Source organism: Zalophus californianus, chromosome 11 (assembly GCF_009762305.2).
Source record: "Zalophus californianus isolate mZalCal1 chromosome 11, mZalCal1.pri.v2, whole genome shotgun sequence".
NCBI lineage: Eukaryota > Metazoa > Chordata > Mammalia > Carnivora > Otariidae > Zalophus > Zalophus californianus.
The window spans coordinates 84777362-85034858 of record NC_045605.1 but is presented as its reverse complement, the minus strand read 5'-3'; the positions used below and the strand labels follow the sequence as shown (position 1 = coordinate 85034858).

At 43.6% G+C, this 257497-nt stretch overlaps 2 protein-coding genes across 5 annotated transcripts; one reads left to right on the top strand and one right to left on the bottom strand.

Annotated features, from left to right (window-relative positions):
- Positions 1–43347: 43347 nt before the first annotated feature.
- Positions 43348–220581, top strand: LOC113914562. 4 transcript variants are annotated; one of them, XR_003517482.1, is made up of 3 exons: positions 43348–43480; positions 76659–76736; positions 77099–77314. XR_003517482.1 is itself a non-coding variant. In XM_027579898.1 (3 exons), the coding sequence occupies exons 2-3, from the start codon at positions 124955–124957 to the stop codon at positions 220550–220552; spliced, it is 603 nt and encodes a 200-aa protein (XP_027435699.1). In that variant the 5' UTR covers positions 43348–43480; positions 124927–124954; the 3' UTR covers positions 220553–220575. The 4 variants fall into 4 exon arrangements, 2 of the variants coding, with proteins under 2 accessions (XP_027435699.1, XP_027435698.1); XR_004819403.1 differs by having other exon boundaries at positions 76653–76736; XM_027579898.1 differs by lacking the exons at positions 76659–76736; positions 77099–77314 and adding exons at positions 124927–125172; positions 220168–220575.
- A 4922-nt stretch (positions 220582–225503) lies between these two features.
- RCN1 (reticulocalbin 1) lies at positions 225504–238233 on the bottom strand. The gene is made up of 6 exons (XM_027579896.2): positions 237800–238233; positions 233388–233581; positions 232144–232322; positions 230461–230521; positions 227551–227750; positions 225504–226642 (listed from the first exon to the last, which is right to left on the bottom strand). Exons 1-6 carry the CDS (start codon positions 238051–238053, stop codon positions 226535–226537), a joined length of 996 nt encoding a protein of 331 aa, XP_027435697.1. The 5' UTR covers positions 238054–238233; the 3' UTR covers positions 225504–226534.
- Positions 238234–257497: the final 19264 nt, after the last annotated feature.

Sequence of the window (257497 nt, the reverse complement as noted above, 5' to 3'; positions counted from 1 at the left end):
GTGGTTGCTATAAATAAGCTCAGCAGGTTGAAAAGTGCTTAGACTTTCCAGGGCAGCAGAGTCTAAAAGCAAAGGTCTACATTATGTATAAACTATGAACTCTCTTTCTGGTTCTGGTGTACGGTGGTCTCTCAGCTGTAAATAAGGAGATTGATTTGGTGCCCCCCCCCTCCCCAGCTCTAGTAGCTTGGAGTGCACATGGGTCCAGGTTTCCTTTCTTCATTTACAATGTATCCAGAGCAGACTGCAGCTCAGCCACTGAGACCCTCTTCAGCAGCTCAGTTTGGGCCGCCTAAAAGTCAGGTCCTGGGGCCCCTCTTCGTTTGCATCTGGCTCTTGCATCACTGTTAATTATAGTTAGTATGGTGACTCATTTGTATCAGCCAGTTTTATCTTTTCCTGCCAGAAGACAGCATTTCTCTGGAGAAGCTCAGGACAAGCATGGCCAACGTCAGCAAGTCAGAGCGAGCCAGGTTTCACAACAAAAGCAAAGCCACATTGTCTCAACTACAAGAGGAAGACCAGAGATTCTCACACAACCTTGGCGGTTTAGTAGGCGACAGTTAAGGTCATGGGCTTTGGTAAACCGACCAACCTGGATTCAAATCCTAAATCACTAGTTTCTTCTTCCGTAAGGTAGGAGCAAAAGATTCCCTGGCTAGGTAGGATTATTGTGAAGATTAAATTTGAGAAAGAAAGAGAGAGAGAGAGAGGGAAGGGAAGGGAAAGAAGAGAAAAGAAAAAAGATCTAGGACATAGCAAAGGCTTAATAAGCATTACCTAGGAAACTAATTACCCAAGAACTTACCTGCTAATTTCCTTTAGCTCTGCCCCCCGGACATCCCCTAGCAGTGTCCAGCCATCTTCATCAGTCAGCTCTGCAAAATGACAAATCCATTTTCATATACCCCAACCAGAGGTGAGGTTTGCAGCAATAGGGCTCTTGCCAGCATCCGTACAGAGATGACATCGGCTTGCTCTGTGTCTTTTGTGAAGCTCTGGGTGGCAGTGAGTGTGTGCTTCTGAGACCCACGGAACTGAGCATCAGTCGATTGTCAGGGTGACAGTTGGTCAGTGGGAGTTCTCTGTCACTCCAGCAAGGGGCTCTGTTTGGTGCACGTATCAAAATGTGCATTTTTCCCTCTTGCTTTACTATGGCGTCTAGTTCAGTATATGGTTCAATGTCTTTGAAAGCCCCCTTCTCCCTTGCTGGATCTTCTCAGACTGTTCCAGTCATCCGTAGCCTCCTCGTGTGACCTTGTGTAGCATTCTAAGTACATAACATTAAATAGTAACTTCGGTGGGTATAGTGCTTTCCCATCTAGGACAACCTGTAAGTTTGACAGGGCAAGTATCATTGCTGCTTTACCAAGGAGAAAGCTGAGGCAGGACTTGGTCTTGGTGTTCCGTATCCACAGCAGCATGCTTGATGGTGTAGACTTGCACTCTGCTCCATTGTTTCAGATCAGAATGGTATCTTCCCAACCAGACTGTGAGCTGCTAGAGAGGAGCAGGTCTCTCCCTTTCCTGAGTTACTTATAGAAAGGCTTTCTCAACCTTCAGTGACCATATGCATCACCCGAGGAATTGCTAAGGGGCATGCTCAGATTTGGAAGTTCTGGGGCAGGGTCTGAGAGTCTGCATTTCTCACAAGCTGGGCCGTGAACCGCCCTTTCCATAGCAAGGACCTGGAGAGAGGGCTCAATTAAATACTTGCTGAAAGGTGACCGATGAGATCTTGCTCTAGACAGGCCACACTGAGCCTGTCTAGCCAAGAGAGAGCAGCCAGGGAAGATGGCCCTGTGCTGTGGTGGCCCATGGAGCTGTGGGTGGGGACATTCATGCGGCACATGTTAGCCCCAGTGAATCCATCCATGAGGAGGTTTGTTTTCCAACCCAGTCTCCCCATTCTCTCTTGGTGACTCGCCCCAAGCAGAGAGGCCTCCCTGGGTGAGACTAAGTGTGCTGTGTATCCAGCCCTTGTACCTTCCTCGGTCTACATCGCCACAGCAGGCCTCGACCTCCCTGACACCCACAACCTGGAATTTTGCGGTTTTGGAGAGAACTTGCTCCCCGTGAGCCAGCAGCCCATGTCCTGCTCCTACCAGGAACCACTTGCTTAGTGCCTTGGGTACCAACGGGCAAAGGCAGTGGCTTCTAGAGCCCTGTCCTCCTTGCCCGGTGTTTGCTCTTCTGGTCTTGGATGAACAGGTGTGTCAGAGAGAGAGGGGTGTGTGTGTGTGTGTGTGTGTGTGTGTGTGTGTGTGTGTGTGAACAGTGGTTCTTGACTGGGGGCATTTTTCTTCAGAGCCTCACAGCTGGCTCTGAATTTCTCACAGGTAAATACCTAAGACAGTAAGGGAAGTCAAGCTTCCACAGGAAGGAAGACAAATCCCTAAAAATATATGAAGGTGTTGGCCCTTTTCATTTAGGTCTTTGCTTCTAATGACCGTGTTAGGTATCAAGTGATTGAAATCTGTGCAAAGCGTAATAAGTAAATTTAAATGATCATGATGATGAAGATCACACCTGGTCTGGTTTCTTGCACTGAGAAAGTAGCTGCTTTAGGGGAGGGCGCCAGGCTTTTCTCTGTTTTTCATGCAAAACCCTGATTCCGTTAGTTCTTGAACTGGCCTAGAGAAGGAATGAGAGAGCCAGACAGCAGAGGAAGGGGCTGGTGGGTTTCCAGCCCAGCCAGCAGACAGCCATGTGTACTCAAGTCCTGAATGAGGTTGGTTTTCAGAGACAGATGAGAACAAACTCCTCAAGACCCAGGACTCTGGAGAGTCAGTGCCTTTAGGCCCAGACTGAAAACCAGCCGGGTATGAGTGGAAGCTTTAGACAGAGAGATTGCAGATGTAAGCTGCAAAGGCAGACCAAATCAGCACATGTGAGCTGAAGAGATAACAAGATATTTTTATGGAGCAGGGGAGGATTGAAGGCCGGTCCGGGGGAGATGGGGCTGAGATAAATGGACAGGGTGGGTTGGTTGAAACAAGCAGCTTTTCCCCTCACAGCGTCCCGGGAGCATTGGGGATGTTGACACTGGGTAAGAAGGATTGCCTGACACGGCAAGGATTCTGAGGGCCACTGAGGAGGCAGCTGGACTCTGGGAGAAAGAGGAAGGAGGGAAGGAAAGAGGGAGACAGACAACTCTGGGAAGAAAGATGAGTCGGATGAGGGATGAAGTGTGGATGTCAGGGAGGTCTGACAGGAAGAGGGGGCTTCTGTCTGACAGGGCCTGACCCCCACGTGAACTGACGCCAGCACTGTGCACACACACCCAGGCTCTCCCATGCTGGAGATGCTCAAATGCGAACACGCAAGTGATCATAACGGGGGCCATTTATTGGACCTTTGCGTGTGGACCGGTGCCAGGCATTCTATTGAGAATCTTCCCATTTTACAGATGAAGAAACAGTTTCCAAGAAGTATGCCCCACAGGGTCATCCGGCTTGGATATGGCAGAGTTGAGATTCTCACCCGACTCTGACTCTTCACCCCTTCCTTGTACCCTGTTTATTCTCCCCTGTCCTCTCCCCACATAGCCAGTTGTAGAGCTCTTTTGCAAAATATGTTTTCATTCAGTATTTTATATTAAATACCGGAACTTAAGAAATGACATAGCATAATGCTAGCCGGACAGTGATAAAAGGGGAAAATTGAGAAACACATTTAAAAGTTCAAGGTCAATGAGTACTTTTAAAAAGCAGCATCCTGCTTTCCCAAGGAGCTGAATGTCAGAGGGAAGGGGCTGAGGAGGAAGCTGTTTGTTTCTAGTGATGGTGGGGGAGGGTGAATCCTGTGTCTGTGTCCCGTAGATAGGACTGTCCCTGCGTCTCAGCAGGCAGCCTCCGTTTTTCTAAGATGTCATGGGGTCCTTAACTATCCAAATGAAGAGGGGCAGGGAGACTGTCACAGATGCCTCTCATCCCCAATTTTTCTGAGGTCTAAAAATATAATGACCACAGCTCCCCCTTCCAGCCCTAGCCCTGGCAGACCTCTCCCCTGGCAGGGGAGGAAGGGCATGGCGATGCTTGGTCAGGGCTTGTGTGGAGATCTTACGGGGGAAGATAATCAAGCAGAGCCCTTTGAGTTCACTGGGTGGATAACACAGAGAGAATTCTGTGGAAGGTTCCTTATGCTGCCATCTAGAGACACTTTTAGACAGGGACCCCCCGAGGCCCCAGGAGAAGCAGCTGAAGAGATGTGAATTTCGAGAGGCTCCCCCATTCCCTAACTGTTCTAGTAACTTCCAACACTAGTGGCAAGACACAATGGTTCTGTTTGCTGATCCGGCCATGCCCCTCTGATGAGAGCAGCCCAGAAAGGCCCAGAGCAAAGGAGGAGTGAGGATTGTTGAAGCCGGCCATGGGGTGAACATGTCCTCCAGGACGCAGGAATATTCCAGCAACGTGACAGAGCCACTGAGAGCACAGGCTCTGCCATCACACTTGGGAGACATCCAACACCTTCCAAACCTCAGAGCTCCCGCTCGTAACAAAACTGTGTGCCTCCAGGGCTTGTCCAGAAGACGGAAAGGGGCCCTGCAGGTGCTTAGCCCACGTGCCCTCAGTCAAAGGCAGCCAGGTCTCTGGCTGTGAATCAGACAGGCTCTTGGCCACCCCCGCCAGCAAGTTATGGTTCCCCTCCCCACCCACTGCACAGAAGAGAGGTGGGTTGCCCTAGGTGAAGCCGGCTAAAAGCCCTCTTGTCCCACAATTGTCTCCATTTTCCTTGCGTGATCCGCCCAGCCCAGGAGGTTGAAGGGACTGGCGATGCAAGGTCACTTCCCCACCTGTCGGTCACCTCAGAGAGGACGGTGTGGTCAGGTGGGACTGGCTGGGACCCACCCTCATCAGGTGTCCTGTGGCATCCTTTGTGTAAGGGCCTTTCTGAACACATCAAAGTGCCTCCTGCTGGGTCACGTGACCTTCCCAAATGAGAGGAAAAAAGTATTCAGAAGCCTTGACACAGGGACTATTTTTTTCCACCAGGGTGTATGGGCAAGTGGGGACAGTATCAAGGAATTGGCAACTCTGTGGGTCTCAGTTTGCAGGCTAGTTGGGGCCTTGGAGACACCTTGCCTTCTAAGTTGCTGGCTGCATTGCTTGGTTAGGTGCCCCAGATGAGCAGAACAGTGGCTCAAATAACCAAAAGCAGCAGTGATTAAAAACTTCTGGTACTGGGTTCTGAAAGGAATTTATAGCGTGTGTGTGTTTAATCTGTAATGGTAGATTCATCTTCCAAATTATGGTCATTTCCATGATGCTACTAAACCTGGATGAAATTGGGGGCGCCTGGGTGGCTCAGTCGGTTAAATGTCTGACTCTTGGTTTCAGCTCAGTTCGTGATCTCGCAGTCCTTGGATCGAGCCGCACATCAGGCTCTGTGCTCAGTGGGGAGACTGCTTGAGATTCTTTCTCTCCCTCTCCTTCTGCCCCTCCCCTGCTTATGTGTGCGCGCACTCTCTCTCTCAAATAAGCAAAATCCTTAAAAAAAAAAAACCTGGATGAAACTGAAAAATTTACTCATTTATCTGACCATCTTCTGCCAAATCGCCAGCAACTTCATTTCATTTTGCCCACTTTCCTCCACACTTGTCCTTTTAGGATTATAGGCTCTATGAATAGATGAAACACGGTTTCGTTCCCCGGATCTGCCACTTACCAGCCCCGTGACTCTGGACAGGTTGACTTAACCCTCACTCTGCTCATCTGTAAGGTGGGACTATAGCATTGACCTCATAGGACAGTTGTGTGGGTTAAATGGGGCCAAGTGCCCGGTGTGGTGCTTGGCACATAGTAGGAATTTAATATACAGCAGCGCTTGCTCTTGTTTTGTCTTTGATACTGTGGGTGCCCACTGGGTATCTGTCTGGCTTGGCATGCCCGGGGAAACCTCTCAGCTTTTCCTGGCACTGTCCCCCAGCTGGAATTTAAGAAGGGGGCCAGGATAACGGCAAGTTGGGCCGGTGTCCTCAGGGCACTCAGTCCCGGTGAGTCTGAGCCCTTTTCCTGCTGCAGGCATTCCTTGCCGGCTCCGGGAGACGGAATGCAAACACCAGGCGAGTTCGGTACCATGCCCCAGACTTCCAGGATGCACTCTTGGAAGCAGATATGTGCGGGCTCCCCCCCGTCAGAAGAGCTCATTAGGACAGTCTGTGATATGGTGCTGAAACCGGAGGCTCGTTCAGGCGGGCCAGGGATGGGGATGTCTCGTCCCTGCTGAACCTCTGTAGCTGATAAAGGCGGCCTCTGCTAGCAGATTCCATTTTTCACTGGGCCATCTGCATCCAGTCAAGGGTAGCTTGTCTTTCCAAAAAACCTCATCAGCGTCAACCCTGCACAGCCTCCCCCCTGGGTTAGCCCCCACTCCTGGTGCCCCGGGGGCGTGGGGACGTTGTGGTGTCAACAATCTAGCATCGTCAGAATGTACACGGAAGCAGTGATGTGGATGGGCTCCTTACATGTCGGACGCCCTGTTGCTTTTTATCAGCCCGAGTTATTGCCGAGTTAGCTCTGTGTTAGCTGGTCTATAAATCTTCTCTCTCCCTTGCTTTTCCCCTTTTCATTCCTTCCTTCCACCTCCCATTGGCAGGTTCGAAGTTCCCAGTTTGAGATAGTCAGTCTGAGATAGCCCTGCCCTCTGATGCTGGGGTTCTCGTGGCGGTCCCAAGGGGACACCCTGCATGACACCCTCCCTGCCTGCAGTGGATCCCTATAGAAGCCTTATAGGTTTGGGGGCAGGGAACTTAAGAGGAGGATCAACTTCCAGCCTTAAAGTCCCCCACCTTTTCTTTTGATAACCACAATGTTTAAGGCCAACTGTAACAGTCTGGGTCTTCCGGGAGCATCCCTTCAGAGGTGGGATTGGCCAGAGGAGCTCTGTCCCCCGTAGTGATCAGTTCCTGCCCACAGCCAGAGAATGGATGCACTCTACCAGCCACTGACGCCCGATTAACTACCGTTAGGACTGCTTTCATGGCGCTTCTGGAGAAACAAACATTCTGTGTAGGCTGAAGATTCACGTCACTCACTGTCGAATTTGAAACCAGGGGCGCAGTTAATAACTTTATTCACTTAGCAAGCACATATTGTGAGCCTTCTATGTGTCTGACCCCTAGATCAGAGATGAAGCAAGCATGGCCTTCTCCCCAAAAGCCTCACAGTCTAGTGGGAGAAGCAGGAACTTAAACAGATGGTACAAGCATGAGCTTTGCTTAAAGAGCCTTGGGAAGGTTTAACAGTCAGAAGGGTTTTCAGCCTGGTCTTGAAGGATGCATAGGAGTTCCTGAGAAAGAAGAGCAGGGAAGAACATTCCAGGCAGAATTAAAAAGACAGGGAATATCTTAGTACACCTAAAGCCATAGTGGGGAAGGAGGGCCCTAGGCCGTTATCCAAAAAGATTACTTTCTTAAGATGGCACACCCTCAGATCTGGTTACCCAGGGGTGTATAAAGCTGGCTTCCACTGGCTTGTGAGCCGGTTATTAAATATTTAGAATTTTGTTGGGGCACCTGGGTGGCTCCGTTGGGTAAGCGTCCGACTCTTGATCTCAGCTCAGGTCTTGATCTCAGGATCATGAGTTTGAGCCCCAAGCTGGGCTCCATGCTGGGTGCGGAGCTCACTAAAAAAAGAAAAAATAAAGATTAACATTTTGCAAGACAGTTGTTAAAACATGAGTCGCTTGGGTTGGGAGTATTTATACCATAGAAACCGGCAAGTGCTACAAAGCAGGACTGTTTTGTTCGTTTGTTTTCTGGAGAGCCAGCTTACCAGCATAAAGTGTGTTTGTACTCAGTCAGTTATTACCTTTTTCCAGGAGGGCTCTGCTTTGGTTCTTCATAAGCATCTGGCCTTCAAAGATGGGGTCAAAAGACAAATAGAACAATACTCCTCTTCCTTCTGTTTTGAAGATGGCATGGTGTATGCAGGCCTTGTGCCTGCCTCACACCGCATTCCTCTGCTTCCTCCCACAAGCCTAGTCTAAAGCCTCACTGGGGCCCAACCTCAGTCAGCCCCGCCAGGATAGTCACAGGCCTGTTTCCTCCCTCCTGGGCACAGCAGCCCTTGTCCAGAAAGAGCTCCTGCAGGGGTGCTGGGCCTCGGATGCAGGAGATCTCAGCTCAGCCAATGTCGAGGAAGGACTGACTTCTTAAAGAAACATTTTTTTTCTTCCTTTGCACCAAATGGACCAGTTATTTCATTGTCAGTTGACACAGCTTTGGCCTTGATAAATCTATGTATGGTTGCTCAGGCCCTGAAATCTCTGGCTACCAACCATCGTCCCACGGTAGGGTGATAGAGGAATGAAACAAAACACGTTCCGAGCACGGCTTTGCTGCTGGCTGGTGGTGTATACAAGTGTATACGAGTTACTTCACCTCTCTGAACCTCATTTTCTTCATCTGCATAATGGGAACAACAAGCTCACTTCATATGGTTGCTGTAAGGATTTAACTAGACCATGTGCGTAAAGGACCCGGCTGTGCTATTTAGTCTCTTTCCCTCCACTTCAGCTCTTACCACCCGCCTGACTACTTCCTCCCACTGCCTTATCCTCCATTAGCTAATGGAGTCTTGGTGCTGACTTTTTTTTTTTTTTTTTAATCAGCGATGGATCTACCTTCACATTTCTTCTGCTGGACCCTATTTGGAGCATATTCATTAGGTTGGGAAAAAAGTCAGTGACCCATCTGGGGAGAGGACTTGTGGCTATGACTTTATTACTTCCATGCTCGAATTCCTCTGAACCTGTAAAATGTGGATAATAATTGTGTTCACCTCATAAGTTTATTTATTTATTTTTAAAGATTTTATTTATTAAAGAGAGAGAGAGGGAGAAACAGACTCCCCACTGAGCAGAGAGACCGATGCGGAGCTCAATCCCAGGACCCCGGGATCATGACCTGAGCCAAAGGCAGATGCTTAACCGACTGAGCCACCCAGGTGCCCCTACCTCATAGGTTTATAGCGAGAATCAAATGAGATAATGCATTTAAGGCATTTAGCGATTTGCCAGGTGCACTGTGAGCAATCAGTGATGGGAGCTGCTGGGGTTTCACTTGCTACAACTAAAGAGAGTTGAAAGGAGTCTGAGGATCAAAGGACCATAGAATTGGAAGGAAGCTTAGAATCCAGTCCTCTTATTTACAGCAACTCAAAGGGCCACAGAATGAGTGGCAAAGCCAGGACTCAAATCTAGGGATCCTAACTCACAGGTCAGAGTTTACCACGTCTCATCAGCAGGAAATGGTTAATCCTCCCACTGGACATTTTTTTCCCTACTAAAGTTGGAAGACCAAAACAACCCTCAAGGAAGATCATTAATATTGGGGTTTGTTATTTTGAGGCTAATTAGGACTCACATCGTTGTGATCCCCAAGGGAGAAACTGTGAGAGCAGCCTGGGGCCTCATTTCCAGGAATATGGAAGCTGTTACATGTTGCCTCTGAGCGCCCCAGTGGGGACCAGCGCCCCTGAGAGCTGATGGGACATACATCATCCTGAAATCTGACTGCTCTGAGCCAAATATGAATACAAGCAAGACCCCAAACTGGGATTTTAGTTCTCTCTCTAAGAAAATGAGGTATTTTAGCAGATAAGACAAAGCTGGGGAAATTGGCAAAAATCAAATATAAGCCTCATAATAAATGCATTTGGAACAGAATATTGACCATATGTAATATGCGTGAAAGTGATTTTTAAATAGAATTTTTTTCTTTTTTCTTTTCCTTCATGTTTATGTTGGCCATTAGTTTGTGATGACCATTGACATTCTTCACTGTTGAAAACCTTCCTCTAGGAGCCAGCCTCTTTTTTTTTTTTTTTTTTTTCAGTTTTGGCCCTTGTTTTAATCTGAATACCCAGGACCTAAAAGCATGGGAAAGGAGGGCTGAGGGGGAGGGAAGCCCCTCTCTCTGTCCCATGTGATGTCTTTACACCGACCCCTAGTTAGTTCAGCAAAGTGGTGAAAATCAAAGGCTTTGGAACCAATAGGCCTGGGTTTGGGTCTAGCTTTCCTGCATTCCTCCTATGATCCAAGGAAGTCATTTCGTCCCTGCTCATCACATTCTCTTATCTGTCAAAAGGAAATAATAGTGGTACTTGCCTGTATCTGTCTGGGTCCAAGCAGGAGGCAGAAACCACACAGTGATTTAAGCAGAGGTGGTTTAATCTAAAGAAGTATTAAGCTTGGAGAAGTCAATAACTAGAAAGATGTGAAGAGAATTCTAAAGGGTATACCAGAGCTGAGGGAAGGTACCCAAGGGAAGGACAGTCTTGGGGTGGGGAGGCCTTCCCTGAAGCTGGGGTTCAGACATGGTTGGAGGTTGTAGCTCACCAGATGGCAGAGACGTTTGCTGGGTTGTTTGGCCTAGAGCTGGTATACAGGGGCTAGGCAGGAGGAAGCAGCCCAGGGACAGGTGAGCCCAGGTGGGTGGGCAAAGGGAAGTAGGGTGTTGGGAGTCTGCTTCCTGGCAGGTGACACTTGGCCTAGGATTTGTGGTGTTGATGTTGGGAGGGCCATGAGAAACGATCCTCCAGGGTGCAGACAAGCCAAAGCTGGAGGGCAGGTGCATGGGGGAGCTAGGGAGCCTGAGTGGAGTCCTGAAGAGCTTGCAGCAGGAAAGACACAGCAAAGTAGTCAGTGGGCTCTGGGCAGGGCTGTGAGGCTGCTGAGGGACTGGGTACACTGGGTGGAGCAGGGCACCCCTGGATGACTCCCCACACAGGGAGGGGGGTAATGCATGGAGCAGCAGGAACAAGCAGAAGCTGAAGAGCACACCACAACCAGGAAGAAAAATTTCCTGCTATCATGCTCCTTCATTGTCCTCTGCTGATGGAGCTTCACATAGTGGTCGATGTGAAGAAGAAATGCTCAGAGTCCGGTCAGTCATTGCAAAGCATGTACTGAAGGGTGAGTTTGGAGCTAAGCAGCAATACATTGATTCACTGGCACACATGTTCAAAGAGTTTTTCGAGGGACTAAATGAAAGAAGCTGTGGAGGGTCCTTATCACAATGCCTGGTATCTTTTAGTAAATGGAATCTGTTCTCTTGATTCCTGCTGGAGGGCATCAGTCCACATTTCCCAAAATGTGTACCAAGGTCTTTAATTTATGTGGTAATAAACTCCATTGTTTAATGAGAAACCAGCTCAGAAGAACCGCCTGAATATCCTATATAAAAGCTCCAGCCGAAAGCAATCCCAGAGGCCAGAGGCTTTGAATGGTGAGAATTAGCAGGTAACACCTTTAGAGCTGCTTTCTGGGTACCTGCAGCCTAGGCACCCTGGAATAGGACTGCACCTGCCACCCATCCACCAAGATTTACAGTGATGCTGGGCTGTTCCCCAGCAGTGCCACCTGTTTGTGTCCATTTTATCCTCTCCCATCCTCTGGCATGGTTTCCTGATGGTTCTTTCCCACATTTCCCCACATGCAAGCAACTTGATTGGGTCCCCAAACCTTGTGAATGGCTACATTAAAAGAGACTTCAGAGGGCACCTCTCCTGACTTCATTCTCCAGATGAGGCACAGAAAGGTAAAGTAGATTTTCCTAGGTCATTCAGCTCCAGGCAGGACAGTAACTGGAATCTAGGTCTTCTAAGTGTATCACACTGTCTGCAAAGGGCATGCATCGAATGAGGCTTATGTTTTATAACTTGAAATTGTGTTTTCAAAGATGTGTCAATATAGGGGTGTTATTGGCTTGGATAGTGTCCCCCCAAAAGTCATGTCCTCCTTGGAACCTCAGAATGTGATTTTATCTGGAAATAGCTTCATGGTGGATGTAAAATTTAAGATGAGGTTATACTGGAGTAGGGTGGGTCCTTAGTCCAATAGAATTTGTGTCCTTATAAGAAGAGGAGAAGGAAAAAAAAGAGAAGAAAAGATGGAGAGACTGAGAGAGAGAGACACAAGGGAGAATGTCACATGAAGACAACAGAGATTGGAGTGATGACAAACCAAAGGACATCAAGCATTGCTGGCATCCACGAGAAGCTAGGAGAGAGGCATGAACAGATTCTCCTTCTGAGCCTTCAAGAAAGACCCAGTCCTTCCAGCACCTTCATTGCAGACTTCTGGCCTCCTGAACTGTGAGATAAATTTCTGTTGTTTTAAGCCACTCAGTTGTGGGAAACTTAATACCGTGTTCAAAGATGAATGTCCAGCAGTTCTATGTGTCAGGAGATATTGAGCCTGAAGTATACCCGTGGTTGCTCCTCACATTTCACAGAAAATTTTATCTCAAGTCGTCAATCTTGCCATCAGAATTCACCAGACATCTGTCCTCTATCCATCCCTTTGCTCTGTGATGAGGGAGACGCTGAAGCAGAGAGAGACGTAATTTGCCAGGTCGTAAGGCTGGTGAGCAGCCAGCTGATACTTGGAGGTTTTCTGTTTGCATCCAAGTCACTGCTCTTCCTACGGCACCATAAATAATCCTTTTTATTACACAAATTCTTCCAAAATACTAGGGGTGGACCTGTTAACTGAGGCTATTATATGAATTGAATTTGGTTTTGATCCTTAAATCTGAGAAGGACACAGCTCCACCTTGACCCTGCTCCCCCTACCACGAAATAATTTCAACTAATTTTACATGGGAAAAGATGCAAAAGCTGTATATCAAGTTGTGGCAGTTAGAATAAACACATATTAAAAGAATTGTCCATTATGGTAATAAGAAACTTATTCTAGAAATGGAAGATGTAATTTGTAGAAACTATTAACAGTTTTCTATTTAACAGGAAAAATAATTATCTTCATAAATCCAACTGCCTTAATAGTCTATCATTTTCCTTGGTCATACTTAAAAATTTGGCAGGAAGAATTTCTTCACACACACACACACACTCACTCACATACTTACACTTGCAAATTAATCTCAAACAATTGAGATGCCATTTCACATTTGCTAGAATGGCAACAATGAAAAAGACTAACAACACCAAATACTGACAGAGATGTGGAACATCTGGAATTCTCATACACTGCTAGTAGAGTTTAAAATGGTAAAGTCATTTTGGAAAATTTTTTGGCAGTTCCTTATAAAGTCAAATATACACCTATCCTATGACCCAACAATTCCACCCCTTAGTATCTAAGGGAAACGAAAACATAGGGACGCCTGAGTGACTCAGTCGTTAAGCGTCTGGCTTCGGCTCAGGTCATGATCCCAGGGTCCTGGGATCGGGCCCCACATCGGGCTCTCTGCTCAGCGAGAAGCCCGCTTCTCCCTTCTCCCATTCCCCCTGCTTGTGTTCCTTCTCTCACTGTCTCTCTGTCAAATAAATAATAAAAATTTTAAAAAATCTTTAAAAAAAAAGAAATGAAAACATGTCATCAATAAGAATTATGCCAGAATGTTTATATCACCTATAATCACAATAGTTAAAAATTAGAAATAACTCAAATGTCCATCGGCAGGAAAACGAATAAATAAATTGTGGCAAATTCATATAACGGAGTACTAGTCAGCAATCAAAAGGAATGAATGACTAAACAATGCAATGATCTGGATGAATCTCAAAAGCAGTTTGAATGAAAGAAACCAGACACAAAAGAGAACATACTGAATGATTCCTTTTATATGAAGTTCAAGAAAAGGCAAAATAACTCGATGGTGATAGAAACCAGAACAGTGGTTGTCTATGGAGAGAGGAGATTATCTGGAAGAGGGCATAAGGGAATTTTCAAGAGTGATGGAAATGTTCTGTATCTTGACCGGGGTTTTGATTACTTAGTTGTATACATTTATCAAAAATCATCAAATTTTTCTCTTAAAAATCTATACATCTCATTGATTTTACCCCAGTTAAAAAAGTACTCGAGTCTGCCTTATCATCCTTGAAGACGAGGAAGAGAAAAGAATGTTTGCAGTAGTCGGTAAATAAAACAAGAATAGAAAAATGTTAAAAATTGTTGAGATTGGGTGTTGAGTACAGGGAGATTTAGTATCCTTTTCTGTCTACCTTTGTGCATGTTGAAAATTTCCATAATAAAAAGTTCTAAAAAAATTAAATGCAAAACCCAAACCATCCTTAGCGTAGAAGGACCCAAGCAATTCTTCTTGAAAATGAAAGCGGACAAAGATATCTCTTGCTACGATCTCTGTTTAACAGGGATTGGATACCCTGGCAAGATCTATTCACGCAGCACCTTAAAATAAAATTGCAAAGCCGACCTGCCAACTCTAACAGACCAAGTTCTCTTAAATATTACACTGGAAGTCTCAAACATATACTGATGTCTTAACACAAAAATGTTAACATTTTTTTGTTGTTGTTGTTTTATTCTCTTGCCATCTCTATGCTTCTGTATAAAAAATCCTCCAGGTTTCAGAATTAAGGAAGCCTTTCCCTCCGAAGAAACAATTTCATTATCCCAGGCGTTTTGGGCGTTACCTTTGGTAGGGCTGATGGAGTCTGGATGCTGACTACAAAACTGTCCACTGGACAGAAGGGAGTCGCTGAGCTCTATCTGTGGTCCTGTATCTCAGTCTCCCCTGGATCCAAGTCACAATTCCCAACAGTTCTCTCTACTCACAGAAGTCTGCACACCTCCCAGCCTGCTACTTCACTTGACTGGATTTTGCATTTCTTTGATTCTTGAGATATTTAAATGTCTCTGCTCTAGTTTTAAAGACCTTTAAACTCAGTAGAGTCCTTCATTCTTTGAATATTTTTCCAGTCTTGGAGTCCAACAACACATAAAATCCACGAAAACAACAACCAACTGGATTCTGGATATTTCTCATTGCATTGCCTGACCTCGTGCTCACAACTTCCAAAGTTATCCTAGTGACAATGAAGACAGGCCAGGAATTTGAAATGCTGTAACTATTTAGAGGTTAATGTTCCTTGAATTCCATTTTTCCCTTACGAAGTTGCTACGTTCATAATGATTATACTTAAAGGAAATAAATGGCCTCTGGTGCCTCATAAATCATAGTTTTTCCTTGTACCAAACGGTACTTTTGCCCAGAAAAATTAATTCCTCTCCCTGAGGGGCAAGTACTAATTAATTTCTCTCTCTGAAGGGCAAGTATGAATATTAAACCACCAGGAGAAATTGTCTCCTTCTTACAAGTGTCTGTGTGCCCAGATGTGCAGACAGAGCTCTCTTTGATGACAATACTAGGTTGAAATCAGAGCTAAGAGAAGAATCAACTCATTCCTGCAGTTGCTGATGCTGCTGAGAAAGGCCTGCCCCGTCCCTCCCCCCGACCCAGCTTCCCATTAAAAGCCAACCAGCCTGGAGTTCATCTTAGTGCTCAGCCCGAGTTTCCCTCCCGACTCCTCCAGGGAACATTGTGCGCTCAGGGTAGTTTTGTTTTCTCTGTATTTGGTTAATGCTAATTGATGCCCCAACTTCAGCGGGCAAACTGTCTACCTTTTCTCTCTTAATCAATGGGACTCAGAATGAGAGCATGGACGTGCATGCAGCTGCAGAATCACCATTTTCCCTGCTCTCCCCTCATTTATTTGCCTTCCTTTTGTCCCCATCCTCTGCCCCCAATGGCTCTCAGGGCATGGTTTACTGAAGCACAGCCCAGAACTGAATATAAAGTTAATAATACTAATCCCTCACATTTACCAAGCATGTACTATGTGCCAGCCACTGGGCTAAATGCATTCCGTGGACTTTTCATTTAATCTTCACATGAACCCAATAACATAGCTGTAGCCAACTGCTTCCCAGGCATCTCCACTTGGATCTCCCACAGGTACCCACAAGTCAGCATGTTCAAAATGGAACCCCTAGTCTTCTTCCCCAAGCCTCCTCCTTCTCCCCCTCGTGGTTCCAGTCAGAAACCTGGGAGTCATCCTGGTCTCCTGCTTCTTCCTTATGCCTTCACCCAACATCCAATCAATCACCAAGCCCGGACAGTCCTAAATCTAAATCTCTCTAGACTCTCTCCACTTGTCTCCAGGCCCCCACCCCCATCGTCTGTCTCTGGATTATTGTAACCACCTCCTAACTGTTCTCTCCACCACCAGTCCTGCCCATTCCCATCTATACTGGCATAGCAGCCATGAGGGACTTCTCCAAAATGCCAGTCATCTCGCCTCAACTGCCCTTTGCCCTTAGGATAAAGCCTAGACATCCCAGCGGGTTATCAGGCCTTTGAACACCTGACCCCTACCTTGCAGCCTTGCTCAACAACTCACAGCTTCAAAGATCGACTTCATTTTCTATCATCTTTGAGCCTTTGCTCTAAACTTTGTCTGGATCCCTCCTTCTGTAGCCTCCTCTTCCCATTTCTCCCAAATCTCTCTTATTCATCCTCCAGGTCCCAACCTAAACAGAGAAGCATTTCCTGAACTCCCAATCTGGCATCCCTGGAACCTCTCCTACAGCCCCACATTTCTCCTATAATCGCACCTAGCACAGCAACTCCAGACTCTAAACCCCTATTGCAGGCAGAATAACGGCTTTCCAGAGATGTCCCAATTCCTAGGACCTGTGAATATGTTACCTTACAAAGCAAAAGGGACTTTGCTGATGTGATTAAATCAAGGATTTTAAAATGAGGAGATTATCTTGGATTATTAGGGTGGACCCTAAATGTAATAAGGGCCCTTACAAGGAAAAGAGAAAAGAGAGTCAGAATCAGAGAAGGAGATATAATAAAGAAGCAGAGCTCAGAGTTATAAGGGCCATGATCCAGGGAATGTGGCAGCCTCTAGAAGCTGGAAAAAGCATGACAAACACAGATTTTCCCCTAGAGCTTCCACAGGAATGCAGTTCTGACGATATACCTTGATTTTAGCCTAGTGAGAACCACTTCGGACTGCTGATCTTCAGAATTATAATATGATACATTTTTGTTATTTTAAGCCACTAAGCTTGTGGGAATTTGTTATAGCAGCAATAGAAAACTAATACATACTCTATGTAGATTTTGTTCATCTCTATATCCCTGGTACCCAGAGCAATGACTGGCCCATAGTGTGTGCTCAGTAGTATGTCGGCTGGGGATACTGCTTTGGAAATATTATCCTCCTTATTTTTCTCCCAGCATTCTGCTCTCCCTCTCCCTACTCTAGTAGCTAGTCCCTGGGTTTCCTTCCTCAGAGTAGGTAGGATAGGAGGAGATGGCCTGCTGGTACCTTCTTTGAGTTTTTATGTATTTTTGTATTGTATTTGCCACGGAGTGAAAGAAATCATGGAGGGAGTGACACTGGAAAGAAATCAGCACAACTTAGAAAGAAAGAAGGATTTCTTCTGAAGACCAGTAAAACATCCCTTTAGGCAGGAGGAGGGGCTTGGGCAAGGAGATGGCAAGACTCCAGAGGGAGGTGGCTAAGTGATGTGCCTTGGGTAGACAGGGTGGTAGGGCACCATAAATGGCCCGGATGAATGTCTAATGCCCTCCAGGCCCAAAGGGGACAGGCAGACAGGGGAAGTGTCTAAGTGAGTATCTGTGTGCAAGGATTGCTGGAACAGCCAAAAGACAATATTCCAGGCTTTGGCAGTGAGTCTCCTGAAACTTGCACTAGCTGTTTTAACATTAGCCAAGATTAGACCCCAGTGACAGGGGACTTTGACATAGGAATTAAGTTCCATTCTAGGAAAATAAAGTTATCTTAGTTCTCATGCTCTTGGGTGTGGATTGCAATTCAGACCCCCATATGTATCCATACCCCCAAAAGTCAACTCTGTTACTTTAGTAACTGTCCTGCCACAACTCAAATCTCTTTCTTAGCTGTGGAAGAAAATATATTTTAATAACCCAGACCACAGCAAGTGTTTTAAGTCCATCTTGATTTTTGAAATGAAAATTTGGATCTTTGAGGCTTCTATTTTTGTGTGTTCATTCATCCAATGCATTCAAATAGTAAGATCATATAGTATAGTGCTTCAGGGCAAGCACTTTGCTGGGTTTAAGCTCCTTGCTCGGTCATTTGCTAGTTATAAGCCTTGGGCAACTCACTTAACCTCTTTACAAGAAGCCTGTGAGTTAAGTTAACCCATAGGCTCTCGTCAAGATTATTTGAATGAATATGTATAGAATACTTCTGTTCGGGTGTGATGCCTAATTTACTTTGTGTTGAACTTTTTTTTTTAACCTGATATATGCATACAGATTGAACTAATGTTCCTTGCTGTAATTGGAGACAACAGAGATGATATCTTCTTATAAAAGCACCCCTCTGGCAGCTCAGGTGTTCATGTAAGTGCTAGTCGTTATTAGCCAGTGCAAGCTCTGTTCTAGGTCCTGGAATGTCAGTGGATAAAACAAAATTCTGGGCGCCTGGGTGGCTCAGTTGGTTAAGCGACTGCCTTCGGCTCAGGTCATGATCCTGGAGTGCTGGGATCAAGTCCCACATCGGGCTCCCTGCTCAGCGAGGAGCCTGCTTCTCCCTCTAACCCTCCCCCATCTCATGTACTCTCTCTCTCTCATTCTCGCTCTCTCAAATAAATAAATAAATCTTTAAACAACAACAAAAGTTCTGCTCCCATGGAGCTACCATTCTTTTGGGGGAAACAGACAAAAACAATAACAACAAAACCAAATGAATATTTATTAGGCCAGGTGAAGAACAATAAACCGGGATAAAGGTGACAGGAGCTCCATTTTAAGTAGGGTCATTATATGGTTAGAGATCCAAAGGATGTCAGAGGAGGGAAGAGCAAGCATTCCAGGTATAACAGTCAAGTGCAGGAGCCCAAGGTGGAGCATCACCATGTAGACCGGTAGGAGGCTGGTGTGTTGGGGCCAACAGGCAAGTAATAAGTGAGTTCAGAGAGGTTGTAAGATCTACCTTATAGGGAATGGTAAAGACTTTTGTTTTTATTCTGGGGTGGGAACCCGTTGGAGGGTTTTGAGCAGAAAAGTAACTTGATCTGACTTAAAGATGAAAAGGATCATGACCCAGCAATTCCAATCCTAGGTATGTACCTCAAGTATTGAAAACAGGTTTTCAAACAAAAACGCATATGAGAATGTTCATAGCAGCACTGTTCATAATAGTCAAAAGGTGGAAACACCCAAATGTCCATCAACTGACAACTGGATGAATTAAATGTGGTATATCCACACAATGGAATATTATTCAGCCATAAAAAGGAATGAAGTACTGATATATGCTATAACATGAGTGAGACACAAAAACATGGTAAGTGAGAGAAGCCAGATGAAAATGGTCCCATACTGTATGAGTCCATTGTAGAAGTGTCTATGGGCAGATCCACAGAGACAGAAAGCAGATTCACGGTTGCCAGGGGTGAGGGAAGGTAGAGAGTGGGCAGTGATGATTAAGGGGTACCGGCTTCCTTTGGGATTATGAAAATGTTTTGCATCTAGATAGAAGTGGTGGTTACACAACCTTTGGAATGGACTAAAAGCCACTGGATTGTATACTTTAAAATATTTGATTTTATGCTATATGAATTTTACCTCTGTAAAGAAACAAATAGAAGGATCCTTCAGGCTGCTGTATGGGAATAGGCTGAAGTGGGTGAGGACAAAGACCAGTGGTGGTTTTTGCAATAATCCAACTGAGGCTTGATGGCAGCTTGGACAGGCTGGTAGAGGTGGAGGTGGTGAGAAGTGGAGAGATGCTGGATATATAATTTAAAAGGAAAGTGCCTCCATGTCCTCTCTGAGGCTCAGTGCTGATGGGACCTCACATGGTCTATACCTCCTACGGCCCTTGTGATTACTCTCGGCTCTGAGTAGGACCGGATTTAGGAAGCCTGGGTATTCTCCATCTTAAGGCAAATACCGAGCCTGAGGATGACCACAGGGAATGGGATGCTGTGGGCCACAGAGACATTTTGCCTGGGACGGTGTGTTGTGAGTCACATGACTCCCAGTGAAGGATTACACTCCACTTAAGAATGGATAGCATGTTAAATCTCTCTAGAAACTGTTTTCTTCCTTCCCATCATAAACATTGCTTGAGAGAGAGCCAAATGCACTTACAGGTCTTAATTGTTCAGAACAGTGACTAAGCCCCACTTGGTCAAGATTTTCTTGACTTAGCAGCTGTCCAGAAAGTGACAAATTTATGATTTGAGAGCAATTTCATTTTTTCCCCCCTGAATCACACAATAATTTGTGGGAATTAGCCACCTGATAAGATAAGGGGTGGGGGGTGGAGAGAGGGGGAGGGGAGAAGAGAGGGCATTCAATGCCTCTCAGTGTTCTAGGGAGGGCTGTGGAATTTTTGGAGCAGCCCTGGGACGCACTGCAGGGACCATTAAAGGATTAACAGGCCCTGGTCCGGCGGCTGCACAGCGGTGAGGTTAGTAAATCATGGGAGGCCGGGTCATTATCCTGGGAATTAGTTCAAGTTGTATCCGCAGAGACACCAGCTATCAACTGGAGTCTCGGAGGAGAACACCAAAACCCGAAGCTGAACTCCGGGACTTGATGGGCTGAGACTTCCAGGTCACAGCCAACGGGGCTCGCTTTCCCTTTCTGGCACAAACCTCCCAAATCTTCAATCCCGCCTTCACTATCAGCACATTATCTGTTGCAAGTTTGTTTCTCTCCACCAAATTGTATTCACTTTGTGCTGAGTTGCTTTAGGGGGAGAAAAAGGAATTGCTGAAACATGAGAAAAAGCACTAATTGCATAAAAAGAAAGTTTTCTTCCACATTTCTTCCAGCGTTTGTCAACAATGGAGGCTTAGGTTTTTGCCTTTTCTCTTTCTTTGTATGTAGTTTTTCTTTTTTATTCAGCGGAGGTGGGAGGGGAGACTTATTTCACGTAAACATGGAACTGTGTTTAAAAAAAAAAAACAAAACCCACCCTAATCCATCTGGTCTATGGAATATGGAGGTTCTTGACAAAGGCAATAAGTGGAAATAAAAAATGTATTTGAATTGCTTGCGTTTCACTCCCCAGATGCCCAGCAAAACGGCAGCAAATCTTTCCCCCTGACCCTCTTCAGGACATTTATTAATTATGCTGCCGAGTGAGACTCTGTTTGAGGAATCTGTTCTCTGAGTCCTCGTGGAGTTCGACCGCCATCTGAAAGAGCAATTTTGCAGAAAGAGGGGATTTTGTGTTGCTGGTTTAAGGGCTCTTAGGCCCCTAATGCGCCATCGCTGAAGGGGTGTTAACAGACGAGGTGGAAGTATTCGGCTTGATTCAATCAACTAATCTGCTACCAAGCAAAGGTTCTGGTGTCAGGACCTGGGGTGGGGTGCCTGATAAATGCATCGAGGAACAAGCCCGCTGGGGGAAGGAGGCAAGCGTGGTGGCTGAGAATCCGGACCTCCCCAGTGGCAGCCTGGGTGATGAAGTCTTGGCGTGACCACTTTCTGTCTGGGACAAGACACTGGATGCCCCCAAGCCCTGGTTTCTTCATTCATAACAATAATGGTACCTTCTAGGTAGGGCTGTTGTGGGAATCAGGAGATAGTATTTATGAAGTGTCTGACATAGAGTGAGGGCTAAGAACATGGTAGCTAGTTATTATTATTTTTGTTTTGGGGGGTAACGGATTGCTTCCTTTGCTGGGTCCAAGAAAAACACAGCTCACGCCCCAGGATGCTCACTGGTTCAATGCTGAAATGTGCTTTGTGGTTACTTGCTTAATCTCAGCTAGTGGAGGGGAGAGAACATTGGACTTGCGGTCAGAACACCTGGCTTCCAACACCTTCTCTTCTGCTATTGAGATGAGCAGACCTGGGAAGAATTCCTTATCTGCTACAAGCCTCACTTTTCTAACCTGTAGGGGGGTCACTCCTCTGGGCCTCACTGATATATCGTTAAGGATCAAACTAGATAACTGATTCATGTGGCTGTGTTGCATGGCCAGAAAGCACGCTGTGAATATAGGAGCATGGCAGTGGCAGCGGCTAATAATGAAGTCATGTGGGCTATTGATGTCATGGGCTGTCCTGGTACCCTCTGATGGCCTCGGTCTCAAGATAGGAGGGGTCAGAATGATCCCAACCCCGTACATGCTTTTACTCCCTGGAGGTGGGACAGAAGTGTCACCTTCACCCATAGATGCCAAGTAGGTCTTTGCAGGACCAGTCTCTGTCTTGTAGTAGCTCTGATTATATCAGTAAAACTGTGTTAATAATAGCTAACATAATCACTGCATTCTCCTACCTCCCCTAGAAGAGCCATTTTGAGGTGTGGCAATTAACCAGTCCAGCACAAGCTCAAGAGGGCTGGCCAAGGGCACAGCAGATGGAATGACTCCAGCAAATGTAACTGGCCTCCATTCCCCAAGGCCACAGGGAAAATGCAGCAGGAGCTGGCCCAAGCCTGTTCTCAACGCGTGTGGTTTCGTGCGGGGAGGAAAACAGCAGAGACAGGCCAGGACTTAATTCAGAGGAGGGCTTGGTCTCTTTCTTCCCTGCATGGCTGAGCCACCTTTAATATACCATGTGATGGGCTAAGCTCTATGGTTTTGCAAAAATCTACCCTTAGAGTGGTAAATGATTCCTGAACGCAAAGTGCCTTACTTAGTATTCTTAATATGTTCTGCTTGCCCCCTTAGCAGGGAGTACAGATGGGAAGGGAGTCATGATTTAAAACATGATAGACAGGATTTCTATACCTCTCTACTGGGGTCCACGTGTGCATGATTAAATAGCCCGCAAATGTAAGCTTTCCCTGTGATCCGTGCCCAGGTATGGAACTGTGGGAGTTGAGTTTATCACTCCCCTTGCTTATTTCAGCTCTGCTCCTTTCTGATGAGGACTCAGCAGAAGACTGGCAACCGATTTCTAAGAACAGAGATCTTTAATCCTAATGCCTTATGTGGTAGACCTCTCCAAGGTAACCTAAAATGATCTGAGGAGAACGTTCCAGACTAATTTGCTCTTTCCTCATTGGAGACAAATTCTTTCAGAAATACATTTCTAGGGCACCTGGATGGCTCAGACCGTTAAGCGTCTGCCTTCAGCTCAGGTCATGATCCCAGGGTCCTGGGATCAAGCCCTGCATCGGGCTCCCTGTTCAGCTGGGAATCTGCTTCTCCCTCTCCTGCTCCCCCTGCTTGTGCTTTCTCTCTCTCTCTCTCTCTCTCTCTCTCTGTCAATCTTTAAAAAAAAGAAATACATTTCTAAATTATTCCACTGCTACCCAGTTGAATCTTTAAGTCCAAAAACCCTACATCTAAAGCGCCCTGAGACAGACCTTCCGCATAACCTTGTATTTAGCCCCTTATATTCTGATCCACACTAGAGCCTTCTGGAAGTATTGGTTTCAGTCAAGATCAATTTCCCAGAAAGGATAATTGCACTGTCTGATTCATGGTCATGATTTCTATTTTTTAAGGCTTAATTTTTAAGAAGATTATTACAAAAGTAATACATTTGCTATATAAAATATTTCAAAATGAGGTATGTAAAATAAAAGGTAAAAAGGAAACTTTTCACTTGATCCCACTCCCTGCAGGTATCAAATGTTAATTTATATATAACATTTAAAAGAAAAATGAAATCATGCTATATATACTGTCTGCAATTTATTTTTTTTCACTTAAAAATATCTTGGCCACCATTCCCTGAATATAAATTTTAGAGCAGGAAACTAGGGTCCATGGATCCCCTGGGAGATCCCTGGATGGACTTCAAGAGTTCATGGACCCTGAAATTTTATGTGAATGCAGATGTGTGCATTTTCGGGTTCACAGTGTTCCATAGGGCTCAGAGAGTTCTATCACCCCCAAAGTGTTTAAGCAAAATCACCCCAATCCTACCGTCAAGGCTTTTCTGTACTGGCTGCTCCAAAAATCACAGTTATGACCCTTAGACGTCGTTGTTGAATTGCCATTGTGATATATTAGTCTAATGGTGACTTTATGAAATTGCCTTTAAATGCTAAGTACCTTCAAGCATAGAAACTCACTCTAACTCAGTAACCTGCTCAGTAGACCACATTGTACCTCTCCTTGCTCTGTAAATTTTGCAGCAGCCTCAAGCCAAAAACAATAAAATCTGACCTGGACAAATCTGTGCAGTAACAACCACGCTATTAATGGGGTCCCTGTCCTGTAAGGCTGAGCGATGTTCTAGCCAAACAAAATGGAGGGAAAGAGGACAACAGTCCTTCGTCAGGTAACCCTTTTAGAAGAGGAACAATAAAGGAACTGGAAGCCTAGATTGCAAGTCAATTTCTAATTCTTTGCTTTCTCCAACCGCAACACAGGTTAAATGATTGTTCGAAATGCTCCTAGCCACCTCCAGTCCTGCTTCATCACACGCGGGAATTACCTTAATTCGTATGTTTCCTTGTTTATTATCTGTCTCCATTGGCACCGCCCAGAATGTAAGCTCCATCATCAGTCTTGGTGTATCTTCAGTTGCCTAAGAAAGTGTCTGGCAAAGAGCATTTAATCAAATCCCTCAAATGAAGGCATAAATGGATAAATCAGTGCGTGAACCCTGCCCTGCTGTCATCTGTGAGAACCGGACACCTGGACATGCTGGTTGGCGTGTGCCCACACTTCCTAACTTTCCAAAGCCATGGGAGCCACACGCTCAAGCTCCTAAAGGAGGAACCAAGCTAGAAAGATGCCTACTGGAATTCCTAACTCAGGCCCGCAGCCTCTCAGCACTCAGTGGGCCGTTAATTCTCGTTGTGGAGGGGATAACAAAGACAAACATCTTTTCCATTCCCTGATTCCAGAATGGGAGAATGCTGCTTTTCTTTTTCTTTTTAACCTCATCTTCAGTTTTAGGATGACAAGATGCACCAGCATGTACCATGCAATGATTTCACCGTCCAGCAGCGGTGGAAGGGGTTGAGTGCAGACATGAAGCAGCTGCTAGGCTCTTCATTGGCACCCTGACCCTGTTCCGACCCAAGATGCTCAGTAGCCTGTCCTCTCGGCCTGCCCTGCAGCCCGCAGCTAAGTGAGGCAGCCAAGGCTCTGGAGGGAGATGAGGCCACCCCCTGCCCTCCGCCGCCCCCTCTCTAGCACAGCCTTGTCGTTTCTTGGACTCATAAATCCTGAGCCAGTATTTGATCCCACAAAGCAAGATTGCGGTTATCTGGGTGGATGGGCCTGTCATGGGGCCTGTAGACAAACCACAGTCAGGCTGGGCCGTGCTGCATCATTAGTCACCAGGACAGAAGTTCTGCACCGGGTCAACCCCAGGGCCAGTCCAGCTCTGGCCTCAGACAAGGCCCAGGAGGACAGCTCATTATTGTTCTCAGGAACTCACAGTCAAGCCTTCCTGTTCTTTTGGCGGGGGGGGAGGGAGGGTGTAGGTGAATAAATAAATCTCTTACATCTGTGTGCAGTGCCTCTCAAACTCCAGTGTACATAGGAATTCTCCTACAGAGGGTGTTAAAAAGCAGGTTACCCCAAGATTCTGATTCAGTGGGTCGAGTTCTAAGATGACCCTTAACATCCACCCATGACCACCTTGTGACTGTGTGTGCTGCATCCCTGCCATTTGGTTTCATGCTCTCCAGGCATTGCTCCCCTCTGTCCCACCCACCCAACAGCCCCCTGTGCAGGAGGCTGGAGGCCAGGGTGAAGGTCTCTGGGATTCTGGCACAACTCAGTACTCGCCTTGTTGCTTCAGGGGACAGAAGGCAACGTGCACTGAGCAGCACTGGGACCAAGGAGCAAGAGATCAGAGCCTGGAATCCCCCGGCATCGGGAGACAAGTCAGCCTCTCAAGTGACAACATTATGGATAATAATCCCAGTGGTTACCATTAATCAAGCACTTCCACACACCGGGTACTGTGCTGAGCGGTTTCTGTGCCTCCTCTCATTCATAAGGCAAAGACCCTATGTGATGGGTTCCATCACTATGTCCATTTTACAGATGAGGTACTGAGAGGTTAAGTGACTTTCCAACCTCGGCAGCAGGCCTATAGAGACTGTTCAGTGTGGACTGAGGCCCGTGATGGCTTTAAAAATATGGCCCCATGGGTTGCTTCTCTTCCTCGCCAGAGGTGGAGTGTCATTCCTCTCACCTTCTGTGTGGCCTTCTGACAAACAGAATATGGCAGATGTGATGGCATGTCACTTCTGGGGTTATGTGTAAAAAGACTGTGGTTTCCATCTCAAGTGAAGCAATACCACACACAAGCAGCCCTCTGGAGAGCCTCACACGGTAAGGGACTGGAGCCTCCTGCCAACAGTAACCACCCAGGGTGCACCTGGAAGCCGAGATGCCAGTCCCTTCAGAGACTGCAGCCCGAATGACAGCCTGCTTGTCACCTCCTGAGAGAGCCCACGCCAGAATCCTCCGGCTAGGCTGCCCCTCGGGCACCATGTGAGACAGTAAATTATTGTGGTTTCATACTGCTAAATTTTGGGGCAATTTGTTATGCAGCAATAGATAACTAATGTGGTTATCATCTGGAAGCTTTTTAGAAATGCAGACCTCAAGCCTCCCCCCAGCTGCACTGAATCAGAAGGTGGATGCTCACAAACTCCCCCAGGTGATTCATATGCGCGTTAAATTTGAGAAACGCTAAGCCGCTCCACTCTTAGTCAAGAACACACATATAAATACATATGTATATCTCCCAAGGAAAGCCTTTTAAGTTAGCTCATCTTGTGTCCTTCCTTTCCGTGGCCGTCTTTTTCCCTTCACCAAGGAAACCAGAGCCTCCGCCCATCACCCCACCCTGGCGGCCATGTAGCTTGCTTGGGGGAACATCCTTCCTCTTTGCCCCAGACCCACAGGTGACAAGTACTCGAGGGAACCCATGGAAGCCAGGTAACATGCAAATTGGGAGAAGTACCCAAGGGATATGATGCCATAACATAAAAGGGTGAGTTTGATTCATTTCCTTGCTATGGGGCCAGCCTGCCTCCAGGGGTTTCTCCCTTTGGGGAGTTCTTAGTGACTTCAAAGGCCAAGTCAACATAGTGGAAAAGGGAGTAGGGGGAGGGTGGAAGGGGTGTTTTGGTTTCAAGTTATGAACGTAGGGTCACCAAGAGAACCCACATTTCGACGATGGTTGCTTTTTTGTGTCATGATTTACACAGTGTGCCCGCTTTAGGTTTTGGGGCACAGATACTGCCTGGGGGACTGAAGCTGGCTGGCAGGACTTCAGACTCGGGAGGCAGCCTCGCTAGCTAGCAGTGGGAATCGAGGGAGGAGCCTCTGTTGTTGCACAGTTCCCAGATGGTGGCACACGTGGCAAGGGACCGTTACTCTTTCAAACAATTCTTCTTGGCCTTGTTTTTTGAGCCACATGCCAGGATTCTTAAGGAGTGTTTTGGCCAGGTCAGAAACACCACGGAATAGTTTGAGCAGGTAGGTGATACGTGGCTTCAGTTAATCTTTTTTAGCCATGTTTCTGGCCTGTCTCCATCATGTACTTTTTTTTACTACAGCCAAATGGAACAATTTCTATTCTGCAAAACTACCCTGGGTTTCACATCTAGACCTTTGGGTATGCTACTCCCTCTGCTTGCAGTCTCTTCCTCCTTTTCCTTTGGGTAACTTCTACTCATCCTTCAGTGCCTGACGGAAGTGTCACCTCCTCTGGGAAGCCACCCTAGATTCCTCTAGGTCTGGTTTCCCTCCTATGTGTTTTGAGAGCACCCTGCTGAGTCCTTGCTCCTACTGTTTATCACTCTGTAATGGCTGATTTCTTCCTCTCCCCTACGAAACTGGAAACTCGGTGAGTGGCCATGTCTCATTCCTTGTTCCATTTAATCCCAGTGTCTGGCACAGAGTAAGTGCTCAATATTTACCGTTGTACGAACGCACGAATGAATATTAGCTGTGCCGAGAATGGTGCCTGGCCCCTGGTACGTGTTTAATAAAGGTGTTTGGGATGAGTTGGTGTCTGGTGATTGTTTCTCCGGAGAGGTTAGAGAGGTGGTAGAGCTCTTGAAGGCAGACCCCCTCCCTGCCACCCTTGGAAGCCCCCGGAAGCCCATGCAAACCCGGGAGACGCTCTGCCTCGTCCTGCCCTTTCTAGGAGGGGTATAGTTTTGGCTGGCCTCCACCGCAGCCTAGCCAGTGCCCTGCTTTCATCAATGCCTCTGCTTCTCTCACTTCTCTTGACTTGATAAATAGAATTGAACTTTCTGGTCTGAAAGGTGCTGCCTTATTGATTCAAAAGCTGGTAACAGTGACCCCAGCACAGAAACATTTCCTGGGGATCAAATAACCAGCTCCTCTCGGCCCTCATCAATCTGCAGCCTGGCTACACGTCCACTTACTCTAGGACTTACTACCTGAACCCTAACCCGAAGTCCCCCAGGCCAGGGGATGGCCCAGATAATTTACTATCATCCTGATTTCCCAGAGCTGTAATTTAGAAGGGCTTGCTGTTGGAGGCAAGACAAAGCCTTACTTTGGTTCGTTCGGGGTTCTGAGTGGTGCTACTTTCCTGGGATTAAATAATAATCCCGAGTCAAAAATACTTTGTACACAGATTTTCTTGTCTGGCTTACATAAAAAGCTAGAGATAATCATGAATATCTCCAGTTCATAAATAAGGGAATAAGCTAATAGAATTTGAATAAGATGGTCCTCTGGCCAGAGATACAATACTATTCTTAGTGATAATAATAAATAAAATAGTAATAATAGATATTTCTTTAGTGTTTAGTATGTGTCATTTAATACTTCATATAGATCATCTGATTAAATGGTCATACTGATGTTATAGATTATGTATTACTATTAAAATTTTGGGGGGGTGAAATAGGGGATTAAGAGTACACTGATCATGATGAGCACTGAGTAACGTATAGAATTGTTAAATCACTATATTGTACACATGAAACCAATATAACACTATATGCTAACAACACTGGGACTAAAAAAAAAAAAACTTAATAAAAAAATAAATAAATAACACCTTCACAACAAAAGAAAAAAATTTTTTTGAATATAGTTGACACAGAGATTATGTGTTATGATGATTTTCATCTGATACTTGCAGATATTGAATCTTAGACAAGTTGAATAACCTGCCCAGGATTCTGAAGCCCATCAGTGGTAGTGCCTATGGTCTACCTCTGGTCAATGCAACTCCTGAACGGGTTCTCCTAGTCATTCTTCTGTGAACCCCATTAGGACAGGGACCACTGAGCCCTCCACTGCGTCCTCACTACCAGCACGGAGCTAGCACATGGTAGGGGGTAAGTGCCTGCTGTGTCTGCTTCCAAACTGGATGTTCTTTTAAACATTCTGTTCTGCCTCAAAGAAGGTAACCGAGAAGGCAGATCTGTGCCATGTGTCAGGAGGCCAGTCAAACCCATTTTCCATCCATCACCAAGGCGTTTCGTCCTCTGAGCCTCAGTGAGCTCAACGTCAAAATGGTCATAAGGAGAGTCACCATGTATCGAGTACAAGGCACACCCTCAGCACACAGCCAGGCAATCTGTGGGCGAGCACGGATCGGATCCTCTGCCCCACCCTGCAAGGGAGGCAGTATTATTTCTGAGAGAGGTCACTTGTGATTCAGAAAGTTGAAGTAATGTGGCTAAAGTCGTACAGGAACTAAGTGGTCGACCTGGGATGGAACCCACATCAATGCCAAAAATAGACTCCGTGATGTTAGCTCTCTTTTTAAAAAAAGCTCTATTGAGATATAAGAAACCACACAATAGGTCCATTTATTGTTTAAAATGCACTGGCTTTTAGTATAGTCACAGTTGTGTAACTATCAGCACACTCAGTTTTGGAATATTTTCGTTACCCCCACTTTGGCGCTCTACCACCCCAACCCCATCGTACTCCCTCAGCTCTAGGCAACCACCTGTCTACTCCCCGTCTCTATAGATGTGCATATTCTGGACATTTCATAGAAAGGAAATCATACCACATACGGTCCTTTGTGACTGGCTTCTTTTACTTAGTCTAATGTTGTCAAGGTTCAGCTATATCATAGCACAGTTCAGTCCTTCGCTCCTTTTTTACTGCTCAGTAATATTCCATTGTATGGTTATACCACATGGTACTTATCCATTCCTCAGTCTAAGGACATGGGGGCTGTTTCCGATGTTATCTCTCTTACCCGCCCTAGTTGCCTCCCAGGGATGTCCTGAGGACCAAAAAAAATTAGACAAGAAAGCATTTTCTAACTCTCAAGTAGGAGGCAGCTGTTTTTATTGAGCTGATAGAAACAGATGAGGGCCAGTTGGCTTATGTTTGTTTATTTGTTTCCAACAAAGCCTGGAGGATTCTGCCTCCGTAGTTGGAAACTGAGTTACTGGTATAGGAGCTCTTTGTGTTCTTATCATTGCTGGTGCCTCTTCAGCGTGCTGTTCTGTGATAATAATTTCTATCCTGACTTTTATTTTTTGCTGTAAAACAAATGATAGCAAGTGGCTCTTTAAGGGAATAGTTTTTATTTGGAGTGATTCAAAAGTTTGGCATCTAACTTTAATGGAAAACAGATCTATCTTCTGCCATTAAACTAGGGAATTGTTGACTGGAAATAATCTTACTAAACCAATTAAAAAAACTCTTCACGGATCTTTCTCATCAGCAGTTCAGCAATTCATATATCTTTCAGATATCAGAAGGGGCTAATCTTGTGTGTGTTACTAAGGAATCCACTGAGTCTATTTTGTAAACACACTTACATGAATCCAAGAAGAAAACCAGGACAGTTAGGAAACTTGCATCCTCTTCTCTTCCTGATCCTGGGGTGAAATGAAACAGAAGTGGGAGATTATGTTCTCTTCCCCATCTTAATTTAACAAACCAGGAATTGTTTCAACCAAGTCCTGTAAAGGTTGCTTATGCTGCACAGATATTCCTCGTGTATAACACACTTTGGGGTTAGGTTTTCCAGCAGCCAACCTGAAGGCAGTATAAAAATCTCCATGTAAAATCTTTCCTGTTTTCTGCGAAAGGGTGCTTCCATTATTTTCAAAAGGGGCTCTACACAATTCAACAGATTTATTGAGTGCTGACTGCGTCTGGAAAAAGACATGGAGACAGGCATACCAAGAGGTACCAGCTGGAGCATGAGAAAAGTGATCATCAAGACTGGAAGGAAGGACCAGAGTGGGGCAGGCGTTGCGGGGAAGGGGTCTGTATTGGGACAGCAAGTAGAAGGGCCAAGATGGGCAGGAAACACTATGAGCTAGTATTTTTGTTTACACATTTATTGTTTGCTAGACACTGTGCTAAACACTTTACCCAGATTTTCTTACCCAATCACTGCAATTTAATAGTGGTATGCACCACAAATGGGTACCACAGTGGGTATCATTATTAATCCCCCTTTTAAGATGGAGACTTACTTACCCAAGTTACACCCTTAGTAAGTGAAGGAATTCAGGCCAAGTTTCTAACCACTGCCCAAACCACCTCTCAAGCAAACAGAAACCAGTCTATTCTGCTTCATATCAGAAAGTAGATAATGATTTTTTAAAAGGAAAATGAAATAAATTTTCTCCCTACAAATTATGCAATTTAGTTCTGAAATCCGAGTGTAGAAGAGGCAAAGATCAGAGTTTTACATTTTTACGATTTGAGCATTTTTGGGGCTGAACATGTTATTTCAGTGGCCCCTGGCGAGGCTGGGAACAGGATGACTATCATCTGTGATACTTCCACACCCCACCCCTTCCCCAACATTCAGGCCCCTTCTGTATCACCTTTCAAGCCACCATCTGGCTGCCTGTTACATCCACGCTGTCCTGTGTCCTAGATCTGATATTTGTTTCCTTAGATAATACTGGAAGTAGGCTCTAGAGCTGGAAAAGACTGGGAGACATGATCTGGTCTCTCTCCCACTTTGTGGATGAGGAAAACTGAAGTCCAGAGAAGTGAATCACCTCAACTCACAGAGTTGGATAATAGGTCTCTGATGAATTGATTAATTCTTGTGTGCAACTGTGTTGGTTTTTGGAGAAACATGAAAGGGGCCCACAGAACTCCCCAGAGTCTGGGATGAAGACCACTGTTAGTTCCTAAGATAATTTAGATGATGTTCAACAGCTTTTAACTTCTCTGTCAATCCTTCTGGTTTAGGTCAAGGAGACAATTTCCATTTGGCTCTCTAACACCTAACACCTAACGCTTGGTAATCTCTCTTTTTAACAAAAAGAGAACAAAGCTGAGGCTCAGAGCCTTTGACAGACAACCAGCTAGCTAGCATCTAATAACATTGTTTTGTTTTCATTGTATTTATTATTATGCCTCTATTTTTGGCAAATGACACTGACTTTACATTTATACTACTGATGCAAACTTTTCCCTAAAACCTATCTGTTTTTTAAAAGTAGATCTAAATTGTTAAGCAAATAATATTGCAGATGGTTCACAAATACGACAAAAATCTTCACGATGGTAAGCAAATGCCTTAAAAGCAAGAGATGTGGCTGTAAACCATTTGAATGGCAAAGCGCAATGACCTGGGGCCCCTATGCAGGTCCCTGAGGTAAACATATCTCAGATCACACTGCCTATCCCCTTGCCTGTTTTGAGAAGGGTCATCTTTGCTTGAAGATTGGGGATAAATTGATGAATCACTTAGCATCGTCCACCCCCTGCCCCTTGATACTGCCATTCCCACAGTCTGGCTTCCCCATGGTGTGCTCATCTCTTTCCCTGCTCCCTCCCCACTTCTCCCTCCAATCCGACGATGGCCTCCAAATTCCCCTCTCTTTTCCCTACAGATTCTGACACTAAAGATGGCAGACAACTCACAGGGAATTACTTCACATTGAAGAATGGTGATTCACTGTGGCCTCCTTGATCAGGCTTAGGTGAATGAAAAAAAATGCTGCGTACCATAGTGGAACAAACAATGCTGGTGTGGGGGCCCCTGGGCCTGCCTCCTGGGAACTGGATGAGCCTTGTGTGGCAAGTTGCTCTGTCTCTAGGCCTCAGTTTCCTTTCTTAGCAGCAGCCGTCCCACCAGCCCTGAAATTCTGAGTTCCAATGATCTGCCCTCCATTTACCTTACCTCTCTGCTTACAGGAAGGTGGGCTGAAGAAAGGAGGAAGAAGGACAAAGGATGGGGTGAGGACAACAGGAGTTTCCTGACCTGTGAAATGAGAGAGCTGTGTGTAGCCATTTAGAGACCCAAACGCACAGGGTTGTTGTGAGGATTAATTAAGATATTGGCTGAAAATGTCTTACCATGATACTCAGCACACAGTAGGTGCCCAAGGTGGTAGCCAGTCTTATTGTCATAGGATTGCTGAAGTGGTGAGCCAGCTTCTGGAGACAGTGGAGGCCCCTGAGGGGCAGCAGGCTTCACCCAGGGTCATTGTATAGAGGAGTCACACCTCAGCCCATGCTGGCCTCTCCCAGGGCTGGACTGGGAAATGGGCCTATTCCCTTCCACTGAGTCTGACCAGGGACAGAGGACACAGTCAGAAAAAATAACACCAGGGAGAGAATTAGGGGAATAGAGGCCCCTGTGCAGAGAAAAAAAAAAAAAAAAAGAAAATGACAAGGAACCAGTCAAAGGTCAGGAAATCAATTTTTTTCTCCTTACAGATCTATAAGTTTAGAGGCTTGTAAAGGTCAACATTGTCCTTTTAAAGTACCTCCAGGATTTACATCCTGAGTAACACTTGGTTTCCTCCATGGTAAACATGAAGATCCAATTAGTTTTCCCTATAATTCAAAGAGATCCGAGAAACAGGGACCTTTCCGGTTGGGAGTCAGTTTGGCTATAAAGTTTCTTCCTACACTATTCTGAGGATGAACTTTAATCCATATCTTATCTCCTGTTTGAAAATGAACATCCCTTCTCTTCTTATCATAATGTTTCTGCTTTCTTTTTCACTTTTTTCCCCCTTTCCTGAGAAGCCTTGGCCATATTCCTTTTTGGCAATTAGAGTAAATTCTTCATACTTGGTTTATTTGCTGCACTCAGTTACCTTAAGAATTTTTCTCCCTGACTTGACTCCAGAAGGCATTTTAAGGTCCTGTCAAAGCAGAATGTTGCTGGAACCCAAGCTTTCTGGGCCCTGATTCTAAGTCTTTTACAGCGATATGAAATGGGGATCATTGAATATTTCTCTTTTTTATGGCATCCTTGACCAGGGATGAAGTCACCAATGCAGTTGTTCCAGGAACCCTGTTTACAGAGGCTGCTTCTCAGTCTCCTGGTTTCTCTCTTTCCCTCTGGGTCTACGAATCCATCCTGGTCTTTCCCAGGGGACTGAGGGGTGAGGTGGCAATTGCCAAATATAAACATGCCCCAACTGGTCTTTCTTCTCATGCTGGGTGTGGTGCTGGTGTGCTGTCAGGAAGAGGGCTAGTTCTGGATTCCTGGGGTTAGAGGATACGGAGGGGGAGAACCCCCTTTCACAGAGGGTGAGAATCAGTAGCATTTAAGTGCTCCAGGTCCTTCTGAAAGGCAGGACGGAGCTTTGAATAAGAGATCTGTGTGTGAGCTAAGGAGTTGTGGGGCCTGTTCAGAAATCTTGAGGAATCTTATTTTGCTCTCTTTTGACTGAAAGAAGAGGAGTGAGCTCTTCAACAACAAGACGATATCTTGTACAAAGATCATTGGGAATATTTGGCAGGAGATATTGGTCTCCCCAGTGCAATCCCTAGTTGACAGGGGATTCCGGATCATCATGAAAACCAACATCTACTGAGCGTTTTACTATGAACAGGCCCCGTCAGAGGCACTTGACATGCATTAACTCATTTAATCTCAGAGCCTCCTTATGAGACAATTATCATCTCCATTTTACGTATACAGAAGCCAAGGCACAGACAGGCTAATTAACTTGCTCAAAGCCCAACAGGGTAAGTGGCATGTGACATTACGTGTGACAGTTTGGCGAGTCATTTTTCTCCAGCTTTGGTGACTGAAAAAAAAGGACGAATGACCATACACCTACCTAATGTGGATGGAGGGATGTTTTCACTGTCACTTATTAAAAGGCCGCCATTTGGTGTTTCCTCTTTGTTGCCCATCAGTCCAGATAGGAGGTGTATCAAATCAGAATGCATTCTGAACTTGCAAAGAACAGAAAATGCAACTCAAACTGACTTTAATAAAGGAGATTTATGAGCTCATGTAATGGCAAAACCAGGGTGATCCAGCACCTCAAGGACATTATCATGGACTCAGTTTCTTTCCGTCTTTCTGTTCTGCCTTCTGTTTGCTTTCCAGGCTTCAAATGTGAGTAGTTGAGAAGGTGAGAGAGCACTTCTTTCCTAGCATTCCAAATACAAATCCAAAGTTCACCCTGGTTGGATAACTTAGGTTGCAGCTAATCCTTGAATCAATCACCCTCAAGGCCAGGGGAGTGGAATTTGTTGACTGACTTAAGTCAACCGGTGATCACCTCTGGAAGTAGGGGCAGAATCTGCATCCACTGGCTACATGAAATACATAGGAAGACGGGATACCCAAATAAAAATCTGGTAGAGTCAGGAAGGGGAGAATGGTTAGTGGGTAAATAATTTATATCCCTGAATTATTTAAAGATAATGGGTGCCTGGATGGCTCAGTTGGTTAAGCATCTGACTCTTGATTTCGACTCAGGTCATGATCTCATGGTTGCGAGATTGAGCCCCGCATTGAACCCCATTTGGTTTTGTGCTGGGCATGGAGCCTGCTTGAGATTCTCTCTCTTCCTCTCCCTCTGCCTGCCCCTCACCCCTCACTCTCTCTCTCTCTCTCAAAAAAAAAAAAAAAAAAGATAATCATGTCCTTGGTTAAAAGTGATAGAATACCCAATGGCTGAAATATAGGAGATTATTAGTCACATTTAGTATGAAATGTGAAGGCCAGCCATTCCAGTTGGTGTAGTGGCTCAGTGATGGCCCCAGGCACCTGGGCTTTTTCTGCTTTATTATACTCAGTGTTTCAACAATGGTTACACATGGCTGCTAGAGCTCCAGGTATTACATTCTCAATGTGACCCAAACAAGAAGGAAGCAGGAAGGATGAACACAAAAGGGTCCTCTCCCCATGCGTCTTGTCTTTTACTGAGATAGGAAAATCATTCCCCAAATCCCCTAACCATCTTTCTCTTCCATCTGACTGGCCTTAACTGGATCATATGGCCATAGAGCTGCAGAGGAGGCTGGAAAATAAATACCCGGAATTTTCAATCTCTGTAGTGGGAAGCTGGTGAGGAAGAAGTGGATTGAGAATGGCCTCGAGTAGTCATCTGATAATGTTTTGTTCGGATACTTTTGTGCTAACTAAGGAAAACTCATGTCCTAAGATCCTGCTAGTGTCCGTTATAGAGAATATTATCAGGATCTGGCTTAAGGTCTTTTTAGTTAGACTCAGACTTATAGGTAGTTAGCTTTCATCCATATTACCTTCAAATACAAAACTCAATGTAGCCTTAGGTATTCAAGTGTTGACATCACTGAGAGGTTTATCAGAAGCAAATTTAGGCAGCAGCCTACTTCACATTGTCAGCAGTAAATGAACACCTCACACCTAATTAAAAATCAGATGTCTAAAGTAGCCTTATAAAGACTGGAAATTCCAAAATAGACTGTTAATTATTCTGAAACCGGTTTTTTCTCTAGATGGCAAAAATATTTCTCTGTTAATTAATTGCCTAATCTTCAGGGCTACAAGCTCAGTCTCAAAGTACATTACAAATATCCTATCACTCAATAAATTGCAGCTAGTATCAGCAAAATATTTTTGGCTTATTTGAGGACTAGAGCAACGAGGCCAAGAAAGTGACTCGATAGATTAGGGAAACGGTAGAGTGAAAGATGCTGAGAACAATCTGATTACACACACATACATCCATTATGTTTTCAGTTTCAAACTATTCCAACTTTGGACATTTTTTTTTTCCTTCTGACTTCCTTTGAAAAATCACATGAACAAATTTTTCACTGCAGTTGGAAGCAGACTCTGAGAAGAAAGAGGCCAATATTCAGGGAAGCTGTGACAAATGAATCTGCTAGGAGGAAAGAAAAACTTAAAACATTCAGAGAGCTAAAGATCCAGGAGTAATTGCAGTTTGGCTGGGCAGGGCCGATGTAGACTTACATTTAGCACTGACTCGCAACCAACATTTCATGGTGTTTTAGCATTTATGAGGCATTTTTACTTATACTGATAATTGGCCCAAGCTCTAATAAATCTCCACTAGAGCGTATTTGGTATGTACAATTACACAGGGATGTAATAGGTTTTATTTTTGGCACCCCAGCACTTTATTCCCCATCTTCCCTTTTCTGGCAGCTGATTCAGGCCTGGCCCACCATAGTATCCATTCACTTGAACTGCTGGAGGACCAATCAGGGTCTTCCAACCTGGGATTTTGATACAGAACGAGTAAAGTTATCCACTCATCCCATCAGCACCCTATGTTGCGAAGCTGAAAGGGTAAGATTAGAGCTGCAGAGGGGGAGTAATGGAGATGGAGAGAGCTTAGTGCCACTCCTGGACCCAGGATCCAGATCTCTTGGGATGTCCTGGTTAGGCGGACTAAAACATTCTACTTCTGGCTTAGCTAGTTTGGCTTGAGTATCTATCACTCGCATCAAGAGTCCTGATCGATACCACCATTTACACAAGCTACAGTCCATCTTGGCAGGTTCAGCTTGAATTGAGCCTCTTTGATGAAGACTTCCCCAGGGACTGCCCCCTGCCCATTACTCTTTCCAGGAGCCACACCACTCACTGACTCTACCAAACAATTTGCATGGTGTTTCATGCAGTCAGAATATTCTCTGATTTTTCAAATGGCTTTTCAGTTGTAATGTAAAGTCTTATGGGAATGGATAATGTAGTCCCCAATAAATAAACAGAAGTTCTGAAAGTTTTTTTGGAAGTTGTTTGGTTAGAAGCTACACGTCTCTGGAGAAGTAATATAAGCAATGGTTGAATTCCCAGGCTAGCTCACAAAAGCTTATTTTATGAAAATGTGTGTACAATGGCAGAGAATAATAGAGGAGTCATGCAGAAAACTGCTGCTTGGAAAAAAGTGAGTTCGATTTGAGAAAACAAGGAGATAGAAACAGACTTTTGTGAATCATCTGGGGGAGTTTCAGAATTGTGTTTGTCTTTTTTTTGGTTTGTTTGTTTTAATTTTTACCAAACTTACACATCCATGTGGTTTGAAGAGTCAAATAGTTCAACAAGGCTTATCACAAAAAATAGCAATTTCCAAATCACTCCGCCTCCTCAATTTTCTGCTTCTTCAGAGACAACTGCTTTTAAATCTTTTAGTTGTTTATTTTGGTACTTAATGCATGTGTCTAAGCCACTTCTTGGTTTTTCTCTAGTAGGCATTATCTACTGATTCTTAAGAATTTAGCTTTCGTGATCATTTGCCTGCCCTGGTACACACCACCCATCTTCTTGGGGGCAATTCTGTCATAGCTTTGGTTTGATCAATGTTTCGTGGTCACATTCTCATGATGAAATGCATGCAACTCACTGCTGAGCCACGCAGTATAAAAGAATACCAAGATTATTTTTTAATTTCTATGCCAATTTGAACTTTTCCCAGAAATAACGATCATCTTATTTGTTTGTTTCCTTAGGTTTTCATGTCATTATTAATGTAGCCTCCAGTTATCTCCCAGTTGGCTATGTATGTTCTCAGTAAAAGACATGTTTTTCATCGATTCCTCTTTTTGGAGACATCACTCCTGGAACCTTCTGACCTGCTCCATTCTGGAATGTTGCTCTCTGCGCCTACAGGACAGCTGTTATCCTTGGCCCTCCCTCCATCATTATCCTGGCGATCCTTTTGCCTTGCTTTTGAGTTAGATTTCTTGCTTCTTGTATCCCAACTTTCCTCTTTCTTGTTCCACTCCCTCATTTGGGTGGCGTACCTCCTCCTCTAGTGGCTTTTTTTTTTCTTTTGGTAAACATCACCTAACATTTACCATTCTAACCATTTTTAAGTGTACAATTCAATGGCATTAAGCATAGTCACATTATTGTGCAACCATGACTACCATCCACCTCCAAGACTCTTTCCATCTTCCCAAGGTGAAATTCTGTACCCATTAAACAACTCCTTGTTCTCACCTCTCCACACACCCTGGTACCTAATATAGCTGGAATCATATATTTGTCCTTAAGAAAGGATATGTGAAAGGTAGATTTTTTGAGGATATTCATGTCTAAAAATATCTTTTTCACTTATTGATAATTTGGCTGGATATATAATTCTGCGTTGGATGTACTTCTCACGTTTAATTTTGAAAGCACTGTTTCAGTATGATATACCAATTAGATCTCAGACTCTGGAGCCAGACTGCCTAGTTTCAATCCCAGCTCTTATCATTTATTACCTAGAGCATTTGGGCAAGTTTGTACTTTGCTCCTCTGTACCTCAGATTTCTCACCTGTAAAATGGAGGTAAGAAGAGCACCTATTTCATAGGGTTGTGGTGAGGATGAATTGTAAAGCACTTACTATAGTCCAATAGAGTTAAAGTCTAGTCTAAAATATTAGCTACCATTGCCTTCCAACTTCTAGTGCTGTTGTTGAGAAGTCTGAAGCTGTTTTTGATTCTTGATCCTTTCTAGATCACTTTTTTTTTTCTTTAGATGTGGTTAAAATCTATTTGTACTAATATTCTGAAATTTCATAGCGATGTTCCTTTGTGTAGGTTTATTTTAAACCGTTTTTCTGAGCACTCAAGAGGTCCTTTCAATCAGGAAACTCATGGCCTTCAATGTGGGGGTGGAAATCCTATTGATTAATCAACTAATTAATTATTTAATGATAGCCTCCCATCTATTTTTTTTTTTTCGGTCCTTTCTCCCTGGAATACCTATCATTTAGTTGATCTGGTCTTTCCTTTATTTTCATATATTTTCACCTATGTCTTTTATGCCTTATAGTTTCATGTATATAATGTTGAAGAGCTCCGTCTCTTCCTAGTTCTTTTTTTTAACACACTTTTTGTTTCATGGATTTGTATCTTCTTTTATCTCTCTGAGAATCATAATTTTAAAAAATGATTTTTGGGGGCTCTGTTGGTTAAGCGACTGCCTTCAGGCTCCCGGAGTCCCGGGATCAAGTCCTGCATTGGGCTCCCTGCTCAGCAGGGAGTCTGCTTCTCCCTCTGACCCTCCCCCCTCTCATGTGCTCTCTTCTCTCTCTCTCAAATAAATAAAATCTTTTTAACAAAATAGTTTTTCTTCTTCTTTTTCATAGTCTTCGTTTTTTTCTGTTTGCTCTTACCACATCTTTGACATTCGCATGGGGCTCCCTGCTCAGCGGGAGGCCTGCTTCTCCCTCTCCCGATCCCCCTGCTTATGTTCCCTCTCTCGGTCAAATAAATAAAATCTTTAAAAAAAAAAAAAGACATTAAAATCTTCCTTCTAACATCTGGTGATTCTTGGTATCTGCCAAGTGGGCACAAAAACGCTGATTAGAAGCTCCATGTGTGTGGACGGGGTTTGTCCACTATGGGCTTCACCAGAGGGCAGTTTTATTGGATCTGATCAGGAGCCCTTCATGACATAGAGAAGAAATCTTGCAATCTCCTCTCTGGAGGATGTATGTCAGGCTTCCAGCCTGCTGGGAAAGAGGACTTGGGCAGTATTTAAATTTTCATTGAATCCTCTTTTTTTTTTTTTTTTAAGATTTTACTTATTTATTTGACAGAGAGAGAGAGAGCAGGAGAGCACAGGCGGGGGAGCGGCAGAGGGAGAGGGAGAAGCAGGCTCCCTGCTGAGCAAGGAGCCTGATGCAGGGCTCAATCCCAGAATCCGGAGATCATTACCTGAGCGGAAAGGCAGATGCTTAACCGACTGAGCCACCCAGGTGCCCTTGTTTTTAATGCACTCATCCTCTCCAGAGAATAAACCTGCAGTGTTTTGAAGCCGTGGGGGGCAGTCACCCAGCTATAATGACTTGGAGAGGCTATCTAATTGGTTCTTCAATACATTTCAAACTAAAGCTCTGTTTTCTGCTCTGTTCCCCAGTTCTGCAGTTCAAATAGGGATTCTTTTCTGTGTTCACTATCACCTGCTTTGGAGTTTGCTTTTGTGGGTCTTCTGTCAGTTACCACTAAGCATTTTTTTTTTTTTTAAACAAGAAGGGAGCAATTGTTCATGTTGCTCTTTTCATTTTACTCACCAAGAACATCTCTCCAGGTCAATAAATATTCTCTGAACTATGTTAATAGTTGTCTTGTATTCTTTCATATGAATGTACCATATTTATTTTACCAACTTTCTACTGCTGGACAAATTTGGGTTATTTCCAAATTCTTGATATTGCAAGCAAGAATGTGTTAAACATTTTTGTTGCAAAAATTCTGTTTACCCCCTTAATTATTTCCTCAACTTCAATTCACTGCTCCTTCTGACAGTACCACTTTAGATAGCTCATTAATTCCATGAGATGCTTTGTGAAATAAATTTTCTGCAAGCAAGTATATTTGGGATTGCTGACGTTTTGTGTGGGTCAGTAGTTTAAAAAGCTCCACAGATGATTTTGTTGTACAGTGTAGTCTGGAAACCACCATGATCATAGACTCGGCTTCCATTTTACCCAGGAAAGCTGCCCTGATGGAGGCCTGAGTGAAGCAGAAGAAAAACCAGCAGGTATCTTAGTCCATTTGGGCTTGCTATGACAGAATACCATAGACTCGGTGGCTAATAAACAACAGAAATTCCTCCCAGTTCTGGAAGCTAGGATATCAAGACACTGGCAGATTTGATGTCTGGAGAGCCCATTTCCTGGTTCAGACAGTCACCCACTATCTGTGTCTTACATGGAAGGAGGATAACTTTCCCAAGCCAAGATCTTATAAAGTCACTAATCCCAGTAGGTTCTGCCTTCGTGACCTAATCATCTTCCAAAGGCCCCACCTCCAAATACCATTACACTGGGGATGAGGTCTCGATGTGAATTTTGGGGGATGCAAACATTCAGTAAATAGCAGCAGGGCAGGAGTAGGTGTGGCTCAGAATGACAAACAGCCCAACGTTTGTAGAAGGCACTCAGCATAATCCACTTACTTTTTTTTTTTTAATCATCAGGATGTGCTCAGAGTCCTATACAGTGGGAAGTAATGCTTTGGCATAATTTTCTTTTAAAAATTCATGAAATAAGGCAGTTTGTTTGGAAGCCAAATTTTGTAGCCTACACTAAAAAAAAAAAAAAAAAAAATAACCTTTAACACTATTGAGAGTTTTGAGGGAGTGCTCCAGATGCAAAAACAAGCACCATATCAGCACTGTCAAATAAAGGGCCAAATCCAGTAATTCTCAAACCATAGTGAGCAGAAACCTCACAAGGCAAGCTTGTTAAAATGCAGATTTCTGGGCCTCATCATCCTTTTTTTTTTTTCCCAAAGATTTTATTTATTTATTTGACAGAGACACAGCGAGAAAGGGAACACAAGCAGGGGGAGTGGGAGAGGGAGAAGCAGGCTTCCCAGGGAGCAGGGAGCCCAATGCGGGGCTCAATCCCAGGACCCTAAGATCATGACCTGAGCCGAAGGCAGATGCTTAAGGACTGAACCACCCAGGCGCCCCTTCTGGGCCTCATCACTCTTAATCCAACTTATCATCTATAGTGTAGGCCCTAGATCCTGAATCTCTCTACCAAGGATCCCAGGATATCTGATGTAGGTGGTCTCTGGACCACGATTTGAGAAACTGGCTCTAGACAATGCCAGAAATTACTAGGGTTGCTTGAATCTGGAAACATCTCTAGAATTCCCTTTGTTGGCTGTCACAGGATCTTGGGGTTGGGGCTGAGAACACTTTTTCCCATTGAACAGGGCACCAAGCCCAGAAGACATGCTGGGGTGGCCCAATTTGAAGTGGTTTTCATGGAGCTGAGTGTGCAGGCAAACATTTGGGATGGGAGGCCTTCTCATCCTCTTGTCTGGCCAGCTGTTTCCTGGGGTTACTGAAAATTCATGCAAGGCTGCCGGGATGGAAGCTCTACAGAGCCTCGTAAAGGGCTCTTAAAAACAGTAATTAGAGAAAAGGAAAAAGTAAGTTGGCTTGCCGTTTGATCCAAGAAATAGGAAGTGTCCACTCAAAATGTGGAACCAGGGGCGCCTGGGTGGCTCAGTTGGCTAAGTGGCTGCCTTCTGCTCAGGTCATGATTCCAGGGTCCGGGGATCGAGCCCCTCATCTGGCTCCCTGCTCGGTGGAGTCCACTTTTCCCTCTCCCTGCCAGGCTGCCTACTTGTGCTGTCAAATAAACAAACTTAAAAAAAGGTGGAATCATATTTTTGGGGTTCCCTCTTCTCTGCCCCTTAGCTGTTTGTAACCCAATAATGCCCCTCTTTCTTCTAGTCCCGTGGTCTCTGCTCTGAACAACTACAGAGTCTGATGAAAGAGCCCACACTCAAACCTCTGACCCCCACAAGTAGCCAACGCCTTCACCCCAGAGGCTGGGCTTGGAGTTGGGGTTCAGGCGGAGCGGGGCGAAGCTCTCCCAGCTCCCTCACCAGTTTCCCTGCGCGCTCGAGAGGGGGCGCGGTCTTCGCTTGCCCAGGCCTGACCGCGGGTCAAAGGTCGCGGGTTGAGAGGCCCACAGTCACCCTGCACCGCGCTGCCCCGAGCCCCGCGACCCCAGCTCGCAGCGCGCCGCCCCGCCGCTTGTCACGCGCCCCTGTCCCCGCTGGGCCCCTGGAGACGTGAGCGCCACCGGCCGCCGACGGTAAGTGCCGCGCGACCCCGGCGGGTCGGGGGCTCTGCCGCCTCCTCCGCGCGCCCCGCTTTCCAGCGCCGATCCGCGGCGGCCCTGCGGCTGCCCTTCCGCTCCTTCGCTACCGCGGCGCGGCGCGGCGAGCTGCGGCTCTGGGGCTTCACCCGCGCGCGGACCACACTCCTGGGGGGCGGAGGCGCAGTGTCCCTCGTCCCCGGCTCTCTACGCCCCGGCTTTAATTTCTGCCCTTGCACACTTCGCCCTGGCGCAGCCGGGCCGCGGGGCTGTCTTGATAAGTACACCCCGTTTGCCCGGCCCCGGACGAGTTGCCAGCTTTCTCTTTGCTCAGCTCACGACTCCCTTCTAGAAAACACACCGGAAGGGGGAGCTTTGGGCCAGGCGAAGCCTTTTTCTGTGCAAAACGCCCGCTTCCCGCACACCTGGTTTTAATAAGCGCCTGGGGCGAAATGTGGAGGGGATCCCGAAGGATCCCCAAGAAATTTCGTCCACAGAGAGAAAGAAGGGTGCACATGGATTGTACGTGAGCCGACGCACTCACTGTACCAGGGTTTGTGAAGACCTCGTGCACTTTCCAACTTATTTGTAGCCTGTAGCCGGGAGAGGTTGGAGGTGGCGGTGATGGTGGAACTGGGATAGAAACAGCAGTTAAAAACACATTTATTAAGATTGAAGACAAGAAAATTGCACGGTTATGCACAATGTATTCTTTTCTTCCCAGTTTTAATAACAACAGAGGAATATTGAAAAACAACCGCCACCCCTTCCTATTCTCCCATCGCCTTAGTCCATGTGCCCACGAATTTTTTTTTTTTACATAGTTGCAGTTAGAGGTACATGGCATTCTTATTTCCAATTCTGGAACAAGGGAGGTAAATTACATCCGGACAGAACGGATGTCTTCATTAGTTCTAGGAGAAAGATCTTTTCAGTGCATGAGGAGCTGGAAGTTAAAGATTGTATCGTGCTTTCAACCTATATTACAAAAGTTTAAAGGATAAAGGACATGAAAGGCTTTTTAAAAAGATCCTTGTGAGACATATAAATGTAAATATATATTCACAGACATTCTTTTTGCATCTTCACTTAAAGCCAAGGACAAATTTCTTTCCAACATAGCACTTTGATCTTTATGCTTTTAAGGAAATAACTCTACCATGTAGTACAATTTTGAGAGCACTGGTTTTTCATCAAACGTTTTTTTAAACCCCTAATCAGCATTTAATCAGAGGCTTCGGGGTCTTGCACTTCTGTTCTTTCTGTCTGGAATGCTTTTCCCTTGCCTTTGCTTTGCTAGCTCCTCCTTATTTAGAGCTTAGCTCATATTCATTCCCCTGTCCACCCCCATGGGACAATGATATTTTATTTTCTTCAAAGCACTAATCACGATCTGGAATTATTAATTTGATTATTGCTGCCTCCCCCCACCTCAATAATGTAGGGGACTTTGCGGTTTTACTTGCTGTTATATCCCAGAACTGTACCTCCCAATCCCAGTATCTGCAGGACTGGTATTTAGTAAATAAATTTACTAAAAAACCAATCTTTGACATAGTCTTGGGAGCAGTTGGTGAATGTGACCCTGGAGGAAACATCTTTCTTTCTTTCTTTCTTTCTTTTTTTTAAAGCTTTTATTTATTTATTTGACAGAGAGAGACACAGCGAGAGAGGGAACAGAAGCAGGGGGAGTGGGAGAGGGAGAAGCAGGCTTCCCGCGGAGCAGGGAGCCCGATGCAGGGGCTCGATCCCAGGACCTTGGGATCACGACCCGAAGGCAGACACTTAACGACTCAGCCACCCAGGCGCCCCGGAGATATCTTTCTTTAGTCTCCTGTCCCCCACCCCTTGCTTCTTTCCCTTAGTGGCTTGGGAGCCGCTGCTTTCTGATCTGCTGGCCCTTCTTTAGGGCCCCACCCACAGTGACCCAGTCCAGCCCCAGGAAGTAGGCCCTGGAGGCAGCTGAGGCCTCAGGCAGTTTTTCTGGGGCCAGATTTTGTACTAGAAAGTGGCCGGGATTCTCCCCCAGAGGCCTGGGACTGCTGGCCACACAAACCCCCTGACCCTTTAGCACTTCTTAGTGCTCGGCTGCATGCATGAGGCTGCAAGGTTCGTGGTGGGAGCTGCTTGTGAAAAAACGCTCTGTTATTGTTGGACTCCAGGCACAGGGAATAATTAGGGGAGTGACATGCGCAAAGTTGAGGTCTTTTCCTTGTGGGCTGGGCCATGAGGCTGCAACTGGCCTGCTTGCTGGCAAAGGCTGCAGATTCCTGCGCAGCCCTACGTGGTTCACTTCTCAGAGGAAGCCTTGATGAGGAAGAGGCTGGGAGTGGGGGCAGAAAGTTTGGAATTTCCCCGTGGTTCCTTGGGGATTGATTGTTGTAGAGAACCACCCTGGCCAACACCAAGGTGAAGTGGCTGGGCCTGCTTGCCTTTTCCTCAAGGCCACACACAGCCCCTCCAGGCCCTTATAGACTGCCTGGGCCTGTAAGAGAGCTGGAGTCAGCACCTGTGGGAGGAACCAATGTTCTGGGAACTGTCAGGTGCCAGTAAGGAAGAAGCTTTTCCTTAAGCTCTGCAGTGCCCAGCAGGGTGCCTGGCACATGGTGGCTGTTAAGTCTGTGTTCAGTCACGTAGGGAGTGTGAGAGTGCCCTTCACACTGTGTCCAGCCTGGGTGTGTCGGAGAACAGAGACTCTGGAGGCCTACTGCCTGGGTTCAAATCCTGGCAGCTCCGTGTACAAACTGTGAGCCTGCTATTATATAGTTCCCTGTGCCCCACGCTCTGCATCTGTAGGATGCAGACAATAATGCTCTCCACTTCGTGGGGTTGTGGGGAGGGGGAGATGTGGATGTTTTGGAAAGCACTTTGAACTTACCCTACTATGTAGTAGTAGGGTAAGTGCTAAACAAAAATTAAAAATAAAGTACGGCAGGGGCGCCTGGGTGGCTCAGTCGTTCAGCGTCTGCCTTTGGCTCAGGTCATGGTCCCAGGGTCCTGGGATCGAGTCCCGCATTGGGCTCCCTGCTCCGCGGGAAGCCTGCTTCTCCCTCTCCCACTCCCCCTGCTTGTGTTCCCTCTCTCGCTGTCTCTCTCTGTCAAATAAATAAATAAAATCTTTAAAAAAAAAAAGTACGGCAAAAGTAACAGTCCTCACGGGGGGAGGACAGGGAACGGGGTCAGGGAGGGGCACACTAGGGATTTCAACAGTAATTGCCAATTGGGATCATGGGTTTCATTATGCTGCTATTCTTTATGCAGTTTAAACATTTACACATATAAATGTTTTAATAACGGTTCAGTATATAATAAAACATGAAAACTGTGCACACCTCAGTGTATCCTGTACAGCCTTTTAACACACTGAAGACTATTGAGGCATTAATTTGTGCAGCCTATCTTGTTCTTGTACAAGAAGGACTTCTTATGAGGGGAGAACTATTATCATTTCCAGTTTTCACATGCAGAAACAGGCTGAATAACTTGCTTAAGGTCTGCATTGTTAAACAGAGGAGAGCCAGGATTTAAATCTGACTCTGGGTTCTTAATTGCTGTGTATGGCTTTCTTAATGTGTCACAGATATAGCAGGTCGTATCTGAGCTTTAAAAAAATGGAATTCGTTACCCTGCCAATGTGCACTCACATAAAATTGCACACTGTGGCTTAGTTGTGTGAATCAGGATTTTCTGAATCATGTGAAACCAATCAAAACACAGAAATAAGCTGGATATAGAAATGGCTGAGTGCAAATCACCATTCCTAACCCTCTGCTTCAAATTTTATATTCACTGAAACAGCCTCCTATTCTCATAGTTCACTTAATAATAAGAAATGCTGTAAATTTTAATTTAAAATAAATGTATATAAAATGAGATGCCACTTACATGTGCTTTACTCTGTATATAGAACACATATAAAATCTTCCTATAAAACACATACTGGGATTCCATCTAAGATTTCATTAGAAAAAACATCTGTGATGCAAGAAAGAAAAAAGAATACTATCACTGGCGTGAGGATATAATTTAGGTTTAGGAATTTGATGGTGTGTGTTAAATGTTATTCAACAGACATTTATTAAATGCTTTTATGTATAAAAGCATCATGTTAGGCATTTGGGGAAACTAAGAGATGATAGCACAGTCTTATATTCAAATTTGTTTGTAGTCCTCCAGTGTGGGATACTTTATTATATAGTTGACTTTTCAACTATACAGGTTTGAACTGTGTGGGTTCACTTAAATGTGGATATTTTTTGATAAATACAGTACTGTAAATGTATTTTCTGTTCCTTAAGATTTCTTTTAAAGGTTTATTTATTTGAGCAAGAGAGTGCACGCATGCTCTCAAGTGATGGCGGGGAGGGGCAGAGGGAGAGAGAACCCCAAGCAGATTCTGCGTTGAGTGCAGAGCCTGGCCCTGGGTTTGATCCCACTACACTGAGATTATGACCTGAGCTGAAACCAAGAGGTGGATGCTCAACGGACTGCGCCACCCAGGCATGCCCCTCCTTGTGATTTTCTTAATAACATTTTCTCTAGCTTGTTGTAATGTAAGAATACAGTATGTAATACATATACCGTACCAAACACGTGTTCATAGACTATTACAGCTTACTTGGATTTTCCACAGTTCAAGGGTCAGTAACCCTAACCCCTGTGTTGGTTAAGGGTCAAAACTGTACTATTGACTATTTTGAAACTTAGGACACTAAACCAAGCTGAACTATGAGATTCCTACTATCGAAGTGTTTGGGAGAATTCAAAGAAAAGATCAATGATTTCACAAAGTCCCAGCATTTGAGCCAGACTTCAAAGATGGCTAAAGACAAGGAGAGGGGTGTCTGGGTAGCTCAGTCAGTTGAGCGTAGGACTCTTGGTTTCAGTTCAGGTTATGATCTCAGGGTTGTGGGATTGAGCCCCGAGTCAGGCTCTGTGCTCACACGGCTGTTTGTTTGAGATTCTCTCTCTCCCTCTGCTCCTCTCCCTGCTCTCGAGTGCCCCCTCCACCCCCCACTTAAATAAGTAAATAAATCGTTTTTTAAAAAAAGACAAGGAGAAGAGGAGTGGTTTCAAAACTGATTGAGGATGAGGCTGGTGGGGAGGGAGTGCTGGATGTGATGGGAAACCTTGAGGTCCATTCAGGGAATGGAAAATAGTTGACTTTGACTATAGGGTTAGGTTCCCTGTGGTGGGAGATGTGGCTAGGAGGGCAGGTTGGAGTGAGAACCACAAACAATCTCACATGCCAGACTCAGGGGTCTGCTCTTCTTTATCCAGTAGGTAATGGGGAGCCACTGAAGGGTTCTAGGCATAGTTGTGACATGCTCAGCGCTGTGATCTGGAACATTCTTCTGATGCTGACTGTTACGAGGGAAAAAAATAGAAATACGAATACCAGGGAGGAGGCTACTGGGGTCGTCATCAGGACATAAACTAGTAGGATGGCAGGGGACAAGGAAAAACAGGTTGATGGAAGAGGTATGGCTGGAGCTGAATTCATAGTCTGATGACTGATGGAATGTGTTGACAAAAGGAGAAATAAAAAAGACTAAAGATTTGAGATTGGATGCCACTTACAAAATAGAGAAGTCAAGAGGGGAGGAGCTAGGCATATTTTAAAAATGATCAATGGGTGAGGATCTGCAGAACTCAAATTTCTGTCTTATAGGACTCCTCTGAGCCTTTAGAGAGAATGTATCCTCCAGCATTTCCCAGGTTTTCCACAGAAATCCCCTCTCCTCCCCAGACTTCAGGTAAGGAGCAAGCCTAGTGCCTTGGACCTTTAGCAACATCAGTCCTACGTGATAACAGGAAAACATCTTGCAGGAAGCCTTGCTCCCAGGACACTGCGTTCTGGAACCCGGGTCAGTTTGCGTTTGCCTATCTCTTCAAGCAGTTCTTCTCGGTCCTATTTCGTCATGCCTTGGATTTACAGCATAGGGAAAGTGCATTATCAACTTGAGAGGACGAGGAGTGAGGCTTTCACACTTGTGCCTGAAGGGTTGGGAAATTGTGGGGAAATTTGAATTTTCTTAGGAAGAAGGCCTGGAGGAGGTGGGAGCTCTTTTCCATTATCTCTGCTCTGCTACCTCTCTCCTTTAGACATTGTTTCCTTTAGAACAGGTCCTTGGGTTTTGAAACATCATGTGTGCATTTAATACCAGATCATCCAAATGGACTTATCTCTAGGTCTGCTACAAGCTGTTGAAGTGACATTGAAGGATGCAATTCCACTTAAATCAAGGGCTTCCCTTACCAGAAAGCCATTACTGTGATTTTTTAAATAATTTTTATTGTTATGTTAATCACCATACATTACATCATTAGTTTTTGATGTGATCCATGAGTCATTGTTTGTGCATAACACCCAGTGCTCCACGCAGAATGTGCCCTTATTACTGTGATTTTTTAAAAATCAAATCATATACCCCACATAAAATTTACCATTTTAACTTTTAAGTGTACAATTCAGTGACCTTAAGTACATTGACATTGTTGTACAACCATTCACCATCATCTATCTCCAGAACTTTTTCATCTTCCCAAACTGAAACCCCATGCCCACTAAACAATAACTCTGCATTCCTCACTCCCCACCAGCCCCTGGTGATCACCGTTCTGTTTTCTCTCTATGAATTTGACTACTCTAGGAACCTCATATAAGTGGAATCACACAGTATTTGTCCTTTTGTGGCTAGCTTGCTTCACTTAGTCCAATGTCTTCAAGGTTCATCCATGTTGTGGTATGGGTCAGAATTTCCTTTCTTTTTAAGGCCGGGATAGTATGCTGTTGTATGGATAGATAGACCACAGTTGCCTATTCATTTATGTGCATATGGACTTTTGTGTTGTTTCCACCTCTCTCTGGTCTTGATGAACTTCTTTAAGCACTCCCTGCTTGGAACTTCCTTCCCCACAGGTTGGAGATGCCTTTTGAGTCTGTTTTGATTATGTTTTAATTGATAATAGAAAATCACAAGCCATCTCACTAAATCAAGATGTGAAATTGAGCTCATTAAACTTTAGAGAAAAAAATACTTTTAAATCCAGACTGCAAATGGATTTAGATAGCAGCAGTTCTGTATTTGACTGGGGGAGCTTGGTCCCAGAAGCTCACCAGGGAAAGATGAGGGTCAACTCAGTTAGCAGTTCAGTGTTGGGGCCTGCTGTGCTCTCCTACATTTTTGTAAAGCCTCAAACTTTGGAGTGGAGGGGTGGAAAAGTAAGTAGGGTGGTTGGAGATCCTAGACACTGCGGAAGAGAATGTGGGTGTTTCCCAGGAACATGCTGCTTTGGAGGCTCCTGTTGGTTCTTAGTTTTGAGCACCAGAATCAGTGGCAGAGGACTTTGGTGGAACGGGGGTATAGGGAAACCACCAGAACCCAGCGCTCAGCCCAGCTTCCCACACCATCCTTTTCTCCTTCCCCGAAGACTTTGGTTTAGAGAAAACAAAATAGTTTTGACTGAGTTACTAGGTTGGAATAACTTCAAGTCTAGGTTAATGAGTTTCTCTTCCTTTGCCAGCCTTACAGGGAATCAGTTTTATCATTTGAATTTACTGGTTCCTAAATTGTGCACCATGGCGCCCAGGGGTGCTGCAGTAAACACACAGGGGTACCGTGAGATATATTACATTTTTAAGGGAAACAACTGTACTTGACAGTTGTGGGATGCCCAAGAACTACTAGCTCGAGGTGCTCATAGTTTCAACATTAGGTCACGCTGCATTCCTTCCGATGGTGTCATATCTTTGTGAAGCTGGGTTTTGGGTGGTTGGAAGCTGTGATAAAAACTGAGTACCTAATGAAAATCAGTGTGGAGTAGGAGATGAGAGTGGCAGTGTCCAATCTGGTTCCAAAGTTTAAGAAGTTGTATGGTGCCCGAGAGGTGTACACAGTCCATTAATAAGTAATTGTGACCATTTAAGAATGAAATAAAAATAAATTTTTTCACTTTATGTGTATTATTCTTTCAAATGGCCACAAAATTGTTAGGACATAAATACTTCGTAAGTTGTTTGGACTTTGACACTTAATAAATGGAACTGTTAAGTATTTCTTTCATCCAAGGGATGCCATAAAAAAATTACTGAGATACTAAAGGGTACCATGTACCAAGAGAATTTGGGATTCTTTGCTTTAATTTATCAGAAAATTCCCGAAATATTTACTTTTAAATATATCATGGGGCTGGAGGTGAGGTAACAAGAGAAATAAAATAAACAGTTTGCTTGGAGATTTCTTAAAGTAAATGGCTTTATTTTTCTGATTATAAAATTTAATATGTATTGTTTATTTTAAAAAAAATCCAGAAAGGTGCAAAATAGAAAATAAAACCTCCATGTTCCCACCCCCTATTTCTCCCCCCCGCTTCCCAGATATAACAGCTGTTAATATTTTGGTGGATATTCTTCCAGACTTTTATTTCTCTCACGTATATTTAAGATTAGATGTTATACAAAAATTGGATCATAGACATTCTATTTTGCTTATTCCTTTTTCAAATTCATTGTATCACAGCTTTCTTTCCATGTCAACATGAATAGATTTTTAATCATACATAATGCATATATATTTACTTTAAACAGATTTACAAATAGACCTTCAAGGGAAAAAAGCCTCTCAATTCTAAAACCTAATTTATTGCTAAGAGGATTCAACTGTTAACAGTAGCTCAATCATGCCCCCTTGTGGCTCGACATGATATTTAACATTTTTCTTCAAAGGTTGCGTGTAAGGCCTTGTATACTGACATGGAAAATACAAAAGTGAATGAAATCGGATCTATTTTAGAAACTCACAATCCATAATAGGAGATGAAATGTATAGTTAAATAACTATGGGAGGAAAGAAAAAGTAATTAGGTACATCATAAGAGAGCTACACTTAAACATCCCATAGGAGCAAGGGGTTAATCTGTCTGTGAAGATTAAGGCCTTCATGGCACACTCACAGGGGCAGTGGTAACTACAATAATAACAGAAAATGTTTAATGAGTGCTTTTAAGCCAGATATTGTTCTTTGCACTTTTTATAGCAAAGATGGAATTTCTCTCTTCTAGGCTTTACCCAAGGGAAGGATTTGGACTCAGAGGGGTGATGAGGGAATGGAATGAAGGCAGGGGATAGTACCCTAGGTGGGGGGAGCTGCAGGAGCAAATGTGGGAGAGTCTGTACAGAGAGGACTGGGCCTTGCAGATTGCTCGGAGTGAAGTGGGAAAGGACATCAGAAAGAGGCAAGTGCTTCGAATCCCAGGCTAAGGAATGTGACCTTAATTCTGCTGACAGGGATGGTAACCAATGATTCAAGTTTTTTGATCAGGGGAGCAATTTTATGGGAGCTGGACTTTTGGAAGATTAACTTTTCAGCAGTGTGAAAGATGAGAGGCTACGGCAATGGTCCAGGCAAGATAAAATGCCGCTCAGAAGAGGTGCAGTAGAAAATGGAAAGGAGACATGAATCTGAGCTTGGTTAGGAAGGTGGCAATGGCAGCATCTATTTCTTGAATTTCAGAGTTTAATTACTGATGTAAAGCCACAGTAACATTTGGTGAACTTTGAATGGAGGTCTTCATACCCAGTGGTTCATAGATTGATTGGCCAGTGTCCACATGCTGATTTCCTCCTTCTCCTCCAAGAAACTAGTTATTTTAGGGACACCAGCTAGAACACATTATCCGGCCTCTCATTTGGTAATTTTGACAGAGCTCAGGTCCTCTGTAGGGTGCACTATTCCTAGCCATCTGCTAAATTTGCGATCGTGGCATGGTATTTGGAGAATGGTGTTACAATATGTTTCTCTTTTCCAATGAATATGAAAGCAGAGGGAATTCGCTGAACCTGTGCAAACTGGGCTTGCATCAGGCCGTAGGAGCTGATTCTAAGGATGGGAGATAACTGGAGATAACGAATTGCACCATCAAGGGGCCTGCAGTGCACTATTTTGTGGCCATTTAAAAAGGTGAGACAGTCAAGCGAGATGATGGGAGTTTAGTTTGCCTTCCAAAATAATCCTTTTTATTTTATTTATAAATGGTTATCAAAGAAATCCTGCCTTAATAAGCACCCAGTGCAGTGATTCTCAAAGCAAGGACACCAGGTCAGTGGTGAGCCATCAGGATCTTCTTGATAGGCTCAAGCGTATCCCATAAATGTATAGGGTGTTATTTTATAATAAAAAGTAAGGTACATCAGCTCACATGTATCTCTAATAAAGCTAATAACAAATGATTCAGATATCTTCCTCCCAGTTCTTGCTCATCACGGGCTTTCCCATGCTTATGTGGGAGTGTCCCTTACACAGTTCGGGGCTCACTGATGTGGCAAGAAGTGATCATACTGATTGCTCTTCATGCATTTTCCCAGTAACTCGTGAACTTCTCTGCACTTCATGGGCCCTCTGGAATATTGTTCCTTGAGAAACTAGCTTGAGTTAGATCACATTTGAAAGATAAGTAAGTTGAATGAGGGAAAGTTATGTCAGGTGTTCCTAGGGTATCCAGGATCTAGAACTCAAAAAGCTTCACCTGGCTTTCCTCTCTGACTATTAGAGGACATGCTTTTGCTGGTGGGTAAAGAGGTGTGACTGAATAGAATATATAACATAATATAATGCAGTTCTTGAATTTGTGGATCACTAATTAACATGCTTGAGCTATTTTAGACTTTGCTGGAGTCATAATTCAAAACTGGTTTGTCATCGGTGTCCAGCAGTATCATATTTCAAACCCTATCAGATTATAGTTGTGTACTTTATCACTTTTTAACCATTTAAATTACATTCCTGTTAATAGGATCTATGTTTTAACATCAACGGGTGGATTGGAGGATTGCATGGTTCATGTCTAGTTGAGTTTTTATGGCTAATTGGGCACATATGTACTGAACTAACCCCTCTCTTCAGAAGTGAAGGATTTTACTAAAAATGAGCACATTTTTATCACAGGCAGTTTAGTTTCATCTGCTTAAGTAGTTTTTTAAACATGAAGCATTTTTCAGTATAAGTGTGCCTTAATGTGTTAACTGTATTTTTTAAATGCAGATTTCTTTCACTAGCTTAATGGGAATTCACAGAAATCATAGCCTTTTAATTAAAGCCAATCTGTTTCAGTGCCAGACATTCTGAAAGATTCCAGTGAACCAAAAAAGAACACATTTCTGCACTGGAAGTGTGCATATGGGACCCTTCAGAAGCCTGACAGAAATGCCTGATGGAAGCATTTGAAACAGGAAAAAGATTAATAAAAAGAATGTCAGAGTAGTTTTCAGAATAGCTTAAATAATGTGTGTACTGAAATAATCTTTTACACCAAAGGATAATTTGATTGAAAAACTGTGACTCTTGCATAGTCGTAATGCTATAAGGTCTAAATCTCACTTCAGAATGTTTAAAGTAAGAGAGCCCACGATGGCTATATTTTTCAAACCTAAAATTGATATAAGTGACTGTATTTTCAGAACTAATTCAAGTGGTCTGATAAGCATAATTTGGAAGACAAAGGAACAGAATATTTAAAATTGAAAGGATCCTGGAAAATCTGGAATGTACAGTCAATGTAATAGCGGTTGTAAGGAAATCACAGGATACATTTGGGTACGGTTTGGTCAAACAGAAAGAGCCAAAGACCAGAAGTCAGATGCACTTAACTAGTGGTGGGACTAGACAAGTCCCTTAACTTTGCTGTATTTCTATTTTCTCTGTTGTAAACAGTGATTATATCTACCGTAACCATTATTGTGAGGATCCTAATGAACTATTGGGTATAAAAGCTTTTGGAAAAGTAAAGCTAAAGTGTTATACAAGTGGAATTATTTCTGTGGTTCTAGGTAACCATGGCCAGGCAGGGAACCTGTTTTATTTGCCATGGCCTCAAGCAAGTGCCTAGCACCTGCCTGGTGTAAGGAAAGGCTCCCTAGACAGAGCTGAAGGAAGGGAGGGAGGGAGGGAGGGAGAGAGGAAGGAAGGAGGGAAGGAAGGGAGGGAGGGAGGGTTCTCTTTGCTCTTGTTTTATTCTCTCCTGCAGAGACTTGGGCCAAAAAAATAAAACCGTGTGTGTGGTTTGGGATTCTTCAGAGTTTTACACAGGTGTACGGTGCTGGTACCCATCCAAAGGTATAAATACAAATAGAGGCTGGTAGATATCCTGGTGGTCCATGTGTACAGGATGTTTGGTGGCATTTCTTTCTGTGGTACTAGAAGTGTAGTTGCAGGTGCAACATTTTAAAGAAAGCCAATGACAACGTGCCCCCTTCTCCTTCCCTTCTCCATCCCTTACCTTTCCCCCTACTATGAGGCAGCCTACTACGTCCTCCTACCTCCAGTCATTGACTCAGGCCTTCTCTCTCATCCCGAAGGCCTTTGATGGAGGTTCTGGGGGAAGGAAGAGAGGGGAGAGTTTTATTGGCTGTAGCCTTCTGGAGCAACAGTGTTCAAAATTTTCCCCGCTTTCTATGAGGGAGCGGCAGAGGCTGGGGGGTAATTCCTTCAACAAATTAAATGAGGGGAGAAATTCCCTCTTGCTTGCAAGAAGGGAAAACTGGCTTTAGGTGCCCTGTTGGATACCTGCTTGGGTAGCAGCAGCCTTGCAGGTTTGTCCGCTGGCCTGCTTCGTAGAGGAGAGGACCCGAGAAGGATGGCGGGAGGCTGCGGGGCTGGCGGCCAGTGGATTGTGGTCAGGTGCGTGCTATGGTGCAGGGCTGTTGGCTTTGACTCTGTTGCTGGTTTTCTGGCCCAAAAGGGTGGCCCACTGGGTGAGGAAGCATGCTCGAGAGTCACACGCAGCTGCAGCCTGCCCTGCAGGGGAGGGAGGTGACGAGATTTAAACTGAGTCTCACTGACATTTGGAAACTGAACTAACTAGCACTAAGTGACAGTGACCCAGAGGTGACCGAGCTTGCCTGAGACCCACTACTCCAATGGTGAAGGGAAATTTGACAGCACACAAGAGAAAGCAGTGATTAGAAGATAGAGAGAAAACAAAGCCAAAGCCAAACCGTTCAGTGTTGTGCGGCGCTGAGCAGAGACTTTCAGGAAGTTATTACATTAATTAGAAACTGTCCCCATGTGGTTTGACTCCAGTTGCTTAATCACAGAATCCAGACTCGGAGCAGATAAGACCTTAAAGGTAATTCCTTTGAGGCCAGTAGATTTCAGATGCTGTTCCAGGAAGACCAGGGTGGGGGTGGCGGCCCTCAGAGGTTGGGCAGGATCCCTGGGGGAGGGATGAGGGTGGGCGTAGACCGAGGCGGTGTGGAGGGAGGTAGATATGCTGAGAAGGTGGGACTTCTGGTTTCTCTTCCTTTAGCTAGAAAAAGTTTGCTTTTATCTGCTTTATACGTCAGGCTTCATTGCAAGATTACTTTTGTCCAGAGGGTTCCCCGATTTAAAGAAAACACTCCCTTATAATCTAACCCCCTTAATTCTGAGATTAACAAATTGAAGTTCAGTCTGGGGAAGTGACAAGCCCTACCCAGGCCACGGAGCCTTGAGTGGCAGAGTCAGGACATAGGCCATTTAGTTCTTCGACCTGTCCTGAACCGAAGGGTGGCATTAGCCTCATGAATTCAAGGTGCATTTATTAAGCAGCTACTAGATAGAGTCATGTGGTAGGTTTTTTTTTTCTTTTCTCCTTCTTCCTAAAAGATTAATGCAGTTATTGCGTCCATTTGGTGCCTTTACTGCCGGAAAAATAACAGCCAGCAGGGGCTTTCTTGGGTTACCTCAGTAAGAGATCTCTGCAAGTCAAACACTATTAACTTTAATGAAGCGGCTTTGATGGTGGGGAAGAGACAGCTGACACCACATTTCCCTAACAATAAACCACTCTGACAGATAAAAACAAACAGGCTCAAGATAACATATAGCATTTCGGAGAACAGGGCCAATAATGAATGTAGACGGATGTGAGCCGGGCTTTCCTCTAAAGCTGTGTCCCTCCATCTGTTGTGAAAACGTCTTAAAAGGCTGGGCACAGATGATCTAATCCGGCTTTTACAGAAACCACTGCCTGGGTTATTGTAAGGATGGCCCTGGGAGGAAATCTTGAAGAATCTCAAGACCCTTTTTGCTCTGTGTTAGGTATCTGAGCACTGATGGTTTGTTTAGCCGGTGCTAGCAGCCATGGTAGTACGCTCCTCCACCTTCCTGGCCGTGGCGGGGGCCTCACCCGCTGATGTCCTCTCCACGGGGCGCGCTCTCAGCCCCCAGGAGCGAACCCGTGACCGGGCAGCACTAGCAGGGCACTGCCAGGGCTTTCCTCCGTCTTGGCAGATCCCAGCAGAGAACTTGGCCTAAAACAGCAGCAGCAACAACAATAAAAAACAGCCAGCGGTTGACCAGGTTTGGCGTGAATGCCTGTTGGAGGCTGCAAAGAGGGAAATGGTGTGGTCATTAGTCACTAAACCCAGATTTCAGTTAGGACTAGGATGAATAACACATACTACTTTACAAAAGGCTTATTTCAATTCCCTCACCAGGCTGTCCCTTAACAAAATACCCTATAGTGTGTCTTTTCTTTGGGGGCTGCTTTTATGTGTGCAGTGGCCGGGGCGGGGGAGCGTTGTAATTGTACTTGTGAATTTGTAAGTCTTCTTCTCCGTGTATTTTCCCATTTGATCTTTACACCCTTCCTACTGAAGTAGACTTTTGATAGTCCCACTGATTTGCCCACGGTCATACAGGTAGTAAACGCCAGAGCCAGCGTTGGATAGATTTCAAGGCTTATTCCACTCTGATGGAAAGCTCTGAGAGTCCTTTCTCTCTCTCTCTCTCTCTCTCTCTGTTGGGAGTGGGGTGTGAGGGGTAATGGATAGCAAGCAAAAGAGCCCACCCTGAATTACTACTGAAATCCACTGATAACTCCAGAGTCCTAGTGTAGCCTCAAAAGCCATGCTCTTTCCTTAGGAGTATCTTTACGAAGACAACTAACAAGTAGTCCAGGTACCTGCTTTCATAATGGCAATAATTATTAATGGGTCTCTAACTCAAAGTTGGAAAGAAAGAGAAAATTGCCATCGCCTCTTCCCACACCCTTGGCTGAGATCAGATTTCTGTCCGTTAGACACACTGGACACGGGTTAATGAGGACCCTTCCTGCAGGAGTGGGTGATGAGGACGTAATTCGCTTGTGTTTGGGTTCTCAGGCACGGGACAGGGGCTGTGCAGGGACTTAGGGCCCCGCAAAGACATTCTCTTGTCTTCCAGCCTGAGAAAGCCTCTCAGAGGCCAAAGTGACTGGGTTTTGTGGGAGCCCTCAGGGGCAGCCTAGGACTGATTCAGGGTTGCTCCAGGGATTTCTCCCGGCCCGTTTTCTCTGCATTACAGCAGTTTTAAGGATTTACCTTTCATCTTCGACTCTGGTTGCTGCAGTCTAACAGCCCAACAGAAGACAGAGTTTTAAATGGGCGCTGAAAATAAGGGATGCTTTAGGCCCAGAGTTGATTTGCCGCCTCTTCTCACCCAGTATTTTTTTTTTTTAAAGTAGGCTCCCCGCCAGCTGTGGGGCTTGAACTCACGACCCTGAGACCAAGCGTCTCATGCTCTACCGCCTGAGCCAGCCAGGCGCCCCTCACCCAATATTTTATATGCCAGTGAAATCACAGTAAAATGAACATCAGGGGTTTGGTCAAGGGAAGGACTGCAGTGAAAGTAGCCTCAGGTGCGGGGGTGGAGTGTGCGGTTTGTTTAAGAGACAGTGGACAGTGCGGGCCGTTGGGTGTCTCCGAGTCTATGCTCCGTCTTGATCCCTTTCAGCTTGGAGCGCCCCCTTCTGGGCTACTCTGTATCAGGCGGTTTTGAGCTCCGCCCTGCCATAGCCCTGTTTTCTTCTACCAGGAGAAATACGTGCCCTTCCGAGGTCTTGGCTGGTTTAGCAATTAGTAATTTCGGAACATCACAAAGCTCTGCCCTCTAGTGGTTCTTTGGGAAACATTCACAATCTTTAAAAAAACAACACCACCAAAACCCCCCCAAAAGACAGCCTTTAGTGCTAGCTGTATTTAAAACAGAATGGCCAGAGAGCGAGATGACTTGAGAGAGCAGAGTCCCTGCAGCTCCAGAATTGAAAACCCCTTTCTGCTTCAATTGTCACTCCTGGCCGTTAAGACTTTTAGGAGCCGTCCAAATCCATTTAGACTGTTTTAATAAAAAAATGAAGCAACACATCCCTGAAAACAAAACTTGGTTTTGATTCCTCTTGCTCAGGACAGTGCCTTGAGAGCCCTTTTATTTGTCACCCTGTTTGTTTACATTACTGATGGATAACAAGGTCGGTTCTGGGATTGCATCAACCTCCTCTCTGTTTCTTTATGAAATATCCCTTTAGTGTTTCTCACTCTCTAACAAGTATTCCTGTTTTCTTGCGCATTGGGAAGAAAATGCCTTTAGTAACGTAGCCATTTTAATATTCAGTTTTCCCCATTTCTTCAAAGTGAAGACAGATCTTAATTTATATGGCAAGCTGAACTGTGTGCTCTCTTCCTAAAGTTTTTAACTTTACCCTTAAGTTGACTCTTGCCTACTCGGTGACCTTGCACCCTAATTTTTCCGTTTACTTCCTGTACTGCATTTGAAGTGCCTATAAATCACATCGTAGGTCAGCCCTTTCCTTAACATGAATAATATTTGTATTCTCGCTGTGCAACACAATTTTACAACAATGCCAATTTATTTTTTTGGCAGTCTAGACTTTCATTCTTTTTTCTTTTTCAAAGCCCTATTGAATTTCAAGCCTCTGTCTTAGCTCTTGCGGTGATTACTGCTTTAATGCACTAACTTTTCACCTCTCGAGGCATATCTGGAGAATATCACATGGGAGGTTCTAGGTGGGCTGACCCAGTTTGATGTGGGTACAAAAGCAGAACTGGGCCCAGTCAGGCTGTGATGTGGAGGTAGACAGGGAAGGAGGGATGGCGACATAGGCCTGGGTGAGTAGATGCTCACCTGGTGCTTGGGTTGACCAATAACAGGTTTACTGCCCCTCTCCAGAGGACCCTCCTTTAATTAAAATAACATACTTTAATGATCTCGTAATCATTGGTTTGTTTCCAGAAGCTATCAGGTTGCGCGTGGAAAAGTCAGTGGAGCAGAAACAAGATCCACTGACCTCATCTCCCAAGCCATGGAGGAGGGAATTTTAGCATTTGGCCCAGGGAGGGTAGAACCAGATAGAATTTTTATCTCTGTCATATCTTCTTAGAGCCTAGCTTTTTATGATAAACTCTGGCCATTTCCCTTCTTTCCACTCCCCCCTCTTGTGAAAATCACTCAACTGTAGTTTGTACCCATTTTTTGTTTGTGACCTCATGCTCTGTGTGTGTGTGTGTGTGTGTGTGCGTGTGTGTGTGTGTGTGTGTGTTGAGCGTTCTCTGTTGGAGGGCTTAGAATTCTTAACCCTACCCAGGCAGTCCACAGTCTTTACAAATCTCTGGGAACTCAGAACTTCAGAGTGTTGTCCCTGGCATATAATCAGTATTGTGGCCCAGCTTGCCTTTCAGGTAGATATAGCAAAATGGATGAGAGAGGACCCTGCGGTCAGATGACTTCCCTGTGTGATGGTGGACACCTCACATATCTTTTCTAAGCCTTATTTTTTTCATCTCTAAAATGGGAATAAGAGTAACACAGGTGAGGAATAAATGAGGTGATTCATCTAAAGCACTTAGCAGCATGTAGTGCTCAGTAATATGAGTTATTATAATTATGAAGCTGGAAGATCCATTATAGGGGATCAGTTTATATGGTACAGACCCTGGACTATGGGTCAGAAAGGCCTGAGTTTGGGCTCCTAACTCATCGCTGTTAGCTACCCTGGAGCCTCATCTAACCACACAAGCCTTGGTGTTCTCCATAAGTTAATGACCATGTCCGTCCGCCCCAGGGCTGTTGTGAGGCTTCTGTTAGATACAGGGTGTACTGTGCTTGGCACATGGAACCTAACACGTGTTAGCCGATTTCCCATCCTCCAAGTCTTCTAAGATGCCGTGTGTTGTCTCCACTAGGCATTTCAACCCTAGTTTCACTTGATATGAGCCAGAGATAAAGAAAAAGGGATCTGTTAGAATGACACCACCCCCACCCCACATTAAAAACAACCATTTAATACTTTCTTTCAGATATCTTCAAGAACCCAGGAGCCTTTGGCTCTGCAATTTAAAATACTAACTCAACTGAAACAAATATTGCTGTTCTGTTAAAATTAAATGAATGCGGATGTTGTTACAGAACAATGGATTGAAAGTTCTCCTAATCATTCTGTAGGAGAACACAACTCCCTGATTGGGAAGTTCTTCGGGGCACCAAGTGCTTTGGATGTTAACAGTCTGTTTGGGAAGATGTTATGGTGTGTACCTTCTGTGTGCCTTAGTCTCTTGGCTTGTACCTACGAATGCATCGCTCTGGCAGAATTTTTGCTTGAGTGTCCCAAAGGATTTTTTTCTTTTGTAAATAAAGAATTCAGTTTATAATCAGTGCTTTCTGGGGGTTGCAGAGGTGAGAGAAGGGGTCGTCCATTGACATGGGACCTATGCATGAAAGCGTCTTTCTGCTCTGCTCAGATGTGGGGCCTGTTGGCTCCACGGGCAGGTCCGTGAGAAACAGCAACACCCACTTTGGTGTGAGCAGTCTGTTTTCTGCTTACATATACAGACTTGATTTATAATCCTAGTCCGGACAGCATCTGAGTCTAATTACCTGGGTATATGAAAGTTCAGGAGATCTCAACTAAGTTTGCAATTCAGGGATGCGCTTTACCAGAAGCAGATGGAAAAAATAAAACACTTTAGTTTATGACTAGTTTTCTATTGGGGGGAAGTAGAAAGAACAAAAAGAGTTGCCAAATTGATCCTTGTCAAGCACTAATTAAATATTATTCATGATTAATTCTGATGTTGATGTATTCAGTGTTTTAGCGGTGTCATAAATATCTGAAAGAATGAAATAACTCACTTTGTGTAGCTCTAATAAATCATGCATACCACAGTTCCCACGTGGCCTCGTGAGCCAGCCCCTTATTATTATTTTGTTAATGCATACACTTTTATGTGACTTTTATGGAATATTATTAGAGATGTGAGAAAATAATTTCCTAATTATGCCTTGCAATTGCCATGTCATTCAGTTAACAAATACTTTTAAATTTATGAAGAATGAACAGTTTCTATTTTTTAGAGGTAGACACGGAAATATTTACAGATGAAATGTCTGGGATCTGCTTAAAAAAAATACAGGTTGTCTGAAAGAGGGGTGAGTGGGTGGGAATATAGATGAAACAAGAGTAGCCATGAATTGATAATTCTTGAAGCTTAGTGATGATCCATGGGGGTTCATTATATCTTCTATTTTTGTATATTTGAGCAATTTTCCATAATGAAATATCTAAATGATTTTTCCTTGGGAAGGGGCTTAAATTTATTTCTCAAGGAAAATTATAGTAATCAGTTTTTGTTGTAAGTATATGTTCCTTAAATTACAAATCATGGGTCAGAACGTGTTGTAAATCCAGTTTGGGGCTGATAGACTGATGATGAGGAGGAGGAGAATGAGGAGGGGTAGAAGGAAAATAGCAGTTGTAGCTTCTACTTCACTGAACATCAGCTGTGTGCGGGTACTGTGCTGCATGCTTTACACCGTTATTTCATCCTTGAGACAGTGAGGCAGGTTAAATATTTTTATCCTTAACTTTGTAGGTGAATAAACTGAGACAGAGATGAAATTACTTGTAAAGGTCACATGCTCTATGACAGAAATGAGGCATCCAGGTCCCAAAGCGAATTCTTTCTTTCTCTTTTTAATTTATAAGGAGACTGCACTTAGTGACACAGTTGGGCTGGAACTACGAATTCAAGTAATTTGAGCAGGAAGGGACCTTAGAGATGCTTTTGTTGGAGATGGCAACAGATGACTTGCTTACTCCCTGCTCCTATGCCCATGGTAGCAGACATAGCTAACGGATTGTGGCTCAGAATCCCACTCACCATAGTCCCAAACAGGTCAAAAGGCTCAGAATTGGCATTCCTTTAGAAACCTATTCATCACCTCTCATCCCTCTGACCGCCTTACCAGATGAGAAAACTGAGGCCTGGGGAGAGGCAGGACTCACTCAAAATCTCCTGGACAATAGGTGTCAAAGTCCTCATTTCTCCTGGCATCGGTCCAGGGCTCCTTCCCCCGCAATAGCTAAGGCTCCTTCCAGGTCAAAGTTTCTATGATTCTACATGTGTGAATACATGGAAACTTGCTTAGAACAGTGCCTGGTACATGCTAAGGACTGGATCAGTATTGGCTATTATTATTTTTTAAAGATTTATTTATTTATTTATTTATTTATTTATTTATTTATTTATTTAACAGAGATAGAGAGAGAGCACAAGTAGGCAGAGCGGCAGACAGAGGTAGAGGGAGAAGCAGGCTCTCCGCCGAGCAGGGAGCCCAAGGTGGGGCCCGATCCCAGGACCCCGGAATCACAACCTGAGCCGAAGGCAGCTGCTTAACCGACTGAGCCACCCAGGTGCCCCAGTATTGGCTATTATTAATATCATTATTTGTTATAAGGAGGCAAAATGTAAAATGGGCCAGCTCTCAGATATAAGAGTAGTGACTAAAACCAGGTCAGTTTGCAAAAGCATCTGCTAGTTTCCTAAAATGGTAACAGAGCCCTGAGCCGAAGCTGGCCACACAGCTGCAGCCTCAGGCCCCAGGGCCCCCTGGCAACACAGACTGCTCAGCCCTCGGTCCCCAGTCACTGCTCCTCAGGAATGCGCGTGGAGAGCACTGTGCTGAGGGCTCTGTCTGGTGTAGATTGATGATGTAAAGCAGCCGACCTTAACATTGCCTTTGTATGGCGCCAGCAGCACCCCCAGCCTCACCTTGTCCAGGCTTGGCAGATCCATAAACCACGCGGCTGGCTCGATGAGTTCCTGTTGTGATATGGCAACCAGATTTGGGCTTTGCTCCTGATCACGGGTCTCCCTCTCCGCCCCTGAAGGCTTTTGAATCGTTTGGTGACTCTGACCAACATTCCTTCCACCACTCACAGCAGAATTTTCATACATACAATGTCCTGCTGTCATAGTCTTTTATTCTTTGGTGGCTTCGTGGGTTGGCTCTGCTCTCCCCAGGAGTTTAGGAGTGATGCAGGTATTGTGAGTGGAATTCCTTTTTTTTTTTTTTAAATCTGTGAATTAAACAGCTAAGAAGCCCATGTAATTTGTGTGACAAGTGACAGCTTGTATGAAAATAACTTACCCATATCCTGTTACACATTTGCATCCATTATGCTGGGTAAAGCCTTATGTCACTGGTAGACCATTCAGTTGTAGTCACCAATGTTTTCCTAGGTGAAAGGGTAATTATTTTTGCTATTTGTTCATAATTTATTAATAGTCAGTGAAGAACATTAGGGTAAAGGATTATTTCAAACAAAGTGACAGATCAAATGTGTGGAGGGCATAGTGATCTAGCAGTTGATAATAAAAGCTATTAGCGTAAAGATAAGCTTTCATTTGGGATCTGCATTTGCTACTACTGATTGGCATTTCAGATAAAATAGGTGCGTACAGAAGACTGAATAGGAACTTACAGAGAATACCAGTAAGCGGTTTCACTCTGGATGGAATCAGCTGTGTTCTAGAGTTAAGAGCAAATTTCCTATAATGTTATATGCATGCTGGAGGTAGTTTGCAGAGTAATTTTAAATGGCATGTGAATATTTTTTCTTTTAATAGTTATGTATTTATCTTAAATGTGCTAGGAAAACTGTAACTTATAAAACACATAATTTATTGGATTATTTATTATTTATTTTGCTTAGGCTGAGGTTAATTAGATATTTATGCTTTATATTTTTTATTAATTTTTAAAATTAACATGTTATTTATTATTTGTTTCGGGGGTACAGGTCTGTGATTCATCAGTCTTACACAATTCACAGCGCTCACCATAGCACATATTCTCCACAATGTCCATCACCCAGCCACCCCATCCCTCCCACCCTCCTCCACTCCAGCAATCCTCAGTTTGTTTCCTGAGATTGAGAGTCTCTTATGGTTTGTCTCCCTCTCTGGTTTCGTCTTGTTTCATTTTTCCCTCCCTTCCCCTATGATCCTCTGTCTTGTTTCTCAAATTTCTCATATCAGTGAGATCATATCATAATTGTCTTCCTCTGACTGACGTATTTCGTGTAGCTTAATACCCTCTAGTTCCATCCACATCATTGCAAATGGCAAGATTTCATTTTTTTGATGGCTGAGTAATATTCCATTGTGTGTATATGTGTGTGTGTGTGTGTAAACACACACACACACACACACACACACACATATACCACTTCTTTATCCATTCGTCTGTTGATGGACATCTGGACTCTTTCCATAGTCTGCCTGTTGTGGGTATAAACACTGGGGTACAAGTGCCCCTTCAGATCACTACATTTGTATCTTTGGGATAAATACCCAGATACTGGTGCAGTTTCTGGGTCATAGGGTAGCTCTATTTTCAACTTTTTGAGGAACCTCCATACTGTTTTCCAGAGTGGCTGCACCAGCTTGCATTCCCACCAACAGTGTAGGAGGGTTCCCCTTTCTCCGCATCCCCGCCAACTTCTGTCATTTCCTGACTTGTTAATTTTAGCCATTCTGACTGGTGTGAGGTTGTATCTCATTGAAGTTTTGATTTGTATTTCCCTGATGCCGAGTGATACGGAGCACTTCTTCATTTGTCTGTTGGCTATTTGGATGTCTTCTTTGCAGAAATATCTGTTCATGTCTTCTGCTCATTTCTTGATTGGATTATTCTTTGGGTGTTGAGTTTGATAAGTTCTTTATAGATTTTGGATACTAGCCCTTTATCTGTTATGTCATTTGCAAATGTCTTCCCCCAATCTGTCGGTTGTCTTTTGGTTATGGTGACTGTTTCCTTTGCTGTGCAAAAGCTTTTTATCTTGATGAAGTTCATTTTTGCCCTTGCTTCCCTTGCTTTTGGTGATGTTTCTAGGAAGAAGTTGCTGCGCTGAGGTCGAAGAGGTTGCTGCCTGTGTTCTCCTTTAGGATTTTGATGGACTCCTGTCTCACATTGAGGTCTTTCAACCATTTTGAGTCTGTTTTTGTGTGGTGTAGGAAAGTGGTCCAGTTTCATTCTTCTGCTTGTGGCTGTCCAACTTTCCCAACACCATTTGTTGAAGAGACTTTTTTCCACTGGACATTCTTTCCTGTTTTGTCAAAGATTAGTTGACCATAGAGTTGAGGGTCCATTTCTGGGCTCTCTGTTCTGTTCCATTGATCTATGTGTCTGTTTTTGTGCCAGTACCATACTGTCTTGATGATGACAGCTTTGTAATAGAGCTTGAAGTCCAGAATTGTGATGCCACCCGCTTTGCTTTTTTTTTTTGACATTCCTCTCGCTATTTGGGGGTCTTTTCTGGTTCCATACAAATTTTGGGATTATTTATTCCATTTCTTTGAAAAAAGTTGATGGTATTTTGATAGGGATTGCATTAAGTGTATAGATTGCTCTAGGTAGCATAGACATTTTCACAATATTTATTCTTCCAATCCATGAGCATGGAATGTTTTTCCATTTCTGTCTTCCTCAGTTTCTTTCATGAGTATTCTATAGTTTTCTGAGTACAGATTCTTTGTCTCTTTGGTTAGATTTATTCCTAGGTATCTTATGGTTTTGGGTGCAATTGTGAATGGAATCGACTCCTTAATTTCTCTTTCTTCTGTCCTGGTGGTGTATAGAAATGCCACTGCTTTCTGTGGATTGATTTTATATCCTGCCACTTTAGATATTTATGTTTTAAAAAGTGAGTTAAAGAAAAGTGAGTCAAAGAAAAGAAATAAGTGAATAATTGTAAAGGTGGTGGTCAAATCTGACAAAAATTGAGATAATGATATGCGAATTAGTCATGTTTAAAGAACATTGGACTAAAAACTGGTTGGAACCTTGGGATTAGCTTTTCTTCACTGGGGATGGCCGCCGGTCTTGACGGAATATGTCTTATGGCAAAACCATCTGGAGCTCTTACAATATTCTACCTTTGATTTAAATTTTCAGCATAATATTATTCTTTAACTTTTGAAGCAAAAAGGAAAACAAAGCATGGAATGTGATTCAAAGTAGGAATTGGGAGATATTTTTCTTCTGAGTGTGAGATGAAAAAAGATGAAAGTCTTGAGTGTGTGCTTGGATAAGCTGAGGTCTTGTCCAAACTCTGCCATTCACTTCCTATTTGATCTCTGGGATGACCTCAACTTTCCCTGAAACTCAGTTTCCACATCTGTAAAATGAGGGGTTGAGTTGATCTCCAAGTTACCTCCTGGCCCTGAGTTTTTGACTCATTCAGAATCCTGAGAGGTGGGAAAAGTGAAGCCAGCCTTAGTGGCCTGATGTTCTGGGAAATGTAATGTATTCCTTAGCCTTTGAAGAGGGGGTAACGAACGTCAGAAACTCAGTTGATGTCTTAAAGTGGACTAAATAACTTCTTTAAAGGGGACAGCACTCATCTGGAATGTAAATTTGGGTGTGCTTTTTAAGTAAAAACCGTTCCCATTTCTTTATCACACACAGGAGCTTTTTGGTAATTGGTGTCCCTAACTGGGCTCAGGGACAGGTCAATTATGATTTCCCAAGCGAGCAAAACTCTAAAGCTGATTCTTGTAAACAGAGAGGAAGTTAGAGGAATGGGAAGGACAACTCAGTCAGAGAGGGTAGCTTGAATCAAGACCTGGAGAAGGGAAAGAACACGGTTCATTTAGGGAAATGCAGGTACTCACGGATCCAGCACACGATCCTTGTGGTACCCCCTCTGTGCTAGGCATGTGACAAGTGATCTGGACAGACAGTTGCTTGGTCAGGCTGCAGTGTGTAGTGGTGATGGTGGGAAAGAAGTGAGACGTTGATGAGCCGGCCTCTCTCCCCAAGGGCCTCCTGCAGGGGCTTCGGAGGCCTTGCCGAGGACTGAAGAGTTTGCTCATGCTGCTGCCCCCCATAAGCAGGCAGTGGTTAAGGGATGCCCGGTTGGCTCAGTTGGAAGAGCATGTGACTCTTGATCTCGAGGTTGTGAGTTCGAGCCCCACGTTGGGTGTAGAGATTAATTAAAAATGGAGTCTTAAAAGAACAAACAAAAACCTTTCCTTAAAAAAAAAAAAAAAAGAGGGGCACCTGGGTCACTCAGTCGTTTAAACGTCTGCCTTCAGCTCAGGTCATGATCCCAGAATCCCAGGATCGAGTCCCACATCAGGCTCCCTGTTCACTGGGGAGCCTGCTTCTCCCTCTGTCCCTCACCCCTCTCTCACTCTCTCAAATAAATAAATAAAATTAAAAAAAAAAAAAGAAAGCTTTGAGATCAGGAGAATTGTGGGAAGGATGGAGGCTTTGGGATGTACTTGCCCTCCTCCAACAGCTCAGTCCCTGTTGGGGCCTTTCCTGTGAGGGAATTTTCCTGAATCTGGTCACTTGAAGGCCCCCTTGAGGCTCTAATGATAAATGTTCTTGCCCCTCTAGCCGGAGGCAGGGGGAGGGCCAATGACTGTGCCTAGCATGGGTCCCACTGTGGTCTCAGATGTTGATTCACAAATCCCCCTCCCCCCCTTTTTTTTGGTGAAAGCTGACTCTTCCCTTTGAGCTTCTTGCTTGGACAAGGAAGCATAATCTCAGGAGCTATTCCTGTGGATTAAAAACCATGGGCCTGTTTCTTCTTGCAGACATTCTTCACTTTGTAGCTAATTTGAGCAGACCGTGTCAGTGCCATTCTAGAGACAAGCAGCTTGTTCCTAGCAGCCTGTTCCTTCCTAACAAGCAGATCTGGGGAAGCCACTGCCAATTTGGTGAAAGTACAGTGTTGGAGCATAGGAGACTCAGCGCTGAGCCAGGCACCCAGGGGCGGGCGTGTGCTTTCTAGTTAGCTCCATTACCGAGAGGAGAGAGAGCATCTGGGCATGCAGCCTCTTGCCGTGTTGTTTGCAGTTGTTTGAAACTGCAGTAAAGAGAAGCCCCCCCACCCAAAAAAAACCCATACCCCCAAACATAAGAAGAGTTCCACCACCACTGTTCATTTTAAGCTTTGCATTTGATGTCTATCCATTTGAGGAGTTAAAAAGTAAAAGACTGTCTGGCAGGCTTGTTGGACTGCTTCGGTTCAAAATCTGGCTCTGCTGCTTGCAGGGGGGCCCAGTGCAAACGGAACAATAATATGCCTTCTTTAGAAGATTTTGGGGTGGAGGGAATGTAAAGAACTTGGCCAAGCTCTTGGGAGGTGTTCCATGATTGGTAGCTCTTGTTATCACCTGGCGGACATTGTTGTTTTTCTGGTAATGATCACCTTTCCCCTGACACTGAACCCTGTAGTAACCATTAACAGCTTATGTGCATGGAGTATAGAGTTTAGCAAAGTTTCTATGTTTTTTACAAATAAGAGTTCAACTGAGCTGGAAGGTAAGTAGGGCAACTGTTCCTTCCCTCGTATAGGGGAGTAAACAAAAATTGGAGCAGTTAACAGATTTGGCCAAATTCCTAGAGTGAATAAAAGGGGAATCAGCACACAGGTTCAATCTTTTGATTGAAGTCTTGTGCTTTTTTTTTTTTTTTAATTTTATTTACTTTTGAGAGAGAGAGAGAATGACAGAGAGAGAGAATGAGAGGGGGGAGGGTCAGAGGGAGAAGCAGGCTCCCTGCCGAGCAGGGAACCTGATGCGGGACTCGATCCCGGGACTCCAGGATCATGACCTGAGCCAAAGGCAGTCGCCTAACCAACTGAGCCACCTAGGCGCCCTGATGTCTTGTGCTTCTTATCGTGCCACAGTTTACTCTTAGGCCGAGAGTATCTCCTCGCTTCTGTAAGTGAATGGTCGTTACTCTTAGGAATCAACACCACCAGCCACCTGCGTCCTGACGTGAGCACTGGCGGGGCCACATCTGGTGTCCCAGTTTCAGGGGCAGGCAGGCAGGCAGACAGGGGTGAAGTTAGCAGGGCTTTGGCAGGGGTGTTAGAATCATGCCTGTGACAAATCTTGAAAACCCAAACCTAATATTCCACTGTATTTGCATTCAGGGGAGGGCTTCTTGCTGCTACAATGTGGCTGTCTTAGGAAAACGTACATGTGACATCAGCTTGGACAGGGAGTGTGATTCAATCTTTGCAGGGCAACAATATTTCCAGTGATACCCCCTAACCATCCCCTGTATAATTCACAGTGGACATCAGGTTTGGGTCTGAGAGTATAATACTCATCTCTCTCAGAAGGCTCAGACTCAAGTCCGCATCCTCCAGCATCATTTCTTGTTGGTTCACTGTGGTTTATGGAACCGGGTCACCTGTACCTGGTAGATTCTGGTTCTGTGACCTGCAGGTTCCTTCTCGTTAGAATGCGCCTCGGATTCCATAGTTTGTGTTATTGCTTAAATGCCATTTCTTCACATCCGCAGAGACTAATTTTACTGCAATGGCAGACCTCAGTGTGAGCTATTCTTGCAGAATGTCCTGCGATGTCAGAGAGAGGGCAGGACTGTGAGCACCCCTGCCTGGGTTCTAATCTGGGTCAGTTTGCCGGGTGGGAAAGATCCTTCATCTGTGTGGCTGATGTTTCTTCTTGTCTGTGATGAGAAAGTTGAAGCTGTATCCAAATCTCCTTCAGCTTTTAAATTCTATGATGTTTAAGCAGTAGCTTAGGAACAATTTAGGAGAATCGATTGGAACACCTCACTCAGTCTGAGAATTGCTGAGTTGTGGAGACATGAATATTTTTATTCTTTTAAAACTTTGTTTTGTAGCTATACCAGGGATTAAAAAAACATATTATTAAGCAGTTTCTATGTATTGCCTTTGCATGGAAGCTAAAGGCTTTTATTAAGATTTAAAAGCGTGTTTATTCTTATTTTCTTCAAAAATGTCTTAAGAGGGGTTATCCTCCCATCCAGAAGTTCCTATGCCTGGTTTATGGTCAGAAACATGGAGGAAACATTTAAAAGCTACAGGATTCCTAGGTATCTGCCAGACCTATGGAATTAGAATATCTGTGTTGTAAGGCCCAACGGTCTGTATTTCAAAACAAGCAGAGAGTCAAGCAAACTTCCTAGGTGATTCTGATGAACAGCCAGGTCTGGGCAATCACTGCTAAGTTGGCTGATGTCCTGTGATTATGGTGGATTTGGTTTCTGATTCCTGACTCTGCCTTTCTCCTTCCAGTAGTTTTGTAGTGATCAGGGTGAGCTGCAGGGAATGATCTGGGTTACTGATTGGGTGGTGTGTAGGAGAGGAAGCCCAGGCCTGTACCAAGGCCCGAGGGTGATTTCTGCCGCAGGTTGATCATTTGTCTGCATAGCATACCCTGTCTTTGGTGCCCTCTCTCCAGGGACTTCTGACCTCCCTCATGTGCCCCTGACCCAAAGCAGCTCCCTCCTCATACAAGTCAATAATCCAGTCCTACTTGCATTGCTTTCTTTCATTTTGGGGTAACTGTTTTATTGAGGTATCACTGACATTTCATATAATCCACCCATTTAAAGTGGATAACAGTGGTTTTTAGCATATTCACAAATAAGTGCGATCATCTCTTTTCAAAGAAACGCTGTACCCTCTGGCTACCATTCCTCCATCGCTTGCAACATCTCCCAGCACCAGGCAACCACTGATCTGCTTTCTGTCCCAGCAGATTTGCCTTTTCTAGATGTGTTGTGTAAACGGAGTCATAGAATATGTGGCCTTTTGTGACTCCTTTCACTTAGCATGTTTCCAAGGTTCATCCATGTAACAGTGTGTAACAGCACTTCATTGCTTTTGGTGGACAAATAATATTCCATTGTATGGCTAGCCTACATTTTATTGATCTATTTATCCACTGGTGGACATTTGGGTTGTTTCCACTTTTTGGCCCTTATGAATACTGCTGTGTGAACATTTGTGTACAGATTTTTATGTGGTTATATGTTTTCATTTCTCTTAAATATATACCTAGGTAGGGTGTTGTGGGCTGGATGGTAACTTAATGTCAAACTTGGACTGTTTTCCAAATGACTGCACCATTTTACATTCCTGCCAGCAGGATACGAGGGTTCCAATTTCTCCTTGTCCTTGTCAACACCTGTTATTTTCCAGTAACACAAACAGCCACTTGAATGAGTGTGGAGTGATATCTCATTGTGGTTTCCTTTCTTCCTTTTTAAGGGGGATTCCTGCCAAATATAATTTATTTAATCCATCTACGAAAAGTCTTTTTAAAATCAAAATTAACTTTTAATTGTTCACTGTAAAAAAAAAAAAACCTGACGTTTTTAATAAAGATAAAAAAGTAGAAAACCCAAATCACTCACAATCCCACCACCTAGGGAAAACTAGTGTATACTATGGAGCATCTCCTCTTAGATTCCTTCTTTATGCAGTATTCATTTTTAAGAGGAGAATTTGGTAGACTCAGTGAAACCAATTGATAGGCTTACGGGGGAGATATTTTTGAGCAAGAAGAACCCTGACCTTTCCCCTTCCCACCTGAGATGAGACCAGGATTGGGCCTCTTGGCTGCATCCCTGCGAAGTTCTGACCTATATGGTAAATGGAAGAAATGCTCTTCTTTCTGACCCCAGCTGTGTGTTGAGAAACGTATCTAACTTTTAGCAATGTAGCTGTTAGCAGTTGCTGAATGAAGGTCCCTGATGCCACTTAGACTCTGAGTAGGCCCTTGGGGTGTGGGTTGGTGGTGGCGAGGTTCTCTTACACCCTGAACCTAAGAAACTTTTGACATGTGCTGTGAGAGGCATACTTTCTTTTTTTAAGCATTGATCACATTGGACTCATTGGATGAAGGAAAAGATCATGCATGTTGCTACGCTGTCTTTGGTACATGACCCACATGTTGGCATTGATTTAAAAAAGGCAATCTTTTTCTAACAGCCAGCTGATTAAGAGTTCAGTGGTAACTTCTTATTTTCATAACAACTGAAATTGTCAAGAGTTCATTGTAGGGGTGCCTGGGTGGCTCAGTCCGTTGGGCATCTGACTTTGGCTCAGGTCATGATCTCAGAGTCCTGGGATCAAGCCCTGCATCGACCCCTCACTCAGTGGGGCGTCTGCTTCTCCCTCTGCCCCTCTCCCCCTCATTATCTCTCTCTCTCTCTCTTTCTCAAATGAATAAATAAAATCTTTTAAAAAAAGAGTTCATTGTAAATCCGTGGTTTGTACCTTAGAATCTTTTCTCCCTTATCAGCAGTGGTGTTCTACCTGGCAGCCAGGTAGCTAAGGCTAGTGCAGTCTATTTTATATTTTAGTTCTAATAATAAAAACTAAATATTGTGGAGCACTCACTGCATGTCAGGTGTCCTCTAGTCTTTTACATGGATTATTTCATTTCATCTTCAAAGCCACCTCACAAGGGACGATTCATCACTATCCCAGTATTATGGATAAGAAAGCTGAGATTACACATCTTGGCCGGGACATGCAGTGTGGCTGTGCTACCATTCCAGAAAATGGTACTTGCCTAAAACTCATAATGAACTAAAACAGGGAAACGATATGATTGAAGAAAGAAAGTTTGCTTGTCTGGACTGCCTGTACCACTCCCTTACTGAAAAGCTCCTTCTTCTGTTTTGTTGTTGGATGTTGCACACTGGGCTACCTCAGGGGAGGGTTGCCCGTACTACTTGGAAAGGAAGTCTAGAATTAAGTGAGGTAAACTTCTCCTGCAGGGGACACCACTCCAACTATATACTTTTGGCTACTTAAGCACTTTTCCTGGGAATGCACGTGAGGAGTGAGAAGAAGCTGGGATTGGTTCAACTCCTTTATCTTGATCTCGCCATCCCGAGACATCAGGTCATGAGAGGAATGAGAGCAGTGCACTGGGAGCCTTAGGAGGGTGGGGTGGTAGCTCGGGCATGGGAGCCCTTGGACGGGCCTTGTTGGGGAGTCGGACGCTCTGTGAGTGGTCTAGGGCATGGGGGCAGAAGGTCACCATTAACCACCAGCCCGCCATGAGCCAGGTGCTGCGCTCAGCTCTTCTTGGAGGTTGTGTCATAACAAGCGCTGTTGTCGTAAATAGCTAATAAAATTCTATTTTATTCTGACCACCACTCAGTGCGGAAGGTGTTATTAAGTGCCCAAAACCCTTTTGGAAAAGAGCGGGTGTGAATAGTTAAGACTGTCATCCCTGTTGAATGGACATATTTGCAGTCTCAGAGAGATGAAATAATGTGTTTCCCAATCCCCAAATGACAGAGCCAGGGCTGCAGTTCTGCTGTGATTCCAGAGGCCGTGTGAGTATATATTTAGTTAATTTTCTGGAGCCCATGAATCTAAGTCCCGTGCACTCTTGTGGGACCATGGTGTGGGGTTGGAGCAAGCAGTCCGCTGGCCTAGTCGGGAGGCGGCCAGGATTCGATGATTGCTGACTTCATGTCCCATCTTTTACCAAAAACTAATTGGAATGAGTTGAGAGTTTTAAGCAGTCTTTCTTTCTTTCTTTCTTCCTTTCTTTCTTTCTTTCTTTCTTTCTTTCTTTCTTTCTTTCTTTCTTTCTTTCTTTCTTTCTTTCTTTCTTTCTTTCTTTCTTTCTTTCTTTCTTTCTTTCTTTCTTTCTTTCTTCTTTCTTTCTTTCTTTCTTTCTTTCTTTCTTTTTTAAAAGATTTTATTTATTTATTTGACAGAGAGAGACACAGCAAGAGAGGGAACACAAGCAGAGGGGGAGTGGGAGAGGGAGAAGCAGGCTTCCCGAGGAGCAGGGAGCCCGATGTGGGGCTTGATCCCAGGACCCCGGGATCACGGCCTGAGCCGAAGGCAGACAGACGCCTAATGACTGAGCCACCCAGGCGTCCCTTAAGCAGTGTTTCTAAAGCCTTTAGTGGTTAGGGACTCAGGATTAGGGTCAGACCTAGGTTGGAATTCAGACCTCGGGCTACTTATATATACTCCATATGCTTTTATTTGTGAGGAGGGGATGATACTGCCCATTTGACAGAGTTGTTGGGATGATAATGCTTAGTACGTGGTAAATGCTCAAGAAACGTTAGCTATTACTGTTATTACCACCTATGGATGCCCTTTTGTACTCCCCTGACACTTTTTTTTCTTTTTAAAGATTTATTTATTATTTATTTATTTATTTATTTATTTGATGGGGGGCAGAGAGAGAGAGGGAGAGAGTCTTAAGCAGACTCTGTGCTGAGCATGGAGACCCACAGGGGGCTCAATCTCATGACTTGGAGATCACAACTTGAGCAGAAATCAGGAGTTGGCTGCTTAACTGACTGTACCACCCAGGCGCCCCTCCCCCTACTTTCTTATAGTCCCCCGGAGGGGCCTCCTGGACACCCTCTTCCGTTCACCCCTATTGAGACCCACTAGATTCAATGATTTTATGGAAAGGTATTCAGGAATTTCATTGATTCTGCTTTTGTTTGGAGTTTGCTGGTTGGATGCCTTCAGGCTCTGGGAGACTCATTTGCTGCACTGGGTCTCCCAAGGCTGTGTGTAGCTTCCATATTGACACCTGTCTGGGGCCAGAGCTGCTCTATCAATTCTTTATTAAGACCAGTTATTTTTTATTTATGATGCTTGTGTGTTCATTAAAAACGGCACTCCCTGTTGGGGATACCATCAAGGCTTTTAGCCAGTTTTTATCAGGTTGTTAGAGTAGATATGAATATTTTAATAGAGAGAAAGAGCAAAGCCTTCAACAGACTTAATTTGTTCTGGAATCTAAGTGACAGGCTTAACAGGGGTGCCAAGTAATTCAGTATAATCAGCCCAGATAGTGGAATAAGGAACACAATTCAATGGACCAGGGAGCTTTTCCAGAGAGGCCGCAAGGGGATTTTCTGCCCTTGAGCAGCTGTAAATCACTGTATCCTGCATCCTTTGAGTCCAGGTAAGCTCTTGCATAGCCACAGGCAGCTTCTAGCCCCTGTTAAGTTCCCAGGAAGCCAGGGGGAGCGTTTTTGCAGATTCCATTTTAACATTTATAGAATTCTTTTCCCAGGATGCTGATCTTATTAAATTATGTACAAAATGATGGATAAGTCAGGTCACTGCTGCCCATTAAAAGAATATTTGGGCCTCAGTCCTGATTGCAATCCTAGATGCCATGGCTGGTTTCTTGGTGTAGTTTAAAAATTAACCACTTGGGGGAGCTTTATGATTGAATTTTAAAATCCATATCTTTTTTTTTTTTTAATATGCGACTGAGATCCAGATGAATACCACCCCCCCCAACTCCAGTGACAAGCTACTGAAGCAAGCGATGGTTGCAGAAATACAATGATAAATCAACGTGAGTGGTTTTACTTTATTGGCAATTCCTCCCTCTGGATTTTGAAGTTATTCTTGATTTTTTAAAAGCTTCCCTTTCAAACTGAAGTAGTTTAAAGATAAAATAAAGAATAGCAGTACTTTCTGCTGTTTCTCGGATGAGTGTTCTGCATATGTATGCAGACATCAATGCATACTTAAATAAATGCTTGTCCCAGTTAATTTTTAATAGCCACAGCACCAGAAAAATCTCCTTTGAAGTTTTATGAACATGGTCAATTGCAAAGAAGATGAAATCACGAAACCAAATGTCTGAGCAGGGAATGCTGTTTTGCAGAGTATTCGCCATGTAACTCTCCATCACTCTTTCTCTCTTTCACATAGGTGGGGCCTGGAGAGGTCTAATGAAGGACAGTCCCTTGCTGCCCGGGCATATGTCCAGGTTCCAGATGGTCTTTGGGGTCTACCCAGATTTGGACAGTTTTGAAATAATGGAAAGCTAGTTAGGGTTCCTAATTAGGACATTTGCTAGAGAATGTTGTCACAATATGGACACACTATTAACCCATTTTACTATGGAATAAAATGAAACCAATTATAAATGCACATATACAAGTGTGACTCTATGTGCCCACCTGCCCGCCCAGAGGGAGCGGGAAAGTGTTTCTCAGAGGGGGATGGCTTGCTCATTGTCTAAAGCTCAGTGTTGTTCTGTTCTCTTCTTTTCTCCTCTTTGTCTTCTCCTTTTGAGTTGTCAAAGCATTCTAGAGTCTCTTCTCATTTACTTAGGGTTCAATTATTATATTAATATGGCTCTGCTATTTTGACAAAGCTTCTTTCTTAGTTTTCCTTCTCTCTCTCCGGAAGAGGAAGGGAGGAATGCCTTTCAGCCTTTTGTCCCTCGGGTGAAGGGCATCGCTGTCTCTGAGCAGCTGCTGCTGTCCCCGTATCTGCCTCCTTCCGTGCCATTTCCTCCCGCCCCCAGCGTGCTCAGGCTCACCTTGCCCCGCCGCTCTCTCCCTGGGCAGCCTGGCCTGGCTCCATGTGGGCAGCCCGCTCTGTCATCAGTGCTCCGTGAGGACAAGTCTCGGGTCCCCACTCCAGTGGGGACCCCCTTCCTCCCCTCCCCCCCAGTCACTTGTTCACCATCTTCATTGGTCACATCGATATGACTTTCACTGTCTGCTCAGTGGAGGAGAAATCTCGCTTCCTCAGGAACCCTGTTGCTCCCACCAGGAAGACTTTTCTTCAGGAGAAAAAAAAATTGCTGCTTGCTCCTATTTTTATTTTTTGGTCTTTGGCTTTCACAGAGTGGTTTTCAAACTTTTCTTTGTAACCATGGACTTTTTTTTTTTTTAATAAATCATACACAGAAGCCCAGACCCATCCATGCCTGACTTCAGAGAGCTCTGTGGCAGATTGTTCTTTAAGACAGCTAAAACCATTTCTGCTGACATCTTTTACAGTGGGACTCTGCTGCTTCTGCCATCAAGGGGTGGAATCTGTTTCTCGTCCCCTGGAATCTGGTGGCCTTTCCACTGGCTTAGACCATCAGAGTGGGGTGAGGGGCTGGTAGCGGTGCTGACTAGGTGCCAGCCCAGCTTCGAGCAGCCTTGCAGCTCCCACTTCCATCTTCACGGGTCCTTGCCCTAAGACGACAAGGTGAAGAAACCGCCCCTTCTGTCCTCTTGGGTCCTTACCCTCAGATCCCCAGGGGAAGAAGCTGCTGTACTCCGCCAGAGGATGAGAGGCCGTGGGGATGAGAACTGAGGCCACCTAGCCAACATCCGGGGCTGAGCGCTGTGCACATGAGGAGGCATGTCGGGCCTTCCAGGCCAGGTGACTCCCCAGCTGATGGCAGGAGGATGAGCGAGCCCACTAGAAAAGCAGAGGGACCATCCAGCAAAGTGCAGAATTAAGAGAAATAGTCAATTCTAAGCCACTACATTTTGGGCTTACATAGATGACTGAACTAGAAATAAAAATGGATGGCCGAAAGAGGTGCCCTTCAAGGAAAATCTTATGCTAAGTCTGCTGTGTGTGCGTAAGCCAGCTTATTTTTATTTATTTATTTATTTATTTATTTATTTATTTATTTATTTATTTATTTTTAAGATTTTATTTATTTATTTGAGAGAGAGAGAGAATGAGAGAGAGAGAGCATGAGAGGGAAGAGGGTCAGAGGGAGAAGCAGACTCCCTGCTGAGCAGGGAGCCTGATGTGGGACTCGATCCCGGGACTCCAGGATCATGACCTGAGCCGCAGGCAGTCGCTTAACCAACTGAGCCACCCAGGCGCCCAAGCCGGCTTATTTTTAATTATGAAATCAGTTTCTGAGCTATGACAGGGTAAACAGAGAAGAGACGGCTTCTAGCGGCCCCACGTTGCTGCCTCCCCCACCTGTCCTGCCCCCTGAGGACTCAGAGCGAAGGCATTTATCCATCAGGGCTGGGACACCGCACGACTCCAGGGGGCACCATTCACATGGTTGTCTGTATAGTTCACATTGTGGCCCTACCCGAGGTGGCAGTCAAGGAGGTGGCAGAGCTGGGATTTCAGATTCCCAAACCTGAACACTTCATTTTATATGACTTCATTAAACTTTTCACTTCTCTGAGCTACTTTATTTCTTCTATCTCTATCTCTGTATCCCAACGTCAGTCTATCTATTCCCCCATCCACCCATTCATCCGTCCATCCATCCATCCATCCATCTATCCATCCATCCGTCTACCCACCCATCCATCCCTGCCTCCTTCTACCTACCACTCACCTTGTCATCTATTTAGTCAAATCAGTGAAGGTATTGAGTGTTAATAATTAAGGTCTGAATTTCCAGTTTCTTGAAATATACGTGGAAACATGAATTCCCTAATGTGTATTCTTATTCTTAAGTTCATTTGAAATAAAAATTTTAATTACTGAATGTTTAAAACAACCGGAAAAGAAAATCATTTTCTAGAAACCCATGTGTCCACAATACAGATTTCATATTGTGACATATTTGCTTCAGATTTCTTTTGTCCCTCATTTTAAAAATGAAAATAGAATAATGAGGGTCAAAGCTCTGCCCCCTCTCTTTTACTTCTTTCCCTAGCTTAAAGATGGCATGTCATATCCATGTCACATTCCCATGCATGATTTTGCATATTTACTACATCTGTCTGTATTCATAAATAATATTTAGTATTATTTTGAGTTTTATAGGTTGTATTTACCATCAATATGCTTTTGCACCTTGCTTTTGCCCTTCAACACTATTTTTTTGAGATTTATTCATTTTGACATGTATACATCTAACTGAGGAGCCGTTAAGTTGTTTTACTTCTTTTGCAGTTACAATAATGCTGTAGTGAACATCTCAGAACAGTCTCCCTGTTCACAGGTGCATGAGCTTCTATAGGGCAGACACCGGGGAATGGAGCTGCATGTCTTCGCTTTCCTGTTCAAAATACTCTTCGAAGTGCTTGGGCCTGTTTACCTCCAACAACACTCTCCTGCATTTTCTATTTCCCCACATGCTCACTACAACTCATGTTATCTAGTGTGTATCAAATGGTATCTCATTTTTTATTTCTATTTCCCTGAGCATCATTGCATAGTTGTATAGGTCATTCAGATTTCCTTTTTGTGGAATGCTTAGTCATAACATCCTTCGCCTATTTTTCTACTGGATAGTCTTTGCCTTTCTTACTGATTCATTGGAAGTTTCTTGTTTCTGGTGTTGTTCTTAAATATTTTCTGGAAGCAGATCCTTTATCAGTTAATTGTATTGCAAGTACCTTATATGTCAACAAACACAGTTTAGCAAGCTCCATTCAGTCTCTTGCAACTGTGGGTCTTTTATGTCTCCTAAGTAAGCATTCAGAATGTTGTAAGTCATTACATATTACTGGTCATTACCTATTACTAGGTCAGTCAGACATGGCCAAAAACCAACATGGTAAGGAGTAAGGCATTGCTAATGACCTCATTTACCAGACCTGTATTTCTCTTCTCACTAACCTTTGCTTATCAAAATCACACTCTAGCAACTGCTGAGTCAGCACAAGGAACTAAAAGGCTTGTTCCTGGTGGTAACTAATGAGTCAAATCAATGAAAGAGAATTAATTCATGATAAGTCTATCCTACCTAAAACAGGCCAATCCTAAGCATAAATAACCCACATTACATTTCATGTGTCCTGGAGAGAATAAGTTCATTTAATTGAGTCTTCTCAGCCAGCTGCATCAACAGCTTCAGTAATGACCTGGAGGTAGTGACCTATAACACTGTGGGACCAGTGGCCCTAGGGTAGGTCATGGAATCTGTATATTAAAAAGCTACTGCAGAGGATTATGCTAATAATCTCTGAATTAGGCCATCTGGTTTTCTGGGCACCACTCTGCCTTTACTATAGGGCTACCTTCTGTGGAAGAGGGTATTTTTCCCCAAGACAAGGCAGGAAGCAGATCCAGGTATGGGAAGAGGATCCCAGGGAAGAACAGGAGCTTCCTCCCTGTCTCAGGTACCCCCTACAGACTAACTTCCTATCCGAAAATCTGTCTTATTCCCATTAATTGCCATTAGGAGTCTTCACAACTCTTGCCACCACTCTGGCCTAAATGAAACAAACACAACAGCATACAATCCATTGCACCTCCTCCAAAGTGAGACCACACATGAGACCTGGGGGATTGTTTTCTTACTGCTAACCTGGGAACTGGTTCCCTGAGTCCTAAGATTTTTATTTTATTTCGTTTTTCGAAATGTGCTCTAAGTCTAATGATCCATTTAAAAGAACAGTCACAGCCACTAAACCTCTTGGAATAGAACCCTTAAGACTTTGTGTGACTCTGTGTTTTGCTAATGTTGTCAGGATGATCCTTGGGTTGTTCCAGAGTCAGGCAGAAGGAACACACGGGTGGGTCTGAAGGAAGATGTGGGTAATTATCAAGTCCAGCAGCTCCTCCTGTTGAGCCTTTGTTGCCTGCAGAGTTCTGTGACTTCCGGAAGTGGTTGTTAGGGATGGACCAACAGTTTTCTGTGCTGCCTAAGCTAAGGAAGCATTATGCTGAAACATAGTTTTTGAAGTGTCACTTTAACAGAGTAACAGGACCATCCTAATCCTTGACTGCTTTAGTTCTCCAAGGAGCACAGAAGCCTCCAAGGAGTTGGCCAGTTTGCATGGGAAAATGATTCTGGCCCTTCCTTCCTGCAGATCAAGTTGCCCTGCCCCTGCAGGGCAAAGGGGTGCTTACACCCTTTCCATGTTCTACTCACACTGTTGTGTGCTATGGAGTCTGACATCAGCTACAGAATAGAGTCCTTCATGGGGTTGCATTAACTCTCAGACTAAATTCTTCTTCTCTGTTTTCCTCTTTCAGTTCTTTCCAGAGCCTCCTATGGAGAGAGCCAGTGTTCAAATCCTATCACTTGCTAGCTGTGTGACCTTAGGCAAGTCCTTTAACCTCTTAGAGCCCCAGCTTTTTCTTCTTTATTTTATTTCTTTATTTTTTTTAAAAGATGTTTTCATGTATTTGACAGAGAGAGCAGGAGAACACAGGCAGGGGGAGTGGCAGAGGGAGAGGGAGAAGCAGGCTTCCCGTTGAACTGGGAGCCCGATGCAGGACTCGATCCCAGGACCCTGGGATCGTGACCTGAGCCAAAGACAGACGCTTAACGACTGAGCCATCCAGGTGCCCCAGCTTTTTCTTCTTCTTCTTCTTCTTCTTCTTCTTCTTCTTTCTTCTTTCTTCTTTCTTCTTTCTTCTTTCTTCTTTCTTCTTTCTTCTTTGTTCTTCTTTCTTCTTTTCTTCTTTCTTCTTTCTTCTTCCTTTTCTTCTTCCTTTTCTTCTTCTTCTTTTCTTTTCTTCCTTTTTTAAAGATTTTATTTATTTATTTGACAGAGAGAGAGCACAAGTAGGCAGAGCAGCAGGCAGAGGGAGAGGGAGAAGCAGGCTCTCCCCTGAGCAGGGAGCCCGATGCGGGGCTCGGTCTCAGGACCCTGGGATCATGACTTGAGCCGAAGGCAGACGCTTAACTGACTGAGCCACCCAGGCATCCCATCTCTTCTTTAAAATAAGAATAATAGTAGTGCCAATCTCATAAGGTAGAATCAGGACTGGTAATTTGTAGGGCTCAGTGTAAATGAAAATGTGGGGCCCTTTATCAAAAAATTATTAAGAATTTCAAAGTAGTGGTCGCAGAATGTGACACCAAGTGTGGGGCCCTTCTAAGCACATGACCCTGTGTGACTGCATAGATTACACACCCACGAAACCATGGAATCAATGAGATAGGTAGTATTACTATTACTCCTATGAGTTTGTGTCTTCTGTTTCCTTTTTGTGCTCTAGGTTTGCCAGGAATAGCCAAACATGCCCTCCATCGAAATACGCACACATGTACTTATTATTCAGTTGTTCTTAGGGTCCCTTAAGTCTGTTGAGTTTGCTTTTCTTTTTTTCTTTGCTTGAACCTAATAACAGAAATCATTAGGTATAAGGTTCTGATTTCATTCAGAATGCCTCAGTTTGTACATTCCACTTTTCCTTTGATCCTTCTCCATGTTCATACTTTTGTATTCTCCTTATTTCCATGTTGTTCCATGGTTTTCCTAAGTTTTTAAAAAGAAAATCATGAAATCAGAGAAGGAGACAAACCATAAGAGACTCCTAACTATAGGAAACAAACTGAGGGCTGCTGGAGGGGAGGTGGGTGGGGGGGTGGGGTAATAGGGTGATGGGCATTAGGGAGGGCACGTGATGTAATGAGCACTGGGCGCTATAGACAACGGACGGATCACTGACCTCTACCTCTGAAACTAATAATACATTACACTATATGTTAATTGAATTTAAATAAAATAAAATTAAAAGAAAGTCCTTTAAAAAATTAATGAGATGGTAATTCCTTGTTAACAATTAAAACAGATGCTCAAGAAGGAAACGGGGGCTAGCAAGGGAGGAAATGGGATGGAACCAAGAACTGGAGAGAAAGACAGAAGAGAGATTTCGAGGGCTTAAGTGTTTTGGTGACTGGGGTTTGGTTCATAATAATTACAGCTGACCTGCCGTGCGGAGGACTTTCCAGAGCTCGTCTCATTTGATCCTCACAATGACCTGAGAACGAGAGATGGGGTTGTTTTCCCTGGTAAACAAGAGAGAAACAGAGGCATGAGACGTCAAGTAACTTGCCTCAGGCCACAGAGCTAGTCAGTGTTGGCTCAAAAGAGGAACTGCTCGGGCGGACAGACTCATACAGGGCTGTGTGTGTTCTGTTGTGGTGGCTGTTAACTGTGACCGCAGCGCGTTGAAGTCAGTGCCAGTCCTTTTGTCATTTCATCCCTACGTCCTTCATTATGCATTTCTAGAAAATACGGGCATTCTCTTATGGGACTGTAGCACCATAATGATACCTGACAAAATTAGCAGTAATTCTTTGATATTACATGTAACCCAATCCTATCCAAATTCCACTGATTGTCTCCAAAAGGTAATTTTTTAAATCTTGATTCATACATACCAGGATGCAAATAATGATCTCTATATTGCCATGCTTGTTATATTTCTTAACTTTATTTTCATCTAGGGCAGACTCATCTTTTAAAAAAAATGTCATTAACTGAAAAAGCCTGGTCAACTGTTCTATAGAGGTCCCCAATTGGGGTTTGTTTGCTCCTCCTTGATACTACTTGACTTGCAAGAACCTGTTGTTTTAATTCCTACACTGTATGTCGCCTCTCTTCGAGGTGTTGTTCTGGGTCAAGCAAAAAGCAGACCTCCTTTTTGAAATCTCTTTGAAAGATATCCAGAAAAATTGATTTTGTTTCTCAGTGCTTTTCCTTTGGATTTTTGGATTTGTTTTTAAGTATTAGTCTTGTATTTCCCCTAGGGATGGATCATCATTTAACTCTTTTCTCTGCTGTTTTATGTTTTGTGTACAGCTTTTCCCTTCTTTAAAAATGCTTTAGTGAACATCTTTGCAAATATAATACTTTTTATCATTTCATTAAGATACTTTTTGTCATTTCTAATTCAGTTAGGGTGTCAAAAGTTATGATCATTTTAGTGGTTCAGAAAATTACTTTCCATAGGAATGCATTTTTTTTTACATTAAAAAATTAAAACTTAAGGTTTCTCAGATTCAGTTGCAAGATCCCATGGGTTCTTTGGGTAACCACAGATTCAGGGGTGAGTGTATAATTGAAGATTTGTCCCTATAATCTTTCCTAATATTTTTTCAAAGAAATGACAAAAGAGATTGCATTGCATGACCCACAACAACAGGTCCAAGAGAGGCAACATACAGTGTAGGGAGGAAATGAAGATAATTGAAATGATGTCCAGACATACTGGCTTAGTATGTCACAATATTGTGATGTGGGCTTATTTTAGTACACCTGTTTTAAAGATTTTATTTTTAAGTAATCTCCACACCCAACATGGGGCTTGAACCCACAACCCCAAGATCAAGAGTCTCCTGCTCCACCGACTGAACCACCAGGCGCCCAGGACACCTGTTTTAAAGGAGATTTTGTTTTGGTATGATCTAGTGGATTCTAGGTTGGTTATTTAATGAATTCTACCAAGAGCCAATCCATTTCAAAAAGATCCTTAGTCTGTTTAAGCATCTAAAGCAAAGTAAAAACAAGAAACGAAAAATCCCAGTATCTGCTGTCTGTTACATCCCAGGTGGTTGATTTTTGTTGCTTTGCTTTTTTCATTAGATGAAATTTTGCAGGTGTCTTTTGTGCTTAGGAATCAAGTGTGTATTACAGTGCTGATTTCACAGAAAGGATACGGTCATTTGAATGTCAGTCTTCCTGATTCTCTCACACCCTCGTGCCTGCCTTGTTACCTAAGTCGGTAGCATCTTTTCTCATTCATGTGATACTGTGGCTGTATTAATCAGAGATCAGTTAAGCTGCTGTAACAAAGATAAAAGTATAGTGGTTTAAATAATGTAGAAACTGACTTTCCTCTCATACAGCAGTTACATGGTGGTCCAGGTAGATGGGACAGCTCTGCTCTCTGCAGTCATTCAGGAACTTGGGCTCTTCCAAGCTTTTAAATCTGTCATCCCTTAGGATATAGCCATTGTCTGTGTGACTGAACACACACATATACACACCCTGGAATATTACTCAGCCATCAGAAAGAAGGAAATCTTGCCATTTGCCATGATGTGAATGGAACTAGAGGGTATTATGCTAAACAAAATAAGTCAGTCAGAGAAAGACAAATATATGATTTCATTCATATGTGGAATTTAAGAAACAAAACAGATGAACATAGGGGAAGGGAAGGAAAAATGAAATAAGATAAAAACAGAGAGGGAGGGCGCCTGGGTGGCTCAGTCGTTAAGCGTCTGCCTTTGGCTCAGGTCATGATCCCAGGGTCCTGGGATCGAGCCCCACATCAGGCTCTCTGCTCGGCAGGAAGCCTGCTTCTCCCTCTCCCACTCCCCCTGCTTGTGTTCCCTCTCTCGCTGTGTCTCTCTCTGTCAAATAAATAAAATCTTAAAAACAACAACAGAGAGGGAGGCAAACCATAAGACACTCTTAAATATAGAGAACAAACTGAGGGTTTCTGGAGGGGAGGTGGGTGGGGGGATGGGGCTAACTAGGTGATGGGCATTAAGACACTTGTTGGGATGAGCGCTGGGTGTTGTACGTGGGTGGTGAATCACTGGATTCTGCTCCTGAAACCAGTGCTGCACTGTATGTTAACTGACTTGAATTTAAATTAAAAAGCAAAAGAAGAAAGAAAGGATTCAGTGAGAGGTCCTCCATGCTGGATTTATTAAATGATTTGTTCAAGTTCGATAAATCATGATGGTCTTCTTATAGTTATTATTATGTCTGTTCATTTTTTTAAACTCTTGAGTTTATCTCCAAAAAAGAAGTAGTAAGTTTTCATAGTGTAAGCATGCATCTGTTAGGGGTTGCTGCATTCTCTTACGTCTCCTATACCTGCTTTGCTCCTTCCTGCATCCTGTTCATATGTTTATATATTCAGATTGTGTACTGGTTCCTGTTTGATTTCTTGGGTAAGCATCTACTGACGACTTTATATTCTAAATCACATAGACTAGCCTAGTTAGTGTGAACTCTATAGCTTGTTTCAGAAGTTGAGTACATTTGTTTCCAAATGCCCTCAATCCCATGCAGCCATTTTGAAGGGATCAAGCTGGCCAGAAGAAATCTCTCTATGGATAGCTAGCTAGGCAAAGTAATAAAAATGGAAAACACAGGGATGATACATGGCTGCTTTAACCTCAGGGTATCTCTCTCTTGCATCATTGCAGTGACCCTGAATTATATTTTTCAGGTCTAATTTGGGGATATATTTGCAGAGTTCTGCTTCTCTGATCTCATGCAGATAACCTTAAGACCACAATTGCTCCTCTTCTCTTCTAGGGGCCACTCCGTGAGTCCCATATGACTGTAGGGACACTTCCCTCTTTCCCCTCTTGCCACCCACTACTTACAGAGCTGACATGCTGCTGTGTTGTACCATTGTGCTATCCTGAGTATGTGGCATTCAGCCTGGCTCCAATGACATGAAACAAGGGGGTGTGTATGCCTTTTTCAAACTTGAGACTAGCAAAAGACAAAACCCCCTTTTGTTTGAAACCATTGGAAATGTAGTTTTGAGTTCTTGTTCTTTTAGAGAAACTGTGGGGTGGGCTCTTTTCTTCCCCACACCCCCACCCACTGGCTGCTGTAGTTTTGCATGGAGTAATTGAGCAAGTGAAATACCAAACCCATAAAAGGTAGCATTATCAAAGTGAATGAACGAACGCTTACCTAGCAGAACTGTAAGACATGGAAAAATAGGAAGACAAGTTAATGATCTAGAAATTGTATAGCTTTGCTGTCTTAGAATCATGGGAAATGGAACATATGGCATTGGGTCATTTTTTGCATTGATATGAAAAGAAAATGAGTTTATTTTACAAATAAATGGAGTTTGTGTTTCTGTTTGCTATTCATGACTGTAATGTTTACTTCTCTTGAAATAGAAATATGTCACCTAAATATTAAATATAGAGAAAGATTTTTTCAGCTATTAATGAAGAATTTCTTCTTTATATGCCATGCCTTCATCCACTTCAATAAACATTTTATGCTTTTCTTTTCGTTTGCTATTACTTTGCCTGATGAGGCTGTCTGTGAACAGAGGCATCTTAAGAAAAAAAAAGGTGGGGGGGAATTGGTGAAAAGACAGACATGTTAAAATTGTTATTTGCCTGAGTCTTAGAATTTCAGACTAAGGCCTAGAATCAAATTCACTTCATTTTCTCATGGATTTTAAGATATAACAGTGTTTCTGTTTTTTATTTTGAAATTCAGAATAGCCCCAGAATTCCATTAAGGTTGCCATTAAAAATTTACCACATGCATTGTCACTGTAGTGAACATTTAGTATTTTTTATCTCCACAGCATCCCTTACTTCAGAAGCCTTCTTTTCCTTGTAGAAACCACCTCTGCCCTATTCTCAGTTCATGTGACCCAAGCCCGGCCAACTGAAGTCCCCAAGTTAGTCCAAGTCAGTTACAAGACTTTAGAGAAAAAGTTCTCTGCCTGTTGAAATTGCTGGCTAGTGGATGGAACTGGAGGGTGTTATGCTGAGTGAAATAAGTCAATCAGAGAAAGACATGTATCATATGACCTCAGTGATATGAGAAATTCTTAATCTCAGGAAACAAACTGAGTGTTGCTGGAGTGGTGGGGGGTGGGAGGGATGGGGTGGCTGGGTGATAGACATTGGGGAGGGTATGTGCTATGGTGAGCGCTGTGAATTGTGCAAGACTGTTGAATCACAGATCTGTACCTCTGAAACAAAGAATGCAACATATGTTAAGAAAAAAGAAAAAGAAGAAGATAGCAGGAGGGGAAGAATGAAGGGGAGTAAGTCAGAGGGGGAGACGAACCATGAGAGACGATGCACTCTGAAAAACAAACTGAGGGTTCTAGAGGGGAGGGGGGTGGGGGGATGGGTTAGCCTGGTGATGGGTATTAAAGAGGGCACGTTCTGCGTGGAGCACTGGGTGTTATGCACAAAGAATGAATCATGGAACACTACATCAAAAACTAATGATGTAATATATGGTGATTAACATAACAATAAAAAAATTAAAAGAAAAAAAGAAATTGCTGGCTAAAGGGGCACCTGGGTGGCTCAGCCATTAAGCGTCTGCCTTCAGCTCAGGTCATGATCCCAGGGTCCTGGGATCGAGCCCCACATCGGGCTCCCTGCTCTGCGGGAAGCCTGCTTCTCCCTCTCCCACTCCCCCTGCTTGTGTTCCCTCTCTCGCTATGTCTCTCTTTGTCAAATAAATAAATAAATTAATTTAAAAAAAAAGAAATTGCTGGCTAGAGATGCAGGATGAAGCTGGCAGAGGTGATCTAGGCTTCTGCATGGTGAGAGTCTCCTGAGACTGAAGCCAACTCAGAGAAAATTGACCCAAGAGGTGGAGCAAGATTTCTGGCCATATTGTTTGAATACCTGTGCCTGAAGTGATATTTACGCCTTACTACTGAATTTCTTATTTTCCCCCTCAAAATATTCTGAGTCCGTTTCATCCACTTACAGTTGGAAGAGTTCTGGCCAATAGAGTCATCATCATTTTCCTCAGGGAGCATTTTGTTCAACACCCGGATCATTGCATATTAACCACTTCACATATAATATGAAAATAGAGTATTAATAGAACAGTAAAATTAGCAGGGTCACTTGACAGCTTTCTCCCCAGTGCAGAACTCCTTTCCTCAGGATCCTTTACTGATAGTCACCCTAGAATCAAAATCACTTCATTTCTTCAAGGATTTCAAGACACACTAAGGTTTTTGTTTTCTATTCTGAGTTTCAAAATAAGTCCTGAATTCCATTATGGTCTTTACTTTAAAAAGTACACCCAATTCACCATGCAAGATAGCTTGCTATCTTACAAAGTAGTGCATTCCAATTTGGAAAGTTCTCATTCTCAAGGTTTTTTCTTCTATTGAGTTGAAATAGGTTTTATATTTATTTCACTCATTGGTCCCAATTCTGCTTGAAACCATTCAGATTACAGCAAAGCCCCCCTTCCACAAGATAACACTTCAGATATTTGAAATACCAATCCTATCTCTACTCTGTCTTCTTTGCTCCCAGCTACATAACTTCAGTTTCTTCTCCCATCCTTCATAAATTGGGGCTATCCAGACCACCTTGTTTACCCTCACCTTAATTTCTGTTTGTTAAATGTTCCTTCGATATGGGACCAGCACTGAGTTGGCACCTCCTTTGTTTTCCTCTAGATACTTATATGAGTGCGGCCTTATACTAAATTATATTTTGGGACTTCTATTTCCCACCCGCAGTTTCTGATTTATAGTAAGCTTGCTGTACCCTCGTCCTTTCTTTCCCTCCCAACTTTTTTTTTTTTTTTTTTTTGGTCCAGACAGTTCTTAAGCCAGGTCTGTGTTTGAGTTTCGATTTTTTGAATCTGTACTAGGATTTTACAAACAACCATAAGCTTTCCTTTCCTAAATATCCAGCACCATGTGAAGGATATTGTTTTGCCCATGTGTTTCTGCCTCATTTGCAACCTCTGTTGTGTAGAATTGATGGAAGATTCAGTCACTGACACTTGGGCCATTGAAATAGCCCACTGACTAGATAAGAGTATTCATTTGATCAATTAGGAGCTGCATTCAGATCTGGGGGTAAGAAAGAATCTAAAAGAATGGCTTAACTACACATAAAGTCATGTGGAGAGAGCCAGCCTAGAGCTGGTGTGATGTTTGCACAAAGACATTAAGGGCTCAGGCACCTTCTGTATTATGTTCCACCACCCCAGTGTCTGCCTTCTGCTCTCAACATTGCCTCCTGGTCTAAGATTGTGCTTTCTAACATCTTTTGTCATGTTCCAGATGGGTAGGAGGGACAAAAGGTTGCTTTTCCCAATAAAACAAGCTCCTTTTAAAGAGTTCCCCCAAATCCCCACCATCCTTTCATTTCTGTTTCATTGGATAGTATTAAATCATGTGGGCATAACTAGCCACAAGGGAAGTTGGGAAATAGGACCTTTATTCTGGGTAGCAGCATAGCCAGCCAAAAATTGGGATTCTGCTACTAATAAAGGAAAATGGATATTTTGGAGACCACCAACCCCATTCATGGACAGCTATATTGAAATATTTTCCTTCTGGCTGTGGAAGGAAAAAGTAATGAAAAGATCTACTTAATTTGGACAATATCTTTCCTCACTTCTGGATGACCTTTGGGTTTGGAATGCTCATTTTCCTCTCTAGGAATTTTCCTGAAGGCTTGTGTGGCCTTGTTTTTGCACTCCTTCCTCCTCCCCTTCTGGCTGCCTAATTTAGCATTAATCTGCAGACCGTGGGGTGGCAAAGATGAAAATTGTTGGAGCCCAGGACATGTTTGAATTAAATCCAACCCTGCCTTTTTTTTTTTTTTTAAGATTTTATTTATTTGAGAGAGAGCAAGAGTATGAGCACACAAGTTGGGGGCAGGGGCAGAGGGAGAGGGAGAGGGAGAGAGAGAATCTCAAGCAGACGCCATGCTGAGCACAGAGCCTGACGCAGGGTCAGGCTGAGATCATGACCTGAGCTGAAATCAAGAGTTGGATGCTCAACTGACTGAGCCACCCAGGCACCTCCCAACCCCCTTTTTAATACAGTTAAGAGTGAGATCTAGTCTTTCCTTCTTCTTTAATAGAACTGTGGCAGTAATTAAACTTGACATAATCTTTAACACACAGGGCTTTCTTGGATAGTTCTGATATGAACAAATTTCAGTTACCCCAGTTTGCATAACACCAGTCTCCCAATGATATCATTCAAATTTCAGCTACCAAACATATTAACTGAGAAGTTGCATAAAACACAAAAAACTGTGCTGCTAGCTCTTCAGTCCATAAATCACTGCATAAGTGACAGATGCTCATCATGGTCAGTGACAAATCATGTCATCACTTCTAGTCTGTCAGTGATTGGTCACTGTGCACGTGTTATTCAGCTCAGAAATAGACAGCAAAGTATGTGTTTTTGCTTCCTCCTTGTTCCCCCGGTGATAAACCCATGTGACATTTTCCAAATAAGAATAATCAAAAAGGGAGAACTGGCCAAGAAAAGTGAAAGGGCAGCAAAGAAACAAAAGTGATAATGCTGCAAGTGAAGTTGGAATCAAACATAAAGGGAACAGAGAAGAAATAACTGGTTGTAAGCATGTTGACACCGCTGCCTTTTGAAAGATGTGCATCAGAGGAACGTAGTGAAGGCAAATTTATTGACATAAAGGAGGAAAGCAGTTGTGATGAGAAGATGAAAATGTTCCAGAGGAGGTGACACTAGCAAAAATTTCACATAAAAGGAGCTCTTGGAGATATTTCATGACATTGAAAATACAAGCAAGGGATAAAAGATTGTAAGCAGATGCAAACTTAGAAGGCAAGGTGACAATTTGCCAAGGCACAGAAAAGATGCTCACTCCAAAGTATGAGTTACATGATGACAAGAAGGCGAGCACTGTTGAAACTAATCTGGATAAGTTTTTTTTTTTTTACAAATAAGTAAACCACTTGATTTTCAATGTTTCTAGTATTTTAATGTACTAAGCAACATTTTTTCCCATTTTCCTATGCATTTATAACCAATAGTGAGAAAGTTTACAGTGTTTTGACAATTTTTAGAGACCATGGGACAAGTGTAATGTTTTCCATTCACAGTCTTGTACAGTCTCACCCTGCATGCTCATTCTTATGGCCCTGCACTTGCCTGTCGTTCAAAGTTACACTCTAGTATCCACAACAGTTTTACAACTCAGGCAGATATTATCACCCCAATTTCTTCCATTCATTCATTCTTTAAGTGAATGTCACAGAATGAATGAATATAAATGAAAGTCACAGAGATCAGGCAGGTTCCAAATTACATAGCTGAATAACTGACAGGACTTGAACCATGATAATTTCCCTTTAAATTCATTGCTTCTTATAGCCCCACTACCATGACACATACATTCTTTCAAAATAATCTCATTAATATGTGAGGTATAAACAGGAAAAATGTCCTAAATGTAGAGTCCCCCCAAATCTAATGTGTCCCATGTCAGATTTTGCTGATTGGTGGATTAGTTATCATTCTTGGGTTGCAAGCAGCAGAGACTGAGTCCAACATGGTAGATTACTACAGTACCGGTCCCCAGTGAATCCTGTCTCCCTGCAGCCTCTTCCCTTGGCAAGTTTTCTTTGCCACTCCTCCCATTAACAGATGAAGGCTGTTCTCCCACCCCTTGAATTTGGGCTGGTTTTAAACCACCTTTGACCAAAAGAATGTGCTGGAAGGGAAGTTTCACCTTCTGCTTTTGTTCTCTTGGACCATTTCTCCATCATTTAAAGAAGCCCAGTTTAGCTTACTGGAACATGAGAGAAAACATGGAGAACGAGGTGTTCCAGCTGACAGCTCCTGCCAGTTTGCAAGTGAGTGAGTGAGGCAGTCTGGGATTAGTCAGCCCCCAGCAGATCTGCCTACTGACTGGAGATCAGTTCCATTCCTTAACCCAGCTGACACGGAGCAGAGACACACCATCCCAGCTGAGCTCTACCCAGATTGCTAATCTACAGAATTGTGAGTAAATAACTGGTTGTTATTTTAAGGCATTAAAAGTTTTGGAGTAGATTATTACACAGCAAACCACTAACCAGTAGAAAGAGAATATATTGGAAGGATATGGGGTTGTTTGTAGGATGGAAGAAATCCTTGTAGCAGGAATCACTCAGCAGTCTTGCCTGGGTATCACTTATAGAGTGAATGAACTCTAGCTGTTTCTTCTGTTCTTGTGTTCTGCTAGAGATTCAAGAGTCCTGAGGGAGAAAATTTGATGGGTCACGAGTCTATCCTAAGGATGGACTGATTTATGAGAGGAGAATCTGGCAGGAGGAACTTCCAGTTTCCTTTTAATCTCCTGTAGTTGGGGAGGCAAATACTGGAACTTGTCCCCCCCAGATTGTACACAGATACTACCACCACAAGAAATCAGGGTTGAGAAGGAATGAAAGATGGACATCTTCAAAATGACACCTGTCCACTACATTTGTGGGAAATCAGAGGAATTTTATGTCCATATAATATGTATGTAAGTCAATATATGGAGGAAAATTGCATATTGGACTGAGGAAATTGAAGGTAAAAAGGACTTTGGAGGGGTGCCAGGGTGGCTCAGTCAGTTAAGCGTCTGCCTTCGGCTCAGGTCATGATCCTGGGGTCCTGGGATCGATCTCTGCATCGGGCTCCCTGCTCAGTGGGGAGCCTGCTTCTCCCTCTCCCTGCTGCTCCCCCTGCTTGTGTGCGTGTGCTCTCTCTCTCTGACAAATAAATAAATAAATAAATAATCTTAAAAAAAAAAAAAGGACTTTGGAGCTCATCAAGGCCAAGGACCTCATTTTATAAATAAGAAGACTGAATCAAAGGTGATTGGGCCAAGGGTACATTAAGTTTGTGACAAAACTAGGACTAGAACTTGGCTCTCCCCCCCCACCCCGCCACCTTAACTGTCCATAGCCTCAGTTGGGTATGGGATGGAAAAAAAATTGACCTGATATATTTGAAATTTGCATATTACTTTCCTTTTGGGTATTCTGATAGCAAGGAGTCTTTGGGAGGCCTCTCCGACTATGTGTGGCACCTTCCCTATCTCCTCCCAATAAAACACCCATCCTCTCTTTTCCACTCCCAAACACATTCAGTGGTACTCAGGCCAATATTGCTTGGGGCCAGTCTACAACCTGAAAAATCAGATGAGGTGGATGTTCCAAAATCCAAGTCAGCTAGCACGTAAATCAGGACAACATTGTCGGGCCAAGGCTCAAACACTCAGAACTTTAGTTTGGTGATGGCTTTACGTTGTATTTTTCCTTTGTTTTAAATATGTTGGTTTTTAGAAGGTTATTTGGGTAAAAATAGCATCTTTGCATTCTTGTCAGATTCTGATGCATACTGTTCCTTTAAAGTCCTAATCCTGTGAGACCTGTCAATTAGACTGGACCATGGGGGATTATGGCCTCTGAGAAGAAACAGCCCATTGGAGAATCTCCAACTATGAATTATGAACACAGACCTACCAAGGAGAAAAGACCCTGATTATTATTATTATTATTATTATTTTTAAAGATTTTATTTATTTATTTGACAGAGAGAAACAGCAAGAGAGGGAACACAAGCAGGGGGAGTGGGAGAGGGAGAAGCAGACTCCCAGCTGAGCAGGGAGCCCGATGCGGGGCTCGATCCCAGGGCCCTGGGATCATGACCTGAGCCGAAGGCAGATGCTTAACTACTGAGCCACCCAGGCGCCTCGAGACCCTGATTATTATTAATGAAAAATTGTTGCACAAAAATAAAACAACAAACAAGGGCAAGAACATAGAGGAGGAAAATTTTTATGAAATAGAGTTTAAAGAATATTTAGATCTCTGGCCTGGGAGAAAACATAAGAAATTGGTGATAGTAGATGCCTCTGGAAAGAGGGATGGATGGCTGGAGATCTGGGTAGGAGGGACACTTGTCTATTTTGAACCATATCTTTGAAGCCTTACCAAAATAACGAAATGAAAACAACAAAATAAGTGCTACAAACAGTTTCTTTACCAGAAGCATGTGTTTTGTTTTGAGAACTTCCACTGCTTTTTAATGCTTCAAGCAAATTTTGGCAAACAAGTTTAAAGACATCTCCCTTAGCCTTATTCTCTTGAGTTATTAAGTAATACTGGGTTTTCTTTGACTAATTTTTCCATTGTTGCTACCCTTAAGGGATTTTTTTTCCCACTCAACACATCTTATCTCAGTATTTTCTGTCTTGGTATTAGTTGATTTTTATCATCCTAAAAATTCAACACATAAATAACGCTCCGTTTTCCATCTTTCTAGTCTTGCACAATATTTGATATTTGGAAAATCGCTCCCAACCCACCTTATTTTCATGACATTTCTCTTATCCTCTTAAAATGTGGTCATTACATTAATGGACCAATTTTACTCACCCAAAAGGTAGATTATTTTGCCGTTTGTTGGCTGTTTCAGTGTGTAACGGATTAAATCGGGGTTGGTAACTAAAGGTTTCACGTTGGCATATAGGGAGATGGCAGTTCTCAGCGGGTGCACCTTAATGGAGATTTTTTTTTTCCATTTTGAAAGACATGTTTTTTGATGTTTCTGCCATGGTTTTGCCTCCTCTGGAAATAATACCAGAGTTGCCGTTATTTGTGATAGGAGAGAGACTATAGAAAGAAAGGATGTTGGCTTCAAGGTAAAGGTTTTGGCAGATCCAGTGCCATCTCATTGGTTACAAAGCCTTTCTGGAAAGCGTGCAATTATTCAGCTTGCACAGCACAATTAAGTAAACAATTCATTTAGTCTCTCTATTGATACTCCATTGCAGAGGGACTGGGGTGGCTTGGGAGATTGGAAATGGGAGCTGTAGCTTTCTCCTTCGACGTAGGTGGTTTGGATCTGTTCCTTAGGGTAGTGACCACATAGTGTCTCCATCTGATGGCTGTGCAGTGACCCGTGGGAAACAGATTGGTGGTTTCAGGCCCATGGAGAGGCAGTCACATCTCAACATCCAGGATCCCAGCTGGCAGAAATATGTGAGGATTATACTGACCTGATTCTATTCAGTTTGTGCATTTGTGAAATTTATATGTTGAAAATCCTACTTGCAGGAAAGTGAGCTTTAGAATATCTTCATGAAACTCAAAATGAAGGTATCTCAGCCTTCCACATTTGTCAGATGATTAGCACACTTGGCCTGTTTATTTTGGCTTCGAGGTTTTAAGAATTTTTAGGGTCATAAGACTTCTACCACATTTGTGAATGCCGAGGATAAGATATCTATTCACAGCTAGTACAAACTTCCTGAAGAAACACAGTACTTGGGTAACAGGATTCTGTTTTCATGTTGTAGTAAATTGTGGCACATCTTGGTACTTTTAGACTGAATGAGGCTTCCTGAAATGAAACAGATGTGTTTATAAATTATAAAGATGTGCTCATAAAGTGCCATTCAGACCTAAGATATTTCTTAATCTAGGCCTGGGAGCCATGTTGATTGGCCCACTGTTCTACTCCCAGATTTTTTCCCATTCAAACATTTCATAACCTTTTCTACACACACAGGCACACACATGCAAATTTACTGCTTCTATTACTTGTTCTAGTTGAGGAAGGAATCCACGCCTGGACCTCAGGTAGATAAGTTTTTCAGAACTGAATGCAATACTAAACAAGGAATACGTATGTGCAAAATCCTAGGGTGCCATAGTTGCCAGTAACATCTGTATAACCCTGCGATACCGTCGAAAGTTGCCATTTGCCTAAGGATTCTTTGAAGACTCAGAGTTATCGCAGCATTGAGCATGTAAGTATTAATAAAAAACGGGAAATAAAATTCTCTTTAGAGCTTGGGAGGAAGACATGGGCCCAGGCAAGGGAAAGTCTAGCCTCTTCTTTTGCACCAACTCATCTATCCCTAGTATTTTGTTGTGGTTTAAGGGTTTTTCCTAAGGATTGGATGCCTCTTGGCGAGGACATCAGCTAGGTCTAAGATTGCTGGAATTTGGTCAATGTCAGGCATCATCTTTCAGATGGAACGTGCCCGCACCCCCTCCCTGCGGGCCCCAGCACCTCTACTCCTCCCTTTCTCACGTATGTGACAAGTGGAAAAGATGAGGCGGCCACAGGTGAGTTAGTGTAGCGGAAATTGGGAACCAGTCTCTATTATTAACCATGATTCATGTCCTTCCAAGGAGCCAACCTCACGGGGGTGTTGCTGGAGGGCGGCCCGTGATTGGCCACCTGATGAACTACTTCCCTGGTGTCCCACATTACGTGTCAGATCAGTGCGCGCCTACCAGTTCTGATCTAGGCAGTGGGGTGGGGATGTGGGGCTGATGGATGTGTGCAAGTGCCGAATGTGCGTCCGTGAAAGGGATATTGACGTAGATGTAGCTAGTGGTGGTATTTATTTCTTTATTTTAAAGGTAATGATGGATCCTTACTCTCTTTTGGATGCCTGCGAGTAGTAGACCACTATGATGAGACTATTTTAAAAACCCCTTTGCTTTCTTGGCAGAAAAATTGAACACGCTGGAGAAAGAGCAGGGGTGGACCTTTCATCTCCCTTTCCCTTTTCTGCCTAGCCTGATGGTGTTGGAGGCCCATGAATCCTTTGGGTGTGGACAGAGCCACTGTACGTAGGTCCTGAGAGAGTGGAGATGTGGTGGAGTTGAATTTGTGACAGCCCTCTTTGTTTATGACATACTTAAAATGCCAGGGTTTGCTTTATTTTGTTACTTGATTAACGTTTATTATTTGAACTTCAAGGTATCACTTAAATACAGAACCGAATTGGAAGAGGTTTAAGTCGGATCTTTCACTGACAAGAAAATTATCAAGTCATATATTCATCACTGAATTACAGAAACACAGTGGGATTTGTTTTTAACTCCTTTGGTGAAGACTGAACTAATTCTTTTTGCAAATTATTTGAGAAGAATCTTGTGGGCGTTTATAGAACTGATTCACTCGCTTTCAGGAAGACTGATTTGACTTTTCTCTCCTGAGGTTGGCAGTAAATGCTTTTATTTAGTTTAGAGGAGAAAGGCTTTATAACCTCCTCTTTTCCATGACTCATAACTTTCTGAGCAGTCACATTGTGCTTTACAATGAGGGGTGTAATGAGAGTTTGGGGAAGAGTGTTACCTAAATTTAGCCAGCCACTTTGAGTGGAGAGCATGAAATAAAGAAAGAGGAGCAATTGATCTTTCCAAACTTCATATCTGCAATGTGCCCAGGCCCTAAGAATTAACTTCCTGTTAAGAGGGAAAAAAATTTGGTGGATATCTTAAGCAAAATTAATTCTGGCTTTAAAGCTTTTGTACAGACATTTTCAACTTGCTGTCCATAATTTCAGGGAAAATGGGTAACTTCAGGCTAGATTGTTTTCTCTGTTGGTGGGTGTATATGAAAGCTATTTGTTTCTCATGTAAAACTGGATCTGTGGACGTAAGCATTTTTTTTTTTAAAGCTTGGAGGTGTAAGTCTGCATGAAAGACTTCACTCAGAGTTGTCCCAAGAACTTGAATTTAGTCAAACATGCTGTTGTGAGATGAGTCACAATTTGAAATATTTTACATAGATTTTTCTCTGAATTTTGTATCAGAATGAATTTGTAAAGGAGAGTTAAAAGTAAATGCCAGTAGATTGAGGAGCGAAATGGAATGCCTCTAGTGCTGAAATATCATTTGGGAAGGGAATATTCCGGTGAAAATAATGATATTTTGAATTTATCATCTTCTCTTTTTTCATTTGTTACCTCTTTGTGAATTCACAATCTGTTCCTTTCTTCATATTGGAAAAGAACTAGAACTGGACCACTAAAAAAAAGTAAAATCGATAAAACCTATCCTTAGACTTAGGAATTAAAATATTAAAAATTTTCCCACAGATTTCATTACCCTTTATAGCCTAGTAAAGCAAAAGAGGCATCATAGGTTCATATAGGGTCCAAATTTGTTTATTTTCAACAACATAATGGAGGCTAAAATTTTTAGCTTTTTTTCTCTCTCTCCTCCCATCTGCCTGCCTGCCTTCTTTCCTTCCTTCCCATCCTTCAGTCCTTTCCCTTCTCTCCCTTCCCCTCCCACCTCCTTCCCTTCCTTCTTTGCAGTAATACTTAGAGCACTACTGTTTAGTACACATAGCATATGTTTAGCAGGCTCTCTTCAAAACAGGATGCAAAATTTTATGCCGCCACCACCCCCCCCCCCCGCCACTTACCACCAATTTGCATTCAAATGCTGAACCTCTTTATCAAGAATTGGAGGTGGGAGGAAAGGAAAATGTAAATACATGGCTATTAAGTACATGTCATCACTGTACCCATTTGTCATATGCTGCTTCATTCATATTTTGTCCTGTCAGGAGAACTGGATTCTAGCCTCGGTTCTGTCATTAACAGGCTCTTTAACTTTGGTCTTGGCTCCTCAACATCTCTGAGTCACACTTTGCTGATCTGTTAAAGTAGAGTGGTTGGAACAGATGATCAATAAAGACCTTTTCTTGACTGTATGCATACTCTATACTTCTCAGTCCTCTTTCTGAGGGCATTTTAGTCTGTTTCCTGTCTGACTTCCCAGTTAATGGGGGATTTCACTCATGGCTGACAGGATGAAAAGTGAGAATTAAGTTCTGCAGAATTTTTCTCAAGGCAACTGGGAAGCTGCTTTCTCAAAGCCAGAGAGATGGGTCATGTGGAAGTATACTGCTCACCAGGTTGATAAGCCAGACACATAGAAGTCATCCATGTAGAAGTCATTTCCCTCTCTCTCTCTCATTTTCTCTCTCTACCTCTTTATCACCACCCCCATCCAATCTCAACTGTCATTTCTACTTCCTAAATATTTCTTGCCTCTGACTTCTGTTTCTGTTGACAATGCCCCAGATCAGGCCACCATCATCTTTTCCCTGAATGACTACAGCAGCCTTGTAACTGATCTCTCTGCTGTCAGTCATGCCCTATCCATTTCCCACACAATAGCCAGTGAGAGATTTCATTCCACTCTCTGCCCCAGTGGTGGCCTTCTTGATTCCTATAGCATGCCAAGCTCTTTCTCTTATCAGGAAACATGCTATTCCCTCTATCTGGAACATTCCTTTTTTTTTTCACATGCCTGGAACCTTCTCCTTCATCACTTCTCCGCTTAAATATCACCTCTTTAGAGAGACCTTCTTTGACTCTGCAATTCTCTTTACTGTCTATCACTTTTCTCTTTCCTTTTTGGCACTTATTACAGGTTGTAATATATGTATTTACACGTGTAATGAGTGTCTTTACAAAAACAGGTGTACAGGGAGATGGAATGCTGTTTCTCTATAGCTGAACCTAAGCCAGCTCATGAATTTCTCTCGAAATGATTTCCTCTCTCCCTTCTTTTCTTCTCCCTTAAGGCAATTAAAATTCTGGAGGAGCTTAAGTGTTTTCTTTGCATCAGGGATGAGATGTCCAGTTTGTGCCATTTATCATCAATGGTCTCTACTTGATGTATATTGAGTTTTGAAGGGAATCAGTAAATAATACTCTTCTTCCCCTCCCAAATTCTGGTCAGTTGAGCTGTAAGACCAAAAGAAGAAGGCATAGGGAGACTGAAGTAGCACCACTACCATTATTAAAGCCGATGTTAGAGAATGTGTTTTATATTTGTGGTTAAGTGGATTTGCTCATCGAAGCTCTAGCCTGAAAATGCATTCTTAAAATAGTTGCTAACAGTAAATGCTGAGATGGTTTTAATTAGAAAAGAACAGTGGTTGTCTTAATCTTTATTCTCCTGCATCTTTGCTTGTGGGAAGAGGAGCTTGATCATGGTCTTGGTGAATTTTTGTGATACAATTTTAGTTACTTTTAAAGAAAAGTTCCAGAGCAGTGAGTGTCTGGTCCTATTCAGCACTCTGTAGTATTTGTTGAAAGAATTAAATTGTTTGTTGTACACGGGCATTTTCCTAAATGAGTTCATTTAGTTTTAAACCAGAAATGTTGGGAAATAAGAATTATTTTGTAGATGTTCATTTGTGTGTGTGTGTGTCCCTTGAGGCTCAGAAGTGCAACATTAGAGATAGGTATCCTCTAAGGTGGCCCTAAGTGATCCTTGTCTCCTGGTTTTCAAACCTTTGTGTGGTTCCCTTCTGCCTGAGTATAGGTTGGGCCTGATGGTGACTCACGTGTAATGAATAGAATATGACAAAAATGATGAGATGTCATTTCTGAGATCAACTGGCATAAATACTGCAGCTTCTCTCTCTCTCTCTCTCTCTCTCTCTCTCTCTCTCTCTCTCTCCTGTCATTTTCTGTCTCTGAGGGAAGCTGGCTGCTACAGGATGAGCTGCCCCATGGAGAGACCCATGTAGCAAGGAAATGAGGGAGGACTTTGGCTAACAGCCAAGAAGGAAAGGAAGCCTTCAGTCTAACAGCTCTTGAGGAACTAGATCCTGCCAACAACCAGGTGAATGAGCTTGGAAGTGGATCCCTCCCCACTTGACTTGAGTCTTCAGATGAGGCTGCAGCCCCATTTGACAGTGTGGGTGCAGCTTCTTGAAAGATCTTGAGCTAGAGTCAAGCAGCTAAACTGTGCCCAGATTCCCTATCCACAGAAACAGCGAGGTAATACATATTTGTTGTTTTAAGCTGTGAAGTTTTGGGGCCAATCATCATGCTACAATACATAACTAATACATCATCCGTATGAGGTAGGGATAACAGAATGTATCCTATCCAGCATCTCTAGTGGCAGAGAGAGAGAGCACTTGGGAAGTGCCCAGTAAATGCTTATTGATATTAGTAAGTGATAGACAACCAAAATATCTGTTAAATTATTCTAGGAATTAAAATTCTCATGTCGCCTTACAGGAAAATGAGGTCTTTTGGGGAGAAGGCAGACAATTGTAGAGGGCTACTTCTGTATCTTTCATCTAGGTTTATTGTTAAGTGCATGTTTCTGTATTCATTGCTGCTCCTAAAGTGAGGAAGGAATGGAGGGGGATATAAAGAATTACAGCACATCACAGTAGTTAGAATATTGAAAGTGATACCTGTAGGAGAAAATCACATTAAAATGTGGGCCAGAAAATCTGGTGACAGAGAAGCCAGCTAAACCAGTTTAGATAGACTTGGGATTTTGACGAGGTTAACAAATTTAAGTTGAGGGATAGTCTTTACACACATCAGTCCCAACAGTTTCCTGCCCCTGCCATATTTTGTTAATGCAAAATATTTTCACTATGTTCTTTTCCATTCTGCAGGGACTCAGAGAATCCCAGTATTATTGTAGATAGCCTCAGAACTAGGATAATACATATAGGGTGGGAAAGCATAGTGGTTGTTGGGAGCGTGGGCCTTGGAGTCAGATGGGCAGGGCTCGAACATTCTGAGCTCCCCCATTCTACTCACTAGCCTTGTGACCTTTGGCACATTGTTTAACATATCTGAGCCCCATTGTCCTCAACTTTAAAATCATAATGGTATCTATTGGGAGGAATAGAAATCCATATAAAGACTTACCACAGTATTTGTCATATACCTGAATGGTAGCTGTCAGTTATTTTTATTATTATTGTAAGTACTGAACACTCAGTTATTTTTATTATTATTGTAAGTACTGAACACTGGCACATAGGCATGCAGTAAATATCAATTTCCTGCCCCTTCTGTTTTTCCTCTACTTCCTAAAATCTAGCCCATACTTTTTGAATTCTATTTATTGATTATTTATTCTCCCATTCAAGAAATATTTTGATGCAGGAAATCTTAAAAAGACACTGCTCGTTTAAAGCCTCTCTGCTTTCTTCTTTTATTTCTAAAGGTTTTATTGTTAGCAGAGCCTTCTGAGAGCTTTCAACTTAAATAGCTTGAAGTCACCAGATAACAGAAGATTTGTTCTTTAAGTTTAGAAATTAGGAGCCAGCTGAGCTAGAGGGGAGATACTTATCATGTCATTATTCTGGCTATGTAGGATTGAGTGCCGTTTTGTGTATTCTGTATGAGTATCAAATTAGCAGGAAGGGCTGTAGTTGTCTGAAACTGGGGGAACGACAAGTGAACTCAGTGCTATATCAACAGGATGGAGTATTTTAGGAAAATTACATAAGGAAAATGAACAATAGGGGGTTGTTGTAGACAGAAGGCACAAAGGTTAACAAGGGTTAACCTACACTATAATAAATTTTAATTTTTCCTTTTAAATAAAACTTAAATTTCAATTTAACAAATTTAACATTGCGACTATCAACAAGTTCTCAAAATAATTCTGCTTTGTAAGCTGTTGCATTTAAAATAACTCATTTGAAAGGAGTAATTTTTCATCTCAGCTCAGTGCCTATGATTGAATTGAATTCATTACACAGATTCTAGGAAGGTATTAAGCATATCAAAGACAAAAAACTGTGGTCTTGCCAAGGAGCTGAGAAGTGTACAGAATTCTCCAAGATCAGGTTTTCATGACATGTAAAGGAATGGGGGTGGGGGAGATTGTTTAGGATACTTAGCAGTGAAGAAGAGTTTAAAATGCAAAGCAAACCTAATATAAGGAAATAGCACCTTGAAAGTGAAACCCAACAAAGTCGACAGTTGATTCAAGTCCCTTCAATTCTTCTTTAGTGTGGAAATGATTTTGTTTGTTTTTTAAATCTTATCCATGGTCATGTTCAAGTGTCTGCAGATTATCCCTAAGCAAAACCATTGGGGGTTTACTTCTTTGCTCCTTCATTCATTTGTTCACTGATCGATTCATTCAACAAATATTAATGAATACCTGCTATTTGCCAGGCCCTGTATTAAGCCTTGGGATATAGTGGTGAGCCACACATGCCTGGGTCTTGAACCCCATCCCTCCTCTGCAGAAATATTCACAATGCCTGTTAGCACAAATTAAAGGCTCTGAGAAGTCCTGCAGTGAAGAAATCTGTTTAACCTTCTTTGATACAATGTTTCCTAGACCCTTATATCCTTAAGGGACTATTCTTTCTGGGAACACACTGTGGGAAATCTAGGTTAAGATGAAATAGGCTGAGGAGAAGGACGGGATGACATTGGATAACAAGGCAAGTAAAACACTGCTTTAATTCATACTTGTTGATTGCAGGGACTCTGTCACCAAGCAGCTTGGCACTCCACTTAATGAGGAGGAAGCATGTACTGCCTCGATTTTGTCCAAGACCCTTTCTATTCTCCGTATTTGCAGTGGCCACATTGTTCAGCTCAGGAAATAATACAAGTTCAATATGACCAGTGAGGTTTTTCAATTTGTTCACAATGGTCCTGGAGCTAGCTGTTTGCCAAAAGAAACCTCCTTACCATTCATGATGCTTCATTTGGGGGAAATAGATGAAAGTATTAAATATATGGTTAAATCGGATTCTTTTAAAACCATTCCAATAAATCTACCGTCTGAGAGAAGAGGTAATCTTTGGATTGCCTTTTTTTGGAATTACATACTTTCATAAAGTTAAAATACCCCTCAAAAAAGGATATTAGTGTACTACGAAAAATTAATCCATGGGAAGTAATGTAAGCTTATGGTAGTTTTAATTTCTCAGGGGCCCCGGGGCACCATTATCTGCTCTTTTCTGGGAAATCACTCATCATGTAGCTATTGGGGAAAGGGAGCACTTTGGCCCCTTTTCTGGGAGCAATCCAATGCAGTATGGATATTAATTAAATTTATTAAACAAATAACACAGCGACTCGGGGAAGCAGGGGTCCATCTGCCAGTTCTGCAGACAGATCTCTGCAGAGACGCGAGCTGAATGGTAGTTAAAGAGAAGTTGCCGAGCTCAGCAGATGGGCTCTTGTCTCCAGTGGGGGAGATTTGGTGGCGGTCCAGCAACTCTTTCCCCCCTCCAGGTTTTTGTTCCTTGCAACTGTGATTGAAGAAGCCCTTCTCTGTCTTTTCCCAGCCTTGTGCCTCTCTCTCTCTCCCACCCCACCCCGCTTTGTTTATGTGAGCAATGTTTAAATCTGAGTGATTTGTGAAGAGAGGCAAGTCCCGGCTGATCTCATTTTGTGTATGTGCTGTAAAGCTCAAGCAGAAGATAATTAGGAAAATGTAATCCCATTGACTTTACACCCCACTTGTGTACGTTGCAGCAACTCAGCCTCGTGCCCTGGAATAAAGTCTCTGAACAGATTTGAATTTAGTCAGCATTCCCATTCCCTGCCTTTGGAAGTTTTTATTATTCTGACGTTTAGATGCTTATGATGCTTAAAATCGTTTTTTAGATTGCCTTTGGACCTGTGTGCCTTTTGAACCATGCAATTTAAGGATTCTTGTTTGTTTGTTTTTTCCTTGTGTCTTCATATTCTGTTGGCAAGTGTCTAGGTGCCTTAAATCCCGGTGTCTCCTTCACTTGCCATCTGGGATGAGATGTCATTGACAGTGTTAGATCAGCACATTTGTGATCTGCTGTGTCTTTTAGAAACCCACCTCCCCACCTCTCGACCTACCTCTTCCATGAAAAAAGATGGTGAATTTGAAACCTTTCTGTAAGGAATAATCACTTTGTTTTCAGTTGATGATTGCTTGCCAGTATTTGGTATAAGTTTTGACAAAAGCCCACTTGGACAGAATTTAATGCTAGCATGTTAGATGAATGCAAATCAGTGCCCCCCCTCCTTTATCCCTACTTGAGTCTTTGCAAAAATTATTTTGTAGAAGGCTCTATCATTTCTGGCATTTCATGTCCCCTCACCCGAGACCAATGCCTTTCTCTGGGGGTAGGGGACAGAAGAAGCCTGCTAGGCAGATTGTGGGCTCTATTGATGGCAGAGTTTTGGGTTAAATAGATGCCACCTTGGGCTGAGTCCTGAAATGCCCTTGTCTTAGAGAGGTAGGTCTGGTTCCGGCCAACCTGCCAGTGGGACACATTTGCAGAGATAAAGGCACCTCTGTGGAATAGAGTGTGTTCCCTCCCTTTCCTGCCATTCTCTTGCCAGCAGAGGTCTCTGCTGATTATAGAACCCAAAGAGAAGAGTGGATGAATCTGGGGTTTTGATTTTCCTCAGGTGCACTGAGTTTTGTGGGAAGCTGGAGGACAAACCTTTATTCCAGTTTGTAAGAAGAACCAACAAATGGATGTATGTACCAAGAGCACAAAGAAATCTTAGCAGGCCAAGCCTCTGTCCAACCAGGATGGTCGGGTTCCATTTCTGCTGCTCATAAAGGTGTTCAGCCAAGTCTGTCCTTAACACTGGTCCATGTTTGTGCTTTTTGATACCCAACTTGCAATCCCAGTCTCATCGGGTTTAACCAGAAGATGCAGTATTTTAGCTGCTGTTGCCAGTCCCTGCCCCTCACTGAGGTTCCTGCCCACCCACCCCCCCCCCCGGGCATGCTAATATTCATAATAGGAAGGCTTCTGTTACTATGGTAAATGGTTGGAATGAGGTGGAGATTTTGTTTTCCATTAGAGCCCTGCCAGCGATTATTGTGAACTCTGAGAGTTATCGTTCCATCCCAGTTTTTTATGGAATTTAAAAAGGCACAGCAAAAAAACAGTCATGAAGTGGCTGGTGAAAAATGTTTGTTTACCAGCAAGTCGTAGGTGAACTGCCAATTTATTTCTCTAATTTGTTGGAAGTCAGAATTGGCTGGGGGCAGGGGGAAGACTCTACGTTTTGAATTCATAGGCTATTTACCAGTGTCTGCTCTGCTTCTCCTTCCACCCTGGTGTACCTGGACTAATTTTGTTCTCTGATTTAAATCACAATCTAGTGGCTCTGGCATCTCAATTTAAGGGGAGATTGGATGTTGTTTTTCAAAGGGAATTGCAAGTGTTTTACTCTTGTCTGAAAACAGATTGTGGCTTCTTTCCCAAGGATAAGCTTAGGAATGTCATATAAATCTCAGGGTTTCATTCTTAGCAAAATGTTTTCAACTCTCTTGTCCACACATTAGTATAAATGAATAAAACAGAGAAAAAGCCAGAAAACACCCTGACAGACAGTGTGTGAATATTTCTGATCTGCTTCCTCAGCCTGCCATTCTACTGAACACATTTTGTTTACTCCACGGCTTCTAATTGCTTTATTGCAGATTTTGTAGGCAGCATGACAACTTGGGAGTAAATGCATAAAAAAGCTTTTGATGGGGAACAGAAGTTAACACTCATTTGTAAGGAACCAGAGAGTGGCTTGAAAAATAACAATTTATTTTAAAATTATCTGATAAGGGCAAATATTTTTCAGATGTTCTCATTTATTTGGTGATGATGTATCTTTCTCCTAGGAGCTCAAATGCAAACTTTAAAAATGTTCATTCTGGGGCTCCTCGACTACTCTTTATTGTCTGTCATGCTTCTGATGAATATTTTGTCAAGAAACCATGTTTGGGAAGATCACCACCAGCCTTATGGGGCAACAGTCTCAGAATTATGATGCTGTAACTCTCCAAGCATGGACCTCACCGTATAGGACAGGGACTGAGGAATGGTATCTCCAAGTGACACCCAGGCCTGGCAGCTTGCACCTGAAAACACTGACAGTTGACCTGTGCTTCAGGGGACACAGCCCAGCTCCTGAGAGAGGAAGTAAGGCTCGTGGTCTTTGTCATCCTTAATGATCTCTCAGCTTGTTCCCGTGGCTCAGTCTTATTTCTGGTACTGTGTCTGAAGCTTTTCATAATCCTGGATACAATAAATATTGATTGATTATTGATTAGATTTGCATTTGGTTTCCAGGAGCCAAGGAGAATAATCCAGCACACTCTGTTTTGGCCTCTGGCCATCTGAGTCTTCTCAGGTCCAGGAACCCCTTATTTTTGCTGTGCTTCAGAAAACCGCCTTCAATTCTTCTGATCTAGTCTTCTGAGGTCAAGCTGACAGAAGGGCCATCCTGGGGCTATATGATTCTTTTATTCTCACTGTCCAGTATATTTTAATTCAAATTCAGAGTCTTGCGGTAGGAAGGGAATTTATAGACATGTAGCTCAGCCCCCTCCCAGTGACAGCCATGATGGAGGGATCATGCTGCTTATCCATTTGTAACAACAGAGAATTTACTCCTGTGTTGCTGTAGTTTTTAATTTTGTGAGTTTTAAAATACTTTAGATGTTAGAAACGCATTCTTTAAACTCATGAGTAGAAATCTCCATCTAAGGAAACCCAGACTTTGTTTCGAGAAGTGATGAAAATAAAATCCCAATTCAGCTCACTGGTATCATGATATCCTTTTCTACATAATATGTCTTCAAGTAGGCTTACATATATTTAATGTTTACACATTTTTATATTTCCAGGTATGCTTGTATTTAACGATCACTAACTACCATTGCTAGTTCCTGGGCTAAGTGCTTCACATGCGTCATGCCATTTAATCTTCCCAACATATTGATATTCTTATTTTAAAGATGAGAAAATTGAAGCGAGGCGATGCTATGTAAGTTGCCCAAAGTCTAAGGAGTCTAAAATAATCTAACATTGTAGTTGGGTCAAATTGGATGGCATACGTGACTTGGGAACCCAAGGCAAAGATGGGGATGGGAGAGGAGGAGAGGTAGAATAAAATAATATTTATCTTTCTTATCTATTCTCCACTGTATGCTATTTTGTATTTTTTTTTAAATATATCACTGTAAACCACCTTGGATCCCTTTTAGAATGAGGCAGGATATAAATAAATGCTTATATATTTATATAGACACATAAAATATTAGATCGAATTGACCTGTTTAATGAAATCCTTTGTTGTCTGCTGAGATAAAGAAAAGGTGGTGTCATCATCAGGAGGAGGCTAACGATTGCCAGATTTGCAGGCTGGGTGGTGAGGCATGAGCCGAGCCAAGATGATGAGCAGGGGTGGGCTTTCCGTGTGCTTTGGGAGCCTTCCCTGTGTTCATCCCGGGTAGCAAGCACGACTTCTAGGCCTTTGCCATACCACTCGTCTTCCTCTGGAACTTGAGAGTTCCCCTGAAAACTGAATGCTGTACCTCAAATTCATGCAGAAAGAATAGACTTTTGTTCTTTCTTTATTTGTTGCAAACAATTTTACTTCTATTCATGCAGCTGGAGACTGTATTTAAAAACAGTTGCATACATCACATGTGTGTCATATTGACCTTTGGTCAACTAAACCCCCTGGTTCTCAGCAGAGAGTCCCCTCCTTAGATTTGGCTTGTGACGTTTTACACCTAAATTCAGGACTTTGCCTTCATTACTCCCATTTTATAGATGGAGGAGCAGGTTCAAGGAGGCTGAGTAAGTCTTCCTTGTCTTGTGCTCTTGCCTTTTCTCTCCTGCCCGTGGCCTCTTCATTTTTATTTGTTTGCTCCCAGTCCTCAGAGTTATGCCCCTTTTGGTGGTTGATTCCATGTGTCCTTGACCAGATGGTACCAGAGCACTGAATGATGGGGTTTGAGGGGATTTTCATGATATCTTCTCTGGGTGGGGAGTATTTGTAAAATATGACAAACAATCCATATTGGGTGTCTCCCATACTGTCCTTATGCTAAAATGATTTCCTGCCTTGCCCAGTCATCTTCATGTACTGGGTCTCCAACCCCTAGAGGAAGGGGAAAAAGGAAGAAACCCTACACCCCAGCCCAGTCATCACTGGGTGCCCTTGGCACACTCTTGGTTTGTTCTCCCCAGAGAAGATTTGAGGGTGAGTGTGCTCCTTGGCTGTGTTCAGGATGCTGAAGTCAAGTGGTGAAAACGGTTTTGTCGTATTAACAGACAAAGGTTTACTATGGGAGCTCATGGTGCACATCACTTATTTTCCATCAAGACAGAGAGTTGGTTCATGGGGGGTGCTTTACACTCCAAGTCTGGCTGGATAGGTCTCATTCAACATGAGAGCCTCTCAGATATCAGGACCTTTTGTTTATGAAGAAGAAAACTTTGGGAGGTAAGGAAGGGCCTGATGAAAAAGATTCTTCCCTTGGGTAGGTCACTACACAAAGAAGAAATCGTTTTTCTGTCTCCTGTAAGCTCAAATAGACCAGGGCTGCTGTTTCTCGGCTGGGGTGACTCAGGGAATAGGAGTGTCCTGACCTAAATAATGAGTATAGCCCTTTTTTATCTCTGACATCTGTGTTTTTCCCAGCCCTTACCAGGGGTCACTGAGGTGCACAGACAAGCATTGGTTCAGTTCTCCAGAACTTTTACTATTTATAATACTTGTCAGCGTTCATTTAGTCATCAGATATTTGTTGAGTGCTTTCTAGAATCAGGACAAACTAAGAAAGCAACAGCAATGGGTCCCTGCCCTCAAAGAATCTCTGTCTAGAGGAGGAGACATATCAGTTAAAGAATCACAGCAACAATATTATAATTACAAAAGTGGTAAATGATCTTAAAGAGAATAGACAGAGAGCTCAGTTAGTCCAGTGGTTACGTGACAATTCCAGTAATCCCGTCCATGAATGTGGACATCCAGATGTGGGTTGGGGGCGGGATGGGAGTGGAGAACCAGTGTGGGTGGATAGTAGGGAACAAGATGTTGCATAACGGAGTAGTAACTTTTTATAAAGGCAATGAGTGGGTATATTTCATTTAATGCTCTTGTAGAGCTGGAATGTTTTAATCAAATGGATGTGTCATTTTTATAATCAGAAGATTTCAAAATAAAAACTAGAGAAGATGGATTGTTGGCTTATACACAACATTTTCTTCTCGCAATTGTGGAGATTGAGAAGTCCAAGATGAAGGTACCAGTGGATTTGGTGTCCGGCTAGGGGTGGCTTCCTGGTTTATAGATGATTGTGCTCTCACTGTGTTAAGGGTGGAAGGGGTGAGGAAGTGCTCTGGAGTCTCTTTTATAAGGACACTAATCCCATTTCATGAGACTCCACCCTCACAACCTAAGCACCTCCAAATACCATCATGTTGGGGATTAGATTTCACCATATGAATTTTGGGGGGATGTAAACGTTCTGTCTATAGCAATGTAGGATGTGTAAATCTACTTATTCTTGGCCCTGTCCAAGGAAGGATGCCATTCTAGAGTGGAATCCTACTTTTCCTTAGGACATCTCAAGTCCTGCTGTGAGTGAGGGTGTCAGCATTAACCCATGTAATATATTCCAGTGATGCTTAATTTGTCTTTTAGTTTTGATATAAAAAAATAAACACGAATAGAAGTTCTAGTATTTTCTTCCTGCCTCCCCAATGAAAGTTCTAGTATTTTCTTCCTGCCTCCCCACGCTTCTCAGCATTGGATCATCCTAGATAGGTGCTTGATGCATATCCCGCACTTTGGAGATCACTGGACTAGAGGACAGGAAGATTATTTGGGGATACTAAAGGCAAACAGAGTAAAGCATCATTTTAAAAATGTAGGGGTAGATGTGACTGATTCTCTGTGGAGCAGGTGAAGAGTTTGTTTCTTTCATTTGTTCATTCAACAAACAATAAATTGAGCAATTCCTGCCAAGTGCTGTATTATACGCTGGGGAGAAAAAGATGATTCCCTTAGTCCAGCCCCTGGGGAGCTCCCAGCTTAATGAGGAAGACTGAAATGCAAATGAGAAATTGTAGAATAGTAGATGGAAAGAGGTAGTACAAAATGTTCAGAGGCCCTCACCTTCTGTGTGTCTTTGTTACTTTTTTAATTGGCTCTACTCTGACCACTGCTTTTAATTGCAATGCCTCTTGCATGCAACCTCCCCCCAACCCTATACAGGAAATATGTGTCTCTTTTTTCTTAGTATCTGGTGGCTAATGACTATGAAATGATAGCACAATCATTTGTGAAGGTGACTTGGACAACCGTCCATCCAATGAGCTCATCAATAGACTCTTCTCTTGCTATTCTCTTTGTTCATTAAAACAAGCTTTAAAAAGGCTGCATGTATTTATTTAAATACTGACTTCATAAAGTAGGAAGAAGTAGCTAAGTAATCAATTTTACTTACTTCTCTCATGATGTTTTGTCCTGTGAGTTTGGGTACAATATTGCATAATTTATGTATCATAGAGCTAAAATAATTTTTAAAGTTTCTAGTTTCAGATAAATATACTTTATGACATGAATTTAAAAAAAATCAATGAAATGATCATTTGGGTAATAGGCTGGATTTAAGATACCCAAAGGATCAGATTACCATAGTTGAAATTCTTCCTGGAGCGTGAATCAAGCATTTTGGGAAATGGCATTAATTTTGTTAGACTTGTTCAGGATAAGGTTTCAGCTGATTAATACTCTGAGGTTCAAAAAGTCCAAACCATCTAATATTCCTAAAAAGCCTGGGCATCAGCCTGGGCTGAAAGTTTGATTCTTACAGAAATCACTTAGCTTTATGCTATTACATGCCCTGTCCTGGCTCCCACCTGGACCGGTTATTAACTACACGTTGGCTTTTGGTCTTACCAGGGACTGGGTAATAAGGGTGAATTGCTTATGCAGATTTATCACCATTTCTCAAAAGGACAGCACACTGCTCCCCCTCCAAGCATGTACCCTTTTCATAAATTCAGCGACTATTTTTAGAGTAAATGACATTAGAAAATTTTTAAAAATTTATATCATATGCTAGAATTTGGCCTTTGTTTACTTAAACATTATTCAACATGAGTATAAAATACACTGCTGGGGCCCTTTAAAAATTTTTTTGGCTAGATTTTTAATTCAACTATAAAGACAATTCAAGTGAGAAACTTCAGTGCATTGATTTTCTTCTTTGCGTCATTGCACTGTAATTAGCTGAGTTGTGTTTTAAATGCAGCACAAGAACATCTTTCTTGTCTGTTTATGTCAGAAAAAAATGGCTAATGAGCACTTATCAAAAAGATGAACATTTTTTCATTAGATTAAGTAAAATCAAAAGAGATTTATAATGTACTATTATGTTTCAGCTTGGAATAAATTGAATAAAATAGCTAATATCTTCACAGCTTCCTGAGAATTTCTTTGCATGGCAGGATCCCCCCCACCCCTACTTCGGCTTCAGGGAAGCGCCCGTTTGTGGCGACAGACTTTGTGAAGTCAAGGCACATTCCCAAAGGATTTGGAATGCCCTTAATATTATTTGTAAAATCTGAGTATCTATGAAGCAGGTGTCAAAATTGATTTCCTTTGGATATGCTCGTGTTCTTTGCTACTTAAACATACAGCTCTTTAAAATTGCTTGAAAAAAGGATTTCCCTCTACTTTCTCTTCGTGGTCAGTCAGAATGCCACCTGGTACTCAGTATCATGCAGAGCAGTCTTTTGAGATTTTTGTGTGTGTTCAAGTGAATGAATATTATTAACCTCTGTGTTCCCCGAAGGTACAGGCGATGGAGGTTGATTCCTCAGGAAAGTTTAGTGTAAAAATGTACAAGTTTAAGAAACTTCTCCTTGTAAATGTCACCTAGATGGCAGGTTATTTTCAGGTCATCAAAGGTTCTAAGACATTACTTTCTTTTCTACTATGTGAGAGTTAAAATCTGTTTTTATCAGTGTCTGCTTGGGGCTGTATGTGCATATCCACAGAGCAACTGGTACAACAGGGCCTTGTATGGATAAAGAAGAACTTAACTTTCTCAAGTTTTTTGAGTTAGCATTAGGGTAAATGGACAAGAGATAAATTCTCTGTATAAAAAAAAGAAAAATAAACTTTTCTGAACACTAGAGACTTAATATAATCATATAACTTCTGTCCACATAGCATACTTTTTGGGAAAACATTTTAATCGAAGTATAGCACATTCATAAATGAAAGAAGCTTGATAAGTTTCTACAGAGTAATATACCCATGTAAACACCACCCAGACCAAGTTGTAGAACATTACTAACACTGCAAAAGCATTCCTTATGTCTCTCCCCAGTCATTATCAAAAGTAGTAATCATTCTGATTTCTGTCATTGTAGCTTCTGATGTTTTGGAACTTTATATGAGTACAATCACAAAGCAGGTACGCTCTTGTGTTTCACTTCTTTCCCTCAAAATTATTTCTGTAGGATATATTAATGTGATTATGTGTATGAGAAAGTCATTTTTCATTGTTGTGTAGTACTCTATTCCAAGAATCTACCACTATTTATCCATCCTACTACTATTTGTTTTGTTTCCAGTTTGGGGCTATATGAACAATGCTGTTATAGATATTCTTGTATGTGTCTTGGTGGACATATGTATGCATTCCTGTTAGATATGTGCAAAGGAGTGGAATTGCTGGGTCACAGGATATGTGTTTGTAGAATTTTAGTAGATACTGGGAAATAGATTTCTGAGTTGTAGCTACCATTCACACTCCCATCAGAAGAGTATTAAAGTTCTAACTGCTCTACATACTCACCAACAAAGTAAAATTTTAGCCATTCTGAGGGGTTTAAAAGTGAAATCAGTGTGGTTATCATTGCATTTTCTTGATGGCTAATGATGGTTAGGTAGCACTTTTATTATGCTTATTGGCCATTTGGATGTCCTCTTTCATTAAGTGCCTACTTAAATCTTTTGCTTATTTTTTAAAAAATTGAGTTGTCCATTTTTTTCTCATTGATTTTTAGAAGTGTTCTCTATATTTTGGATATGAATTCTTTGCTGGATATGTGGATTGCATACCTTACTGGTATCTTTTGATAAATGTAAGTTCTTAATTTTGAGGAAGTTATATTTATTAATCTTTTCTTTTTATGGTAAGTGATTTTTGTGTCCTGCATTCAGAAATTATTTTGCTCACCCCAACATTAAGAATATAGCCTGTGTTACTTTCCAGAAGGTTTATTGTTTTTCCTTTTACATTTAGATCTGTAATTCATGTGGAATTGATATGTATGCATGCTTTGAGGTGGGTTAAAATTTCATTAAAAAAATTTCAGTTATTAAACATACCATCTTTTCCCCCATTGCATTGAGTAGGACTTTTTTCATAAATTAGGTGGTCTTATATGAGTGGTCTATTTTCTAGACCCTCTATTTTGTTTCACTGATTTATTTGTCCATCCTATCCCAATATCACTATTTTAATTACCCTATACTTTATCATACATCTTGATATTTGATAATGTAAATTCTTTAACTTTATTCTTTTTCATGGTTTTTTTTTTTTTTTTGGCTGTTCTAGCTCTTTTGCCTTTCCATGTAAAATTTTAGGATCAGTTTATTAATTTTTATAGAAAAGCCAGCTCAGGTTTTGATTGGGTTTACATTGAACTTCAAGATCAATGGGGAGAACTGACATCTTTGCAATACTTAGTCTTCTAATCCATGGACATAGTATATCCCTCCAATTTTGTAGCTCTTCCTTAATTTTTCTCAGCAATGCTTTGTAGTTTTCAATGTACGGGTCTTACACATTTTTTGTTAGCTTTGTTCCTGGGTATCTGGTATTTTTGATGCTGGGGATTCTTAGATAGCTTACATTATAGCAATGTAAATGATATTGTTTTAAAATTTCATTTTCCATCTGTTCAGTGTTAGTATATAGAAATATAGTTGATTTTTAAGTATGATGTCTGTATCCCATGACGGTTAAATTCACTTTTTTTTAAGATTTTATTTATTTATTTGAGAGAGAGAGAGAGAAAGAATGAGAGAGAGAACACGAGAAGGGGGAGGTCAGAGGGAGAAGTAGACTCCCCACTGAGCCGAGACTCGATCAGTGGGACTCCAGGGGGACTCGATCAGTGGGACTCGTGGGACTCGATCCTGGGACTCCAGGATCATGACCTGAGCTGAAGGCAGTAGCTTAACCAACTAAGCCACCCGGGCGCCCCTCACTTTTTAATCAATAGTTTATTTGTAGATTATTTTGAATATTTTATGTATATAATCCTATAATCTGTGATCAATGACACAGATTTTTCTTTTAAAACTTAAAAAAATAATTTTAATAATTTTAATTTCTTTGGACCACCATGCTTAATAGAAATACAATGATGATAATGTTTAATAGTACATTAAACATTATGATGCTCAATAGAAGTGATGATTTCTTCTATTACTAGTTTATCAAGATTTTTAAACACCATGTACGGACATTGAATCTCATCAAATGCTTGTTTGGGGCATCTATTTAGTGACTATATAATTTTTCTTATTTAGCTAATGGGGTAAATTATATTGATTGATTTTCAAATGTTAAACTAGCCTTGTATTACTGTTATAAATTAACTTGGTTGAAATCTTTTTCTGTACCGTAGGATTTGATCTGCTAATATTTTTATTTGATTTTGTCAGATTTTTTCATCTATGTTCATGAGAGAGATTGGCTTATACTTTTCCTTTCTGGTAATAATTATTTTTTTGTAAGTTTTGGTAGGGGGCCTCATAAAATGAGTTCAGAAGTGATTTTATTTTATCCATTCTATGAAATAATTTATATAAGATTTGTGTTGGTTCTTTTTGAAATGTTTAAAGAATTCACTGATAAAGTGATTTGGGCCTGAAGTTTTCTTTATGAGCAGGCTTTAAATTATAGCTTCTTATTTTTAATGGACATAAGACTGTCTGGATTATCTATTTTTTTTTCTTGTGTCACTTTTGGTGAGTTAGTATTTTAAAAAAAAGGTATCTGTCCATGTCATCAAAATTATCAAATTTATTGGTCTAAGGTTATTTATAATGTCTCTTATCTTTTTAATGCCTGTAAGATCTGTAGTGATGTTCTTTTTCCTTTTATAGTATTACTAGCATTTTATCAATTCTTTTTTTTTTTTATTTAAAGAGCCAACTTTTAGTTTTGTTGTATTCCTCTATTGCATGGATTGGCAAAATATGGCTCCTGGTCAAATCTACCCATCACTTGTTTTTGTAACTATAGTTTTATTGGAATACAGCTAAATCCATTCACTTACATATCGTCCGTGCTTGCTTTTGTACTACAGTGGCAGTGTTGAATAGTGGTGAAAATCATGTAGTCCACAAGGTCTGAAATATTTACCCTTTGTCCCTTTACAGAAAAAGTTTAATGACCTGTGCCCTACTTTTTTTCTTTTTAAATTAATTTTTGCCCTTATTTTTTATTGTTGCTCTTGTACTTTCTTTGAGTTTCATTTGCTGTTCCTTTTCACGCTTCTTGAGATGGATCCTTAGGTCATTGATTTTCATCCTTAGATTTTCATTTAACTGTTAATATTTTCTCTAAGTACAGATGAGCTGTGTAGCCCACAAGTTTTTACATATCATATTTGCATTATTACTCATTGAAAATGTTTTATTATTTCTATTGTTATTTCTTAGTTAACTCATAGGTTTACAACTTTATTAATTGATTTTCAGGTATTTAAGGATTTCCAAAGTTTTTTCCTTGTTATTGATTTTTAGATTAATTCCACTGTAGTGAGAGAGCATACTCTGATTTTATTTTATTTTTTTTAAGATTTTATTTATTTATTTGAGAGAGAGAATGAGAGATAGAGAGCACGAGAGGGAAGAGGGTCAGAGGGAGAAGCAGACTCCCTGCTGAGCAGGGAGCCCGATGTGGGACTCGGTCCCGGGACTCCAGGATCATGACCTGAGCCAAAGGCAGTCGCTTTAACCAATGGAGCCACCCAGGCGCCCAGCATACTCTGATTTTAATTCTTTGAAATTTGTTGAGACGTGTTTTATGGCCTGGTATATGTTTTATTTTGGTAACTGTTCCATAGATACTTGAAAATAAGGTATATCCTGTAATCATTGGGTGCTTTGTTAAGTTTGTTAATCATGTTGTTTTAATTTTCTATATTTTACCTAATTTATTTTCTGCTTGTTCTTTTAGCTACTGAGAGACGTGTGTTAAAGCTGCCCACTGGGTTTGGGAATTTGTCTGTTACTCCTTTGGTTTTGTTAGCTTTTGCTACATGTGAGACTATATTATGAGATCTTCATGTTGAATTGACCTTCTATCTTTACCAAAAGTTTTTCTTTATATGTAGTAATACTTCTTGCCTTAAAATCTATTTTGTCTGTTTTTAGTACATTTATACCAGCCTTTTTTGGGGTTAATGTTTGTATGTTTTCCATCTTTTTCCTCTCAGGTTTTCTGTGTCCTTACATTTAAGTAATGTGTAGTTGGGTTTAAAAAAAATCCATTTTGACAATCTTTGTCTATGATTTTGGAGTATTTAGTTACAACTAATGTAATTATTGTTATTTTTTTTCTCAAGTCTACTACCTTACTTTGTTTTTTGTTTGTCTCATCTGTGTTTTGGTCATTTCACCTTACATATTTCCTTCTTTGGATTTGAAGATTTTTTTTTTTATTGCTTAGTTTTCCTTTTGCTAATTAAATATTCATTTTCTATTATTTTTGTGATTATTCTAGAGGTTACAGCATGCATCCTGGACTTACAGTCAACCTCAAATTAGGATTGTTACCACTTACTGAAGAATACAAGGACCTTAGAACACTATAAGTGAATTTACTATCCCTTTGCTACAGCTGTGGAATATATTAAATATCTATATATTTGTATTATATATATTAAATGCCATAAGATATTATTAATATTATTTTTTAAGGAGTCAGTATTAATTTAAATTTACCCACTTATTTACCCTTTCCACTCCTCTTCATTCTTTTCTGTATTATTATGCTTTCATTGAGGATCATTTTCCTCCTGCTTAAAGAGTATCCTTCTGCATTTCCTTTAGTGTAGATCTGCTGGGATGAATTCTCTCAGGTTTTGTTAAAATGGCTATTTATTTGGATTTCAATTTTGAAGGATATTTTCTCATGTGTAGAATTCTAGCTTTGCAATTCTTTACTTTAAGAGCTTTCAAGGTGCCATTTTCTGTTTTCCATTGTTTCCATCAAATAAGTCTGCCTATTGTTGTTGCTTTGAAGGTAAAATGTCTTTTTTTCTTCAAGATTCTCTTTGTCTTTGTCTTTGGTTTTCAGCAGTTTTGTTCTGGTTGCTTTTCTTTAATTTAACCAACTTGGAGTCATAATGAGTCTTGGATCTGTGGCTCCAGATCTTTCAGCCTGGGAAAACTTTCTGTCAGTATCTCTTCAAATATTGCTTCTTACCCATTATCTGCCTCCTGTTTATCTAGAACTTTAATTACAACAGTTATGTCACTTAAAAAAAAAGTGCTATCCTATATGTGTCAGTTATGCTTGTTTGTATTTTAAATCTTTTTATCTATTTGTGCTTCAAACTTAATATTTAAACTGACCTATATTCCAGTTAATTAATTTTTTCTTCTACTATGACTAATCTGTTGTTTAACCTATCTACTGAATTCATAATATAATGATTATATTTCATAGATTCCATTGCTCTGGTAAAATAGTTTTTTAAAATCTGTTTTTGAACGTATGAATAATAGTTTTGGGGGACAACTTTAATTTTTTTTAATTTCAAATTTACAGAAAACTTGTAGGAATGGTGGAAAGCATTACTGTATATCTTCTACCAAGAGTCACAATGTGTTACATTTTTTTTTCCCATTTACCTTATCATCCTTTCCTCCATGCACAGGTGTTCTCCCCTGCTACATTCACACACATTATTTCTTTCTGAACCATTTGACAGGATGTTGCAGATGTCATGCTTCTTAATTCCTAAATTCTTCAGTTGAGTTTACTAAAAACAAGGAATTCATCTTACATAACCACAGTACAACTATCAAAATTAGGAAGTTTAATATTGATATAATACTATTGTGTGATCTACAATCTAATTTCAAATTTTTATCAGTTCTTGCAATAATGTCCCTTATAGCTCCATTTTTTTTCCAGTCCAGTATGTGATCTAGGATCATGCCTTACACTTAGTTGTCAGGGATATTTAGTCTCTTTTAATTAAAATAATTCTTCCACCCTTATTTGTCTTTCATGATCTTGGTATTTTTTAAGAATATAGAACAATTACTTTGTAGAATTTTCTTCAATTTTGGTTTTTCTGATGTTCCATCATGATTAGATTCAGATAATGCATTGTTGCCAGAAATAACACAGAAGTGATATTGTGTCTGTCTCAGTCTGTTGGTTTGTTATTGGTGTTATTGACTTGGATAACTTGGTAAAATCATACTGTCTTTGTGTGTGATCCACCATAAAGCTACTGTTATTGATTTGTAATGAGTAAGTAATTTGTGGGAGAAATATTTGGGGACCATATAAATATTATGCTCCTCACCAAACTTGTGCCTAGTGTATTTTAGCATTCATCAGTGATTCTTGACTGGATCAGTTATTACTATGATATTTGCAAAATGATGATTTTCTAAATCTATTATCCCTTCTACATTTATTACTTGGCATACTTAGGGAAAGAATAACTTTTCCTTCGACCCCGTTTATTAATTTTGCAGACTTAAGAATTCTTATTTAATTGAGAAGGTTATAATCCATCAATCTAATTTTTTCTTTTAGAAAGAGTTGTGGGGACAGAAGGAAGAGAGAGGGAGAGAATCCCAAGCAGGCTCCACACCCAGTGTGGAGCCCAGTGTGGGGCTCGATCTCACAACCCTGAGATTGTGACCCAAGCTGAAATCAAGAGTCAGATGCCCAAGTGACTGACCACCCAGGCACCCCCCCTTGATCTCATTTTTAAATCTAATGCTCAAATAGTCCAGATGTGGCCATTTCAAACCCCCTTAGGCAGGCTCTTAGGGACTTTTGCCATAAGAACTTTCTTTACTTGCTGGCACAACAAGATGTGCCACAACAGGATCATCTTTTATTTTATCTGCCCCAGCATTGGAATCAGTCATTTCTTTAAGGCGTCCTCCTTTCTTTTAGTGGAGAAAGGTGTTTAGAACCTAAGATCTGGACACTTCAATATGATCATTTTGCTACTAGAGTGTCATTGTGCCTAGGCTCAGTGGAGATAAGAAACCTCTATTTCTGTCTCTAATCTGTGAATTCATATTGATACTCCAAAATTTCATCTAACACCAGAAGGTTCATCTTAGTTTTTCCCCTTCCTATTTGTAAATCCTTTCTCCAAGTGAGAAACCTGGCTCACATTTTCCTCGGCATATCTACCCATTTTCCCAGTCTTAGGTTCACAGAAAGCAGTTCCAGAATTGCTAATCCTACCACTATAAAAAACATGTGCACTAACCAGTGTTTAGTATTTGTTAAAAGATTTTTGTCTTTAGACTGAGGGTATATAGTCAAAACTCTGTATTCAAAAGTAATTATTTTTCCCTTCAGTGTGATTGTTACTCATTTGAAATATAGTTGGACTCTTTTGTTTCTGTTTATATTCCATTTTTTATTTCTTTTCCTTCCATCATTGTTAACTTCATCGTCATCATCATCATCATCATCTTGTGTGAGTATGTAAAACATTAACATGGTCCCCAAACCCAAAATTACACAAAAAGCTATATTCCCCTTTTTCACCCCACCCACCTTGTTAATGCACCCTCATTAGTTTCAGGTTCAACCTTCCTTATTTTCCTTTTGTAAATATAAATAAATAATTATCTTATTGAAGCATTAGCCTGAGCGTAGGCATCAGATTTAACACATCTCGTAGCCTGCTGGAAAACTCTCTGGGGATGGAGACTGGCTGGTGCCATCTTTACGCTCTCCCTTTGCCGTGCTCTAGAGTACCAACATTTCCTGGAAGGGAGCTTTTACCTGTTTGGTGCCCTGGTTTTTGCAGCTGCTGCCCAGAGGACACCCCTTGAGCCCCTGGCTCTAGTAGCTGGGGATGGGGTAGGGGCTTGCATCCCTGGGTCCCAGGAGACTATGACAGTCGGAGAGGCAGTTCTTGGCAGGGTGCCACCCCTAGTGTATTGCGCAGATAGCAGACCGAAGCACACCCTCCACTCCTGTGAAATAGGCCTTTGTGCCTGGGCTGGAGCTGTGGTCTGAGGAGCAGGCTTCAGGTTTGTCAGACATCTAGTGGCCTGTAGAGCTGCTTTCAAGGAACATAGGCTGTGGATACCATCTGGGTGCTCTCCCTCTGCCTTGCTCCACCTAGCCTGTATCTCCCAAAAAAGAGCTTATTTTCTCTTCTTTCTTATACAAAAGTAGCATAATATATATGCTTTCTCGCCCTTTGCTTATTTTGACTGACTGCAAATACATCCTGGAAATCATTCCTTATCACACCTTCTTTAGTTTTTATTTACAGCTCTATAGTATACCATCGTGTGAATGTACCACAGTTTATTCAACCAATCCTCTGTGTTTGTTTTCCCCCAGTATTTTTTCAATAACAAATAGTGATGTTCCTTGTTCATATGTATTTTTGTATTCTTGAAGGTGTACCTTCAAAGTAAATTCTTAGATATGAGTCAAAAGGTAAACTCACTCGTGATTGCATTAGATATTGTCACATTCTCCTCCCGTAGAGGTGGGGGACATTCCCACCAGCAGTGTGTAAGAGTGTCTCTTTCCTTATGGTCCTGTCAAGAGAATGTGCTGTCAAGCTTTGTATTTTTACCAAATTTCATCATTGAGAAACAGTAATGCAGCATAGTTATAATTTCTCATATTATGACCGAAGTCCATCTTTTCATATGTTTAAAGGTCATTTAAAAACATTTGTGAATTGTCTCTTTGTGACTTTCATTTCTTTTTCTGTTGGGTTTTTAAAACTCTTAACCCCCTCAGTTTTAGAGTTTTTTATGTATTAGGGATGGATATTAGCCCTTTATCTCTGATGTCTGGTAATTATGGTTATTTTAACATTTGTGTGAGTCTCTGAATCTCTTTATTGTCTTTTTTTTTTTTAATACTTTTGGATTTTGGTCATTCGTTCCTCTTTACTGGTAGGCCTGGTTGGTTTTGACTGAATGCCAGACTTCGTGTATGAAACGTTGCAGAGGCTGTAGGTGGTATTTCCCTCTCGAGGTGATTTAGCTTCGGTAGGTAAGCTTGATCAAGGCTGATCAGTTTAAAGTTTGTCCTCCCTGTAAGGGAGTAACCCTTCTCGAGTTGATTCTGAGAGTCTGGGGTCTTTGCTCTCCTCCTCAGCACCCCTGAAAGCTGTGTCCTCAGCACAATGAGACTCCTATTTTCTCCTTAGGTTTTTAGCCTTGTAGTAGTTGCTTTCCACGGGTTTGTCTGTCTCCTCAGAGCACCTGCTGTGTGGGAGGCAGCAGATGCCCCGAGGGGACCCTGCACCTCCAGACTCACATCTCTGCAGCTCACCCTTCTCCAGGATGTTGGCCTATCACTTTTTGTCTCCTCTTCCAACATGACAAGACCACCAGGAGCTGTAGGCTGCTGCCCTCTTGCAGGCTTTATTCCCCACACGGTGAGCTGGCAAATACCCGGATGAGGAAGAGCATTGGCAAGTGCTGGGCTCCCTTGAATGTGTTCCCCTGTCCCCAAGGTTGCAGCCTGTAACGTCCTGCTGCCTTGATTATTTGCTCCTAGCTTCAAGCAGCTCTTCTTTTACATGTTATCTAGCTTTGATAGCGCTTCTCAAACAGAGGGGTTATTCTGATACTGGTTATTCTAACATAGCCGGTGGCATGAGTCATCTCTCCACTTAGCACATTTCATTGAATTTGTATGGAAATGAGAAAACACAGTCGAATCGACAAAGCATTTTAAAATCGACAAGGAAATTGGCCCGCACATACACCACTGGGGAGGGTAGAAGTTGGTACCACCTTTCTGGAGGGCACCGATTTATCTCAAAATCTTTAACAATTCATTTGCCCTTGGACTTAACAATTCTGCTTCGTGGTGTTTACCCTAAGAAAATAATCGCAGATGTGTGGGAAGACTTATTTACAAAGATTCTAATCCCAGTCAATAAAATTAGAGTCAGAATCCTAAGTATGCAACAATAGAGGATTTGATAAATTGTGGTGCTTCAGTACAACGGAATATTATGGAATTCAACATTACAAATGATGTAGAAGAACATGTACACATGATAATGATCTTTTGTTAAGCATAAGAGATAGTGACACGGCATGTGCCATATGGAATTTTGCATATATGCATTAAGAATGCATATACAGATACATGAATATAAGACTGGAATAATGAATATAACTGGTGTCATTGGGTTATTGGGTATCCCCCCTTTGTTATGCATATTTGATTTTTTCTCCATTTTTGGAAAGTTACTTTTGTTCCAAGAAAAAAATTCATAACCTTAAAAAAGCCCTGATAGTTAGTAGGCCCAGTTGATGATATTTTCTGGCAAACATTTTATTTTATACTGGTTACCTGAGCTCTCTCTTTATGCCCTCGGTGGTGTTACAGATTTCGTCAGAAATGTACCCACCTCGGGGTGCCTGTGTGGTGCAGTCAGGTAAGTATTGGACTTTCGGTTTTGGCTCAAGTTGAGATCTCAGGGTCATGAGATTGAGCTCCGCCTCGGGCTCCACTCTCAGTGTGGAGTCTGCCTAAGACTTTATCTCCCTCTGCCCCTACTCACCCTCTCAAATGAATGAATGAATGAATGAATGAATGAATGAATAAATAAATAAATAATAAATCTGAAAGGAGGGGAGGGAGGGAGGAAGGAAGGAATGTACCCGCCTTGAAAATACTTTGTGGTACAGAAGACCTCCATACAAATAGACTTTAAATTCCCACTAGTCAAATTCAAACGGAGGCTTCACTTGTTTCTGTCAGTGTTTGCGAAAGCCTTTTTAAGTAAGGAGTCTTTTAAAAAAAGTAAACAGATTTGTGACAAGGACTTGGATTATAAGGGAAGATTTACTTCCCAGGAGAAAAATCAAATTTCCTTTTGAAACCGATGGCCAAAACTGAATGAAATTGCTTTTGTAAACCTGAAATCACGATTTCAGCAAACCGTCCTTATCCCTTGTTGCGTTCTTCTGGAAGGTCCGCTCCAAGACAGCAATCACCAGCCATGACCTGTTGGGTTTCAAGGTTGCTTCCTGGGAATCTCCGTTCCTTGGGCACATCACCAAAGAGCCAGAGAGTGGCGGATTGTCATCGACACCATGAGGCCTATGGGTACTTCCTACCCATCCAGACGAGATGGCAGGACAATGACCAGTATGGCCACGTGAACAATGCCGTGTACTACAGCTACTTTGACACTATTATCAACCACTACCTGATCAGGTAGGTTTGGCTTCTGAGCCCCATGTCCTTCTGTCATTCCTCTGGCACGCCCTTTGCTGGGAGTTCATGCAGGGCATGATGGGAAGAGATTCCTTCCATTTGCTTCTGCTAGGGCACCTTTTTGTGGAGCCCACTGAAAGGTGATTCAACAGGGGAACAGGAGGACCGACACGTGAGTGAGGAAGTGTCACCTGCTGCTCCTGCAGTGTCAGGTCTTCGTGTATCTTGGTCCTTTGCGCTAAATTGGCGGCAAATGTGCAGGCTTTGAATCTCAGATGAGCATCGCCACAAAAAACCACATCTATTTAAACTTGAGCAGACAATAACATCAGCCCTCGGGCCTTTTTATGAGAAAAGCAGCTGCTTCCGCCAAACAGCACATAAGGGGGAAGGAGAGAGTAAGAATATAAAGATGTTGTTATAGCCTCTGAATGCAATGATGACATGATTGCCTTTTGTTGTGTGCTTGCAAGGTGGTTAGTATATATTTGGTTAGTATAATTCTCAGTATGAAATTTGTATTGTAAAAAGAAAAAAAGAAAGATTGTGTCGTATAGACAGATCTGAGTAAATCCTACCGGCACTTTGCATTAGCTGTGTAATTTTGATCAAGTTATTTAACCATATTGAGTCTCCTATAAAAATAACTACATCTATTGAGAGCTTTCTCTGTGTCTAGCACTGTGAAGCATTTTATACTTTTTAAAGACTTTTTAAATTGAGGTATAACTGACATATATCATACTTGTTTGAGGTGTACAATGTAATGACTCGATATTTGTATACACTGTGATCACCACACTAAGTCTGTTACTATCCATCACCATGCAAAGTTACAAAGCCTTGCTTTTTTTCTTGTGATGAAAACTTTTAAGATTTACTCTTCTAGCAACTTTCAAATGTGCACGACAATACTATTGACCAGAGTCACCGTGCTGTACATTACATCCCCATGACTTATTTCTTTTATAACTGGAAGCTTGTACCTCTTGACCCCCTTCACCCATTTTGCTCACCCTCCAGCCCCTCTCCCTGTGGCACCACCACTCTTTTCTCTGTATCTATGAGTTTCATTTTGGTTTTAGATTCCACATATAAGTGAGTTCAAATGGCATTTGTCTTTCTCTGTCTGACTTAATTTCACTCATCATAATACCCTCAAGGTCCATCCATGTTGTTGCAAATGCAAGGTTTCGTTATTTTTTATGGCTGAGTAATATTCCATTTTGTATTTATACAATATAGATATATATCTATATATAGCTATACTTCATTTTCTTTATCCATTCATCCATCAATGCATATTACGTTTTTTCCATACCCTGGTTATTGTAAATAATACTGTAATGAACATAGGGATGCATGTATCTTTTCAAATTAGTGTTTTCATTTAATTCGGCTAAATACCCAGAGGTGGAATCATATGGTATTTCCATTTTTAATTTTTTGAGGAACTTCCATACTGTTTTCCATGGTGGCTACACCAATTTTACATCCCTACCAACAGTGCACAAAGGTTCCCTTTTTTCCACCTCCTTGCCAAAAGTTGTTATTCTTTGTCTTTTTGAAATAGCCGTTCTAATAGATATGAGGTGATATCTCATTGTGGTTGTGTTTGCATTTTTCCCTGATGATGAGTGATATTGAGCGTGTTTTCATGGTCTGTTGGCCATCTATATGTCTTGTTTGGAAAAGTAGCTATTCAGATCCTCTGCCCATTTTTTAATTGGAGTGTTTGCTTTTTTGCTATTGATTTGTATAAGTTTTTTTTATGTATTTTGGATGTTAACCCCTTATCAGATATATGACTTGCAAATATTTTGTCCCTTTCAGTATGTTGCCTTTTCATTTTGTTGACAGTTTCTTGTGCTGTGCAGAATCCTTTTAGTTTGATGTAATCCCACTTGTTTATTTTTGCTTTTGTTGCCTTTGTTTTTGGAGTCAGATCCAAAATATCACCAAGAGCAATGTCATGGAGTTTACCCCATACATTTTCTTCTAGGAGTTTTATGGTTTCAGGTCTTATATTCAGATTTAATCCATTTTGAGTTAATTTTTGCATATGGTATAAGATAGTAGACTAGTTTCATTCATTTGCTTGTGGCTGTCCAGTTTTCTCAAAACCGTTTATGAAAGAGACTATCCTTTCCCCATTGTATATTGTTGCCTTCTTTGTTGTAAATTAATTGACCAACTGTGCATGGGTTTATTTCTGATCTGTCTATTCTATTCCATTGATCTAGGTGTCTGTTTTTTATGCCAGTACCATACTGTTTTGATTATGATAGCTTTGTAATATAGTTTGAAATCGGGGAGCATGATATCTACAGCTTTGTTTTTCTTTCTCAAGATTTCTTTGTCTATTTAGGGTCTTTTGTGGTTCCATACAAATGTTAGGATTGTTCTCTATCTCTGTGAAAAATGCCACTGGGATTTTGATAGGGATTGCATTGAAGCAACCTTATTCAGTCAGTGACTGGTGGGAGTTTGTGTATAAATACCCCAGCTTCCTCACCTCTTGGATGAGATAACTGTGAGCCACCCACTTTACATAGGCTCCCAGCTTCTCCAGTGGGATTAAGCTCCAGTTCCCAGATTGGTAGTTTTTTTTTTTAATTGAGTTAAAATTTATATAACATAAAATCTACAATTTTAACGATTTTGAAGTGTACGAGCAGTCACTTTCATTTCCCCTCTCCTCCCTTCCCTTGGTAACCATGAATCTACTTTCTGTCTCTATAGATTTGCCAGTTCTAGACATGTCGTATAAATGGAATCATACAATATGTGGGCTTTTGTGTCTGTCTTCTTTCACTTAGCAAGATGTTTTCTAGGTTGATCCATGTTGTAGCCTCTATTATACTTCATTCCTTTCTATGGCTGGATAGTACTCAATTGTGTGGCTATGCCACATTTCGTTTATTCATTCATTGGTTGATAGACGTTTAGGTTGTTTCCACTTTTTGGCTTTTAAGAATAATCTCATCATGAGGGCTCCACCCTCATGACCTCATCTAAACCTAATTACCTTCCAAAGGCTCCATCTCCTAATACAGCCCTATTGGGGGTTATGATTTCAAAATATGAATTTTGTGGAGAATATAGTCATGCAGTCCATAACATGGCATGTTTGTGGCTTTTGAATATCTCTCATTTATGAATCTTGGAAGTCGATGTGTAGGTAATGATTGAGTCCTTTATCCATTGAGGATTGTGTCTGTGTGGTCCCAATTTGTTTGAAACTGTTTCACACAAGACCTGTGTCTGCTAGTTTGGAGGGGGTGGGGGAGGGGCTAGCAGCATGTAAAGAAGAATTCCTGACAGAACAGAGTGTCCTTTCTCACTTAGGGGTCTCCAGATATTACGCATTTACTCCAAAATTGTGAAAATACCCCTGCCACCATGTACAGGGACTTCCTAGTCATGACATACTTTTTCTTGGAGATCTGAGGATGGTCTAAGAGATGGTTCACTGACTGTCAGAAGCCAAGCCAGCACCACATAAAGGTGTGAAAACATGGGGAAGACCAGCTGAGGGGAGCCCACCTTGTCTCGTCAGTGTGAGGTAATATGAGGAAGGGCAGCTGGTCCAGCCAAAGCAACGCATCCCAGGCTGGCTGGCACACTCACCTCCTTTCACCTGGCTCTCTATGGATGGGCAGTGCTGGACGTGCACCAAACACCCATGGGATAGTCAATGAGCAACATCCCCATCTAGAACATTCTGTCTTTGAGGGGGATTTTTCTGTAGGAGAGGGGACTAGGGAGTTGTGGAAGGCATGGTGGGGGAGGCTGAGACAGACAGCGGAAGAGGCTGCAGCCTGCCCAAAGTTCCCATCACTTTGACACGCGGAAGGGGTTAAGTCATTCTTGAACAGTTTATCGCTCATCAATTGTAATTAAATATGTTTATATTAAATTATGTTCTGTAATTAATGTAAAATCCTTTAGCCTGTGCTGTTATTAGAACCAGATGCTGAAGTACCAACAATATTTCAACATGACTGTGCTGCCTCGCCAGCTGTCTGACTGTAATTACTTTAATCTCAGCTTGTTATCTAATTATCACCTTTGTAAAGGGAAAAGCACTCTCTAATGCTTACTGATTGTTTCAGAGGATGAGGAGGAGCGGGGAACAGCTGTCAGAGGTCGTGGGCCCTGCTTATCACAAGGAAGGAACTTATCCTGAAGCCTATTCAGGGCAAAACTGCTGGGGGAAAAAAAAAAAAAGCCATCCCGGTGGGAACCGAGGCCTGGCCCGTGGGGGAGGGGGGCAGTTGGTACGGTGGTGAAGGGTGCGGCCCCTCCTTTGCACATACTGTCCGGTGACACCTGCCTCTTCCAGGGATGGCTGGTTACTCACTCTGTATTACCCACTCTGTGTGACTCTGTTGCTTCGTCCATCACCTGGAGACGGTCACAGTGCTAGAGTCTCCCTCAGAGGACAGTTGGGAAGATGCAGGGAGATAATGCACATGATGAAGCCCTCAGTACAGTGTTTGACAAGATGCACATACTCAGTAAATGTTAACCCTTCTTCTTCCTTTTTTTAAAACACATTTATTTATTTATTTATTTATCTATTTATTTATTTATTTATTTGATGTAGTGTTCCATGATTCATTGTTTGCATATAACACCCAGTGCTCCATGCAGTACGTGCCCTCTTTAATACCCATCACCAGGTTAACCCATCCCCCTACCCCCTCCCCTCTAGAACCCTCAGTTTGTTTCTCAGAGTCCATAGTCTCTCATGGTTCATTTCCCCCTCCGATTTCTCCCCCTTCATTCTTCCCTTCCTACCATCTTTTTTTTTTTTTTTTAACATATAATGTATTATTTGTTTCAGAGGTACAGGTCTGTGATTCATCAGTCTTGCCTTCTTCTTCCTTTAAAAAAAAACTCACTGCTGGTTTTCTCCATCTTAGCTTTTATAGCCAAATCTGAAACAATTGAAAATGGATATCTACATGTCAGCAACTTGGTATTATCAGGTTGTTTTCCAAATTATGTTTAAGTTCTGTCCTTTGGGGACTGAAATTTACCTTTTCATTGCTTTTTCAGAAATGGTTCACCAAATCAGTCAAGAGTATAAATAAGTATTGTCAGGGAAATCTGGGAGCTCTTAAGGGGTATAAACTGGTTTGGTGTATCTTTCAGGACTTTGTGTATACATTCGCATGTCAGCAGTTGATGTGGTTAACTGTAGTTCATTCCAGAATGATCATTAAAGTATATTCCCTTAAGATGTTTTTTAAGCTTTTAGTATCCTCCCATGCTTTACCTCTCAGGAGCGGCACTCCCATCAGAGGGGAGTTGGCACCACTCCCCCGCCTTGAAAATAGCACGTCCATCTCCCCCATTAGACTGTGAGCTCCTCAAGGGCAGGCGATACCTTCGTCACATATCTATACCGAGTATATTACCTTGCTGGGCACATATTTGGTTCTCAGTGAGTGTTCCCTGAAAGGGCTACGCAAAATAACTCATTGTCAGACCATGCGGGTTCACCCGGGGTTTTTTCTTTCCCAAAGGTATGAAGAAGCACCCCTCCCGGGGCTGTGCAGTAGGTCTATCTCTCATGATTGTTCTTGCCCCCTCATTGTTGCCTCGTCCTCATATTGGGAAACTGCAGAGCAGGCCTGTGGGGGAGACCTGTCAGAGCTCCCAGTGGGGTCTGACGGTAATGGTGATGAGTCAGCTGTGTCTGGGGCAAGAGGCCACAGCCAGCCTACTCCGGGGCACGCAACCCGAGGAGGGCAAAGCAGTGGATCTCTAATGGCAGGAATGCCCAGCTGCAAAGGGGGCTGCTTTATGAGCAGGGGCTCCCACTGATCATCAGAAGAGCATAAGCGTTATGAAGTTCATGTAAACTCCCTTCAGTAGAAGGTATAAACCAGGCTCTGGAGTCACTCTTTGTTAGAGTGTCTTTGCCTATTGAAGGAAATATCTCCAAATGAGAGAAATAGCCCAGCAATGGTTTCCTGAAGGAAATGTCTGCCTGTAGTCTCATCTCCCATCACTTTCCTCGCGGTTCTTTTCTCTTGGGCAACAGCAAGCTGCCTATGATTCCTTCTCAGCAGCTTGCTGAGGCTCAGCCCTGCCTTTGGTCCACCTGTTGCCCCTTCCTGACATGCCCTTGCTCCCGTTCTTCAACGCTCTGGCTCTTCCCAGCTTTTGGTGATCATCCCACCGCCACCTGTCAAGTAGACCATGTGCCCATTCTCTCCATTCCCATAGGCTCCTGGATTTTCTATGTCAGAGATCCACAAACTTCAGTAAATAGCCAGCTACTAAATATGTTAGGCTTGGTTGGCCATGGGTCTCTGTTGCAACTACTCGGCTCTGCTGTTGTAGTGGGAAAACAGCCATAGGTAACATGTCAATGAACATGTGGCTGTGTTCAAATAAAACTTCCTGGTAGCTCCCTACTTACTCGACTTTCTCTGTGCTCTTGTGTTTTTATAGCTTGAGTCATTGTACCAGCTACTCGGTCATAGATTGTTAATCTACTGTTACTGAATTGTTCCTCTTGTAATGACCTGTCACCCTAATCTGAACTCCTCAAGCTAGGAACTTTAGTGTCTTCACCTTGATTTACCCCCAAAGCAGAGCTGAGACAAGATCTTGCCTACAAGTAGTTTGCTTTAGAAATTGATCCCAAGGAACAAGAGTGGGGACCTAGGATGTATGAATGAAAAGAAGGAAAGACAGTCCAGTGGGCCACAGTGGCTGAATTCCACTGGGGATCCCTGAGGAGCTGTGTAGAACGGGCCTCGGAATTGTCTGCCCAGGGGAGCCTGGGTGGCTCAGTCGTTAAGCGTCTGCCTTCGGCTCAGGTCATGATCCCAGGGTCCTGGGATCAAGCCCTGCATCAGGCTCCCTGCTCCACGGGAAGCCTGCTTCTCCCCCTCCCTCTCTCCCTGCTTGTGTTCCCTCTCTTGCTGTGTATCTTGCTGTCAAATAAATAAAATTAAAAAAAAAAAAGAATTGTCTGCCCATAGGGCAGAAATTGGGAGCCCTTATCTACTGGTTCCATCCCTCGTCAGTCAAGGCTTTCCGCACGCGGTGTTAGCTCCCTGATTTTTCCAAGTCTGTGCAGGTGTCAGAATCGTGGAGCAGATTCCTGCCACCTCCCATGAGGTTGGGGAAGAGACACCAGGGAAGCAGAAGAGACTCTTCATGCTGCCGAGGCAGGGTGCTGTCAGGTCACTCCTCGGCATGGCCAGTTGCTGCAGCAAGGCTGGAGTAGAAAGGAAGCTTCAGGGGATGTGAGGCCACCTAGCAGAGGCATCCCACACATGTAACATACATTTCCTGTCACCTAGCACGGGGACTTGTGTGTGCCAAGGAGCACTGGTTAAGAGGGCGCCTGCTGGTGCCTGACTGCCCACGTTTCAATCCTGGTTCCACTCCTTACTGAAGGTGTAACCCTAGGTAAACTCTTCATCGTCTCTGTTCCTCATTCCCTCATCTCCAAAGTGGCACTAATAGTACTTACAGCAGAGGCTGCTGTGGGGTTCAGAGTGCTTAGAAAAGGACCTGTGTCACGTGCTCAGCAGATGTTAGTTATTAATAGGCACTTAGTAAATACTAAAGAATTTTTAACAGTGGCCTTTTGTAAGTCAACGTGGCTATCTTTGCTTATTTATTTTTTTGGTTTTATTATGTGTCTTTATTCATTTATTGTATCTGTTAAAAAATGGAAAAGTGAAAGACAAATCAGTAGGGCCACATGTCTCCAAGAAAATGGGAGGAAATATATTTCTCTGAGGATGTGAAGAAATTTTCCTATGTGTTTTCTTTTTTAAGAAGATGTTTGTTATTAAAGTATAGGTGGCATACAATGTTACATTATTTCAGGTTATCTTTGCTTATTTTTGAAAATAAAATATATTCTTTCCAAATTGAGCTTGAAATACCTTACCAAATAAGAAGCATAAAAATCATTCTTTTTTACTAGAAATAGAAAAATAAGAAGATAGAAGATAAGGAGGAAAAAGACCTAAAATAGCAACCTCATGCTGGTGTTTTATGAGATTATTGAGTATGATATTAATCTCTGAGCTTCCTGGCACCCAAGAAAACAGGAGAACAAGATGAGCCATGCAGTTCTTATTACCTGATAGAAGAAAACATGGTATTTCTTCCAGAGAAACAGACTATTTTTTTCTCTCATATTAAATTCTAAAAGAAATTTAAAGGCGTTTCCCAAGCAGGCCTGACCCGTGCTCGGCGCATGTGGGTGCTCAATGAGTAAAAGAACAATGGGAAGTGTTTTCAGTAGCAGATTTTGTAAGAGGCAGCATCCTGCTGCTGATGACTGGCATAAAAGAGGGACTCTACCGGTAAGGTTTGGAGTCGGGGTGAAGGGCAGAGGTCAGTGGGTCTGCCACTGGGGCGGTGTGGGGGGGCGGTTGGGGGCTTGAGGAGCAGCCGGTAGGTCTTTTCGGCTGCCCTCCTTGCTGACCCCCCACCAGCATCTACTGCTTCCTCTATCCCCTGGTCTCGTTCCTTACTCCCCACTTTGGGCTCAGTGAGCAGACTCCGAGGTGCAGCTTCCCCCTGGGGGCAGGTGAGAACAGCCTTCCTGTGGCCCTCGGCCAGTGGCCAGCGCCAGGCTGCTCTGCTGGGGAGGCCTTGAGCTGCCCCAGGCAGGCGGGCATCCTGCGGGGCTCAGTCGTGATTTCTCCTGCGGACTGGCATTTCCCAGACCCCAGACAAGGCCACACTCCCTCTTGAGTACATTTGCATCTCAGGGCTTCTATTAACAGATGGATCCTCTTGTCTGAAGGCCTCAGTTAAAATACTATGATCTGTCTCCTTGAGCCCAAGGAAATCTCATTATAAATAAAGTAATCTCATTTGCGGGTGTGTTCTATAACCCACAGGCTCGGAAAATGTACGGATACAGTATGCCTGGGAAGTAGGGCTGTCAGATTAATACATTGTGTGAAAATTGGGGCCGGAGGTCACCAGTCTCCTGATACACAAATCTCCCTCTAAGAATCTCATTTCATTCAGACTATCAGTTAGATTAGAAATACCCTAATTATCCCACTGAAATTAAATTACTTTATGTTAGGGTGATATAATGAACAGCCATAAAGAGGATATATACAACCAATCATCTTATTAGTCACAGCAAGACCAGACCATACACTAAACGGACCTTGCTGGTTATTGTCAGCTAGTCTGTCACACAAAAAGGGGATGAAGGAAAGAGGAAAATGAGAGAGGTTAGCACTGGTTCTGCTTCGGGCGGGTTGGGTGTTTTTCCTGGACAGATGCGGGTTCCTCCCATGTTCCTCGACTGCGTTGCTAAGAGTTTCTCCTCAAAGACACCACCCCTGGGCATTAAGGAAAGGGCTATGAAGAGTCCACTGCATTCTTGACCCTATTCACTGCTGTGGTGGTGTGAGGCCTCCTGACTTAATGGATAGGACCAAGCATTCATTGCCCTTCACTCTTTATCCCACAGACCTTCACAGGGCCTGTCAAGTGATACGACTCTGTCGCTAAGGTACACTTGTCCTCCACAGAAAGCCTAACCTCCATCACTCGTATTTGTTGATAATGCTTGCTGCTGTGATTACCCACAAATCTCAATAATCTAACCCAATAAATGCTTATTTCTTGTTAAAATCACTAACAGAGGCCAGCATGTGTGTGTGTGTGTGTGTGTGTGTGTGTGTGTGTGTGTGTGTGTGTGTGTGTCCATGCTGTCATTGAAGAATCCACCTTGTGGCTCTGCCCCACTCTGGCTCAGAATTCACAGTCGTGGGACTATTGATGTTTTGGGGTGGCCTAATTCCTTGTTATGGATGGAGGGCTGTCTTGTGCAGTGTAGGATGTTTAGCTCATCCCTGGCCTCTCCCATTAGATGCCAGTAGGACATCCTCCCAGTGTGACAACCAAAAGTGTCTCCAGACATTGCCGAATGTTCTTGGGGAGAGGGGGACACAATTGCCCCCAGCTGAGAACCACTGCTCTACATCAGTTGGGCCTTCTGCATTCATCAAGGAGTTGGGAAAACAGCAAGGAGGATTCTGCAAGAGGTTTTTATAAGCCACACCTGGAAGTGGCACACAGCACTTCCACCTGTACTCTGCGAGGCAGAAATCCCATGGCCTCACCTAACTGAAAGGGAAACGTAGTCTAGAAGCGTCTCCAGGAGAAGAAGGAAATGGAGCTTGTTCAACGTGAGGCATTTCCTGCCACACTGACCTTCTTCAAGGACAAACCAAGGATACATCAGAACCTGAGATTTGATACCTCCCTTTGCTAGCACGGGAGGCTCTCAGGACTGCTGGTTGCCACACGGGAGCCCACCTACACCTGCCCTTCTGTGTCTCCGCCTTCCTTTGCCTTCCTATCAAAGCTCATCTGTCTTGCCTTCCATTATTTGTGCAGAGCCCTGATTTCTAACTAATTCAATAATCTAATCCATGCTGATGTAGAAAAGGAAGCTGCTGGGCTCATGTGCAACTCTTCTGAGGAGCATAATTATGAATTTTTAACAGAAACAAAGGGTGGGAAAACATGTGAGCCACTCTAGCAGATTGGGCAGAGGGGAAGGGGCAGAGCTCTGGGTGGACTCTGGGCAACGTGGTCATCACAGGATTGTTACAAATAGAAAAAATATTGACAGTAGTTTAAAAACTAATACCATTATCTTAGGTAGATCTTTTTATTAAATGATAAGCAAATAAGAAAGAATTCAACAAAATGAGCATGCTGTGGGCTGCATCTTTGTGTCCCTCCCAAATTCCTGTGTTGCAATCCTAATCCCCAATGGGATGGTATCAAGAGGTAGGGCCTTTGGGAGGTAATTGGGTTTGGATGAGGTCATGAGAGTGGGGCCTCGCGAGGACATGGGGACCCAGCAGTAGGGTGTCCGCTGTAAACCAGGAAGAAAGCCCTCACCAGAACAAAAGCTGCTGGCACCTTGATCGTGGACCTCAGGCCTCCAGAGCTGTGAGAAGTAAATATCCGGTAAGTCACCCAGTCTATGGCGTTCTGTATCATAGCAGCCCAAACCAAGATGGCACACACTGTACTTTAGCTCTTAAATACATGAGTCTCTACATAAGGTGAGCCTGTGTTCAGACACTTTGGTCCTTTGGGTGAGTAGCTCTCTTCCTCATCTCAAGTGCGTGAACACATAGTGACTGGAAGTTAAATTGTTTTTATTGTTATCATTGTTTTAAGAGCACACACTTGAACTTCTCTCTTAGGCATAGGCTATGTAGACAGAGATAGTTGGAACGAGATCACCAGGTGGGTGCTGCCATCCCATTATTGGAGTCAGTACCTTACTGTTTGATTATTGGATTACTTATTACTGTCAGTGCTGTCACTGGGGTGTTTCCCAGAGAGGTCTAGGGATGTGCTGCCCGCTTTACCAACTTATTCCCAGGTGACAGCACACCTTAAAAACTGTGCTACTAGGTAATGCTGCAGTGGAAAGAGTTTCGGGGTAGGAGACTGGTACCCTGAAGTCCTGAGTTGGCTGTGCCATTTCCCTCGCGGTTGTGGGTGAGTCAGGTCTCTGCCATGGCAGATAAGGCTCTGAACACTTTCTTGATGGGTTTTTGGCAGACAGTTCACAGTACCCCCCACCCCCAACCTCTTAATGTGGCCTCCATGCTGCAGCCAGAGAGACATTTTCTAATGGCATGATACTTCCTGTCTTTCCACCCTCACTCCCACTTACAACTTCTTCATGGCATCAGTTTGCATTTCAAATAAAGACAAAACTCCTTTGCATGTCCTGCAAAGCTCTACAGGGTCTGGTCCCTTTTCAGGTTCCTCTGGTGCCATGCTCTCCTTGCTCAGCAAGCTGAATGTATTCTAGCCTTTTCCCCAGTCCTCAGCACACCCCTGCTCAGGTGGGGCAGTGCCCCTGCCAGGCCCTCTGCCTCAGGGGTTTTCCTGTCTCTCTTCTATTGGTTAATTTTTCCGTTTAGTTCTCCAGCTGAAAGGTCACTTCCTCAGGGACGCCTTCCCGATGTGCTGACTAGGTCTACTTCCCCTCTCCTGGGCTCTCTCAGTACCACCCTACCACCCACTACCCGACATATAACATTGTCAGGGTTGCAGTTTTTCATTTGTTGGAATAAGTATTTGAAAGCATCTTGTGTGCATTGTTTGATTGCAAACGATGAGCCGTGACTAATAGCTGTGTTCATTGTTGTATCCCAGGGCTTGGCACATAGTAGGTGTGAATACATTTTTCTTGCACGAGTGCATTAAGGATTTGGTCTGTCTGGAAGTATTCCTCCATCAGGCTTGACACTGTAACGCAACCTATTTGATTCACTGCAAAGCTGCTGATAATTTGGAAATCTGATTTTTAGGTTTTGGAGGGGTGCCCCGAAGAAGGCACAGGTAGTCAGTGAAAGAACGGTGTGGCATTCATTAAATCTTTGTCACCTTGACTTCATGGTTTCTACCGGCAATCTTAGAGAGCCTGGAAACCCCACAGTCCTCCAAGGCCTTTTATTTAAAATGTGTGTCCCCAGGCCAGGCTTATGCAACTAGCAACCCCAGGAGCCTGACTCTGGTCCAAAAGCATGGCTTGCAGGTAGATAGCCTGTTTTGGGGTAGGAGAAGACTGCAAATCATGTAGCAGTGACTACAGCCCTCTGAGTTCACTAATTCCCGGCCCGGGTTAAGGGATGGGGTGAGCAGCCTGCCACTGCATAGACGTGAAAGTGGGAGGAAGGCTGGGCAGCCCCTCGAGAGCCTCAGCCTCTTATGATTCACGCCATGCAGCCACCTCTCAGCTCTGAACAGAGTGAGGTATGAAGTCATTTCCAAAGCAGCATCTATGAAATTCCATTACACGGTGCTTTTCAATTTAAGGGGAAAGACCTTTGCAGAAACTAATTTGCATTTGCTTTAATCATGGAGCTCAGAGACAGTACACTTTCCCCATCGCCGCGGCTAGAAAGGTTCACACTGGTTTTGCAGATTGGGCTTCCCTCTCCCCACCCTCACCCCCACCTCAGCTCCTGGGTTCCTTCTGTGGTGGTTGTACATTCCCTAAGTTTTGCAATTTTTGAAACACAAAGGGAGTAATTATATTCAGTCCTCCTGGTGAATGTAAATGTTTTGGAATCAGAACCCAGTTGGAAAACACTTGGAGTTATATCAAAGCAGATGGAATCTCTCTAGGAAGGGGATCATCTTGTGCCCATTTTTTCTCCCCTGACTGCCTCTCTTCCTCCCAGGGAGGGTCTCTTGGATTCCCCTTGTTCTCTTATTCACTGACACCGCTGTGATTGTTCTTGAGACCTGGAGAAGGACGGCCGGGGACTGGAGAAACTGAAAAGTACTTGATCAGGAGTCAGGAAACCCGTGTCCTGTCTCAGCTCCCCTGTTGACCAGATTTAGTCCCTTGGGAGATTCATTCAGCCTTTCAGGGTATCTCATTTATCAAGTGAAGGCAGTAACACTTACCTTGACGATCACATGGGGTTTGAGGAGAGCCTGGGTGAGGTAAAACCTGGGGAAGTGCATGAGTTCTCCCTGCAGATAAGGGGTTGTTAGGGAGTTGGTGATACTGGTTTACTAATGAAAGACTTCGCTACTGACCCCACACTCTCCAAGGTAAATTTAACAGCTGCTTGAGATTCTGGGTTTGAAGCTTTATGGCTCCTGGAATCTCCTGTGAAAATAGAAAGATTCGGGGGCAAAAAAATCACACTAAGTAACCCATTTTCAGTAATCAAACATAAGCAGGGATTTGTTTATCAGACAATCAATGACTTCTTGGGGTGGGGGAGAATAAAGAGATCGATGTGTGGAAATAGGTGGGTTTTACAGGTTGGAGGTTTTGTGGGGGTGTTGGGGGGAAGAGTGGGGGGCGTTGTGAATATCTTTATAATGTGGTGTTTTGACAGACTTGTCAACACAGACAAGGTACAATGGATAAGGTACAGGATGATAACACATCAGGGACTGGATTAAGTATTTCACTTGCTTAGTGAATATTAGTCATTCTTGTTGGCTGTTAGCAACTAAACACACTTCCTGTGACTATAGGAATCACCTCCCCCACGACACACACCTACAGAAGCTGAAAATGCCAGATACTTGTTTTCCCAGCCTCCTTGGCGGCATCCTAGCTGCTGGCGAGTGATCCAGGCTCTGCCAGTGCATCTGCCCCAGGCTGTGACCTAGCAGCTGTTGATGTGTTGAGGTGGGGATGGCTGAGGGTGGTGGAGCGAGGGCAGCTTCGTCCTGCTTGAGCCATGACTGTTTCTGGTGTCAGCATCCACAGTATGTCTGGGGATAGTGGCTGTGGCAGAGGGTTCTGTAAGGGACTTGCTCTGTGATGTGATTTTAGGTGTTATTCCTGGCAGCATTGGCTTTAAACCTGCTTTTCAGTCTTTCTAGAGAGCTCTGGGCTCTCCAGAATCCTTTCGATAAATCCCCTTTCACCCTAAATTAGCCAGACTTCATTTCTGTGGGTTGCAGTGCAAAATCCTGATGATAATATATCTCTATGTCTTTATCTATATTTATATAATATATTTAAATCTTCACAACAGCCCTATTGAGATTATGTTATCTGTTGCTTTCATTTTATGATCATGAAACTGAAGTGCAGGGGTAGAGGGGTCAGGCAAAGGTGAGTAGTTATTTCAGAGTAGAACCATTGAACTCTAGCGTCTGGGCAGGTGAGCATGAGAGTGTGGAGGAAGACCTCACAGCATTAGCTGCCAGAGGACCCGGGTGGGACCTGACTGACCTGGCACAGGAAGAAGGAGCACTGAGCGACTAAGGCCCTGAGCCAGCCCTGCTAATCTACAGCAGCCCCCCTCACCGGGGATACTTTCCCAGACCCCAGTGGATGCCTGAAACTGCGGATAGCACTGAACCTTATATATACTATGTTTTTTTCCCTATACATACATACCTATGCTAAAGTATAATTTCTAAACTAGGCCCAGTCAGAGATGAACAACAATAACTAATAATGAAAAAGAATGGTTATAACAATATGCTATCATAAAAGTGATGTGAATGGGGTCTCTCTCAAAGTATCTTCTCGTCCTGTACCCTTATGTTCTTGTACTCGCCCTTCTTCTTGTGATGATGTGAGATGATAAAATGCCTCGGTGATGAGATGAAGTGAGGTGAGTGACGAAGGCACGAGGACGTAGCGTGAGGCTCCTACTGACCTTCTGGCCCTACGTCGGCTTCAGGACCGCGGTTGACCACAGGTACGCGAAACTGTGGAAAGCAGCACCGCGGATGAGGGGACTACTGTATTCGAAGTTGTCTGTAAACTACAGAGAGGGCCGTAGAAACGTGTTGGAACCACAAGAGTAGTGACTACAGTACTGATGATGATGATGGTGGTCGTGCCTGGTTGGGGTGGGAATAAAGGCCCTGATGATTCCATGACACTTTTCACAGGTGCAGTGAGGCAGTCCGTATTTTCTGCACCTTCTCTGACCCCATTTTGCAAGAGAACTCAATTTAGCCTTCTCACCACAGAGGAGATCCCTGCCTCTTTTGTGCTCAGCCCCAGCAGCAAGAGAGAAGAGGCACCCACTCCCTGGCTGGTTTGTGGAGGTGCCCTGGGCGGAGACCTACTCTGATTTAAGGCACAGGCTGGGTTCGTGTTACTCCAGAAGACCTAATAGAACTGATTCTTTAGCTTGGCTCACAGAAGCAATCCTCTTGTTTTTGAAGATTTGAGATTTGGTTGTAGCGAATGCTGCAGGGGCTTCTCCCGCTCTGTCTGGCCCTGAAATTCCCCCCAAAACTCTGGAACTTGGTAAACTTTATGACTGTAGATAAAATCATAACAAAGGAGAGTTCTAAGAAATCACGCAGGTGACTGGCCAGTCTGAAGCAGCAGCTGTGAGGAGCTCTACTTATTACTTTGCTAGCGTCGGAATGATTCATTTTACCTGCTCACGTGCTTCTGAGGTCAAACATTTGTACGTGGACTTCTTCAATAAGGCCAGCTTACGGAAGACATTCATCTCAGGTTGTGTGTTACGTTAAAATAACTGACAGAGGAAACATACTTGCTTTTCCCTCACTTGGCGTTAGAAATAGATTTTTCATTCCACATTAGAGATGAGTTTTTATTCCATCATTAGCCCCTAGGGCTTATTTTTAAAGCAAGGTCCCCTTGATGGCTTCATGTGAAAGCCTTCTGCTGAGCAGCGAGGCTGATAGGAGGGCTCACAGCCTGCTGACCGGTCAGGGGGTGTGGACCCTTGATCACACTTCCTTCCCCTCTGCCTGTGACCGTGTTTCTGAATTGCTGAGAGATGTAAAGTCAAGGGTAAGAGGCACACGAATAGAATTGTTTGAGGAGCCCCTTTGGGAAGAACAGCTCGTCTGGCAAAGGAAAATGGGAAGAGAACAAAAAATACTACCCTGCTGTTATTTTCTGCTTCTGGAGCTCTTTTTCCTGTCCTGCTGTTACCAGCAAGGGAAGCATTATGGATGAGAAGCGGTGGAGGTTTTGCTTTGTTTCTGATATGCTTGCTTACCAAACTTACTTTTGTAATTATGAAGAAGGAGTCTGATAAGGGCGAGAAGCCCTGCGAAATGGGAAGATCCTTGTTCTTGGCATGTCGGGTAATGGAAGCTGTTGGTGCAGGTGCCAGAGCAGACGGGGTAGGTCAGAATCATGGTGGACTGGGCAAAGGACTTAGCCTCCCCATGCCTCAGGATCCTCATCTGAAAGTGCGGGTAATAATGATACTAACCTTAGGGGATTCTTGGGTACCACACTTAGAAGAATACTCGGTACAGCCACAGACCGGGCTGGCTTCGTGTTAGCTGCTCTTGCTGTTCTTATTCATGCTCTTGCTCTTGTGCTCTGCACACCGCTGTGCAGTCTGAATGGCCCCACACATCCTCTCTCCCGGTCACACATGACTCCTCTCCTCTTCTCACTGGCTCTCGAGGTTCCTTAATTCCCGTGCTTTTATGAGAGGGGCCCCTTTTCAGTGACTCCAAGCTGAGTCCTCAAGGGCATGGCTCGGTCTCTAATGGGAGTGGGATACCACAGAAGTACCTGAGTTTGGGGAAGGGAGACCACCGGTCAGAGAGTGAGTGGCTGATGAGACCACCTGACCTAGGCCAGTTTGCTCTGTGGATCCGAACTCGGGATGCTCTCCTTTCTCCAGGAGACACAGGGTGGGGGCAGGAATTCATTACTCAGGCATTACTGGGGATTCCCCAAGTTTCTCTTTCCCATTGCTTCTCTTTGCATGTGAGTGGTAGGTTCCATTTGTCAAAGATCTTTTGTTGTATGATGTCACTTGAATTTCACAAAGACTACGTGAGGTGAGAAAGCAGGTATTATCATTCCATTCGAGGTAAGTGAGGCCCAGAGAGGTTAAGTAGTCCAGGGTCACATAGGTAATTAACTGCAGAACCTAAACCAGAATTCAAGTCTCTTTCCGCTCTGCCACTTGGGTTTCCAAAGGTAGGAGCCATTGCACCATAATGACGTAACCTCTGATGTGGTCTCATGTTCCTTTGCACTTTGATCATGTTGTTTATCCTGGAAAATTCACTCTTAGAATAGACAAAATGCCCTTGCTTAAGAGTTTGCTGCTTCCTTACCTGTTAACCTTTGCTTTGTAGGGAAAGAAACAATCCAGTATTTCCATACTCAGTATGCTTCTCACTCTGAGTCTAGAACATCATATCACACGGAGGTTCAGAACACTGCTTCTGGTGTCTGGCAATCTGGGTTCCAATCCTAGATCTTTCAGTTCACTGTATCACTTTGGGCAATTTATTTAGCATCTCAGGTTTCCATTTCTTTATCTCTAGAATGGAGTTAGGAATAGTCCTATGTCATAAGTTTGCTCAAAATTAAATATGATAGGGATCGTAAGAAAGGTGGGAACAAAATCAGGAGGGGGTGGTGTCATGGAGAACAGTTTCAAGGAAGGAATAACAAGGGTGAACACTGCTATGAGGCCAAAGGGTTGAAGAATGGATTTCTTGACATGAGGTCACTGGAAACATTAACTGGGACTCTTTGTGCTGTGTTCGGGCATAACTGTTATGGGGGTTAGGCTGGGGGTTTAAGGGTAAATGCCAGCTGAAGAGATAGGAACAGAAAGTGTAGACAACTCTTTTTTAAAAAGATTTTATTTATTTGAGAGAGAGAGCGAGCATGCACAAGCAGTGGGGAGGGGCAGAAGGAGAGGGAGAAGCAGACTTCCCACTGAGCAGGGAGCTTGATGTGGGGCTCAGTCCCAGGACCCCAAGATCATGACCTGAGCTCAAGGCAGATGCTTAACCGACTGAGCCATCCAGGTGCCCTAGACAACTCTTTTAAACAATGTTGCTAGGAAATGGTTAAGAGATTGTTTGAGGGCACCTGGGTGGCTCAGTCGGTTAAGCCACTGCCTTCAGCTCAGGTCATGATCCTGGAGTCCCGGGATCGAGTCCCGCAGGGAGTCTGCTTCTCCCTCTGGCCCTCCCCCCTTTCATGCTCTCTCTCTCTCTCTCAAATAAATAAATAAATAAAATCTTTAAAAAAAAAGAGATTGTTTGAGAGTAAGGGGTGGTAGGTGTGATCAATATATATATTTTTTATCATTAAGATGAGAAAGACACGAGCATGTTTAAATACTGCTGTGGACACAGTTGAGAGGGAGAGGTTGAATTATAAAAGAGAAGGGATGACTGATAATGAGCATTCCCAGAAGGGTAAGTGGGGACATGGGACCCAATGCCCTGATGGAAATCCTGGCCAGGACAGGACGGGGGACGTGCCTATGGAGTCCCAGCAGGGAAGGGAGGAGCAGGCTGGGTGCAGATGTCACGTAAAAAGGTTATGTAGTGGAAGCTGAGAGAGAGTTCCCATATGCTGGTCTCCTTTTCCCTCTGATACAGATCAAGTTGTCGGCAGAGAATATGGGATCAAGTGGAAAACTCACTCTTAGAATAGGCAAAATGCCCTTGCTTAAGAGTTTGCTGCTTCCTTACCTGTTCTCGGCAGAACCGAGATTTGAGGAGAGTGGAGGAAGTGTAAATATCAGGTCAGAGACCAAGAGTATGAGTAATATATTGACTAGGTTGCTTTTACAGGAGTCTCCCAAGTGCCGTGCCTTAATCAAGTAAAAGGTTTTTATTTCCCTCTCACACTGCAGTCCAAGTGGAGGGTCTGGGGCTGATAGTGGGGAGCTCAGCAGTGTTGAGGGGAGCAGCAGAGCCAGATCATGCAGGGCCTCGTTGGCCCAGGGAAGGGCATTGGGTTTTATTCTAAGTGGGATCGAAGGTATCAGCGGGGATGCATCAGGAGGCAGTGGGTGGACATAATGAGGGCAGTTGGGGAGGGCACCAGGGAACCCGTGTCTTACTAATATTTAGAAAACTGAAAAAGTCTGGGACCTGCAGTAGGGCAGGAGGCCCCTCCACCTTTGCCTCTTGAATACAGGGTGTTGTGGGCACTTGCCTGCATATTCCCAGTGCGTGGACCTGTTAGCTGTTAGCGGAGAAAGAGAGGAGAGAGTTAGACTTATTCTGTGTCCTTCCTGCTTCTCGCACACTTAATGCCAGGATGCTTTACATTTTATGTTAGGTCATCTGTGCACACACCCACACACCCACACACACTGAGCACAGGCTTTGGAATCAGGTGGACTCGGATTTAAACCTCAGTGAGTGCACATACCCATTAGGTGTCTTTGGGAAGTGAATTAACCTATTGGAACCTGCACTTCCTCCTCTATAAAATGGTGATATGAATAGAATATACTTTACAGAGGTGTTGTTCAGATCAGGTTTAAGACGGCAGGTGAAGTATAGTTCCTGGTATGCGGTAAGTGCTCAATAAACTGCTGCTACCATTATTATCAAGTGTAATGAGTAGTAGCTCTCATCACCACCATTTTACTTTTTTCCAAGAAATGTCTTTTATCTATTAAAACAAAATGCCCAGGGGCGCCTGGGTAGCTCAGTTAGTTAAGCGACTGCCTTCGGCTCAGGCCATGACCTCAGGGTCTTGGGATCGAGCCCCGCATCGGGCTCCCTGCTCGGCAGGAAGCCTGCTTCTCCCTTTCGCACTCCCCCTGCTTGTGTTCTCTCTCTCTGTCAAATAAATAAATAAAATTAAAAAAAAAAATGCCCAGAAGATGGCGGAGGAGTAGGAGACCTGGATTTCGTCTGGTCTCAGGAATTCAGCTGAATAGGGATCAAACCATTCTGAACACCTACGAACTCAACAGGAGATCGAAGAAGAGAGTAGCAACAACTCTCTGAACAGAAAAGCGACCACTTTCTGGAAGGTAGGACGTGCGGAGAAGTGAATCCGAGGCGATATTTGGGAGGATAGATGGCGGGGGAGGGGGCCTCTGTTGGCCGCTTCTGGCAAGTGATAGAGCCGCGGAGCACAAAATTGGAACTTTTAGAAGTCGGCTCCGCTGAGGGACGTTGCTCCAGTGGCTAAGTGGGGGATGGAACCCCCGTGGGACAGTGTGGTCTCAGAACCCTTGGGGTCACAGAAAGACCGGGGGTGCCTGAGTGCGACAGAGCTCCCAGGTATCGGAGCGGGGAAGCCGGCTGCAGAGACGGAGCCGAGGCATGGGCCCTCAGCTCACGGTTGCCATAAACCGTGATCCGCGGCCCAGTCGGGCCACTGCTCCTCCAGCAGGGACCCAACAAGCAGCAGATCTGGGTAGACTCCCCTTCCTCCCCCGGGAGGAGCAGCGCGGGAGCGTACCACAGGGATCTACTGGGTTTGGAGACTCCACACGGGGTCAGGTGCCAGAGATCGAAACGCTCGGTCACAGGCCGGATGAGCACAGAGTGCGGCCAGAGACCAGGGAGATGGGAGTGACTGCTTTTCTCAGGGGGCGCACTGAGGAGCGGGGCCCCGAGTTCTCAGCTCCTCCGGGTGGAGATTGGGAGGCCACCATTTTCACCCTGGTCCTCCAAACCTGGTCCTCCAAAGCTGTACCGAGAGCTTGCAGGGAACAAAAGCTCCTGAGAGCAAACCCGAGCAGCTTGCTTAGCCCAGACCGACAAGGCAGGGCAATTCTGCCTCCGGCAAAGACATCTGGGAACCACGGCAACAGGCCCCTCCCCCAGAAGATCAGCACGAATAGCCAGCAAGCCAAGACCAAGTTTACCGATCAAGGAGAACGGGAGAACTCCAGCGCTAGGGGAATACTGCACATAGAATTCATGGCTTTTTTTACTATGATTCATTAGTTTTTCAAAGTTAATTTTTTAACTGTTTTTTTTATTTTTCTTTTTCCCTTTTTCAACCAACATCTTATTAATCCCTTTTTTTAAAAAAACATTTTTTATTTTTCATTTTTAGAGTCATATTTTATCCCTTCAGAGTAGTTACCCTTATTTTTGGCATATATATATATATATATATATATATATATATATATATATATATAAGTTGTTCTCTCTTTAAAATTTTAAGATACAGTTTCTTCTAACAGATCAAAATATACCCTAAATCACTAGTGTATGGCTTGGTTCTAGTCTCCTGCCTGATCACATTCTCTCCCTTTCTTTTTTCTTTTTTTTTTTTAAATCTTCTTCTTTCTTTTTTCAAACAACTTCTTATCTTATCAATTCCTTTTATAAAATCTTTTATAATTTTTATCTTTACAGTCATCTTCCATCCCTTCATTGTATCAACCCTTATTTTGTACATATATGTCTTCCTTCCTTTAAAATTTTAGGAGGCACTTTTTTCTAACAGACCAAAATACGCCCAAAATCTAGTGTGTGGCTCTGATCTATGCACTAGCCTGATCATATTTGATCATAATCTTTTTTGTATTGTTCTGTTTTTGTTTTTATCTTTTTGTGTTTTTTTTTCTTTTTCTTTTTTCTTTCTTTCCCTTTCTTTTCCCCTGGTTTCAGGTCTTTTCTGATTTGTATAGAGTATATTGGGGTCCCCAGTTAACAACTGGGGACGTTGTTAATCTGTTAGCATTTTGTTCTCTTATTCATCTATTCTCCTCTGGACAAAATGACAAGACGAAAAAAATCACCTCAGCAAAAAGAACAAGAGGTAGTACCGTCAGCCAGGGACCTACTCAATACGGACATTAGTACGATGTCGGACCTAGAGTTCAGAATCATGACTTTAAAGATACTAGCTGGGCTTGAAAAAAGCGTGGAAGTTATTAGAGAAACCCTTCTGGAGAAATAAAAGAACTAAAATCTAACCAAGTCGAAATCAAAAAGGCTATTGATGAGGTGCAATAAAAAATGGGGGCACTAACTGCTAGGATAAATGAGGCAGAAGAGAGAATCAGCAATATAGAAGACCAAATGATGGAAAATAAAGAGGCTGAGAAAAAGAGAGAGAAACAACTACAGAATCACGAGGGCAGAATTCAAGAGATAAGCGATATGATAAGACAAAACGACATTAGAATAATTGGGATCCCAGAAGAAGAAGAAAGAGAGAGAGGGGCAGAAGGTGTATTGGAGCAAATAATAGCAGAGAACTTCCCTAATGTGAGGAAGGAAACAGGCATCAAAATCCAGGAGGCACAGAGAACCCCTCTCAAAATCAATAAAAATAGGTCAACACCCCGACATCTAATAGTAAAACTTACGAGTCTCAGAGACAAAGAGAAAATCCTGAAAGCAGCTCGGGAGAAGAGATACGTAACCTACAATGGTAGAAATATTAGAATGGCAACAGACCTATCCACAGAGACGTGGCAGGCCAGAAAGGACTGGCATGAGATCTTCAGAGCACTAAACGAGAAAAATATGCAGCCAAGAATACTATATCCAGCTAGGCTCTCATTGAAAATTGAAGGAGAGATAAAGCTTCCAGGAAAAACAAAAACTAAAGGAATTTGCAAACACGAAACCAGCCCTCCAAGAAATATTGAAAGGGGTCCTCTAAGCAAAGAGAGAGCCTAAAAGCAGCATAGATCAGAAAGGAACACAGACAATATACAGTAACAGTCACCTACAGGCAATACAATGGCACTAAATTCATACCTTTCAATAGTTACCCTGAATGTAAATGGGCTAAATGCCCCAATCAAAAGACACAGGCTATCAGATTGGATTTAAAAACAAGACCCATCAATATGCTGTCTGCAAGAGACTCATTTTAGACCCAAAGACACCCCCAGATTGAAAGTGAGGGGGTGGCAAACCATTTACCATGCTAATGGACACCAAAAGAAAGCTGGGGTGGCAATCCTTATATCAGACAAATTAGCTTTTAAAACAAAGACTGTAATAAGAGATGAAGAAGGACACTATATCTTACTTAAAGGGTCTATCCAACAAGAAGATCTAACAATTGTAAATATCTATGCCCCTAACATGGGAGCAGCCAATTTTATAAGGCAATTAATAACCAAAGTGAAGAAACACATTGACAACAATACAATAATACTGGGGGACTTTAACACCCCCCCTGACTGAAATGGACAGATCATCTAAGCAAAAGATCAACAAGGAAATAAAGACTTTAAATGACACACTGGCCCAAATGGACTCCACAGACATATGCAGAACATTCCATCCCAAAGCAACAGAATACACATTCTTCTCTAGTGCCCATGGAACATTCTCCAGAATTGATCACATCCTAGGTCACAAATCAGGTCTCAACCAGTACCAAAAGATTGGGATTATTCCCTGCATATTTTCAGACCACAATGCTTTGAAACTAGAACTCAATCACAAGAGGAAAGTCGGAAAGAACTCAAATACATGGAGGCTAAAGAGCATCCTACTAAAGAATGAATGGGTCAACCAGGAAATTAAAGAAGAACTTAAAAAATTCATGGAAACCAGTGAAAATGAAAACAAAACTGTTCAAAATCTTTGGGCAGTCCTGAGAGGAAAGTATATAGCAATACAAGCCTTTCTCAAGAAACAAGAAAGGTCTCAAATACACAACCTAACCCTACACCTAAAGGAGCTGGAGAAAAAACAGCAAATAAAGCCTAAACCCAGCAGGAGAAGAGAAATCATAAAGATCAGAGCAGAAATCAATGAAATAGAAACCAAAAGAACAGTAGAACAGATCAACGAAACTAGGAGCTGTTTCTTTGAAAGAATTAACAAGATTGATAAACCCCAGGCCAGATTCATCAAAAAGAAAAGAGAAATGACCCAAATCAACAAAATCGTGAATGAAAGAGGAGAGATCACAACCAACACCAAAGAAATACAAACAATTATAAGAACATACTATGAGCAACTCTATGCCAGCAAATTAGATAACCTGGAAGAAATGGGTGCATTCCTAGAGATGTATCAACTACCAAAATTGAACCAGGAAGAAATAGAAAACCTGAACAGACCTATAACCACTAAGGAAATTGAAGCAGTCATCAAAAATCTCCCAAGAAACAAAAGCCCAGGGCCAGATGGCTTCCCAGGGGAATTCTATCAGACATTTAAAGAAGAATTAACACCTATTCTCCTGAAACTCTTCCAAAAAATAGAAATGGAAGGAAAACTTCCAAACTCATTTTATGAGGCCACCATTCCCTTGATCCCAAAACCAGACAAAGACCCCATCAAAAAGGAGAATTACAGACCAATATCCTTGATGAACATGGATGCAAAAATTCTCACCAAAATACTAGCCAATAGGATCCAACAGTACATTAAAAGGATTATTCACTATGACCAAGTGGGATTTATCCCTGGGCTGCAAGGTTGGTTCAACATCCGCAAATCAATCAACGTTATACAATACATTAACAAAAGAAAGAACAAGGATCATATGATCCTCTCAATAGATACAGAAAAAGCATTTGACAAAGTACAGCATCCTTTCTTGTTCAAAACTCTTCAGAGTATAGGGATAGAGGGTACATACCTCAATATCATAAAAGCCATCTATGAAAAACCTACAGCGAATATCATTCTCAATGGGGAAAAGCTGAGAGCTTTTCCCCTAAGGTCAGGAACGCGGCAGGGATGTCCACTCTCACCACTGCTATTCAACATAGTATTAGAAGTCCTAGCCACAGCAATCAGACAACAAAAAGAAATCAAAGGCATCCAAATCGGCAAAGAGGAAGTCAAACTCTCACTCTTTGCAGATGATATGATACTGTATGTGGAAAACCCAAAAGACTCCACCCCAAAACTGCTAGAACTCCTACAGGAATTCAGTAAAGTAGCAGGATATAAAATCAATGCACAGAAATCAGTGGCATTCCTATACACCAACAACAAGACAGAAGAGAGATAAATCAAGGAGTTGATCCCATTTACAATTGCACCCAAAACCATAAGATACCTAGGAATAAATTTAACCAAAGAGGCAAAGGGTCTGTACTCAGAAAACTATAAAATACTCGTGAAAGAAATTGAAGAAGACACAAAGAAATGGAAAAACGTTCCATGCTCATGGATTGGAAGAACAAACATTGTGAAGATGTCAATGCTACCTTGAGCAATCTACACTGCAATCCCCATCAAATACCATCCACTTTTTTCAAAGAAATGGAACAAATAATCCTCAAATTTGTATGGAACCAGAAGAGACCCCGAATAGCCAGAGGAATGTTGAAAAAGAAAAGCAAAGCTGGTGGCATCACAATTCCAGACTTCCAGCTCTATTACAAAGCTGTCATCATCAAGACAGTATGGTACTGGCACAAAAACAGACACATCAATCAATGGAACAGAATAGAGAGCCCAGAAATGGACCCTCAACTGTATGGTCAACTAATCTTCGACAAAGCAGGAAAGAATGTCCAATGGAAAAAAGACAGTCTCTTCAACAAATGGTGTTGGGAAAGTTGGACAGCCACATGTAGAAGAATGAAATTGGACCATTTCCTTACACCACACACAAAAATAGACTCCAAATGGTTGAAAGAGCTAAACGTGAGACAGGAGTCCATCAAAATCCTAAAGGAGAACACAGGCAGCAACCTCTTTGACCTCAGCACAGCAACTTCTTCCTAGAAACATCACCAAAGGCAAGGGAAGCAAGGGCAAAAATGAACTATTGGGATTTCATCAAGATAAAAAGCTTTTGCACAGCAAAAGAAACAGTCCACAAAACCAAAAGACAACCGACAGAATGGGAGAAAATATTTGCCAATAACATATCGGATAAAGGGCTAGTATCCAAAAATCTATAAAGAACTTATCAAACTCAACACACAAAGAACAAATAATCCAATCAAGAAGTGGGCAGAAGACATGAACAGACATTTTTCCAAAGAAGACATCCAAATGGCCAACAGACACATGAAAAAGTGCTCAACATCGCTCGGCATCAGGGAAATCCAAATCAAAACCTCAATGAGATACCACCTCACACCCGTCAGAATGGCTAAAATTAACAAGTCAGGAAACGACAGATGTTGGCGGGGATGCGGAGAAAGGGGAACCCTCCTACACTGTTGGTGGGAATGCAAGCTGGTGCAACCACTCTGGAAAACAGTATGGAGGTTCCTCAAAAAGTTGAAAATAGAGCTACCATACGATCCAGCAATTGCACTACTGGGTATTTACCATAAAGATACAAATGTAGGGATCCGAAGGGGTACATGGACCCCAATGTTTATAGCAGCAATGTCCACAATAGCCAAACTGTGGAAAGAGCCAAGATGTCCATCGACAGATGAATGGATAAAGAAGAAGTGGTATATATACACAATGGAATATTATGCAGCCATCAAAAGGAATGAGATCTTGCCATTTTCAAGGACGTGGATGGAACTGGAGGGTGTTATGCTGAGTGAAATAAGTCAATCAGAGAAAGACATGTATCATATGACCTCACTGATATGAGGAATTCTTAATCTCAGGAAACAAACTGAGTATTGCTGGAGTGGTGGGGGGTGGGAGGGATGGGGTGGCTGGGTGATAGACATTGGGGAGGGTATGTGCCACGGTGAGTGCTGTGAATTGTGCAAGACTGTTGAATCATAGATCTGTACTTCTGAAACAAAGAATGCAACATTGTTAAGAAAAAAGAAAAAGAAGAAGATAGCAGGAGGGGAAGAATAAAGGGGAATAAGTCAGAGGGGGAGACGAACCATGAGAGACGATGGACTCTGAAAAACAAACTGAGGGTTCTAGAGGGGAGGAGGGTGGGGGGATGGGTTAGCCTGGTGATGGGTATTAAAGAGGGCACGGACTGCATGGAGCCCTGGGTGTTATATGCAAACAATGAATCATGGAACACTACATCAAAAACTAATGATGTAATGTATGGTGATTAACATAACAATAAAAAATAATAAAAAAAAAAACAAAATGCCCAAACAACTCAAAAGGTACATTTGCATTCCAAAAAAAAAGTGTCCCTGTTTGGAGCCAGCTTGTCTCTTCCTCTCTAGGCCTGACCAGGCAGCTTGGAGTCAAGAGAAAGTGATGGGTGATGCTTTTCAATGGGAAACCACCTGCCCACCCTTTTGTGCTCTCCCCAGAGAAATCTGTTGTCCTGGGAAGTCTTTTCTTTGGATGGCGATTTGGCTGCTAAAATGAAGCCAGGCTTCTTTGTGTCTGAGCACAGACTGGTTCCAGGGCTCGGCATGGGGATGGAACAGCTTGTCGTTAGCAAGTGACGATGGAGCTTCCCGCGGGTGGCCCCTTCTCCTTCTTGCGGAGCCACGTGAAGTGATGCCGTCTGTTCGTGAATACCTCCACGTGTGTGTACCTGTGTGTGGTGGTCTCGACAGACTCTCCCTCAAGGATCTGATCTTAGTCTTGTCTTTTGGTTTGAGAGGCCATGTGTCTATGTGTCCCAGATATAGACAGAATTGTCCCTTGTCTTCCAAGAGTTGGGACACTGTTTCTCCCTGTGAAGGATGTGAGTAGCTATAGGTGAGGAGTTCCAGACTTAGGGTGATTCACCCCTGCAGGGCGAGGGGACCCCTGGCCTGGGAGGCTGTCTGATGTGGAGAGTAAGTATTTAGGTCTCTGAGTCAGACGTTCTCAGGGTCAAATCTCAGCTCCAGCCCCTGGTAGGTGTCTAACTTGGGACAGCTCACCTCTCTGAGCCTGTTTTTCTTCTCTGTAAAATAAATGCCTGGCACATAGTAAGTGCTAAATAAACAGCAAGTCACTGATAAGACTTGCCTGTACCATTAACTAGCTGAATAGCCTTGCCTATGTAATTTAACCTTGCTGTTCTGGTGGGTAGAAGCTACGGGGAACTCAGAAGTCCCTTTTCCCTCTGGGGTTCTATGACTCTACCAGCAGTGACTAGCCTAGAGGTCTTGGTTCCTTTGGCCATTGCCTATCTCTCCTGAATTACAACTCTCTACATCTCCAGTGGATCATTATTGCAGTGTAGATACATGATCCATCATCTCCTATCTTTAAAACATTCTTCATCACCTTTTAGCATGTCTTTCCCAATAAACATTCTAAATGCTTTCTCTGCTTATGAGTAGGAAACAAAAGGGAAAACAAAACAAAACAAAATGATGTGAAGCCTAGAAACTGCACAGAAGTCTTACCTCCTCCAAGTCTTAGCCAAGGAGATGCTCTGGAATGATACCGGCTTTTTCACCCCTGTGTGCTTATAATGGTTCATTTTATGTCAACATTGCTGGGCCATTGTGCCCAGATATTTGGTCAAACATTATCCTGGATATTTCTGTGAGGATATTTGGGATGAGATTTCCTTTAAATCAAAGGACTTTGAGTAAAGCAGATTGCCCTCCATAATGTAGGCAGGCCTCATCCGATCAATTGAAGGTCAAAATAGAACTGAAGACTGATCACTGCTGAGCAAAAGGGTCACCCTTGCATTGATCAGAGTAAGGCTAGATCTAAGGTGCCCTCCCTTCTGTGGGGCAATGGCATAGACATTATGTGAATGCAGGTAAAACAAAGCCCCAGCAACATAGGAAAAAGATGCCGCATCCTGCCCTTCTGCTTGACGAGAAGACACTCGGTTTGTTTAGTTTCCTAATGGATACCTTTTGAGGAATCTTGCTTTGCTCTGGGATGATCCTTCTCTTTAATTCAAAACTATCAGGCCAACTTTCAAAGGAAATTCCCTTTTTGCAAGTATTGAGAACATGTAAAGATTTCCAGCCACGTATTCTGCTTGGTTTGACATTCTTCAAAAAGCCCAACTTGATTCAGGAATGGAGAAGCTAACTTTATTTCAGATCTGTGTTTTCATTACAGAGACACATAGAAAAACCACGTTGCCTGATGGCATCACTTCCCTGCACTGACTTCTAATCTGTGGGATTCACCAAGTCATTGACGCGCATTAGTGCAAGGATGCTATGTTCGTGCCGGATGTTACGGAGACATACAGAAGAAAGAAAGAATAAGACATGGCAACCTGTTCTCAGGGAGTGAGGAGGGCTTCTCACTTTGAGGCAGCTTGTACCCTCGCCATATCCCACCTTTCACCCTAGGGCACCCCATGACCAAGTGGCCATATAAGTTATCATCCATAATGGGACGCTTTCAAGAATGAAAGTTGATGCTATTAACAATTGCATCAGGACAACAGATATAAATTGAGCAATCCTGCCACCATATTTAATAGGGAGAGCACCAATTAGAGAAGTGGGAGGAGGTGAGTGGAGTGACTAGGGCTTGATCTAAGCGTTGGTCACACTAGTGTCACAGGTGGAGAGACTCCAGCCAGTACCTATCCTAACACGAGGCATTCTGGGCTGAGTCGATCCAAGAGCAGCACAATTGGAATAAATCGCCCCCCAGCACTGCCCAGGATCAGAACTGTGGGCTCAGAATGAAGATGGTCAAGCTAAATGAGGGAAGAAACTTTTGGTGCTCATGGATTCTAGAAGCATTAGCCATTAGGACCTCACTCCTGAAGGGGAGCCAGAACCCTCCCAGAAGCTCGATGCTGCTGTAAGCTCGGGACAAGTTTAACGAGTGGCTGAGCATATCTCCCCCGTTTTTGGATAACAGTTTTCATAAGTGACATTTTGTTTCCAAGTCTTGTCCATCCATCAATCTTTGTCCATCCTTCTGTTGCCTTCCCAAGTCAGCCGTGCCTCTTCCCAGCCCACCTGGCACCAGATGTTCTGTCAGCCACCACTGTGTGTCCCGTGTCCTCCGAATGGCAGAATGCGAAATCTCAGGCGACATTCACCTGGAAGCGCTTAGCCCTCAACAGCTGCAGCCCCTTGATTACCTTGCCCGCCTCGGCAGCTCCGTGCCGCCACCATATCAATTGCTTGTCAATTCGGTTTAGCCATGACTTTGACTGACTGGATTGAGGGGAGTGGAAGTGGGGTGTAAGCGAATGGTTAAAATTAATTGCTACATAAGAAAAAATTGAAAGATAATTATTCCTGCTTTCCTGTCAGTGCTCGAGGGTAGATGACCTCATTAACTTGCAGCTTGTACACAATTCAATTACTAGGAGATGGAAAATACATTTTTAATTACCTCGGTGGCCTGCGAACCATTCATCTCCATTTGCACGGCTCTTTTTTCTTTTTTTTCTTTTTAACTGTTGTGCTCTGAAGAAGTAGCACCATCTTAGGAAGGTTGTCATAAAAGCCGGTTCCTGGCTCCTATTATTCCTGTTTAAGGGAGGACGGTAAATGTGTGAGATTAACCCGTAGATGCCAGGTGAGTTGCAAGGCAATCCTTGCCGTGGTAACATGTTCTGAATTAGCTTGTGAGGTCAGAAAATCCCCAGTTCCTGGGGAGAGAGAATTTCAAAAGATAAAATTGTGTATTTGGTTTCCAGTCATTGAAAGGAGAACTTAAAACCTATGGAAAGCATGGGGGCGCCTGGGTGGCTCAGTTGGTTAAACCGCTGCCTTCGGCTTGGGTCATGATCCCAGGGTCCTGGGATCGAGCCCCACATCGGGCTCCCTGCTCATGCAGGAAGCCTGCTTCTCCCTCTGCCTGTCGCTCTCCCTACTTGTGCTCTCTCCCTCTCTCTCTCTCGCTATCTCTCTGTGTGCCAAATAAATAAATAAAATCTTAAAAAAAAAAACCTTTGGAAAGCATGGAAATCAGGAAAGTGGGCCAATACCAAAATCTGTATGGACCCCGAAAGAAAGTTCTAGTGCTTTTTTGATGGGTTATTTTAGTGATTGAATTAAACAATGACTTAATTATCTCATGTGTATTGCTTGGCATCCCCCCCTTTTTTTTAAATTCCAGGCACAACTTAGAAAACTATCTAAGCTCTGGATGGTTTTGCAGCCAAGTAAAAAATATGTGCTGCCTGTGATTGTTCTCAGGATCAGTTGTGTTCTGGAGAGTAGCTCTTACCTCTCTGCATTTCAATCTCCTGTCCACAAAGTGTCCTGGGCATGGGTTCCCAGATACTCTGAAATAAGGTAGACGTAATGCCCTCTGGATAAAATTGTACATGTGGGAACTGCTCCCACTACACACAGCCTCTCAACCACTGATCGGTTGTTCTTCCCTCTTCTCTACAAATATGGAATTTGAAGTGATAAGTCTAGTACAGTGTCTTTGTCCATACATTTGGGGATTGAGGAGCCATATCTGCAAAGGCAGCTTATTTATTTGTATGAACTCCATGGATGTTGTTCATTAATTGTGATGGTCAGGTGCCTTGTATAGTAGGAATAACAAGTATATATAGCATATTTTGAAAAATGTGGATGACTTTTTGAATTGACTTGCTATTGCATCCATTTGGATATAGCATCACAATCAAAACATTGCTCTTGAATCGTAAAGGAAATACCTAAATAACACGGTGAGACGTATTAATTCTGCCAATGCCAAGTTTGTAAAGGAGATCCTTTCCTCTCTACTTCTGTCTGTTCAGGCATTCATACACGAGCTCAAGAACCTTGAACACTTGCTGGGCAAGGCCTGGACAAGAGACACCCCAGTTTCCATGGAGCTCAAGGTCTAGCAGAGGATTGGCATGTAAATCAGTAACTAACAATGTCACGTGATAAATGTAACAATGAGATATACACATGTAACTAAGAAGAGTGTGGTGAACTTCTCTCAAGGTGCTCAGGAAAGCTTTCTGTTTCACCAGGCTTGTTTTGTTTCCAGCTCATGGCCCAGGGGAGAGTTTCTCTCTATTGAGTGACCTGTGGTTAGCTCTCGGAAAGATGGGCCCAGAGTTCACATGACTTTAAGAAGCTGGGAACTGGGACCTGTGTTTGCAGGAAGGGGCAGGTCTGAGATCTCACTTCCCTCGGGGGTAACTGGGACTACTGAGGCCCTTGTCTGTACAGTTATGAGAATTTATCATTGAAGGAGTTGTGTAAGTTGTCCATAGTTCTATGAAGTGGTGTGCTTTAAATGTTTAACAAGTGACTGCCCGGGAAAAAAAGAAGTTTATTATAAATTTTACAGACGTGAAAGAGGTATAGCTCACCACTTACAAATAATATTAACATAAGCAACATACTTTATTTGTAAGTCTCATTATCACAGAGGGCTCTCGTTGGTTTTGCTGAACTCTTATATCCGTAGCGAGCCTGTGGTTGCAATCTAACCTGTGTGATGAAATCAGACTACAGATAAACAGGTGATTGCAATCTGGTTCAGCAAAGAAGTTACATCACTGATGAATGAGCACAGTTCCAACATGAATGACACAACAGAGACACGTATCATAACTTGACTCATTTGTCAGTGACGTGGGATACGTCTTTAGTGTGGTAGATACTAGCTTCCAGATACTGGAAGACTATTTCCTCAGTTTTTTGTGCTCTTCACAATATAACAGTTACAAAGATGGCACAGTTTAATCTATATTATTAACATTTTCTTCATAACTTCAAGTCTAGACAACAAAACAATAAATCAAGCCCTGGTTTCTCATTTTTGCTGATTTCCATGGTGTAAATACACCCACTGTAGCTGGTTTCAGGCTACCCACAAGGTCTCATGGAATGCAGAGTTGAGTGATATGCAGCAGCGGACCATTAGAAGGTATTTCTACTGCACAGATAGGAGTGTAGTTAGTAGAAAAGGTAGTAAATTAATTAGGAAGTGAGGAGTTTTGAGTGCTGTATTTATTACCTTTTTCTTTAATATAACTTATTTAAATGTCAGTGTGGCCGCTTATTCCCTTATATTTGGCAGCTTCCCAGATGGAGGTTTTCATGCCAGTCCCAGGCCATTTGGAAGACCTCTTCCGCTACAGATGCATTTTCTATAAATATTAACAAACCGCGGGGTGCCTGGGTGGCTCAGTCGGTTAAGCGGCTGCCTTCGGCCCAGGTCATGATTTCAGGGTCCTGAGATCGAGCCCCACGTCCAGCTTCCTGCTGAGTGGGGAGCCTGCTTCTCGCTCTCCTTCTACCTGCCGCTCCCCCTGCTTGTACTCTCCCTCTCTCTAATAAAAAATAAAAAATCTTTAAAAAAAATTAACAGACCGGATCCTAAGAAGGAAGAATTGTCTATGAGAACTCAAGGCTTTGGTGTCAGACCAGAGTTTGAAACTCCGTTCTTTCACTTACTGGTTGTTGGGGATTGGGCCAGTGGCTTGCGTCTCTGGGTCTCTGTTTCCTTGGCTGTAAAGTGGAAGTCATGGTATCTAACTTTCACAGTTGGTGGTGGGATCAATGAGATAGTTTGAAGATGCTCAGCACAGAGCCCTGCATGGAGACCATGCAGAACAAACAGCAGCTCTTGCAGCTAAGGGATTAGCCTACACATGCTACTAGGTAGGAACTGGACTCCAATCTATATTTTTTTTCCACTGAATGAAAACGGTGATGGAATGGAACTCTGCTTGCCATTACCCAGCCTTGAATTCTGTGCCCTGGAACACGCCAGGTCACAGAAATAAGAGTCAGGGAAGGCAGCCAGCCACGTACTTGTTCTGGCTCTTGACCCTGGCTGGGAGGAACACTTAAAATTGATTTCTTGGGTTTTTTTTTTTTTCAAAAGTAATATTATAGAAACTTTAGAAAATGTAGATAAGCCCAAATCACCAGTAATTGCACACTCATCAATAATCAGTAACCTCTATGAACACTTTGCTGTTTTTCTTCACACATTGATTTTTTTTCTTTTGTAAGAATTGAATAATCCCGTAACACTACTTCATAATTTAATTTCTTTTACTTAACAGTATCACGAACATCTTTCATGTTAGTGTTTTACCCTCAATGCTAATTGTAATAGCTATTTGGTGTGTGAGGGTAGGAGATACCTTCATAGATTTACCACATACCCTGCTATTGGACATTTATGTTATTATAATATTTGCTGTAGTCACATGTCTCAAGGAGAATTTTCCAGGTCGAAAGGAATGCACCTTTTAAATTGTATATTGAAAATAAAAGGCTCTGTTCTGGCCTCGTATTCTGTAGAGCAGGTGGTGGTCACACCCAGCTCGTGAGAAGGCATTGTAGACTCAGTGAGGCTGGGAGCTACAAACCTTACTCTAGCTTCCATTCGTGTTCCTCAGCATTTCCTTCTCAGGATTCTAGCTTCCTAAAGGGTGTGACAAAGGGAACAAAGGCTCCCAGAGCGTTGATTGCTGGTCTGAGGGGTTCTTCATCCCTAAAATGCCTCCTCTGTCTCCAGTGTTCCTCTCTGCACTCATGACTTATGGACAGCTTTTTATCCTCTTAACACACCTTCCCCTTCACAACGTCTTCCTTTCCTCCTGAGTACAAAGAAATTCTCTGACCTTCTCTAACCGGCATCTACAGCAAAACCTTCCCCTGTTGCATGCAGTTGGTTACATTAGCCTGCTCCAACTCTCCCCTTTGCCACACTTGCCTTGCAAACGTGCACCTGTTTGGTGCGGTACTGCTCTCCTCTGCCAGAAGGTGCGAGGTGTGACATCAGGGCCGTGTCTTGATGTCTGGTTTGTTTTCATAATGCTACTGCCAGCACAGGGAGCATTGCACACAGTCAGTGATTAATGTATGCCTATTTAGTGCAACCAATTGATGGTTGGAGGTGGGCATGAATCAGATATGGTATGGTACTCTGTTAAAAACAATTTTTTTTCAGGGGCGCCTGGGTGGCTCAGTCGTTAAGCATCTGCCTTCAGCTCAGGTCATGATCCCAGGGCCCTGGGATCGAGCCCCGCATCAGGCTCCCTGCTCCGTGGGGGGCCCGTCTCCCTCTCCCACTCCCCCTGCTTGTGTTCCCTCTCTCGCTGTGTCTCTCTCTGTCAAATAAATAAATAAAATCTTAAAAAATTTTTTTTTCCAACAGTGGAATCCTTTTGTTCCAAGAAACCCTTAGCTGGGGCTGCTCTTTCTAAAACAGATTAAAACAGAGCCCTGGTGGACAGGAGGTGCAAGCCCTGACCCTTGCCCCATGAGTCTGCCCTTCACCCTACCCAGTATATCCATGGAACCCTCAGGATCCTTCCTGGACTTGAGGCAGAAGAACCGGCTTTGAATCCTCATTCTGCTGTTGTGTGACCTTGCACAAGTATCATCTGCACATTAGATGTGTTCATTCCTCCCTCACAGGGGAGTTAGGAGGACTAAGTAATAGGACTTAACCAAAAGCAAATAGCACAGAGCTTGGTGCCTGGTAAGCACTCAGAAAATGTCACCTTATTTATTCCCCTCTCTCCCTCACTCTTACTCGCCCTCACTTTGCTCTCTCCTGTTCTCTTTGCTTGACTAACAGAACTTCTTAGTCTAGGTTTCTAAATGGAATGGGCCCAACCAGTTTAGGTGCTGGCCTATCCAACCCCCTCTCCACCTCTGTGTGTAGGGAACCCCTCTCCCACTGGGACCCTCACCAGCCCTGAGCCAGTCTCTGGTTCAGAGACTCTTCTGCATCTGATGAAGAGATTGAAGCACCAAGTGCAAGCATGGAGGGTTCCCGTGCTCCAATCTGTCTCTGACTCTTACTGTTTCTATTTTAAAGGCCTCAGTGTTCCTTTTGACTTAGAGACAAGGCTGTCTTGAGGGACCTTGTGAACCAGCCACTACTTGTGTTGGGGGACAGTAAGTGTCCCTACCAGGGGTTTCTGTCACTAGCAGGTTGGTGTAGTGGTTAAGGATGGAAGCTTTGGGATCAGAAAACTTGGGTTCAAATCATGACCATCTCTTTTAGATCTGTGTCCTTGAGCAAGTCACCTAAGCACGCCATACCTCAGTTTCTTCATCTGTAAAGTGAGAATTATAATAGTGCCAACCTTGCAAGATTATTGGGGGAATAAAATAAGAAAAAAGTATGTAAAATGTTTAACGAATGCTAACATTCTTTCAAAATGTAATCATATTTCAAACATACAATGTAGATTCCTTTTTGAACTAAATGATAAGCTTTACCAGATTAATGGTGAGTGCACGCAGCCGGCCCCGAGGAGGCGGGACCACGTGGAGGTGTGCTCTGAACAGTGCCTTGCACAGCATCAATCTTAGCTGTTATTATTGTACAAATATTTATAAAGATTAATAATTACACAGTATAATACAAAGAATAATCATACTATATAATAAATAATTGTACTGTGTTCAAATATAGTTAATACAACATAAATAATTATATTGTACAATAAACAATTGTATAACTGAACTAACCAAAAAGATGCTCAAACTCACTAGTAATAAAAATGGGGATTAAAACAATGAAATTTTTTTTTTCTCCTTTCGTTTTGGCCAAGATTAAAAGCAATGGTAGTACTAATGTTGGTGGACCCGGGGAAACAGACACTCTTTTGCCCTGTTACTTGGAGTAGCTAAAACTGACATTAAGTATACCCTTTTGAACTAGCATACTACTTTTCAGAATTTATCCTGAGGAAAAGATCATTTTTCTAAGCTGTAATTTCAAAGCTTTTCATTGTGATCATTAAAAAATGCTAAACAACTGAAAGATCCATCAGTAGGGGAATGATTAAATAAATTTGGATATTCTAATATTATGCTGCCATTACAAATTATAATATAAATTTATGTTTCTTTACATAGGAAGATTACATAATTTATTAAATGATAAGAACAGGTTACAAAACAACATGTTACAGCATGATTTCTTATCTGTTTAAAATGTGTCTATGTATATGTATGTGTATGCATGTGTATGAACATGCATGTGTACACATAGTAAAAATTCTGGAAGTATATACACGAAAAATTTAACAGTAGGGGAGTTTTGGAAGATGTACTTTTTTTTCTTTTTAGACTTATTTATTTCAGGGAGGTGGGGGAGAGGGAGAGAGAAACACAAACAGAGCCTGAGAGGCTGCCCAATCCCACAACCCCAAGATCTGAAGCTGAAACCAAATGGGCATTCAACTGACTGCACCACCAAGGAGCCCCAGACATACTTTATTTTCAAAATATCTCTCTAGAATTTGACTTTTTTTTACAATAAATATATACTACTTTTATAATCAGAAGAAAATAATAGTTATTTTCTCTCCTTCATTAAAGAAAAAGGGACTTTTTTTTTTTTTTTTTGAGAGAGAGCAGGAGGGGAGGGTAGAGAGAGAGAGACTCTCAAGCAGGCTCCATGCCCAGCATGGAGCCCGATGCGGGGCTCAGTCTCACAACACTGACAACATGACCTGAGCCAAAATCAAGTCAGTCACTCAACCAACTGAGCCACCCAGGTGCCCCCCAAAAGGGACCTTTTATTTGCAAACCAAGGTGCTGTGTGTGAGTGGTTAAGACAAGGGCCCCGTCTCAGGACTAGAGAAAACTATGGGGAATAGGCAATGGTGTGCAGTGGGGAACGAAGTAATGAGAGACTTATTCCAACTCTGTGGGTGAAAGGAAGGGACATTTGAACTTGGCCTTGAAGGATGAGAATCAGTGGGACATAAGAAAAAAGCATCAGGATTGATAAAACCCACTGTGCATAAGCTGCTTATAGTCTGAACTAAAGTAATGGATTTTCCCCCAAGAATTGCCCCTCAGACAAGAAAAAGATGCCTTATAGTCAAGTCTTGCAAGTTCCCTCATGTTATGGGATTCTCTTTCCATTGTTTTATTTTGAAGAGTCACATTAGCCTGAAATGACCTAAATCAAGGTTAGTTTTTGATGCCTGTAGACATTCCCAGCAGTGACTTAGGAATTACTCCTTTAGGTGTGACTTCACAATGACAACTGTTAGAATTTGCCTTCAGTGTACCTTTTAGAAATCATGCTACACAGCACTGTGGTTACACAGCGAAGGTCATGAATATACGTAAAAGCATGAATACATGAAAAAGAAACAGTTATCATGGTATGTGAAGATAGTATTTGGGGATTAGGACAAAATTTTCATGTTAGCATCACATACAGATTCAAAAGTGCTGCATCTCAAACAACTTAGATGGAAACCAAGATGAAGTTCTCTTGAAAACAACTCAGAAAAAAAAAGTTCTAAGGATGATGAAGACTGATCTCAGAATAAAATTATTTCATGAACTATGAAACTAGAAAAAGCATTTCTACAATCAGCATATGGTTTTCTTCTACATGTGATTTTACGTGTGTATGTGTAACTAGGTTAAATTGAATATCGCCAGGAGTCTTTGGCTATTTCCTCTTTATCCCTAAAAGCCTCCCCCTGGTTTTCTCATTAGAAAAATGGGAGATTGGCATTTAGGGAGTTGTTTTACATTCAGACAATCTGGTATCTCCTGTGTTCACCATACACGTGTATCTGCTGTCTGTGTTATGTTCCACTTGTGATATTCTGATCAGTAAGACCAACAGCTGCCAACTTTGCACTGCAAGTCTCTCTGTTAGTTTGCTGCCATAACAAAGTACCAAACACTGAGGGGCTTAACTGACAGAGATTTATTGTGTCACAGTTCTGGAGGCTAGCGGTCTGAGATCAAGGTGTTGGCAGGGTTGGCTCCTTCTGAAGGCTGTGAGGGCGGATCTGTTCATGTCTCTCCCCCCGGCTCCTGGTGCTTTGCTGGCAATCTTTGGTGTTCCTTGGCCTGTAGAAGCATCACCCCAATCTCTGGCTTCATCTTCCCATGGCGTTCTCCACATGCACCTGTCTCCAAATTTTCCCTTTCTGGAAGGATACCAGTCATACTGGAGCAGAGCCCACTCTCAGGACCTCATTTAAACTAGAGTACATAGCCTTTCTCCAAGTGAAGTTACAGTGTAAGGTACTGGACATTAGAATGTAAACATACGAATTTGGGTGGGGTGGGGGGCACAGTTCAGCCCAGAGCAGCAGGTGGATTAGTGGTCTTCTGCAGATGGGGAAAAGCAGACTGGAAGTTGTAGTAAGAAAGTGGTGGGGCCGGGGATTGAACCCAGCTTGGTTGGGAGCCAGCCTTCAGGCCTGCTCTGCCACACAGCCTTCCCGGTCTGTGCACACTCACGGATACTGCCTTGTGGAAATTCTCTCAGCAGCCCTGGGTCTTGCGAGGTTTTATCTGCAGTTGATGCTACCGTTAAACTCTTTCATCCTGATGGCTTTATGACCATTTGTGAACCAGAGAACAAGCAGATAAGCTTTCATGTTTGTATAACTAGTCTTCATCCTTAGGAGATCTGGTAGCTAGAACCTGAGGTTGTGGTTCTTTCCTTTGTTCATTTACTGTTTATTAGGCATCTGCAGTTAGGTAGGTAATGCTGAGAAAATATAAAAAGACAGAACCCTGGCCCTCATCCATTCCTGTTGCTAGTCTAAGATGTGCATAATCAAATTAAAATTTAAAATGCGAAGCCCACATGTGAGAATAAATTTGGCTTGGAAATCGTGGCCGAACTTTTGATTTTTAATTAGCTTCAGAGAAATAAACCTATTCCATTCTCGGCACTTTAGAGCTTCCTCTGGCTTGATAGTGCTTCTTTGAAGAACAGAGGGCTCGGGGAGGAAATCGTGGGACCTCTCAGGATTCTGAAAGAGCTAGCAGGTTTTTACTAGTTTTAAGATGGAAGGGTAAGAGCCGTTAATTGAACTGTGTGTCCACTTCTGTTGTAGGAGCTTGATATACACGTCTCATTTAATTTAATGCTTGCAACAACCGCTGTCCTAGGTGCTATTTTCCCCATCTTATAGGTGAAGAAACTCAGTTTGGATGAGGTGAGACAGAGAATGGGTGCTCTTCTAGTGATTTCTGGAGAATGGAGTGTTTCCCAAGCACCGTCCCCCTGCAGGCACTGAGCGTGTAGTGGCCCAGGGCCCGGGCGCGGTCCCGCCCTTCGGGACTGCGCATGCGCAGGCCCCTGGCAAAACGCGGGGTGGAGTTGGCCTCTGTTCTTCTCCAAAGCCCTGTGTGTGACTGAAGGAAGGGAGAAATGTCGTTCACGTTAAGAAGGTAAATAGGACCAAACCTAGTGAAGCCCACAGATTGGATAAAAGATTGTCACACCAGCCAGTTTGGCATTAGCTTGCTCATGATGTCTGCCAACACCATGGAGCTGCAATCTGACCCTGCTGTAATGCTATCATTGGGGTCCAAAAACTCCACCCCCTAAAATGTAGGGTCACGTTATTGCTTATTGAGAGGTGAATGGAATTGCTGGGGTGAATTTCCTGCCGATTGTCTATTGCCTTATATCCAAATTAGCATTATCTTGGGGCTTGGGACCACAGGGTTTTACTGTAATTTATCTAAAATCATAAACACTACTCAGAAGAATATAGTCTAGCCAAACATAATGTTTCAGCAACGTGTCACTGTTGTAAGTGTATGCCCCAAATCTTGTTTCTTTTTTTTTTTTTTAAGTTTTTATTTATTTGAGAGAGAGAGAGAAAGAGGGAGCATGAGCAGGGGGAGGATCAGAGGGAGAAGCAAACTCCCCGCTGAGCAGGGAGCCCAATGCAGGGCTCGATTCCAGGACCCTGAGATCATGACCTGAGCCGAAGGCAGATGCTTAACTGACTGAGCCACCCAGGTGCCCCTCTTTTAAATTTTCTTATGGCTCTAGTCCAGAGTCTATCAATGTCAGTTCTCCTGACATTTTAGGCATGTAATTCCTCATTGTGGAAAGGTTATTGTGTCGTGCATTGGAGGACATTGAGCACATCACCGGCCTCTACTCTCTACATGCCATTAGCACATCCCCGCAGTTGTGACAACCAGAAATGTCTCCAGACAATGCCAAATGTCTTCTGGATGGGGGAGGGGAGGGCAAACCACCCCCTGGGGCTGAAAGTTGAGAACTCCTTCTCTAAACCTATGGTACTTTGCATTATCAGAAGTCCAGCCAAGCATCAAATGTTTATTGGTTTTACTGTGCTGTGCACAAAGCAACATACTAGAAGGCACCAGGCCCACAGTCTGATTGGAGTCATGCTGGGGAGACAGAACTTGTGTTTGTGGGCCAAGAAGGAAACTGGAGATCGGAGAGGTCACAGATGGTGAGCCACACCTGCTGAGGGTGGCATCACTCAGATGGTGAGTGTGGCTGGGCCCTGAAGGATATGGACATAGGGCACGGAAGAGAGTGAGCAGGGATGCTTGTGGTCTGTTTGGGTACCAGGAGTCTTATGTATAAAGCAAACATAGAAGAGAAAGCAGGACAGGGAAGTTGGAGTTGGAGAGTCTTGAATGGCTACCCACAGCTAGAGGGAACAGAGTCTTAGGAGCTCTCTCAGGAAACAGGGGCTTCTTGTCAGGATGTGAGGTCTATAGGTGGGTAGGGATCCCATGGATTCGCTGTTGTCCTGTATCCAAGATCTCGTCCTCCATACCTGGAGCTTGAGGTCTTCACCTCTATCTTCTGTCAACAAGGGAGATGCTACCCCTGTGCTCTCTGCATCTTTTTCAGTGTTTTCTTATTCCTGGTCCTCTTTCCTATTGGTTTGCTTCTCTCTGAAGTTTTCTGTTCACATCCTGGTGGGAGACTGAGTCTGATTGGCTTCACTAGTTACCATTATCCCTACTAAGCAAAGTTTTTGTGCTGGCCACATCATGGGTCTTGGGAAGCCTATAGTTGGTTGGACTGCTTTGGGGGCAGGTGCTCACCTGTGGTCCAATTAGTGGCTCTGCCTTTCTTGGGGATCAGCCTTGGGCTGCTTCCACAGTACGGGGTATGAAGATGGTACTATCGTCAACATGTCTGGAATCCAGCCTCAGGAGTCCGAATTCTAACTCTGTACAGTGAGCAGGGTCTCTACGGTTATGAAAGAGTGAATGCTAGTCCTGAAGGCTCCATGTTGAAGGGGGATGGTACTCTGGTTAAGCCCTGGCTGGGTTTAAACCACAGCCTGTTTATTTACTAGCAGATAACTTCAGGCAGATTCAAATATGCCCTAAGTCTCAATTTCAAGATTGATGATGATAATAATAGCACCTACATCTCTAAAGGATGGGGACTTGGTGTTTTTTTTGCTGCTGGATCCCCAGCAACTAGCACAGTGCTTGGCACATAGCAGGTGCTCAGTACCTGTTTATTGGATAAGAATGGCTACATTTATTGAGCACTCACAACATCCCAAATTGCTGTTACCTGTCCCAACTCATTAATCCTCACAAGGATGGCAAAAGGTAGATAACTGTTACTGTCCCCTTTTTGTAAACAAGGAAACTGAGAACCAGAAAGGTTAAGTCACATAGTGAAGACATCCACAGGTAATCCAGGCACAGTGGCTACCGAGTCCAAGCTCTTGGTTGTTATCCTGTGTTCCTACATGATAAATTGATACACTGTATGAAAAGAGTCAACCCTTAATGAATGGTTACCTCTTAAAAAAAACCAAACTTCCCGTTAGAAAGTAGTTTCTGAAATCAGCGAGGAGGAAAGAACAGTACCTCAAATACTAGATGTTACACAGATGCTTGTTAGATGGACAGTCTCCGTCCCTGTCTGGAAAGTTGGTCTATTTAAAAATAATAGCCGTTGTTATAGGGTTTACTATGTTCTCAGCACTTTATATATACTAACTCAATCAGTTCTCCCAAAGATCCAATGAGGTAGGTATTTATTATGCTCTCCATTTATAGGAGGAAAAGAATGAGGCAGAGAGGTTAAGGCATTGCCCAGTGTCACCAATGAGTAACTGGTGCAGCTGGGATTTGAACTCAGATGGTCTGGCTCTTAATCAGCAGGCACCACTGCCCCAGGAGAGCTTCCTCTATGGACTGATTGTGATTACACAGTCATGTGCAACAATATGAAGGCTTTTCAGAGAATCTTTGTTCCTCCAAACAAAGCTGGTAGAATCTTAAATCCTAGAGGTATAATTCAGAGCAAAGGCATGAAAACACTTCCATGGGCTTCATAAATTGTATGCAATCTCTGCTTCATTTTGCACGCATGTTTGAAGAACACTGTTTTTCCTTACATTGCTTTGTGGCTTTTCATGTCTGGACGGTCACCTGTATTATCTCAAATATACTGTGAGCTCTTGAAGAGCCATTTTCTCCTCCAGAGCTGCTTTTTAACATGATCCTGACCATGATGCTTTTCAAACCCGCGTGAACCTATTTAAACACAACTCATAACTTCGATTCATTTGCTTCATTTGCAGTTAATGGAAATACACTGAGCATCTGTTGTGCTCAAGACGACATGGAGAATTAGAGGTGGATGAGGCAGGATTCTTGCCCCTGAGAGCTTGCAGTCTAGCAGGCCAGTCTGCAATGAAAGCAACCAAATGTAATAATAGGCAAAATAAAGGAGTGCTCATTTAACATATAAACTGTGTGTTGCAGAAATGCTTTGAATGGAGGGATTGATTTTACCCAGAAAGAAGGGGATATTTTATCTGGATTGGATTGAAAGGAACAGTGATTCAACAGCCACCTCATCCCTCCCCTCGCCCCCACTCCAGCAAAAAAAAAGAAAAGAAAGGAACAGTGATAATTCTGTTGGCAAGGAGGGCGAGACCCTTGTATACAGGTGCTCAGAAATGAGATGACAAAAGTAATTTGGGACTAAATCATTAGAGGATCTTAAAAGACAAGTGAAGGAGTTTGAACTTTATTCTGTAGGCCATGGGGAGCCACTGAAGAGTCTTGAGGAGGAGAGTGACATAATCACCTTGTATTTTAGGAAAGGAATCAGCTCATAGGAGGTCACTTCCATAGGTCAGGTACAGGATGATGCTGTCCTCCTGAGGACAGTGGAAGTAGAAATGGGGAGGGCAGACGGGAAGGAATATGCACGACTGTGGAGGTGAGAACAACACGACCAGTTACTGATCAGCTGTCAGAAGTGAAGACAGGAACTGAAGGTGAGGCGCTTGGTTTCCATCAAGACAAGTTTGTGGTGACAGAGGAGCAGTGTCCCTACATAAAACAGATGCCATATCAGTGCTGGAGACGCAAAGGTGAATTCACACCATGCTCTGGACTCAAAAGAGCTCACAGTACCCCCAGGGAGCAAAAAAAGGAATGAAGGTGTTCTAGAACTCGGAGGGAGGGAGTGACTTCTTCAGCCTAGAGTGGACAGTGTGTAGTTTGGCAGTCTTCATTCCAGAGAGGGTGGTGTTGAACTGGAGTTTGAAGAATGAGGAGGACACCAAACTAGAGTGTGAGGAACGGACTTAGGCGGGGGCTCCACCACAAACAGACACGTAGGTGTCAGTGGGGCACAAAGCAAGAGTAGGGCCAGGAAAGGAAGTGTCAAAGGTGAGGATGAGGCTGGAACATCTCATGGGGACCAGATTGTGGTGTTGTGGCATAGAGGAATGGGGGAGACATGAGCACACTGTGGAGGCATGCAGGGTGGAGGGAAGTTGGGAGCCTTTACCGTAGCCACAGCGGATGTTGATGGCTGGGCTTCTGGTGCTGGGCATAGAGAAGAGGCTATAAAGTTGCTGTTGGGGGCATGGAGTTTACAGCACTTGGTGACGGTGGACGCACAGGGGGAAGGATACTGGGGAGATGGTGGGTGTCTGGCCCAAACCTCACCTGGTTGTAGGATCTGCCTCCGAGTTGCCAGTCTGCCTTGTTCCTCTTCGGGAGGCTGAAGTCTCACAGACGTCACTGCTGAGACCCATGCCGATCCTGCCCGGTGTCCATTGCAGAGCAGGAGAGCTGCCCACAAACTCACTACCTAAAAGCAGCCTTGGTAGCCTGCCAGAGGAAAAGGGATTTCATTGTCATTTCACAAATCAAAATCGCAGTTTCAAGAAGACTAGATTTTAGCCTGTGGTTGGCGAAGGAGTCAGAGATAGCTTCCATAGTCAAATGAGGGCGGCCATTCCAGACTGGTGCTCTCTGGCCCCTAGCAAACCACAAGAGGGGCCTGTCAAGAGGATCCTATTTGGACAAAAAAATGAAGCGGGTGGGGGGAGTTGTAAAAAAATCAGAAACAAAAAACTCAGGCACAACTCCAAGCCTGGCTGTGGAGTTGCTAGGAGGCCAGGTGCTGCTGCTGCTGGACACCGTGCTTTCCACTTGGCTTCGCCCTCCGTCATGGCAGCCATCCTGTGCTTGGCCCCCTAGGGCCCAGTCTCCCCACCGGTGGGCACTGTAGCCACAAGCATGGAGGGGCTTGCTCAGGTGTCTCAGAGAGAGAGAGATCGGTGTCAGAAGGTCCTATGAGAAAGCTCTCTCTGAGGGCTCAAGGGGAGGAGTGGCAACAGACCTGATCTCTCTGTTTCGCCTGATGCGTCACGTCCTGGTTTCTAAGAGTGTCCTGGGGAGAAGTAAAGGCTTTCTCCTGCCCCAAATCTGCACATCCTTCCCAGGGCAGGAACATGTGCCTGGTACAGAATGAGGACTAGGTAGGGGGCAGCTTTAACACGAAATGAGTTTAGTACTAAGCTTTATAGGAATGCTGTGGACAAGTTTCATCATGAGGCTGAGGAAAAGCCTTATTGGTTGGGCCCTTTCTGGCCTCAGCCCCAGCTAAATCTCTACTACAAGTCTCTGGAGCCTCTTCAAGGACGCCCTCTAAATCCTGTTCTGAGTTTGGAGCCATTGTCTTCTGGAATCCGAGCACAAGGCTGGGCCTGCTTCCAGGTTGCTGTTTCTTATGGGTTTTTAAAGCTGCTGTTGGTTGTTTTGTTTCTGTGAAGAATCATGAGGAAGAAATGTGGATCTCTTCCCAACCACTCATCCCTCAGCAATATAAAGATGCATCTTGAAAGGAGCTTCTGTCCTCAACTATAGACTTCTGTTTAACCACATCTCTCTGAGGTTATTTCTTCCAACCATGGGGATTAATTCTCATTTCCATCTGGTGATTTTTTAACCCAAGTCTGTATAGCTGGGTAGGAATGAACTGACTGTGGACAGTCATTCCGCTGACATTTACTGAGTGTCTACTGGATGCTGAGCACTGCAGGGGATGGGAAGCCCACAGCATAATGAGAGCCTGTCACTGGTTTACAAGACAGTATGATTGCGTCCAGGGCCAGATGGATTGGTTGAATCATTACTTCATAATCTTTGAATCATACTGCAAGGCCTAGGCTGGGTAATTAGCTTCTCTAAGCCTCATATCTTCACTTATAAAATGTACATATCTCCACCTCATAGCACTGCTCTGAGGGTTACGTGTGATGGCCCTTCTAAGGCACCGTGTGTAGAAGGACTCAATAGGTGGCAGCTATTATGATGAGAGGCTAGCCGCAGGGTTATGGGAATGCCAGAGACAAGCCCCTAACTGAGCTTTACCTGCAGGAAGGAACACTGGACCTGAGTAAGTCAGGCAAGAAGGAGGTGTCTGAAAGCTTCAGTTTGGGGAAGGATGTGGTTAAAAAGTCACCTTGGAAGCCTTGTCCAGCATCAGTGTTATGCTCAGTGACCAGTTCCTTGAAGGGCATGATTAAACATTCTCCAAAGGGTCTTGGGAGTTACGCTTTGCCTTCTGGGGGCCGCAGTGTTTGGAAATAATGAAAAGACAAAAGCCCCACAAAAGCAAGAAGCGTCAAGGTGGTATTCTGGCTTGTAATTTGCATTAGACGTAATTACATTTCCTAAACATAAAAGGAAATATTTGTGATCTGCAGAGAGGAGGCTCTAACAGACAAAGGCAGGTCTCTCTTGGTTCCCTGACCCATTAAGTGGCAATCACGGTACCCGTGTTCAACATCTTTTAGGTGAAACAACTTGCCATAGCTCGGTGCGGTTAATGCTGGCCATGATGACATTTCCTCCCCCAGTTGCATAAATGTCAACATTTATGATTTTAAATAATGGCACATGAAAGCCCAGCCCTGAAGTATTTGCTGGCTTTCTTTGCCACCCCAGTTTAGACTTTCAAGTCCTTTTCCTCCTTTATTTTTCCCCAAGTAACTGTTGACCCACTGTAGCAGTGAGGAGTAGGGATGCCTGTGCAGAGCAGAGAATCCAAAATAATGGGACTTAAACAAGAATGTAATTTTTTTTTAATAAAAAATGGATTTAGAAAAGCTTGTTGGAACTTCAACCCTTGTGGCTGCAAATAGGAAGAAGGCAGGAAGGACAGATGGTGGGCAGGACTTCCAGGGGACTCTGCTTCCTCAAAGAGTTTTCTGGGAGACCCACAGAGGCTTAGGCCTTTGTGTTAATCTCTTTGGGCAACACTTAGTCTCAGGGCCATGGCATCTGCAAGGGAGGCTGGAAAATGCATTCGTTTAGCTGAGTGATTGTCACCGGGATAACACTGGGGCTCTGTTACCAAAGAAGGGAAGAATGGGTGCTGGGTGGCAATCAGTCTTAGCCAAGTAAGGTAGCAGTTTTGTAAAATCCAGGATCATATTTGGTAATAAAGAATGGGAACAGCTGTAAAGCTGCAGGATCAGCTTTTTAAAAAATAATTACAAATAACTCTGATTGTCTTTTTCCTTTTGCAAAAGCAACACAATTTTATTGTTAGAAAATTTGAAATTGCAGATTAGCGAAAAAAAATTACAATGGAAAGGCCCCATGACTCCCATCACACGGTGATAACTTCTGTGAACATCTTGGTAACTATCCTTCCAGAACGTTTTGTGTCCATTCACATACATAGATTTCCAAATAAAATGGGATTATGCTGTAGAAACTTTTATTCTATGCTCTTTTGATTTAATATATAGGCTGAATTTTTTTTCTGTCGATAAATATTAAGCTCCTTTAGACTGCTGGTATTTTATTGAATGGATGCCATCATTTCATTAGCTAATCGATCTATTATTGAGCGTGTTTCCAGCTTCTCACCAAAAAATACTGTAATGAATGTCTGTAGAACTAAATCTCTGAACACATCCATGATGATTTATTTGGCATAAATTCCTAAATAAACTGAGAATCCTAAGAACACATACCTTTTTAAGACTTAAGTGAGTATGCCAGACTGGCCCCCTGAAAGTCCCTCCCCATCAGTGTTGAGGGGTGCCCTTGGGGATGGTCATCTCAGATGCCCAGGGCAGCCACCTTGCCTTTGCACCTTCGATGGAGAGCTGAGCCCTTTGGTGGCTCTGTAACTGCTTTAGCACCGCCGCCGCCCCCCCCCCCCCCGCCGCCGTTGATTTATCCGATGCCTATGAAGTGTGCATTCGCTTAGTCTGTAGAAGAGCGTATTAGAGATGGGCGGGGAGTGATCAGAGTGTGAGCCCCTAAAGCACGTGACAGGCTAGGATTGGCCTCTTCTGTCAGATGGTTTGGGGAAGTGATGCACCCAACATAATTAGCCCAACAGAGAGACTGAAGCCAGAGAAATGGGGGTGTGCCTCTGAGCAGCTTTTGTGCACACCGCCCCCCCCGCATCCAATTGTGGAAAAATGTCCCTGTGAACATATTGGGTTTGAAATGTTTGCATCTTCTGAAACCTGTGGAAAACAGTGAACACAAGTGGTTAATGGAGAATAAGAGTTAGGAGGAGGGGAAGCAGGCCGGGGTCCCTGAGACACTAAGACACCGTCTCCTCTTTGACAGGGACAGGCTGCCAGTCTGTGAGCACACTAGGAGGTTTCTCCCTCCTGCCCTGCTAGCCTGAGCCTCATGAACCTGACACACACGTAGTTCCCAGATCCCAAGCTCTCCCGTACAGAAGCCTCAGTGCTGTCTCCCGTGCTGGAGCTCTCCCTGTCTCCGTCACCCTGCCCCCAGCCTGGAAAAGTGACCCGACTCCTGCTGGTCTGCTCATTTTGCTGAAGGGCTGTGCTGTGCATGTTTTGACCTTGGGCGTTTCCCAGGTCCAGGAAACAAGGTCGGCTGGGTCAAAGCGTCTGTGAGGACACTGGGCTCATGGTTCCTCTCAACCACTGTCTTTTTCTCTGTTTGGTTCCTTGTATCTGTCCTCTTTGCCAGCCAGGCTTCTTCTTCTTCTTCTTCTTTTTTTTTAAGATTTTATTTACTTATTTTCGAGAGAGAGAAGTAGGGGGTGGGGAAAGGGCTGAGGGAGAGGGAGAGAGTCTCCAGCACACTCCCTGCTGAGTGCAGAGCCCGCCGCGGGGCTCCATCTCACAACCCTAAGATCATGACCTGAGCCGAAATCGAGTGTTGGACGCTCCACCGACTGAGCCCCTGCCAGGCTTCTTTGGTGAATAAAAGCTCCTGAGAGAAGAGAGAAGGGAGAGAAGAAGGCAGACAGATACATAGACAGTCGGTCAGTCCGACAGACTGTGGGAGGTCTTCTACAAGAGCGAGCAGAGAGAAGGACTGCTTTCCCACCACAGAGAAGCCGCCCGAGGGACACCAAGAAGCAGAGCCCTGCAGCCCTGTCACCCGGGAGCTTCGAGTCTGGTGGGTGTGCTTGTGATTGAGGATTACCTAGTGATTTAATGCAACTAGCCCTATTAAGTGCTGTTAACCAAAAGAGACTTAAAAAGAAGAAGAAAAAGCCATAAAAACACTCAACGTGTCATCGAGGAGCTCCCAATGTGGCAGGGGAGATGGAAGCCGAACTAAATATTCGCAGTAAACCATGGCGGGTATGAATGAGGTGTGGGCAGAGCTGCGGGCAAGTGGAGGAGACCTGCCCAGTGCGGGGGGCGGGGGGATCCTCACAGAAGAGGTGCAGATGAGCTGCATCTTGAAGGAGGGTCTGCCAGGTTGAAAGCAGAGGTTGGACAATAAGGCAGAAGGATGATGTGGGCAGAGACGTTGGTCATGGATTTGGGGAGAAGCAGGTGTCCATAGCCTGAAGCTTGGGATACATAGAAGGTAACAGCAGGAGCCAGGTTGGGGTCAGATAGTAAAGGGCCTTGACTATTTATTGTGCAGAAAATCAGTCTTTGAGGAGAGTGGAGTAAGGTTTGGTGGAGGAAGAAGGACTTGAAGATGAGGAAAGGCAAGCCAGGGTGGAATGGGGGAATGGCACGAACGGGTTTGGAGGCATGGTGGGGGGTTGGTAAATGACCAGCCTGGTTGGCCGGAGGATTTGTGTGAGGTGGTGTCGAGAGAGGAGGCTGAAAGTAGATCCATGTGGGCAGCAAGGACGCCCTGGAGGATTCTGAGCAAAGGGGTATATTAAAGCAGATGATTTAGAAGGATTCGTTTCTTGGCTATATAGAGATGGTTTAGAGATGGGGAGAGACTGGAGGCAATCAAGTCAGTTATGAGGTTCTTAAGAAGATCCTGTAAATTGTGTGTGAGGAAAAAGTCCTCTTTGCTTCCTGCTTGTCTGGGTCCTAAAGCTATTATTACCAGAGGCATTCTAGAAAGGTCACCAGAAAAGCATATACCTAGACTGTATTATTTTAGTACCCTACAGAAATGGTTTTGCCAGTTTCAATATAAAGTTTTGTCCTTGCCTATTATGGAGCCTTCACATAAGAAGTACTTTCTGAAGAACACTTTTGTATCTTTTGCTAAGCCATAAACACACTGGCAGTCGCTCTTACACAATGGCCTTTCTGTAAGTAATCACGCAATCAGTCTCTCAGATCAGGGTGAGGAAGGAAACATGTTCTATTCAGACAAACTTGCATGTTACCTTAAGGACATTAGATAATGAGAACTGGATATCCCAATGCCCTTACACTTTTTCCTTGGCTGCCAGGAAGCTCAGAACTAAATTTGCTTTGCAAATGTGGTAACTACCGTATGCTCTTGCTCTCTGTTCTCTTTCTCGCTGACTTCTTATTTAAAAAAAAAAACTTGTTTATTCTGTTTATGTGAGTTTGAATAAGGTAAATACCTCAGATACATCTGGTAAACAGGCTGGGTGTATAATATGATTAAATCTTAAATGAAATAATTTCCTCCTCCCTGGGAAGGCATCTCTTACTGTGCTTTTTCATGCAGCCAAAAAAGGCTCTCCCCACTCCTCTTGTTGGCCCCGGCTCCTGTCTGGTTGTGGTGCCCAGCCTGCCTCTCCATCGGTTCATCCTGGCCAAGCTCCTTAGTAAGAGACACTCACTCTGAGCCCATCCGCCTCTGTTCGCTGGCCCTTTTGGCTTGAGATGTTTTCTATCCTTTCTATATTTCAAAGCATTGTGGTAAATAATCAATTCAAACCAGCACCAAGTCTCTCTTTCTGTAATTCTAAAAACCCATTAAATTATATTGTTGGGAGAAAACAATAGCTGTGCTAATCATGCCCTGTGCATGCGCATCTTAATTTCCCTAGAGGCCTGAATATGAATTTTTACTAACATGTTAATTTTGTGTGTTAATCAGTAGCTGTAGGCCGAATGAATGGATTGACTATGTAAAACTGTTTGATATTGAAACAACTCCTTTTGACCCCCTCAAATTGGCTTCATTCCCCTAAAGACGGTTAAAGTTAATTAAGCACTCAATAGGTTTATGGTGTTTAAATTAAAATATATTACTCCTCATTGTGTAGTCATCAAGTGAGAAAGACATCCTCCTCCTGGCTGCCTGGCTGGCTAATGGGCTTATCAAAATTCATGATGTAATAAGAAGGCCGACAAGTGCATAAGAGACGCTGGCTGTCACTCAAGGAAAAACAGTGACCACATTTGTCCACTAGAGGGCACAAGAGAGCCACGAATGCCCGAGGGCTGGCCGTGGTTTTGGGCTTGGAAGCAGGAAAGGCCCCTTGCAGGCCCGATTCTCTCATTTGTAAATAAAGCAATCTGTTATTCTTTTTTCCTATAAATGAGGAGCTCTCTCTTGATTTCTGTAATTCCCCTCTTCTCTTCCTTGTTCATATTTTACACCACTCTTCTGTCTTCTTGGGTTCGTTTGTGACTCTGTGTATAACAGTAGCATGTGCCAGAAGCAGCCCCCATACCCATAGCTCTCAGGAGAAAAAAAAATGTTGCCTTTCTTAGTCTGGATAAGTTTTCCATGAAATTTTCATGGGGGGTGGGGGGTGGGGGTGAGAGAAAGCCTGAGGCTTGTGCTTCCCGAGAAACATCACTGACATGGTGCAGAGAAAATATATAAAATAACACTTAAGTCTTCTCTCCAGAAAGACACATGAAAGCTGTAATTGTGCCTGCTGACTTTCCCTTCGGGCCTCTCGGGGGCTGGGGGTAGGGAATGCGGCTTTGCAGCCTGCCAGACAGTTAGCATTTAGATCTGGGGGAAGAATTGCTTAATGAAATGGGCAGAGTGCAAAGAGGGGCAGGCAGTGGTGAATCCTGCAGGAACACTTACTTTGAATGAAAGCTGGGCCTAGGTGAGGCTGATCAGGGAAGCTCTGCGAACACGCCCGACCCCGCCAGCCCGTCCTCTGTCCAGCAGAGTCCATCCTTGCATTAGTCAGCCGGGGACGATTATTTGTAGTCACTTTGGGAAACTTGGCCTGGTGGTAGGGATCATTAGGGGATTCCAAAGCATTCTTATTAATGAATCTGTAGCTCATTCTTCCTGGACTGGTTTTAAGAAATTTGTACTTTCATCTAGCTAGTGTATGTGTATGTGTAGGGCTGAGTCACAAAATGGACAGAAGATACTTCTTTTAAAGGCTACATAACCACGGGTATAAGAGAAGGAGGGAGAAGGGTGACATGGTGAATGAGATAGGTCGCATCATGAGGATTCCAGGGTGTTGTGAGAAGAGGTTTATACTCAAAGAGACGCGCGTCTGCCCCCCTTTAGGTCTGATGTGAATAAGCACTTGAGGGCCATAATGGGTTGGCTTCCGTTCATGATATATGTAATTGCATGGATTTTATCTTCAAAATGTTCTTGATTAGCAATTATTAGTAGTGACTCTGAGTGGAGGGGAATGGTTTTCAGGTTATAAAGTTGGGAACAGACCCAGAGGGTACGGCAGAGGGGGTGGGGCTCTCTCTGTCCTCTCTCTTATGTGTCGGGGCTCCACTCAAGACGCCTTTTGCAACAGAGGGTGCCGCTGCTAAAAGAGAAAGAGAGAGGGAGAAGAATTTTTAAACTTCTAGTTTATTGCCTTCTGGGCTACAAAATTTTCCACTTTCTCATTTGAATCTCCTAACAGCTTTATTTCTCCGTGACCCATTTTCAGAAAAGGAAGCAAAGATCAGGGAGTCAAGAAATGTCTTCCTTGTCACTCAGGGAATGGCAGAGTTAGGCCAGGAACGTGGGTCTTCAGACTCCAAATTCAGGACCCCCGCCCTGTAGCAGGGTACGGTGAGGGCCTCAGACCAGTCTGGAAGAGGATCATGGCTTGCACGGGCCGACCGGGTGAGGGTGGTGGTGATGAACCAGACTGGGGGAGAAACCTGAGATTTAAAAGGCAGGACGGAGGGAGGCAGCAGTGGCCCAGGAAGGGAAGAAGGTCCCTGGGGCCTCCAGGGGCCTAGGGCCTGCGGCTGGCCTGAGCCCTCCTCCCAGCTGGCCTCTCTGCTCTGGAAGGGAGAAGGGTCCTGCCCCTGGCATCTCCTTTCCTTTGAGGATTGTCAGCATCATTCCAGGCCTTCAGTGGGTGGGGAAACTGAGTCCCAGAGGGCCTAGGCTCGTAGGGAATCAGCCCCACAAGTCTTAGGGCCCAGCCAGCAGAGGCTCCCATGTCTTTCTGGGGGAAAGGGCCAACTTTGGGGTGTGAAATCGGAACAGTTATTTCCTGTCAGCTCCATGTGTTCGGGGACAGGCCCCCCCTCCCCCTCCCCGCAGCCTCCTTTCCAGAATTCCTTCCACTGACTCCTTTGACAAACAGGCTGGTGGGGCCATTTCATTCACTGTATTAAGACGCCTGCCCCTTTCCCCAGTGTTGTCCATAGCTCTTTCTTCGAGTTAACCAGTAACTGGTCTTTTTGTTATCCCATTTCTGTGTGAGAAACCCTTCCAACAATTCTCACTGAGGGAGCACTTCTGATTTTTGTTTCCTTTCTCTTTCGATTCTGCAGAAAACCTTTCATGTCCCTTTGTGTGAGAGAGCTTCACACTGCCCCCCCAGGACGTCCTAAGCTGCCTTCGTTCTCCTGGGCACTCCTAACGCTGCCCTCAGCCATTCCCTTAACATCCCATCTCGGGCAATAAACCAGGCCAGGGAGATTTAGGGCTCCTCCAATAAGATGGACTTGCAGGAGACTCTCTTGGGAAGAAGCGGCCGGCAGAGAGCAGGGATAATTACATCTAAAATTTGTGCAGTTTTCTTCCTTTGTGTGGAGTTCTTTCCCTGAAGAGGGGCCTGATAAGCAGCAGAAAGCCTACAGAACCAATTGGCTGGAAAAGAAATGACAATAAAAGTCACACAGAATAAAGTCTTCTGTCAGCACCCATTTAAGTAAAACAGGTTTACAAGTTGCAGCAGAGAATTAACTGTTTGATTTGCGAGAAGCCAAGAAGATTTTTCGGCACTTAGAGGGAGAAAAAAAAATTATTTTATTTTTAGTTCATGTCTTAACCCCCCACCCCCACCCCCACCCCAAACTGGGACCTAACTGCAACATTTCCCCCCATCCAGGTCAAAGGTGCTCATTGGAAAGTCCAAATGCGAGGCCCTCGGGCTTGCTGGAAGGGTCTGTAGTTTGGAGCCTGGGAGCATGCTCTGTTGTAGAAACCTCTCCGTGTCATCTCTCCTAATTTGTGCACTTAATTGACAGCTTGTTAACAGTTCATTAGGAACACTGAAAACCATGTGGCAAAAACAGATCTATCTAGCAGAGAGGATGTGGTCCCTTCTTCTGAACCACTGTTTATTAAATTTCACCAGAAACAAGATAGCATGGCAGAAACAACCCACTGCCTTGTTTCAAAGCAACTTTCTGTCCATCCCTGCTAAACTCTTCAGTTCCTGGGACACTGGGTTGTTTCCTGGCTGGGGCTTTGTTCTAACGGACTGGGACCCTGTGGGCCTGTGATGGGTACATAGGCAAAGGTTCCTAGGACAGCAAAGGGAGGAATCACTCATCTGTGAATACACTTTTAAAGGCTCTAGGGATTACACGGCCCCTCTGATCTCCCCACCTCCCACTCACCACTCCTCTGGGTCTCTGGAGACTTTAAATATTGTCTTTGTGGAGGCTGCTGGTAAGAACAATTATAAGCCAAAATTCTTTCTTGTAATCCTCCCTGATCCTACTAGGGAAAGTTAGTTGCCCCTTCATCTTTGTGCCCATAACACTTTACATTTCCTTCTGTTATATATCCCATTGTGTTATTGCTACACAGGTGTTCCTCTTGCTCTGAGCATCTATGAACTTGTGTTATTTCCATCTCTGGATCCCTGGAGTTGAATTGTTGGAATGATTGCTTTTAGGTCACCTTAAAGCATTCCATTCTTGACCACTCCCTGACCACCATCACCACCTGCCTCACCTCATTCCAAGCCACCTAGAGGAATTATATTAGACTAGTGGAATAGTCTTCAGGCCAGGGCTGTGTGTTAAAATAGGTTGGCTTCTTCCAAATAAATTCAGTCTGATTTCATTGCATCAAATATTTGCTGAATTCCTACCGTGTTCTAGGACTTGGGTTCATCGTGGTGAACAGAACAGACACAGTTCCTACCCATATGGATGTCACTGATTATTAATTACAGTAATTGCTATAGATTATAAACTTAGGAGGAACATCCCGTCTTTCAAATGAATGTGATATTTTAAAGTCTTCTGAAGCATAAATACACTAAAGGATACGTTAGTGTCAAGAATTATTCTTTTTCAAAGTGCATCCCTTGCTTCCTACTTTTGGGCTTCCCCTCACCCCTGCTTATATGCATGATGTCTTCTTGTCACCAGAAGGAACGAGCACAGCAAGCTCTGAGCTTGAGGAAAAAAATTATTTGAAGAGCCCATCACAGAAATTTGACATCACAGGCTTCCTTAAATCTTTTTACTAGTTGTTGAAAGATGTGCTAGCCTCGTGCTTGCACAGGCTTACTTGTGTAATCTTAGGGTACTAGCTGATAACACCTGAGCTTTGTTCATAAAAACTTTCTGTAGTTTTTAACCATTGTGAGGCATTTATGTCTTTAATATCCCTGGATTATATTCAGGATTTCAATAGAGCACTCTGGAGAAAACCCATCCAGAATGGGGGCTTGCTTTCTTAAAAGCTTTGTGCCAGGGAGATTTTTCTCCATCTAAAGAAGTCCAGGAGTTATGAGAGTCCTCTAGGAGGGACTGAAATAAATTCAGTGAGACATAGTTGAAGCTATGAGAGAATTCAGCAGTTCTCCAGGTGAATCCCCACACATCAGGCAAGATGAAGTAACAACCTTGGACACATCATGTTGATTGTAGTGGAGGTTTGTCAGGGGCCTTTCCAGTGTCTACCTTCGGCTTCTCACGTGGAGGGACCTTGATTTTTCCTGTGGGGACTTCACGCCCCCCACCCCCCATGCTCAGTGTACAGTTCGGGTGGGATGAACCCCGCCTCTAGCTCCTGGGATGGGCTCTGATTGGCCAGTGGGGAAAGCCAGGGATCATTTGCAGTTCTTGGTTCAGACATGGCCATGTGATCCGCTTCTGGCCAATGGCAGACGGTGAATCCGAGGGTTTGTGGGGAGCTAATGAAGAGGTGGTTTGGTCACTACAGCTGAAGTCAGTTTGAGACCTCAGGTGGTTTCCTGGAGCTGCGGGCGACCACTAAGTGGAATTTGAAGATTGTGTCAGTGTGGAGGATAGCGGAGTGGACAGACTGAAATCGGCCTTGGTGAAAATGATGCCGCCTGCGCTGTTTTAGCTCGCTCTCCCTGGGACTCCTTCCTTACGTGGACGGATAAAGCACTCGTGCCCTTCGCCTGGTTTTGGCTTGAGTTAGTTTGAATGGGTTTTTCTGTCACTTGGAACTGAAGTGTTCCTGATCGCTGACTTTACTAATACCTAAAGTCGTATGTATTAGAATCAATTGGCCAGAGGTCAATAATAGAGTGAAATTTAGCCAAAGACAGCAATTGTGAAAGCTTTGGGGGTAGGATCGCTCAGCTGTGGAAGTATCAACAGGCTCTTTTTACCCCTTGTAAAAAGTAGCCATAGCAGGAATCCCAAGGAGGGTGATGCTGTCAGGGGTTGGGCAGTCTGGGGTGCTAACGGTGCCCGGCACTGGCCGTGGTCCACTTTTTTGGGTCTGTTCCACCGCCTGGAATAGAGCAGTGCAGCCTTAAAGGGCAGCCTAAGGAAATTCACCCTGGAGAGTCCTGGGCCACCATCCCTGGGTTAAGGGGGGAGACAGATTCTGAGTCTGAACATCACTTTGTGTTATGGAGAGAGTGGGAGGGAATAACTTTCAGCTCCACTGGACTGTAGCCTCTAGAGCTGCACTGCCCAGTAAGGTGGCCAGTAACCACCAGTGACCCCTGAGGAACGTGGCTAGTCTGAATTGAGATGAGCTTGTAAATGTAAAATATATGGGGGACTTTGAAGACATAGTATGAAGAAAACTAAACGATCTCCCTCATAATCGTTGGTATTAATTACATGTTGAAACCATAATGTTTTGATATATTGGGTTAAATAAAATAAACTTCACATTAATTTCACTCATTTCTTTTTACTTTTATTAATGTGGCTACTAATGTGGAAAATTTAACTTTACCTACGTGGGTCACGTTCTGTTTCTGTTGGGACAGTGCCTCTCTCCTGAGGTCTGAGACATTTCATTTGCTTCGTATGCCGGAGAGAGTTCTCCGTGTTGTTTTTAAGTGAATTATCATGACTTAAAGCTGCCTTTGAGAGCGGCCGTCAGCAAACGCTCGCAGCCTGTATTTCTACTTTGTTGGTGTCCTTTCTGTAGATATATCCTGATGTGGTGATGTCCTGAGTAAGGTCACACACCTGAGAGTAAAAGGCGAAGTCACCACTGAAGAATGAGACCATCCCAGCGTGGAAAGAGGAGGCCTCAGATGGGAAAGAAGCCTTGGAAGCTACAGGAGGGAGCCCATCTCTTTGGATCTAGACCAAGAGGGTTCTAGATATGCCTGAAGACGCTTCTGGGGAAGGGATAGGGAATGTGGCTTCTGCCACACAAAGGCAGGCTGGAAGCAGGTGGGGAAGGGGTTTAAGGGACACAGTTGGCAGTGAGACAAAGCTGACCCTCCTAGTCCAGACTCTGGCTGTGTTACTCTGTGGTATTGTCCTTGAGCAAAGCCTGATCTACATGCTGTTCTCTGGTCTCCATTGCGTTGGGGCCAGTGGTCAGGCCTGGGGTGAGCCATAGCGGTCGCCGCAGCAGAGCTGAGTGAGATGTCCACAGTAGGAGAAGCCCGAGACGGGCTGCCCCTCTGGAGTGTGGGCATGCTTGCTCCATGGATGACATCCGAAAAGCAGGTCTGATGCTTGTGGGAGTTATCTTTCAAGCAACACACTCTGAGATAATGTCTGGTAGGACTGTCCCAGTGAAACCAAAAAGTGATCCAGTGGTGAGGAAAGATGTCCCCCAGCATGTACTTGCTCAGGCTGCTTCGCTGATTTCAAATGAGGATGATGAGGGGGCAAATTCAGAATTCTGTGTGGCTTGGTATAGACTGCTGATCAAGGTTGGAATTGTAGTTGAGCTCAAGCAGGTGCTTCACTCCCTGGGTTATCTGAATTGGCCTCCTTTAAAGTTTGGTATAGACAAGCAAGTGACCCAAGTCACCACATATTCCTGGGAGCTGCAAAGCTAAGGAGTTCCTTATATTCTACTCCCAAAAGAGAAATCAGATTTGAATCCTTTTTCTGGCTTCTCTACAACCCCAAAGGAGCTCAAGTGGGCTAATGACACAGGAATGATCTTTTAGGGAGAAATGATTTGGACAAAGTTATTGATACTTATCAAGGTCTTATAAATTTTCTGATTGCCAGCATTGGCCATTCCCACAATTTTCCATGGTGGAGGCTGGGGAGTGATAGGTTTTAGTTGTTTGGGGGCTCTAGGGAAATTAATACCAGCTATTTAAAAGTAGTTTTCGAGATTAGACATTTTCTGCAAATTATTCGTAGAGTAAACAGTGTAGCTTATTAGGAAAATCAGTATGAAGGTAGCAGCACCAAATGGCACCAGAAGTTCAGAAATTCTGGGTGAGAGGCTGGTGTTTACTTTTCAAGGAGGGCTGTTGAAACTTGCAGCTTTCAGGTTCACTGGTACATTCACGGAATCAAGATCTTTAAGGTTGACACTAAGAAAGATTGACAGTTTAATAAGGAATTGGCATTGATTCTCAAGATCAAATCGAGTGCTGCTGTCATTTTTTATCGATGCCAAAAGACCTACAATCAGCCCTATGGCCCACATTCATTTTAGAGTTCCATTCTTCCCTTGCCAAAGACTGTCCATCTGCCTTGATTTGGTGTTTCAGCTTCTGTCCTTTTCTCATTCAGTCTGTCAGTTTCTAGCTTTATAACTGGGTGGGCGCTCCTCCATCTCCACCGAATCCCACTGAGAGATCTCAATGACGTTACTTTCTGGAATAAATGACCTTGTTTTCTGATCTTCGACTTACAGCCTCAGAATGTTAACCTACTTCTATAAACAGATACTGTCTTGATTTCATCCCCCCCCCCTTTTTTTAAGTGTTTATTTGAGAGAGAGTGCACGCACAAGCAGGGGAAGCAGCCGGCAGAGGGAGAGGGAAAAAAGCAGGCTCCTCGCTCTGGGGCTCGATCCCAGGACCCCGGGATCATGACTTGAGCCGAAGGCAGACGCTTCACTGACTGAGCCACCCGGGCGCCCCTGTCTTGATTTTATCCTGATGACATCTTCTCTTTTCCTCAGAGTGTGGGGTCTGGTGCCAAGCCCAGTGCCTCTAAGAAGAATCTCCCCTACTTCCTGGTCTTGGTTGCTATGGAGTATCTGTTTTTTTCTGAAATCTCAAGCATTGAGCATGCTTTCCAGGATGCAGGACTTGGTAATCTTGGTCCGCTTTTAGCAGTAGCCCCAGAATTTCAGCACTTGTATTTGTTTGTTTTTCAAGGAAATATCGTATTATCCTTTGCCTTCCACTCTTCACAGTTTCTGCCTGTCACGTGGCTAGTTAACAAGTGAACAGAATTGGGAGGGGCACCTGGGTGGCTCAGTCAGTGAAGCGGGTGACTCTTAATTTTGGTTCAGATTATGATCTCAGGGTCGTCAGATCAAGCCCTGCTTTGGGCTCTGCATTGGGCATGGAGCCTGCTTAAGATTCTCTCTCTGTCCCTCTCAAAAAAAAAAAAAAAAATGGGAAAGGTTTGCTCTGTAGAGGGGCTTCACTTTTCACTCTTCTTTGTCCTTGATGATGCTCCCATCTTCCCTAAATCCTTACCTTCTTTGTGGTGGAATTGTCAAACTATATATACCAGTTTTTGAGAACTATAGATTGGGGACAAATTCTGCACTTTTCTCAGTGATTCTCTTCATGCATACCGTGAGAATGGTTTAGTATGTATTCAGATACTTAGTTGTCTAGTGTAATGGAATTGATTGGACTCCACACTTGTTCAGTTACTAGTTAGTTACATGACTTGATTTGAACTAGTTACATTGTCTTCCTGAGCCTCACTTTCCAGGACTATAAAATAAGGATAGTGGTATTTACCTCATGGAATTATTCTGAGGCTTACATTAGCTATATACTACCAAATACCTGGGAAAAGTGAAGTGATCGATAAAATTAGATGTTCTCACCTGTTTTCTTAATGCTGTATTCATAAGAAGTTCTAAGGTGAAATGTAATTACATAATGATTTAAAAAGACTCCAGACAGTCTTTAGAGAAAGAATTATTTTGTGAAATCTGCAAACTTTTGAATAAAATGAAAAAGAGACTAGATATTTTTAGATATTTTTATGAACTTTACAAAACACTTTGGATTGAGCTGCACTTGTGTAAATTAAAATTTTAAATCAAAGTAAAATTAGAAATGGAATTTTTAGGAAATTTTCATATGTATAGACAAAAAGCCAAACTATATACCATTTTGCAAGTTTGAAATTTTTAAAAGACCTATGCTTGCTCAAAATTGGCCAGAATTGTGGCTTTGGAATGCTAAGGTTCACTCCAGATGTTATCTGTACATTTTCATTGCATATGAAAAACAAGGGCTAGTTGATAAAAAACTTCTGTTCACAAAAGAAAAAAATCTCATGAAACCATCTTTTCCTGTATAGTACTGGCCTACGTTGTACAAGAGAGTCACCCACAGACCCTGTCATCCATGAACTCAGCCACTCTGCACGTGTCTGTATGTGGTATAATTTCAGGCAAACGTACCCCGGTTGTGAAGGGATGAGGCAGGGGCTGGCCTTTTGCTCTCCATGACTTGACTGAGATGCTTCAAGAAGGTTCATCCATTCTACCAAGGGGCAGTTTTTATGGGGCTTGAAATAGATACTTTTGGGAAGACTTGTTTACAAAAGAGAATACAAAACCTACAAATATGAAATTAGATCCAGGGCCTGAAAGGGACCCCAGTGAGTGAAGGGGCCTGAAGCTAAGGCTTCAGGAGCCTCCTGTAAGGTGATCTCAACAAGATCAGTATGAAATGTGGAAGGAGCTGGAATCCTAGACACTGATGGGGAAGCTCAGTTTAAGGCTGGTAATGGTTGTCCCTAATCTCCAGTGGCTGAGCATTTGTCAGAAAACTGGGAATTGCAAAAGATGAATTTGAGAATGAACACCAAGATGTTTTCTAATTATAATTTTGTGTTTCATTACACTGTGCAAAATGTCAATGCTAAAATCATTTTTAAGCTAATAAAAACACCAAGAACTACTACATAATTTCTTTTCTATATGTAATTTATCAAACCTCCATAGAAGCATTATAGTGCCATATGTGGTCTTTTAAAATAACTTGCAAACTACATGTAACATAAATGGAGATTTTCACTAGCGATCGTGACTTGGAGGCCCATTGTGATTTCTTAGCTATTGGAAATATTTTTGTAGAGGGTGAAGCATAATTGTTCCTGTGAGTTCTTTTAGTAGCATAAATATCAGAAGGATGATTTTGAAATTTCTTATCATAAATAAAAATCTTAAAAAAATGCTTCTTTAAAAAAAAAAGGGGGGAGCCTGGGTGGCTCGGTCAGGGTCAGTTAAGCGTTTGCCTTCAGCTCAGGTCATGATCTCAGGGTTCTGGATGGAGCCGCATGCCAGGCTCCCTGCTCAACGGGGAGTCTGCTTCTCCCTCTCCCTCTCCCCCTCCTCCCCACTCGTTCTCACCCTCTCTCTCAAAAAAATAAATAAATAAAAATATTTTAAAAATGTTTAAAAAGAAATTTCTTTTCAGACTCAGGATGGAACTTTATTATTTGACTATTTTAATCTTCATGCTTATATTGGTACGCCAACTATCATCGAAGTCTTTCATCTGTTTTAATAATGTAAGTGGTATATTTCCCTTTTTAAACATCCCTTGAATATAACCCTATGGATTCTAGAGTCTGAAGATTCAGGTTTATTTTGGGCACCATCCTAGGATTTTAGGAATAGCATTCATTTTTATCTTTTAAATATTTTCTTGGTGGAACATTTTGCTACATGCCCCCGAAACAGTTAATTTGGACCTCAGGGGCATCACAAGGCCGTGTTTTCAGAGAACTGCAAAGTCAGGTTGCCCCCTTTGCTCTTTTCCTTTGACGTCTCTTCTTCTGGCGATTTCTTGCCTGGATTCTATGGAACAGCAGCTTGTTCCAACCACCCCCCACTCTCCTGTTTTGCTCGCAGGCAGCCTGCTTACAACCATTGTGATGTACAATTAGCACTGAAGTACATGCAGATAATAAGAGAATCATTATAAAAGCACTAAACAGAGCAAATAACATTTCAGGCTGGATTTAATCCCAAATACCTGGCCCTCTAATGCAGGGAGGTACAGAAACCCAGAAGCCCAGTAAGATCACACTCCGGTTGGCTGTGGAGGGTTGGGATTGTATGTAAATATGTATACACACACACACACACACACACACACACACACACACACGCACGCACTGCAATGGTCGAATTCAGACATTAATCAGGACTGCATGCAGAGTGGGTAAATATTGTAAATTCGAAGCTAAAAAGAACCAGGAAAAAAAGGTAAGCCTTTAGGTTTAACGTAGCATTAAACCAGTTCTTCTGGCCTGAGGATGACGAGAGACGCATTCAGATTAGATGGAAGGAGTGCGATCTGAAGAGAAACCAGAGTGAAGCCTTCGTGAGGGTGGGACCCTGGGGTCTTGGACAGACTTTAAGCCAGGGAGCTGAGCTACCACTTTGACCTTGGCCTGGCTGTTGACATCTCTGTGCCTCAGTTTCCTCTTAAAAATATAAATAAAAATACTCGCTTGCATTGCTGAACAACTTCTACCAAGCGACCTGAGATGATTTTTCCTGATGAATCAGAATCCACCAGGGGGTGGCTTCCTGAGGGTGAGATGCTGTTGCTTCTTTTCTAAATAATTTCATTTAAATCACAATAGTAGCTGAGAGTCAAGTGCTTACTCTGGAGTGGGACTGAGGTTTGGAAAGGTGAAGTCACTTTCCCAAGTTCACAGCCACACGGAGCCTAGGTTTGAACCTGTTCAATTTGATTCTGATTCTGATTTAAGGATACTCCTGGAGCTTCCCAACCAGGTCTCTTCCTTCCCTCTGGGCTTTCTTGAGGCTGTCATCAAAGGAGGGGCGTTTGGATGGGTCCTGGAGCCCCACTGGAGTACTTTAGCCTCTCCCTCCCCTTTCCATCTATGTGGTCTAGATGGGTGGTAAGCCCGTGCTTGGAGAACACTCACAACAGGATAATGCAGAACAGTTCTGTGTGCTTGGACGAGAGGACTGAGTTTGTCCATGTAAATCCAAGCACCTTGTTTTCCCAGAGACCCAGGAATACTTAAAGTCTGCAGGGCAGTGCTAGGGGCTGATGCATAATAAATAGATCTTAGTCCTTCTCTCTTCTGGTACACTTTATAAGGCAGTGTGCAGAGCTGAGAGCTGATGATTTATTAATTACATTTTCCAGATGGAATGGCAGCCTAAGGGGTGATTTTCTACCTAAAATAGACACTGAAAATGCAGAGATGTGCTCAAGATCTAGTAACCGACCTTAATATTTTCATCTTTGCAACTAAACCTGTAAAGACTGCCAAATTGGAGGCAACTGTTCCTTTTTCTGAAAGGTTGGTTTCTTACTGAGGAGAAAATAGTTCTTTATGAATAATCTCCAGCCTCAAACCTTCGATTTTTACCAAATCAATCACAAGTCTGAATTATATTAACAACTTACTATTGCATTTATATCACAAGGTCTTTCTGGTTTAATTTTTAACAGAGCTCAAAGACAGTGAGATGAGCATAGAGTCCTTCACTTTGGTAGAGAAATTATTTGAAAGTCTGCATGATATTGGTAACTTAAGTGCACCCAGCGTCATTTTTGCCCAGCTTTTTTAGACTGTAAGTTGGATCTGACTTCAGCGCACTGTGTATTTACACCCAAAGTCAATGAAGCTATTTTGCAAAGCCTGTGTGTGTGTGTGTGTTTTGCATCCTTTCTAATCTCCTGATAAAGCTTCTGAGCCTCAGAAAACAAATCACTGGCCTCCAGAGATTGCTGGAAGTTATTATTTTTGTTTGCTCAACGTGAAGATAGCTAATCCTCCAACACATCGCATTGTGTGTGTTTTTTCTCCTCATGGCATTTGGGTATTAGTCTTCAGCACGGTATACACTTATTTCCTCTTTTTCCAGTTTCCGTGGTGTGCGTTTAAATAGTAGAAGGGGATTTACTGTTGATTAGGAAGGAAAATAGAGGGAGAAAAGTTCTTATTATATAAAACGATTCTTTGCTTGCAGCAAGAGGATTCTCTCTGGGGCTTCATTGGGAAAAAAACAAACAGGAGGTAAATGTCCTAGATGTTTACAGATTAAACATTCCATAACTGGCTCAGAATCAGCCTTTCCTGACTCTCGAGGTGGCTAATTGCTGGAGCATCCAAACCGTTAGAGCGACTTCATTTTCCCCGGGGATCGACACTCACAACAGGATAATGCTTACCCTGATGGAAGTGTCACAGTGGGGACCCAGCATAATTTGCTGATATGATATCAAAAATAGCATTAAGGTAATTACATTTTGCACTTGTAATATTTCACAGGCAATAATACAGTAGAAAATTGCACCTTTTTTTTTTTTTTTTTTTTTTTTTGGTAACCAGGTCATTTAAAACTTTAGCTGCAATGAAGCTGACATATTTGATGGGTTGTTGTTTCTTAAATGTGTGCTCAATTTATAAATGCATAAATGCAGTCATTTCTCCAACCATTTGACTGGGATTAAAAGAACTGAAAGTAGTAAATGGGAACTGTTTCAATGGGTATCATAAGAGATGTCTTTTTAATTGTAGTAGCAGAGAAATGAGAAAATATAAGAACCTCCTTTGCCAAGGACAGTTAGGTATAGCAGAAATGCTGCCTGAAGAGGCCAAAGACATGGGATCCAGGCTCTCTTCCCCTATCCTTGCTGTGTGACCTTGGGCAAGTTCTTGAACCTCTCTGAGCTATTGCTTCAAACAGTAGTGCTGGATGGACTGGTCTTTTGCAGACCATATAAACTGTAATATCTATGATTCCAGAAAGAATTAAAAAATTTTTCAATTTATTTATTGATTTTTTTAAAATTGCAAAACATTTTCAGGGGTTTTATTTTACCACAGAGGTAAATTTTCTTTTTGCCAAGTGAGTATCACAGCCTTCTCAATATTGGGGCTCACACTGTGTTTTCTTCAGACTGTTGAAATTTTGGCAGTGGCTTCAGGTGAAAAATGGTTACTGATTTAACTTCACTGAAGAAAACTTCATCCTTCTGTTGTTCCAGGTGCACTTAGTGAGGAGTCTCAAATGCTGCCACTTTCTTAAACCACTCTTGTCACTACTTTCTCATCTAGGCATTTATATGGCAAATCTTTGGGGTGCCTGGCTGGCTCAGTTGGTGGAGCATGTGACTCTTGATCTTGGGGTTGTGAGTTCGAGGCCTATGCTGGTGTAGCGATTACTTAAAAATAGATAAAGGAATTAACTTAAAAATATATATAGTTTCATTATTTGGCAAATCTTTATTGAGCAACTATTGTGTGCTGACACTGTGTTAGGCTCTGAGCATACAGTAGTGAACGGAATATAGCCACTGCCCTCCTGCAGCTTAATCACAACAGGATATATATATGTGTATATATATATATATATATATATATATATATATATCTCCATTTTTTTTACAACAGGATATTTTTAATTACAAGAAACAGAAATCCACTCATTAAAGCTAATTAAGGGAGTTTCTCAGAAGGCATCCCCTACAAGCCCAGGGCAGGAAGTAGAACTTGTTGTTACAGAGACTGGAGCAAAGCACCTGATACGTTCAGAGCCCAGGCAACATCATCCTCTTTCCTTCTCCCTGGAGCTACGTGTCTCTCATCACTGCTGCTCATTTCCTTCATTCTTGTCTTTGCAGACCACAGGTGTCTGCCCACATTCATCCACTTGCACAGAAGATTCACTGCTAGCTCACGTGACAACTTTGTGCAAATCAGGAGAAAGTGCCCCTCTCTGGGCACACGGCGTAGCAAGCTGAGTTTGGGGCTCACTTGGCCCCCAGTCGGGTGCTGTGGTGTATTTGGCCCTATGTCCACATGGCCTTATCTTAGTGAACCCAGCATGATGTCTTCAGCTCCCAATTCCAGATGACCTTCTAGCTAGGTTCTCCACAGGTCAATGACCATGTCTTCATGACCCAAACTCAGTTTCCTCAGAGAGAGAAGTTAGTTGCCCAGGTGTCCCATGAAGACAATCAAATGTGTCCAGAGTGAGTGGGAAGCAGACCCATGATAAATAGGGTTCTGGGGGGCGATGCTGTACATCTCTGGGAAACACCTCTGCCTGGGCTAGATGTTCCTTACAGGGGAAACACTGTCAGGGACATGTGACATCTGAATCAGATAAAGCTGTGTGGCATGCTACAGGGACCCAAGCCTTGGTCTTGCCCCTAAATCCCTCAGACCCAGTGGCTTTGGAAGAGCACGATGTTGGATGACAAAGACAGCTGTTCTCCATCCAGTGTCAGAAGACCTTAGGGTCTGCTGTGCAAAGAGGCCCAGAAGGTCACTATATGATGGTAAAGGGGTCAATCCTTTCCACACTCAGCTCCTAATATCTCGTCTGAGATGGAGACCCCTGCCTTGGGCATTTCATTTTCTACAGCAGTTCTCGGGAGATCACCAAGACACAAGGAAGAGGGAACATATGTCACAGGGGAGGAATCTGTGCTTCTTGAAATGCAATTCTCAAAAATCTTCACCCTGAACCCCTTGTATCTTATAAACGGAGAAGCTTCTGCAGAAGGTGCAGGCATTCATCATGGGTATTTTTTTTATACCTGCCAGCTACATGCTGTTTCAATGGAGATCTATTGAAAGGCCTATTTTGGCTGCTAAAAAGTAACTGAGAAGATTCTGTCTAGGAGGTAGGATCTCGTTATACCATGAGTGGTGTCAGAGCATATTGCACGATATCTGGTATTTTTATCCAAAAATAAATAAATGAAAAGGGCGAAAAAAATAGTTGATTTAGGTAGACTCGCCCATTAGGAAGTTGGCCTGGATCAGGGGGGCTCAGTGAGTTGTTTATGCTTTGGCCCAGTAACTCTCTCCAAATCTGTAGTGATGAGAGAGAAAATATTAAAGTAGAAAACCAAAAAGGTATAAAAGGCTAGGCGCAGAAATAAAATAATTATGTGGACAAGAAATGCAACATGAATGGGACTGAGTCCTTGGACTTGTTGCCTATGGGTCTGGAAGTCAACAAGGGTGATGAAGAGGTCCACTTGTGAGAAGTAAAAAGGATGAATGTTGTTCACTGGACCACGTTCAGGGCTGCTTGAAGCTGGGAGCTAGGGTGCAGCTCTTTGTGGAAGGGGCTAAAAGTGCTGACCACTGCCTGGGGCTGCATGAGTGCTTCTCACCTTCAGTGCTATTAACACTTTGGACCAGATAATTCTTTATAGTAGGGTTATTCTGTACACAGTAGGATGTTTAGCAACATCCTTGGCCTTGACCCACCAGATGCTAGTAATAGCAAACACCCACCTCCTGTTGTGACAACCAGAAATGCTCCAGACATTGCTAAATATGCCCTAGGTGGGAAATCAGCCCTGGTTGAAATCACTGGGCTATAAAAATGATAGAGGTTGGAGAACACAGAGTCTCCCAAGTAAGAACTTAACCAAATTGCCCACTGCCTCATGACTGAATCGATGTTTCCCCAATAATACATGGGACAGGAGCCCTGAAATACTATTAAAAGATCTGATTGGGGTAGCCTATATGGAGGTAATTGCAAAGCTGTCAGACAAGAGGAGTTGAGCAAACAATGAAAGGCAATCAATCAGTAACAATTTAGAAATATTGGAAATAAAATATAATCACTGAATAAAAAAAGTAATAGGATAAGGTCTAGATTATACACAGTTGAAGAAAGAATTCGTGAATTGGAAGACAGCACTGAGGAGATAATTTAGAATGTGGCACTAGCAGGAAACATTTTAATAAAACAAAACAGTAAGCTTTTAAAAAAAGTTAACAGACATGAAGGATAGATCAAGGACTACAACATAGGAAATGGCACAGAAATAGTATCTGAAAAGAAACTGAAGACATGACCTCCTCAGGTTCAAAGTGCATGCAAAAGTCCAAGCAGTAAATATAAAGAAAAACTCATATCTAGACACATCATAGTAAAACTGCAATACACAAAGTATAATTTCTTATAAGCAATAATAAAGGCCAGCAGACCTTGAAGTAATATGTTCAAAGGGACAATAACTGTCAATCTAGAATTTTGCTACCCCATGAAACCATTATTCTAAAGCAGGGGTCTGCAAATTTTTTTCTGAAAAGTCCAGATAGTAAATATCTCAGGTTTCAGGGCCACATTCTAAAACCTGTGTCACATTTGGGAAGAAGATAGAACTACTGAGTAATTTGAGACTTTGTTGTACAAATATACAGTTAAGTGGGCAGGTTAAAATATTAAGGATAACCATTACAAGAATAGCAATACAATCTATTGCTTTTAAACCAACTGAATAAACAAGAAGAATTATTAAAAATTTTGTCAATCTAAAAGAAGCCAGAGAAAGAGAGAAGATAAGAAGCCAGGAAAATGGATTAACTAATGAGAAAATATGAAGGCAGAGACCATTCAGTAATCACAAGAAATGTAACTAACCCATTAAATGACAAAGACTATCAGACTTGACCAAAACTAAGTAAAAATAAAACACCACAAAGCCCCACATTTTAAAGGATTGTATATCATAAATTTCTTTAGAAGGCAGAGACTTTCAGATGATTCCCATGCCCTGGCTAATGTCCAGTTCCTACAGAAGATTTAATATCTTGGGGTTAGATAAATTCCAGTAGTCCCTTTCCTGAACTGATAGCTCAAAAGTGAGAGAATTGGATTAGAAGATATCTAGGGGCATCTGGGTGGCTCAGTCGTTAAATGTCTGCCTTCAGCTCAGTTCATGATCTCAGGGTCCTGGGATTGAGCCCCACATCCGGCTCCCTGCTCCCCGGGAAGCCTGCTTCTCCCTCTCCTGCTCCCCCTGCTTGTGTTCCCTCTCTCTGTGTGTCTCTCTCTGTCAAATAAATAATAAAATATCAAAAAAAAAAAAAAGATACCTAAGTTCTTTTCAGCTCAAAAGTTCCAAGATTTAATGCTTTCCCAATGTGGCATCTTTGTGGCCAGAGCTTTATGCTGGCATTCTGGAAAATCAAAACACTGGGTACTCCTGTCCACTGTGATGGAGTCTGGCCTTGTCACTTGGCCATTTAACATTTTGATTGCAGTCTCAATTCCATGTTGTCACAAGTCTATGGTAAGGAGCCTTTTGCAGAAGGACAGATTCTTGTTATTACCATACGCTTATAGGCAGCATGGAGATTGACTTGTGAGAGGCAGGAGAGGGCTTTTTACTCCTAATATGTTATGAAAGTTTGATCAGAGTGGGAATTTTCTGTCATGGGTGATTAGAATCTGCTCAGATTAATATTCACTTTCCCTAATTCAGTATGAAAAGTGCCAACATAAGAACACTTTGCTATGAGATGGAGAGAGAATGCAGAATGATGCTGATCACAAGGTCTAGTGTCTCCTTTCTGAAAAATGAAAGCCTTCCCCAACCCCCTGTTTATTCTTTTTTTTTAACATTTATTTTTTAAAAAGATTTTATTTATTTCTTTGAGAGAGAGAGTGAGCAAGAGAGAGAGAGGCACATCAGTAAGTGTAGAGGGAGAGGGAGAAGCAGGCTTCCCTGCTGAGCAGGGAGCCTGATACAAGACTTGATCCTGGGACTCTGGGATCATGACCTGAGCCAAAGGCAGACACTTAACGACTGAGCCACCCAGGCACCCCCGCCCCGTTTATTCTTTTTTAGAAAAGCTTAGCCTCCTTTTTTTAATATTAGATTTTTCTAGCTTTATTGAGATGGAATTGGCATGTAACATTGTAAAACTTGAAGATGTACAGTGCAAGATTTGATATTTGTATATATTGCTAAATGATTATCATAATAAGAGTAGTGAACACATCTATCTCACATAGTTACAATTTTTTATGTGTGGTGAGGACTTTTAAGATCTACAGTCTTAGCAACTTTCAGATATAAGTACTGTAAACTATAGTCACCATTATGTATATTATATCCCCAGAACTTAGTCATCTTATAGAAGTTTGTACCCATTGACCACCTTCACCAATTCCTCCTGCTTCCCTCCCCTGGCAACCATCAATCTGCTCTCTGTTTCTATGAGTTCAGTTTTTTTTTAGATTTCCTATATAGATGAGATCATATAGTATTCGTTTTCTCTGACTGGCTTATTCAGTTCGCATAATGCCCTCATTTGCCTTTGCAAATGGCAAAATTTCCTTCTTTTTATGGCTGAATAATATTCCACTGCATATATATATATACTACATTTTCTCTATCCATTCATTTGTCGAGGGACAAGTTAGATCATCTCCATATCTTTGTTATTGTAAATAATGCTGTAGTGAACATGGGGATGCATTCGTCTTTTCAAGTTAGTTGTCTTAGTTGCCTTTAGATAAATCCTGAAGTGGAGTTGCTGGATCATATAGTAGTTCTATTTTTTTTTTTTTTTTTTTTGAGGAACCTGCATACTGTTTTCCTTAGTGGCTGCACCGATTTGCATTTCCTCCAAAATCACACAAGGGTTTTTCCTCCACATCCTCACCAGCACTTGTTATTTCTTGTCTTTTTGATAATAACCATTCTAACAGGTATGAGGTGATATCTCAGTGTGGTTTTGATTTGCATTTCCCTGATGATTAGTGTTATTGAGCACCTTTTCATGTACCTGTTGGCTATCTATATGCCTTCTTTGGGAAAATGTCTTTTCAGATCCTTTGCCATTTTTTAGTCAATTGTTTGGGTTTTTTTGTTTTGGGTTTTTTTTCTCTTTGTTTTGCTATTGAGTTGTAGGAGTTCTTTATATAATTTGGGTATTAATTCCTTATTAAGTATGTGGTTTGCAAATAATTTCTCCCATTCTCCAGGTTGCCTTTTCATTTTTTTCATTTTTTTCTTTTTTGTTATACAGTAGCTTTTTAGTTTGATGTAGTCCTACTTGTTTATGTTTGCTTTTGTTGCTTGTACTTTTGGTGTCATATCCATGAAATCATTTGGATAAGGATTCCATTGAGATGGCTTTGGGTAGTATGGGCATTGTGATAATATTAACTCTTCTAATTCATGAACACAGTATGTTTTCCCATTTATCTGTGTTTTCTTCAATTTATTTTATCAACGCTTACAATTTTCAGTGTGGATCTTTCACCTTCTTGGTTAAGTTTATTCCTAAGTGTCTTATTGTTTTTGAACTATAGTAAATGAGATCACTTTCCTTATTTCTTTTTCTGATAGTTCCTTGTCAGTTTATACAAACATAACTGATTTTGTATGTTAATTGTTACATCTTGCAACTTTATTGAGTTCCTTTATTATTTCTCATTATTGTTGTTAATCTTTTCCCCTTTTTTCCTATTCTCTATTTCATCTACTTCTGCTCTAATCTTTATTATTTCCCTCCTTCTGCTAATGTAGAGTCTAACTTGTTCTTGTTCTTCTAGTTCTTGAAAGTGTAAAGTTGTTTGAGATCTTTCTTTTTATTTAAACTTCCCTTTTAGAACTGCTTTTGTTGCATCCCACAAATTTTGATATAATGTGTTTTCATTTTCATTTGTCTTAGACTTTTTTTATTTCCCTTCTGATTTCTTCTTTGAGCCATTGGTTGTTCAGAAGTGCGTTTAATTTCTACATATTTGCAAATTTTCGCACTTTCCTTCTGTTATTGAGTTCTAATTTCATACCATGTGGTCAGGAAAGATACTTGATACAGTATTTATCTTCTCGAATTTGATGAAACTTGTTTTGTAGCCAACAATGCAATCTATCCTAAAAGATGTTCCATATATACTTGAAAAGAATGTATATTCTGCTGCTGTTGGATGGAGTGTTCTGTGTATGTTTGTTAGGTCCATTTGGTCTATAGTGTTGTTCAAATCCACTGTTTCTTTATTGATTCTCTGTTTGGATAATCTTTCTATTGTTGAGAGTGGGGTAGCAAAGTCCTCAACTCTTACTAGATTGCTATTTATTTCTCCTTCAGTTCTGTATTTACTTTATATATTTAGCTATACTGATGTTGGATGCATAAATATTTTGAATTGTTATATACTTATATATATGTGTATATATATTCTATATATATAATGACTTTTTTGTCTCTTATCATTTTTAGCTTAAAGTCTATTTTTTCCTGATAAAAGTGTAGGTACTGCTGATTTCTTTTGGTTACCATTTGCTTGAAATATCTTTTTCCATCTTTTCACTCTCAGTCTTTGTATGTCCTTAAAGCTAATGTGAGTCTCTATAGACAGCTTATTACTGGATTTTGTTTTTTTACCCATTCAGCCATTCTATGTCTTTTGATTAGAGAATTTCATCTATGTACTTTTTAAAGTGATTATGAATAGGCAAGAACATACTATTGCCATTTTGTTCATTGTTTTCTGACTGTTTTGTAGTTATTTGCACCTTGCCTTCTCTCTTGCTGCCTTCTTTTGTGGTTTGATGATTTTTGTTGTTGTTGGTGGTGGTGGTGGTGATGATGATGGTGGTATGCTTTAACCTCTTTATCATAATCTTTTGTGTAACTGCTAAAGGTTTTTTTGTTGGTGTTGTCACCATGACACTTACATAAATTATCTTACAACATTCTGTTTTAAGCTGATACCATTTTAACATCCATAGCATACAAAAACTTTATACTTTTACTTCTTCCCCCTCATATTTTAGGTTATTGATGTTACATTTACATCTTTTATATTGTGTATCTGATAACAAGTTATTGTAATTGTTTTTAATATGTTTAATATAGTTTTTTAAATTGTTTTAAAAGATTTTATTTATTTATTTGATAGAAGGAGAGATAGAACACAAGCAGGGGGAGTGGCAGCAGAGGAAGAGGGAGAAGCAGGCTCCCCACTTGATCAGGGAGCCCAGTGCAGGGCTTGATCCCAGGACCCCAGGAACATGACCTGAGCTGAAGGCAGATGTTTAGCCAACTGAGCCACCTAGGCACCCTATGTTTAATATAGTTTTTTAGATACTTTTTTAACTTTTAAAAAACAGTTGTAAGTGGATTATGCATCACCATTACAATATTAGAGAATCTGACTTTGACTATACATTTGCTATTACCAATGAGTTTTACACATTCATGTGTATTATGTTAATTAGCATACTTTTGTTTCAGCTTGAAGAACACCCCTTAGCATTTCTTGTAAGGCAGGTCTAGTGGTGATGAACTCCCTCAGCTTTTGTTTTTTGGGGAAAGTCTTCATCTCTTCATTTCTGAAGGACAGCTTTACCGGTATAGTATTCTTGGTTGACATTTTTTTTTTTTTAGTATCTTAATATTAAAGTATCACCCCACTTTCTCCTGACTTGCAAACTTTCTGTTGAGAAATCTGTTGATAGTCTTATTTCCATTCACAAATTAATAATAATAATAAGAAGAATAGGAATATTGATATGTAACAACCATATAATGAGTACTTACTATGTACCAGTAATGGGACTAAATTATTTACAGCTATTAACTTATTGAATTCCCTCCAACTCCACTCTTATCTCATTTTATGTATGTCAAAACTGAGGCTCAGAGGTGTTGTGGCTTCCCCAAGCTTATTCAGCCAGCAAGCAGCATGTAGGACCCCAGTTCAGCAGGTGGGACTGGGATTTAACCATTGGGAGCCACTGCTGTCCCTTTTATGGACATGAAGTCTGTAGGTGTGTATTTGTTTGTTTTTGAGGATCTTGTAGGCTCTAGACCAGGATTTCTCAATCATGACACTATTGACATTTTGAGCCAGAAAATTCTTTTCTGTGGGGGCTGTCCTGAGCTTTATAGGATGTTTAGCAGCGTCTTTGGCCTTTACACATTAGCTGTCAGAAGCACCTCATCTCACCCTCCCCCCTTTGCAACTCAAGTTGTGAAAACCAAAACTGTCTCCAGAAATTACCAGATGTCCCTGGGTGGCACAGTCTTCTTTGGTTAAGAGCCACTTCTCTAGATCAAGCTCTTCTACCCTCAGCTGGAGTGTCTCACATGGTCCGATGTAAGGCTCACTTCCTTCCTGCTTCTCTCCGTGGATAGGGGCTATTGTTTGCAGAGGTGGGAACAACTCCAAGTTTTATTTCAGTTGAGGGTGGGTTTCCTGAGTCCTGAGCTTTTCTGGTGATAAAGGCATCTGGGCTTCTACTAGTCCAGTAAAAACGAAAGACTTCTTTATGACTGATGGCAGTCACACGGGGTTGTCTGCCCAGCTCCTCCTTCCTAGGAGTTGTTCCACACGTCCACAGTCAGCTATGTGTCTGGCCATAGTGGAGGGCCCAGGGTAGATATCTTACTGCAACCGAGCCAGTCAGTCTGTCTCCGGGAGCGGCACCAGAGTGAATCTCTCCTGGCGGCGAGAGCTGTGACCTGCAAACGTAGCTGCCCTGGTGGGCGTCTTCCTGCCCTGTGCACTGGCAGGTATAGAGAAGTGGTTCTCTCTATTGGTGCTCAGACCAGTTGCTGTGGCATTGCCTGGGAAAGGGTGAAAAATCTGAATTATCAGGCCCCTCCTCAGACCTGCTGATATGGACACTCTGGAGAGGAGCCCAGGAGTCTGCATATTAACAAGTCATCCAGGTGATTCTGACACACACTGAGTTGGTATAGAGGGTGAAAGAGACCAGGGGAATATGATCCATGAAAGAAAGATAGAGCTCCTGTGGATCGGATGACTTCCCAGTTCTCAGTTCCATGCCTCCCGATGCCCAGCGGGCCATTTGCCTTCTGCCTTCTCCTGGCTTTGCTGAGATACTTCTATGTCCTCATAACAAAATATGCCCTGACTTATTTTTTCCCCCCTTAGTCGATTGAAGTCAGTTTCTTTTGCTTGCAGCTAAAAAATCCCTACTCATTCATCTCATAATATGACTATACAGTTCATGTAGAGAGGAAATTATATGGAGCAATATCACTCCAGCTGCTCAGGAAAAGGCTGTAATTTTATCAAGGACTCTTGGAAATATTTAAAATCTCCAGATAAAATACCGGTGTTTTTTTCTTATCATCAAGAGCAAGAATTTGTGTGTGTACCTGTGTGTCTACTTTCAGAAGCTTATCTACTGAAAAAAAACGACCTTTTCCGTCTCTTCTTTCATCTCTCTTTGTAATTTTTATTCATCAGTGCTTAAGGCCTGGTGTTTTTCTTGACTTTTCTCTCACTTCTCTATCCTAGGTTAGCCTATAGTTGAGATAAATCTCAGTCAGCTGACAAGTATTTATTGAATGCCTACAATGGGCCAAGTGTTTGGAGGGTCGGTTGGTCATGGTTCCCAGATAGTCTCCCCTCAAAGAACTGAGTTTTGTAAGTTTTGTAGGAGAGAATGCAGTCTCAACTACATTGTATCTTATAATGCAGTGTTAGAAGTCCAGGATTAGGTTTGTGTACAAGGTTCAGAGGAAACCCAGAAGAAAGAGTGATGAACCTTCAGAGTAGGGAAGTTCTAGGAAAAGGGGAAGGAAGGGTGGTGGTCAGAGAGGGCTTCCTGGAAGAAGTTCCACCTGAATTCAAGACTTGGAAATATGACTAGGTTTCCACCAGGCAGAAAAGACGAGGGAAGGAGGGTGTTTAATTTGTGATTTGAAAGTATCCCAAGGGACCAATTGGATGTTTTGTTTCTCACCCTGTTCTTGATTCTGACCGACTCATACGGCTACTGTATATACTTATAAACACTGAAAATAAGGCAAAGAATTTTCTAGTTTCTTGAGGCCTCTAGAAACTGTCTCCATTATAGCACTGGCAGTTCCTCTTCCTGGACATAATTTATTAACTGGACTTTCAACATGATGTAGCTGAACATAACTGGCCTTTAAAGTCATCCTTGTAAGGAGAATAGACTGTATGTTGGTTTATCTCGACCAGGAGAAAAATAAAAAAAGTATGAAGGGGGAAAAATTCCCTATTAAGTTTTATGATTATAATATGAAAATTCAGTTAATTTCTTTTATCATGGTGAGTCATTAAAGACTGAAGTAGGTTCCCAGCCTTTTGTTTCCAGAGCAGTCCCCTAGAGGCTTAGTGCTCCGTCATCCAAATGGGCCTGATTAAAGCGGGGAACCTCTATCTTCAGATTACTGCCCTCCGTCATTAGCATTACGTTATCTTGCTCTTCAGACTGATTTTTAATTTTTATGCTTGCAATTATAAATGATTTACAGGGACATTCATTGCCCGACCTGTCCTGAGTCATTAAAATCACCTAGGTTGAATGGCCCGATGTGCACCTGAAATTAACCAAATCAGTGACATTATCTTGCTGGATTTTTTTTGGAGGCTTTAGAAATAGAGGAGACTCCTTTCTCCCTCTCAGCTCCTCAGCTCAATGGGAAAATATTTTTAATTGATAAAAGAGGTAATTAGCCAAGGCTAAGAGGTGCACACTAATTGTGCAGTATATCTTGCAGAGTTAGTTTGGCTGTGGTTTCTGGAATAGAGGGGAAGATGACCCAAATATGGATCTGGCTGTAGTCACATGGGGCTAGTTTGAATGAGTTTTATCTGCCTCACTTAAGTTCTGGGGAAGAACTGTGCTGACATTTACTGGGCACCTACTATGTGTCAGAAACAAGAACTCTCACAACACTCATTGGCTCCCTTCACTGTTGTGCTCTGTACTGTTTTGTTACAAGGAATGGAAACTTCACATGGAATGGAGACGGGGATGTCACTCAAGCCGAGGAAAAAGAAGCCAAGGGCAGGCTCTCCCATGCTCTTTTTCTCATGCGGGAGCCATGTCATTGTTCTCATTCTGCTTCTCTTTTTCTTACCTGTTTATCTCAAAGCTCTCTTTTTTCTTGGCTGGCTCCCTCTGCTTATCTCTTTTGTGCTTGGGCCCAAAGAGCTGTGCCAACCCCATTCATTCACCCAGGGCCTTTTGCCTGAAGCACCCACCACTGACTTGGCAACAGCCTTACCCTTCTTAGTTGGAATTCTCTGTGGAACATCAGTGGTTTCTTATCAGCTAGTGATTTTTCTTCCTTTGGGTCAGGAATATGTCCCTGGTCCCCTGTGGCCAGAAGGGACAGAAGTTGTAGGCAAAACCACTAGAATGAGGGTAATGCATCCTTAAAACAGGTGTGATCCTTCTCATTTTCCAGATGAGGAAACTGAGGCTAATTTGTTAAAGGTCATATAGCCAACACGTATCAGAGGCAGGAACTAGGGACAAGTTGGGACTGACTCCAATCTCCTGCTTTCCACTTGATGTGCTGAGTCTGCAACATCCATTTGTTCCACAAGGTGTAAGAACAGGGGAAGTTCAAGAGCCAGGCAGAGCACTGGTTAATTTGGTTAGGGACCCTGTGACCACTTTGGCAGTGTAAGCAACACCACTTCGCCCCTTTTCCTTAGTTCATCCTGTGTCTGTTCAGGGACATTGAAATAGCACATCCTATCCTCCTAAAATTAGAGATGAAAGAGGAGACACCTTGCACACCTTGAACTTTGGGAACAGCCCAAAGAAAATCTGGTTGGAGGGTCACAAAAGATATTTGTGGGGCTCTGATGGTGACACTTGATAAGGAAGGGGACCAGAAATCACACTTTCCTCACTGCCAAAGGATGGAGACCTGTACCTCCATTTACCCGCTCTGACATGGACTAGCTGGGTGACATTGGGCAATTACTTCACCTTCTGATCCTCTGTTTCCTCATCTGTAAAATGAAGCTAATGTAGTTACAAAAACTAGATGAGGCAGTGTGTGCACCGACAAGAACTGCCTCTCACACATAGTCATCCTGTGATTGTTAACTCTTCCCTCCTCGCTGTCTTGTCGAGACACTAAGGCCCTGGCCTCTTAATAATTATTGCCTTGATATTAGCCATTGCTCTGGGTCTGAGAATCCCCTGGAAAGTTCTGCTAATCAAGGGCCTTCAGCCTTTATTTATCCAGCATCCCTTTCCTCCTTGGAAGGGGTGAGAAGTGCTCCTTTCTTCCATGGGGTTCTGGAAGAGCTGCCAATTCAGTACCACACGGGTGGTCATGACACCCATCTGCCTGGCCCCGCTGATTGGACCAGAGATGGGCGCATAACTGGACGTGGACCAACGGGAGTTTATATTCAGATGTCGGCAGGCTGGAGCTCGCTCCCTTTTGGGTAAGTGTGGAGCTGGGACGATATGGCCTTGCTGTAGGATGACATGTCCGAAGGAGCAAACAGAAGCAGGGTCAGATAGGAAAGCAGGACAGGGCTAATTCCTGAGAACATTGCTTCAATCCCCAGTGTCCTGAGGCTACTCTTAAACTTCCCAGTTCCATGAGCCAATAAATTCTCTTTTTCTGCTAAAGCCTTTTGAGATGGCTTTCTATCACTTGTAGCTGGAGGAGCTTTGAGGAAAACAGGGCCGCGTTTCTTCTAGTCAGGTGCTTGGGGGAGGTTTGTGTCCCAGTGATAACCTTCCCAGCCAGAGCCTTTTGGCTGTTGGAGTCCACAGAAGGCCCCGTGTAGGACTAGTGCTGCCACGGTGATGTTCTCTTTGCTGTTGCTCATGCTCTTCCAGAGAATAGGCCTGAGTTCTGAGGCCTCCTTCTGCTGTCTTCCTTCCTTACCTCCCGAGCTGTAACATCAGTGCACATGCAACATACCTTACGATCCACCAGCACTGTTTGCAGCCATGGTCCAGCACCTCCTATTAATCTCTGACTGGATACCACTTGAAAAGTATGCTCCATTTCCGATCACAAAACCATTTAATTGGATTATAGATGCTTGCGCTCACAATTTCTTCATCATTACGAACCATCATTGATGAGATGAAATGTGCTTCCGGTTGCAGCACTAGCACTGGAAGCTCCCCATCCCCATCCCTGTGTCCAAATGCTTGCTCTCAGCTGCATCTCACGTCCGTACCTGCCCTTACCTTCTCATGGGCCTGCCGGCCTGCCTGCCTGGCCTTCACCTGGGTATTGACCCATCTGGAATTTCTCCAAGCCTTTTCCAGCCCATTTCCAAACCAACCTTCTTTCACAAATTCCCTACGTTCTTCTGAACCAAATACATGGTTTCTTCGTGAGGCAGTCTCAAGGGATGGACTTTGGAGTCAGATGCACTTATGTTTGGATTTCATTGCTATCCGTCGCTAGTTATGGGACTCTAGACAAGCCTCAGTTTTCTCATCTGTAAAATGGGGATGTATTACGGTGCCCAGGCAGGCCTGAGAGGAGATTCAGATACGTTTGGCTTGTGATGTCTGGGAATGGCTCCCTCCTCCTGGATCCGTCACTCCTCAAGTATTTCCAGGGGAGCCCTACTTCCTCTCTCATTCTCTTCTTCCTGGCTCCTAGGAAATCATTGTCTCCTGCATATCCTCACACCACTTGGACCCCTCAGTCTTATTATTGGAGCTTTCTTCTTTGTGTGCCTGTGTCTTAAGTTGGGTTCTCCTAGAAGCGGACCTTGGAACAAGGGTTGGAGTGTAAGCAGTTTATTTGGGAGGTGATCCTAGGACAAGCAAGTAGAGGAGACACGTGAGGCAGTGAAGTGAAGCGAAGGAAACCAGAGCGGATATGAATGAGGAGGTAACTGCTGTGGGCAGCTGGGGCTGTATCCCAGAGACCCCTGGGAGGTGGTGCAGGACACACTGGAGTGAGGAAGCTAGGCTAGTTCCCCTCTGCCTCCCATCTGTCACTGGCTGAGGGCTGTTGACCCGGGCATTTGGGGCTGCAGCAAGCTCAACCTGGGAAGGCCCTGTGGAAGAGAGTGTCAGCAAGATGCCATGGGCATATTTGGAAACAGTGAGCACTGAGCAGAAATGGGCAGGGCACTGAGGGCATCCACCATGGCCCCCAAAGTGCAGGGTTTGCCCTGTGTTCTCTTCTCTGCCCCCACCCAGTGCTCTCCATGCACCCTGCCACGTGCTTTATGACTTCAGCACCCCTCTGTCTCCCAGCAATTCCCAAAGCTCTGGCCCCAGCTATGCTCTCTTTCTCGGGTTCCACTGCCTACTGAGCCTTTCCACTGTGCTGTTCCATAGGCATCTTGAAGGAAATACTTCCAAAGGCACACTCATCATCCTTTTCTTCCAAGCCCACCCCAAACCAGATCTGCCTTTTATAGTTTCATTCTTTGTGGACAGCATCACTCTATTTCCATTCTCCTAAGCTAGAGATTTCACAGTCATCTTTTTGCAGCAGGCCTGTGATTCATGCTCTTGTCATCAAATTCTCCTTCAGCCTATCCTATGTTTAGCTGCCAGAACTATGTTCATACACGCTGCTCGCAAAATTGTCTATTATCTGTTGTAAAAGACACTCTTGAGCTCTCTGTCTTGCTCTGGTAACCCTTGTAACTTACCCCAAATGCACAAAAATGGGCCCATAGCTGTCATATTATCCCTAAGACTATCTCCATTCTCACCATCAGGGTTCATTGGACAAGCTGCACTGGTCAGATTCTCCTCACCAAAGCTCTCACCATTTACCAATTAATTCAGCATTTTTGGTGCCTCCCTGCCTTGTGCTATCCTCTCTGCCTAGAATGTCTCTTTTTCTAAGCAGAAAACTCCTACATAGCCTTCAGAACCCTGCTTTAGTGTTACCTCCTCTCTGTAGTTTCCCTAACTTCTTTTTTATTCTCTCAAGCCGCAGACACTTTGTATTGCAACTGTTTATAGATTTCTTAGTCTTCAGATGAAAAGCTCTGAGAGGGCATGGGTTGTATTTGCTTATTTATATCCTAGGACATAGCACAGTTGCTAACAGTGACTTTTGTTGAATAAAGAAACATAAAAAATTTACTTGATAAGACTCAATACTTGATATCTAAATAATTAGTGCACTGAGGGCTTTAAAAAATCCTTACCATCTAAGTAGGTGAAATATGTTCCCTGAAAACTTATTTAAAAAGTTATTTTCACTATTAATCAAAATCCAGAATGAATCCTAAACCCAGTACAGACAGATTTAGCAAATATTTCCAAGAGTGGAAACCGAGATAAATGATTCTTCACCATATTTGGTCAGATGTGGAATAGCATTTTTCCATGGTCTAACTTGCACTTTGCCCCGTGTATTCTTTTTAAGGATATACAATGTAGATTACTTGCTAATTATGTTGGATTATCCCTTAATCCTTATACTCCTGGGTGAACACAAGAAATGATGGGTCATGACATCATGTAATAATTCACCTTCTGTTGCTCTCTGGCATTGTCTCTTTCTTTTCCATGTCCCCTGCATCTGTCTCCCACTGATGTATTTGGAAGACATTTGAGCTGGACAGTCCAGCTGAATGAGACATTTTGTTAATGTGGTGCCTTCTCTATAGGTTGCTTTAGAGTTAGATATTTTTGTTCTTGTGGAACACATTAAAAAAAAAAACAAACCATCACATAGTCCCCTCTGGCCTGCCACAGCTTTTGAAGGAATAGAGGATCTTTGCCATTTAAAAAGTGTCATGTCTTTGATTTTTTGTGACCCATCGATGATCTTAAGATTCATAAGCACAGACTGTTTCCTCCAAATTTCTCTGTACACCTAATTCTTTCTTTTTCCACAAACATTGCTTTATTTATTTTAAGATATTATTTATTTATTTATTTATTTGAGAGAGAGAGAGAGAGAGAGAGAGAGTGCGTGAGAGCACGGGTGGTGGTGTGGAGGAGCAGAGTGAGAGGCAGTCTCCTCGCTGAGCAGGGAACCTACCACAGGGCTCCATCCCAGGACCCTGAGATCATGACCTGAGCCAAAATCAAGAGCCAGCTGCTTCACTGACTGAGCCACCCAAGCACCCCAACAAAAGTAGCTTTTTTTATTTTGGTAATATACATGCTCATTTTGGGCAATTTGGAAAATTCAGAAAAAGATAAAAAAGAAAGGGATCATCATTAATAACCCCATAATCCCATGATCAGAGCCTGATTTTGTTAAGATATTGGTATATTTGCTATTGCTAAGATATTGGTATATCTCCCTCAAATAATACAAATAATAATTGTATTTTAAAAAAAACCCAGCTTCACTGAGGTTATCACTGGTGTAAAAGAAGCTGTGCATACTGAAAGCACACAATTTGATGACTTTGGGCATAGCTGTGTGCTTGTGAATCCATCACTGCAATGGTGATGATGAACATCACCCCAGAGTTTCCTGGTGCCCCCTTGGTCATCCCTCCCTCCTGATCTTCCCCACCCCCAGGTATCCACTGATCTACTTTATCTCACTAGAGATTTGGTTGCATTTTCCAGAAATTTATATAAGTGGAATCATACAGTATGTATTCTTTTTTGTCTGGCTTCTTTCACTCAGCATAATTATTTTGAGTTTCATCCACATTGTTGTGTGTTCATTCCTTTTTAATTGATGGCTCATAGTCTATAGCATGGATGCACCGTGCTTTGTGGGCTTGTGGACTGACCTCTGGGTTGTTTCCAGCTATTATAAATGAAGCTGCTACAAATATTCATATACAAGACTTTATGTGCATGTATACTTTTATTTCTCTTGGGTGAATACTAAGAGTGGGATGGCTGGGTCATATGGTATGTGCCTTGTTACTTTGTTTCAGGGAACCGACAGAGTGTTTTCCCAAGCAGTCAATCGCTTTACATTTCCATCAGTAATCAGGATTTACATTTCCAATCCTCTGTCTCCCTGTCACTTGGTATAGTCCCTCTTTTTAATGTTAGCCGTTCCAGGGGGTGTGCAGTGGGTATCTCCTTGTGGTTGTAATTATCATTTCCCTAATTACTCATGATATTGATCATCTTTTCATGTTTTTATTACCATTCATATGTCTTCTTTGGTGAAGTATCTGTTCAAATCTTCTGCACATTTTAAAAGTGTAGTGTATGCCTTCTTATTATTGAGTTGTAGGAATACTTTGTAGTCTAGATCCAAGTTCTTTGTTGGAGAGGTTTGTCCGATATTTTCTCCTGGTCTATGGCTTGCCTGTTCATTTTTTGTAATAGTGGGTTTTGAAGAGCAAAAGATACTGATTTTGGTAAAGCCCAGTTTATTGATTTTTTTCTTGATAGCTTGTACTTTTTGCATCCTATTTAAGAAAATCTTTGCTAAACTCAAAACTACTAAGATTTTCTCCTTGTTTTCTTCTGTATGTCTTCTAAATTTCAGATCTTAAATTTTGACCTATGGTCCATTTTTTAATTTTTGTATATGATGTAATATAGGGATCCAAGTTCATTGTTTTGTTTTGCATATGGTTCTCCAGTTCCAGCATTTTAAATAATTTTATATCATCTCTTTGTGCATGTGCCATGATAAACTTGGTATCTCTGCTGTGCCATTGAATAGGTTGTGTGGTCTTTGACAAGTCACTCTGACTTTGCGTATCTCAGTTTAATAACCTGCAAATTGGGTATATAGTTATTGGCCCTATCTATTTGACAAGGTGGTTATAGTGATCAACTTGAGATAAGTAATATTGCTCATGATTTTTTTTTCTCTGAAGTGCTGGAAGCTTGAAAGTCAACCTTGATTCTTCCCTCACCATCATGGCCACGCTCAGGCACTTCTAGATATTTCTTGAATCCGTTGTCTCCTCACAACTCCCACTCCACTGTCCTCATAAGGCCAGGCTCTTTTCTCATCCAGACTGTTGCAGTATCCTACCAACTGGTCCGCTGCCTCTGGATTTACTGCCCTCCGACCTGACCTCTCCACTGTCTCCAGGGTGAATCATCAAACCTTGTTGGTCAGCTTATCTTCTGCTTACACTGTATCATCTTCATGGTCAAGCCTCAGCTCACATCCAGGCGCTCCGTGCTCTGGCCCTGCCTCTGCTCTAGGCTCATCTCCCACTGCTCCCTGCTGATACTGTATGTGCAGGAACACACTCCCTCCCTACCCCGTGACTCCCCGAGCCCCCACAAACACATGTTGCTCACCTCCATGTGCCTTGACTCCAGCTGTGAGACTTGCTACTCCTCTGTGTTCCTACTGAACTCTGGGAGTGACCTCCATGCCCAGGGTGTCACGTGGCCTCAACCACATTGCACTGAAAGTACCATTTGTGTCTCTCCCCTCAAAAGGTAAGTAGCTCAGGAAAAGGCACTGCTGTTTTATGCATTTTTATTTCTTGACATCCAGCATAGAGTCTGGCTCAGAGTAGAACCAGGGATTATTTGAAGATCTAAACATGATACCAGATGAGGGATGACTATTTTTATAAAGAATTATAGCAGTTCAGTGCAGAAATGGCTCTTGGAAATCATCCAGGTGAGCATTTCCTTACCCAGATTCAGAGCCAGTGACTGTAGAAACTTTCCACCCATGTCTCTGGAAGGAGGGAGAGGCAAAGGGGAAAGGGCTGGAGTTAATGTAGGGCCTGACCCTTTTGTCTTGGCATAGATCATTGGTGGATACTAAATATGGAGGTAGAAGGTGGATGGAAAGGTTATTAAGGACAGTGTCTGAGAATGAGACTAAGATAATCTCAGTATCTCCCCACAAAATACTTGTTAAAAGGAAAAATTAAAACTAGAGTAGAGGGGTGCCTGGGTGGCTCAGTTGATTAAGCCTCTGACTCTTGATTTCAGCTCAGGTTATGATCTCAGGGTTGTGAGATTGAGCCCCATGTCAGGCTCTGTGCTCAGCGGGGAGTCTGCTTGAGATTCTCTCTCTCTCTCCCTCTGCCCCTCTCCCCACTCACATGTGTGCGTGCACCCGCATTCTCTCTCTCTTGAATAAATAATCTTTTAAAAAAACCCTACAGAGTATGTATACAAGAATGTGAATATATTTACTGCCACTGAACTATACTTAAAAATGGCTAATATGATAAATTTTGTGTTGTGTATATTTCACCATGAAAAAAAAATAGACAAGGGGAAAAAACTATACAGTAGAAAAACTGGACACAAAATACCTTAATCAAGGGGTCAAAATTAACATCACTCATCAAAGGCAAATGGACACCATGGGCCTGGGGATGTGATACCTGAGAAGGGCCCATCAGCACTTACGCAGCATTCCAGCAAAAATGCAAACCCCAGTCCAACCCTGAGGAGTCACCAGAGAGACCCCAATTAAGCAATAACTGTGCCGTAGTCTTCAGAAAATATCAGTGTCATAAAAGGTAAGGCCTGTTGTTAAAGGATGACAACTAAATGTCATACATGAGCCTGGATCAGGTCGTGCACCAGAAAGAAAGAAGTTTATTTCTTCTCTGTCGTCTTCTTCTTCTTCTTCTTCTTCTTCTTCTTCTTCTTCTTCTTCTTCTTTTTTTTTTTTTTAATAAAGCACCTTATAGGGAAGCTGGCAAACTTGGAATGTAACCTATAGATTAGATAAAATGTATTCCTTTTCCTGAGTGTGATAACTGTACTGTGGTTATGGTAGAGACTCTCCTTGTTTTTAGTAAATACACACTGAGCTGTGTGTTTTGGGGGAAGGTGCCATGATACGTATGTACAACCTACTCTCAAGTAGTTCACAAGTAATATGAATTAATGATAAAGCACTTGTGGCAAAGTGTTACAGAGGGATGAGTCTGTATAAAAGATATGCAGGCATCCTTTGTACTATTCTTGCAAACTTTTCATTAAGTTTGAAAGTATTTCGGGGCACCTGGGTGGCTCAGTCGGTCTTCAGCTCAGGTCATCTGCCTTCAGATCAGGTCATGATCCAAGGGTCCTGGGATCGAGCCCCACTTCGGGCTCTCTGCTCAGCAGGGAGTCTGCTTCTCCGTCTCCCTCTGCCCCTACCCCTGCTCCTGCTCTCTCTCTCTCAAAATAAACAAATAGGTAAATCTTAAAAAAAAAAGTTTGAAAGTATTTCAAGACAAAAAAAGTTTTTTAAATTGCCTGGGGATTGATTCAATAAATATTATATCCATACAAGGTCATATGTGGCCGTGATTAAAAATAATGATAAGAAATTTACTTGAAGGGTGCCTGGGTGGCTCAGTTAGTTAAGCGACTGCCTTCGGCTCAGGTCATGATCCTGGAGTCCCAGGATCAAGTCCCGCATCGGGCTCCCTGCTCAGCCAGGGAGTCTGCTTCTCCCTCTGACCCTCCCTCCTCTCATGTGCTCTCTCTCTCTCATTCTCTCTCTCAAATAAATAAATAAAATCTTTAAAAAAAAAAGAAATTTACTTGAAAACAAGTTCATGATATATAATTTAATGAAGAGAGCAATTTGCAGTACAATCTTGGTTTTATTCAAAACAAAACAAAAATCTCCTGTTCTAAAGAACAGTCTGGAAAGATGTGCACCAAAATGTCAATTCTGGTCATTGCTGAGTTAGGAAATAAAGAGCAATTTAACTGTTCTTCTTTGTGTTTATCTATGTTTTCTATTTTTCTACACTGCACATGCATTAATTGTGTCATAAAAGTAATTATTAAATATTGTGAAGAAACAAATGACAAATAAAGCTTTAAAGCCATGCACGTGCTTGGACGATGGGGGCCCTCTAAGCTGGGGCACTTGCCTTCTTCGGTAACCTCTTTCCGGGCAGAAGCTCGACATTCTGTCAACTTCCAACATCACCCTGTGGTGATTAAAAAAGAAAAACTCTGTATCCTCCACCCTCTGTCTCCTGCAGCTCTGCCTTCTCAAGATAGAGCCCTCAGAGAGTCATTTCTGGTATATTTGGTATTCTAGATTGCTCTTCACGTGTTCTCAGTGTTTCCTGCTACCTAGTGGATTTAAGGGAGGTTGCTTGCCCTCCCAGTCTCCTGCAGTTTTCTCTAACTAGTTGCAAGATGCTGGATGTTAGGGCCCTCACTGAGTGCTGTGCGCATGGGAAGTATCACCCATCTCCTTCTCTTTCTACTCTGATCTGCTCTCAGCAGGTGCAGCAGTGATCACTACATCCCTGGCCTGCTGAATTTGAGGGCTTGGAAGATGGAGCAGTCGCTTTTCGGAGATGCCTTCTTTGGAATCTCTCCCTCCAAAAGCAACTCCAGCAAAGACAAAAAGCCCGACAGTTGTATCATCGTTAGTATGTAGATTAAAAGTTTCTCTCTACCCTAGTCTGTCTTGCAGAGTCATCTCTAATGGTTGATTTGGCTTCTGGATGTCCGAAAAAAATCAAATCATCATCTACCACATTTACCCTTTAAGACTGTGTTTTCCTGTTAATTGAGCATAATGTCACGGTCTTCTTATTTTTATTCAAAATGTTTTAATGGATTTGTTACACTTCCTTCATTTTCTTGTCTGGATTTTTTCATCAGACCCTTTAACGTTCAGTTTCTGAACACAGATTTGGAGATTTTTGCTTGTTATATATTGTACCTCTTGAGACACATTGGATTTTCTTGTCATTTTGACACTGATTTACCAGAATGAACTTCCTGCGAGAACACTGTTGTGGAGAAATTGTTCTGCTCTGACAGTAGATGATTGTCATTACTTTTGCTCAGTTTGGGGACCCAGTGCATACGCTGTGGAAATTGCAGTGGTGATAATCTGCAGCCCACTGGGTCTGGGCATTTTCCTAATGTGAGCTACCGCCAGCTCATTACATCAGGCTTCTTATAGTTGGAGACAGGCAACCTGGTTTAGAAATATCATTTTTATTATTTTTTTTTATATTGCCAAGTGACAAGATAAACATGGCATGGGGTAAAGCCTTGCTTAGATATTTGTTCAGGCTCATGTCTTCCTGGACCTTCGTTCTAAGGAATCTTTCTTGTTGCTTTTTTCTTGTTGTCATTTGTCCTTTAAAATAAAGCCAATATTTTAGCTAAAACTAACCCCAGGAAAAACTCAGTATTCTTCAGGTCATGCCTGTTCAAAATATCCCTTTCATCCCTTTGGGGAACAGAACAGCTTAAAAGTTTGCAAATGAATTTATTTGCATGGTCATTTCCTATAGGTTTGGAATAATATTCTTCTTGAAGTACTTGGAAAACATGGCTCTAAAATTATACTTGGCTAGAAAGTGGGAAAATAGCTCCAAAGACTAGAAGGTAGTTGGGGGGAGGCCCTGCTCTTGCTGTAGGTGCTGTTACCATCAAACACCAACCTTTGTGAGAGGCGGAAGCCGATCACCCAGGAAGGCCCAGGTTTTGGTCCTTTGAGCCCCTCCCTGAACACCTCTGGAGACGTGACTTCTCACCTCCCTGCTGCCACCCGGTCCGGCTGTCCTCATACTCTTGTGCCCTGACTGGTGCTTCTTCGTCCACTCGTGCCTTCACCAGCCCGTTCCCTAGAGGGCTATGCTTGAAATGCCAACGTGATCATGACTCTGCTTCCCTTCCAAAGCTCCACAGTGGCCCCTCACTCCGTTAGGGCTAAAGTCCAGTTTGTGCACGATCGGGCCCACCCGACCTTTCTCTCCCACGTCACCTGCCACCATGCTCCCGGCCAGCCCTGTGGTCCCACCACGGGGCCTCACTGGCCTCCCTTCGGTTCCTTAGAAGCTCTGAGCTCCCACCCGCTTCCATCCGGGGGAGACTCCTTTGTCACAGCCTCTCATACAACCACATCCCTCTTCTGCTGAACGCCTACCTTCAGGTTGTATCCACATATTCGTGATTCCACCTCTTTGATGACGTGTAAGCTCTGCTGGAGAAGAAAACCTATCACTGCCCTATCTCCAGCACCGAACCCAGAGGTGTGCGTAAGCCAGAAAAACTCACAATGAAGTCTGGATTGATTTACCAGTTTCCTTTGAGGAGAATTAGCCCCACAAACGGGTGTGCTTGCATCCTTGCCTAAAAGGATCAGGCAAGACTTTGTGCCTCTCGAGTAAATTCCTGTCTGTTATAACAATGCGGTAAACATTAGTTCAGTTCTAGTATTTACTATGCAAATTACATCGGCTCAAACTTATTCTGACTCAGTTGCTGGACCCATCCTCTCTCCCCTTCGAAACATCCTTTGGCTCTTCCTCGAAGTCCCTAAATTGTAGCAGCCACCAGGCCTCATCCAGCCTGTGCTTTCCTTTTTGCTGCTTGTCTGGTTCTCATGTCCCCTGTCCTGAAACCACTGGAAGCAACGATGCAGGGGCCTTTCTCGATAGTCCCCCTGGAAGATCGCCAGTGTCCACACTCCGTCTGGTTACCAGGAACCTTACACAAGGAGTCTTCCCAAAATAAAGGAAAAGTTTGGCCCAAAGACGAATGTAAGTCTCCACCCCTAGAGGCCAAAACTGTTCACAAAGGTTCAAAAATGAAACAAGCAGCAATAACAAAAAACTTTACGTTCCAGAAACCAGCCAAGACATATAAAATATGCATTGCCTTATTTAATTTTCATAACAGTTCACTCAGGACTGGGTTCTGAGTGTTCATCTCTGTTTTAGAGATGAGAAAAAAACCGAGGCTCTGGAACATTGAGTGACTCACTGACATAGCGGCAGGGCCACACAATTCCAACCCCGGTCTCATGATGTTAGTTAGCTTTTACCCAGTTTTCTACGTGCAGGCTCCGTCGGGCATGGCTGACACTGGGACTTGCTTCCAATTAATTTTAATTAGCCCCAGTCCGAAATCGTCCTGTAAAGGCAATATCCAAATAGGCTCGACTGAAGACAGATTACTTCTAGAAAGACACACAGTGCATTCCTAAGTGTAAGTTTCATACATGTAAGGTATTTTCTCCTAAGTCTACATTTCTAAATGTCTGTATTTCTCTTTGTAACCAGAGAACCTCCCAACACCACCCAGGCAGGGGCCTCCTTGTACAGATTCCCAAGAGTTGACACCCCCTTCAGCTGCTCACGTGATGCTCCTTGAGGACTTGGCATGGTCATGAGCTCATGCTGCCAAGCTTGTGCTTATTCTGAGTTTCAGGAGTGTGGGATAGACTCTTTGCCAGAATCCTGCTCTGGCATTCCAGGTACCTGACCACAAGCTAAGGTCGATTCTGCTATTTATATTGAGTGACAAAAATAGCCTCATCCCTTTGAAAGGTGTGCCTGGCCATATGCTCACTGGCCTCCTATCATCTGAAAGATGCTTCTCTCCAGACCTCAGATGGCAGCAAACCTTCTGACACAGACCCAGAAGCACCAGAACCTGGGGAGATACCAATGCAGGGCTTCGGCACAGGGGTCAAGGTAGAACCTAGTTATGGACTCAAGGAAGGAGGCAGGAGCTTAGGAAGAGGGGAATGAGGTAAGACTGAATCCAGCTGTTGGAGTTGGGTACAGTCAGGGTAGGAACATGAGTGTGGCTGGTCTGATCCTGAGCCATGAATATACCAGAGACCCATCGGTCCCCAACCCTGGGCTGGAACTTAGTCTGGGTGTGAAGGGTTAATGGACCCAGCTGAAAGAGCTGGAGTGACCAGTTGAGTGTAGGCAGACCATGTTCCTTTCTAGCAGTGTGCAGGTGAGCGGCTTACTTCATCTCTCTGAGCTGTTTCCTTATCCAAAGCGGTGGGCCTAGAGAAGCCACTGCTGTGCTAGGTGTGTGCATCAGAATCACCAGAAGCATGTCAGAATCAGGATGCCGGGCCCCTCCTTGCAGACTGAATCGGGGGTCTGGGAGGATGCTGGGGATCTGGATGTTTCCCAGGTTCCCTAGGAGATTCTGATCCACACCAGTGTCGGAGAGCCCCTGTACTAGATGAACACAAGGGGTCTTCCCTGACATCCCTGTGTTCTAAAGTTTGCCCAGTCGGCGATAAGAAAGCACAGATGGTAGGCATTTGCCTCACACAGTGATCAGGTAGCATCAGAATTAGACACTTTTATCAGTTGCTTGCTGCACCCTAAGAAATCACCAATCGGGAGCTTACTCAAAGCCAGTTTTTCATGTGTGAGTTCAGCCCCTTCTACTTTCTCTTCCAGGCAACCCCGCCCTCTCCCGTGGCTTAATTATCCTCTCTCCCAGAGGTCACAAACTGGGGCCAGAAAGACAAACCTGGGCTAGCCACCCATGAGTTTTATTTAGTCTGTCCAGTATTTTTTTTTAAAGCCTGTGTCGTTGTGGGGTCAGACTGGGTATTTACTTTCTGGCTCACCATGGGCCCACCACGCCCGAGTGTGTTACACCCGTCCAGCGTCAATGCTTTACATTCCCTGCCTAGACCCCGATTTTAGATTTAATGCGGCGTCTCAGCTTCCGTCTCCAGCCCCAACCTCTTTCTGAGCGTCAGGCCCATATAGCCACGTGCCTCTGGGAGACAGACTCTAGCTGTGTACTTAACGGAAGACGCGGCCCCTAGTGCGGGGCAGAGTCAACATGAGTGGTGTTATAATCCCAGCTGTGCACCTCCTCTCGGGATCTTGTGGGCACCTCAGCTCCACCTACAGTATTCAGAACAGAGCCCAGCACTTTTCCTCACCTTCACCCCCAGCCTCTCCACGTTTCCTCTTTCCACAGATGAAATCACCAGAACGTGCCTAAGGCTGGGAGCCATCCTGGGCCCTTTCGTCTCCCTGGATGGGACTTGTCGTCAGACCTTGTGCAAAATCTCTTTTTGTTCCATTCCGTTTTCTCCATCTCTCTGCCACCATCCTGGCCCACACCACCCTTGTCTTTGCCAGGACCGAGGTAGTTGCCGGATATTCTCCTGCAGACATTATTGTTTCAGTCTAACCCATTGCTCGGTTCAAAGCCACAGTGCTCATTGAGCAACCTGGATCTTGCCTCTGCCCTGCGCGCACCATTTATTGGCTTCCTGTTGGCCCAGGTTGGACTCCCTTGCAAGATCCTCCCCAGGTGGGCTTCTGCCTCCTCCCCAGCCTCCTCTGGCTGTCTGTGTTCTAGCCATCTGGGACTTGTGTTATCTCTGGGATGTGCCTACTCCTGTCTCTGGCCTCTGGGCCCTCACATGTGCCTCTCCTCCTCCTGGAGGACTGTTGCCCTTACTCTTCACTTGAATAGTTGCTACATTTTTCTTCATGTCCCACTTAGCTGTCACTTCCTCAGAAAGTCTTCCCTGATATTGAGAACAAGTCAGGCCCCCTGCTCTGAGCTCGCGGAGCCCCTCTGCCTTCCCTGGCATCGCACTCACTACACAGCAGGCCCCACGAGGGCAGGAAGTCATGGTCTGGCTCGTTCCCTGCTCTCTCCTCCAGGCCTGGCACATGCTGGGAACAGAGTAGTGCACAGAGTTTGCTGAGGAAAGGGAGAAAAAAGAAAGAGGAAAGCATGGAAGGGGGAACCAGAAAGGAACACAAGTAGCGCGTCCTTCTTGCCTAAGGGTGGACAAGAGCTGACCACTCCCACACCCAGCTCCAGTCTCCTAAAGTTGAACACTCGTGAGAGCAGGAATTCTCTTATCCGGGGCTGTGTCCGCAGTATCTAACAAAGAGTAGGTATGCCGTGGAGGTCATTCTAAGAACTTCTTGACCTAGACTATAGCCCATAGCAGAACCAGTCAGAGAACTTCTATTTTTTTTATTTTTTATTTTTTATTTTTTGGTAACAAGCCTTGAGCCATGACTTGACTTTTTAGAGTATGTACATGTACATAAAGCCTGATAAAAATTAAAATTGAAAAAAAAGAGGAAACAATAGATACATCTCACACCAAGTACCCTGTTGTTACCACCAGTGAAATCAGATTGGATTATGAACTTCCCAACAGGAGGTCTGTGGTCCAAACATGATAAACCTGACTTGCAACACTTGAGGAAAATGTAATTCTTAAAGTCATAGAAAGACTTAAAATGCAGTTCATCCACTAGACTAAAATGGAGATTTTGGCTTCGCCATCTAGTAAACCAAAATGGAAGAGAAAGTGTGAACATTGGCCTTCAAGAGCATGACGTTTGGGCCCGAGCGACTAATTACTGCGCACGGGCCTTGGGGAGATTTATTCAGCCTCTCTACTTGACTGTCTTTCCTGTAAAATGGGGACAATGGGACCTGCCTTGCAGGGTTGTTTGGAAGATGGAATAGAAAATGTAAAGCACCGAGCTCAGCCCTGGCGACCAGGTGCCCGTAGAGGACATTGCTTCAAAGTACCTGTGCATTTCAGTTATTTAAAGGTTTGGTGGCTGGGCTCGGAGATACAGGGAGCCCATGAAATACTGCTCTTCCCCTGGGAGGAGGCATTATTTCTTTACTGTCAGTGTCCTAAAAGAAGGAGAAAAATGGTGGCAGAGAAATAGGAAAGCAAGAGCAACAAAGAAGCATGGGAATGAAAACACAAGAATTAGACCTCACTGGATCTTGGAGTCACGCTGGAGGGCAAGGCTTTTCTTTCCATGTTTCTTTTCTCCCTCCCCGGTGTTCCTGGGGAAGCCTCCGCAGCAAGGGCAGCCAGGGCTGGGAGCCTAATGGGCAGAAGGAGTTTTGCTTTTCCAGGCTGCTCATCACTCCAGGGCTTTTTTAAAAAATAAAATTCATATTCAGACATCTTTTAAAATAACATTTTTTTCTTATTTCAAAGGCAAATCATGTTCATTCTGGAAAATTCATACAAGCAAAAAGAGGGAAAAAATTAGCCAGAAACTCCACTGCTAGATGACTACTGAAAACATTCTGGAGTCTATCCTAAGTTTTTTCTAGGCAATAAGTACATACCAATAGGTCTTATATGACAAATGAGATCAAATGGTACATACTGTTCTATAATCTGATCTTTCTCACTGAACAGCTTTCCATGTCAGCAAATGAACGTTATCTAATGTCACCATGGGCAACATCAACAGGTGCCCAGGGCGGCTGGCAACAGGTGCCCAGGGTGGCTGGCAACAGGCATTCACCGTGCCCTCCCTGGGTGGAGGCTGGTAGCCTGTTTCCGTGAACAGTGATTCGGTGAAGGACTTCGCAGTCGAGCCTTTATACAACCCCTGATTGTTCCCTTACAGTGAATTCTCACATTCAGTGTTAATTTTCTCAAGAAAAGAAGACAATAAGACAGTGTGGTGAAAACGTTTAGGGTTGTAAGTGGGCCTCTTCGGTGGTAGTTGGGGGAGGAGACTGTAATTCAGCATTATGCTTTTATTTCTGATCCTGTTCAACCTCCCAATGTATCTCAAGTGCAACCTCATTTCTAGTCATCCAACTTAAAAAATAAACAAGACACAGCCACTGCCCTTTAAAGAGATTATAATCTAATAGAGATGAGAGACACGGTAACCGTCTATGTAGGAAGTGAGTTTTCGCTTTCAGTTTAACACAAAAGTTCCTGGCTCTTCACAATAAGAAGCGAGGATAAGATGGAAATGATAATGCTAGTAATAGCTCATGTTTAATGAGCACTTACTATGTCCAGGAACTGTTCACGTAGCACATGATACTGTGTTAAATGACATGCACCACTGATTCTCACTGCTAGTCCACGGAGCAGGTATTACGGTTATGAACATTCTATTGTGTAAATTGAGGTCCAGGGAGGTGAACTAACTTGCCTGGGTAACAGCCAGTGAGTGGTGGCCCTTTGAGGCTAGAGCCCTTTACTCTGAAACACATATCCTTGGGCTGGGAGAGAGGGTCATAGGGCCCTGGAATAAGCATTGTGATTCAACCTTCTAGATACTGTGGCCTGAGAACCAGCTTGCTGAAGTCCCCCATGGTGGGGTTCATGGTGACCAATCAATGTACCTTCCATACACCCATCAGCTTTCCTCAGGTCCCAGTGGCTGCTTTGGCCGTGGAGAAAGTGGGTCACTCCAGCGTACATTACCGCCTGGCTCTGTTCCCACCTAAGGACACCAAGGAGCTGCCTTCTGTAAATCACTGGGACCTCAGTGATGGCTTTTTCTTTGGCCACCCCAAGCTGGCCCATTTTGACTCTTCAGCCTGTACTACCGGGTCTTCAGTCCATGTCTTTGTGAATCCAGCCACCAGCAAGCCAACGGGCCTTCCGGAAGACTTCAGGAAGGGTCTTCGGAGGCTAATGAGCCCAGCTTCCGTGTGAATCATCTGTATGTGGCCTTTCACCTGTCAGAAAATAAAATTCAGATGATTTTCTAAACGATTTCTTTAGATTCCGTGGCATATCTTTTAACCCTTAAAATGACTGTCAGTTCCTTAAAAGCTTTTAGGACAGAGTCCTCTGGCTCCACGGTTGAAGTTAGGCTAGGGGCAGAGAGCTTTATACCCAGCGTCTCCCTGAGCCCTCTCCACCACCTGGCGGCACAGGTCCTGCTCTTTCTGCCTTTTTCAGAAGAGGAAAAGGAGGTTTGCAGCGTAGAAGCAATCGGTCTGGAGTCATCCAGCTGGCGAGTCCGTCTCTCAGTCACCCGGCGGGGGGGGGGGGGGGGGGCTCTCTACATACACCTTTATGGCTACTGTCTTAGCAGCCCGGCCACACACTTCCCTGGTTTGGGATCACCGATCTGATAGGACTCAGTAAATCTCCTCAGCTTCTTACAGATGATAACCACGTGACTTCTTCTTCTTCTTTTTTAAAGATATGAACTTTAAAACAAAACACCTTTCTTTCATGTCTTTAAAACAACAAACAAGTCTCTGACAGTTTTCTGATCCACAGCCTCGCTCACTCACTCCTGCCATGGGTGGAGGCCTAAAAGTAAGCACGAATAAATCCACTATCTGCTGCCGAACCGTGTGAGGACCCTACTTTGGCCGACTAATGACAATGGTTACCGTTTGCTGACTGCTGGCTTCACGAAGTGCTTTACGGGCATTTCCTTGATCAATCCCTATTCCTCTTCTCGAAGGTAGGGATTACTGTCGCCATTTTTCAGATGAGATGGTTGAGGCTTTAAAGTGAACAACCGGAGTAGGGGAAGGAGGTCTGGTCTAACCTCTGCCTCAGTCTGGAGGAAAGGGAAAACCACAAGCTGACTCTTTCTGAGCCTCAGTTTCCTCTTTTGAAAACAAGACCCTGAGGGACCTTTTTCAGCCGGGTCCCTGGATGTTTTTTTGAAAGTGCGGAGGCTCTTTTGATCTGCTCTTGAATTGAGTTCTGAATCGCTGCCACATACACAGACAGCTTTGGAATGCTGTCACCACGATAAAAACAGTGCTGAGTGCGAGTCCTTTGTCATTTCATCTGGTCCGTTTCCTCCAGTAGTAGATCCATCTTGAGCTTTTGAGAACACATCACACAAGAAGCAAAGACTATGAACTAGCAGCCTGATGTCTGTAGGCCTGGCCTGTCTGACTGCAGCCATGGGACCGGCTCAGAAAGGAAAAACTTAGGAAAAACTCCTTTTCTGTGTGTGTCACTTTTCAGTCCTTGTGGTTCTTGCCATGTGCATTATCTCATGCATCTTTGTGACTACTCTGAGAGCTGGGTATTATTATTATTATTATTACTATTATTATTATTATTATTATCCACATCAGAACAGGCCTTTCAGGAGGAAGGTGACCTACCGAGATCACAGAACTTCTGTGTAGCAGAGCTAGAACTCAATCCAGCCAGGCCTTTGGACCCGTCTTTCCATGCCACCAACTCTGCATCTTACCCCCATGATCCTGAATTTTCAAATTACACCATGCATGGCCACCAGTTTTAAAATGGTAGGAATATTAGCGGTGGATTCACCAAGAGGCTCTTTAACTGGGGGCAACATAGTGGGGTGATTAAGAGGCTGGGGTCCCCTATCAGAGACACCTGGATTTGTATCCTGGCCCTGCCATTTCTAACCGAACACTCTTTGACATGGGGCACTCTCAGGAGTGACCACGTTGACTTGCCTGTGTTTGACTCTCACACTGCTGAGCCCCCACACCACGGCTGCCGTGGACAATTGGCCTAGAGTGGACTCTTTAGACCACTGAGGTGGTTAGGTTGTTCGTTCCCACAACACAGCCCAGCTTAATCCTCTTTGCTACGAGTACCAGCCTCACAGGTTGTCGTGAGGGTTCCAGGAGAAATGTGTGTGGAACTTGGCTTAGTGGCTAGTACGTGGCTCTTAGTGTGAGAAAAGAAATGCTATGTGCTCTCGCTACACAAGCATCTCCAAGATAGGAAAGTAACCAAGTCTTACATTCATGTTCTTTCCTGTGCCTCAGTGGTGAGTTGCACAGTTTTCTATTTTATTTTATTTTTGTAAAGATTTATTTATTTACTTGAAAGAGAGAGAGAGAGCATGAGTAGGGGAAGAGGCAGAGGCAGAGGCAGAGGAAGAGGGAGAGAGAGAATCCTCAAGCAGACGCCCCACTGAGCATGGAGCCCCAGGCAGGGCTCGATCTCACAACCCCAGAGATCATGACCTGAGCCAAAGTCAAGAGTCTGACGCTTAACCAACTGAGCCACCCAGGCACCCATATTTTCTGTTTTATATGAGAAAAATGACAGAGTACTGAAGACACACGGGATGGTGGGATGCCTCGTTCCTCGGGTGCATTGAGCCAGCCTCGGACTCTGGAACTGACCCAAATTGAGAGTGCAGATGGATTCTGAGCAGAGAGCTCCAAGTTCATGTAAATCGCAGGAGTTTAAGTACTGATGACACAGTCTTCCCACTGCCCAAGTTTTTAATACTTCAGCGTGAGCCAAGGCAGTGAACATTACAGTGCTCATTGGTTTTTAGTGGGAAATTCTAGTATTATAAACTTGTTTTAAGACTCCAGAGAGAGCCAAATCGTAGTTGCATATACTTGGGAGGAAGCCAGATTTTATTACAAAGGTGGCAGAATCAATCTAGAAAGACTTTTAAAAACATCCAGTCAGCCATCCCACCACTTAACTCCGCAAGATGTTTTCGCTGGGCGGCTAACAAGTAGCCACGTTGCTATTGTTTGCTGGGCAATTCTGAGCAGACAGGATTCATGCCTTTGCTAACAAGAAACAACTACAATAATCCACGCAGGTGAAGAAAACCTTCAGGTGTTGCTGATTTTCTAACTACATTTTTTTATTACACTCGAATTCATTCAAGAACCTATGGTAAGAGACAAGAGGTACGAAATGTGTGTTCATGTTTTGCTTGGACAGGTTTTGGCTCCTAGCAATTAATGCTTTTGGTCACATTAAGCATATAAATAATGCTTTGTGACATTACAGTATTTCCCATTACAGATCAATTTTGTAGCATTTGTCCATAATCCGACTTGAAATGTTACCTAGAAACAAAATATGTTTTCCTTGAAACAGTCAGACCCTATTAGAAATCTAAGGCTTTACAAATCACCATGTTAACAGTTATGTCCCCTAGCTAAGGTTTTCTTTCTTTAAATAGTGTTAAATTCAGCCCCAGAAGCACTAGTCTCCGTGAGGGTTCTCTTCTTATGTGCACTGACTTGAAAGGAGAAATTTAATGCTCAAAATATATTTAACATCTTACAGTGCATAACTTAATAAATCAACCAGCATTCCCTTTTGGGGTAAAAATAATGTTAGCACCTTTTACAAGTGTTATGCTTCTAATTAGGTTACAAGATACTATTTTCTCATTTTTCAAAAGGCAGGTTTTCATTGCCAAAAAAAAGGTGTCAGCCTCTTTCTGGGTAAGAGGACTTATTCTCATTCCCTGACCATAGAATCATATACCATGGGTGAGCCAAGAAATAAAGGGAACACGTATCAGCTCTGAAGGTTGGAGCCGTAAAACTTAGTGCTACCCGGTGGAGATTTGGGGCCAGGAGCACCTGGATTTGATTCCAGCCCTGCCATTTAATCACTGTGGAGTCCAGCAAATGACCTAACTTCCCATTCAGCAAATGTGAGCTATTTTTAAATTATTTACACACTTTTTCCCCCTGAAGAACATTCTCTTTGATAAAAGCTAACAACCTCTCATCCATTCAGCAGGTAATTACGCAGTACCTATTATAGACCAGGCTCTCCTGCTCTAGGTCCTGGGCAACAGCACTAGATAAGACAGACCAGACCATTGCTCTCACGTTGCAGCTTGGGGAAGATGGACCGTGTACGAACAAGAACACATCAAATGATGCAGTTGGCTGCAGGTGGCCCCCCAAAAGATAGGTCTACCTCCTAACTCCTGGAACCTGTGAATGTGACCTTACTTGGAAAAATAGTCCTTGCTGATTTAAGTAAGGATCTTGAGTTGAGATCATCCTGGATTATCAAGGTGGGCCCTACATCCAATGACAAGTGTCCTTATAATTCACACAGAGGAGACAGAGAAAGGAAGAAAAGGCCATAAGATGGAGGCTGAGAGTAGAGTGATGAGCCACAGCCAAAGAGCACCTGGGGCCAGCAGGATCTGGAAGCAGCAAGGAACGATCCTGCCCTAGAGGCTCTGAGGGAGCGAGGCCCTGCCAACACCTTTATTTCAGACTCTGGCCTCGAGAACTGTGAAAGACTAAGTTTCTGTTGTTGTAAGCCTCCCTCTTTGTGGTAATTTGTACATCAACCCTGGAAAACAATGGCTTAAATGGCAACGTGTACCAAGAAGAGAATAAAACGGGGAAATGAGACAAAATATAAACAGGGACTCAAATGGGACCCCCACACATGAGGAGCGCGTGGGAGGCCCCGCTGTGGAGGTACCGTCTGGGGTCCCCGAGGACGTGGGGGATGGGTGTTCTGAATCTGAGGGGCAGCAAGTGCAGAGGGCCCAACCTGGGAATGAACGTGGTGTGCTGGAGGACCAGAAAGTCAGTGGGGCTGGCTCTGGGAAGCGGTGGGGTCAGTGGTAGGGAGATGCTGAGGCAGGAAGGCACCAGACCCTATAGGGCCTTGTAGGCCTTGAAACCCATCTGAGAGAGACTTACAATGACTTGAAGATGCCCTTCCTAGCAGAGAAAGAAGTTCTGCCTTTGTTACACAGGTAAATGTGCGCATATTCTAAACATTCTAGTAATCAGATTAGAAGCCCAGAGCCTTTGTCATCTTACTCACGTAATCCCATCCCACTGTTAATTTTGTATGAACAAGAATGTCACAGAGAGTGCGTGTGAGGTCAAACACCACAGGACACAGCAGAAAATCCTCAGTGGGATCCTTTATTTTGTTCACTATTTAAGGTGAAATTTCAGCCTGTAAGAGATGTTTCTCCCAGTTCAGCCAATGGCTTGTAATATCACCTTGTCCGAATTCCCCGGTGCAGCAGTCCCCAGGGTCACAGCTTCCCCGGGACCAGCCAGAGTGGGTTTCAGAACTCCACAACGCCGGCCTCCCCAGGGTCCCACCTCCTCATTCCTGTCGGCGATCAGTGGGGAAATGAAGTGTATTCCTGTTCACTTTTCAAAGCTCAGACCTACCTCATTTACATGTCAAGAAAATGTTCTCAAGTATAATAAAGTGTTTATCATTTTCCTAGAGGTCTTCGAATGAATGCCTGACATTCCTTTCTTCCCTATCTCTAAAGTTCCTTTCTTTTTCACATTATCTTTCTTGATTGCTTCTTACTGTAAAAACAAAAAAACACAAAGATACGGATTTGTTGTGCACATTAGCAGGTCCATACAGAAAAATGCACAGAGGTTTTATATACCATCAGTGATAGCTCAGAGTATAAAGTCAAGAAGGAAGAATCTGGAGTATTAGACGTGCTCTGAAATAAGCCTACATAGGAGGATACCACTGTAGCTTCATCAGACGTTTCTCTCACCAACTATTCAACAGTGGCAGATCTAGAAAATGTGCAGTTAAAATACACAGCAGTCGCTCCATACACTGACCCCCAACTTCTGAATATAGGGCTCTTCCCCATTTTCTTCCCCTTTCGTTTATGTTTAATGGAGAAAGCTAAAAAAAATCTTGTTTTAGCAAGTATCCCTGTAGAGTGTCGCGACTGACCAAGATTTTAATGTGTTTGGAGAGAAGTCTTACTGAAACAAGAGCGATGACTATTTTCCAGTGAATAGTGAGTGACAATTTTAACCCCAATCTGAGGTTAGAAACTTGCTTTTTGGGGGGCCCACAACTGCTGTAGACGAGACAACTGTAGCAACCATCCAAGACAATGAAAGAGAGCCTATGACAGTCTGCTGTATGCTTTATGCGGAGGAGGTATCAGAGTTCATCATGGTTTTTTGTGAGATCTTCCCCGTAATTGGTGGCTTGGCTTCCGACAAACATGTTCCAGTTCTCCAGTATCTCCTCTTTAGTTAGCTTTTCATCCTGCAAGAGAGGAAAAGACCTCTGTCACAGAAGTTCTGGTAACTCTGAGGAACAGTTCAGCGTGAAGCTCCCATTAATTTCATGGATTTTCAACATTTAAAATAGTGCATGTCATAATTAAGAAGTTGCTAGGCACCTCCTTCACCCACCATCACTGCCCTGCAAAAACCAAACCGCAACAGCCTCCTGCCTTAAAAGCTGCGCTAAAATGTATCAGGCAAGGCCTCAAGGAATTCTGAAGCTAGAATCCAGTCATGTCCACAAGCAGTGCTAGCTTTCCCAAAACAGGCCCCAAAGAATTCCACTCCCCCTTTATGGCTTGACTGCGGAACTCCCCTATCTCCCGAGAATGTGCAGCAGTGATCAAACTGGGAAAAGGCAGGGCTTCTTTCTAAATCTTATTTATTTATTTGGATATTTATCAAAAGATACTGAAGCGCTGGGCATCCGAGCCCTCGCAGGACGAGCTTGCTTCAGGCTGCCTGGGATGTCAAGGGATGGGCATCCCTGTGCCTGACACATTAGAGATGTCTGATAAATATCTGCTGACTGACTGAATGAATGAATGAACAAACCTGTCCTTGGGCAACTCAGGGTATACCTTAGAAATCCAGGCCCGGCCCACAGCAAACAAAGTTACCGTTTCTGCAATCCTCAGAGATGGGAGGGACTTAAGTGTGTGGCCCTTAGCGGACTATCTGGGAATGTCTGGGCCTCTAATGAGTTCACCGTGGGTTATCACGGTATTGGCTTAATTAAGTTCACAAGTCTCTAATGTAGGGCAAGAATGAGAGAAATCAATAAGGATGCGGCCGCATGGGCCAATGCTATCACCAAAGAAGCAAACAGAACCAATCTTATGTAAACTGTCTCCCTTCAAAGAACGATTCCTGGAGAACGTGAAATACCTTGTTTTTGTCTGACTCATATACCAGGTGCCTGGCCTCGGCCTGAGCATGGTCGTAGTCTTGAGGGAGGATCCAGTGGCGAATCTCATCTTTGTCCAACTTCCCATCCTTGTTGAGATCCCGGAACTCATTGAATTGCTCCCGTTCTGACAAAACCCAGTCTGGCTCAGGGCCGTTCTCCTCATGGGAAAACATATCCGCTAGAAGGAAAGGTGGTTCTTGGTTATGAAGAGAAGCGGGAAGGTAAGTCAAGGAAAACCTGACCTCCTGAGTTTTTGGAAAGATGATGGCCCATCAGGAGCCCTAACCCAGATGTCTGGTGGGCAGTTTCTGGAGGATAATGATGCAGTCATTTAGCCACTGTGCAGGCCACCTCGTGGAATAGAAAGAACGGAGCTCAGGAGCCAGAAGGTGAATCCTGGCTCGTGACTTAGTTCAGTGACGGGGATTATGTTACTTAATTCAGTGAGTAAGTCTTAAGTTGTCTTGTCTGTAACATGGAGGTAATAATTTACAAATCACAGACTTATTATGAACATGAAAGAGGATACTTTCTGTGAAAAACACTCTACAACCCAAACTGGCACTATATAGAAGGTGAAAAACCAGTAATAAGGACCAACATCAAGCACTTCCTATAGTCCAGCTATTATATATAAGATACTTCACACACTTTTTTTTGTTCTAACTTTCATAATAATCCTAGAAGTAGGTACTGTTAGTATTCCCATTTTATAGATGAAAACATTGAGGCATAGCCTTAACCCAAGGACCCACAGCTAGTATGAGCTTGAGGCTACATGGGATCAGGGTCACTCTGCTTCTACCCCTGGTCTTAACCACTTATTCCTATTGTTGTTTGTATCCTCTCCAAAGGGCTTCCCCATAAATCATTTTATTTCATCCTCATAAAAATTCTGTAAGATGAATCATTATCCTTATTTTATGAAATGACCAGGAAGGGCAAAGAAGGTGAAGTTTAGGTGCACTGTTTGCTAAGTCACTAGATCTCCTTGGAAAAGACAAATACCCTGTGGGCAGTTTTCTCTTTAATGGAAACACAGCTTGGAAATGCCAGGTGGTAGAGAGAGCGGGTAGTGAATGAAGGCAACAGAGAGACAAGACCCTTGGTTCCGCCCCAAGGCAGAGCCACACCTGACACTTGCAGACTGTTTTTGAGCCAGGGCTGTCACATTTAGTAGCTAACTTGGGCTTCACTGAATCCCACAAGTGTGCATGCTGTGTATTCCCATTTTCCAGATGAGGAAACTGAGGCTTATCATGATGACATGACTCCCACAGGGTCGCACAGCTAATAACTGGAGAAGCCAGGACTCCCAAGTCCAGTGCTCTTCCCACCGCACCATATCACCACCAGTTTTCCGTTCACTCCCAGCAGAAAAGAAGGCTCCTCCACCAATGAAGTCACTTGCTGGGCAAGTCCACACGCTGGGCCTCTCTGACTACGAGCCGCTCAGAATTGTATTTTCAAGCACCATGCCCCCACGCCTCCCTCCCTCCCCACTGTAAAGAACGGAGTGTTTCTTTTAGGCAAAGCCATTGACTTTGCACCGTTTGAATGCAGAGTTCAGGAGGGCCAGGAAGAGCACACACTTTTAATCAAAAGTGCTACATTGCGTGTTTCAATCCGTCAGCCTTTTCTGTCTAATTCTATCAGCACCATCAAGGCGAAGCGTCCGCAGCTCTGAACCGTCCCTCGCATGCACCCTGGGCACGGGGAAGGCTCTGCGGCTTGCACCGACAAGGGGCCTGTCAGCATGTTATTCTCCGAAGGTAGTGCCACCGAGATCACTTTAATTACCATGGTGAGAGCTACCTGTCGGTTACCACACCACCCGAGGACAGCGCTCGGGCCTTCAGATCAAATAGCATTTCTCCTGATTAGAAGAAACTTTGCTCTTCATTACCGAAGGCATGTGTTCTCGTGCACGGGGTGGCAAAGTAACGCGACCACAGACCAGAGACCGAGGGCGACGTGCACTTCGGTTTTACACGAAAGGTAATAAACTGCCTCTATTAACTATGGGTACGAAAATTATATGCATCCCACCCCTCAAATGACTTCCCAGCTTTTACTTTGACACTTGGGAGCAGAAGAGCTGCCAGGAGAAGGCACCTGCTGTTGGAAGCCTTGTACCGGGGCACCCAAGTGACCGCGGTGAGGGTCAGATGGAAATGTCCAAGGGGCCTGCCCCGGCCCTTTATGCTGGGAGGCCTACTGGGCTGCTCGGAAGGGCTCTAACCCGCAAGGTGGCTTCTGACCCAGCTGCATGAGTTTGACTCCATCAGTGCCTGATACCTGATAAACACTCCTCTTGATGCTTAAGTGGAGCCCGTCAGAACAAAATGTGAGCTGTGGTACTCCCGATGAAAGCATCAGAAAGCAGAGGCACACAATGGCTAACCATGGGCGGCTGGGCCCAGGTGACGAGGAGTCACCTCTCTAAGAAGGAGGGCCTTTCTGCAGATGCCTGGGCATATAAACTGTCACATCCATCACATCTCCATCTGCTCAGTGCTTTGAGGCCCCACGGACTCACCGTCTGACTTTGGGGTCTTTCCCTGGACCCAGTCTGCTCTGGCCTCACTGGAAATCTGTGGGATTTCCACGCCTATTTTGCAAAGGTAAAACTAGACAGTGGGGTGGGGGGCAGCTCTCAGAGCCATGGGGCCCACTGCTGGCCACTGCGTGACGTCTCCTAAGTGCCTCCCACATACTGGCCCCTGGGGCTGGTGTGACAAGTCCCTCCCCAGTAGGAGGACACAGGAGTGACAACTCCAGACTTGCAGCCATTGCTAAAAGAGACGTCTGCGGAAAGGAGCTCGACATGTGGGTGGAGGAATGTTGCCCCGTTGGGACAGCCGAGCAAGACTTCAGGCCACACTCACCAATATACTCGTCTTGATCCACAAACCCATCCCCATTCTTGTCGATGTCCTCCAGGGTTTCCTAGGAAGCAAAGGGGAACAGAGAAGGGAAGATGGCAATGTGCTCTAAGTAAATCTGAGAATTCTACCTATTGTCCTCCTTGGTCTGGCTTTTATGGCTAAAAATGCTTGGAAGCTTTTGGCTCGCCTCGTTACCTCCCTGGGCATGAGTTTCTTATCTGTAAAAACTAGGCACTGGCTTCTGTTTCTCCTTCCCCTTCCCCAATTTTAAGAGCAGAACACTCTCTTCAAATGCAAATGTAAGTAAAAGCCCACAGGGACTCAGATTTTTATCAAGAAGCCCTGCCAGGCCAACCATCTCCACCGTCCAGCCAGATCATCCCCTGGGGTACCTGTGAGGAACCCAGCTTGAGAACCACTGGACCGGGTAATCACAAAAAACAGATTCCAGGGCTGAGTGGATGATGAACACTAAGCGGGTGTCATGAAAATATGAAACAATGGGCAATTAAAAAGGAAAAGTATATCAGACTTTTGGACATATATGTTCTGCACTTAGTGCACTTGACTTCTTAATTAGGTTTATTGCTTGGGTGAGTAATTAAATGAATTTACTTTGTCACAGCAACTCAGAGCCATCCTGGGCTGAAGCAAACAGCTGACCCGAGAGCACAGAGCCAATCCAGAGGCACGTAACGCACTTGTGGACAATTCCCACATCTTCATCGTCCTCTAGCAAAGTAGCTATCACTACGTGGATGGTGGGTGGTAGAATGAAATGATTCTTAGAGCCACTGCCCAGTCCTCAGTGTCACGGTGATCATGATAGTGAATCATGAGGCAAAAGTGGACCCCATCCACCAACTGGGCAACTAAAATAGTCCAGAGCTGATTATGAACAAAAACTTCAGCCACTGGTTCCCAGCATCGAAGCAGTTAGAACTGGCCTGGGGCACCTGCCCAGGAAATAAATGATGGCATTTATTTTACTGTCATGGAAAATGAAGATGTTTGGGATTCCCCGCTCCCCCCCCCCAGACACTATGGAAAGCACAGCCATCCCTCAGCGCCTCGGTTGGACCCATGCATCCTCCCAAGCCCCCCTCCTAAGAGGAGTGTCCTTCCTGCCAGTTTTAATCGAAATCCCCCTATGGTTTAACAATCACGAATTACCTAAACTGTATTTCCCTGCCTTGTCCTATCTAGAAGGAGCCTGTGGAAGGTAAAAGGGAGGGATGATTCATTTCTTGGCCAGAAGTATAATGGCAGACTGTTGCCTTCTCTTCATTCCCTTTCTTTTCCTTTGTGTCTCCCAGCTGGTTGTTCCAGGATGACCTGGAAGCCACAAGATGGTAGAGTACAATGTGGAAGGCACCTGGGTACCTGACAGTACTTAGACAAGTGCCCAGAAGGCCCACCTGACTCAAACCATCTACACTGGACTTGGTAGAAGCAAAAATAAGCTTCGTTTTCCATGGCTGGCACTGGGGCTGTTTGTTACAGCAGCTAGCCTGCCCTGACTAATCTATCGGGTAGACAAGTATTCCCAACGTATTCCACTGCAGAGTTCTTCTCCAATTCCCGTCAAGCTGATGAATGCTCTCTCTTTGGAAGAAGGGACAAGACTGTGGTACAGATTTCGCTCTGGTCTTTTCCCAGCTCAGGCTCTTTTAATGACCTTACCAAAACCACAATTTCCTTCATATGCTCAAACTCCTCAGGGTGCAGAAAGGCAGTGAACTCCTCCCGAGTAGCTGTCTGGTCACCATTGAGGTCTGCGGCCTTGAACCTTCTCTCGTCGCGTGGCAGCATCTTTTTAAAGGTGTGATGATCCGAAGTATCCTGAAACTCTGTGGGGTTTCCTGCAGGATGTGTGCAGAAGTGTTTGAACTGGGCTGCTACAGGAAGCATTTCCTTCCAGATCACTCATCCTTCATGCCCAAATGGGACACGCGGGGCAAAAGGTCCCGAGCCATGGCGTTCTTTGAAACGTTTCAGAATGCCTTTAGTACCTGTCCCTTCATCTCCCCACCTCCCCCATAATCCAGGCCCTACCTAACAGCTTATTGGGGGCATTATAGCAAATGGTTAAGAGTGCTGGCTTTAGGCCATACGGTCATACTTTTCTTTGCAGAATGCTGCTTTCATCATATTATTCTTTGATCTAGAACATACACAGGCTCCCCAGTACCCATGATATTCCAAACGTTTCTGTCTCGCTTTTACGATCTCCCTTAACCTAGCCATGAGTGTGTGCATCTCTGGCTCTCTCTCCCATGCACCCAGTGGGGCTGCACCCTGTGCTTTGCATGCATCCCTCTATCACTCCTCACAAACAAGCCTGTCTTCTATTTAAACCCTGTCCACTTCTGAATGCACTCCTACCCCTTTGCTTCTCCAGCTGACCCACCTTCTCCTCTTATTTCTCTCTCTCCAAATATATATCCATTTTTTCAAAGCCCAGCCCCCAGACCACCCTCCACCAGGAAGCCTTCCTTGATGGCTCCAGCCCACTCGGGTCTTTGCTATCTGAAACCCGGCAGCATTTTGAAACCGTGCCACAGACACACTTCATCTCTGCTCTGTTCTCTTTGTTCTTTGTGCCTCCAAGATTGTAAGCTCAGATTGGGCAGCAACCTAAGTCACATCTCACGACCCCGAGATGATGACCTGAGCCCAAATCAAGAATTGGATGCTTAACCGACTGAACCACCCAGGACCGTGGACCCCTCCCAATAGTCACCACCTACAGCTTCACTCAGAGTAAGCAACTCTGTACATTCTTAGTATGCAGAGGAGGATGTTACACAAACAGGTTCTACTTAGGGGGTTGTGACATCTCCCCGACGCAGTAGATGTGTCAAGAGAAAAGAGAGGCTTTGTTATGAGACCGCCAGCTGTGCAAGCACTCCGGCAGCACCTCTTACCTAGGTAGTAACCATAGGTGGCTTGTTTGTATTCTTCCCAGGAAATTTTATCATCTTTGTCCCGATCATAATCCTTCCAGACTTTGGCAACATTATCGTAGATGTATCTTTTCTGCACTCGCTTGATCCAGGTTTTCAGCTCCTCGGTGGTAACAAAGCTGTCCCCATCACTGTCAATTCGATCAACAATCCTCCTGTAGTTAAAAATACAAAACAAGGGCGCCTGGGTGGCTCAGATGGTTAAGCATCTGCCTTCGGCTCAGGTCATGATCCCAGGGTCCTGGGATCGAGTCCCGCATCGGGCCTCCTGCTCCTTGGGAGCCTGCTTCTCTCTCTCTCTCTCTCCCTCTCTCTCTCATGAATAAAGAAAATCTTTAAAAAAAAAAAAAAAAAATACAAAACAAAACACCAAACCCACAAGGCTATTATCAAGACTTGTGTGATCCTGATCCAGAAAAAGATCAAACACCGCAGAAACTAAAATGCATAAACAATTGAAATGAAATCAATGATCCGATCATGCGGACATGACCAACTGATCAGAGCTGATTTGTAAGATGAAACCTAGCAGTCTTCTCTAGGTGCAGTCCGACTCCCTCATTTTAGAGTGATGGCACTGAGGCTGAGGAAAATGAGATGACTTTTCTGAGATCACACAGCTCATATGTGCTATGACCAGGGTAAGAACCCACATCTCGGGGCTCTAGGGCCAATGAAAAAAAAGAAAAAAAAAGTAAAATTCTAGGTAAACCAAAAGATAAGTCAGTTCTTCTTTTCTTCTTCTTTTTTCAAATCTCACAACTTTGGACTCAAAGTCTTGAAACTTAAAGCAGAAAGAGGCCAGATCTTATTGGCCAAAGCCTAAGATGTCAGGGATGAAAGCCTTCGCATCATGGGAACTATTCAAGAAACTTGACCAGCTGAGCAGCTGCAGAAGTCTACACCTCTGTCCTCAGGGTACGGATGCCTGGGTCCAGGGGTGTCTCCTGTTCCATAGCTGGCCCCGGGTCCAGCGACTGCCCACTAGACTCTACGGAGGAACCCCAAACCCTAGTCCAAAGCAAACTTCAGGTCAGGAACTCGCCAGTGTCCATCTCTAGGCCCGAGGGTCCCAAGCTAGGGGTGCTTTCCCTGTGGGGAACTTCAAGGACACCCATAAGCTGTTTCTAATGCTTAAAACACGTTTTACTCTAGTGGTCCATTTACCTGGGATGAGGTCACCCAGGCTAATTAGGGATTTGTTTCTTTGCTTTGCGCTGCAATCTGTCAACTCAGTGGTAAATGAGTTAGATCTCTTTGATTAACAGTTACTCTTTGATTAACAAGAAATGGGGGATGAATTCATTAGTACGTGTAAAGTCTCCATCGCCTACCTGAGTCTGGGTGGCTGAGCTGCTCCTCTTGCTTAGGAAGGCGTAAGCGCTCCCCACAGCTTTAATGTGTCTCCTATTTGCCATTTTAATGGGTCTCAAGACTAACAAAGACTCAAGGCTTCCTTCCAGGGAATCACAGCCCCTCGGGGTCTCAGTTTTCCCAACTATAAATTGGAACACATGCTTTACAAGGGATGTTATGGCAAATAAAGGAGAGAATGTGTGCCTGGCCTCACTAAGGACAGTCATCCAGATCACAGCGGACAGAGAACTCAAGAGACATCCAGTGAGTAACAGACATGAGCAGAGCCTCCTGGCAGGGCCTCAGGCAAACCTGGAGATGTGGGGCCAGCCGCCTGCAAGGCTGCCCATCTCTGCTCCAGACAGTGACTGCCACGTGGGAACGTAAGTCGACCGTGTCAAGAGAAACCAGAAATCAGGGTCAATATGTGACATCACTCAGATGGTAATTTACGTTTTCTCTAATACCGCACAGCATGTCTCTGACTACATGTGGCCTATAGGCCTCCACTTTGCAGCCCCCTGGCCTAGGTGTCTCCGGGGGCCTTAGAATGGTCACCTTTTCAGAATCTAACATCAGGTGGTGATTGCCTGGATCCAGCCACGCTCCTCCCTCAGCAGCCCAAGCTTGGAGTGGGGGGTAGCTGGGGGCAGGGGGGGGAGTGTGCTGCACCAGGAGCTGTGGACAGAGAGGTGGCCGTTCACGCTCCAGCCCGTCCCAAACGGCACGGCACCCATCACTTCCAAGCCTCCACCCCTAGCCTGGATTTACCTTACAGGTGAGTGGTGTGTCCTCTACCTATCCGGTGGTTGAGGCCAGAGACCGGATGGCCCCCTGCGTTCCTCCCTCCTCTTCCCCACCTCCACGCTGAGTCAAGAGCAGGTACGGACAGTTCTGCCTCCCACATGTGTCTAGGTTCACCCTCTCCTGCCCTGGGGACTGGCTGGGCCTGGTTCAGGCACTCAGGGCCACTCCCCTGCCCCTGGTCTCCCCATCCGCGCCTCAGTTACATTCTCTGTCCTGCTGCTGGTCTGACGTTCCTAACAAGTTTTGGGGATGATGACATTTTGATGGTGTACAGGATAACATCTAATCTTCACCTCACAAAGGTCCTTTCTGCCTCTGCCCTGACCCTTTACTGTCCCAACACTCCTCATCCCCCCGAACAGGTTTCAATACCTTTATAAGCCGGTTGTTTTCTCTTCGGGAATGCCTCGCCCTGCTGGTACGCCTGGCAATCTCTGAGCCATCCCACCAGTTCTGATCAGGTGGCATCCGGAAGCCCCTAAGCCCTCTCTCCAACCTGCAGCCCCAGTGGCTCCTTCTCCCGAGTGCAGTCACTGTGGTTCGTACGTGCCACCATCACAGCGGTTAGGCACAGTGTCTGCTTGTGTCTCTCTCCTCTACTTTTGACTGTAAGGACTTGGAGGCCTAGAGCATAAGGTTTTAATCTTTGTACCTCCCAGGTATCTAACATGGTGCCTGGCACAGCAGCCATTCAGATGTTTGCTGCATGACTAAATGAATGAAGCGCAGGTGTTCATACACGATCAAATGCAGACCAACCACCAGCACTAGTTCTTGCCACTAGGCTTGCCTGTCATGAGAAAGGCAGTAAAACCGGAAGCTGTTAGGACTGCAAACTGCAGAGTTCCCTACTCCAAATCCCAAAACCTCTGCTCCTCCTCCCTGGTGGCAGTGCTGCAAATGGCTGCCTCTCAGGGTCCCAGAATAAATCAGTTACCCAGTGCTTCCAAGCAGTACAATAGACTGAATCCATCAATGGCCCCCTTTGTGAAGTCCCGAACAAGAAGAGAAAAGTACTTCTCTGCAAAATAAAAGGTGATTGTTTGGAGAGGACTTTGAAGTTCAAAGATCTTTTATCAGGGCAGCCAGATGGTGCACCTACACAATAGGTGTGATTTAGCCTCCTATTTTAACCAACCACACTGGCCTTTGGTGGCCCCTGTCAGCACAGGGGTGGCTGTGTTCTCTTTCATGTAGCAGACAAGAAGGTCCTCCATCCCCAGGAAGCAGGTTCTGGGAGGCCTGATGCCCGGTAGGCCGGGCTACTGGGACCACCCCCACCCCCCAAACGCCAGCCCAGCCCAGCCTCCACCTGGGACCGGGTCTTGGCTGCTGATTGCTCTGGGGAAGGGTTCCCAGATACCTTGGCACGAGCCCAACTGTATCCCCAGGGAAACTGGAGAGGGTGCAGAAATGTACCAAAGTTTTGTTTTCCAGGTTTGGCTCCTGATTCAACTGTCTTCACCAGTGAAATTCACAATCTGCCACCACACCCTCCAGCTTTTGGCCCTCATTGCCAAAGGGCTGGGTGCCTCCGCAGACATCTGCGGGGAAACAGAAATTGGGGGACCAGTTTCCATTCTCACTTCCCATGCCCTATGCCTTAATGCCCCTCTCTTCTTGACAGGATCTTTATAGCCCTACTTCTGCTGTCGCTATCAGCCGGAAGGCAACAACACCTCTGCCCCGGCCCAGGAACTCCCGGCCAGGAATCAAGCCTCTCCCTCAATCTGCCCCTTCATCTTTTATCCATTTATGTTCATCCTGGAGACCTTCTTAGCAATGTCACAAACCCTCCACTCCGGGAATGGAGGGAGAAGAGGGAAACTGGGAGGGTGGGGAAGAGCTCATATCACTAAAATGCCACTGTGCACAAACTCTTCTTTTGTACACCCGCTGCCCTCCCTTCTGATGCAACCGAGCGGAGGGGGCGGGCCCTGGCCGCCTTGGCTCCCGCGGCCGCTGCCACGTTCTTGCCTCCCCGCGGGAAGCCACGCCGGGCCCGCGCGCGGTGACGGTCTCCGCGCCGCGGCCCCGGCGCCCGCGGACAACTCCGCGCCAGCCCGGCGGCCGTGCCCGCTGGTCCCCGCCCTCCGACCGCGCACCCAATTTCGCTTTCGCTTTGCGGCGCGCGTCCAGCCTGGCGGCCGCCCCGCCACCCCCACGGGCACCTGCGACGCCCCCGAGCGCGGCCCGCACCGCGGCCTCACCCCAGCCTCTCCTTGCTCTCCTCCGAGGTGAGCTGGTCGAAGGTCTTGGAGTCCTCTTTGCCCAGGAAGGCCTCGTGGTCGTACTGGAAGCTCTGGTTGTCCTCGGGTGGCCGCTCGCCCAGCTCCGAGTCGGGCCGCACCACGCGCTCCTTGCGCACCGTGGGCTTGGCCCGCAGCGCCCCGGGCGCCAGCGCCAGCGCCAGCAGCAGCCCCAGGGCGAGCCCCAGGAGGCGGTCGCGGCCGCCCCGCGCCATCGTCAGGGCAGGAGAGCGGCCCGCGGGGAGGCACCGAGCGAGCGAGGAGGACTGCGACTCGGGAGTGGGGGCTCCCAGCGCGGCGGCGACGGCTGCGGCGGCGGCGGCGGCGGTAGCGGGGGAGGGGACGGGCCCGCCCCGCGCCGGGGAGAAGGGGCGCGCCCCGCGCCGCGGGCAGGGAACCTTCGGGTAGCCCGGCTCACGCGCCCATTGGCCGCCGGGCTGCGAGGGGGGGAGGCCGGGGCCGCGGAGCCACGTCGCCAGCCCGGGTGGTGGGCGCGGGGCTCGGGTTTCGCCTCGGCCCCTCCCCGCGATCTCGTTGCGAGGGGCGGGCCCAGGCGTACTGGGCTGGGGACCGGAGGGATTTTAGGAAGACGGGGAAGAAGTTCTTTGTCAAGCAACAGATGTTCGCGATAAATTTCCCTCTCTCTTCTCCCAGTTCCGGAGAATTGAAAGGAGGGAAGAAGGGAGGTGTTGCCCCTCCCCAACTTCCAACGGGGCGCCCGAATCCCAGCCCTGGACCCTGTCCAAAGATGCACTCCTAAACCAAATGCAACCCCACTTCCCCAAACTGGGAGTCTGGTTACAAACACAAGAGACTGGAAAGAAACCAGGGTGGCTGAGGTCCCCTAGAAAGGAGGGTCGCAAACTCAAATGTCTAGGGGGACCAAGCAAGTAGCTTCAGTGTGACGTAGGGCCAGCTAAACTGGGCAGTCCTGCGCGTTCCCGCTGTCACGCGTGCAAGGCCCCAAACTGGGAGATAGTTCCGTTTCCCAAAAGAAATCAGGATTTCAGATGTCTAATGTTTTCACTTCTAAACAATGGCAACTCATTTTACGAAACACTACGTGATTTAAACAAATCTTGTCTGTACATCGAATGCAGAGTAATGCTGCCAACATAGAGAAGCTCTGTAGAACCGTCTGCAGTCATGGAAATGTTCTATATCTGGGCTGTCCAGTGGTGGTTATGGAGCACTTGATATGTAGCTAATGTTACTAAGGCTTGGAAGATTTAATTTAAATTTAAATAGCTGCATGTGGCTAGTGATTGTCATATCCGACAGTACAGGTCTAGGGCGGTGATTCTGTGTCACAGCCTTTCCAGACTCATTGAAAACCATGGGCCTCCTTCCAGAAAAATGCACATACAGCTACTGGCAGGAATGTTTGATAAAAAGTGTCAGGAGATTCGTGGATCTTCTGAAGCCCCACGGATGAGCCTCAGGTTAAGTATCCCTGGAAGACTAAGGCTGTGGCTGCAGAGAGGAGTCCTCTCCCACAGCCCTGGACAGCTGTACTCCAGAGCTTGTCCTTTATCTCGTTCTGCCCTAGAAAAGGTCACTGAGCTGTGCTTTTTGCTCTGCAATAAGGATACCAGGACATTATCAACATAGATCCAAGTAACTTTTTTATGAAGACTTCTTTCAATTAATGAACAATTACTATGTGACCATTGTGGCCTAAGCACTGGACTGGATGATCAGGATACAATGGGGAGCAAGACAGTCATGGTCTCTGCAGAGCTATAGTGTTTGTATAGGTCATTCAGTAAACTAAGCACCTGCTAAATGTCAGGGCTGTGATGGGTACTGGTTTACGGAGTAGCAAATCAGTGTGACAAGTGCTGAGGGAGGAAGGCGTTGGGTATGATGGGGTACATCAGAGGGACAAGACCCAGATTTGGGGATCCAATGAGGAAGGCCTCCCGAAGAAAGGGACATCTAAACTGAGACTGAAGGCGAGTAAGCTAAGCCAGAGAGCAGGGGTGTGGGCACATGCTGGGAGGATAAGGTGTCTGTGAGCTGGCGCAGACAGCAGTGGAGTTTGAGGTCCTATCCTTGTGACACTGAGATGTGGGGATGTAGTCCTTGGTGCCTCACCAAACCTGAGCTGACTTTTCATGGGGCAGGAAGTGTGGTGCTTGAGAACAGACCTGCTTCCCACTGTCAGTATTGAGGCTTGAATTTCTAGCAATAGAGAAACATTACATACTCTTACATACTTTGGGTATAGAAGAGCTCCCTATTAAAATGCTAAGGCCCTGAGGTTTGTGGCCTTGTACCTTCAGTGCTCATCACACAAGCAGGATGTGAACTGAGTGGGGGGGAGAAGGAGGAATGGGAGAAGGCACAGAAAGAGATCGAGGCTAAAGAGGAGGAGGATTCGGAAGGGAATAGGGAAGTGGGTGGAGATTGGAGACAGTCTTTGCTTTGCTTATTCACAACTGTGCCACAGGCAGGTCTGGGCCTCTGGGGTTGATCCAGCCTCTCAGGATCGAGGACGGCACATCCTTTGCCCTGTTCTAGTTGGCTTTCTGCCAGACACTAGTGGTTTCCAATAGTTAGATTGTTCCAGAGGTTAGCCTTGGCTCCTGTGGGAATTACCAGAGAATTCCAGCACTGCTGTGAATCCGGAAGACTTTATATCATTTCCCCTGGGATGGCATATGCTTTTTTTTGTTTCTTTTGATGGAACCTAAACTATCAAAATAGCTAGTCTTCCCATCCCCCCTCTACTTTTTAAAGTACCTTATTTATTTGGAGTTTACGTTTTCTTTACCATTTCAAAAATTCAATTTATTTAAAGTAAAAAACCCAACGAAATAGTTCATCTACATTGAGCCCCACATCAGGCATCCCAACTTTTAAGACATACACTTGACAGACAAGCTTGCAAAATATTAACTTGGAAAACCGATGGAGCTCATATCCCCAGCCCCACAAGCCTGTAGTGAGCCAAAGAACCGCTGTTAAAGGACTCGAGGGTTCAGCTCATCAGCTTCAGGGCCCAGCCTGGGGACGGTCAATTGCACCCAGACTTAAAGTGAAGGAGGTTCACCTCTTTATATGAAGGCATCCGCCAGAGCACCAATATCTCCAGGGAGGGAGCTTTTACACACACGGTGGCCTGATTTTTGCTGCTTTGGTCTGGGGAGTCTGTTGATCACTTGGTTCTGGAGACCACTTGCGATCCTTGTCCCGTGGGACTCTGATAATTGGTGTCACCTAGAAAGGAGTTCAGAGTTGTATCTGGTGCACTGATTTTTGTGGCACTGCCAGGGGGCACTTCTACATCGCCAGGCTCTGATGGCCAGTAGGACTTATTCCTGTGGGTCCACAGGACTATAACCAAAGGTGACTGAGTTCTTAAATAACTGCCATCCCCGGGGCCCAGCAAGAGGCAACAGACCCAGGAGCTCAGTCTTTCTGTGAAAGAGGCCTACCAGCTAGTCCTCATCAGGCTGAGACTTGAGGAGCAGGCTTCTGATTAAACATGCATCTAGGGGCTAACTGGGATCCTCTCCAGAGATGTCGGAGGGCAGCCTCTATCTTTAGGCTCACCCTCTGCTGGAGTCCAGAGCACCAGTGTCTCCAGGAGGGTACCCGTGTCTGGTGGCCATTTGGGTGGCTGCTGCCAGGGGACACCTTTACATTGCTTGGCTCTGGTGGCCAGTGGGGCCTGTGCTTGTGAACCCACAGGACTATATATATTTGCATACTTTTAAACACTGATGCCTGAGGGTCTGGCTTTTAGTAAGTCTGAATCTAGCCCCTGAGATCCTCCCTTTTGGGACACCATCAAGTGTTGGTACATCCTCAACTACTGGGAGACATTAAACCTATAATAGGCTGCTTGGAGAAGAACAAAGGTTTGAGAGACAAAAAAGAGCTGAGGCAGGGTTGAGTGACAAGGTTCACCTCCTACACAAGGCCACTCCTTCAAGACTGGGAGAGGGCACTGTTTCATCTGCTATATAGAAACCAACACAGAGAGTCAAACAAAATGGAAAAAAAAAAAAAAACCAAGAAAAAAAAAACAGAGGAATATGTTCCAAATGAAAGAACAGGATAAAACCTCAAAAAAAGCCTTAGTGACATGGAGATAAGTGATTTATGCTTCTCTCTGATAAAGAATTCAAAGTAATGATCATGAAAGATGCTCACCAAATGGGGGAAGAATAGATGATCACAGTGAGAACTTCAACAAAGAGAAGGAAAATAAGAAAGTACCAAACAGAAGTTACAGAGCTGAAGAATACAGTAACTGAACTGAAATATACACGAGCAGGGTTCAACAGCTGACCACATTAAGCAGAAGAAAGGATCAGTCAACTCAAAGATCAGTGGAACTCCCCCAAACAGAGCAGAAACAAACAAACAAACAAAAAGAGTGAAAAAGAGTGGAGGTCGCTTAAGGGACAACATCAAATGGACTAACATTCTCATCATTGGTCTACCTGGAGAAAAGAGAGAGAAAGGGGGCAGAAATCTTATTTGAGGAAATAATGGTTGAAACTTCCTTAACTTGGGGAGGAAATAGACATCTAGATCTATGGACCCCAGAGAGTTACAAATAAGAGGACCCCAAAGAGACCCACACCAAGACACAATCAAAATGTCAGAAGTTAAAGACAAGAAGAGAATAAAGCAGCAAGAGGAAAAAAAAAATATTACAAGGGGATCTTCCTAAGATTATCAGCAGATTTTCCAGGAGAAACTTTGCAGGCCAGAAGAGAGTGGCATGATACATTCAAAGTGCTGAAAGAAGAAAATCTTCTGAACAAGAATATTCTACCTGGCAAAGTTATCATTCAGAGGTGAAGGAGAAATAAAGTGTTTTCCAGAAGCAAAAGCTAAAGGAGTTCACCAATAAGCTGGCCTTACAAGAAATGTTAAAGGGCTCTCTTTAAGCTGAAAAGAAAAGGTGCTAATCAGTAATAAGAATACACATGAAATCACAAGCCAGCTAGTTTACCAGAGAGAACCAGGGAAAGAGACAGCTAAGAAGAGCTCTTCTGGTGTCAGAGCACACCTCAAACATGGATCTCAAGAAACTACCCCTGGAAAAGATTATGAGTTTAATGGGATCAGACTGGGGAGCTGTCTTTGCCCCAGGACATTATCTAAAACTATAGAGTAATTAGCCGGCAATTGGTGGTGCCTAAAGTTGGTTGCAGCCTAGGAAATAGAGAACTCTGCTTAGATACTGTCATTCCAGAGTGACTGTGTGCATGGGAGGGAGCAATGCCAGAGACTTTACAAGGTGGGGGAAGAGACTTTCCTAAGAGAGTCCAGCCAGCTGGACCAATAAGCAAATAAAAAAAACAACAACGAGAAGACCTGGAGGAGGAAGGCCAGTATCTAGACTTGTTATGGTGTGTTATCGAAAATAATCCAGTTTTCCAAAAAAATGACAAGACATGCAGAGAACTATGAAAATATGACTCATATACAGGAAAAAAAATAGAGGCAACAGAAAGTGCCAGTGAGAGAAACCAGATCCTACAGCCAACCAGCCAGGGATCCTGCATCCGGCAAAGCTACCTTTCAAAAGTAGTGATGAAATAAGGACATTCCAGATAAACAAAACCAGAGAATTCATTGCTCAGAGACCCATCTTACAAGAAGTATAGTACTTCTTCAGGCAGAAAGCAAATGACCTAAGAAAACAATTCAAATACATACACACACACTCACACACACACACACACACACACACACGAGCACCAGTAAAGATAATAATGTAATTATACAAGGCAATATAGATGCCTATTTCTTCTCGCCATAACTGATTTTAAAACGTGTATGTAGGGGTGCCTGGGTGGCTCAATCATTAAGCGTCTGCCTTCAGCTCAGGTCATGATCCTGGGGTCCTGGGATGGAGCCCCACATCGGGCTCCCTGCTCAGCAGGGAGTCTGCTTCTGCCTCTCCCCCTGCTCGTGCTCTCACTCACTCACTCTCTTTCTCAAATAAGTAAATAAAATCTTTAAAAAAATAAAATGCATATGTAAAATATGCATATAGTTGTATTGTTAGGCCTATAACATATAGGTACGTGATACATTTGGTGATAACAGTATAAAGGAAGTGAGGGTATTGGACTGTATTAGACCAGATGATAAATAAAATCAAATGTATTGACCATATGATAAATAAAACTGAATCTACAGGACAAATGAAAAGAACCAGAAATGGCAAATAAAAGGTAAATATAACAAAAGCTATAAATATATATTTGCTTTACTTTCTTTTTTCAGCTTCTTTAAAAGATGTAGAATTATATAAAGTAATAATTATAGCAATGTATTGTTGGGTTTGTAACATATCTAGAGATGTAATATGTGTAAAAATAATAGCACAAGGGGAAAGAATAGTTACAGAGAATGGACGTTTCTATATTGCATTGTAATTAAGTTCTTATATCTAAAGTAGATTCTAATGAGTTAAGACATACAGCATAAGCTTTAGTGCAAGAACTAAGGAAATAATTTTAAAAATATACAGTGAAAAAAGCCAGTAAGGGACTGAAAATACTACACTAGAAAACATTCACTTAATGCCAAAGAAAGCAGTAAAGGAGGACTAGAGAGACAAAAAAAGGCAGAAGGAAAACGTCACCGGCTGGAAATCTGGCTGAGCACATAGAAACCAAAGGCACCAAAAATGGTCACTGAAAGAGTAAATATCTAAGACCATTTTTTCTTATTATTTAAAAACATTAAAAAATGTAATTGACTTCTCAAACAAAGATAATAACATTGTATTGTGGAGTTGATAACATATGCATAAGTAAAACACATAATGACAACTGTATATAGGATATAGGCCATGAGGAGAGAAATGGATGTCCACTGTTTTAAGGTTCTTATATTACATGTGAAATGGTGAAATATCACTTGATGGTAGACCATGATATATTAAAAAGTATGCTGTAAGGGTTAATTCCAGTGGGCTAGGAATTAATCTGAGCCATTTTGCTAAAGTTTCTGCATAGTAAATACATGTCCCCTAGTAAAGGCATGAACCATACCCATTCGTAGTATTGCTTTGAAACCAAGGGTCCAAGAAACTTGGCGATTTTTACAACTTTCCAGCATCATTTATTGAGACTGCTGGAGGAGTCTCTCGCCATGTAGCAAGAATATGACTACATGACTGGACAAGGTGCCATTTGGGGCTACTTGGTTCTGAGGTACTCTGTATACACAACAGTGATTCCTGATCCAAGAGAGAAATTGCATTTGACTGTGGCCCTTCTAGAAAGGCAGGCAATAGAAGACTCCTTCTGACATTTCCAGACCCATCACTGTGAGAATGCCTTTGGTTGTGATGCAGGTTTTTAATTTAATGTTGTTATGTATTTATTGTGGTGATTATATGTATATGTATATATATATACACATACATACACACACAGACACATATATAATATCCTTTTCCTATAGCTGTAAGCATGGCCATTTTGAGTCTCACAAGTCTTAATCTTTAGCAATTGACTCTTCAACTTCCATTGTTAATGTGAAGTATACTCTAAACTCTAAAGCAACACAAAACTATCAAAGCTAAGAGTTAAATGAGCCAACAAAGGTCATAGAATGGAGTCATAAAAAGTACTCAATTAATCCCAAAGCAGGCTGATAAAAGAAATAAAAGAGACCCCAGAACAGAGGTGACAAATAGAAACAAATAGCAAGATGAGACTCAAACCTCACCATGTAAATGGTCATATTAAAGGTAATTTGTATAAACACTCCAGTCTAAACGGCAGAGATTGTCAGATTATGTAAAAAAGCAATACCCATCTATAGGCTGCCTACAGGAAATGCATCTTAAATATAAAGACACAAATAGGTCAAAAGGATAGAAAAAATAGATGATGGTTACACTAACCAAAAGAATGTTAGAGTGACTATATTTATATCAGATAAAGTATATTTCAGAGCAAAGAATATTGTCAAGAGTAAAAAAGGTCATTTCACAATCACAGAGGGATCACTTAACCAAGCGAGCATAGCAATCCTAAATGTTTGTGCACCTAATAGCAAAACTTTAAAATAAATGGAGAAAAAAATAGCAAAGAGAAATAGACAAATACACAATTATAGCCAGAGATTTTTAGAGAATCCTCCCTATTCAATAGCTAATGGAACAAATAGGAAATCAGCAGAAATATAGTAGACTTGAACACCTCTAGCAATGCTTGGTCTGACTGACGTCTGATAAAACCTCCACCCAACAACAGCAGAATACACATTATTCTCAAGTGTATGAAATTTACTAAGATAGAATATTTTCTGGCCCATAAAACAAGTCTCAATAAGTTTAAATGGGTTCAAGTAATATAAAGTGTATCCTTCAGGGGGATGGGCCTCTTACTACCAACTGTTGGATTTCATGGTCAAAGCCAAATTGGCCAATGAAAGGGCTAGCCTCGGGCAATGAAAACCTAGCCTGTCTCATGACTTCCAGTTTCAGCTTCAACAAATTAAGAGCTTAGAGGTTGTCACTCCTGACTTCACAACAAGAAAAAAAGCTGAACAAACTGGGAATCAGTGACTTTTCTTGGACCCACCAGAAAACTGAGATTGCAGAGCAAACCAGCACCCTCAAATCTGGACAGATAGGTGAGTGCAGAGAATCAAAGCCAAGGTCAGCTGACCTGGAGCAGAAGCTGCTGGAACCCAAAACTGACAGGAACACGAAGATGGCACTTTCGGTGAATTGCTGGAGGTAATGTGTGGACCACAGGGAGAGTGAGAATCTCCTGGGTGCCATAGTCCTGAGGGCAGGGGTCAGACTTTTATGGGTTTTACCGCCATGAATCCCACTGGGTTCTCATTGTGAAGGGTCAAGAGAAAAATCACCTTCTGTTTCTGGCAGGCCAAGCGGAAAGTAACCATTCTGAACCCAGTAACCATAAGTAACCATGACGCCCAGAGTGTTCTCCATTACAAAGAACTATTCTCCAGTGAAAGAGACTTTCCAGAGCATTATTTCACCTGTGGGAAGGGCACTGTGTGGTCTCCATCCCTCCAGTTAATGATGGCTGTGTCAGGAAGGGTGGATTAAAGAGCAGGAAGATGAGCTGGGAAACCATCGCCAACATAACAAAAAGTACAACTTTGATTACTCAAACCAAGTTATTTTTATCCCTGGTGTTAGTAACTGAACTGTGTTTCCCACCTGCTACCCTCCTTCCATCATACGTGGAAGCCCTAACTCCCAGTGTAACAATATTTGGAGATGAGGTCTTTAGGGCATAATAAAGGTTAAATGAGATCATCAGTGTAGGACCCTAATCTGATAGGACTCATGGCACTATAAGAAGAAGAGAGAGATCTCCCCCTCACAGCTTGCCAGCATGCACACACCAAAGAAAGGCCCTATTAGGATACAGCAAGCAGGGGGCTGTCTACAGTCCAGGAAGAGTCCTCACCAGAAACCAGCCATGTTGGTGCTCCGATCCTTGGACATCTAGCATCCAGAACGTGGGAAAATAAATCTCTGTTGTTAAAGCCACCCAGCCTGTGGTATTTTGTATGGAAGTCTGAACAGACTAATATATCTGGCAATTTTTTTTTTATGCTTGTCCATGGCCTTAGATTATTTGTAGAGAGGGAAGAGAATGCCAGTAGAAAAGGCAAGAGCCTAAAAATGCCAGAAAGAGTAGGTAACAGATGAAGCAAAGTCCTCAATCAATAGAACCCTTTGGAAATTAGATGAAAGCCAGGGACTCTCACCTAAAAATTGACATAAGGACATAATTCTGCATTAATTTCAGAAGATTCATGGATCACCTGGAGTGCCTTATAGACTCCCGTTTGTCTTGGGGAAACCTGTTGGATTGGGACCAAGAACTTTCGAGGGAGATGGGGGTGGGGGACGGGGGGGGGGTTGGTTAATAGGACACAGGGAGGCAGGGAGACAGTTGGAGGAGGAGGAAGGCCAGCCTTTGGATTTCACATGTTAAGAGTCAATGTCTCCACGGAGGATGAGGAAAGGAGGAGCAGAGGTGCTGGGGCGTGGAAAGGATTGAAAAGGTTAAGATCCACTCAAATTAGGGGGAAAATGAGGAAATAAGTAGTAATGAGAAAAAGAAATCCAGGGTTTTAGGGACAGCCAGCTGGGGTAGAATTACATATAATAATACTGTTATTATACGGCTGTTGTAGGGCCCCTTGGCCTGATGTATGATTGCACCAGCATGTGGAGCAGGTGTGAGCAACAGCAGTACTTGTGGAGAAAAAAAATGGATGTGAGATTTATTACAAATTGAGGTTTGGCAAGGTGAGTGCAGGGGTGGAGTTGCTATAAACTAGGGCTCATTTTAAATGAGGATCTAACTGCAAAATGCTGGATAAGGCAGGAAGAAAAGAAGGAAGGAGCGGGGGGAAGGAGAGGGAGGGAGGGAGGGAAGGAAAGAAGGAAAAGAGAAAGGAAGGAAGGGAGGGAGGGAGGGAGAGAGGGAGAAAGAATTAGTGTTAGGTATGCTTGGCCTGCCCTGGGGCATTGAATTTCTTATTCTGAATGTATGAAATTTGATACCCCGTTAGTAGGAATTTAGAAAAAGGTCTCTTTTGTTTGTTCAAGGGTTGTAACTAAGCCCTGTAGGCAGGAAGTTGCCAGGGTGCTCTGGTCTGCTCGGTTTCCCTAGCCCTGGGCTCTGGGGGAGGGAGCTCTAAGGTATCCTGGCTCTAAGACACGGGGGCTGGAAGCATAGGGTTCTTCGAAACTTTGGAACTGGTGTGAAGCCACCTCCACCCACAGAGCTTTTGTTCTCAGGTTTGCTAGAGGGATTAGAAAAGCGTGTTCTACTACCTGCACTCCTCAGTGAATCTCGGAAAAGGCAATGTTTCCAAGTTTCCAAGTTTCCTGCACAGGATGTTGTAGAAATAAAGTACCGATGCTTATCTGCCAAAAGTACCTGAAAAACATTCAGGATTATTACTGATAAGCCAAAAGGTAATCAAACAGATGTTTAACTCCATAACAAATATTTTTTTCTCCCCATGAAAAATTATGCAAGTAACACATGGTCTTATAGAATAACTGTAAATGCAGATAAACAAACAATGAAAAACACCCCAAATTCTACCATCCAGAGATAAGCATGTCAGCATCTTGTTGTATATCAGACCTGACGCTCATTTGCAGGTGCAGACATGTATGTTTTATGAAAATGGTGTCATATTATATACAATGTTTTGCATTCCTTCTATAATTTATCAGTCTATTGTGAACATTTCAAGTCAGTATACATCTATACAACATTCCTAATGGCGGCATGATGTCCTGCCATTCTTCAATTGTTGGATCTACTACAATTGTTTCAGATAAGCCATTGACACAATAATGCTGTGTAGTGAGCAACCACAAAGTCGCAGTGGCATATAAAGATACACATTTGTTCAGTTTACAAGATTGTAGGCATTCAGCTGATCTGGGCTCATTCACACCTTTGCAGTCAGCTGCCTGTTGGCTGAACAGTCCTCATTTTGACTTGTGCCTATGTCCACGACTGGCTGGCCACTGGCTTCTTTAGGATGCTCATGGCTGGGACAACCAGGGTGATTCTGGTCTGTTCCAGGTGAGTTTCCTCCAGAAGGCTAGCCCCAGCATGTTCTCAAGGCTATTCGGAGAGGAACAGCTAAGCAGAAATGTGCAAGCACTTTTGCAAGCCTCTGTTTGTGGCATATTTGCTCACATTCTGGTGGCCAAAGGGAGCCATGTAGCCATCTGTGCAGAGTAGAATGGCTCAGCACAATTATGGGCAAATGGTGTGGATCTAGGGAGGGGTGAAGAATTGGGGACTTTTTTTACAGTAAATTCTTATACAAATATCTTTGAGTGTCATGTGTGGAATAGAAGGAACAGTGCAGAAGATCATAGGGGAAGAGAGGGAAAACTGAATGAGAAGTCATCAGAGAGGGAGACATGAGAGACTCAACTCTAGGAAACAAACTGAGGGTTGCTGGAGGGGTGGGGGTGGGGGATGGGATAACTGGGTGATGGGCATTAAGGAGGGCACCTGACGATGAGCACTGGGTGTTATACGCAACCGACAAATTGAACGCTACATCTAAACTAATGATGTACTATATGTTCGCTAATTGAATTTAAATAAAAAATAAAATATATTTGGGGCTAAAAACAAACAAACAAACAAACGTCTTTGAGTGTTATCTGATTATTCTGTGGAACAGACCCCTAAAAATAGGATTGCTAGGTATATCCTTTTCTGAAGACTCGGAATAAACTACAAAATTGCTCTCCAGAAAAGGCATGCCAGTTTCCATTCCCATTAATGACAAGTGACAGAACAGATTTTTCTATGACTGTGATGTATAGGAAGAATATTATGCAAACTATGGACACTATAGGGGTCTGTGCTTAAGTGGTATTATGTGCCCCAAAGGTTCATAGACATAAACCAGGAAAAATAAGGTAACCTCGTGAGTCGCAAGAGAGGTACCCCAGTGCGGTCCTTTGCAAATGCATGTCCTAGAAGTATTGGAAAAACTTGAAACAAACAAACAAAAAGAAATACCCACAAATAACAACAACAACAACAGGAGCTTTGGGAAGACTCCAGACGATGTGGAGGGACAGAGAGGGTAAACATAGATCCTGGCTTTCATGAAACCGTCTTAGTTTACCCGGTTGTCTTGGCTTACTTATTAAGCACACTCCCCTTTTACTCTCGAGTTTTCCATTTTGGACTACAGATTTTATAATGCCTGGGGAAAAGTCACCTTAACTAAAATCATTCCCTTTGATTTCAAACTCCTTCCTTCATGCAATTTGTGATGTTTTGAGTTTTGTTTTGCGGGGGGGGTGTTGTTCCGTGTCAGACATTGCACTAGGCACTGATGATGCAGTAGTGAACAAAAGCAGACATAGTACCTGCTTTCAGTCTGAAGTGTTTCAGGGGAGAACTGTTGACGGGATAATGACAGAGATCAGTGTAGTGCAGCAGTGGGGAAGGCTACAAGGGAGAAGGCCGTGGTTCTAAGGGCATTTATGTAATAGGGAGATCTGATCTTCTTGCCAAGGGCAGGGACGAATCCAAGGGAAAGTAATGCCTTAGCTGAGACTGGAAGGATACTTTGAATTTACCCAGAGTGACGGATCCCTGGGGCAGGTGAGAGCTTGTATGAAGACTCTGACAAAAGGAAGCAGGTACAGATGAGGATGTGAAAGAAGTTTCTTGTGGCTGTGGTGGAGAGAACCAGGGGAACTTGGAGTGAGAGCAGAATGGAGAGCCTACCCAGGATCCCCTATGCCTTTCTTCCTTCCCAACAGAATCCCCATTTTGTTCAGGAATCCAGACATTCCCCAACACAGTGTTCTGCCTCGGGGGACACTAACTTCACTCCCAGTTTAAGGGAGTGATCCCTTTCCAAGCAATTCGGTTTCCTTATCAGCTTGTGCCCTGATTCTTGCAACTGAGAAGAGAAGGAAGGTTTCCTGTGGACTTCCAAGAAAAGTTTCCTTGCTCCTAAGAGTGAGTCCAAAGAAAAGATGGTCCTTAATTGTCCCTCTGAGTTTTCTCAAATCTGAATGGGAAGTGGGGGGCAGCTGCGCACTCTTCTCCTCCTGAAGATGGAGCTCGCACCAAGGATGGTGGAGTAGACACGTGGGAAGAAACTTTCCCCTTGATAAAGGCTGAGGTGATGAGTCAACGTGCCCCGAAGGCCACCCTACCTCAGGGCTTCCTGTTATATGGGATAGGTAGTTCCTGAAATTCCTTATTGTTCGATCAAGATTGAGTTTGAGTGTCTCTTACTTGTGGTCAATATGTCATAATAAGAAAGAAGGGATACGGGTGCCTGGGTGGCTCAGTCATTAAGCATCTGCCTTCAACTTAGGTCATGATCCCAGGGTCCTGAGATCAAGCCCCGCATCGGGCTCCCTGCTCGGCAGGAAGCCTGCTTCTCCCTCTCCCACTCCCCCTGCTTGTGTTCCCTCTCTCCCCGTGTCTCTCTCTGTCAAATAAATAAATAAAATCTTAAAAAAAAAAAAAGAAAGAAGGGATAGACCCTGTCTCTTATTGATGTTGGAGGCTTTGTTAAGGATTGTTTTTTTTTTCTCTGCCTTTATCCCAAGATCAATTGGAAGTCATTAGAGAATTTTAAGCAGAGTGCACGATCCATATTTTCATTTTGCAAAAGGTTACTTTTGCTGCTGCATTGAGAAATTCTAAAGAGACAAGAGTGGATGCAAGGAGACCAGCTAGCAGGGCTTTCCCTTGGGTAGAGAATGTGAAGAATCTTTTTGAGCCCGGCACAGGGTGGAGAGCTGCAGAATGAACATCATTTAATCAACATCACTAAAATTCATTTTTGATGTTGCTGTTTTTAACAATATCTCAGGGGGCCAATAAAAGATGCCCATGCAGAATGGCCTCCTTTCAAGAGCCAGTATTTTTGATGAACTCTGCACTGGCTTGTGTTGCCATGGGTCTCACCTTCTTTAAGGGATAACCCTAGAGGGGACATGTGTAAGATGGTAGCCTGGATAGAAGACAGTGACAGTGGAGACGGAGGTGGGGAAGAGTGGGCAGAAATATTTTAGAAATAATGTTTTGGTGAAAGAATGAATAGAACCAATAAAGGAGAGAGAGAAAGAGAGAGAGGTTGAGGTTGACCCTCAGGTTTCTGTGCAGAAAGAGGAAATGGCAGTGCCATTAGATGATACAGAAAATTCTGGAAGAGGCCCCAGTTGGGGGCAGAGGTCCATTCAGAGTTAAGTTTGGACATGCTAAATTGGATGTACTTTTGGATATTCAAGGGGAGGTTTCAAGAAAGTGGGGGTATGGTGCTCAGAGGAGAGATGGGGCTGGAGTTGTTAATATTTTCATCATGCACATTTTAGAAATTAGTAAAAGCTGTGGACAATGGAATGGCTTTGGGAGAGAAGAGACCTAGAAGAGAAGAGGCTTAGGGCCAGGCCTAGAGGACAAGGGCAGAGGAAGACGAGGCATGCAAAGACCATGGATAGACTTTTGTCAGAGAGGCAGAAAGAGAATAGAAATGTGATGTGTTATGGGAACACAGGGATAAAGTATTTCAAAAAACAGATAGTTCACAAAGGCTCTGATAATTGTTGAAAAGTCAAAGAAGAAGTATGACAGCTAGTCTCCAAAGATGGCCCCCCAATGAATGATGCCTCCTGAAATTCATACCTTTGTGTAGTATCCTTCACATTGAATGAGGGTTGGCCCTGTTCAACCAATAAACTGCACAGAAGGGACACTAAGTGACTTTTGAGGTTAGGTCATGTGAATCCGTGCAGTGTCCACCTTGATCTCTTGAAATGCTTGTTCAGAGGGAGGCCGGCCACCATGTAAGAAGTCTTTTTACCCTTAGACCATCATGTTGTGAAGAAGCCCAAACTAACTGTGAAAATGCCTCATGGAAGGAGACAGGGAGAGAAAGAAAGACTAAGAAGAGAGAGAGATACCTGGCCAGACCCCAGTTAATCTAGCTATTCCAGCCTGGGTGTCAGCCATGTGAGGAAAGAAGCCATCTTGAACGTCAAGATGATTCCAGCCCTTTGTGAGACCCCAAGTGAGAACTGCCCAGCTGTTCTCAGTCAATCCACAGGACTTAATAAAATAAATTCTTATTTTAAGCTCCTAAATTTTATACTGAAAAAAGTAGGAATTGAAAAAAGAAAGTCTCTGATTTGGTGATATGGAGGTCATTACTGTTTCTAGGAGTAATAGGGGCAGAAGCCAGATCTGAGTTAAAGAGTGGGTAGAAGCTAAAAAAAAATTAAGCAAGTGAAGACAGCTGCTTTTGGGAAATGTTTGACTATGGATGGGGAGGAGATAGAAAAGCTGATAATTGGAAGAGGATTTGACATGAAGGAGAGTTTTTCTAAAAGTGGTCTCTACTACATCAGGGTTAAAAAGTATGACCTATGAAGTACTCTTACTAAAAATAAGACTGAACCCAAATCTAATGAAATCTCTTGATGTAATTACCAGTTTACCAAAAATGTGAGGAATAGAGACACAAGTCGTCAACGCCATAAGGATATGATCAGCCAAATCAAGAAATTTGGGATAATCTTTGGAACAAGTGACCCAAGAAATTAATCTTAAAAAAAATAAAGGCAAGGAGTCTACTACAGGATAAAAACAACTTGAAACATAACAGTGAGATGCGATATGGGAATCCTGACTAAATTCTGATTTTGAACAACCCAACTTATAAAGATACCTTGAGACAGATGGGAAAATGGAATATGGACTGGATATTAGATGATATTAAGGAATCACTAATAATGGATGGATATTATGGTTTTTGAAGTACCCTTTTCATCTGGAGTTGCATCTTATGATCACTTGATACCTGGGATTGGCTTTAAAATACATCCACAAACTGGTGACAATTGCTGAGGCTGGGTGATGAGTAAGTGATGGTTCCTTATACTAGTTTCTCTGCTTTTGAATATATTTGAAAATTTCTATAATCACAAGTGTTAAAAACTGTACTGAAACATTTTTCATTCTATTAAGGATTTATGGACAACATTCAAGTGTGGTATCTGAGTATAGGATATGTCCTTATCAATGCAATTATTCTCCAAGTGGGATATTGGGGAGAACCCCCATGCTACTTTGTTGCTCTAGGGATGGCCTACAATGGGAAAAGAAAGCCAAAGGGAAGCGTTCAGTAAAGAGAAGGTGACTAAAAACACAGGAGAGAGGAGGTATATGAAAGTGTATGGTTCTGAGAAGGAAGGCAAGGTGGGATCCAGAGTCAAGGTAAAGGATGAGGCCAGTAGAGACCGGTGTGTGTGTTGGTATCTAGAGGAGGGGAGAATTCTCATTTGGTAGCCTCTAAATCCTTGGAGAATTAGGGAGTGAGGTCCAATGCTACAAGGCTGTGGGCTTGGTAATTAGGAAATTGTAATTTGCAGAGAGTAGAAGAGATTTGACAACATCATTGAGGTGGGTGAGGAGCGAGTTTCCTGGGGAAACAGAGTAGAATTGCAGGGCACCGTAGAATTGCAAGGATGCTTAGAATGAAACGATGATCCAGATACCCTGAGTTGGAGAAGGACGACAGTGGAAGAGAACTGCCAATATCCTGGGAGAGAAAAGAAGCCTTGTTAATCTGACTGCACACAAATGGTGTTGAAGCATGAACCCACCTTCAGAGATTTGGGCTCAGGAAGCACAGGATAGAGACCATGCATTAATGCAAATGTAGGTAGTGCTTGGACCATAGTTTGAGAAATGCCGCCCTAGTGGCTGGAAAGGGAACGAAGCCAGCTTGGGGCAGGAGGTGTGTCACGTGCAATGGGGCAGCCTGGTGGACAGACAACAGAACTTGCATCTGCTGGTTGTTTCAGGTAGCTCTGTAGCTTTACTGGCCTGAGGGATTATAATTTGTCCAGTGGGCTGCCCTTCCCAGAGTTCTCGGAGGGGCTCAAACACAGAGATGGGCACCCTTCAAAGTCACCTTGTCTGCGTTTGCCCCAGGGGCTTCTCATCCTTGGACCCTACAACTACTGGGGGTCTCGTTTGTTGTTTGTTTTTGCAACTTTTGATTCTAGAAATAAAAATGGGCTTTCAGAATCAACCAACCAACCCACCAACCAACCCACACTGTCAAAGTTGGCACATTTGGGCTGTCTTCCTTCTCATTTAGGCTTATTTCCCACTGAGTGTGAGGTAGCATTTTCAAGTAAATCTTTGGTAATTCCCAGGCGTAAAGCAATTGCCTTCATTTCCCAGCGGGACATACTAAAGTGGGTTCATTTGTGGGAGGAACAGGACTGGCAGTTTTTACAGCTTAAGGCCTATAAGAAAACCACTTTCCACCACCCCCCACCCCCGACAATCATAATCCACTCATGCTTTAAAAACGCATTTCAAAAATCAAAAGAACACTGAAAGTCTGGAATGTGCTAGGAGGATGGATTAGGACACATCTGATTAGCCAATTTATTTATAATCTAGATAAACTTACCTCTCGTTTCTCTTCTTCCATAACTTCCTTAACTACAGACCCTGTGAGTCGCCTGGATGTCAAAGAATTAAGCCTGTCTTGAATGAACAGAAGTAGCAGCAGTGCAGAGAGAATTGCTTTCTCTTTTCCTGGTCTCCACCGTGATTCTCTGATTTGAATTTGCAGTGGCAGAGAAAAAGGAGAGGCGAGGCGGGTGCTCGGGGGAGGGGAGGACAGCCTGAGTAAAGACCAGAGGCCAGCAGGTCATGGGGCCACTGTCTGGACAGCCTGGCTGAAGCAGAGCAGAAACAAGGCTGCTTGGTGTGGGGGAGCTGGATTAGAGAGGCTGAGCCGAGGGGCTTTGAGTGGTGCCTGGGGAAATCCGGAGCCATTTAAATGAGCCATTTAAATCTGACAGACAAATTGGCGTTTTAAGAAGATTTACCAGGCAGTGATGTGCAGGATGAGGTATAGTGGGTGGGGGCGGGGGGCGGGGGGGGGTAGGAGAGGTGGGAGGAGAATGAGCCTAGGAGAATAAGGATTCTGCTTTGAGTTAGCAAACACTTACTGAGCACCGGCTGTGTACTTGACCTGGTGCCAGGCACCACGGTCAAGCATGCTCTCTCAGTGAATAGAACCAACATCTGCCCTTTTGCCCAAACCAGAAACTAGCATCCTTCTGGATTCCTTCCTCTCCTTTCCACACTTAGCCGTCCGGCTGTCCTGTCAATTCCATGCCTCCTTCATGCCTGTTCTCCCTCCTCCCCACTCCCTCTCTTCTCCTGCCGCAGCTGAGCGCCTCCCCTGGCCTACGAGTCTCCCTGCCTCCAGTCTCCCCTCTAACTCCTCCACCTGGTAGCTGTTGGCGATGGGGTTAGCCTTCCTAAAACACGACTCATCAGGCCGCCTCCCCCAACAGAAACCCTTCCGTGGGCTCCCCAATGCCTTCAAGGTTAAGTCCAAACTCTGCAGCAGAATCAGGAGGCCCTTGATAGCTGGGTCGTTTGGCTCCTTCCTTCCCGGGGCTCTTGCCTCCCCACCTTGAATCTCAGGATGTGACCATGTTTGCAAAGATGCTTCCAGTGCCTCTGGTCTTCCTTGCGGTGATAATAGCCTCCATTCTACCCCTCCTCTCTGACTTATTCTTCAAGAATTCATTTAGAGACTCCTTCCTTCTAGAAGCTCTTTCTGTCCCACAGGTGCCTCCTGGGTGCTTTTAAAGAACTGTCTCTGGCTATCCTAGGGCTTATCACAGCATGCTGTCCCTGGTCTTCTCTTCTCTGCATGTGAGCTTCAAGAGGGCAGGGGCAGCCTCTTCCTCCTTGCCCAGCACCATCCTGACCTGTAAAGGGTACTTAGTAAATAGTCATCAAATGGAAATAGATGAATTTATAAGAACCTAGGTGGCAGGAGGCAGAGGGAGTTGGTCCCATTTTACAGATTAAGAAGTTGAGGCTCAGAGAGTGATTTAATAACTTGTCGAAGGCTTCTCAGCTTAGCCTAGAATCCACGTCAGAGTTGCCGAGTTCTTATCCAGGGCTTTTTCCTCTTCCTTGCAGTCACAGAATGGAGATCATCAAAGAAAAGCATCCCATCTAGTGCCTTTGATTCTGGCTGATCTTTCAGAAAGCCTCCCGGGGGGCTACTGGGGGAGTGAGTATGACAACAGATGAAGAGGCTTTGATATATTAGTAAGGG

Bases quoted from the DNA above. Each gene is read 5' to 3' on its own strand.
- LOC113914562 (XM_027579897.1), top strand. The intron at 125,173-220,167 runs GTAGGTTTGGCT...TCAACCTTCTAG, and splicing joins ATCAACCACTACCTGATCAG to ATACTGTGGCCTGAGAACCA.
- RCN1 (XM_027579896.2), bottom strand. From the start codon at position 238,053: ATGGCGCGGGGCGGCCGCGACCGCCTCCTGGGGCTCGCCCTGGGGCTG. The intron at 233,582-237,799 runs GTGAGGCCGCGG...TTTTAACTACAG, and splicing joins GAGAGCAAGGAGAGGCTGGG to GAGGATTGTTGATCGAATTG. The intron at 226,643-227,550 runs GTATTTCACGTT...CCTCTCTTGCAG, and splicing joins ATGAGTCAGACAAAAACAAG to GATGAAAAGCTAACTAAAGA.